General features: G+C 41.4%; 2 protein-coding genes across 3 annotated transcripts; one reads left to right on the forward strand and one right to left on the reverse strand.

Moving 5' to 3' along the window:
• The first annotated feature begins 50,357 nt into the window (after nt 1–50,357).
• Nucleotides 50,358–172,979, forward strand: dnah9 (dynein, axonemal, heavy chain 9). The gene is made up of 78 exons (XM_029528408.1): nt 50,358–50,720; nt 51,550–51,746; nt 51,815–51,973; nt 53,027–53,157; nt 53,304–53,515; nt 54,722–54,955; nt 55,028–55,195; nt 55,650–55,766; nt 55,861–56,011; nt 56,662–56,776; nt 56,943–57,011; nt 60,192–60,318; nt 61,484–61,630; nt 63,932–64,040; nt 67,420–67,661; nt 67,808–67,943; nt 68,970–69,166; nt 69,267–69,529; nt 69,628–69,789; nt 71,186–71,408; nt 71,656–71,822; nt 72,788–72,931; nt 73,096–73,255; nt 74,228–74,383; nt 75,058–75,190; nt 75,274–75,551; nt 75,900–76,030; nt 76,100–76,226; nt 76,637–76,789; nt 77,289–77,414; nt 78,234–78,473; nt 78,679–78,839; nt 85,816–85,972; nt 86,924–87,028; nt 92,057–92,214; nt 93,296–93,434; nt 95,334–95,621; nt 98,316–98,526; nt 98,604–98,731; nt 98,954–99,062; nt 99,439–99,586; nt 100,035–100,209; nt 100,990–101,163; nt 101,945–102,152; nt 103,192–103,357; nt 103,966–104,068; nt 106,724–106,963; nt 111,769–111,930; nt 112,851–113,047; nt 114,729–114,891; nt 115,112–115,235; nt 116,876–117,018; nt 118,438–118,599; nt 118,855–119,088; nt 124,588–124,668; nt 125,374–125,553; nt 126,154–126,384; nt 128,415–128,609; nt 129,675–129,794; nt 131,829–132,017; nt 132,637–132,872; nt 132,959–133,081; nt 134,329–134,533; nt 139,979–140,143; nt 141,729–141,869; nt 143,409–143,579; nt 143,759–143,881; nt 146,279–146,472; nt 148,069–148,217; nt 151,812–151,939; nt 155,711–155,938; nt 159,053–159,244; nt 159,379–159,570; nt 162,007–162,177; nt 167,609–167,791; nt 170,897–171,150; nt 171,247–171,382; nt 172,752–172,979. Exons 1-78 carry the CDS (start codon nt 50,358–50,360, stop codon nt 172,977–172,979), a joined length of 13,407 nt encoding a protein of 4,468 aa, XP_029384268.1.
• Nucleotides 172,980–180,944: 7,965 nt separating this feature from the next.
• Nucleotides 180,945–236,339, reverse strand: LOC115060352 (shisa family member 6). 2 transcript variants are annotated; one of them, XM_029528250.1, is made up of 10 exons: nt 236,241–236,339; nt 235,029–235,877; nt 233,459–233,619; nt 226,417–226,523; nt 191,008–191,059; nt 185,089–185,241; nt 182,776–182,879; nt 182,301–182,521; nt 181,963–182,081; nt 180,945–181,896 (listed from the first exon to the last, which is right to left on the reverse strand). In XM_029528250.1, exons 2-10 carry the CDS (start codon nt 235,556–235,558, stop codon nt 181,718–181,720), a joined length of 1,626 nt encoding a protein of 541 aa, XP_029384110.1. In that variant the 5' UTR covers nt 235,559–235,877; nt 236,241–236,339; the 3' UTR covers nt 180,945–181,717. The 2 variants fall into 2 exon arrangements, with proteins under 2 accessions (XP_029384110.1, XP_029384111.1); XM_029528251.1 differs by lacking the exons at nt 180,945–181,896; nt 181,963–182,081; nt 182,301–182,521; nt 182,776–182,879 and adding exons at nt 185,559–185,684; nt 189,948–189,968; nt 201,106–201,144 and having other exon boundaries at nt 182,990–185,241; nt 191,008–191,070; nt 226,422–226,523.
• Between the last annotated feature and the right edge of the window lie 52,019 nt (nt 236,340–288,358).

The raw sequence follows: 288,358 nt of genomic DNA on the forward strand, positions 1-288,358 counted from the left end.
CCCAAAATACAGGAGGAGGTCCCCATCCTGGAAAAAGTGGTCCAAGACCATGTTTCTACATGAAATGTGATTAATGCATGCGTAGAGAAAAATATGTGACCCCTGATCTCACTTCTATACGCACAAATGAAAACAAAACCAAACAAAAGCGTATAATAAGCTGTTAAATGAAAACAAAGCTATTTTCAAAACTTTCTGGTCTCGTTGCACCTGTTAACAAACCACTGGTAATGTTTTCTGAGGCCAACAGGAAAAGGTCTTGAAATAGCTTTCCCATGAGCCTCTGGTCTAAAATAAAATAAAAGGGGCTGGCAGACACCGCCCACCACACTGGTGTGACCCTGTCATGGGAACCACGCTGAACTGTCTGTGGAGATTTGAGCAGAATAAATGCAACAGCACATCCCTCCGTTTTTCTATTCACATTGCTAATGCAAATGTTCATTTATCATGCGTGAGCGATGCACACTGGGGCTATGTGTGGATTTGTGTGCGTGAGTGCACGCAGGTTCACCACGTGCTCGTGCTTTAAGGAGAAGTCTTGTTGATTTGTCTTAGGCGTTCTGAGTGAGAAGATAAAAGCCAATAAGACCCCGTAAACAAAAAAGGATATGCTGGCCGTATTGCCAGAGTAAACACACACACACGCAGCACGCCTCAACAAAAACATTTACATTAAACACCACGCAAAAGACCATTTATTAAAAGAAAACAATGATGCTTCACGACTTATAAAGCTGAAGCATTTCAGGCTACATCCAAAGAAAAGTGAGGCTCCCTCTGATATGAATCTGGTGTTTTGAGGCTGCTGAAGCAGAATCGTTTGAGCTCAGCCGCCACCTCTGTTCACCTTTGTCTGTTTCATTCTCAGACTGCACTCTATTTTAGGGACCTCTGACGAGTCCGTCTTGGCCACATCTCCCTTTTTCCACTGCAGAAAAAAAAAAAAAAAAAAAAAAAAAAACGTTATTCATAATCCTCCCAATAACTCAACACTGTTTGTCCAGTGTGATAAAGCAAAGGGAGCGCTCACAATCTAAATTTGCATTCTTTAGAAGTGAATGGTTTTATCAAATGGAGTAATACGGTTTGCTGCGTCTGCCTCCTCCCACTGCAGGGAGGCTGTTTACATGGGGGACAGCTCAGATATCCAGAGGAGACAACATTGCTGGCTTCTTCCCGCAAGAAGGGCCTCACTGGGTGGGCATGGCTTCGTCCACCAATGCATTCCTTGACATGCAATGAGAATAAAACTCTCGGAGGAATTGACAGACTCCGTGCCAAACAGTCCATTTTATGACGCCGTCTGTCACAGCGGCATTATCTGGACTTCGGAGGCCATCGCTGGAAAGGGAGATGGTGAAATATGAACGGAGATTATCCTCAGAATAGCAACAAAACAGAAACAGAACGTCATCGATGGACGGAATCCCCTCTAATCTCATCTGCACATTTTCAAGGAACTTCAGGGTGCAGTTCAAGACCAGGAGGTCAGGGGTCAGAGGTGGGGCATTAAAGTGATTTGAGAGGTCAGTAGATGGGGCCTCAGATCCTGTACTGCTCACAGCTATCTTGGCTTAAAGTCATCAAACACACAAGCTGGAGTGATTCCCAGAGTGTATTCCTAGATAAAACAAGTGAGAAAGCTTTGGCAGGCAGATAACACAGCGAGACCATGACTGGCCTGGTCTTTCAGTGTGATGCACACCTTGTTTTTTTGTTGTGCTTTGGGGTGTCACGATGGTTTATACCACTCAAGTGAGAGCGATTTTCACTAAAACATGGGTGGCCATGAATAACTGCACCTAAGGCCTTCACATGCAGCTCTGACTTTCAGCCTTCATCATCTTTAGAGAAGACGGTGGAGCAGCAGTACCCCAAAAGGTGGTTGTTGATAGCTACCCGTTAACACACAGATAACACCCATATTCTAATATTTAAACTCATAGCTTTTGTGCCAAGAAAGTATCAGACACAGTTAGTTAAAGAATCAATGATCAAAATGGAAGGTAACCTTACTCAGAGGACAGAGTGGTTGACTAGCCCGCAGGTCAGCTAGTCGCCGTTTTTTATCAGCTTTGTTTCTAGGCGATATCTGCTGGTGGATGGGCCACGAAAACGCAGGAATATGACACAGGAGAGCTGTGTTTGATTCCCATGTGAAAGTAGCAAGAAATGATATTTGTATTAGCCAGGACTATTCAACAAAGTTAACCACATTGTTATTACTGTAACTGTGACCACATAGCTAATCTAATGATCAGGAAGGGCTTATTTTAACCCAAATCAACAAATTCTCCTGAATTTCACCGAGGTGTGATTGTTATTATGGTAACCATGGTGACAAAGGTCTGACATGTCTGCTCCCTGCTATTTCAGGAGACTGTGTGGGTCATTAACCGCACTGAGAAGCAGCTTCCTGGCTGTAGCCAATGTTTGTCAGAGGGCTACACCAATAATCTAAACCAGTGATAATTTAATCTCCTGTTGCTGTAACATGTCATGCAAAATAGTTAAATCTCTTGACCAGAGCTGGTGAGATAAATACAATTGATAGGGAGGATAGCAGTTTAAATCTTTAAGTCAAGTCAGAAATGAAGGGAGTTCCGAATACGAAACAGGAAAGCTCAAGACTTAGCATCAATGTCGCTAGCTGATTTTAATGGGAGGTATCATGAAGCTGGTAAAAAAAAATGTAGCCGGGTTACATCATGCATTAATTAAAAATTATTGTTGAACTTAACATGCAATACAAGTGTAGAAGACAGGAAAAGGTAATAAATTTAAGACGATCTCACCAGAAAAATGAAAATACCATCTTACAGTCATTACAGTTTCTATAGGGCTTGATAGCCTTTGGTCACTGTGAATATTCTCACCCCTGGGATCACACCTCCTCACCTAACTACAAAATACCTCCCACATTTGCAACATTCAACCACCCATCATGTCCTTCAGAGCAGTTTTTCCTGACGAAGGCGAGTCCCTGATGCCTGACAAGACCTGATGAGGCCCTGATTGATCAGCTGATTACCAACCACTAACTCCCAGAGTCCACATAGAGGAGGCTGACCTGTCCAACAGACACTGAACCTGTAAACACACACAGGCATCTTACAACAGGAATCCAAGCTCAAGTTCCACATTCACAATGATAACGAGGGAGGTCATTAGGTCATTGGGGTGTTCCAGCTGTTCAATCTTTTAGGTTAAATAGAAATGCAAGTGATTTTCCCTGAATGAAGGCAGAAGGGAAAGTTTGAACACTAACACTTTAATTATGCAATCGTATGAAAGTACCTTTGTTTTGTTAACTTTTCTTGTTTCTGGCCCCTCGTGCCCGTAAACACTACAGCGACGTGCATTACAGTGGCATAGACTCTTCTTCATCTCAGGTTACTTTGCCTGGAGTCAGACTTTTTCCCCCTCTGACTCACTCTGCCACTGATATCCAGGATAAAAAAAAAACATTAACACTTTGATTGCATGCTAAGTGGAATCCAGAGGATCACCTGCCAGTACGACGTCTTATATCTCCTCTCACAGCTTTGCTCTGACTAAGCTGACCTTCTCTGTGACTTTTTCCTGCAGTCAGGGGAATTTATGGGCATCAAACCGAAACACTTTGTTCTACACTCAGCCTCCCATCTCTGCTTTCTCCCACAGCCTGGAGGCAGTACGAGGAACCAGGCTTTATCCCACCACCTGAACTTCATTACGGAGCTCCCTCATGACTAGGTACGCCTTGTATCTTGTCTTTTTGTTTTTGCATAATTCATGGGCCACAAAGTCAGGCTGCAGAAGCTGGGATTCACCTGGGAGTTTGACTGGCACTTCTTCTTTTTTCTTTTTTCTTTTTTTAATTTATTCTCATGAAAACTAAAAACATGATTCCACCTGATCATTTCTCTGGCCTATCATATCCACATTTCCCCCTGAACTCCAATCTTCCAGAGCTTTATTATAGAGCAGGTTTTCCATAAACCACAACTGTTTTATCCTCCTGTTTATATGCTGGTGTCTTATGCTCCTCCAGTCCAGTATCAAACAGAAGACATTGTTTTATCCTGAGCCATGAAGGCCAACACAAAAGCAAAAGCTGTGCACACTTTGATGAAAATAAGGCTAGCTAGCTCTCTTGAGTGTTATTGACCAGGACATGGAAGAAGAATTCTCCTAATGTATAAGAATAATCACAGTAAATCTGTAAGTCAAAGAGGCAGTTGAAGCTTTCATTTGCTATATGGGAAAATGTTAACCAGAGAAGAAATTGGTCAAGTCTCCTAAGTGCCCTAAAATCCACTAGGTACCGCTCACTCATTTGTCTGATTCCTTCAATTCCAATGCTGTGCACACGGACATCACTGACAGCAAGTCCTCCCTTCCATCATGAGTCAAGCAATTCATGCCAAGCAGAGGAATTAAAGAATGCAGAGATATCTTCAGATGTTAATCCCTTTTGAGACTGTGATCCTATGATGGTTCTTTTTTCTTTTTTTTTTTGAGAATTTGTTATTAAAAAGAATTCCATCTCCATGTAGCTGTATTATACTGCTCTGGGAACAGCATCCTGACCTCTGCTTGACCTCTGTGGTCACCTTCGACCCCGAGGAAGTTGTAAATGGAGTCATTTGTCAGTAAAAGGTATCAAGTGCTCTGAGGTCAGAGCCTCTAAAGGCAGGATAAGGTGAGATGGAGTGGTCATATATGTATGTGTGTGTCTTATACATGCTGCTTATCTGTAAGGCGTCTTTCCTGGAAAGTGGGGGCGAAAAAAAAATTTCATAAAATCCATGAACAGAAACCAGAGGGATGTTTGAGTGACACTAGTTTGATGTTGCAGGTCTCCTGACACACAAGACCATTTGGAAATAAGGCCCATGACAGTAAAAAGGCCCCAAGAGCCTCTCTGTGTGACAGGCTGCAGTAAATGTCACAACCATGAGCTCTGTCTCATACTGACACAAGGCACACCATGGAGCAGGTAACACACACAGTAGGCCTGTGGAGCAGCTACTGGGAGTCAGACTGCACACAGCAGATTGATATGTTGCACAGTATTTTGAGAGAGAACTTTTATGGGCTGGAAAAACGCACACAGTCACTTTTCATGAAGGGCTGTAATGTTTAAATCCCCACAGAACAACTATAAAATCTTCATTGTATGAATGTCATAACGGTTTTTGCTTTTTTTTTATTCTACATGAATGTTGATGGATTTCACATGAGACCAAATGGACAAATCAACTGCTCTGGTGCCAGCAGGGGTAACCCTAACCCATCTTTGGGTTGTAAAGTTATTTCCATTGAGTTATGGCCCCAAAGGAAGGTTTAGAATATGTGCATTATAAAAAAATTGCATTTAAACCTTCACACTGAAAGCTGACAAGTAGTTTTATCCGTAACAATGGGGCCAAACTGCGTATGATGACATTTGAACTGATCCAGTCTCATGTGTTTCCTTGAGCACCGACCGTCCTCTAAACGTCTTCAAACTACTGCAGGTGTCGAGCATTCCCTCACCTCATGGTGTCCGTCTCTGCCCCCAGCGGCAGGTAACCTCACATCTCAGGAGCAGAGTGAATTGCAGGATTAGAAAGTGATCCGGCATTATGTTCGTGTGACTTTACAAAGTCAGAGAAGGTTTATTTTGATTAACCAGGTTAACTTTGTGTGTTTTATTGTCTCGGTTAACCTATTTCTTGCTCCATGTAGTTTAAAAGCAAACCTAACAAAAAAAAAAAAACTTTTTTAAAAATGAAAAGAAAGGCTTATCTTCACCTGACCCTCGGCTCTGTCCTGTTGACACTGAAAAAGCAACACAGAGTTTGCCGAGATCGGCTTCTACGTGTCCAATGGCTTATAAAAACGTTGTTTCGTTGTTGTAATTTAAGAATGAGCTGATGTTTGTACAGCACTTGGCATTGTAAACAAGGGCTGCTTTCGTGTATTCATTTTACGACATGTAGGATATGAACGCTTACAGTATTAAACAGCTTTTTAAGCTATTCTTGTGGGAATCATCCCATCCTACGTATCCTCTGATCCCGGTGTGATGCAGGTGCAGGAATTACCCGGATCACGCGGGGCAAAACCGAACTGCAAATGCTGTTTCTTTGAAATGAATCAGCAGGCTCCACCTTTGATGCAGCATCAGCATCAGTCTGAATGCTGCCTCACAAATGTTGATTTGCATTTGAGGTAAATCCGTTGTGATCACATTTAATCTGCCGTTTAATCCATACTTACACGGATGGACTGAAAATGGCTTGTGTGCGTGTCACCTTTTCAAAGACACAGAGCTGTTGTGAGTCATGTGAGGGAATCTTACTTGCTCTGCACTAACGCCACTGAATTCCTGTTTGAAGCTGCAGCCCCCTGTCCTCCACCTGTTAAAAGACACACGCAGTAATGAAAAATGATAAACACGACAGCATTACACTCAGTTATTGTTAGTTACACTGGTCACCTAATCCAACCCAACACAGCCACCATAGAGTCTGCTTTGGTGATGACTATTATTTTTAGCAGTGTGGTGGGGGTGTTATTTTTATCTACATGTTTAGAATGGGGCGGGGTTTGCAGTATCGCCCAATGGCATCTCATGTTTCTAGTTCGAACCATGGCTGAGGGATTTCCTGTGTAGAGTATGTTCTTCTAGTACCTGCTTGAGATCCCTCATGGTTCCCCACTTTCCTCTCACAGTGTGAGACAGGTTACATCAAAAGGTGACTCTCTGGCTGGACGGATGGATATTTTAGCCCAGCGTAGCCACGTTGGACTTGGAGGCTTAAATCCTCACAGCCTTTACACTTGGTGTCGATCTTAGGCAGGATGATCAGGGAGAGAGCGCGACAGAAAGAAAGTCTCTGTCTGAAATAACTGCCCATCACTTTGGCTATAATATGATCGCTTTGATAACAGCTGTTTCAGTGACACGTGTCAAGAGCTCCTAGATTCATAAAATGCTGAAGCCTTTTCAATAATCTGTCCGTCTAATGTAAGTAAACACAGAGTACTGCAAGAGGCACCTCCCAGTAACATTCAGCAGGGTGGGGCTTGAAAAGAGCGTCAATATGTGTTGTTTCTCTCTTTGACAGAGCATCCAGGCGAAAGCACCAAAGCACCCTGTGAACCATGATGCTTGGACGCCATTTCCCTTTTTTCCCCTCTCTCCTATCTGGCAGGGTAACAAACTGCCAAGACGCATGTAATCAAGCCGCCAATAAATACACAAGAATAGCACGACAAGAATGTTCACACAGTTAATGTGGATCCCAAAGAGTGCCAACAGCTCTGTCAATCCCGATGGGATCTAGGAGAGGGTGCAACGGGGAAATGGGCCCATTCCAGTTCACTGGAGAAGACTTCTGCACCTCAGAGCTGATCCATGTGGCTCTGAAGCTGCTTGAGTGATAGTGGACATTTAAAGAGATGAAACAGAGGAGGGTACTGCAAGCCGCAGTCCTGCTTGTTTGCATAGGTGTGAAGTTTAGCTGCTTGAGGGCTTTGCACGTCATCTGATTTTGCTATCTTACACAAGCAAACGCAAAAACACACAAAGACTGACGACACATACACACACACGCTTGCAGCAAGCTTTATTCTTTTATGTTCTTTGGAAGAAGAACTAGAGGGTCAGAAGATATAAATCTTCCAATAAGCCAAGGAACTGAGATGAATTAAGACGTATTGTTTTTCATCAAGGGGATTCTGGTTTCATATCAAATCACCTCACTTAATGGCACAACAAAGACCTATATTTCATGATGCATAGGGCTTCATTAGATTGCTGCATCACTGAGGCAACAACTTAAGTCTGCACAGTTTAATAAACATAATTCTTTCCCATGTGATAAGAGTACTACAAAACCTTTCCAAGGAAATGACGCTGTTATGAAGTCATGTTGTTTTTCTCAACTATTCTAATGACAGCATCAATTGTTTTGTTAGAAAGAGCCAACGACAACAGCAAAACCCTCTAATTTCTTTATCTGTTAGGAATTATGAGCAGCGAGAGCGTCTTCTCTAACCTTCAGGATGAGGTGGAAATGGCTCCTCCCCAGGATGAGCAGGACAGATTTCTGTCTTTACACATCTTTTTTCGCCCAGAGTGATGGATTTCGGGTACAATCTGTTCCAGAACACAAACAACAAGGCCCTTACCCAGTGGAAGAATTTACAGCCTCGTCCATGTCCATTCATCCAGACCAGTGCCCATTCTTGACAGTTTTACTTTGGTCTTTTTCAGCCTTGTTATTTTGATCTATGTATGCATGCTGCTTAGGGCAGAGTTGAACTGAGGGGATACAGATCAGGAGAACCCAGGACCTCTTCTCCTGAGAGTATTACAGGCACCTCAAATAGAAAAACATCACACATCTCTCACTTTCATGGTCCAGTCTTATTCTGGGGGCTTCCTGCAGGGGAATTATGATGTCAATGTGTTGTGATGCTCATGTGTTTCACGAGTGCAGTAACTTAAGTACTGAGAGTGTGTCAGTGTGTGCACTGGTCTTCTGTTGAGATATCCTGACACTTTAATGAGGTCAGAGATCAGTAACCAAAACCAGGGGTCAGCAATTAGGTTCAAGCAAAGACCAAGGTCTTCAATACTTTGTTTATTGTTCTTGTTTTATACAGAGAATTGATTTAAGGTGGTATCTAGAGGCATGTGTCATGTTTCCCCTCAGTGAGGACTAAAGGCCTGCACACAGCAGAAATTAAACCTGCGAGATTACTTCACTCCAATGGAGCTCAAGGAGGCGAAATTAATGGGTGGAGATTATCCATGCACAGTTCGACTTCAACGCTGGCACGTGGAATGGAACACTAGCCAATAGCAAGCTATATTAGGAGAGTTACACAAATGTATGTTACACTAAATTACAAGGCTAGAGATTTGCCCCTTCACACAATAAACATGCTATGGTCAAAACCTAAAAAACTGTCCTCAACGTTGGAACTGCCAAATTGCTCTGAATTAATTTCCCAACCATGGCAAAATATCTTCTTTTCAGCCTTTTGAGCTTTGTCTAAAGGTAGATGCCCATTTCGGGGTTCTGTAATAATAATGTGAAAGTATCCAAGAGCCGTAGCTGGCTCAGAATCTCTCTTCAGATTGGCTAACCAATTGTTATTGGAGCTCCAGAGAGCAGCCTGAAAGAGGAAGTGGTTTTAAATTCACTGAAAGGGTTTTTAGTTGTTTGAGCCACAAGTCTAAAATCTTCTTATGGATATCAACACTTAGAAAAACAAAATGAAAGAGCGGTTAGGCAGCGATGGACAGGTGTGCAGGAAGCAGCAGGTTCAGGCCGAGGTCAGAAACCTCTGAGGGCACCTAGTGGACAGGTGTGATAATGATAAGGGAATGGCAAGGTCACAGTAAATGTTGGAGAGGGACACAATGCGGATGAATTATAATGAGGTTATCTGCTTTTCTTACTCCTCTCTAACACTACAAGTTAAATGAAAAGTAATTAATAAAGAGCTATTTCAACTTGAGACACATTATTTTCTCAGTTTCTCAGCATGGCCTCTGCGCAAATACACCTGTCACTCTCCAGTGACAGTTTGGGGAAAACTGTAATTTCCTCTTCATGGTTCACAGCCAGTGTCACAAAAGTGCTACTCAATTACCAGTCTTAGTGGCCGGGGGAGCGACCAACTGTAAAGGCGACCACAAAAGAACCAGATAGCATTCAGCAGGAAACATCGCCTCAGCCAATTACCCATGAGCTCATATGTTGCCAAAACAGCCATTAATCCGAGCAGTGAGCACACGGAGGGTTAGTGCAGCTTCCAAGTCCCCTGCCAAGGGTCAGAGGACTCCCAGGGTCAAAGACAAAGGAGGACGTGTGTGACACGGCCAACAGAAGAATCGATCGTTTATCAGGGGGGCTCTCTCGTTCAGACTTTACCCTATCTATCTACTGAAACTGCAGAAAGGTATTCGCCTTTTTGTAGACTTGCACTTTATATACTTTAAACACTTTCCAGAGCACTCCACAACTCTGCGTCCCTAAGCTGTTGTCATGTCAGGACCCCAATAATACAAACCAGTTGCGAAAGGGGAGAGTTACGTGCTGCGAACTCTCTAAAGGTATGTGTGAAGTGATGAATGATGGAGGCTCATGCATATAAAAATTAGCACAAGTGAAACCAGACTTCAGCGCATACAGGACTGGAATCCACTGGGAGCCACGTGTCCCATCACCGCAGAGCTCAGTCGGAGAACTGACTGAACAAAAATAGTGTCTACATATATGTATCAACCAGACAACTAAGCATACTGTTTGTGTGACAGAGGCCAGAGTGATGTACGGGTCCTTACATCAGAACATCGTTCTGACTGACAGAAAACTAACCACATTTTCATCGAATTATTCAAGACAACAGCATGATTAAATATCATCCTCATCCGTGTCTGTAATGTGGTAATGTTTGATGTCTCATTTTCAAATTTCAGTGGGAGATATCCATTGGCCACAGACCAAAATACCTCCATATGGAATCAGATAGAACTGCAACCAATCAGAATGTGGACTGGGCTTGTTGGTACATAAAAATTTAACTCAACCTCAGTAAGACGGTTTTACAGTAGACATGTTTTATCTCAAAAACCACAGTGTATAGTTCTTTTTTCTTTCAGGGAAAACAGAACTCTCCAGCTCAGAGAGAGCCAGCCGGTCCTCATGTCAAACCTGACCCATTTTGGATAAAGGGCTCTGATTGGCCTTACAATCCACCACACAGATGGAAACATGGCTGTTTGTGACGGAATCCCAGAGGATCTACAGTAAAGGTGCCTACTAGTATTATTAATTCAACTAAGAAAGTGGTGAAAGTTAGATGTGAAGAAGTTTGCTCACATAAATAATCTGAAAGCAAAGCTTTATAAAAAAATCTGAATATGTATGTTTACAAATGAAATAAAGAAAACTAAAAATTACAAATACATTTTGTAGATAGTTTTGCTTAGTCATCCTTTTGTAAATTCTTTCCTTGGAAGTTTTTGAACCTCGTCCCAGGCAAATCCCAATTGTGACAGAAACCTAAAACTGAAAACACTGAAATGAGTGAAAGCTGAACTAATCAAACAAAACTGATGTAATAACTAAAACTGAACTCAGACGTAGAACACAAAATGCAAACAAAAACTAACGAAATGGTTTAACTAATAACTAATAATCTATTCTCACTAAGAATAAGAATACATGTAATGCGCATTCTTACAATACACATCATATGTCCATGAGAGCATCTTCATGTTTTTATGTGTAGACTTTCTCATCAGGAAAACAATTATTTGAGCACCCAGAACACTTAACCTGCGTTGCTTTGTTGTTGCTGGGTTAACAAGGAAAGCAGCCTCCTGGAGTACTTTAGAGAAGCCAGCCGTTAACAGACTGTCCAACAGCATGGTAGCCCGAGATGCTTCCTACAATTCACTAGTTAGAACTAGCCTTCACAATGACACCATCCTGTCTACTGTACTTACACATGCAGAGGAGGCAGAGCAATGCATCATCCCACTGGAGTTTTGTTTTTTTTCTTCCATTTTATAGACATATTTATGGATATTTTTGTGAAATATGAGACACCAAAATAGCACGTGAGCTGCAGTGTGAGCTGCAGAACCAAAAGAAGCTAACAACAAGGCTAAAACTATCAAGGTGGAAAAATGCGTTTTCATTTTCACATTGCGGTTTAATTTGTCACCCAAGTTATTTTACTGAACTGAGAGGAGGTCATTTAAAGTGTTTTTTTTTTATTTTTATTTAAATGAAATTAAACACTGTCTGGAGCCGTACTATGTGTGATGAATATCGTCAGATCTTTGAATTAGCCTCTCAGAGAGACTGTGAAATATTCTGCAGGCACTTTGAACGGTCTTAGCAGGAAAATCGCAGGTGTAACTAATAAGACTAAGGACGGCAGTGATCCACTGACTTGTCCCAGGACGACGTGTCAGTGAAACAGTATGTGGAAAAAGGTGGAATGCAGCATTCATTAGTAATTGTTATAAACTGCACCTGGACTTTTCCTGTGAAGGCGCCTTAAAGCTTCTATGTGTAAAAGAAGACAGTGGAACGTAGGCTGGCCTGGGCCTCAGAGGGGAGACGCTCTGACCCAAAAGCCAAGGTGAGACAGAAAGCTAGATAAACAAACCCCCTCAGATTTATTTTTTTTTTATTCAACAAATTTTTTTACCCCACTCAGACTGAAATATCTTTGCAACTATTTTTTGCCTTCAATAGACTTTCGTAATTTGATGGTTCCCTGAATTTTCATCGAGAACAATAACCAAATCAATATTTTAATTCGCCTTAGATTTATGACCTAATTTCTCATTAGGCCCGCTGTTTCTTACTGCCAATCTGCAAGAGTTAACATTGTAACAGTACAGATTAAGCTGCTCAACATACTCTTATTGTGCTAACATTCATGTTTGAGGTTGTGAACTGCAGATAAGTATGGCTGGGGCATCTTAGGGGCCAATCTCATTTCTCATTCTTATCATGCACCTCTTGAAAGAGGTGGTGCTGCATATTTATCATCTCCTGCTCTGATGCGCTTTGATGTAAACACAACACCCTAGTGAACACACAAATTTTCTCTCAGCTGTCTGTCAGGGTACACACACTGTAAACACTTTTCACCTGACCAGCACAGTGCTGTTACACCAGAAACGCTTTGGGGTGGAAGACTGAGCTGCAAGCCAGAACATTAAAAACACCAACACACTGATTCAAATGTCTTAAATAGAATCTTGGAATTTTTGTTTTCATCTCATGGCAAAATTGCGTGACCTCTTGAACAGCTGTTTAAAAGGAGTCAATCGCATTTTTGAGCTGGTAACCTTTTGTTCCTAAAAACCAGCGTACAGCAGCTAGTTAAAAATGGCAACAGAAGTGAAAGCTGTCTAATTAAATCAGTCGTACATACAGAACTGTCCAACTCTTATCTATGGACATGTTGCTATGTGTGTGTAAGCTCATACTACAGCAACAAGGATGATAACAAAGATAGCATGCTTCCAACTTGTAGTGGAGCCTGGTCAAGTTGCCTGCAACATCATTCCCAGCTTCAACATCAGACTGAATGAACGCAACAACTAAACTGCCGTTGCTGGTGATTAAAACCTTAAACAGCATTAAAACATGACCGGACCCCCAGAGAGAGGCTGGGGTTTAAACCAGCCACCTGACTGAAGTGGTCACTGCCCCATGATTCATTTGGTGAAAGAATTTCACTGACGTATCTTCTCTGTTGAGATGAAAGCATACCAGTACACTGAGACTCACAGTCCATTCTGACTCAGAACCTGAAGACCCCCAACATGGCCACCAAAGGTGCATTGGCAGCGCAGTCCTCTTCTCCCCCACCAACTCAGCAATTACTTGACTATTTGGAGCTCCAAGTGACAGCCAGCCAAACCAGTGAAACTTAGACGCCCTGACCTGCAGCTACACACAGAGTGCAACACGAAGAATTCATTTAAAATGTCCAAATCATACCTTTCATTAAACAAAGTTCAATAGCTTGTTTACATGAGGCTGGGGTTTCCACCAAACAAACACCAGCACCGCACTGTTGGTTTGCCAGAGAGGCAGATAAATGTTTGTTTGCTATGAGTCATCGGAGGGGAATGCAGGCTGTTAAGGCAGGGATGCTGCAGATATTCTGTTTGTGTACGTGTGTGAGGCCGTGAATACACACACATGTAGCATGTGATTGGCTGTACATGTATGTGTGTATATCGTCACTTATGGCAGTATTTACACCAAACATGTGTAAGCACTTGAAGGCCACTGTGCGTAAACTGTGTGGAAACCAATTAAGCGTAGTAAATATGAAATGGTGAAATGTTTATGCAAATGTGATTAGCAGAGTAATGGGCTTTCACATCAACAAGTATTGATTGAGAACATCTGTTTGATGTGTGAGATCATTACATTCTTCAACAAAGGTTGCATTACAACACTCAACGTCTAATCAGGCACAGTGAGCGACGCCAAGTCAGAAACAAAATAACACAGGTCATTGAAAATAACAAATCTCCTCATAGAAGCTCAGAATCGGATGAGCAGATCAGTGTCCAGGCTTAGCAGCCCCTTAAAAGCCATTATGATGCATATGTGAAAGTCATAAACGTAATGAGTTGAACCGTGGCCACACGGTCAGGTACATTCCTGGGACAGTAAATCTTAAACATTCACAATTATAAGTACATTAAAATGGGGCTGTGGGACCATCCCATTGATCTACTCTTACGTGAAAAAAAAAAAAAAAAGCTGCGCCATTGTCGAGCTTTATACCAAATAAGCAGCATTGCTGTTAAATATGCTGCTGCTGGCAGAGATGACAGGGGGGGAAATAGCGTCAGTTTAAAAGAAAAGTACATCCTAACACATTCATCAAGGTAATGTGTGCTTATCTGCCGTCACTGTTTCTCATCCTGGTTGTATTATCAATAATTTTCTGGTACCAACTCATACCTTCTCCATAGTAGATGGGAGCTTCCACCCAGAGGCGGCACACACAGGGTCGACATCTAAATCCTGCGCTGCTCATAACGTTAGGTTTGCTGAATGTAATGCTACAAACAGCATATGCTGAGTCAGTAATCCTGCCGACAGGATAAAAAAAGACATTTTACCTGCTGACATTTTCAACTGCTTTGATAAAGCTCAGCGTTCTCGCTCGAGACTTTTTTTTTTTTTGCTCCACTTTCAAACATGAGTGAGTTTAATTTGTAGAACTCTGCGGGTGAATAAGAGAATAAGACACAAGTCAGTCTGGTGCGCTACCTGTTTGCAAATAGAGCAGTTCATTTGATTACAGGGCAATTTTAAAGGAAAAAAAAAGATCTTATCCTGGTTTTATTGTGTAATTGCATCATTTAAATATTCCAAGTAGAGCAATTCAGCCACAAGATCAAGTGCTGACTGATCCATCATCAGGTCCAGGTCATCCAGCTGCTCGGGCTCATTTCAGAGTCTTAGCATTATTCTTTATGGCCTGTTATGATCAGTAGCTGGAGCCTGATAACAACAACATAGAGAGATTTATACACAAACTCGTGAGGTTTTTAGACAAAGAGTGCCTGTTTCTTGTTAACCTGATTGATTAGAGAGTAAATGGAGCTGACTGTATTGATCCTCTCTGCAGGATCGCACAATCCTTTTCCTACACAAACCAGGATCCTGTCATCTACTACACACATATAAAGCAGAATCATTCCACATCTGAGCCTTTGAAGTCAAAGTAAACGAGGGAGTGAGCGAACACTCTGTCCAGGTATGAATGCGGAGGTCAGGAAAAGCAGAGAACTCAGCGAAAGGTTAAAAGACTAGAAGGCATCTCGGCAGATTATGTCTCATGAGCTCAATCCCTTTAAGCCGTGTCACAAACCCACCAAAGTATTAAACAGATTCTGCTGCAAGAATTCATGATGACATCTTAAAACCATTTTGTGCATAGCAGCAGAATAAACTCAATAAAGTTTGAAAAGGTGTTACTTAACCTGCCAGATCTGTCCGTAATGTTATCTCTGGGGCATTTTCATACTTTGCTCTAAAGTAGTTTTTTGTTTTGTTTTTTTTGGCGCATCATCTTCCATGGAAGGTCAGTGATCATATTAGGCTGCTGCTCTTATTACAATCATTTGGACAGAAAAGTGATTAATTGCATGCTTTCACATAGTGAAACAGAAACGGGAAAAACTGTTCAAAGAAATAAACGTTCGACATCAGTTCAGACATACCTGTATGGCCTCAGAAGCTGAGCTCAGGTCAGTGCTGCTTTGTGCAGATCATCTCTACTTTGATGTCATTACTCTCCCTCTCTGTACTGCTGCTGCTGCTGAATCCACAAACTTTGTTCTCGACAGCATTCTTTGTCTTTTCCTGCTGTTGATCAGGGGAGTCATTCTTTTCCCTCTCTGATGTTCTTACTTGACCGGGCAGGTGGCATCCTTTTGTCTATACGCTCCACGCGCCGACTCATACGTGAGACGTAAAGCAAGAATTCCCTGATAGCTTGCTGACTCAGGAGGAGATCTGAGGCCCTCATCTCGCTTAACAGCCTCAGTACAATCATGCTACTGTGTGCCTCCACCCTGCCAACATGCCTGAAGCACTCCCTGCTTTACATGGGACAATGCAATTCATTTCACTTTGAATTTACAATATGCATGAGAGCTAGAAGAAAGATGTGGCTATTAGCACATGCATATGTTCTTACAGCCTGAAATTTACATAAGAGATATGAGCAGAGCTGACAGCAGCTCTCACAATACCATGTAAAGTAACAAAAGCACAACTGCAGGATCAAAACAGATGTTTTACATCTGGGCTGACTTCTGCATAATCTAAACACATTACTTATTATTGCAATTACTCGTGTCTTACAATGTAATTAGACATCATAGGACACCCATAGGCTGCATTTCAGCAACACAAATTATGGATGTGTGCGCCAATTCAGTTTACTGGAACTCTAATTGCACACATGTGGTAGGATGTGTCCAAGAACTAATTCAAGAGAGGGCCGGGAACGTGGAGCCAGTCTGTGTGGCATTCAGGTGCATGGAGAGTCTGAGAGGTGAAGCAGGGGGCGTGAACCTGACAGGAGTCCTTCGTAGCACATTTTTGCCAACTACGCGTAGAATGTAATGCGTCTTCAACGATCAAATCACAATATTGTTGCAGCTCGTCAGAGGCACCCAGCTATGCACATAGCTCTGGCTTCATGAAGCTATTTAAGTTTGGGCCTTAAACAACATGGCTAATGCTAGCATTACAGAGTGAGAGCTTTGGTGACTCATTATCAGAACGCAATTAGAAGAGGCAGAACTGGTTGGTATGCTATCTTTAGGAGAAAGAAGTGATAAATACAGAAGTGGAGTAAAAGGGTTTATTTCCATCTCTGGAGACAAACAGACTCAATCATCATTTTAAAGACAGACTTTAAGCTAAGTACCAAGCCAAATCAATTTTAATTCAGAGGTAAAAGAGATAGTAATGATGTTCATGAAGCTAATAACCATGACACCACACAACCAAAACATCAATGGCCAAGACTATGAAACTGCTAAACCCAGACTCAGCCTCATGAAGAAGTTGTTCTTATGTGGCAAATGTGAATCAGAATAGACATTTTGACAGGCGCTTGAATATTCAAATGAAAGAAACTACAATATAAGCTGAATTCTGTTTTCACTTGTTTTAATCATGATAACTCACAACAGCAGATTATAAACGAATAAATTCTCTTTTTAAAGGAGCTACATAAAAAAGCTCTAGTCATGACGACACACGTGACGCTGACAGCACATTTGCGTGACCTGGACTCTATTGATGCTGACACTGCTGCAGAAAAACAGATTCAGAACCATCATATCGCAATTATGATTGCAGACATAGCACCACAACACGTACAACAATGGGACACATCAACAACAACAATAACTGCTGATGAAAATGAGATTAATGTTCCAGTGACAAAAACGCGACAGAAACTAATTAACATTATAAATCTTCAACTGATGGAGAACGAGGGGGCAAGATGAAGACTGTCATCCCACGCTGTAATCCAGAGAAGGAAAAAAAACATTCTAGAGTCTCTACCTCAGCGTTTGCACCATGGATAATGTCTATAAATAGACCACCATGCCGTGTAGTGCTTTATCTGTGAAGCAACACACTGCTGTGGGCTCAAGTTCCCTTCATGTACAGCACTTCAGTTATCAGTCACACAAAAGCTTTTGGTCGGTTTCCTTTTCCTCATTCCTTACTGCCCTGATGCGAAAGAGCAAGTTAGAATTCTTTTATTTTGGAAAAATCACACGGGTACTGTTTGTTTTTTAGCTCAGACACTCCAGTCTCTGAGACTGAGACACTTCCTCCAAAGAGCTTTTAAAACTCCAAAACGTAAACTGTGTCATTACTCTAAATTGCGTTTTGTCCCATGCCCATAATAGTAAGTAAACAAGTTCCAAATCCACCAAAATATATGAAAACGGTTGCACTGCCATCCAGCAATCATATTATTAATGGAAGAAACCAGATTGTTTGGATATCATATCCCCATGATAATTAAATCCAAATGTTTTGAAACTAAAGCTTATCCACTACATGACTGTTGGCTCTATCACAGATAAATTGATTCAGTGTACGTAAATAAACACACGGATAAGAGGTTTTGTACATGACTGAAAACAAACACCAACTATGTTTTTCTGTAAATCCAGTGAGGCGAGTTATCATATTGTTATGACATCAGAATATTCTCGTGAAGAGTGACTTAACCAGGACAGAAAAAGGCCGACAAAACGGGCCACATTTCAGCTCCACCTATAACATCATTTTCTACATGACACAACAAACAGCATGAGCTCTATCAAACATCTCGCAGCTTGTCAGTCTATATTCCTTTGTGCCCCACAGACACGTAAAGCCCTAAACCTCAACATTAGTCTCATAGTTTCACTCACCAACATGTGCTGCTTTGGGCAGCTGCTTTCCATAAACGTGTAATTGGATTCACTTGTTTTAATTTACTTCACTACTGTAGGCTCCATCCATAACTCACTACAGATACATGAGGAACATTTCACATCCAATTTCCTGCACAGCAATTACCCCAGAGCAGAGAAGGGAGTGTCCTCACACCCGCTGCCACCTGCGCCAACATCCAGCAACTGTAAGCCGTACAAAGCACACAGCCTGCCACCACGCCGCTTTGCATGATGCAGATCTGACAGCTACTTCCTTCCTGCTGCTGCCGCCGGCACTATCAATGGAAATAGCTGGCTGTTTCGTGGAATAGTGATAATGAAACTCATGAGGAAAGTGAAGGCACCATCATGTGGTGCATTAGCCTTTTTTCTCAGTCAGCTGGTTAGTAAAATCATAACATTCATTCATTTATTCATTCATCTTCAAACGCTTATCCGTTTCCGGGCCATGAGGGTGCTGGAGCCAATCCCAGCTCACCCTGAACAGGTCACCAGTCCATCTCAGGGCCAAAAATCATAATTTTAAATCTAAAATCCTTTTCAGCCAGGTTTCTGATCATTTAAAGGTGCCACTTAGCATCTCTGTTGGTCAGATTGCAACCATTGGATTGCAAAGAGACTTTTACTATCGTTTCTGGAAAAAAAAGAACCTATCCAGTTGGGTTAAAACTGGCGTCTGGCTGGTTAGCACACTTCTAGCTAGTGACTTCTTAGATTACATGAATGTATAGATGACTCACAGGGTAGGTGTACAATGAAAGAAGAGTTTTTTTCCCAGACCCATTGGTCCTTCATTCCTTTATTTTTTATTCCTTTGCAGGACAGGACTGGCATTTATATCTGTGTGGTCTAGAACCTGTCCACTCAGTTTACACTGGACTCTAATTCAATATCTTAGTCTTCAAAATTCTAAGGAAATCCAACATTTCCCATTTCCCATAACGCTGCGCTCCCTGTCTGGTAAATCCTTCACACGTGACCTTGTTGACATCATCAGGGTTATTTTGTGAAACAAAGCTCATGCAGAGTGACAGGTGACATTATCTGATGTCCAGTTATTACGTGAGCAAGACACAGATCACTGAACAATCAGACTTTGAATGGTGTGTGATGCTTCCTGGTGATGCTTTGTCTTTTTCTTTTTCTTTTCGTGTGTGTTTCCACACAGCTGGTGGCTCCAGGCAGTGTCCACGCTTTCCATTTTCTAACGATCTCCATCAAGACAAGTGCCGTAGCACAGACATAATCTAAAGTCAAATGTCCATTAAACACGAGCATTCGTGTCAGTGTCAGCAGCATAGGTGTTCACTTGGTGAAGAGGCAGCTGCTACATCCTGTAGTTAGCGTGCACGCAAACATGTAAAGAGTATAATGTCTAAATCTGCCAAATGTTAATGAAAATATAACCAAAGAACTGAAATGTGGTGCCGGAGTGAAGACTAAGGTTACACTGAGGATGATGAGACTCCACGATTCAAGATAAAGGGAAAACAGTTCAGCATTTATGGGATACTGGGGAGTCCCCTGGCTTCAATCATATTAATGTTTTACAAAAAACTGTTACAAAGTTATCACCCTGAAACTATTTCAACTGATGCGAGAGGCTCATCTCATGAGCAAGTTTACTATAAATAGTCATCTCTGTTGCCTTTGTTGACCTAAATGACCAGCGGTTTCTTTGGAAAACACATAACGCCACTGGAATGAGAGGCAAAAGATGCTGCCTTCAAGCGTTGTCAGCAACAGTGCAATTACTCTAGGGTGGATTTATGTTTTAAGTGTTGTATGACAATGTAGACCAACAAATACAAAAAGAGCTGGGGATGCTGGAATTGAGACAGGGACAGAGCTACTACAGCTCAAAGGGATTAGTTTCATAGTGATTACTTCAGTACTTGCCTCTGGAACCCAGTGAACCAGTTAGTACAGATACCTTATCACTTAGGCAAAGAGTCGATGTGAATGTGCCTTGTTTCATTATACTCACAACATTTTCATCTTATTCCACTGATGTTGTTTGTTGCATATTTCGAACAAAGTAAAGTAAAACTCAATATAGACGATTTTATGTCATCTCCTTTTTGAATTAGGACTTGAAAGCAGCACTATGCTTAATGTAATTGTTGGACATTGGATATCCATCTCCCTGGATCCTCCATTCGTCAGCTGCCCACCAGAGGTCCTCTGGCTTTTTCTCCATCTCACCCATCTCAGACACCTAATCCCATTTTCCCTCGTCATCCAATCCATGTTAAACCGTTCAACCACCATGTTGGTTTTCTCCGTTGCAGCAGCAAGTCCAGTACATGGAGCACATGGACTGAATGGAAACGGACAAATACTTTAAATTTGATGTGCAGCCAATCTAACGATACTTCTAATCAGATTATACAGATTTTATAGAAAAAATAAAAATCCTATTATGAAATGTCATCATTTTGCAGCAAAAGGGAGATTCTGAGGTGATGTACTGTACAGCCTGACAGTGCTCTCACTTTAATGCCAATGCTTCCACCCCCTTTCTTCTCGTGTTCCTGCTCCAAACATGGCCCACGGTGTCTCTGCGGATTAACAGCTATGAGGAGACAGTGTGCTTTGTGAGAAGAAGTGCAAGGAGAGCAACGAAACATACATTATATTGCTATCTCACATAAAACAATTATTTATGCAGCTTCTCACTCACGTACACGGCTGTTAGTCAAATGTTAAGGCCAACTCGAAACATTGGCCTTTACCTCATGGATAACACTACTGTAAAAAGTAAAATTGGTGGGTTGTTATGTTGTGAACTGGTGTGACAGAAGTGACCCCCCCTCCACCCCCCATCGTCATTATCACCCCCGTCCTTGCAAGCCTTATCTTGCAAGTAGACCTAATTTCAATTGTCATTTCTACTTATAATTATGTGATCAGCAGTTTCAAAATATTTATGCTTTACATCAGTGACACAAAAAACACTGGACAAGCTACATTTTTGGTTCATTTTGGCAGATAATGTCAACGTAACAACAATAAGGGCATTTTATCCCAAAACATATATCCTGAAACTTTTTTTTTTTTTTTTTTTTTTTTACAAATTTCAAACTAGTCTGGTGGTATTACTTTTCTTTGAGTCTAACTGCTTTTAAGTGGTGAAGCTCTTTTGTTGATTAAGTAGTAAAATTCTTATATGCGAGTCAGAACCCCCCCTGATTCTGCCTAGAACATGGGCAGGGTTTCTGCAAGTACATTTAGCCATGCACTGACGTGTTACCATGGTCTTTGTAATTGCTGACTTTGTACCACCTAACACCGTAACCTCAACAGCAACTGGTGTTTTACAGCAGCGAGGAAGAATTGATTTCCAGTAAATAGCTGGCAAAACACTTTTCTGTGGAAAGCCCCACATGCAAAAACATGTACCATATGCAAGGCTGTAATTTGAGGTACGGTGTTGGAGTTTCTCCACTATCAATCTTATAATTCATCTGGGGGTACGTCACACAGAAGAACATGACATGTTTGCCACAGGAGGAGTGAGAAGTGCAACAAGTAGGAAAGGGCATTAACTCCACAGAGACTTTACTTTACTTTGTTTTTACTTACTTTAAATTACTAAAATATTTATTTGTTTCAATATCCATAAAATTTTGTAGATGTTAAATATGAAAAAAAAAGCAATGTCACAAACTAATTCTCAAAAAAAAAAAAAAAGCCCACCAATATATCGTCCAAACTATATTATATATAGTGCAAAAAGCCAGCTGTTCTGTAAACTGAGGTGAAGGGAACATTATTAGGCAAATAAGAAATGTTTCTCTCTTCTTCTTCTTCTTCTTTTTAAACATATTTAAGGGTTCCTTTCCATAAAATACACCAACAGCATAGGATACTGTGCTCATGTTCCAGGGTCTGACCGCAGCTACTTCTTCTGACGCCAAGGCTGAAAAGAGATTTAAAATATAAAATAAAATTAGAAGAAATCGAAAAGCAATGTCTTGCAAAAAGAGCACTCAAAGGGCTTCGGCCTGCTCTGTCGTCTGTCTGTATGTCTCAAACAGGAATAGAAGGCCTGCAGACCCCAGAGGGTTCCGCCAGAGGAACTTCAGGGGGGGTTTCATGGTCATCTTTTATAAGCGTTGGTTCCAACATGTTTTTACAGTTTTACTTTTATTTTAATGCCTTTTACCTCATTTTATATTTTATATATAGTTCAACACTTTGATGTCTTTTATTTGTACAGTTTTATGATTTCCTCTGAAAACGTTTAGTCAACTCCGATTTTAGAGATGTGCACTATAAATAATATTCCCTATTAAATGAGTGCGGTGGTGATTCTATGGTCATCCTGTTGTTTATTAGCCACACTTTGCCTTGTGGTGATCACCAACCAAGTTTGGGAGATTACCCACCTTTTCATGTCCAACTACATCACTGGTTGGATGAAACACCGGCGTGAGTAAGAAATTGGAAGCATGTGTTTTTTGTTTTGTTTCTTTTTTTTTTTTTTTGTTGTTGCATGTTTCATTATGTCTGAGCCTGGCACAGAAACAGCCACATTCTCCTGTTACATGTTTGCATTACATTTCATTCACATGCTGCAAGCGAATGTTATGATGTGCCGTCAGAGGCGGGGAGGAATGTCATGGAGCCGCTCCATGATGGGAAAGCATCAAACAAACCAACGTTAACGCAATAAAAATCCTGATCAGACTTTCACCTGCAGAATGGCGATATCAAGCCATCTGTTTAAACTAGAAGCAGATTTCAGTGGATAGGAAGAAGTTCTCCCCTTTGATTGAATCAGGTCAATGAGCTGAATATCAAGTTTTTGATCAGAACATTTGGGCGGATGGTTTGCAATAACGTCACCACATACTTTTTGGTGACTCACAGGCTGGAGGTTTCGAGGGCTGAAAAAAAGGGGGTATGGAATGACCTTATGATGTTGTAATTCTACATAGAACATGTCACTTTTTCTAAAAATAACAGCAAGTTCAGACTGAAATAGCAGCTCTATTTCTGTTTGCTGTTTCTGTTGGACGCCTCTGGTGCACTCTCTACAGGGGTGTGCATGCTAGCAGGGGAGAGTGAGAGGAAGGGAGAGAATGTGTTGTTTTGTTTTTCATTCTTTCCCCCTTGAAATAGGAGGGGGAAATCTGGAGGGGGGAGTGGGGGGGGGGGAGCAGGGAGCAGCCGGAACCATTTCAATCATCCCTGCAAACTGCCCACAGTTGTCTAAACCATTAAACTCTCAGGTTGAAATGAGTCTCCTGGTCCAGCGGCAAAGACAGAGCACATTCTTCTGCTGGAAAGCTGGTCATTTGATTTAGGATCAGGGTCCTAGCTCACTGGGCTCTACAGTATGTCATCCCAGTCAACAATGTGCTCTAATGACTGGGAGTAAATTGATACCATTTGTCTCAGAAATCTCCCCTCGGCCTGGAACACAGGGTTTAAGCTTACAGCTAAGCCCTCGATTTGTTACATGATTGCGATGAAGGTCAAGAATTATATCATTTTTCTTTTCGCTCCATCCATTTGGAGACAGAGCGGTATGAATCATTGCAGCGTGAATATATTACTCGTTCTCCCTAAACTGACAAAGTGTAGCCTCTTCAGCGTGTTAATCCCCCCCCCCGTCCCCCAACACTCTCTCTGGTGTACTCTGTCTAGTGAAACCCCTGTTTAGGCTGACTTACCTTTAAAAGCCTCCCAGCTATAACAACTTCCTACAGCCTTTTTCTGTACCAAACACAGACGGAGGAATGTGTGTTTTATAAAAACAGACTAAATCTACCACGCAGGATATTACAAAATAGGCGGGCTGCGGCAGCGAGAAGCAGCAGAACGGCATGCTCTGTAGTGACAGAGCTGCTGAATTTAACACAGGCGCGACTAGCTGAAAGCTAATTTACGACGAAATCATGGGAAAATAAACATAACGCAAACACACAACACTGGTTTCTAAAAACAATCGTCAAGTGGAACAGCCAGCTGAAAATCTTCACTGTCAGTATATTTTATCTCGTCCTGCTCAAGATAATTAAAGCACAAATGAGCATAAATGCAGTGTAGTTTCTAGAGGCTAGGAAAAAATCCTTGTCTTGCTTTTTGCTCTTTGTGGGGGTTCTAGTGGAGTGTTTGTGTTTGTATGTGTGTGTGTTTGCATCAGTTGAATACCTGGGGTTGCGCTTTCACCCCTGTATGTTTATTTGTCATCAGGATTACAGAGAAAGTACTGAACCAGTGTGTGGTAAACTTGGGGGTTTGTGCGCTCCAGTTTGACTTTGTTGGTTGGTTTACTTGTCAGCAGGATTACATAAGAAATATTGAGCTTACTTCAACAGTTGAAGCAGCAGATCCAGGATTTTTTATCAGTTGCCCTGACTTTGAGAGAATGCTTCTCTGTCTCTCAGGGAACAATGTTTGAACATATTTAGGGTGTTGAGATCAATGGGTCTGTACAGGTGTGATTATTTGGCTTCAGTGGTTATTTCTGACTTAAACATCAAGCACACAGAGAGACATTGGCGCTCAGAAACCATGTTTCTCTTATAAATAGTCCAATTCTCTGTTCAGCTCTAGCTTGGTCACCACCTAAACCTAAAGAGTTACAAAGCGAGAGGTGCACTGCAAGCAACACTGAGCCCCGTTGGCGAAGCTCACCTGGTCACAGCAGACAAACTATGAAAGATTATGTCATTTTCTACAACCCTGATCACAGCGATCAAATGAGCTGTGACTGTGACTGTGATCACATTCATCCGGTACGTGAAACTAAGAGCTGGATCCATTTTGTTTGCCACTTGCTCTCTCTTATGATTTGTCTTTCTCCCTTCCCAACTATCCTAAAGTTATATTCACATCCACGAAAAGCAACAGCTCTGTGACGTTGACGTACGTTCATCTCTGCTCTGTCTAATGACACTAAGCAGCTCTTTAGTGACAGTCAGCTGATTAGAGTGTGAGTGGCTGCATGTCTCTGTTGACGGCATCAATTTAATATGCTTAGATGTGCAAAGTTGCAAAGAGTCAAGTTAAAAGTCAAATGAGGTTCATACTACAAATAATGGTGATAATACCAAAAATGTCACGGTGACATCAGCCCAACCCTGACATGACATTAACTCGACTTCCTCGTGCATATTAACATATAACCTTTACAGGTTTTTTGGAAATTTGACCTAAATTACTGACAAGTGCAGTTTCAGCCAAGTATTTCAGTGGCCTGAATGCCTGCGGATGTAGCTCAGTGGAAGAGCGCATGCTTTGCATGCAGAGGCCTCGGATTCAAACCCCAGCCACAAGCAGTACTTGTGTCAGTCCCAAGCCTAGATTAAGGAGGGTTGCAACAGGAAGGGAATCCAGCACAAAAACTGTAGCCAAATCAGCCAAAAGAGGAAAAACATAAGTACAAAAATCAACTATTTCAGTGGCATAAATGCCAGAAGTTGGCCAAACCAGTCAGGCCCTCTGGGCTTCACAACGCTGCCAAAAACAGATGCCACACTTGTTGGATTGGACAAACCGTTTCTTAGGTAATCCAGGCAGCATGTAGACATTTCCTCTTCCAAAGGAAACAACTTATGTGTAGCTGCATTCTGTCACCAATTGAGCTGGAGTATGGAGTAAATTCCAGGGACTCTGGTTATGTCAATATCTAACCACTTCAGTAGTCGATAGTGAAGAGTTTATTTTCAGCTGAGGCTTCATTTGTTTTCTTTCACGAGTCAAATAACAAGAGAATCTGCACAATCCTGCGCTGTTATCCAATGTATATGTATCTTCTGAAATCTCATTCTTCACACTCCTGATACATTTCCACATCGGTTCCACAACAGCCCTTTCTCCAATTCTTTCATTCTCTCTCTGAATGTGTTTCTGCAGACGTCTTCTCATTAACAAAGCGACCGGTTGAGAAAATAAAGCTTATTTTTTAGCAGTAACACCATCCTTAGTGTCAAATTGGTGAGGCAAAAGCAGCGCCTTCTGTGATTATTTAGTCTATATTATGAGAAATATTGACGTGAAACGCCATCACCTGGTTCAAATATGAGCTCCTGCCTCTGCCAGCGCTCCAATGAAAAAGAGCATGCCAGTTGAATGACGAACTCCCCATCGAGATGGTCCAATGACAGGGTTAGATTGACTTGAATGCCTTGGGGGGTTCATGTCTGGTCCTGTGTGTGCCAAGAACTAGGTAATGCCAGAGGTGGATGGATGTTGCATTGTGGCAGAATTGATGTTGTGCACTGGGTCAACACTGCAGTGTTGGATCGAGCAGCTCGGCATTGGGACTTTCTCCTAAAAGCGTGATCCCTGAGTGATCTCATCGCTAATGATAACTGACTCAACTCCAAACATGAGCAGGGTGAGAGATTAAAATGCTACAAGGCACCTACAGTGCAGCTACAGTAAACCAGGTCCATGATGTAATGTTTCTCAAAGGCAACAGGGCGAGGTCTAAACACATGAAAGTCCAGGGCCAATTGGAAACAGATTTGACCTGACAAGTGTGATTGTAGCCTGTTGTTTCAAGACAAGACCTGTGTGAGTGTGCGAGACGGAGAGCGAGAGAGAGATGCTGCTTGGGAGTTAGGTGGCGGGCCTCAAATTTCCTTTTACCATCCATGAAATCCACAAACACCACAGAGCCAGGGGAGTCTTAAGAGATGGAGATGAGCCTCGAGGTGCAGCTGATGAACGCGCGGGACCAGCCAAGCAACATAAAAAGAGAGATCCACGCAGCCATTGAAGTGAATTTAGAGCAGTTGTTTCTAATTAGGTCCGGCTCCTGGGATCAGCCCAGAAGATACGTTCCTCCTGAACGTCTCTGCTTTTATAAACAACCCTCCTCCGGAGCTTGAGCTGACTGGGGCCTCAGACCTCGCTCTCCATGCTTGCGTATGCCAAGAAGTCTACTAGGCCTCAATGCCTGATGTACTTTTAACTAATAATAATCATATCTGGGACATCTGTGGATAGCTTTTGGAAAAATCCTCCCAGTTAAGACCAAGTCACCTGAGTAGCACAGTGTCACACTGGACTTTGATCTAGTCTCAGTTTTGGTCATCTACCAAAGTTCTGTTGATTTTCATTCATTCATGAGAGTAACATTTATTATCATTACAACTATTATTGCTCTCCTGTTACAGCTCAAATTAACTTCAGCTGGAATGAGGTAGAAACTTAAAACAACAAATGATATGCATGTGCTTCCCTAGAAGCACGAACCTGATCGGTCAGATGATGGCGCCATAATTGAGGCTCAAAAACACAACTTTGGAGAGGCCACGCTCTCACAAGTCCAACTCGATGTGCTCTACAAGACTTTTTCTTGGCCCACGAAAGTCCGCTGTGATAGATCTTCCACCATTTAAAATTTTTGCTGTTAGCCGTTGACTTGAGTGTTACCAAAGTTTTTGCAGTTCATTTCTGGACCAAGCTTATTAAATTCTCCATAAAGCTTGCTGAAGTACTCAAGAGACGCACCAATAATTTTTGCTCGTGGTGGAGCTTAAGAGGATTATGGCCAGAAATCATCAACGGCTTGTCCAATCACCATAAATATGGGCATACAAGTGAATCCACTCAATGCTTTTATACCCAAACCAGAGGGGCTGCTACAACTACCACAATATCACTAATTTAATTTATTGATGTTGCTTATAACTTGATTGAGAAATTAACCTACAACTCTAATATTTACTCTTGTTTCTGTGGTGAAAAAAAGTTCATAATGTTTTTCTTTGGAGTTTCTGTTGAATACTGGATTATAGGTAAGTAGATCTAGTAATCTGATGGTTATATAGAGGACAGTCTTACTATTATATTTAGATATTCATCTCTTTTTTAAGTTCCAGCTATCTTAGCTGTTAAAAAGTTAGGCCACTCACTGCAGCAGGGCACAGCCATGCCAACACAGGGAGCTTGTGTGAAAACATCAACCAGTCCTGAGCAGAACAAAATCATTATCACCAGGGGCATGCCGAGGACATGGAGTTCCAGTCTATCTGCAGCAGGTTGTGAAACATCACCTGGGGCTAGCTGGTCAGCGCTGACTGAACTTTAGCATGCAAACACTTTCATTTAACACCTCATAAATATAACCAAACAAACCTAACAAACTTTGCACTAAACAAAGTAGTAACAAGGCGAGTGGGAAAACATCCAAAAGAAGCTTCAAAGTGGCGGTAAGATCCAAACCCATCCATCCAGTCAGGACTTTCACAATAAAATCAGAGCAGAAACAGATTGTGGACTGCAGTTGTACTCAAAAAGATTAAAGTCATAATTTTCTTGGCCAGATCACACACACCTGGAGAGGACAGACGATACTGAAACTGGAAACCAGAGATGCTGCATGTTAACTTGGTAACTGTGCAGGTTATTTGTTTTCCCACCTGTTGTCCCTCTTCCTCGCCTTTCTCTCATTCATCCCAGCTCTTTCACATCCACCTCAATCCTCTTCCCCCTCTTCATCAGGACTAATCAGCACCTCTCCCGTTGACAGGTTCACCCGTGCATTATCACCCCAAACGTCTTCTCAACTATTATCATCTTCTCCAGTAACCCAACAAAAACCTGCAGTTATGAATCTTAATACAGCGTGCCTTTGAAGCCAGTATCACAATGCATAGTTAAGTGAAACATCTTCATCCTTTCCCACCACACTTTGATCACTGAGTAGGAGTGAACTACAGAAACTGTTACAAGAACTCAGAAATTGGACAAGTCAAGAAGAGGACAGGCGAGTTTTGCAACCCTTTATGAATGACACTGCGCAACCTTTTTCTCTGCAATTTATGTGTTAGCTCTGTTATTCCAGATTACTTTGCTTTATAAAACTAAAGTTCTGAAGAGAAGAAGCCAAATGCAAAGCGTATCCTACTTCAGTTATAAATTAGCTTCAGTCTTCTTCTAAACGGGAAGATGAGAGAAGATATAGTGCATAACTCACGCTGACTGATCGGTGGAGGCTTGATGCAGCAGCAGGGTAATCCTGATCCAAGGGGGTGTCCTCACCCGGCCCTACTGCTGCTCCACATGCGCAGTCCCGACCGTGTATGTCTGTGTGTATTTGTATGTGTGTGTGTGTGTGTGTGTGTGTGTAGCAACTTGTTCTCTCCTCCCAGCAGTCTAAAGCACTCTTACAGGCTATTTATAATCTGGGTTTTTGTTTGCAGACTGGGTTGTTACCTCCAATCTCTTATCTTGAAGTCGTCTGATAGTAGTGAGGTCACTGGATAAGCGTGATTTCCACCAAATGAGCGTGCGGCAACTAGAATTGATGAGTTCCAGTGATTCATTGGCTTGGTAATCTTTCAGACTGGTTTAACCACCCTTTCATTACATCTGCCTGGATCTCAGACCATTTATTTTACCCCATTGTTGATATTTCAGGTTTCAATGATCGAGAAGGAGTCGGACTCTCCAGTCATACGTCTTTAGCCGCTGTTGTATGTTTGGTGGCCTTGTGATACATTTTAAGACCAGATACTACGTAGACATTCAAAGACTCAACTGTGTACTGTAGGTTAAAGTTGAGATTTTGAACCTTATTATGTATCACAGAAATACAGTGTTAGTAGATGCTGCTACTGTTTGACATTGACAGACAGAAGCGTAAATCTCAATAGAGCTATAAATAATACTTCTTCAGCCACTTGACAGTAAAATTCACCAACTGCTTCTGAATTTAAAAATATCAACATCTATAAATTTCACATCCATTATAGTTGATTGGGCTCATCTGTTCACTAACTTGACTCAGGTACCAAGAACCAGTTCCAGCTAAGATCGAGTACTGAAGTTTTGAAGGCACATGAATTTTGGTTCCACTTTTCAGCTCCTAACAACGACATACAGTGTTTCAGGATTAAATCCAATTGAAAATATTCCAGCCCACAAAAGTTGGAGGTATCTGCGAGGACCTGCTGTGCCAATATTGACGAACATGTCACGAATGAGAGGAGAGGGGAGAGGATCACGGTGGACCGCAGAAAGCAAGAGGATGAGGAAGTGGAAGAGGATGTACCTTCAATATGATGAAGCAACTTTATTTTGAAGGATTTTGTGTAAATGTAGTTTTAGTTTGCAATTTCTTGTCTTTCTCTATCCTTAAAGGAATGAGTAATGTCCCAAACTAAATGTCACCCATTTAAAAATGTTTATCAGAACGGCTTTAAGGGTTTTTTTTTTATTTCTGGTTGATATTTCAGCATTTGAATTAATCTTATTTTTGGAATTTTTATTTAATTGAGTTGATTAGCTCTCTAAAATATCCAGAGATACAAAGAGCAGCAAAAGGTCCATGCGATATTTCAGTTTTTCATTTGCACTAAATCGACTCAAATTCTATTGTCAATTTGTTGTGATGGGGAGTTGAATCTGGGAAAAAAAAAATTGATGATTTTAATTTAAAATGAATGGGTCTGAATGCAGAATGAATGTGGATTAAAAGTTTGATTGAATTTTTTATACTTTGTTTCAATTGAGCAATATTTGCTGTTTTGCAGAGATTTCATTTTTATGATATCAGAGAACTTTTGTCTGTATGATTATTGTTTTCGGTTGAAACTTTTTATTTCTGTTCCTTTTATTGCTCAGAATGAATGCAGCAGTATATTATGTCCATACTAGAAGCTGTACTTCCTGATGTTAAAATCTAAAGAAAAAAACACAGTGGGCAAAGAAGAAAGTGTTACTGAAAACAGGCATCTGAAAATCAACAGTTAGTAATAAAAAACAAAACAACTGGCTGCACACTAACTATATCATGCCTCAATTTTTTTTCTCCAATTGCCTCTAAATTTCATGGCTTTATCTGGAAAACTATTAGGAATGATTAGATCTGTTTCATGAAAGTCTGAATGCCCCAACCACTCTGCCAGGAGCAGAGCTCTGGTGCAGGACTACTGAGTCCTGGTGGAAAAATACTGAGTCTATAATGACCGGGCTCAGCCTATAAAATATGTGTATGTTTTTAAATGTGCCAAGGTTAATAAAACGCCGCAAATGTTATTGAGGACATGACCTCAGTATCCTCAGTGCTAAACTTCCTCCTTCTTCACTATCCTCAGCTAATTTTGTCATTTATAAGACTCGGCTGCTTTGATATCAAAATTTCCCTTTGGGATCAAAAGTGTCCATTACCTATTCCTCAATTTGTCTGTGTATATTCAATTGTTGTAAATAAAGATATCAACACCACCTTCTTGCCATGTCAAAACTTTCTCTCGAATAACTTGACTCTGTAGTTTGACAGACAGAGTGGATCATGGGAAAAGGGGCATTGCAGCGGGTTGGAAAGCATTAAGAGCTTACAGCGATGCCCCAGGGCAGGCTCACGTGATGCCTTGTAAGAGAGGGGCTAATATTTTACAGTGAGCTCTGTATTTACCAGAAGCTTGTATCATTCACCTCAGATCAAGACAAAAGTATCAAAACATTGGGAGGATGAGTGATGAACCTGCTTCTAAGTCAGTTGCAGCCGTGTGGAGCACAAAGAGAAACACACAAATGTCAAAGTCTGAGGGGTGGCGGGGGATGGCGAGGGGGTGGGGGGGCGGGGGTGAAACGTTGATTACATTACATTGACGTGAGGCATCTATAATGTGACACCAAAGAACCATTTGCCTATGAGCCACAGCCGTGACGTAATTCCATGATTGATAGCAATAAAATGTAAAAATCCTCTTTTGCAAAACATGAGAAGGCGAAGTCAGTCTGCTTGATTGATGCAATTGTTACAGAGTCTACTTAACAATCCTCTAAATTTAGATCTGATTTTGTATCCCTGTTCTGAGCCTGGAGTTCTGGCCTGCGACCCAGGCATTACCTCAGCCCACGGAGCTTTGAGTGAGTGCGGTGGGCTTGAAGACTGGGCAGAGAGAAGCTGCTGTCATCCAGTTGTAATAGCAACTAATGGTATGTTGAATCGAGCCCAGCATGGAGTGTAATGGCAAAAACTAGCACAACTGTTCACATCCAGATAATATACTATTTATGCTATTGTATTCTGCAGCCTAAAAACATGCTCATGTCTGTACCAGCCTTGTTCATATTCTGTAGGAAGGTGAGGATAAGTCAGAGGAGCCAAGTGGTCTGGGTTTCCTCAAAGCCTCTCTTTTGCCCACGTCTTTATTTTGTTAATTATTGTTCCTGGTGATGTGACTAAAGTACAGGACATCAGGTCTGCACTGGAAAGCTACGAGGGAGAGAGGAGAAAGAAAGGTTGAACTGTTGGATTTGAAACATCCTTTGGCCGACCAGGGTTGTGGTTAAAGTGCCATCGTGAGCCCTGAGCCTGCAGGCCAAAACTGTTACACAACTTTCTTCATCTAATTCATACATTTAATGCTTTAATTCAACAGTTATAGTTACAAAGTAGTTTATAAAACATGTAAAACATTTGAAATCTACAATAACATTCATTCATCTTTTACCACTTATCTCTTTCTGGGTCACGGGGGCTGCTGGAGCCGATCCCAGCTCACTCTGGGTGAGGGCGGGGTCATCCTGAACAGGTCACCAGTCCATCACAGGGCCAACACACAGAGACAGACAGAGACCAACAACCACTCACACTCAGACCTACGGACAGTTTAGAGTCACTAATTAACCCAAATATGATGTCTTTGGACGGTGAGAACATGCAAACTCTGCACAGAACCAAGCCCACGACTTTCTTGTTGCTGGGCAACAGCGCTAACCACTACGCCGCCGCGTTGCTCCTGGTTTAGATAATCTAGCTAAACTGTTAGCTCATTTACACGTTGTTTGCATTCCTACATCTCAGCAGTTCTTTATGTTGCAGTTTTATCCCAGCCAGTCAAAACGATGGCCAGAGCTATTTCAATGGGTTGTAATAAATCAGAATATTTCTGAAAGTCTCTGGCTTTGGACCCCTGACGTTCCTCCTCACATCCACTGAGCCACACTGCCTCCCACAAACTCGACCCAAACCCACTAACTAAACCCAGATGCCAGAGACTTTGCAGTGTATATTAATACTTTTAGCAGGGACTGAAAACGGCGCTCCAGCGGCAGGCAGAGAAAGGAGTAGGGGGGGGGGGGCATTCCTGAAAAATCCACACTCATCAACTATCAAAAAATATAGACACATCAAAGATTCGTAGGGAAAAAAAGATCTGTTGTTTTATGCTCTTCTGTTTGAGCCCAACTAAATCCAAAGGCTACACTGACTGTTGAGTTTCTCTTTCAGGACCCACCTGACTTCCACTGCATAGCAAGTAGCCCAACGCATGTTAATGCATGATATGTTCTCACAGCTCAATACAAAAATGCCTTTCATCCTCACTAGACTTTCACTGTATGCACAGGAGGATTATCCAATAACATGCACATGTTTCCAGGTTATAGCCGGTGTCATACACCAGGCCGTGAAATCAGATTTATGAGTGTGTAATCAGAGCATTGTCAACATCCATGATATTCAACACACAAGGTCTTGTTCTGCAAAGCAAACGAGTGTTGTTGTTTTTCACGTTTACGACATTTCACTCTTTAAATAGCTTGAAAGAATTCATAGTTAACATGTACAGTGAGCACGTGTTTGTGTTTCTGCACATTTGAGCACCTTCATTTGAGAATCGTGAGTTCCCGTGTGTGCGTGTTAGAGTGGGAGGGGGGGCTTTCAGGAAAGCAAGAACAAAATATTTTATCGTTTGAATAATTGCAAACCATTTGTTCATTCATTCATTCATTCATCTTCTACCGCTTATCTGTTTCCGGGTCATGGGGGGTGCAGAGCAAACATCCGCAAGTCCGTCACAGGGCCAACACACAGAGACACACAGAGACCAACAACCACTCACACTCATACTCAGACCTACGGACAATTTAGAGTCACCAGTTAACCCAAACATGATGTGTTTGGACGGTGGGAGGAAACCTACGCAGACACGGGGAGAACATGCCAACTCCAGACAGCAAGGCCCCAGGCTGGGAACCAGACCTGTTACCTTCTTATTGTGGGGAAACAAAGCTAACCACTACATCGCCGTGCTGCCCACCATTTGTTCATATGTTCCCAAAAACGACATGAATATTTTATAGCTTGCATAATGAGCATTCAAAATAGATTTCATCACGTTTATTGTCTGGAGTCATACAAGAAACAGAAGAGTCACAGCATGCTCCTTTACATCAGGCATGGCTTTCAAAATAAGCGCACTCTCATTTCCCATGAAACGGGGTGTTTGCTGTGATAGGGTGCAGGGAGAGGATTTCTGCTTGGTTATCTATCAACAACACAGGCAGTATTACTCACTTGAATGTCCCTGATAATGTGACATGGTCTTAGAAAATGATCAAATTACTAATAAATTAAATTTGTTGGGGATTCAAGAGACACAGTAAGTTGTTCAGTTTTCTAACATTCACTTGACCTTATGAAAGCAGATACAAGGCTCCATGGGAAATTGAAGGAGAAAGTGCCATGAACTCACTCACACACTATCAGACTTTTCGAGCCCATTTCCCAATGAAATATCTAAAATACGTAAAAGCACACAATTGATATTCACCAATTCCATAAATCCCAGGCCCCCAAAAAAACTCTTATCTTGATTTAAGATTGATTCTTGCCTTCAAAGCGTTGACATCAAACAGGGAGAATACAGGAATTCCTCCACTGAGCTTTCACCTGCATGTGTAAACAACATACAGCAGGGTCTTTAATACATCAAATTTAGTTTGATACATACTCTTTTTCAGCCAACATAAACACTACGCTGTTTCTTTTAAATTTAGAAGGACATCTTGGGACATCCAGCCAGGGTGTAGAGATTACAGAGAAAACTAATTTATGATTCCCATTTTGGTCTGACTTTAGTTTCAGGGTTGAGGAGAAACACTGCAAAGCCTCTGGTGTCAGGGCTTCAGGTGCTCGCAGTCACTGCTTTTTTTCACTGAACTGTCTTCAAACTCCTGAACAACAACCCAATACAATGACATAGTTTTAAACCTCTTTCAATCGAATTCATTATTAAGATGCATAAATGTATTACACTGTTACATACAGGTTTGATTAAATGCAAACGTGATGAATGTAAGCAGATCTACATTGATCTGCTGTGATGCCACTGTAACACACCTGCCCCCTTCTCTGGGACTGAACTGCACAGACACATCCATTAAAAAAAAAAAAAAAAACAGCAAAACCTCACAACACCAACAGGGAGCAGCTACCAGTTCACTGACTGAAGAGTTGACAACGCAGAGCAGAAGGGTCGGAGGGCCGCTCAGTCAAATATTCAAGGTGGTCAAAATGATCTGTTTCAGACCGTTTCTGATTGACAACTTTGTGGTAGCTGGAAGGATACTTTGAGTCACTTTAGTGACTTGTCGAATCTGCCAACGATGATTATGCACTTTGTTGCGTTGTAATATCTGGGAAAAAAATAATTTTTTTAAGCTTAGATTTAGATTCAAGTTTGGTGGTTTGGTGGTCTGAAAATTTGGATAACATTAGAAAAAAATAAAAATGATCATCTCAAGGAGTTAAATAACGTAGAACAAAAATCAAAGGTTCCAGGTCCAAACACCTTTCTGTGTGGAGTTCGCATGTTGTACCCGTACCTGCACCTACTACACCTTTAGTTTGTGACTCTGAAGTGCCGTTAAGCATGAATGGTTGTTTGTCTCTGTTTGATGGCCCTGTGATGGACTAGTGACCCGTCCAGGGTGTACCCCACCCTGCCACTGTCAGCCTGGATTATATCCAGTACCCCTCACAGGTAAGTGGTGCAGATAATGGTTGATGAATGATTTTGACCAAATAAAGATAAGACAAGATAAGAAGTTTATTCACTCCGATACAGCATGGTTTTTATCCAGCTCATTCCTCTCTGACAAGTCCACCCTCATTTTAAACCTTTTTAATGACAGTGACCATCTTAGCACTTTTGTATTGGACTGCATCACCTGTCCTGTACAGGTGTTCACCTTCAGGAGAAATGTTGGAAAAGGAACTTAAACATTATCTACTGTTTGTGTCACAGCCAGACTGATTGTACTGATTGTATAGATGTTGTCTGCGGTGTAATGAAATAAGACATCTGTCATCCACTGTCGGTGGATATTATCTCCTCCTGTGAATACACACACACATTCTGCACCTTTAGGACAAGCATGCGCCATCCAGTAGATTTTCAGTAAGTGGAGAAGGGTGAAGGAAATGATTCATCACTCCGAGTAAACTCTAAACAGCCTAATGACACGTGGCAATATAAAATGGAAAATTCAAATAAACACCAGTGGGCCTGTTTGGAGGCACTCCTGGTACAATAGCCCAAACATTGGGCATTTGAGTAATCATTACTAGTCATAACTCAGCACACTGGAGATGTTAAATAAACAGTATACTTCTGTAAGGCATATACAACAAGACCCAAATTTACTTTAGCCGTATCACAGGAATCTGAGAGCTAAAGGACACTCACCAGCCGTGCCAGAGACGGTATCTTTTAATGCCATGTCACATCTTTTCATCAACAATGCAGCCTCTCTGTTCACCTGTTGGAGCAGCTCTGTAGTCCTGAAAATCTCTCCGGCCTCTGTGCTGATTTGTGGCTGTTGCATGACATAACAAAAACCCAGTTTCAGCGTTCAGTCTGTACATACCCAGTCAGATCTGTAACGCGTGTGCTACAGAACATATTGTTTGACCATTTACCAGAACACTTGTTTTGCCAACTTTACCTCTGTGCTTTAGTTCAACTGCAGAAAAAAAAGGAGAAAACCATTTTCATTGCTACTCAACCGTGTGCTCGTTATAAAGCCAGGCATGATTTGTAAAACCACAAGCTGGGGAGCATCCTGGAACAATGTGGTTGTTGACTTCATAGGTGAAACCCTCGCTCTAATTGGCTTGTAATTTGGCTTGATGACATGGCTATTAGGAGGAGTTCTCTGAACCCGGCCAGGCCAACAGTCATGCAGCCCAGGTAAGGTGTCACCGCAGGGCTAAAACCCAGCGGGCCCTCAGTTAGGGCTGAAATTGAGGTTATTACATTTCTGGTATTCCCGAGTACAATTTAATGCAATTTAAAAGCGGAGGAAAAGGAATAATCACTTAATAAATAATGTTCTTAAAGCATTACAGAGCAGTTATACTTTGTGCTGTTGAACAGTAGTTTGCAACTAAAAAGGCCATAGTTTTTTGTTTTATTATGCAGCAAAACAAATGTCACATAATCCCCCACAAACATCAGCTCATCACCAGTACTTTTCACTTATTCAAAGCTTCCATTGGACCAAAAAAGAAAAATTTGGCTTCCCCTTCAGTCCCAGCCTCAGAGCTGAACATTTTCCAAATATGTCCAAAAAAGCTTTTTGCCTGGCTCATCTCTCTAATGGTAAAAATTTAGATAATTGTTCAAGGAGCAACTTTTTCTTCCAACATAATGAAATAAATTTCTTTATTTTGTAATTTATTGCAATTTGCATCCCATATTTTCTGTTATCTGAAGAAAGATCGGACTCCACATCCACATCATCAAATGCAGACTGATGTGAACCTCATTGTCAACAGTGATCCTCAGGTTGTAACCAGAGACGAACTCAAGGACCCAAAAGCAGAAGACCGACTCAAGATAGAAGTTAAAAAAAGGCAAAAAAATTTGAAATTTACCAGAAATATGAAAGGCAGGATTCCACAGACAGGGACAGAGGTCTGGAGCAGAGTCCAGTGCAGTGGCTGGGGTAGGCAGAAGCAAAAATGAGGTCTAGTCAAAAACAATCTGAATAAGAGGAATCACAGTAAAACCATGACAAAACAGTAGGAGGCTGGAACATCACTCACCATTGGTAGTCAGAACAATGAGTTGACAAGTGGAGCAGTGGACCATATAATGTAGAGCTGATGAGGTGATGTCAAATAGGCATGAAGCTGAATTCCTCCAGCAGCACAGATTGAAAGAGAGACAGACAGACACACAACGGAGGGGGAAAGAGAGGGGAGACACCAAAGAATGGGGCTGTGGCCGATGCCCTGACATTTTATTATGAATAAGCTTTTGCAGCTTGGACAGTTTTGAGGAACTGGAGAAACATTTCTGAAGAAGTTGAATCATCCTTAATTTTGTTGGCAAAGTGCATGACCGCAATCATAAAGCTGCACCAGTGTTAGTCTCAAATTTTTAGCAAAGAAGCAACAAATTGAGAGAAAATCCTAAACTCTTCTTTATCTGTTAATCCAGCACATGACTAGTAGAGTGTTTCTGGTCACCTGATAAAGGTAAGTCAGACATTCTCTTTGGTTTTACCAACCTCAACATCCACATGTGGAAATTTAGATGTTAAATGATCTGCTGTGTACGCTCTGTCTTTAGAATTGAGGGGTTTCTTCTCTTATTAACATGTATCTATAAATATGTGGGAAAATATGAGAATAAAACCAGACAGAAAAATTTTGTGCCAGACACATAAACAATAACTGTTGCTAGAAACCTCTGTAACCCAAGGAAAGGTTGTTTGGGTGTTTTTTATAGGCTCAAACAACCCACTTCAAATAATTATCTAAATTTTTTATGTACATTTTTAAATTTGTGTTTAAAAAACTTAAGCCAAAAGGGTTAGAATTTAAATAAGCAAAGGGTTTTTAAATTACAATGAAACCGAAGCTTATTCCCTGTCATGTACATTAATCGTGTCACTTTAATGTCAGTTGACAGGAGGAAAAATCCCATGTCACATTTTCCTTCATGCTTCCATGGCTTTCTGCCACAGTGAAGCTCAACTGGCTCTGTTTTGGTGACATCATCTTCTACCAGACTCTTCTTCTGTGGTGGTTGAACGGTTTATCGCAGTGTGTCCAGCTCCACGGCTGCTCTGTGGAAATGTCACAGCATCTGTATGTGTGAATGTGTGTTAGGGGGTTGCCTTTATTACGATGTCAGTAAGTGGCAGAGAAGCCCAGAGAAAGTAAGGAGAGAGAAGGCAATGAAGAGTTTTTGTTTTTTTTTTTAGACGTTAGAGTTATCTTTTGAATAAGTGAGACAATTTGGTAACATTAGGTAATGAGTTAACGTAAACCTGCGTGGATTAGTTGTCAATGAATGGCTGCTAAGCTTTTAGTCTCTCTAATGGTAAAAAAAAATTGGTAAAGGTTCAAGGATCAACTTTTTCTTCCTGCTTTCTTCCTTCTGCTTCCTTTCTTTTTTTTGTAGTTAATTGCGGTTTGCATCCCACATTAAAGCGTCTGATTCGGAGAATAAAACCCATGATGTGTTTATGGCGAATATCCAATGATGATGTCTATAGTTAATGTTGGAACAGATAACCTCAAACATTACTGTGCTGCTTATAATTAGGTCACATTTTAATCTATTTTAGCCAGTTGGTGTAAGAGTGCTAACTTGCTCAATGCTGCCAAGGTATGCTAACATCATCATCAACAGCAACATGGCACAGACGTGTAAGATGGATTTATTGTAGCGTCCTATACCTCAGTTACACTAATGCAGCCATATACATAGGCTCCATAAAAGTACAAAATAAAATAGCAGGTTGACTCCTCTGCCATCCACTGTGTGGACAAGATCTCTGCAGACCAGATCTCTCCTGATATGCAAACATCACGGCAGTCAGTGAGAAGGCCCAGCAGGGACTACACTTCCTACAGTAATGGTGCTCAGGAAAAGCCATCTAGATAATATGCTGCTGGAGACCTTCTGCAGACGCTGCATTGAGAGCTGCTGACATGCTGCGTCTCAGTGTGGTAAGCCTGTCACACTGAAGCAGACGGGAGGAGATTGCAATGGGTGGTCAAGGTAGCCCAGAAAATTGCAAGCTGCCCTCTCCCCACTTTGGATGACCTCTCAAGAGAAACAAGAAGAAAGAAACGAGAAACATTAGCAAGGGCAGTTCACACCTGAGCCCCCATCTGTGTGGAAGGCATGACAGGTGCATCAAGACCAGGACTTATAGACTCAACAACACTTTCATCCCCACAGCCAACACATTGTTGAATGCTAAAATGCATAACCCACCTCCCTATAGGAAAAAACACTTTTTTCTCTTAGTTTATTGGTTGCAAATGCATTTGATATGCATTTTTTAATTGTCTTTTGAGTGTGTCATATGTTGTTGGCTGAATGAGACATGTTAGGTGGTTTGGCAATGGCAGGTGAAGCTTTTAATATTGTACTTTGTGTAATGACAACAATTTCAATTAAATTTAAATAGCGTAATATCGTGTTTATCCTGAGACTGAACAAGACACCGAACAAGCTATAAAGTAAATACTGAGGCTACTTTTTGTGCTGGCTGTACTTCTGAGTACAAGCTGTTGCATTTGTTTTTCTGAAACCATAGCCTATGTTATACATGTATGACCAAAGCTCAGCGTCATGCACAATTATTTTAGGGGACAGATTTCCACGAAAAGCTAGGGTCTAGAATTATTTAAGCAAGCCAGGTTATTTAAGGAAGACGCTTTTAAGAGGTGGCTTGGCCTATCTATCCCAGCTACACCACACACTCAGAGTGGGGATCCTCTGCTTTCCTCATTGAATGATCAAGTGTCCTAAGAGTCACTTCACCTGAGCTCTGATCTTCTGTAGGAACTGGGACAGAGGAGAGTATACAACAATCACTAGTGAAAAGAAGCTAATACAAAGATGCAATGCACATCATGAAGTTGATCCTAAGGAGGGCTTGGAGACTATTTAATAAATTATGTTGGCTGAGCACTGATAGACCTATTTCTTGTTCACAGTGGAAATAACTTTACCGGGTTCCGATGAATACCATCTGCTTTACGGCAGCCGAGCAACTAATGAATGACAGGCCACATCAGAGTCGACCCCGGGTCGCTGTGGAAATGTGGTAATGGATCTTTTGTTTTAATGGGTGCAGCCAAAATGTTAAGCTAACAAATGTCTTTATGTTTGCGCTCCAAGGTGATTCCTGTAGTGTTATCATGGGGACATGCAACATGCGACTGGCTTCAAACTGCTCCAAGTTACAGCTGACATGAGATTTTGACATAAAGAATTTGAAAATCCCAGCTCCAAATATTGACAAAGCACTGCTGGATGAAAATGCACTACACTTTGCATTTTCTGTCATAATTTTTGGGAGGTTTTCGGAAAATTTCTCTGCTGGAGGTGTTATGTCCTCAGATCGCCATATTTCAGGAACGCCTTTATCAAATTTTGCACAAATCTTCAGCAGTGTGCTAAAGGACGATTGTCCTTAAACAGATATTCACACATTAATTCTGGCACAAATATCTAATAAGATGACTAATGATCAAGACTTCATCTTCAAAAGGTCAAAGGTCAACTTTATTGTACCATCATTATGCTCTTGAAAAACACATCTGATCATTATTCAAGGTTGGAACTGGATGTGAGCATGTTTCCCAAAACTTGCCAAACTGGTGCATGAAAGTATAATGAGGTGGTGATTCTGGTTATTATAACATCACAAATTAAAACTGCTTCAGTTGTAAACATGTATTAAATATATGCTCGTAGTTTCTACCATTTTCTCTAAATTGTGAAACTAGTTGTGGGAGGTCACCTTTAAAGTTTGATGCTGTTCACACCATCAGTCCAACATATGGCTAAGAATCCTTTTGAAAACAAGTTTCATACATACTAGAGCTTCTATTAGTCCTTGATAATATGTGTGCAAAAACCTTACATTTATGTCATTCTGCTGGTCCCCTGACAGCCATTACTAACCCAATATCCTGTTTCAGAGTGAGCAAACCTCCAGCGTGTTGCTTTTGGCCCCTCACCAAATCACAAAAATATGAAAATTACCCATCCACTCATGGCCGGCAGCTCTTTAAAAGCCATCAGTGTTCTTTCTGACAAATCTCCACGCGTCTCCGAGGCCAGACCTGAACGGCAGAATTCAGCGCTGCCCAACACCACCACCAACCACAGAGCCGCTCACTCCCCCTCTCTCCCTGTCCCCTCTCACTATCCCTCCCTGGAAGACTAAATTAACCAGGGTTTTTTTGAGTTATTTGTAAGGCCGCACAATTCAACGACCACGAGGAGGCCTGGCGATTATAGCTGTGCAGAAAGCCCAGATAAACAGAATCAGCTTCCTCTCGCCTTGTTATCAGTTTTCTCATACACTCACTGGCCTGCGCTTTACCCCAATGTGTCAGATCCCTCTGGAGTGTTGGGCTCAGAAATAGCTCGACATGTTGTCTCTGAGTGTTGCTGTCCTTCAGAGGTTAGTAGTATGTATTTCTTTCATTCGAGAAGTCTCCAAACGTGTAAACTCAGAGCTGCATAATAATATGTTGTCACTGGAGTTCAATCAGGCTTTCAGACAGGCAGCATTGCCTCACATTTGACAAAGACAAGAAAACATAGCAAGAGGTCAAGTGAAGCAGCCAAAGATATGAATAGTTCTCAGTCTTGTTTTACACCCTCACTCAGGCTGAGTCAAGTATGATTAATGCTGCTGCTCCTGATGCAAAGTGAACAAATGAATCAAGCTCCAGCCACAGTGAGAAGGAAAATCATCATTCAGAAGCACTCAGGATTACTGGCATTCCCCAGAGGCTGAGGTATTCATCGGATTCCTCAAACACATTCATGCATAACCAGCGTCAGGTGTCAGGTGCTGCCTTCGGCCCTGCCAGCGCCAGGTTAGGATGGTTCGGGCTTTCAGGCTGGGCAGTGTCAACGGTTTGAGCAGCAACTGGCATCGCACCAGGACCCGGGCTTTCTCTGAAACAGATGCTTGCCTTTATGAATTGTGGCATATCCTCAACTCTAGACTTTGCGTCACATTGCTTGGTTAGCCAGCTTTGCCAGGAATGACTTGGAACCAATGTATAAGAGCGATCCAGCTACACTACTCATGCAATTTGAAATGTATGTGTGTATGCGTCTACGCTGCACATTGACTCTGCTGAGGGCAACCGGATGCAAAATGAATCACATTTTCTACCTCCACTTGTGGTCTCCATGCGGTTTACAGTGTGTTCCAGTTCTCGACTGCTGGTCAGTGAAATGACTTCCTTTGAAATCAAATAGGCCCAGTTTGCGCCATGTGTTTAACTCTCATCACTGCTGGTTTTCCTTGGCATTTCATCGTCACATGTATGAGGTCATTGTCAGGCACACAGACATGAAACTTCTGTTTATTGTGTGTGTGCGTCTGTGCGTCTGCGTGTGTTTGAGGTTTTGGATGTATGTGTCAAACGGACCTGTCGGTGTGTTATACTGCAGCCCCCTCCTGTGGTAATACTACAGTAAGTGCCTTAAAGTGTGGCTCACACACATAATGCGAGTGTGTTAACATTTTTCCACCCCAAAGACAGATTGTGCTTTTGGTCCGTGGCTCTGAACTTTTCGAATGAATGCAGCTAAAATTTTAAACTGACACATGACTTTGTGTTGCTGGGCGACAAGATGACTGCTGTTTTAGCATCTTAAACAACACAAATCCAAAATGTTTCCCAGCATTAGTCATACAGTTTGGTGTAATGGTCATCCATTCATCAGCGTTAGTTCTATGCCGGATACGTTGGATTTCACATTATAACCAGTATGATAGCATGCACATATGCACACGCTCAAGAGACCACAACAAAATGGAGACACGCTGTGGTTAATATTAACAAAGAATATTTTTGCTAAACTCAATCAGACCAGATTAAATTTTCCAAGTGTAAGGTCTGGAAGTCAGTAACTCGGATGTGACTAAACATGAGGATTAAACAATGATAACATGAGAATGCCTGTGGAGAGGAGCAGATAGAGGTTGGTCTGATGACTACCCTGGAGCAATCGACTGCTGCCACAAAGACAGACCCCAAACCCCTCGAAGATGCCAGGAGTCATCACAGATGCTCACAAAGTAGTATAACAGCAACCTCTTCCCATGACAAACTGGTAGCTTTCAGTCCGTTAAAGATTGAGCTCTTGTTTTTTTAAACGTGAGAGTCCTCCCAACAGTCACACATCTGAATGATGTCTGAGTGGATGTGGGTTCGGACTCCTGGGATGTCAGACATTAGTTTGGTGAAGAGAGCTGATACAGTAGAGAATCCAGGGTTTTCGAAACGCCACATAGCATCCTGGCATCTTAAATATTACAATGCCATTTCATCAACCCTGGGTTTCAAAGACTTCATTTTCATTTCCAACCACAATGTAACATCCTTGCAATTCCCAGGGAATGCAACAAAAATGTCATTTAACTAAAGCTCTCAATTAAGTTATGTAAGCATTATCAACAAAATGTACTTTAAATATAAAAAGCTATTAGCTTTCCCATTCGGTCTGTGTTTAACTCTCATCGCTGCTGGTTTTACTTGGCATTATATCACCACATGTATGAGGTCATTGTCTGGCTGTGCAGTAAAATGGTCCCTGTCACTTTTGCATGCGATGGTTTTGGCTTAATATCAATGCTGCATGAATGTGTATGCTGCATTTCACTGTTGTAGATGTTTGATGTTGAGCTAAATTAAACTACTTTATATGATGCCTGTGAAGTTCAGTGAGACAGAATATTAAGTAGGCACATGCTCTTTGCAGCTCTTTCTTATTCAATCACAACCTGAAACAGCCAGTCACATGTAAGCATCTCTCTCTCAATATGGCAGCCCACCACCACTTGGACTGCTCTCCATGCTGATGGACTTTGTGCTGCCAAACAGTTTACAACTGATCCAAGAGGTTTTTTTCAATAGCTTATTTTACGTCAGGAATTTTTCTCAACCTACAAAGGAACAATGGTTCCTTCAGTTTATCACAAACATGCAAATGTAAATGTAATTCCACCACAGATGAGTAAGTGAACATGTAATACATAACTGACTCACCGTTTTGTTGATACTTGGCCATGTTCTGGTCTGTGAACATGGTTCAGGTTCAATTTAGAGAAACAAGGATGTGTGGACAGATCGTTTCTGACAAGTACCAACTGAATTTAGTCCAGCTCTGCTCTCTCACTCTGGTGCTGTTACACATCTGAAAGCAATAAAACAGGGAGAAGAGAGGGACTGGTGCATTGTAGATGGTGAAAGAAGAATTTTAACAAGTTAATAAATACCTTTTTATACTGTACCTGTTTACAAGGGTTTATGTGAAGCTGAAACTGGGTAAATCTACAGCGTTTGATGGAAAAAGTGAACTGATGCACCAGAGAAGAGGGGGGAGTGTCATTACCATAAAGTTAAAATACCTCCAGGGACATTTATTCAGTCTACACTGATTATTCTGATATTATAATCCATATTCATGCTTTGACTTTGAACTAACATGGACACAGATGTTAGGAAGGCATGCTACATGACCAGAGGACAGCTGTGTTATTGATAATCATGGTCTGATGTCTCCAAGGAACCTTCTGTCCTTGGTAAAGAACACAGCATTCCTACCCTAAAAATGGATAACCTATTTTCTTACCCAAAAACAATATATTAATGAGACTTTAATAACTACAAGTCTTCTTCGCTACAAAGTTTTACCAAATGGAAGTCTCACAGGAGCATTGCCTTATTCAAGATCTTTACTGACCCTTGTTGGAGACAGGAATACACTACAACACTTGCATCTCAGGAGATTGTTCTCACACAGGTCAAAACCAAATGTCAGAGAATAATCATCTGCAGGGGGAAAAGAATTATAGTACACTTCATTCTCCTGCATTCATTCTTTAGTGATTTTTCCTTAACAACAAGACTTTAAATGAACTTGTTTGTGTTATACAAAGAGGGCTCTGGGTTCACTTATGACACACCCAGCATATTATAAAAGTCTCTTTATGATATTCTCTATTAATGGGTCACAGATGCTGTTAGTGTTCGTTGTAGTGGAGGTATGAGTTTGTGTTTGTGCTTTTACCAGGTACAAGAGTTCACAGATTGCAAAATGCTGGCTAACTGGTGTCAGGCTGGACTAAACGAGCCCAGAGCCACTCGCTCCCATTCCCTCCCTTTCTCCTTTTTAAGGTTCCATGTTGAAAGCTGATCATGAGAAAAAGGCGTCCTGTATAAAACAGCATTAAACAGACAGGTGTGTGAGCCCCCTCCCTCATTTTATCTCAGTTTCTGTCATTTCTCTGATTTTATACAGAGCGCTTCAGACTGAATTAAAATCCTGTTGTGACAGCATTTTTTATCCTGTATAGCACCTGTACCATCCTAACCTAAGGAATAGTTTGGTGTCTGTCCTGTTATAGGTATCAGTTCAGAGAGGAACAGCCACTGCCTGAATGTTGGAAACCTTTATGGTGTGGATTCACACATGTCCTGAAAATCAAAGATTAAATCATCACAAAGATGCTGAAGCCTCTGTGTAAATGGTCCCTGTCACTGTGTACTCTTGTATTGTAAGAAACAGCTATTTGCTAAACATATTCAGACAATAGTGAGCTGTGGTCAGTTTAGAAAAACTTAAGACATTTCAGTTGTTGCATGAGGACAAATCTGCAGATAAAGCCGTGTTTATCTAATACCAAAGACCTGTAGTGTCCACTGACAATATGCAATAAAACTGAATGAGTCCAAAGGAGAGGGTGGGCTGTATAGACTCAGCCCAAGGCTAAGAAAAAGTGTTGGAGACCAGTCGCTTACTAAAGGATGAATCCACCTCAGACGGTGGTGCTACACTTAGTGCCACTAATGAGGATTTCTTTCTGCACTGGAACACTGATCACCTACATCTTTTAAATCTCTGACATGAAAGAAGAACTATAATATGAATAACAAAGGGATTTGTTGTCCTTAATAGTAAGCCTTTACTATTAATCATGAGCATCATGTTCACACATGATGAGTATTGAGCCATGTTCTGCTCTAACAGTCTAATTTTCTTCTTCCTAACTGATCTAAAGATTGTGACATTCCTGGTTAATGTATCCAGCATTCAGCCACCCAGCTCGCTGCAGCAGCAGCAGCAGCAGCAGCTCTGCTTTGATCGTGAGAAGGAGAGCCCGTCTGATGGTCCTCTGAATTCTGTTATCTTAATCTTCAAAGTCAGTCAGAGGAACCTCCTCAGTTGCTGCTGCTGGACAGTCTGAGTGACTCACACCCTCTGCTCTGCACAAACATGCACATTGATTCACACACCTCTTTGGAGATCTGTCACCACCTCCATGGGACAGAGGATGCTAAAGAAAACTTTTGATGTCATGTGTCTGATAATCCTGTTTCTCATCCAACTTCAGAATACAGAGCAGACCGCACACACTTTGTTTCTGCTGCAGCTGAATTGTGTATGTGGAGGTAAACATGTGGTTTGATGAGTTTTCACAAGGAAAAAGCGTCACGGACCGCTGCTTTCAAGGTGCATTAGGTTTTCTGGGAAACTTATTTTTCCCAATGTGATGATGGCTTAGAACCACCACTGTAACAGAGGCCTCTGAAGCCTCAGATCCGGCTGAAACCTGCTCCAGTGAACAGGATCACTGAGATAACTAAAACTAGAAACTCCTCAAACCTGGAGTATGACATTGAAAGACTTTTTTCTTCAAGGTGATCAAGATAACCAGTTCTTGCAGACCTCTGACGTGTCTGAAGGACAGTAGAGACACCTTGTGGTCACCTCTGGAAATCACATACTTCCACCAGCTCCTCCTGGATCATCTTCACACTGCAATACATCACAGCGAAACACCAAAATATCTTGTGGAATCATATCCACTCAACCCATGATGAAGATAATGATGATGTTTTTTGGGAGGAGAACCTCCTGTTACCACAGCATGTGACAAATTAATACAAATATTAGCCAGAATAATGATGATGCTTATCATAATTTAACCCGGCAGGGGGCAGCTGTAGCAGCCCCCCAGTAATATTCAAAGACATTTAAAATCATCCGCTTTAATCATAATTTGTTTCTGAAATGGGTTTTTTTTTTAAATCGTGCACACCACAGATGAAAACGTTAATCTTCATTAAATCAATTAATATGAGAATATTTTCTGAAGTTTTGAGCCTCTCTCCAATTAAAAATAAGTTTTGTTTTGTTTTTTTTTTTTACATCAGTTGTACATTAAAGCACCACTGTGCACAATAATGTGTTTCCCTGTGCTCACCTTAAATCTCAGTTGAACTGACGCTTTTTAGCACCCAAGAACACCACAGCATCACTGTGGGGGCTGCTCTGTGTTTTTACCAGATCTGCACGGCACTAATCTTCTGTTGCTTCAAAAACTGAAACTCTCTCCTTTGTGCCCTAGTTAAAGAAAAAAAAAAACACAGAAAAGGAAATGGAGTGGAAATGGGGGGATGAGCAAGACGGTTCCCCTGTTCCTGTTGTCATCTGATCATCAAACATCTGATGCCCACTTATTAATGTGCAGTCAAAGAAAGCCCAGCTGATCCCGAACAGGGCTGTGATCCCAAGATTCTCTTTAAAACTCGTCACTCTTGGTCCACTGCCTCCCAACCAGCTGAGTCCTCCGCATGAAGATGAAGATGACTGTCTTCATTCTGTTCTGTAACAAAGACAGTGGAGACGTGACAGCACATTAACATAGAATTCAGAGTTTGATGTTGACTCCTGCCCAGAAGTCTCTCTGATGTCCCTGGAACTGAGTTTCCCTCTTTAATTCACCCCCTGTCCTTCAGGCTCCCTTCCCACTGGGCTTTTAGAAGCTGCATTTCAGATATATACATATTTTAATTACTGTTCACCTGCTCTTGTTTTTTCTGAAGACACCCTCCCCACACCACTCTGCTTTGATGTTAGCTGCCATTTTGATAAATGCTTTAATAAAAAAGAACAAAAAAAAAAAACAAACACCTAAATTCCCTCAAATCTTGAGTGTTTTTTGCCGTTGGCATGATATCAGAATCTGCTGTGCTCTAACTTGTACTTTTCCCCCTGTTTCTCTTTATCAGAGTCCTTCAGGGGTCTAGTCTTCTTGATATTTTCCATTTACATTCGACAGCTGTGGCAAATCCTGCATTGACATAATACTGATTTACATGGCTATGCCAACAATATGAAACTGTATGTTGACTCTTTGTTAATTATAACCTTCCTTCATGAAATGAAGAACTGGAGGTGCATTAACTTCCTGCAATTGAATGAATCCTTATCCAAAACTATTCTGATTTGTGTTGCAAACTTGTGTTGTGTTGCTACTTTCTCTAGGTGATATATGTAAGTAATATCAGGTTGTTGTGTTCATCAGCATCTCTGTAAAGGTTGCTCATTTTTTTTTTATCTCCTTCAAACTGGACTACTGCAGCCTCTTTCAGCAGGTGAATCATCCAAGGGCCACAGCTGACACAAAACACAGTTGCCACGCTCTTAGCCATCTGAAGAAGTGACCACATCACCTCGAACCTGGCTGGCCTTCACCATCTTCAGACTTTATTGTTGTTGGGTTTTTTTTTTTTTAATAACCTTGCTATGAATCTGATTGCTGCCTGAGATGCAGTGTTTGCAGAGGTGACACTAACTCAGTGTCCTCTGTGTCTGTTGAAAACTCACCTTTATATAAAGGCTTTTTCTAAATCGATGCTTTTAATTTTTTTAATTTATAGTAGATTCTTGTTTCAAATGTTTTACATGTGTTATTAAATACTTTGTAACTATAACTATTTAATTAAATGTAAGAATTAGACGTATGATGGTTAACGTTGTGTAACAGTTTTGGCCTGCAGGCTCAGAGCTCAGGATGGCACTTAGGGACAAAGGGATGGTCCAGATCCAGATCCAGATCCAGGTCCTGGCCCTGGTCCTGGTCCTGGGTCAGCTCAAGGTCACTCGTGTCCCCTTAACAACGGGCTGATTAATGCAAACACTGCGTTGCTATGGAAGCCGAGACACAATCGGCTCCCTGCATTGTCCGGGACTGAACGGGGACAGCAGAGCGCCCTGCGGACATGGAGGACTCACCTGCCGAGGACAGACGGCTGGACTTCATCGGGGACTGCGTGCTGAGGACTCTGAAGCTCAAACAGGACAAATGGCAGAAGTGCGCGTCCAGCGAGGAGAACCGGCAGGTGCTGCAGGACTTCCTGGACGGAGCCGAGGCCGGGACTCTGCTTGTGTCAGTGACCGCGGCCGGACCGCTGCAGGCCGGGCTGCTGCAGACCGCCTCCGCCGCCTCCGCCTCCGCGACCAAGGCGGTCTACTTTATGAAGCGGAGCAGGGCAGCGCTCAGTGCCGAGGCGATGAGAGACCAGCTGGTGGTCGGGGACTTGTCCTGCGCTCCGCTGGGCCAGGTCTCTGCTCTGGTTGAGGAGGTGAGAGTTCTGATTCATGTAGATCTGCAGAGCTCAGTGTCCCATCAATGACTGGCAGCTCGTTGTGGTGACAGTGGTGGGTCTGTCTCATGCCTGGACACATTTGTTGGGCTAGTGTTTGTGTTGATTTTCACCTGACTGCAGCCGTTGTGGAGGATGGTAGAGTACACAGGAGACAAGAGTCAACCTCCCACCACACACACACTGTTCTCACTATTAGCCTGCAGTTTGCAGCAGGGTGGTGATTGTATGCTGGGGGAGGGCCAGCAACTCACAGGTAGACTTTTTAACACCTCCCATACAGATTATTGGTTCCCCTTTATAACTAATTATTCATACACCATGGATGCATCATTTATGTGCATTGTGGGTAATAAATGGGACACTGATTTAAATCTAAATAAGAATAAGCTTTATTGGCAAAGGATTTTTGTGCAAACAAGGAAATCTTTGTTTAAGCTTTTCTTTCAAGATGCAGGAGTAAACACATAAGTATAACATTAAATTTAACTTAAAATAGAATGGTCAACTAAAGATTGAAAACGAAAACATTCACAAATATGTATATCTAACTGAACTTGTTTGCAAGACTAAAATAAAAAGACTGAAAATGTAAATGAGAGCTTAAAGATTGGACATTATAATTTTGGCTCTTAGGCATCTTAGTCTCAAAAACTAAAATGCCACAAACTAATTTCCATGCAATGGCATGATGACATTACTATTACTGCATAAAAAACATTGAAGTTTCATTTAACAGTTGAAACGCTCATTCCAAAGCAAATGTTGGTCTATACTGAAAAACTCTTATTGCTTTAAACTTTCCCAGGTTGTGGCCCCTCTCCTGTCTAACAACAGGAACCACACTGAATGGCCCAATGTGCTGTCTCAAGACATCAGGCACCACATCCACTCGCTCAAGACCAATGTGTTTGTGGTCTCGGGCCAAGTCCAAGGCAAGACTCTGCTGCCACTCCCAGCAGGCTCTGAGAGAGTGGAAGAGGTCACCCCAAAGACAGGCCAAAGGTAAACAAACACAAGGTTCATTTGTGCATTTGTACATTTTAAAACAGTTAACTTATGAAACATTGCAGGGGGGAAATGGTGGACAAAAGCATCGTCCACTCCTTGGAGACAGCAGTGATTGAGTGGAGCCATCAGATCCGTGGCGTCTTGAAGAAAGACTCTTCCGAGGCCCTGCTGGAGGGAAAGAGTCCCACACCTCACACAGAGCTGCACTTCTGGAAGAACAGGTCAGCAGCTCTGCTATTACAGGCACTAAGTGTCCACAGGCAACTCCTGAGAAACACTTGTTCCATTGTTGTGACGGTGTGGAAATAACACATGTCCCCGCAGGAACTCAAAGTTGAATGGTTTTTTGCGTTTGATGCCGGTGCTACTAATTATTGGATTTTCAGGACACCTGTGCTTTCAAGGGAAAAAAAGTAATTTAAAGCTGAGTACTCTCTCCTTAAAAAACAAAAAGGAGCTAAATAATCTCTTATGCAGCTAATATCTTCTGCTATGTGTTTCTCCTTTGCATAAATGTTTCAAAAGCTTGTTTGCTTGCTATCTGTTGTCTGTTCACATAGCTGCACAGATTGGGGCGGAGAGGCCCTTGACAGTTCAATCTTAACCTGGCTGGATTGTGTAGAGCTTCAGTTCAGTTTTACTTTATCGTCACATCCAAATACAAACTTTAGCAGAGATGGAGGTGAAATACTGTGGCACACAAATCATTCATAGAATAAGATAAAAACTTTTGTAAAATAAATAAAAAAGCCATATAAAATAAAGATATTAATAAATAAAATTACAAGTATACCAAAGTATGGTGCAGAGACAGACAACACATTTTTAGCGGCAGCTCATATAAAATCAGATTAGTTTTAGAGAATAACTGAATATTAACTCTGTGTAAAAAAGCATGAGGAACTGTTGTGTAGCCAACTGTAGAAATGGTCACTGATTGATAAGGATGAAAACTGGAAAGATTTCACATCACAACACTACAGATTCACAACAGTTACACAATGAACCTCAAATTACAAAACAAAAAGTGCTTGTTCAAAATGTACAAAACCTGCTTCTTCTCACATTAAGGATTAAATAGCATTAATACGGATCGCTATTTCATGTAACTTATATGAAAATCATTAATTCCCACTGCCATCAGACTCCTTAACTACAGTATTAGAAAACAAGCTTCCAAACAGCAGAATTTCCCTGTGGGGGTTAGTAAAGGAATTCTAATGCCAATATGTCACAGTCATCTTTTGGTCCTCCATCTTTGTCTCTACTTGAAGATATGCAGATTTGAAGTGTATCCATTCCCAGTTAAAATCCTCTAAGGTGAATAAGATGGCGATGCTTTTGGATGCCGTGGAGAGCAGTTACTTCCCTGCTTTCACGAACATACAACAGGAAGTTCTGGCAGGTAATTAACTAAACCTCTTATGTGACAAAATAGAGGATAATGTTGCTGTCTGTAGCTGTGGCAAGCATCTGGTTGTTGACTATAGTAGCCTCAAGATGGTTTGTCATCATCAACCTTTTGAAACATGGCATTTCTTCTTTGATCAGCTTTGGAGGAGGCGAGAGACAATTACATCTACCTGCAGCCGCTGCAGCGGCTGTTTGAGGACATGGAGAACGTGGACTTTCCTGATGTCAGGGCTCAAATCAGCCCTTTGATGCACACAGTGTGCCTGGTGTGGGCAAACTCCAGATACTACAACACTCCAGCACGTCTCATTGTTCTCTTGCAGGAGACCTGCAACCTCCTCATACAGCAGGTGAGCAGCATCAGTTTCTCGTCTCTGTTGCTAAGTAGTTATTCTCCACGACTCATGTCAGAGGTTACCTGTCATTGTGAAGCCGATGAGCTGTCCTGTGATTTTTTTTTTCTTGCAATTTCGCTCAGTGAAGTTTAAGTATCTGTGGATGGATCATTTTTCTTTAGGGTTTTATTCTTCATATGATTAAAACCTGTCCTGCTCAGTCACTCTGTGATCAGTTTATTGAAATATAGTGTAAAAACACAAATGAACCAGCAGTGCTAGATTAACACTCCAGAAGCCCCCTGGCACAAAACTGAGCTGCGGGTTCCTCGATCTCTTTGGAATGTCTGTGTATCCTGTGGCGTACTCAGGTACTCAGCAGCCAAGAGGGGGCAGCTCCAACTTACTTTGCCCAAAGCCCCATGGAGAAACTGAGGGTCCTTGCTGAAAGTAATGTAATAGCATCCAGTTATCTTCAAAAACCTTGACTTTGTTGTAGTTACTTTAGATATATCACCTCTGATGTAAGTTACTTGGATAACATTGATAGGACCTAACACCTTTTCATTCTGCAATAAGTGGCAGATCATTTTTGCAATGATAGGTTGTTGATTTCATCATATTACTCCATCATATTGAGAAAAAACACAGCACTGAGCTGACTTGTTTCGAAATGTTTTGACAGTCAGTAGGTTCAATAATAATATTCACTGAAGAAACACGCAGAACAGCATTAAAAAATCATCAGACTGTCAGGCGCACATGGGAAAGGTAACAGACAAAAAAAAACTGGACTACTGATATCAAGTGAACAAGACTAAATACTGTGGGACAGGGAAGACAGTTCAACACAGGCGTAACACAACAGGATGGAGTCAGTTAAGCACACTGGAGGGAAAGATGTGCAGTGACCTGGAATAAGAAAAGTAGCACGTTTCAAAATAAAACAGGAAAAACATCTAACAGAAACATGCATCATGGAACAGGGAAGATGTGTTAAACCCTGTAAAAGGACACAGGGTACCCAAATAACACAGAATGCTGTGAAAGTGTTATAAAAATGAACTTGAAAATTGAATGGAAGTTACAACTATAGCATAGATGTAGTTAATCGTTGTCTACACAGTTAGTTGGATTGTTAGCAACGCATTTAGCTGACTATAGCAGCTATATATATTATAAATGCAACTAATGCCAACTACCTTTTGCTTGACGCACCAGGCCAAGCTGTATCTAGTTCCAGAGGAGGTATTGAGGGGAGAGGTGCCCGAGAGTCTCCTGAAGGTGCAGACAAGTTTTGAGATACTGCAGCTCTTCAGGAACACCTATGAGGACCGCAGGGTGAATCTGAACCAGTACCAGAGAAATGGGAGCCTGGTTAGGCCTTGGGACTTTTCTCCGCTTTTGGTTTTCTCTGAACTTGATCGCTTTATCAACAGAATCAAGACCATTAAGGTGAGTGCTAACCTTACTAACTAACTTAGTGATACAGAGGCTGAGCTTGACGTCCTCTCTGTCTCCCTGTAGGGCATACTACTAACAGCCATGGACTTATTGAAGCTTGAGAAATTGGAGATTGGAGGTGTCAGAGGCCGAGCCCTCGGCCAGCAGGTCCAGCTGCTCCATCGAGAGTTTGTGGACACTTACAAAGTCCTCACAGAGAAACCCTACAACTGCTTGGACCTCAACAACAGGGTATGGAGTTGTAGGCTCCCACAAAACACCAAGCTTTAAGTCACTAGTCTGCTGGGGAAAGAGATGCTCATTTAGTAGAGCAACTTTTAAGATTAGTTTACAAGGGTTTAATGAATTACTAGGCACGTGCGATGCACTTAGTGTGTTTTTTAACCCTGAATACTTTGATACAAGCTTCTTTTTTTTCTCTGGCTGGCAAAACAGCTTGGTCATTGGAGAGTTAGTGGAGAAAATTGCGTCTTTGCCAAAATAGTCTTTTTTCAGTGCTGCTTAGATGCCTAACCGAGATGATTTCCAGCTATAGCAAGAAAAGCAATTTATTTTGCTTGTAAGACCCAGACAGTGTTCCCCACTGAACAGCTTTGAGTCAGTGAGATGTGAAAGAGAATATTCCTTAGTTTGTACGGCTGTGTAGTGTTGTGGCTGTTGATGAGCTGAGCTTTCTGCACTTTAGGAGTTTGACGAGGACGTGAGGGAGTTCAGACTGAGGGTGGATGACATGGAGCGACGACTCGGAGCCATCTTCTGCCAGGCCTTTGACGATGCTTCTGAGCTGGACCACGCCTTCAAGGTCCAGGGGATTTCCTCTCTCTCTTTTTCTCACGAATACACCAACAAAATCAGAAGCAAATATTAGAGTAATCTCACTTATCTGATGCCTGCAGATTCTGGATATGTTCGGCAGCTTGCTGGAGCGCCCCCTAGTGGCTGCTGTTGCTCTGGTGAAGTATCCTGCCCTGGTCTCTCTGTTTGATGGGGAACTGGACTCCTGCAAACTTCTGTACAACAAACACATCCTAAAAGCAGAGCAGTCGGGTGAGATTTAGAAGAGACAATTCGCAATTTCATTTCAACTTCCTTCACGACGATACAATTGGGTAAAATTTCTGCAGATTTATGATGTATTGGTCAAATTTGGAGATGACTGGATAAAGTTGTAAAGGGTTTATCTCAATTCGTATCTAACAAAGCACACTTTGGTTTTGTTGGTGCAGGTTTTGAGATATCCCAAAGGTGGTGGCTCTTAACACTGATGGCTACTCTGAAAACAAACATGACACAACAACACAATATCCCCAAAAGCACAAACACACAACAGATACCTTTTGCACCATGTTCTAGATTTTTGATTATATTCATGTATCTGTCATAGTTGTCAGTTACAGTCATTAAGTGCAGAAAAATCTTTGATGCATTCAGTGTTTCTCAAGAGAAATGCCCAACTCTCCTCAAGGGCATTTGAAAAGGACTCACTGATTGTTGTAGGGATTCACTTTAATATGGTCCTCATTTGAGAAACATCTTGATTGAAACCAGAATCGGATTCAGTGAACATTGGGTCATCTCTGTATAGTTATTAATATTCTCCAGCACTAACATTATGTATTCTTAGCTCAGCCTTTATTTGACTGTTTGGTAAATATCTGTATACAAAGCAGTAATGGTACCTTGCTTTACCCCCTCAGGTTCAATTCCAGTGAATAAGAATATGCCATCAGTTGCTGGGGGGCTAAGATGGGCCCAGGAGTTACAGCAGCGGATCCAGACCCCGTTTTCTAAATTCAGACACCACTCCTCTCTGTGAGTCTGCTCCCCACTGACAAAGTGTATTCAGACGTGAACGTTGATGTGCTTGTACATTTTACCATTCACTTTTTTGTAACTGATTTTGTGAACTTTAAAAGTCTTGGAATATGAGCCACTGGATATGGACTTTGCAGGGATTCTCAAGTAATCTTTTCTGTAGGTGTCTGGAGTCTGCAGAAGGAGTCAGGGTCATGCAGAAGTACGAGGAGATGATGCAACTGTTGGACAGGTGTGTGTGGGTCTTATCTTTATTTCTCTATATGTCATCAGGCTTATATCAGTGTGTTACTGAATAAAAGAACACAGGAGGATTAAACAGAATAAACAAATTGAACTGTAAAGACAGAGAGAATTAACCAAGGGAATCAGACCTTAGCTCTGTATTTTTCCTGTCATATTACACCAACGCAGTTTTTATACACAACGCAGATTGTGTTTGTTGAGTGCGTAACATTTAAGAAGCAGCCCCTGAGAAGCAGCATGTAGACATGCAGCTCTGAACATGATTTATGTTCTCATTACTACAGCACTGCTCTGCAGATTATTTCACAAGACTCTTATAATCCCATATGCTCTGTCACCGCTTACTGATGCCAAGTGAGAAATGGCCTTTTAGACCACATCCAACATCAGAGGCTGAGAGATAAAGCATCCCACTGGGTAGGAAATGTGGTTCCGATGGAGTCGAACTAAATTGTGTAAGAGCCAAAGAGAGAAAGATGGAGCTCCTCTGTTTTTACACTGCTGAAGAAAAATCCTCACTGAAGGATGACAACTGTTACACATAATGAGTAAGATGAAAAAGAATAGGGAACATATTTTACATTGAACATCACAGTCACAGCTTAGTTTAGAAACCCAATAAATATCTGCTGGAATTTTCTCGTGGATCCACAAATGATCTCATGAGAACACCAGCATAAAATCATGGAACAATACTTTCATAACCTAAGTTACAAAATGGCAGGTAAATATACACAAAATCAAGTATTACAATTTGGCCCAATGCTGGTTGAACTCCAATGAAAATTTAGAAACAAAACACACAGCTTGAGTTATGAGACAGGTCTTCGGTAATAAATACTGATGAGGGGTGAAGGATCCCAGTGGTGGCTGAAGGAGTGATGAGCTATGTTGGAGCAGATTAAGGGTTTAGTGAGTTGCAGCAGGCGAGTGACGTGGTTGTTAACGGCAGCTTGGCAGGTGGTCCCAGTAGGAACCAGTAACCATGCTGGTACTTTACCTTATCTGAATGCAGGTAAGGATTTGTCCAAAAGAAGTGGTAAGAAACAAACAAGTATTTAGCACTAATGTTTTTTATATGGCTTGAGTGCTTCCCCATAGTAAGTATAGCAATCTGGCAATGAGTAAATGGAGAACTTGTGTTCTTATAATGGGTTTATTGCAAGGTGGAAATCAGCTGATTCAGGTAATCTCAGTGCTGAGCTATGCTCCTTGCTGAGAAGCACACCCTCACATACACGGACAGAATATAGAAAAACAGACACTGGAAACACTGGAAAACCATGGCATCACATCAAGTTTTTAAAAAGAGAAACTTTTATGAGAGGTGTTGGATAAAGGAAATTATAACTTGCCTCAGGGTTGTAATCCTTCACCGCTTGGCCTAGTTGTAGATGGCACAATCTCTTTTTTAAAACAGAATAATTTTAGATATTACCCATTTGTGGGAAATGTTCTAATAATGGTGTGATATATAATGGCTAAAAAGAGTTTTGACGTGAAGCCACCGAGGAATAAAAGTGATAAAGATTGAAATTTAAAAAGAAAAAAATCCCTGAATGTTTTAAGATGAGGCCATGACTGCAGATGCTCTGTCCCCTTTAACCCCCAACAGAACTGTTGAATTGTATGTGGTGGATGAGAAATCAGCAGCACAACCCTAATAGAAAAATGTTACCATAAACCCCAGCGTAAAGTAGCTAAGGGAGCGCTGGACGTTAACCCCCAGGGTTGGTTGACAGACAGTGAGATTATGTGACCATCTGACAGTCATGCTGTCTGTATGTGGGCCTAACTTGGAATAAGGAACCAGGCCTGTACTGACTCAGAAAAAAGACATATGTATAAAATGTATAATCAGAGGGAGGTGATTTTTTTTTTTTGGACCAAAATTATGTGTTCTAATCAAATTCAACTTTTAGACAGTTTCTGCAAACACATTGTGAGTTTGTGTGGGGGCCTTGAAGTATTTATTTTTGTTATTATCATTATTCAATATAAACTCACTGAATATAAATTCACTGTTTTCCTCCTTCAAAAGGATTTTCTCTTTTTATTTACGTCATAAATTTTATATCTTTGGTTTTGGATGTAATCATCTGGATTGTTGTCTACATGAATAATGTGCTAATTAAAAAGATAATGAACAATTAATTTATAGTAATTGTTATTTGGAGACCTAGAAAAAAAAAAACAAGATTAGGAACAAATACAATGCTTTTTGCAGCTCAGAGAAACCAAGGTTACTCGATAAATTAGTCTAAGTCCTTAAAATTATGGTTATGTAAAAGCGTGTGCGTGCATATGTGTATGTGTGTCTTTTGTACACATATTCTTTATGCTTCACTCACTTAATATCACTTCTTCACTTTATGTCTCCATCACACCCCCACCCCTACCTACCTCTCTCCCACCCAGAGTAATAGAATGATGAACAACACTAGTTCTTTGCCCTCAATTTACTCCAATCAGAAATTAGATCCCTTGTTATGCTGTAATAATCATCACCGCTGCATGAGAATGAATGTCACCATTATCATACATATTCTACTCAGGAACAGGGTGGGCTTCCTCACTCATTACCCCTACAGACAAAATGCTGTGTGATTTATGGCCATGACCGAGGCATTTGATTGCCTCTGTGTCTGCGGAGCCACTATCAGGAAATGAAGCTCACAGCAGAAATCCAATAAGGAGCACACAGTGCGGACTGAAGTTCTCATCATAATCTCTACTATTTACAGATTGATATAGCTGTACAGAGCCCTGACATATTGTCTGTTCCCAGTCTCCTGGAGATGAATCAGCGTTTATTCTCATATTACCCCCCCAACAGACACGCACACACAAGCACAAATGTATCTAACGCTCAGCCGCTGCTATTGCCGCCTCTGCCCTTATTATCTGTTTGATGTGGACAAGCGAATCACACCTTTTATTCTGTTTACAGCCTCAGAGGGTTGTAAGAATGGCTCAATCATATGCATTTTACCTTTTTGCTTTGTTACCGGTGTTAATTTTCATTCCATATGCCATTGTCATGCCTGTGTCTCTGGGTAATAGAAGCCCCAGGCATTTCAGTGGGAATATGAAACAATAGTTTTTCTCTGGTAATAACTTCTTTTTGATGATGACTGCAGATTGTTGTTTGTGTTGGTTGTTCCAGATACTCCACCGGCCTGTATGAGACGTGGACAGAGACTGTGGGCGAGAGCGCTCAGTTCAACCTCAGCCTGCCATTAATAAGCAGAGACCAGAACACTCTATTGATCTCAGTCAACTTTAACCCACAGGTTTTTACATTAGAAAACTGACCTGAGACCAGCTTCTCCATGTGTCTTTGCTTATAAAGCTCTGGACAGCTCCTGAGTGATACATTTGGTTTTATTGTCCAGGTGCTGCATAATACTAATGTGAAATATGATCATGGATACCAGCTTGAATAAGTGCCTGGTCTTAGCTTTATTTTAAACAGATTTACATCAGTTTAGGGAGACCTGTGTGGGAGGTGTGACCCTTACCATTCTGTGTCCAGAGGTCAGTGGTTGAAATGTAATTGGTAAATGAATACTCACAAAGTGAACAATAATCATTTTGAATATTTTTTGGAAAGCTCTTTGGAGTCAGTAACAGCCTTAAGTGTTTGATCATCAAATCCCAGCTCACATTGGGTGAGGGTGGGGTATACCCTGGATAGGTCACCAGTCCATCACAGGGCCAACACACAAAGAGACAGACAGAGACCAACCCCTAGACGTGCATGTTTTTGGACGTTGGGGGGAAACCCACGCAGGCACAGGGAGAACATGCAAACTCTGCACAGAAATGCCCCAGACCCAGGAATTGAATCCGCAACCTTCTTATTGTGGGAGAACAGCACTAACCACTGCCGTGCTGCCCGTTGTATATTATATATAAATTGTCAAATTATCTTTGAACCTTCTATAACAAGTGCTATATCTAACTGAATGTTTTCTATATGAATGTAGACCAAATCAAATTATAGCTGAGACCTGGCACAAGTATTATCCAGTATTTTATGTCACATAATGAAGCTCAGATCCTGAGGAGCTAAAGATGTGTCCAAGCACTTAGTGTCTGGACTTTATATCAAGCTGATCGCTTTCATTAAATACCCTCCAGTCAGTGTCACATCCAGCCGCAGCTGCATAAATCCTTAAATAAAGTTGTGTATTTTGTGCACATTCATCTTTTTAATTAGATGGCTTAATGTTTCAGTTTGTCTTTTAAAGGCAATAATGTTGGTTCACGCTGCCCTAAAGAGCTACGAACCAATCTCATTTATCTGAATATTTTCTACCACCAACACCTCAAGTACTGACTGTTCATTTTGCTTATATCTTTGATCCACTGTGAAATTGGATTCAAAAGTAACAGATATTCAATACTGGCAGACAATGTTGGCTGCATATATTAATGAAATTTCTTCTTCCTCAGCTGGCTTCTCTACTAAGGGAGGTGAGGTACCTGAAAGCCAGACAGATCGAGGCCATCCCTGAAGCTGCCATGCAGATCTACACCAGTAGGGAGCAGCTGTGGCAGTATTTGACCAGCCTGGAACTCATTGTGGACCGATACAACAAGGTTTGTGTAGATTAGGTTGTAAACGGTGTCTTTGAGTGTGAGTGTTTTGATTCAAGTTAGCATCAGTGTTATGTAGTAGAGATGGCAAAACCTAATCAGCTCAACTAAATGTGTATTTCAGTAGCAAATGTTGCGAATAAAATGTTTTTGGTTGCTTAGCAATACCTACAATGTTTTTACAGGCATTTTTGGACTCCTGATCCAAAACAGCATCATGTACTTATTATGTCCTTTCCTGTGATTGCATTATTCCTCTGCAATTACCCTAAAGTTAAAGTATGCTGATGGAGACTGCTTCCTTTTACATGTGCTCTATTGAGGATCACTTGAAACCGATGCTGAGCTAATGAAATGATAGAGAAGTACAGAAGTACAGCCATATTCTGCACGATCTGAGATTTTGTGTGTGTAACCCCATCCCCTGACAGTCAGTCAGTGGTGGGCCCTCAAGGCCAGCAAGGCCTTCTCTGCTGTCCTAAACACTATCAGAAGCACTGACCTACATTTACAACCTAAATTCTAATATTTCTTACATGAAATTGCATTAATGTATTCCCAACTGTCTGTTTTCTTCGTTTCGTAGCGTTTCTCTTGGCTGCACTGCTTCCAGTACGTGTTTGTGCAGGTTCGATTTTTTTGTCCAATGAGATTTCAGCCTCTATGTGTTGCCATGTGAATCTAATCTGCCCGTGGCCTTCGGAATCAGTCGTGTTGTGCGATGTAGTTCAAACTGTATTAGAATTGGGCTGTTTCTTTAACCAATCAGATTTCAAATACGCCTCCCGCCCTCTAATTGGTTAGGTATTACAGCCAATATCGATTAGCCAAACACGTCGGCACCGATCCGCACATTTCAGTTAGACACCCTCAGTTTTACACCCACAATGGCTGGGAGAAATTGACTCGGTCTCGGCCATAGTTAAAAATCCGTTTTCAAGGCGGACATTTCCAGAAAAGCTAGACATTGTGAGGAGAGGTCGGCCAACCCCGAAGCTAGCTAGCTTGTCTCAGTCCGGGAAAGGAGCAGTGCCTTGGAAGCGGCACCACCGGCTTCCAGCCTCCGAGGAGCACTTCAAATGATAAGTCCCCACTGAAGGCCCAGGTGTTGAATGTAGCCAGTAAAAAAAAATCAGATTACCAAGAAAGAAATGTTAAGAAAATATATGTAGAATTGATTTTAATTGGGGTCGGCGAAGGCCAGGTCCCGGTCCCCGTCCCCCGGTGTACTCCCATGTTAAAATGTCACGAGTTTACAGCAGTAATAAACTAGTATAGCCTTGCACAGAAACTGATGTATCCATACTTGGCACATTTATCCCTTCATGACAATAGCACAGTGGCCCGATTTTCATTAAACCCACCTGTTTTTTTTTTTTAAGAATGTAAGCGTTTCCCGTTAGGGGCGTGGCCTCTGTGAACGACAGGTTACGTCTGAAACTGCAGCGTCAGAACTACGTCTGCGGCGTTTGCGCCTTTTGTCGATTTGTTTTGTTGGTTATTCGAAGAGTGGAACATGAAGAAGTCTGTTTTACTTTTACTCAAAGGTGAGAAAATACTCATCATGTATATCTTAGTCCTGAGAGACAATTAGTCCCTGCTCCTAGATTAATTGTCTCTTGTTGCTATGTCGTGATTCAGATGTGTACTTTTTTTTTTTTTTTTTTGAATGTTAAAATGATGGCTTGGATCAGTTCCGGTTTACTATGATGAACTGCTCTTCAACTACACTCTTATATGAAGGGCAAAAGAAAACAAACACAAAAACAACAACAAAACAATAAAAAACTTAGCGTAGGCCTCTGCCTGGTGTTTTAATTTTATCATCAAATTACCCAAATGAATGTGCTTGTGTGTCACTCATTGAGTTAAGTGAAGAAATTAGCGATAAAAGATACTGCTACATAATTCTGTTTTGAGTTATAATGCAAGTGAGGTGTAGGGGAAAAATGACAATTTCAATAATGGTAGTTTAAAACAATATAACAGCAATCAGTGATGTAATTAACTCACACAAAGGACAACTCATCCACATGTGCCACAGCTGGCTCATTCAGATGATTACATTTTAAAAAATACAGCTTTTCATTGCTGTAATTAAGAGCTCAAGCACAATTCTGTCATTGCAACATGAACACCTCCTATCATGAGGACAGCACCCTGACTTGGATGTTCTGGGCTTTGGTGTGGCCTTTCATTGGCAGCTATGTTAAAACAATATTTCTGTACACACTTAATGGGGGAAGGAAATTACATCACATTTCTCTGTTTTCTTTTTTTATGTCTCCTCTTGCCTGGACTAAGGTGATCCAATCAGTGCTCGACGTGGAGCATCCTCTGATTCAGGGCCAGCTCAGGAACATCGACGCACAGCTCCAAAAAGCACAGCGGAGTCTGAACTGGAACAGCCAAGGTTTTGAATCTCACTGATAATCATGGATTCCTTTCTGGAGATATTATGCATATAAATGTTCTTATTTTTTCAACTGTTTAAGGATCTATTCGGCTACAATACAGAGAATATTTTTTTTGCACTTACCCATAGTTGTGTAGTCAGTGAAATAGTTAGTCCCATCTGCCCAAGTGTTGAAATATAATTCTGTGAAGTGTCTATATAGCCCATTATTATTTAACAGAGCTTCACATGTGGTGCTCAGACCTTTGAAAAATTAAATTTAAACAACTTGAAAGCAATGTCATTTTTCAGAAACAATTCACAGGCTGATGACTGACATTGTTGTGGACAGAGAGAATTACTGGAGACATCAGCCATGTTTTAACTTTTATTTCAGTGTTAGATCTCAGTTGCTCCTCTGCGACACCAGATGCGTTGTTTTCTGTGATCAGCCTGTGTTTATCTTTCATTCTCATTGCAATGAAATGCAGTAATGGTAACATTTATCCTGTCTCTTTACTGATAAGGAGACTGCTGCTTTGCCCTATTGGCACACTTGCCTTATTTTACTGTGACAAAGACCAACAACAAGCAAAAATGTCTGCAGTAGTAAAACTCTTTTTCTCCAAAGTCCAACAAATACCAGCTTTACGAACTTTTAGAGAAACATAGGGTGCCAAAACATACAAGTCACTGGTCATGTGCTATCTCTCCAGCCACTGTAGACTTCATGTGCTGCCCATTCTACTCAGAACTGCTGCTGTTGCAGTCTAATTTGTCCCAACAGATTTTGATTATTAACCCAGAACACAGACATTTTTTTTATAAAGCGCCTATTAGACTGTGAACAACATTGTTTGTATTTACATACAGAACTGTGAAATTAGTTTTTATTTTTTTATTTTTTTTGTTTGTTCACCTCTTAAATGCTAAGCTGACTGGCTTCAAGTCAATCACTTCTATGGCTGCTCATACCAAAATATTTCTGTTTTCTGCAGTGCATTCTCATTCTATTCTCAGTTTTTTTTATTTTTTTATTTCAAGAAAGAGCACCAAATGTTTGCTTGAAACAGCAAATGTCAAACATATTAACTCTGTATTATTACTATAGACTGGCATATATTCATTTGAATGTAATACGTTTGTAGTTATTATAGAAAAATTCCTCCGTCATTCTCACTCCCTGATCTTTGCCTCCATCATCATTGCCAATTCTGGAACAGAGCTGACTGCTGAGAGATGTAACCTCAACATATAACTTCTCCATAAGAGTAAATAGGAAGAAATAGGGAGAAGTACTCAATCATTGATAAGCTTTGACTGACACAGTTCTGGCAGGCGTGCTGTTAGTTCCTCTGACCTCAGGAGTCTCAGAGGAGTGGAGCAGAAATGAGATGAGTGTTTACTGTAAAAGCTGATGTTGGTGTCTGTACATGGGCTGCACACACCTATCTACTGTTTGGTGTACGTGTGCGTGTACGTGTACATGTGCGTGCGTTTTGGATACAGCTTATGGGGAATTTATTTGCTTCGGGTTTATTTGATGAAAATGGCAGGGTTACCATAGGTCCTAGATATCCTTGAAACTGTGCAAATGTAAGAATCCAGCACTGAATGTTTTTGAAATAGAAAGAAGCAGGTATGTGTCATTGAAAGTACTTAAATATTACTCTGTGCAGTCATAAAATTTAAAATTGCAAATATAATTTGAAGTCATTTCAGGCATGTGGCCTTTATTACACACAGTGAGAAAAAGAGGAGAAGGTCAGGGTTGGACTTGAATTTGGCCACTGTGGTTCGGGCTGAGCCTCTAGATAACATGATTTACCCATTTAACTCTATTAGAAATGAAGTAATGTGCTGCTGTGTGTGTGTGTCTTATAGACCACAATCTGCCATCACTGTTGAGACCCTGTTGAGAGGTTTTAAGAAGGTACAGAAACCCTACACTATTTTCCCTGTACTGGTTTTTGTTTACAAAACAATACCCCTCATTTGGATTTAACAAAACATCATGTATATTATTGTTACATCCATGTACTCACTGTAGTGGTACATAACTTGCTCCTGTTTGTTATCATTTCTGGTGCCCAGTCAGTTCAAGAGATATGGAATGATGTGTCTCATTGTTAGATGCACATATTGCTTATACCCTGATGCTGAGATGAGTCTTTGGGCAGACTTCATTGGCAGCCCATTATGCCATTGATCCTCATTAAGTAAAATTGCTGGCTGACCTGCGTGCCTCACATTCTGAAACTGAAGACACTAAAGGTTTTTGAAGTCTTTAAACTTAGGTTTGGTATATCCGGGTTAAGTAGCCGGGTATGTGGTATGAATTGTTTGATTGTATGCCATCACCACAGCAGCTGCCACATTCTGGTCGAACTACGTAAATAAGCCTAAAATTGGTGCATATTAACTCTCGTTGATAGCAGAAAGAAGAGGTAATGAAACATTTAATCAATAAAGGCTCATTTACTGAATGAAATTTAAACAAATCATCAAAGTCTTAATAAAAACACAATGTTACATGGTTAAAAGTGGTGGTGCTCATAAGCCAGGTAATGCAACACACAATTACAGAGGTTTGGTAAATTAATTACAAACTGTTGCCCTCACAACAGGCAATAACAATCATTATGCTGGCAGTCTCTGCCTGGAAAAGGACTGATAGTTGGGGCCAGAGAAACATGAGTATTTTATAACAAGAGATATCTTTTAAATATAGCACTATATTTACTCTTTGGAAGAAATTGCACAGGCGATGGCAGTTTGTCCTTCTCCGACCTGATTGGCTGAGAGCAGCAGACATGTTATGGCATCCTAAATTCTTGTTTCCTTCCAATAGCAACTCTACTGGAACAAATTTTCACTTCACTAATACATCTCAGGATGTTTGTGACACTTAGACGGGACTGAGGTGAAAATTGTAGGTGCATAATGATAGTTTCTGGGGCAGTGTGGCCATGGTGCCAAAATTGCCTCGCAGCCCAAAGCTGTTTCTGGAGGATTGATGCAGATGTGTCCAAAGCATAGGTACACTTTATTTGTTTTTGCTTCTTTTTTTGTGACATTTTTCTTTTAAACCACAGTTTTATGCATTGAAATCTTAAGTTTTCAGGCACTAAAGCTGAAGCCTATTCAGAGTTGGAAACTAAAAGCAGCTTAGTTTACTTCACCTCCTTTGTCAAACAGATTTAAATTTCTTTGCTATCTGTAATATTGACTAATTGGTCGCTGCAGGTGGTGTAATGTGGAAAAAAATTAAACATGTGAAACATTTCCTGGGGGATTCCAGTATTTCAGTCACTCACTTTCATTCTATGTGGATTTATTTATTTATTTGTAATTTTACACTGACCACACTTCTTCATTACCCCTCCTGCTCCTCCAGGTATTTGGCCGTATATCAAGGAGCTGCGAGACTCCGTCTGTGACCTGGAGAGCCGACTCCAGAGAACAAAAGACAATGTGGAGGAGATCCAGTGCTGCATGAGATCCTGGGCCAGACCTCTGTTTGACAGGAAGGAGGGCAAAAAAGATGCACTGCTCAGTCTGGAGGACAGGGCCGACAGGCTGGATAGATTTTATAGTCTGTTCCACGCCTCTGGAGAAAAGATCCACTTGCTACTGAAGGTTGTTAAAAGTTGTGTCCTCGTGCCAAATATGCCTTATGTTTCCCTCTCATTTTATCCACCTATGGGTCTATCATGAAGTTGGTGATTGTTTTTTTTTTTAACGTGGTAATCCAGTGCTACCGTAATTTTTTTCTCATGCCTCAGAACAACCTGGAGCTGTTCAGAGCCAAGCAGAACTGTGAAGAATGGAAGGCGTATGTGGAATACATTGACGACATGATTGTAGATGGGCTATTCAACAGCATTGAGTGTTCCCTCAAGTTCTTCGTCGACAACACAGGTAGCAGATCCATGAGCTTGTAGTAGTACTGTGGTGATACTTGTGGTGATAGCATTACTGTTGTTTCCCCACTTCCACAATTTTCCCTCTAACTATAAATATCCCACAATCACAATTGTTACCCACTGTAAACTAAAAACATAATGTCAACCAATGGGGTATCCGCCTGTGTTGATATTCAACATGGTTTATTTCTGGCCTTGCTTGCTGGCATGAGTTTTGCCAATTTAGGTGAATTGGGATATGGTTCAGGATTGTTGCCAGTTTGCTACTTTGTCCAATTCATTTTTGATGTTTCACTTTGGCTACATTCTCTTCTTTCCTGTCCCTGTTCTTGTTAAAGAGCCAAACACCTGGGGCAAGAAAGGAATAAAGCTTTAGCTCTTCCTCTCCTTCAATTTTTTTTTTTTTTTTTTGCATAACACGGGCATTCACAAGACAATTTCTTCTCCTAAAGGAAGGTGAATAATTACTTATTATATTTCTAATAATATGTAATAAAATACTTATTTCTGAAGAATTGATAAAATAACAGTTTTGAAATGAGCCTCACTTTTTATGTCCATCTTAGTTTTCACCCTTAAAGGTTTATTGCACCTACTTTTGACCAAACAGCCAGGTAAAGTTAGTATTTAACAAATTTAGTTAGCAAAGATACTTTTAAGAATTTGAATAATCTTTTGTACATAAATGTAACTTTGAATGAATGAATGACTAAATGTTGATATATTAACTATAATAACTTAATTAGGGGATAAGCAGAACGGGTTAGAATTAGTTTTCCTAATGTTGATCTTGATTCCTCTGGGGAATGAACTTTACTAAAGCTATAACAAGCTGAAAAGGGTAGACAAGGGGAGGGAGGGAGAGAGAGAGAGAGAGATGGAAAATGGTGGAAAGGTCACACACACACACACACACACACACACACACACACACACACACACACACACACACACACACACACACGGTTTAATTACAATAAACGTTTCAGTGGTTCAACAGTGTCCATGTTGTCTCCATCAGACCAGAGAACTGTTGTGGCCCCTCTGTTTGAGGCTCAACTGGACCTGAAGGTTCCTGACATGGTGTTCACTCCCTCCCAGGAGTTTGGTACTGGAGACAGCTTCTTTGAGCTGGTGGAAAGCCTTATTAATGATGTTTTCAGAATTTCGTCACTGGTGCCACGCCTTGCCCAGCACAGTCCCTTCCCCGACTACCAGGTAATGATGTCCTTATGTGGCATCAGCAATATATGGTATTGTTTACTTTCCGTTGTAATCAATACTATGCATGCCACATGTTGGTTACCTTTCCCATCAGGCTGACATGGAGGACATGGCTGACCTGGCTGACATGCGTCATCTCCTAATGGAACGTGTGCAAGCTGTTACGTCAACATGTTGCGAATTTCGCAACTCGTTAGAACGCTACAGCTACCTTTACATGGTAAATCGGAAGGATTGCATGCGTCAGTTTCTTCTTTACAGTCACATTTTTAGCAGCCAAGAGATGGAGGACTGTGCAGATGATGGTGTCCCGGAAAGTCCACCAACCTTGGAGAACTTTAGAGACCAGGTCGACAGGTGGGTATCAATGAGGTGGATGGTGAGCATATATTTGAGCATGGTTTAAAATCTGCCCATATTGACTTGTATGAAATCTTGCTTCTCACTTTCTGCAGGTATGAGAAGCTCTATGAAGAGGTGCAGGGTCTTGAGCCGGTGCATGTGTTCCATGGTTGGATGAGGGTAGATGGTCGTAGCATAAAGAGTGCCTTACTCAACATCATCAAAAAGTGGAGTTTCATGTTCAAACAGCATCTAATGGACCATGTGACCAACAGGTGGGGCACAATTAAAATGCATTGATTAAATCCATAAACCTTCCGATGGCCAATGTGACTTTTATTGTCCTGTGGTTACGTTGTCATCAAACATCCATAAGTAGCTACTTTTACTAGGTTATGCGGACAAACTGTGCACTCTGTCACTTTCAGATGTGCCTAGGACCAGGTAATACATCACACATAAACATTGGTGTGGATGCATGGTCATGTCAGTGGTGCTCTTGGGCTGCTTTGAGTTTCAAGTACTGGTTTAAATTATCTCTGTGAGTAGTTTGTGTAGGTAACAGGCTTTTAACTCAACAAGATGCTGCAAAGCTCATTCAAACTTTTGACTCAAGCAGATTTGGACTAATGTGTAGTAATCTTTTTACTTCAGCTATTTCACAACTATCCTGTCAGACTTTTAAATAAAACAATGAGATAGCAAATTACTCCTGTACAGGCTACGGTACACTGTTGATGGTTTTGCGCCTCATTGGAGTGCCGTCACTGGCACTCTTTATGCCCCCTCATGAGCCCAGATGTCTTCAACAGCAGGGCTTTTAACTGTACCAGCGCTGTTGCCTCACAAAGGGGGTTTAATTCCTGGGCGTTTCTGTATGGTGTTTGCATCTTCTCCCTGTGCCTGTGTGGGTTTCCTCCCACAGTTCGATAAATGCACATTTAGGTTAATTGGTCACTCTAAAATGCTCGAAAGTTTAAATGTGAGTGTAAATGGATGTTTGTCTCTGTATCCTTTATGTGTCAGTCTTGCAATAGACTGACTGAGTAATCCTGCCCTTGTCCAGAATGTTAGTTGGGATTGGCTTGAGCACCCACCATGACCCTGATAAGCAGTTGAAAATGAAGTAAAAATTAAAATACCCCAGAGTAAAACAGATGAAGCAGCTTTTACCCCCCCATATGCACCTAAACATCTTACCAAGAAGAACAGAGGAATGAGCTCAGTGAATATATTTAAACCAGAACTGAAACCACATCTGTTCCATTGAACTATAATAATTAATATGCTCCATTAACTCATTCTTTACTTTTGTATTTGGCCCTTTGAGCCAAATATACATGCTGTGTTATACAAATTAATATAATTAATAATTATGATATCATTATCATTTCATATCATCATTATCATATCATCACTTGTTTTTATTGTACTCATCATAAGAGTCCAAAATCTCCCAACCATTAGTCTATATATGTTAAATTTGACAAAACCTTATATCCTCTATAATGTGGTTGAGTAGGTTTTCTCTCCACCACATCCTGCATGACCTCAAATTGTGTAGTCTCACTCTGATGACATTTTGGAGGGTGATTGCTAATTTGACTAGAAACTAAAACTGATGAGTCCCCTTGGATCATAACCCTAATGATCATGTTTGTTTATCATCAGTCTGTCGGATCTGGAGAACTTTATCAGTACAGCTGAAGCTGGCTTGGGCCACAGGGTGGAGGAGGGTGACTACAGTGGCCTGGTGAGTGTCATGGGCCACTTGCTTGCTGTGAAGGAAAGACAAAATAGCACAGATGCAATGTTTGAGCCCCTGAAACAAACCATCGCTCTGCTGAAGGTGTATGAGCAGGAGCTGCCTGATGTGGTCTACAGGCAGCTAGAGGTGAGGACTGATGCTCAGTTGTTTTAAATTACATTTACCAGCATGTATACCTTCTTGTGTTTCTTCCAGCTGAGACATAGCAAAATCTCTTCCTGTTTTATCTTCTCCTCGCTGTTTCTGTTTTGCACTTTTCCTCCTGGCCATTCATCATCTGTCACCCCTGCCCTCCTTGTTTTTCTCTCCTCCTTCTCTTTAAACTCCCTCTCCCTGCATCATTCTGTTGGTCCGTTCATCTGTCTGTTTATAGGAGTTACCAGAAAAGTGGAACAATGTGAAAAAGCAGGTAGTGTTGGTCAAACAACAGGTGGCACCGCTGCAAAGCATTGAGGTGTCTGCCCTACGTCGTAAATGTGCATCATTTGATGTGGAGCAACACGCCTTCAGGGAGCTATTCCACAACAATGGACCCTTCAGGTAAAAAGACATTGTTTACTCCCCTGATAATCATAATTTTTGTACACTGTATAAAAACTTAATAAATGTAGCATAATCTTTATTTGGTGTGTGTGTGTGTGTGCGCTGTATACTGTCATTTGCTTTCCTGAAACGTGTATGTAGCTTTTCTAGACACACAATATCAACATCTTTTTCAGAGTTGCAAAATTTTCTTTTCCAAATCTTCCTCTGCAGTTTCACAACTTCTGCTCAATCTATGATATAATCATTGGCTGTCTTGTCAGGGAGGTAAACAATATTTGGGGTAAAATTTCAGTTTGGTTGAACCTGAGGTAAAATGTAAAACCTTATAAAATTGATATGGCAGGAAAACTAAAGAAATTTTGTAGATGTGTTCATTAAAAATGTTTCCTCATCAAGCAGCTACATTCAAGAATAAATCTGTAATTTATAACCATGCTCATACCAAACGTATTTGTATTTTAACAAGGAAATTGTTAATTGTTAAAAATCTTGTGCAAATAATCTCAATGCTCAGTAGAGAGACGATAATATGTGAAATGTTAGACAGTGTTGGCAGCACAATGTAAGTTCAGCTTGTGTCTTTGAAGCAATAAATTTCCCTTCTCTCACCTCCTCACTCAATAATGGAGAAAGGCTATCTTGAAGCTCTCACATCAGACAAGGCTAATTGAATCTTAACATAATGATAATTAATTCATAGGTAGAGATGCTTCGTCATAATGTCTAATTGTCAGATTAGTTATGTGTGTAATTGGTCTCTTAATAACCTGGTGATTATTTTCCCATTAATGTCATGGAAGCCATTGTTAATTGTCACAGTTAGGTCTGGTGTCACTGCAGGCACATCAGGCTTGGCAAAACTGCAGCCTTTCAATGCCTAAACACAGCCTGAATTGTACTTGGCTTGTGTATCCATGTGTTTTTGTGTGCATTCTGTGTGCACTCATGCATTTGTCCAGGTTTGACAGCAAGAACCCCTACCAGATGTTGGACATGTTCCACCGGCAGATTCGGGAGAGGGAGGCGTTGATGGGCTCGCTTGTGGAGTCTGCAAGCCTATTTGAGGTCACAATCTATGAGTACAAACAACTCAGACAATGCAGGTAAATCCCAAAACTGGAAGGAGAAAGCACCACAGGCCTGTGGCAAGTTTGAAACTAATGAGCTGCTGGAGCAAAGATGCTGTTTTACACTCCTAATCAGTTTTCAAGTTCTGCCATCTTCACACTAGTTTTATTAACTTTATATGCGCGCCTTCATCTCCAAGGCGTGAAGTGGGCCTGCTGAAGGAGCTGTGGGACATGGTAACCATGGTGGAATCTAGCATTGCTGCCTGGAAGAAGACTCCTTGGAGGGAGATCCATGTAGAAGACATGGAGCTTGAGTGCAAACGCTTCTCTAAAGACATACGTGGCCTGGATAAAGAGGTGAGAGTGATGGACATATATTTAAAGTAGCTTAGAAAGAAAAAGAATGTGTGAGGCTGAAAAGGTTAGCAGGAAAAAATTGTCTTGGAAGCACTGACATTAATAAGTAACTTCCAACTGCAATTGACCATTCACTGAACTGTCATTTTCCACCCAAAGCCTTAGCAAATGTAACTAGGAGTGGCAGGTCTGCCATGCTTTGGATTCCTCCACATGTTGAACCCGTGTTCAGTGGACTGTTAGAGGGTGAGGTAAAAATGTTCTGCACTTACTCAGTACATTGGTGTGTTTTTCCAAAACTATGAGAACAGGTGGATTAAAAGGTGTGTTGAGAAGCCAGTCCTAGATACTGTCAGAGTCTTGGCTAAGCTTAGCAGCTCTGGCCAGCTCTTTATTTTACTCTGAGAAGTTAAAATTGGGCCAATGTCACACCAACACAATTACAAGCACTCATAAAATAATTATCTACATATGGTTCTATTATCATACCTATAACCCAAAGATGAACCTCCTCCGCACATTCCCATGCCATCTCCTAGGATAATCAATTTGATGATATTCAACTTCGGCCTCTGCCTCTTTTAGCATGGTGTGATGTAATTAGCCAGCAGCTTCTAACCAAAAAATGGAAACACCAAATATTGAGGTTATACCTGCAAAAAATTTGCTGAGCTAATGAGAGAGTCTACATTTGTCTAAAATCAGGTACACACTTTATTTGAAAAACTTGATGCTGTCCCTCAACCTTCTGCTCCCTTTGCTGTACTAAAAATATATCTTGTCAGTTGTTGCCACAGCAAACAAGGGGTCAAAGCAGCATGTTTGCCTTTACTGTCAGTTACAGCTGGGAGTGTGCACTCATGAGCAATATAGGTAGAAATGTGTGTGTGTGTGAAAGTCAACAGTAGTAGGAGAATAAATCAAATTCTGCCAAAAGCCCAGTATTTTAATCCTGGCCTTTGTCTCCTATAGGTAAGAGCATGGGATACCTACACAGGTTTGGACAGCCAAGTCAAGAACCTCCTCACCTCCCTGCGGGCTGTGGCTGAGCTCCAAAACCCAGCCATACGAGCCCGTCACTGGCACCAACTCATGGCTGCTACTGGAGTCCCTTTCACCATGGATCAGGTTTTCTAGTTTATTCTTAAAGATGAACAATAAGATTATTCTGGGGTTATACTTCTGTTTATCATTGGTTGAAATAAGCAGTCAATACATTTTTATTGTTAGTCACCTGCAATGAATATTCATCTATGGTTACAAGGATATACAACAACAAGCTGGATTTGTTCTGATGCCATATTTTTATTATTTACAGATTTTTAAGGAGCATTGACTAAGATGAATAATTAATCATTGTAATGTCAGAAGAGGTGATTTATTTTTGCTTAATTTTAGATGGATGATTCAAGGCTGTGAACAGCTCTTTTTGTAATTTGTAAGGCTAACTTTAGTTCTGGGCAGCTTCGCTCCAGAGCTTTGCATCAGGTACTAGCGGCCTGTGAAGAATTTACATAGTGCTAAAGCCCTGATGTTGGTGGTTAAACTATAGCCAACTGCAGTGTTGCATTGCTGAAATTAGTGCTATGTCCTGCTTGTGATACAAGTGTCAAAAGATGCAAACACACTGAATTTTTCCTGCCTCTAAGTGACACAGGTTAGATCTGACCTGTAGCTTCAATATATGCCAGTCAAACTGAAGCCAGTAATCGCAGTCAGTGCTCACCTGTTACTAACGGTTACTAATATTATCATTTTATATAACGTGTGGGTAAAGCATTGATGGAGCTTTCTGTGTTCAGGAGACCACTTTGGCCAATCTGCTGCAGCTCAACCTACACTGCTTTGAAGAGGAGGTTAGAGGGATCGTGGACAAGGCAGTTAAAGAGATAGGGATGGAAAAAGTCCTCTCTGAGATCAACTCCACTTGGACTGGTACAGGAAGGGGTTTTTTCTGGAATTACAGCTTTTTATCAGCGTGTTGACCAATTCAGGTGAATTAACTGATCACCCTCCAGGTATGCAGTTCCAGTACGAGCCCCACCACCGCACACAGGTGCTACTGCTTCGCACAAATGAGGAGCTGATTGAGACGCTGGAAGACAACCAGGTCCAGTTGCAGAACCTCATGTCATCCAAGTACATTGCACACTTCCTGGATGACGTGTCATTGTGGCAGAGCAAGTTGTCTGTAGCTGACTTGGTCATCTCAGCCTGGTTCGAGGTGCAGCGGACATGGACCCACCTGGAGAGCATCTTCATAGGCTCTGAGGACATCCGCTCACAAATGCCTGAGGTTACAGAAATACCCCTGCACACTGTACAAGATATACACACATATCCACAAACACTTAATTACAGCTGTGAATTAAAGGTAGCAGGCTCATATGCATTCAGACCATAACCCCCCATATGAATACCACCTGTGTTCATATTTGCATTACTGTTATTGGCTCTTAATTAAGAATACATTAATTTGCCCATATTCCCAGTTTAGTAACTGAGATTACACAACTTCTTAATTGCTCCCATGATGTTGAGGCAGCTCTTTAAATTGGATCTTTGCTCTTAAACCTGTCATTATGCCTCCTTTCCTTTGGGAACCTAAATCTGTGGTTGGGCTCCACCACGAAATCCTCTGCAGGACACCAGGCGCTTCGAAGGGATTGATGCTGATTTCAAACAGTTGGCAGACGGCATGCATGAAACACCCAATGTAGTTGAGGCCACAAATAAGCCAGGGCTGTTTGCTAAACTGGAGGACATCCAGAACAGGTATGAGGCCTCTCTAGTCATACTCCTCATATTTGTTCTCAAACACTGACTCTGTGGTTATCTCTGCAGGCTGTCTCTGTGTGAAAAAGCTCTGGCAGAATACCTCGACACCAAACGTCTGGCCTTCCCCAGATTTTACTTCATCTCTTCAGCTGATCTTCTGGACATTCTGTCGAATGGGACAAACCCACATCAGGTGGCAATGCTCATATTTGCCCCAGGGATAGTGATGAATTGTATGCTTCAGTCTGTTCGGTCTCTTCATGTAGCACTTTCTTTTAGTTGCAGTAATGAACGCTTCTGCTGTTGTAGTTCCCTCAGTGTCCACACAGAGGCAATGTCGCTCATAGTTTGGCATCCTGTTTCAACATCCATAACCGGGAGTTTGTTTTATGCAATTCCAGATCCAAGAAATAAATCACTGTTTAACACAGCTTGCCAGTACATATCTGTAAGAAGTAGTTAGCTGGCACACTGGCAACTCAGATCTTATATTTCTTGACCCCCAGTGAAAAAATTGGATTTATTTGTGCAAAGATGAAGAACCAGTCAGACTATGAGCTGTGCGTAAATTGAAACTGACCTGAGTGTGTGTGTGCTGCCTAGGTCCAGAAGCATCTGTCTAAGCTGTTTGACAACATGGCAAAGATGCGATTTGAAGCAGCTGGAGAGGGGAATCCTTCCAAGACCGGACTGGGCATGTATAGCAAAGAGGAGGAATATGTCCCCTTCAATCAGCCCTGTGACTGCACGGGGCAGGTAACATCGAACCGTAATCATTTTATGTCTTTGAAATGGTGGGGCCATAACATCTTCAGACATTTATAATCTCTGTCTTCATTAGATTGTGACTGTGGCTCTATGGATGTCCATAGATGGATGTAATAGTTGAGAAAATTCACTTTTCCCATTCACCTGTCTTCTGTAAAGGAAAGACACTGAGGAATAATATATAATAAATACAGATATCACAACACACAATAAAGGTTACAAATGAAATTGAGTCTGTCGTTGCCCTTGGGGTTTTGCATATCAAAGCCCATAAATCAATTAATTTTCCATTACATCCCATAGTATTTGCCTGACTCCACATCCACTCTAATGCTTATTAATGACCTCATTAGGGTCCATTGATAAGAGAGCCTGGTGGTGCTCACTTGATAGACAGAGCAATATTTTGCTTCATTTGTATTCATAGTCCAATTTTTTTGGTTCTTGTTTTTGTCTATCTGTGTGTGTGTCTGTGTGTGCACATAAGGTGGAGGTGTGGTTAAACCGGGTGCTGGACACCATGCGCTCCACGGTTCGCCATGAGATGACTGAGGCAGTTTTTGCTTATGAGGATAAAGCCAGAGAACAGTGGCTGTTTGAATATCCTGCTCAGGTAAACAGGCTCAGTGGGATGTCGGCAGAAATTTTGCAAAAATCCTGATAATTTCTCTGAGATACTTCAGTCCAGTGCACACACTCACTAATGTTTTGCACACAGCACACAGAAACATCCGTGTCTGACATCAATGATTAATACAAGAAGTGGAAAATAAGGTTTTGTTTTTCCTCAAGAAATCCACTCCCTCACTTCATATATAACCTTATGTTGCACTAAAAACTAAGACGTTTTACTTTTGTTCCACTGGAGATTCCAGTATGAGAAACTGGCCAGCTGCTGCCTCGGGTGATGTCCAGTAAAGTAGTAATCTGTACACTACTTGGCAAAAGTTACTGTGACTATAGCAGTCAACATGTAGGCATTGTCACCATTTTTAACAAACAGCTACTAGAATCCAGGATATGAAAATACAGCTGAAGCTATCGTCATTCTAGTTGTTGGGAATTGTATGGGAAAATATTGTGATGGCTCAAAATTTTAGTAGAATTTATGTTTTGTTTTTTTTGTTTTATATTTCATTCTAAAGTAATGATTGTGATTTTCTTGCAAAATACAATACAAACAAACACAGCTGATGTTTTTATCAACAAGTAGAGTTCAGCTCTTTCAGTGTTCAGCTGACCTTTCATACTGATCAGCAAATACAGCCTCATCTATGCCTCTCATCCAGACCACCCACTTTCAGAAATAAAGAAGCCAAAGTAAAGCCAAATTCCTCACATATGAAGTAAATATGCTTAATTTGTCTCTGTTGGCTCAGTCCGTATGTTTGGTTCACATTAAGTGCCTTATCCTTTCATTGTTTGGTTTCAGGTGGCATTGACCTGCACGCAGATCTGGTGGACGTCTGATGTTAGCATGGCATTTGCCCGTCTGGAAGAGGGCTATGACAATGCCATGAAGGAGTACTACAAGAAACAGGTGTCCCAGCTGAACACCCTTATCTCCTTGTTGATTGGCCAACTTACACCTGGCGATCGGCAGAAGATCATGACCATCTGTACTATTGATGTTCACGCCAGAGATGTGGTGGCTAAAATGATTGCTCAGAAGGTGAGGAGGGAGGCATCTATAAATTGTCATGCTGGCAAGGGGACTGTTATTAATTTCTTTTGAGGCTATTCCAAGTGAGTAATGCACTCAAGATATTCAAGGAAAGTATAGTATTTCCATAATTAGAAAATGAAGAGGCATAGATTATTCTGGGCTTTGTATTAACCTTTGGCACTTTCTGGTCAACTCTTGTTTTTTTTTAAAGGTGGAGAATTCTCAGGCATTTGTATGGCTCTCCCAGCTCAGACATCGTTGGGGGGAAAAGGAGAAGCATTGTTTTGCCAACATCTGTGACGCTGAGTTTGTCTACTCCTATGAATACCTGGGGAACACACCACGGCTGGTCATCACTCCTTTGACTGACAGGTATGGTGGTGTTTTTTCTTCATGCCTCTGTGTGGACAGAAGCAAGAAAATAACAAGATTACTCGTCAACTGAACTTTCAATTTAACTAAAGATTCTATTCTCCCACTTTAAAATTATCACAGTGGTATGTTGACCAAAATCCTCTGTACTTATTGAAGCATCAGGTCTTTGATTTCAGACAGAAAAATTTATAAAATCAGCTTCCAATCTAGCAACCCTTAAGAATAATAAATAAAAACAGAGTAAGTTCTCCAGATGACTTGTTTTAAAGTATGAACCCTATTACTGTATAGGGCTTTTGCTATCGAATATTTTAGTAATCGAATATTCTACTGAAAATTCCATCGATTAATCAAGTAATCAGATGAAACATATTTTTGTCTAGTTAAAGAGCAATTATAAATATACATGAGAAAATGAGGCATTTCACTTAATAATGAACAATTAATTTCCTTTTTTAGACAATCAACATTTATCTTCATCATTGCTTTTGTCATCATAGCATCTTTCTTCCATAGAGACAGAGCACATTTAAGCCCCGCCCACATGGGAAGAGAAAACAATCAAGAGCTCTCCATTGACTTTGTATTGAGTGATAATGTCTGTTGTTAATCTCCCTGTGCCAACAAACACAAACAAATGCCCAAAAGCTGCTGTATGGAAGGGTGATCTACTAACAGGGTAAAGAATCCTGATCTAAGTTTTTAGAAGCTGCCGAACAGAAAAAACGAGCCTATTTAAGCCAAGAGGCTCCATCAGTTACACATCAGACTTGAAGACTGGGCAGTCAGAGTCGTGCTCCGTCTCCAAACACGTCTGCCCCCTCTTTCTTCCTTTGCATGCGTAACATCAGCACATTGTGCTCTGTAAAAATGTAATGATTCCTGAAGGCAGAGATAATTCCTTGATCGTTTTTTGTAATTGAGGTACTTGAATTATTTGAGGAATCGTTTCAGCCCTGTAACTGTATAACTGAGGTTTCAGATGTGCTTTTTCTGACATTACCTAATAGCTGGTAAATATAGCAATGATTAATATAATTATTATTTAAAAACAATAATACTTAGGAGCCAAGGCTCATGGATTTGTCCTGGAATCTAATCTTAGAGTCAGTACAATAACACTGATAAAATCTCTGCTATTGGTGACCAGTGTGATTATGGTGAGACAAAGTACCTGAATTAAGTAAGAAACAAAGAAAGTGGTTGAACAATAGTAAGTATTTCAAATAAGGAAGTGAAAAGCTTTAACTACATGCAAGTAATTTACTATACATGAAATCATGCATAACACTACAACAATAACAAACAGCGAATTAAACATACACCATCAACATATTTGGAATGCAGAGCTTGAGACACTAGTAGAATGTTAAGGTGAGGCATGTATGTCGACACATCGTGGTGGAGCTGTTCTGTACTTGAAGGATACAATACTTCACTCCACTGTGTACATTTCCATGTAGGGTGGAGAAATAGTTATGCAGATTAAACACCAGTAGTAGCAGGACAGCAGTTCTCTGCTGCTATGTATTATCAAACATAAGACATTAGCAGTCACTGGTTAAACTTGTCCCTGAGGCTTCTGCTATGTACACCTTGCCACATTAAAAAAGGAGGACTGATCTGCAAATGTGACTTTGCTAATTTTGAAAGCAACTGACACAACATTTGGTGAGTGTATCTTACTCAACTTACTCAATCAACATGCAAATGTTTGATTTCATTAGAGCAGATAAATACTGGCTAATCCATTCTAGGTGCTTTTGTGTGTTTGGTTTTAAAAATCCATGCTCTTAAAACGTTGAATATCACTTTGGCTGCAGTCTCATGCACAGGCTTGACTGGATTGCCTTTCTTACAGTTACAGTAGCTAAGTTATGACTGGGAAAACTGCCACTTCCAGAAGGGGCAAAAGGCATCTCATTCACTCGGACAGGTTAAATTATAAAAAAATAATAATAATATCTGTTCGTTAATCATTTAAGCGTTCCAACCTGCTGATTTTATGAAGTCAATTTAAAATCCATTATAAAAATATTTTCAGAGGTCCATTTGTGGTGATGATTTTTTTTTTCCCCTTTTAAAAACTGAGGAGAAGACACAAACATGTCATCTGATAATAACCATCTTACTCACTGTGGGAATCTGGATTTGAATCATTATGCACACCCACCACAAGTAGAACCTCTCAGAGCAGCTCAGCCTGGGCACTTTGCCAACAGCTTGTTCATTCACATGCACATGTTTCTGCAACGTTTCTGAAGTTTCAACTACACGGAGATGAATACCTGCCTCCCTTAGCCCTTTGGCAAACTACAGCATTTGAATGTGTGGTTTCCCAGACTGACCAGTATTCCCTTTGAAGCCTGAACAAAGCAAAAACAATGGGCTTTGATGGCTGGCTCAGCAGCCGTATAGCAAGACTTCACCATATGGTGCATGGCCTCTCTCCGACTCACACAGTCCTCCGCTGAATCTGTTTCAACAACGGACCAAGGGGCTGGGTGTCGAATCCTTTAATCCACAACATGAGAAAGAAGATAAAAGCTTGTTTGCTTCATGATATCGTTACACTACTTTTGTCGGCAGGAAAAGAATCTAAGTCGTCGCTGTCAAGTGAAAACCTGACATCGCCAAACATCACTGAAACTGAAAACCCCATTTTTAGCCTGACACTAACAATGCTCAATTGTTTCTCAAGGCATTAGCAACAGTCAGTTAACAGTATAAAAACATCTCCTCATTAAGATTCAAGATTTAAGAATCAAGATTCATGACAACTTGGCAAGACAAGTTCATTTTAATAGCTCTTTTCAACAATATATAAATGTAAAACACATAGCGAATTGGAAGGCACTCAGATGCATAGAAACAAAAATAAGTAGAAAAACAAGTAAACTGAGAGCTGGGGCAGACTTTCTTGGAGTTTGTTCAAACTGGTTGTTTTTTCTCCATGGTTAGTTTGATGATCTAGTGTTGTCTAGCTCTTTAGTTGTCTATAAGAGGTCTGTTTCCTTTCTCAAAGTGTAGTAGTAGTTTAAAATCAATAGTTTGACACACTTAGATCTGAGAGCTGGACTAATATGTCAGTGCAGATTCCGAAATAACTGAGGCTGCCTGATCGACCTTTGGTTGAGATGTGAGACACAGCCTAGTCAAGTTCTTCAACTCTTGGTACGGTTTGAAGTTGTGCAGATGGAAATGAAGTCAGAGTCCATCATCAAGAAATCTGGCTTGATTTGATGTGAATAGCAAGGAACATGTGATGCTCCATGAAGTTCATTCCATTATGCTGTATGGAGTTCATAAGGATATGGGAGGAGCAGACATTGCAGGAACATGGGGCAGCCATGATTCACTACCTGCAGGATGAGGACAGAGAGAGGGGAGAAGAGCTGGGACAGACAGAGACTTTGGGGAAACATGGTTAGTAAATGAGAGAAACATGGTTATTGGTGTGATGGCGCTTATTGCTTATTTACTACAGGTTGGTGTATTTAGTGAGTTCACCCTCTACAGCAGCGTAATTAGGCCAAAGGAATTGCTTGACCTAATTGGTAACAGCAGGAATGTTATCGGTACAGTATTAGCATTCACTCAATTGTTACAGCAGGTTGTCCAAAACTGTGCCATTATGCAAAATGTCAGGAATATTTTACCTAGCTAACACACACACCAGAGAATTAGAGGAGAACGGTGCAGACCAACAAACTGATGTGTATGGGCCTTTCTTTAAAAAAAACTGTGATAAAATAAGTTACCTTGTTGCAGCCGCTTAATTCAGTTTCACTCTTGTCTGGATTCAGTCATTACGTGCAGGACGTCCTCATCCAGCCAACTCAACCACTGAAATTTTTGGCTACAATTCAAGAGTCATAAAGTCTGTTGGCACTAGTTTCTGGATGATACACTGGATACAGATGGGATAATTTGTCTTCTCTGAGCTTCTGTCTCTTGTTATGCTTTCCAATCTTTCCCCGTCCATATATCATCTAATAACGAGCAGTTCATTAAAATCATTCCTGCATTGATATTCAAGGAAAGCACAAGTGTTTACTTCCCTGATCAATGAAGTTTGGATCGTCTCAATCTTTTCACATCTATGATGTAACCCTGTTCTTTATTGACACTAGATGGGCAGGCTGTTTGCTAATTCTGACAGCTTATGTAGGACAGAAATCGAGAGACAAATCAGACAAAATGATACTAAAAGCAAAGGAACAGATTAAATTATCATATAATGAGATTATGTATGATGCCATTTTAGAAATTGTCAGTGCTGGTTGGAGGAAGGTGTAATCTAAAGGTTTGCCATTTGTAATGTGTGCAGTCCTTGTAATACTGGTGTTCAAAGTAAAGCTTTTTCTACTTTGCATTTATTAAATGTCAGTTCTGGTAAATTTAAAGGCATAGTTGGATGGAGGGTCAAGTATAGATCCTTAAGTATCCCGTGTTCATTGTTCTCATTGATCCCAGGAATGTATTGGGTAGAGCAATAACTAATTGCATCTTTTTAAGCGGGTAAAGAGCATGTTTTTCAGCATTTACCATAAAACAACTGACAGTTTTAAAGCTCTACCTACTCTCTACCTGAGACTGTTCTTGCTGCGGAGTAAGGTTTCAGTGATTTGCTAGAGAATAGTTATCTGTGATACAGTGAGGCAAAAAAGTATTTAGTCAGCCACTGATTGTCCAAGTTCTCCTAGTCTGTAATTTTCATCATAGGCACAGTTCAACTATGAGAGAAAACAAATCCAGGAAATCACATTGTAGGATTTTTAAAGAATTTATTTGTAAATTATGGAGGAAAATAAGTATTTGGTCACCCATAAAAAAAGCAAGATTTCTGGCTCTCACAGACCTGTAACTCGTTACTGTATTAATGGAACCTGTTTGAACTTGTTATCTGTATAAAAGACACCTGTCCACAGCCTCAAACAGTCAGATTCCAAACTCAACCATGGCCAAGACCAAAGAACTATCGAAGGACACCAGGTAGAAAATTGTAGACCTGAACCAGGCTGGGAAGAGTGAATCTACAATAGGCAAGCAGGTTGGTGTGAATAAATCAGCTGTGGGAGCAATTGTAAGAAAATGGAAGACATACAAGACCATTGATAATGTCCCTCGATCTGGGGCCCCATGCTAGAGCTCATCCTGTGGGGTCAAAATTATCATGAAAATGGTGAGCAAAAATCCCAGAAATACACGGAGGGACCTGATGAATGACCTGCATAGAGCTGGGACCAAAGTAACAAAGGCCACCATCAGTAACACCCTACACTGAGAGGCACTCAAATCCTGCAGTGCCAGGCATGTCCAGGCCCGTCTGAGGTTTGCCAGAGACCATATGGATGATCCAGAAGAGGATTGGGAGAATATCGTGGTCAGATGAAACCAAAATAAATCTTTTTGGTAAAAACCCAACTATTTGTGTTTGGAGGAAGAGGAATGCTGAGTTGAATCCCAAGAACACCATACCTACTGTGAAGCATTGGGGTGGAAACATCATGCTTTGGGGCTGTTTTTCTGCAAAGGGGGACAGGACGACTGATCCATGTTAAGGGAAGAATGAACAGGGCCATGTATCATGAGATTTTAAGCCAAAACCTCCTTCCATCAGGGAGAGCATATAAGATGGGACGTGGCTGAGTCCTCCAGCCTGACAATGATCACAAAGGTCCTGAGGTGGCCTAGCCAGTCTCCAGACCTCAACCCCATAGAAAATCTGTGGAGGGATTTGAAAGTCCGTATTACCCAGCGACAGCCCCAAAATATCACTGCTCTAGAGGAGATCTGTATGGAGGAATGAGCCGAAATACCAGCTACATCGTGTGCAAACGTGGTGAAGACTTGCAGGAAACGTTTGGCCTCAGTCATTGCCAACAAAGGTTATGTTACAAAGTATTGAGTGGAACATTTGTTATTGGCCAAATATTGACCAAAATAATTTTCCACCATAATTTACAAAATACATTCTTTAAAAATCCTACAATGTGATTTCTTGGATTTTTTTTTTTTAAGTGTACCTATGATGAAAATTACAGACCTCATCTTCTATAAGTAGGAGAACTTGCACAATCAGTGGCTGACTAAATACTTTTTTGCCCCACTGTATAAAGGTCATGTTGAGCACTTGATGGTGCAGCAGTTGAAATCTGCCCATATCTGGTGTTGAAATCTTGAACGTGGTTGAATTGACGGAGTCACTAATTGAAACTTTTGCAATTCATTTATACCCATTCTAAAAAATCATTTTGCCACCCAGCTCGACCTGTATGTTCTGGCTACTGGATTATTTTAGTTGAGTGTATAGGCAAGACGCAAGAGTTTAGAGCTAACCAAGACTAACCTAATGAAAAACACAGTAATTAGACGATTACAGAGCGGCTGATAGGATTACTGCTGAATTATGCGTAATTCATTGTGAACAGACACAGAAAAGTAAAAAATACAAATCATTGTTGTGCTAAGTTACAAGTTAATTTATTTTGGACAATAACAGTCTTGTTGCCTTGGCAATGCATAGAGTGTCCGTAGGTGTATTTTTGAACTTTAAACAGAGCCAAACTTGCTCTCTCCTGCTTCTTCCAATCTTTATGATAAACTACGTTAACTAAACCAATCTTTTCTGAGCTCCAGTGTAAGTGAGACATGAGAGCAGAATCCCATTTCTTATCTAACTTGCTGACTGAAAGACAACCAATATGCTAATTGCTGAAAATATTTCGTTGTTACTTTGGATATTGAATTTAATTGGAAAAACATAATTAAATCAAGTTAAAGCTTTTTTATCATTCCAGTTTACATTTCATGTTCCAATTTTCACTTTGAATTAATCAAATGAAGTAAACTTGTCTTGATATTTATAAATGGAAGAACAGTCGGCTCTATCAGCCGTGAACAAACTATCTTTTTGCTATGTGTCATGCTGCACCGTCATCCCTGATCTGTGTGTGTGTATCAACCTTAGATGCTACATCACCCTGACCCAGTCCCTTCACCTGACCATGAGTGGAGCTCCAGCAGGTCCTGCGGGGACAGGAAAGACAGAGACCACAAAAGACTTGGGCAGAGCCCTTGGCATTATGGTCTATGTATTCAACTGCTCTGAGCAAATGGACTACAAGGTAAGCTGGCATGCATGTGCGCATGTATCTGCATTTGTACATAGCAGGTGTAGGTTTACAGCAGCCCATATAAAACACGCTTCTTTTCATCTTTGCATGTGTCAGCGATATAGTATGCATTTACCATTAAAGTTGACAACCCTTCTCTTTTCATCTTTTTCCTTTTCATCCTGGCTTTCCCTTGTAAAGCGAGCTGATTAGTAAACTCTTGATTCTTATTTCTCCACTAAACCCTGTCAAAATGGCCTCACTGTACCTAGGCTCCACCTTACTTCATTATGCGCTGTTGTATACTTGTGAGCATACAGTTTCTGCATATAGAGTGGTTGAGGGAGACATGAACATAATGTTGTGATGTGGTTTGCCTCTGCTTCCCCCGGACAGGGCCATCATTACAGTGGAGAGGCATACAGCACCTCCGGCTATACACACACCACAGCAAGGTGTCAGAGAGAAGTGTTAATATACTCCAGGAGGAACACAGCCAGTACAATCTGTCTTCAGAGCCTCTCTCTGTTACTCATATTCAGTTATACACTCACATGCTTACATGAGTTGGATCAATCTCCCAGTCAGCTCTCATTTGCATCAGAGAAGGTTTCTGTGGTCCTGTAATTGGAGAGAAAAGTCAGCTGTCTGCTTGATCTTGGTCTAGCTGCTCTCCAGAGGGTTGTTTTCATGCTCTCAAGTTGATCCTAGGAAAGCTCAAATGTGGGTGGTAGATATTTTGCCATGAGTGCCTTATTTTATTGTTGTTGTTTATGTATCATCCCGTTATTATTCGCCTACTCTCAGCCTGCTGTGGTACTGCAATGAACACTTATCCATATATCTCCAGGCTAATTGATGATGTCTCTGTCTGCCTCACCACGCACCTTTCCTGTCTGTCGGACAAGGTCTCAATATGTGTCCCACACTGAATATCAGAATATCTTTTTCCCTGTTTGCCAGTCTTGCGGGAACATCTACAAGGGCCTAGCTCAGACGGGGGCATGGGGCTGCTTTGACGAGTTTAACAGGATCTCCGTGGAGGTGCTTTCTGTGGTGGCTGTGCAGGTAAGAACATGTCCAGCTCCTTTGCCTCAGGTGCTCCCCAAAGCCCGTTCCAGTCCAGATTTCATTGTGAGGCCAGTGTGCATCTGCACCCTTGGCAGGTGGAGCTAAAATGTGAAAGTTTTCATCTCATTTACTAGATGGTCCTTCTGGATCCAACTGTGGTGAAAATAAGCCTTGAAAAGACCAGTGCACAAGTAAATAGCCTCTTCATCACAGAATGAAAGCGTAAATTGCTGTGGTTATCAGCTTAACTCACCAAGGCTGCCACCTTTTGCACCCTGGAGCATCCTCATAATTGGGGCCTGCTCTGATCTGTTTAAGAGTCGATGATTTAGAAGTGCCGCCTTTGCTTGTCTTTGCTTTTGGTCGCAATGCTCAAATAGTTCAGTACTTTCAAGTTCAGTCTCTAATTGGACAAACCTTGAGCTGTCACTGGACCTGCTACAATTATTTGGGAGAATTAGTGTTTGTGGAGTGAGAACAAATTTGGTTTGCAAATGATTTGTTCTTGTAATTTAAAACCATTTGTGTTCAAATTAATCATGTTATTGAGATTCTCTTTCAATTGAGTAGAACTGTACAATCGTAGCCTTGAATCAAAGCCTTGTCTCAGTATGTAATGTGGCCCAACTCTCCCACTCAGATGTCAGAAAACATGATGATCGCAAGCTGCAAAAATTAATTTTCATCTGCACAATTAAACAAAAAATAGAAGCCTTTGATGAGAGTTTCCATCTGGAGCGAAACAGTTGAACTGAGTACTAATGTGAATTATGCAACCTAACACAGGCTTTCTGTTGGCTTTCTGTTGATTTTCTGTATAAATGTTTTTATATCACAGACAAAACTCCTCACAGCCTTTGTAGAAATGTCAGAAACAGATAAGAAACTAAAAACAAATCAGCCTGCTTACCTCAATGCAACTACAGCCGAAATTTATAACAATAATATTTAATTTGTTTTGTACTTTTCTTTTCTAGAGGCATATAACTTAATACAATTCAAAAATTTCAAACAAATGCCAGTGAAAAGAATGAAGTTAAAAAGCCAATTTGTGCACAAGTTAATGTCTCATTTCGGAATTAAAACTGATCATATCACTTCTTGTAATCAAAGGTGTTCCTTTAAGACAATTATTTCTCAGTTCTACAGTTTCCTTCAATGCCTGTAGTATACAATAAACCAATGAACCAAGCCAGATGAGTCTGTACATTGATGCATTATTATAATCACTGAGCAGTGTTTCTGAGACAAGTAGATTTTGTTTGTGGTGAGTTGATTATTTTGTGGCTGAGAAGCGAGTCCAGTCCAGGGGCCTTATCGATAAATGCTACGTGCAAAAGCCCTGTGCGTAATGCTGACCCACTGCTGGTACTGCTGGAGGACCATGCCAATGGCAGGATCAGGAGGGAGAAGGTCTTCAGGGACCATAATGACTTATTGGCCCATAATGATGACTGTCTGCTTCAGCATTAGAGAGGGCAACGCGCCATCCTGGTGCAGACCCAGCCCCCCCCGTTTTTAAATGCGCTAAAGAAACTGTTTTCAATGAGGTCCATGCTCGTGCAGGGTCAGTGGTAGAGCCACCGGTACTTGAGGAGGCTGGTGGCGCGCTTTGGATTTGTCGGAGGGCAGGCTTCTTTACCATCCTGCCGAAGTGTGCTGCATTATAAGGGTGTGTGGTGTGTTACACAATGTGACACAGAGGAATGGTATTCCCCTCACCCTCCAGCATTATGACCTGGAGGCAGAGCCCCCTTCAAGACAAGTGGGATATGAACAGGGTGCAAGATTCCGTCCGGATGCCATGTGGTGTTTGTAAAGACAACTAAAGGTTCATTTTTGTACATGGCCTTTTCATATTTCTGCAATTTAAACCATTACATTTCTCATTTGTCTCAGCTCCTCCATCAGGTTGTTGATTGCTTTTATTGTCTCCCTTTGTAGCTGCAGGACTGTATCGGTGAGCACCCGACCGCCCACAGCTGTTCACAGCTGCAGCAACCTGTTGCCACTCACTTTGCTTCCTTTGGTTTGTGATTCCAGGGCTGTGACCTCCAAACAGGATGGTTTTTCAGGCCTCTGCCAATTTTCTTTTTTTTTTTTTTACCTTTTCTTCCTGCATCCGCCAACGTTTCCAACAAGACGTAACACTTGTATCTGAGTCTTATTTTATATGCAGGCTGCATTCATGAGGTGCTTTGCATTGACCCTTTATGGTTGAAAACAGGGCGTGACATGAAGCCAACACAGCTGCGCACACTTGACGTAGTCAAGTCTGTGATTTATAAAGGAAAGTTTGCCGTACGTGTGTGTACGTAGGATTTTATAAATCTGAATATTTTCTTGTGTACACAAACATTGGCTTTTGGGCTTACACACACTTTTAGTAACTATTCTGTGCACAGTTTTATAAATGAGCCCCCTGGTCAGTAAGTGGAATCCTGACCAGTGAGTGACCAGTCACTTTCCACTGCACTTTCACTATGCAATGCATCAACCTGATGCAAATTTTCAAAGCCCGTAGCTGATCTTAACTGTAAAAATATTGTTTTATGGGTTTTGGTGTTGTCTTATCAGACTTACTTTGATTAAATAAAGGAAAAATAAATAAAGTGAAATACCTGTGATAAATCCAATGTAGGTTTTGCTCTCAACTCCAGACAATAAACAGAAAATACTGGTGAGCATAATGAAGGACTTAAAAGCTATATATTTTTCTCAGGGGTGGGTTGAGAGGACACCTTAGCTGAGGTGAGAGTGAATGGGAATTTTCTCCTTCCATGTGGGCAAAAAAATCTAATAATGTAAAGCATTTGCTTGTATCTTCACCTTCCTGCTCCTGCTCTGTCTCCATGTCCTGCACAGCGACAGATAAAGTTAATAAAAGACCATCTTCTCCACACACGGGATCGTGCACACTCTGGCCGACCCACAGGAACAGGCCCTTTTTGATTATGGGCCTCTTTTAAGAAATCAGCCTTATTCTGCATTTCAGCTGATGCTTGCTTTTCTGCTATGTTGCATTCAGCGATTCTGGATCAAACAGATCCTGTCTCCCTCTGGTATATTCAAATCCTGCGCGCTGTTACCCCAGACACTATCATCATGCATGTGCAACGCTGTTATAGCAAAATACGTACATCTAAAAAGAGCACTGATGGTGATGGTGAGGATAATGGAGATAAAATTCCTCAGAGGATCATTATTAGCTCCCAGACTTGCCTCCTTTTCTCTTTAGCAGCAGCAAAAGTCAAGCAGTAGCTCTTTGTAAGCTGTGGAGATCTACAGTACTTAGAGAATTTTAAAGTGCCAGAAGAATGAATAGGTGTTTCTTGGCATAATGAATAATAAATCATGGTGGCTTATACATGGAGAAGTAGAACTGCAGAACAGAAGAGCATCAACCTCCCACTGTGACAGGTGGCAGCCCTCTCCAGTCTGCTTCAGTGGATCCAGCGCCAAGTCATCGCTCACCACAGCGCACACACCTAATCCATCCTATTAAAGTGGAAGCAGCTAGCATCATGTGGCGACAAGCTCGGCTGCCAGGCAGGTCTACTAACACAGGTGGCAAGAGTGTTTCTATGTTAAGTAAAGCAGAGGCAATAGAAAGCTAGCAGATGCAACAACATGGAGATAAATTGTTTTCGCTCTTCCTCAGTTAGAATATCTGCAGTCCAGACCTGCGATGACTGTGATGCCGCCATGGCTGAACATCATTTTCTGTTCTTCAACTTCTGTGAAATGTTTGAACAGTTTTCAACTTAATGTCACGTGCTTGAAGGAAAGCAGTGGTGGGCTGCTGTCATTGTTTGTTTTTCTCATGAAAATTTTCTTCTGTTTTTATTTTATTTAATTTTTTTTTTTTTTTAGTGCTGCAGCTGCGCTTTGTTTTGCATTTACCCTCTCTCTCGCTCTGTTGTGGTAGCATGACTGAGTTATCTGTAGTTGGGTATTCATCCATGAGGAGATGTTCTTCCTCTTTCCAGCTGTTGACTTTCTGTGTTGGTTTTGCCACACGCATGTTAAATTCATAAAGCTTCTTACAGACTGGGAGTAAGAGTTACAAGCCAACACACACAAACATGCACACATTGTTAATTTCTGATATCTCATTCAATCATAATGTAGACAAGCAGAGCGTTGGCAGTTCATCCATTCAGTAAACCCTGGCTGATAGTGTACTCGTATTAATTGTGTCCCTGGAAAAAAAGGCGCATTCTGCAGAACAGATCAACAGGCTGTTACAAATTGATGTTAATCATATGCTAATGACTGACAGCAAACTTTCTCAGGCTATGACCCGCATGATGATTTCTGTCAGTGGAACAGATAGAGCTGGGAGGATATACTGAGTAGTATGAATCCTTGGGTTTTTATAGACCAGTGGTTCCTAACAGGGGCAGCACGGCGGTGTAGTGGTTAGTGCTGACGCCCCACAGTAAGGAGGTTGTGGGTTTGGTTCCCGGCCTAGGGCCCGTGCAGAGTTTGCATGTTCTCCCTGTGCCTGTGTGGGTTTCCTTCAGGTACACCGGTTTCTTTCCACTGTCCAAAGACATCATGTTTGGGTTAGATATTTTTCTCAGGGGTGGGTTGAGAGGACACCTTAGCTGAGGTGAGAGTGAATGGGAATTTTAACTGACTCTAAATTGTCTATAGGTTGTTGGTCTCTGTATGTTGACCCTGTATTGGCGACCTATCCAGCGTGTACCCCAAAACAGTGGCTGGGATTGGCTCCAGCACCCCCCGTGACCTGGAAACAGAAAAGTGGTAGATGATGGATGGATGGTTCCTAACATTTTCCAACTTGTGGCCAAGCTCAAAATCTTGAACCCTGTTTTGCATGAAGCAAGGTTGTGTGAAATGAAAGCACAGAGAGTCTATCTAAAAAACAAACAAACAATATCCCAAACTTGAAATGACCCGGCCTTTTATAGTTGATTCCACAGACTGATGTTATTTTGGTACAATGTACAATAATAGTGCATCAACACCCACTGGTGACAGTTGTGTTATGTGCTGCAGGTCAAAAGTATCCAGGATGCCATTCGAGATAAGAAGAAGAGGTTTAACTTCATGGGAGAAGAGGTGAATCTTTGCCCAACTGTCGGCATCTTCATCACCATGAATCCTGGATACGCTGGCAGGACTGAGCTTCCTGAGAACCTCAAGGCTCTGTTCAGGTGAGTAAAGCCACCAAGTTAATGTCTAAACATGCTGCACAGCTCAGATTGTGCATTCTACTGCTGTCTTTAACTCTGATTTTTCAGGGAAATATGTGTCTCGCATTAAAGGAAACATTGCAACTTCCCCTTATATATACCGAATATAACTTTACAGTCATTAAACTTCTTCTGTGATAGACTACAGAATTATCTTTAAATCTCTCCTCTTGCCAATTACGAGCCAGTACAGGCTTTGGTCTTGCAACACTGGGCAGGACCTGCCTCAGGATAGGGCCGGATGGGTGGGTTGATATTTAAACTTTTTCTGTAGTTGGGCAATATGGTTAACTCTCCATTATTTTCAGTATGAAATATAGCAAAAATGCTTCTTTTCATTAAATAATTTAACACTTTTGCAGTACAGTGTTAATCACACACAGCAGGTCAGGTAGACACGTGCAAGAGAAAGTTTTTAATTCTTTGTGATACAAATGTGATACAGGATGCAGGTGTATAAAAAGTGGTGAGTGTTTTGGGTGAGAAAACCAGATAGATTAAAAAATTTGTGGAACAAAACATTCTGAAGGAGCTGCATGTTGGCTTGTTTAACATATTGATGTTTGAGCAGCATGGGGCCATAGTGGTTAGCGCTGATGCCCCACAATAAGAAGGTTGTGGGTTTGGTTCTTGGGCCTGGGACCTGTCCAGGGTCTTCCCTGGCCTCACCCAGAGTGTGCTGGCATTGGCTCCAGCAACTCACAACCCACTCACCTAAGGACACTTTAGAAGTGGCTCAATTGTTTTTTTTTACCGCTCAAATTTTTCCATCCGTTCTCAAAGCAGTCATATTCTCTCTACTCCAATAATCCTATGCTGTTTCATGATGTCACCCAAAGATGTCTTTTGTTGTTCCTTTGAATGACAACCCTTGAGGCAGACGTTACTCTGTAACATCAGTTAGTCTGTGTGCTTAATGCGCATGCTAGTTTGATGTTGTTGTACAGACAAGACAACATTTAATTTACTGAGGGTGATGGTGATGATGATGTAGATGGACTCAAGTGGAGCTCGTTTGAATGCAATCTCTGGTTCTTCGCAGACCCTGTGCCATGGTGGTGCCAGACTTCGAGTTAATCTGTGAAATCATGCTGGTGGCTGAGGGCTTCATCAACGCCCGAGTCCTTGCCAGAAAGTTTATCACACTCTACACACTGTGTAAGGAGCTGCTGTCTAAACAGGTACAGTCTACAACATTTCCTAATCTGATACAATTACAAAAGAGCCAGATCTGTTTCCGCTTCAAAGTCCAGCAACTGATACAATGCAGTTGTTCTATTTGAAACTTTTCATAAGGGAGTGACTCAGGAGTACATATGAATACTAAACTGCAGGACGTAATTCCATCTAAATTTGCCTTGATTCCTCTTTCAGTCCTGTGCCGTACATGTCATGCCATTATTTTAATTATTTAAAGAAGCAATGAAATAATTCATAGTGATGGCTTATAGTAACAGTGGAGCTCAGTTTTATTAGCCCTCAGCTCCAGATGATTTCCCATGACCACAGGTCCATTTCAGTGTTGTAGCTCTGGTTCCCTTTTATAGCTGTTTTATGAAGCTCCAGTTTTTCCGACATTTTTAAATATCACTTTTACGGCACTTTTTAAGCTATTTCCTAGAGTTTCATTACACAGCATTAGCATCTTGGTAACAATGAAATCAACTAAAAGACTGAAAAGACTGCTTTTCCTAGCTGTATACCCAAGTTGAAACTGCACATCAGTGGAATGTGCAGATTTCAGATTCTACTTTTCTTAAGATACAGCAGCTGGTTCATAATTGTGGATTTACAGTAATGTTACATAAATTCTGCTCCATGTATACATGCAAAGTGACTGTGCCTTTTTTCAGGCACTGGTGTTGGCTCACTGTAGGGAGCTGAAATAAGGCTTTAGTTACATTGGAATACAAGCAGGAGGATGGGGTAGATGGTTTTGTTAGTGCCTGTCAGCAGATTCACCCTCCCGTACCTTATATGACAGCTTCATTATTTCTTCAGACCAACCAGAACTATTTAGCTAATCTCCTGTCTTTGTTGAAACTGGGTTTGAAACAAAAGGACCTCTAAGGGCCACAGGGGACCACAGTAATAAAGGGTGAGTTTCAACTGATACATGGTCGATGGTTTCCAACCATGATACATGGTTATATACATACATCAGTGATACTGATTCCTGAACAGATCCACAGTTAATTAAATTAGCCTCATTTCCTGCTTTAAGTTAAGAAAAATGATATGTTGCTTCAGGAGTATTAAAGCAGCTGATGTTATAGAAGTTAAATAAAAGAACACAATAAGTTCTATTCATTTTGGGTTTTAATTGACTTCAAGACTTGCAAAGTGACTTGTGGATTGTTCTTAAAAATGTCGAGAGCTGATAAAGTCTCTGACTCAACAACCATGAGCTCTGTGAGTGGAGCTGGGATCTGGAAATGAAGCTAAGTGATGCCTACAACACAGAGGAAGACATAAAAATATATTAAAGTGCTTCCAGCCTGAAATTTTCATAACCTAAATGTCAAAATCAAATGGCAGTTAAAGGGGGATTATGACAGTCCAGACCAGATCTGGGAGACCAAGAGAAGCTCAGATAAAACTGCAGGTCCGCTGAGCAGAAAGGGAAAGCAAGGTTTTTTTTAGAAAGATCCAAAGCAAATTCTGCTATGAACCACTTTAAGAAACTCAAGCTGATGGTTTTGGTTTTGAAACAACCCACACAACCCTACGAATGCTAAAATCTGTGAAAAAATCTTACATGTTTAAGAATTGAAGGGATCTGTTGGAGAGGCATAATGGAACATTTATAAATGAAGAGTAGAACAACTCAGCAGTCACAGTTTTTATTCTCCCACTAAAAGATTCTGTAAAGACTGGGCATCTTCCAGGGATGAGATTCCTCAGATTCCAGATTTCCAAAGTTTTTTTTTTTTTCTACATTGTTCTCCTTTGCCTTATTATTATTATTATTATTATTATTATTATTACTACTACTCCTACTCCTCCCCAGAGTCTTGCCTGTGTGCGTGAAGAAGCCTATCTATTCTCTGCTGATTAAATTCTCTTTGGCCTTAATGAAGGACCACTACGACTGGGGGCTCCGAGCCATCAAGTCAGTGCTGGTGGTGGCCGGCTCCCTGAAGAGAGGGGACCCCAGCCGAGCAGAGGACCAGGTGCTGATGCGGGCACTGAGGGACTTCAACATTCCCAAGGTTGTGAGTGACGACATGCAGGTGTTCATGGGACTGATCGGAGATCTGTTCCCTGCGCTGGATGTCCCCAGGAAGAGAGACTTGGACTTTGAGAAGCACGTAAAGGAGTCAATCCTGGGCTTGAAGCTACAGGCCGAGGACAGTTTTGTACTCAAGGTAAAGTAAAGATGATTGCTTGAACCTGCCAGCAAAATTCATGCTTGTCTGCTGCAATTTCTCAAATTCTACTTTTATTATGACTCAAAAGACTTGCAAATGTTGTAAACGAGTCAGAGATGAAGGCGTAGGGGGTTTGGGGATTCATCCTTAACAAGTTTGACAGATTTTACAATAAAGGCACTCATTTAGATTTTTCTACATTCTTAATTATTCCCCAAAGCTATTTACACCACATCATAATGTTCCACTAGGAAATGCACATTAGTGTCAAAGTCTGTAGCATCTGGATGATTTGGACTTTGGGCAAATGTATTACATCCAGATAAACACATACACACAAACATGCACACAGATGCACACACATACACACAAATAAAAGGAATTATATGTCAGAGACACATGAACATAGGACCAGGGGAAATAAGTGCAATCTGCCTCAGGTCAAATAGACACAGGAACCACATAACACCCCATCAATGGAGGCTAGCGTTGCACCACGCCACTTAACCCTGACATTGTGAGAGACAGCCATGGAAATAAACAAAGAGGAGGAGGAACAAAGCAAGGGAGGGAGAGAAAATGGTGGAACTGTCAATAACAACCATCCACCCCCAGAGCCTGAACTTTAACAGTCTTTGTTTGTGTGGCCAACGTTTTGATTTCAGACTGGTGGGGGTGGCAAGGTGAAAGAGACTGCATACCTTTAGGCATTAGCCTGTGCTAGTATTAGCCCTCCCTACATCAAAGCAGTAATAAACCTGGGCCTTTGAGAGTGCGAAGCTGCCTGCATTCCAGATGAATGGATAGGGAACAGGAGCTGCGAGGAGCCGGTCAATGGCATTGATTTAGCTCCACTAGCTGTATGTTTGAGTACAAGTGGGGAAGAAATCTCTCTTTCTCTTTCTTTGTCTGTGTCACTCTTTGTAACTCACTATGTGGTGGTACTTCAGACTTGTATCAAATGAAGATTTTACACTGGGAAATTTAAAAGGAATTTTGTTGTTTAAGAAACCATAGGGAAAGCAAAGCAAAACTATTTAAATACCATTTGAACATTCAAGGAACTGAGGAAATCTTTAATTAAATTGACTCAAGATTAGAGAAAAGGTTTTGGATTTTTATGTGAAATATCCATGAGTTTTTCCTAATTTGGTTTCTTAGCTTTTTCTTAGTTGTTTGATTTGAATAAGTCTATAATTATTTTCCTCTGTTGGATGATATCTTTTTCAAAGTTTATACTGAGATATTTGTGTGTTTGTGTGTATTAATGAGTAATGAGAGGGCAGCTGGCTAAAAGGTGCATTTTACACAAAAAGAACATTCCATCCATACCCTGAGATACTTGAACTTGCTGATCCTAATCCCTGCCACTTCACACTCAGCTGCGAACTGATGAGTGAGCACTGTAGATCTAATGCCAATTGTGCCAAAAGGAACACGTCATCCGTAAAAAAACATTGATGCAACCATCGAGCTACCGAACTGCAACCCCTCCTCACCTGGCTGCACCTCAAAATCCTGTTCATGAATATCACCAACAGATATGGATAAGGCAGAGTCCTGGTGGAGGCCAACACCCACCGGAAACGACTTACTGCCAAGTATCTGCACACAGCTTTCGCTTTGGGCATAGAGGGATTGGATGGCCCTCAAAAGTTACTACCTCACCCCAATCTCCCACAGAACATTCCTTGGAACCCAGTCATATGCCTTCTCCAGCTCCAAAAAGCACAGTGGACTAGAAGATTATATTCCCAGGCCCCCTTGAGGATCCCAGCGAGAGTAAAGAGCTGGTCCGTTGCTCATGAGTTTGACAATTGGACGGACCCTCATTTCCAGTACCTTGGAGTAGGCTTTTCTGGGGTAGCTAAGTAGTGTAATGCCCCTGTAATTGCCTCTCATCACCTGAGTCAGGTTATGACGTCACTGCAAAGGACCTATCTGAACATGAAGGCTGTCACTAACAATGAACTCTTTGGAATCATCAACCCAGCAACAAGAGAGTGGAAAGAGAGTGATGTGTGTGCCAGTAGTAGATTGGCACACACCCTCTAGTTTGTGGTCGGGAACACAGGCACGGGAAAAAGTCATGAGGTCACTGCAAAGGACCTATCAGAACCTATCAGGGTTCAGAGCAGGGAGGCTGCTCCGCCCAATCACGCGCCTCCAGGTTTCTCCATCATTGCTGACGTGCGTGTTGAATTCTCCCAGCAGTACCAGTAATAGAAAAAGAACATTTTCTAATTCCACATCAACTGCTGATGATCTGTGCTGCCTCCAGAGCCAATGTCAGCTATAGTATTCAACAAAACTAATGAAATGAATTTAATGAAAAAATGAAAAAAAAAAAAAAAAAGACTGGATTTAATTCTACATGCGTTGACATTTAAGTTGGTGTTGTCAGTGTTGGTCAAATCTGCATATAAAGAGTGATATTGGCAGATGGTCGCTTGAATTAACCAAATGCAAATAATGAGGGAACAGTTATGTGTACCTCCAGGAGACCCAATTGTCCGTTATTGTAGACTGTGAACAGTGCACCAAGATGTCTTTCTGCAACTCATTATATTCACTATAAACCAGGCCATTAAGGATAAGATACAGTCTGACCATTACAGCGGAGTAGCTACTTCATGAGTATCTGATTACCATCAGGTCCCAGTGATTAACTGCAGTATTTCCCTCTTTCAGGTGGTGCAACTGGAGGAGCTGCTGGCTGTGCGTCACTCCGTGTTTGTAGTTGGGAGCACCGGCACCGGAAAGAGTCAGGTGATGAGGTCACTGCAAAGGACCTATCAGAACATGAAGCGCCGACCTGTGTGGGCAGACTTGAACCCAAAGGCTGTCACTAACAACGAACTCTTTGGAATCATCAACCCTGCAACAAGAGAGTGGAAAGATGGTGAAGTCCTGCAAAGACCGTCTTTACCTGTACACCACCTGATCTGACTAACCAACATAATGCTTCTTTTCCCACAGGCCTTTTTTCCAGTATAATGCGCGAGCTGGCCAACATCAATCATAGTGGGCCGAAGTGGATTGTTCTGGATGGGGACATTGATCCAATGTGGATTGAGTCCCTCAACACAGTCATGGATGACAACAAGGTGAGAGCAAACTGTGTTTTTTTTTGTTTGTGTATGTGTTTGAGTTGAGTCTTATGTTGTCTATTTTCATAGAATATGAAAATAAATCACATTATGCTAATGACAGTGAAATGAGATGAAAATGGCAGGTGAAAGAATCCAAGCTTTGACTGTGTAAAACATACAAAGAGAACTGTTCTCTTCTCAGATTTACCGTGTGCAAATATGTTCATATTCTATCAGGTGCTCACTCTGGCCAGTAATGAAAGGATCCCTATGAACGCCACCATGAGGCTGGTGTTTGAGGTCAGCCACCTCCATACAGCAACCCCCGCAACTGTATCCAGAGCAGGTAGCCTCTCCTCTCAAGTTATGTCAAAGGTGTTAGTAGTTAAAATTTTTAAAAGGTTCATCTGAAAAGATGATTGTAGCAACACATTAAAATTACCTTTTAGCAGTAGTTGCTCAGCAGAAAATTATTTGAAAACAAATGACAAAATAGCCACAATCTAAATATTGGACTGTTGAGCTCCCAAACCAGGAAAACTATTATCTGACACTTAATCACAATGCAATTCATTACTTTTTAAAAATTCTGTGTTGTATGATCTTTTATTTATAGAATTCTGCTATGTGTACTGTATATGATGACACAATTCAGGCTGTGAGATTCAAGAACACATTTTGCCGGTGTGTCTAAGCTTTGTCACATGTGTTCTTTCCTCCAGGCATCCTGTACATAAATCCAGCAGACCTTGGCTGGAACCCACCAGTATCCAGCTGGATTGACAGGAGGGGCGTCCAATCAGAGAGGGCCAACTTGACCATACTGTTTGAGAAGTACCTCCCCTCTTGTCTGGACGCTGTCAGATCCAGGTGAAGCAGCTCCTCTGTAGCTGTGTCACAGTGAGATGATGCAGGGTGTTGGGGTGTGACATAAGAGGGGTGGGACTGTTTAAAAAAGTGGGTGGGTTGGACCAGAGTAAACAGGGGCTGACTCAGAGGAATTGGATGCTGTTCTATTGTACAGGACCACTTGCCTCCTCCAACACCTCCATCAGCACTGCTGTTGGAACAGGAAGCAGAGGAAGGAGACAGAGGAGGAATATTTTGTCCTTAGTATGAAGCTGTGCTTATAATAGTTTGTCAGCTGTCATCTTGGAAGTAAACACAGTCGCTGAATTTTTTTTCCTGTTAAATCTGTTAAAACAAAAACAAAGAAAACAAACACAATATAATTGTGTGTTTTAAAAAATGTGAACTTTCCACTTTTTCTTTCACTGATGAATTGATCTAGTAAAGCAATGTGTCTGTCTCTGCTCAGGTTTAAGAAAATTATCCCCATCCCTGAGCAGAGTATGGTCCAGATGCTGTGCTACTTGCTGGAGTGCCTCCTGACTCCAGAAAACACTCCACCAGACAGCGCCAAAGAACTCTATGAGCTGTATTTCGTCTTTGCTGCCATCTGGGCCTTTGGGGGAGCCATGTTCCAAGACCAGGTATTCTGTAGTCCTTAAGCCATGTGAAGCACTTAGTAAGTGGTTCCACAAAAAGAGAAAAGAATTTGACAAAACTAAAAAAGCTGAAAGATTTTTAATTCTTTGCAACGCCTTTCAGAAATAATGTGTTCCATTCCTTGGCTTTATTTAAGCTTCAGTGGCTCTTATGCAACTCACCAGTGTGTCACATTTGATTGTTATTCCCAGTTGAAGAAAGACAGGTTTTTGAAAAGAGAGAGATCTCCATCTGAAAATGAAGTGGACTCCATTCCCGCTCACACAGACTGAGCGAACTGAGCAAAGCCTTGGGAAGCAGTTGCTAAGCAATCCAGTTAGTTGCGTACAATAAGCAGGTCCATCTAACTTATAGGATAAAACTGCTCTCTCTTCAGTACAAATGTTCTCCACTTTATTTTGCCACCATAAATACATTTTAAATACTAAGTGGTTTTATTGACTGTAGATTTGGTAGTGAATGGCAGAGACAGGTACCAAGGGGTGGAGATGCAGGCATGAAGGCACGAAGCTGACAGCCAGCAGGTGATGAGGCTACTTCAACTCTGTGAATCCGACAGATGGATAGATGAGCCTGCCATCTCTCATTTTCTACCCTTCAGCTGCTGTGGCTGCATTTCTATGTCACTGCCATTTATTTTTTCCTCTGAATGCACAACATTGTCAAACGCGCAAATCCATAGTTACTTTATGGAGGAGAGGAAGCATTGGGGGACGTCATTAGAGTATTCACCCTCTGCGTCTTTGTGTGCGCTATGTGAGTAGGTGGTGGACTACAGAGTGGAGTTCAGCAAGTGGTGGGTGGCTCACTTCAAAACCATCAAGTTCCCATCCCAGGGCACTGTGTTTGATTACTACATCGACCCAGAGAGCAAGAAATTTGAACCCTGGTCGAAAATGGTGCCCATGTTTGAGATGGATGCACATATACCACTTCAGGTATGACCTTTTTCCTTGGACAAGGTTTTATTCTCCAGACTGAACACAGTAACAGTTGGTAGACAGACGAAAAAATAAAAAAATCAACAAGGGTTAACAGTTTCAAGTTTCACAGGTTAATATTTCAGTAAAAACAACTTGCTTCTGTGTCATGGTGAAGCTGTGTTAAATTTACTGTTTGGTATCTGCACAGTCCACACACAACACACAAGACCACAACTAGCTGGAGCTCACAACTGAGTTAAGACAGGCAACCGATGTTAGGGATGACATTGACTCCCACTGCTGATGCTAAGAAGAAAAACACTTTTATGTCCATAATAATTCAAATGTGATGTTTATCTTGTGGGGTCAAAAAAAAAAAACAAAGAAGAAATTGGACTCAGACTTTATATAGCCTGACAGGTTGATTTAGCATACGTTGGCTATGTTAATATTATTGACTGTCTGTCATGTCTGTTTGGGAATAATAATGGACTTGAGTAGACAAATGCCAAATCTTAAAAATATAAACAAAGTAGCATATTCTGCCAGATAGTGTTACAAATTTTTTTCAGTAAACTAACACACATCCACATTGCTTTTAAACAATATATAATTATGTAATAATTCATAATTTGCTGCTTTTAGATGTAACTGTAAAATGTGTTTTTACGCATCATCATCAAACAGTTGACAAAACATTTACAACAGAAATAATTGACTATTAATAATCATTATTATTTTTAGTATGTGTTGCTATTAATTTGGGCCATGCAAATATGGTTTTCTGTGTGTCCAGGCATGTCTTGTCCACACGATGGAAACCATTCGAGTTCGTTACTTCATGGACCGCCTCCTGGAGAATCGTCGACCTGTCATGTTGGTTGGCAATGCTGGGACTGGAAAGTCTGTGCTTGTTGGGGACAAACTGGGATCATTGGATACAGAGAAATACATGATTAAAAATGTCCCCTTGAACTATTATACCACGTCTGCTATGCTCCAAGGTAGAAACCATGCAGCTGCAGTGGAAAAGATGTTATCTTCTAATTGGTTGACCATCTCTGTCCCTGCCTTTTGCCCTTTTCCTTACCTGTCACCCAAATGCTCTCATACTCCATCCCAATTCTTAATCATTACACCATTCCTACCAAGGCTAGTTTGCCCTGTTGTTCTCCAGCTAGATGTTGTTGTGCCTGATCATCTTTTTGCTTTCATTAAATCTCCACCCTTCATCTGCCTGCCCTTGTCCTGCTCCGTGTCTCACACATTTATCATTTTCATTTCTCAAAGGAGCTATTTTTCTCAATGTCAGTCACTAAAATATGGCATTTAAATTTTATATCCCTCAATGGAGTGCACTATAGTTATCTAGCAACATGTCTCTGTTAGTAGTTACTTAAAAATCATCTAATGTGATGACTGTCTAACAGAATTTTTAATGTAGAGGACAGGGGTGTGACAGGGGTGAATTTTTTTTTTTTTTTTTTTTTGGTGTTTTCTTGGCTGTATTGATGTCGTTCTCAAACACTACAGTAGATAAATGGTACAGCAGGTTTGTCCCTTGGATCCCCAGGTTGTGTCTGGAAAGGCAATGATGCCAAATCAAATATGCAAATAGTGGTCTACTGAAAGCCAACAACAATAACTTTATAATGAACTTACTTGGCAGTGTCTCATGCCTCAGGGTGCATTACTGCCTTTTTCTCCCCCAGTGAAGCCCTCACATATGGTGCACGTCTGTGAATTGCTCACTGTTCAAATGAAATATTTCCAAAATGCAAACAAAAAAAAAACAAAACAAAGAACGCTTAAAGGTTAAACCAAATCTGTGAAAAACTTTTCTCTTGTTCATTCACACGTCATATATCTCATGACTCTTTTGTGACTCTTTTGGGGGTCCGAAGCATGAGGTAGGAACCAATGTCCTCTATAGCGTGGCATAGCATAGCCAGTTAAGACAGAAACTAAGCTGCTTCTAATTATGTTTATGAATATACTTCTTTCTTTCCTTAATCTCTGCTTTTTCACTCATCTTCTATGAAGCGGTGCTGGAAAAACCCCTAGAGAAGAAGGCAGGGCGTAACTACGGACCTCCTGGCAGCAGAAGACTAATCTACTTCATAGATGACATGAATATGCCTGAGGTGGATGCATATGGTACAGTGCAGCCTCACACACTAATACGACAGCACATGGACTACAACCACTGGTACGTTTCTCATACTAGCAAGCAGCTATGCAATATAGACTCTGTGATCAAACAGTTGCTGTTTGAAAGAAGAACAGCATGTCCTCAATGTAATTGCTTGAATCATGAACTTCTGCCTCTATTAACTTAGATCATGCAGATAGTTAGGTGAAATACCCTTCTAATTCATAAGAACGGCCTTCTTACTGAAAGCACCCTGCTTTTATATCCAGGCAGATCCCTACCCAGTGTCAATATGCTCCAACTTTTCTCAGAGTGAAAAGTCAAATGTGAAAGAGGGGCAGTGTGATTCTCCTTAGAGGAATTTGTTGCTTGTCTTTCTGACACACTGAGGCCATTCCGAACATGGTTCCACTGCGTTAGACACAGGCTGACTGGCTTCGACATGGTCAGCCCATTTAAGATATATTGGGAGGATTTCAGGTATGAAATTGGGAGGGAGGAGGGAGGAGAAGCCACGCCAGCTTAAGTAGGAGCTGAGGCATTCATATCAGCAGAGGGTGGTTTGTGTGTGTGTGTGTGCGTGTGTGTGTGTGCCGTTTGTCTGTTAGTGTTTGTGCATGCAAGGCTGTTAGATAATGATTATTTTCATGTCTATTTACTTTCAGGTATGATCGTAATAAACTGCTTTTGAAGGAAATACACAACGTTCAGTATGTGTCCTGCATGAACCCCACAGCTGGCAGCTTCACCATCAATCCACGACTGCAGGTACATGAATGCACACACGCACACACGCACTTTCACAGCCCATCATATTCCTTTCGTTATTCAACATACTGTGGAGGCTATATGTGCAAAATCACCTCTGACACATTTTACAAGAGGAAGTCTTTATATTTGCCTCCTGTTAATAAATCTGAGAGATCTTAATATGCTTTTCTGTTCACATTTGTTAATTCATTTGTAATTTTTCTCATCAAAATTTCCATTCACCATATAATTTCTTTTCTTCGGTTATTTCATTTTTGGGGGCATTGAAGTAGAGATTAGGTGATTAGATTTTGACTAAACTTTAAGGAAAGTGAATTTCACTATGCTTCATCACAATTTACCATTTAGGAAATTACAGTGGATTTCCTGAAGGTTGTTATTTGCTTATTAATTTGCTTGTTTGTGCAATATCTCAGACTGAAGCCGGTTTTGGTCTGATGAATAAAAAGTTTGGAGGACAAAGAAATCAGCCCTCTCTTCAACTCCAGTGCAGGTCATGAGAGACCTGGGTGTCATGTTTGGTGACAATTTCTTCTTCTCTATTTATGTTGCATGATGATGATTGTGGTCGGTCATCGCAACACCTGTACATAAGCTCACCTGAGTTCGCAACGTTCTTGTCCATGTCTTGTCTTGTTCTAATGGTGGAACAAGCTTCTTATCAGCTCTTACTGTAACTTTACGTTGACTTCTTTACCTGATTAGCTTCACTTTTTAAATACATAGTCCTGATTCCAATGTGTACTACAGCTCTGTATCTTTATTGATGCCACTCACTGTGATTCTCTAACACGAGTCGATATACATATATAGTGAGTTATTTATAGTGTTAGTTATAGTTATCCTTACTGAATCCTGGTCATAGTCAGGTTTTGTTTGTGTCATTTAAACATTATCTCAGTTATAGAAAAAAAATCTAATCAAATAAGATGTATTTGTATCGTGCCAAATCATATCAAAGTTACATCAAGGCACTTTACATATTGACCAGGTCTAGACCAAACTCTTTATAAAATTATTTGAAGAGTCCCAACAGGTTGCCCGATGAACAAACATGAACAAAGAATCAAGACCACTATCCAGAGTCTGGATCCATTGATCGCTACAGCTTATGCTGCTCAACTCCTTCTCATATCTTAAGGAAACCATGTGCTTATTGTCAGAGCCCCCCATATGAGTGCTGTTGCAAAAACCTGTTTTTTTTGGGGGGTTTTTTTCTGATAAAAGTCTGGTCATGTTTAGGGAATCGAATCGTTTCAATGGGCAAGGATATAATTAATTAATATTTCTCTTATTAAACAAAAAGTTAAAAGTTAAATTAAAGAGCCAAAATGTTCTCTGTTTGACACCTTGAGGGAGTGAAAATAAGGGAGCATTCATCCACTGAATAATTGTCACACAGATCATTGACATGTTTTCATAGAAAAAGAAAGACTGTACTTGTTAACAAGTTACATTCCACTTGTGCTACAGAGAAACAGTGAGTGTTGGGAGGACAAACTCTGGTGTGCAGTTTTAAGGTCACACTGTTTGCATGCACAACCTTACTGCTGGCTTAGCTGCTGGGAGAGGGTGGTCATTATTAGCTTGAGCATAAAAGGTCACACAGGTCACAAGTCAGAGCTGTTTATACACACAAGCGCTGCTGTTGTTTATGTGTCTCTCTGACTGACATCAGAATGAAATGTCACATGTTGGATCTTCACTTACTGTTCATGTGAGAAGTCATTGAGGAAGATATTATTGGCTGGTATCAACATAGTGGTGTGTATGTAAAAGAATGAAAAATATTCAAGCTATTCTCTGCCAGAGACCACCAACTGCATGGGCTGTCTGTTCAGTCAAACATTCAATCTCCATGTGTGAGAGGATGTTATAGGCATCAGAGTGGACTGAATAAAAATATTAAATGTGGATGTCTAGACGTCTGTTCCTGCCCTAACTTGTTGAAAATGTCTGCATGGTTACAAATCACATAGCCTATGTCCACACTAATTCTACTATTAAAACAGAAATTATCTCTGTCCAGATTATCATTTTAGCACGGTTTCAGAAGTAGTGTCCATCCACACTATCATCTGAAAACATGTTTCAAGTGACCTCGCATGTACACTGTGTGTGCTGGTGAAAACAGGAAATATATTGTCTCCTTGTCAGTGAATTACAGCAGTTACAGCAACATAGTGACAGTTCTAGCATTAAAATACAAACCAAACGATAGCTGCTATAAAGAAAAATACAGTAACAAGTAGTCCAGGCTGATGAGACCTAATCAGGATCTTTGTTTCACAGCTGGTCTCCGAAAATCCCATTTGACTTTGAAAATAATTTCAACATTTTATTGGAAGAAAAAACATAAACTATATAAAAACAATAATTTTGTCTTAAATAAATTACACAAAAGTGTTTATCTTACAAAACATAGAATCTGATATAACATTACAACAAGAATACACATTGAATTGGTTACTGTTTCAGAAAACTTTGCGAACCTCTTTTCTTAAAACACCCTTGTTATAACTGAGTTTTAGACAGATCTTTGATTGACAGAGTGACAGTCTCATTCCACTCACTGCTGTAAACAGAGTGACCTTTTCTTTTTGTCTAAAAGATAACCAGCAGCGCATTTATTGTCATCTTGTTCACCCACAGCGGCACTTCTCTGTTTTTGCCATGTCGTTCCCTGGACATGAGGCCCTGAGCTCCATCTACAACTCCATCCTGTCTCAGCACCTGAAAGGCGAGGGCTTCACCGTGGCCCTGCAGAAGAGCTGCCCCACCCTAGTTCAGTTGGCTCTGACCCTGCACCAGCGCATATCCTCCACCTTCCTCCCCAATGCAGTCAAATTCCACTACATTTTCAACCTGAGAGACCTATCCAACATCTTCCAGGTGACACACAGAGAGCAAAAATACTTGTACATAAGTCTAAAGGTTAAAGCTCTTTTTATTTTAAACAAGGGTATTTTTCTCTCTGTTTCTGCAGCTCTGCTTCCCATGTGGAAAAAGCTGTGCTTCTGTCACTAATCTCTCATCTAAATGATTATTGATTTAAGAGCGGAGTCTGAAAGCTCGAAATAAGTCTAAAATAAGTGTAACAGAAAATAGAATGGATTTGCACTTCCATGGGTGTTAGTGATGATCCATGGGTGTTAGTGATGATTTAATGTATTTAAATGAATATAATATCAGAGCAAGAGGGCTGTCAAGGGAGAAGCTTTTGGGGCAATATTTCTGTCAGAATCCTCCACGGTTTCATGGAGGGCAGGCTCTTTCATTTAACACTGTATAATTAATGCTTTAAGCCATTCAGCTATAGGAACTTCATTATTTATCATTCTACTCAGGGGTGAAGTCTGGGTTCTTAGTATAGTTCTTAGTATACTGTTACTATACTGTAGAGGATGCTAACAAAAAGTGTGCTAAAGCTCTTTTATAGACAATATTGTGTATATATTGAAATGGCTAATGACAAGAGTATGTGTCCTAACTGTAACTGTCGAACCTTTTGCAGTGCCTGACTCTAGTGCTGCATAATTAATCCAAATATAACTGAAATGTCTGGCACTGCTATTATTGGAAAAAGATAAAATGTGTCACAACATTGTTGGGCATCATTAGCAACACAAGTGTTTTTGTGCCCTGGAGACCCCACTAACTGCAAATCATGTTTCCCTGATCTAAAGGAACACGTTCTTTAAGAAGCAGACGCAACAAAAACCATAGCATCATCAAAAAATCTTTCTTTTCATTCATCATTATCCGGTTCCGAGTCGCGGGGGGTTGCTGGAGCCAATTCTAAATCACATCAGGCGAGGGCAAGGTGCAACCTCGACAGGTTCCATATAGAGACAGACAAAGAGGAACGACCACTCAGACTGTCACCCATAAGTACGAGCAATTAACCCAAACATGATTTCTTTGAATGGTGAGAGGAAACCGGAGTATACGGAGGAAGCCCACACAGGCACGGGGAGAACATGCAGACTCCACACAGAACAACCCCAAGCACAAGCATGAAACCCACAGCCTTTTTACTGAGGCAACAGCACTCACCACTACGCTGCCGTGCTGCAATATGATTTTTTTTTTTTCCCCCTCACCAAGAGAGTTCTTTAATGACACAAAACTTTATGCCTTAGAAAAATCGTATGTTTTAAACATTCCATAAAGATAAAGAGTAACTTTTTTAAGGAGCAAGGGTTTTAAAAAGGTAAGCAATGTGTGGCAGCTTTTTGAGGCTGCGCTGCAGCTCAGGCTGATATATGATTATAAACCATATGGACTAAAGTAAAACCGATAATGACGCTAAACAAAGGAAACACATTCCACACTCATTCTTCTTCCATGTTAAAAAACTGTGCCTATATTACAAACAAAGCAGCTCAATTTGGTCAGATTTTTAGGAGTTCCTAATGTTAGTGGTGGTTAATGTACCCTGGCACTTAAATCATAGATGAAAAGCAGGAAATTCAGGTGTGGTTATTTAACTCCTTCTGTAGATGTAGTTGTACTCTCCTCCAACCATAAAGTTTGATTTGGGTTCCTTTCGAAGTGATTCCCCAAGGGGTGCATGAACCAGATTTCATGGCTATTCACCCAGTAATTGAGAAAGAAGACCATTTAACAAGTACTTTATTTTGTTTTAAACATGCTGAGGCATTCCTGTATGACTCCTGGATTTCAGCCATTATAATGAGCTGTTTTGTTCCAGGTTTAAGCCTGAGCACTGAGATTAAACATAATTACTATCCCTGAACACAGCCCTGATGATCCCAAGACTTTTAGAGCATTGATCACACATAACATGCCTTCAAGTAACAGAGAGTTTAGCCTCATCAAAACACTTTGATGCCAGCATTTGAGTGGGCCGTCCTGCACAATGTGACTGGACATCCAATAACCGCAAAGAGGAAACAGTGTCAAAGCTTTCTTGCCACTCCTCTCTCCACTCAGGGAGAAATTGTAGAAAAGCCAAGAATGGGCTCCTGGAGCTTCTTTGAAGTTTCTTTGCTTAACTTATTCAGCTTCTGGCTCTAACCTTAGGCAGTAGAAAGTGAGCAGTCTTACTGCTCTCATTTCTGCCTCAGCTGTAATTCCCCCACCAAACATCTGTGCTTTTAGACCTCCAGAAGTGGGAACATTTTCGTGTGACAGTACAAACACTTCCTTTTATTATAAGTACAAGGCCTAAATAATTGTCATTCTGTGTTTTACTGGCTTGACGTCTTAGATGTTTACCTCAACTGAAATAATTAGGGAACTTTTTATGATTCATTTTGCTTTTTAAAACTTTGGGTTTTGGAGATGCAGCCAAAGGTAACTGTTTCATTATGATCAAGTCTAAAGATACTGAGAGATGAGCAAAGAGAGACTGTGAATTTTGTGAAAGTGTTTTTAAATGTGAACAAAGAAACAGGATCAGACAAAGCTCCAGGTTGCATCTTATCTGAGTATCATTAATTTTAATTGTTGACAAAAGTCTCAAGTTGGGTTTGTTTTGTTCAGTAGAAAGTAGGGGCTTTTTTCTTCTTAGTTTTCCATTTTGTTTCTGATCACTCACTGACTGTCATACTGTCCGATTTCTCCGAGTGTCAGGGCAATTATTATACCCTGTAGAGGTTGAATCAGGTATACCATAAATGAAGTACAGTAGCCAAATCACACTAACAGGGCTAGACACACATTTTGGCATCAGACCGAGAGCATTGTCAAAGATCTCTGTTTACCAGTGTTCGTTCTCTGCCATGTCCAGCAGGCATATCTGTAGGCTTGTCTTCCCCGCGTCAGCCTAAATGAGCTCCTCAAAGCCCAGGAGGCGGGTAAGGAGATGAGAGTGAGACAGAGTGAAAGGAGGACAGAGAGTACATAAGAGACTTTGAGACCAAACAGCACTGACTGTACAATATGTCTGTATGATGTTCCGCAGTTAGTCAGCCGGGTGCATTTTTTTGGAAGGGGGGCATCATTGTTTGGGTCTCAGAGCAGCTGTCTGGCTATGAGGAAAGTGTACCCACAGCAGGCTGTCTGACAGACAGACAGATACATGCCGACACCCAGAATTCTCTAATCCCTCTCCTCTGAGTTGAACAAAGCCTTGAAAGATCTTGGACAGAGTGGTGCAGATAGGCTGCCAAAGTCAGCTGGAACGAGGGAAAGCAAAGTTCTCCCCCATTCAGATTGTTAGTGCTTTGCTGTTTGTTCGATTGGTACGATGAACAACTACACTGTGAGTATGACGGTTACATAGTGCTGCAATAGTTTCTTTTTTCTTTTGGTTTGCTTGTTTGTTTGTTTGTCTCAGGTACACTGACTCAAAAAAATGCAGTGTTATAGTTTCAATGGAATTGTGCTGAATAAGATGGACTATTAAGAGTCAAGACATTAGATCACATAAACATGTGGGAACAACTTGATATCGCATAGATCTAGAGAAACAGCAATAAGTTTGAATTTTCAGTTCACCAAGCAACAGAAATAACCATACACCCAGAGCACACCTCCCATCTGCACTATTACACAGTGGATTTAACAGCCAATTGTCACATTCACAGGGCTCAGATATGAAGGCAGATCAGATTCAGCTGGCTTTACCCCCAGAGATTTTTCTGTTGATTAGAATAAGTTCTGGGGCTGGGAACACACAGCATCTGCTTGCCTAAACCTCCTGGGTGACAGTGCACGGAGGGGAACAAACAGTGCCTCTGTGCCAATTCGTCCCTTTACTCATCCTTTACGCCACCTGTACTGTGAGGCACCCAGATTTGGTCCCCTGTTCTACTTGGCTGTGGCCCTCTGAGAAAGCCAAGACATCACACAAGCCTCATCCAGAGGAGCATTAATCATCATTTAACAGAAGATGATGAAGAATATGAATTTAAACACTAGAAAACACAAATAATTTTTTAACCATGCCTCTATGGATGGCAGTGGTCAGTCTGTTGATCAGCTGTTTAATTTGACACCAACACAAAGTTGATAGTTTTGTTTTTGATTAAAGAACTTAAGAATTATGATTAATCAGCTTTCTGTTGATGTGACATTTGAAGCAGAGTAACATTTTACTTAATCCACTCGATGAATATGGCTGATGTGAATATTGTAGGAATTCATTGTCCTTATGGAAATAAAGTTGAAATTAAATAAAATAGACCCCCCAACAAATTTGGAATATTTTGCTAATTTTGGTTTGCCCAAAGGATGCACCTTGTTGACTTAATCTCCCAACTGGATGAATGTGTTGCTGACACTGAAATAGAGTGCCTTGTAATAATTTTCCATGTAATGAAGATCTATCAATCATTGCTTCACATGATCATTAATAGCTGTTACAGAGCAGAATCTTTAAAATGTAATGGACTATTGCATTATGCATTATCATTGGAACAAGATTTTTTCCAACACAAGGAAGTGACTTTAGACATGGTTGTTTGAAAATGGATAAGAACAGGAACATGGAGACATGTCATTCATCTTCATAAGTCCTTTCTTCCATCCAGCGTCTGCCCACAGAACTTATGCAGGCATAGTTAGGTGACAGTCACATGAAAGAAGAGGACCACAGTTATTGCATGACTTTCCCTAGCAGATCTAGTAACAGCTTGTCCACTCATATCCATTGATCAGCCCACAGTGACTTCTGTTTATTTTCTTTCTTGTTGTAGTTTCAAATCATTTCTCTCCTCTATTCTGCCTAGGGCATTCTCTTCTGTACCAGTGAGTGCCTAAAAGTCCCTGCAGACCTGCTAAAAATCTACCTGCACGAGTGCAACCGGGTCTACAGAGACAAGCTGGTGGAGGGCAAGGACTTCCAGGCCTTTGATAAGTTGCAGGTGGACACAGTGAGAAAGTTCTATGAGGTGAGAGTTTCTACAAAGTTCAGCAGAGAATACAAGAGTGTGAGGATGGGTGGGGAAATCATTAGGCTGCCTGCTCAGTATCTGTATCTGGACATCAGTGGCCAACACAGCGAGGAGAAGGAATGAAAAGGGAATGTTTTGGACTTTGGGTGGTTGGGGGGGAGGCAGGAGAGGGTTGGAAAGAATATTCATCAGTGTGATGTGGAGGTCTTGCAGGGTGTCAGGGTGAACCCAGCAAATTGGAAAACATTTTAATGGCTTTCTGCCTACTGTTCCCCTCTCTGGCTCTACTACATGCACACTAGCCGTGCCACAATGAAGGACCTGACAAGTGCATGTGTACACACACCCAAAGAACAAAGTGGGGAAGGAGGGAAAATAATCTAACCCACTCAACAATATGTTATTCACAGCTAGTATCTTCTGTAAACTTGTGACAATTTGCCCCCATGCCACTAAGCAATATGCAGCATGTTTTCCAGCTATTTTTACATGCAAACAAGAATGTCTTCGGAGGCTGTTGCTCTGTAAGGTAGTGCTTTCAAGTGATACTATGAAAAATGAAGACTGCATCGGCACATAATATTTATGTGACTTTGGACAAAACCTCATTCATCACACCTACTTCAGATTTACACCAGCAAAGGTTTGCAGAGGGAAGAGACATCCCAAAGAGAAAGACAAAATCTCTCCAGTGGAATATTTGTGAGCTCAATAGTTGCCAGGGTGAAAATGAACTAGGTCACCCTCTGCGCAGCTGTGATATTCAGCTGTGTCCCTGTCGAGACTGTTTAAGCTTAACACTAATGTTTTGCTGACAGGGGTAGTGTGTGGGTCTCTACGTTTACCACTACAGTGTTCCTGTGTGTGTTTCTGTGTGTGTGTGTGTGTGTGTGTGTGCGTACGCATGTGTCTCTGAGGACATGGAGGAGACTCTGGAGAAGACTAAGGAGATGAATCTATATTGCCACTTCGCCCGTGGGCTGGGGGAGCCCAGGTACATGGCTGCGGAGTCCTGGAGCAGCCTCAACAAAATCCTGCTGGAAGTGCTGGACAGCTACAATGAGGTCAATGCCACCCTCAACCTGGTGCTGTTTGAGGATGCCATGGCTCACATGTGAGTGGAAGTTTTGGAACCCAGGGGACTGTGTGGAGAGAATATGGCATTTTTGTCAAGGAGCTCAACCGGCTTTACAGGTGTTTTAGGATCAGAGGTTCAGTTTTCAAGAGACAGAAGACAGGAAATTCTGTTAAACAACACAACACCAAAACAAAGGTGCACAGGAGGCTTCGTCTGAAAATGTGTTCATGCTCTCCTGGTTGTTGGAGGTTCAACAGGCCAGTATCCTAAAAATGTAGAATCCTGTCAGTCTACATTTTTCTCTAAGCTATCAACAGACAATGGTGTAAATTAAAATGGAAGTGGCGTCTGCAGCATCACCCACAGGTCTTGCTATCTTTGCGTTTCCTGACTCCGCCTAGCTCCCAGCACATCTAAAAATTAGGTGTGTGCCTGGTGAGTGAATGAATGAATAACCAGCTAATTTATTTGCTGCTTAATTAGTCAGTTAGCAGGCTATGCTAACAAGACAGGCATAGTGAGTATCATTATAAATAACATAACACACTCACCCCTATTAAAACCAGCATGGACTTCATCACATTCTGTTTGTCCATCAAATCTATTTCGATTAAATATCCTCCAAAAGACTCCAACACCACAAAAATAGATGTTTCGTCCACTGACTGAAATGCCTGAGGAGATGAGATGATGCTGACTGAGCCAAACCCAAATCAACAATGAATTGATCCTAATAACTGTGTATCTGTAAAGGAAATTTGATATAGGATTAGGGGTTATTCTTCCGATCCATGGAATGCCCCCATTTTCCGAAAATGTTGAAAAACCAGTAAGCCTCACCGTTGTATCATATGTTCTTCTGTCACTATGAATATACACACTATTTGTTTTGATTCACACACCTTCCTCTGACGTGCTCCAACTGTACTTAAAATCACTGACTTCTACCTGTTAGTGTAAGGTTGAATCAGCAGGAACTGATGGTCTGATAGTTGTTTGGTAAGACATAGCTTTTGATAACAACCCTAGCCTCATTCCTCAAGTGATGTGAACTAAAGAAGCTTGAGTAAGATCAAAGATAACTTGCAGGGGTGAACTAGAAGCTTCTTCAGTAAAGGAAAGCAATGGGTGTTCAGGTAAAATCCTTGAATCCATGCTTGATTTTCTGAAGATAAAGTTCAATACAATGGATAATGTCTTATTGTATTATGATCCAACTTCTTTTTGAAAAGGTCAGTCCTTTTATCTGTTTTTCAAAGTGTAATCATGGACACCAGTCAAACAGCAGCATGTAGATTGTCATCATTTTCTGGCTAAGACATCTAAATAAATGCCATTGTTTATTCCTTTTAGCAGCAGCATCAAATAGAGCAACAAAATAGCTAATAATAATCATAATTTATCTGCTTAAAGTGAAAAGATGAGGAAGATTCACCTGGTTTTATGGAAGGTGTAAAGATTCTCCTGAGCACAGTACGACTGAGTCTAATGTTTAATCCATTTCATTGTTCTTAATGAAGCACAGTGATTAGGCTGGTGGTGTGAAGCTGCGTGAAAGCAGAGACACAGTAACTACCCATGTTTGTTTGTCTTATGACTCAGATTGTCTTCATCCATCTCACCTCCCTTTGTCTTTTAACTTTTATCTCACCCTTTCCACTCATTCCTCCCGCACAAATCTCCCCCCCTCCCTGGCTCTCTGCACCCCCACATGAAGCTGCCGCGTAAACCGAATCCTTGAGTCTCCACGGGGTAATGCACTGCTGGTCGGAGTGGGCGGCAGCGGCAAGCAGAGTCTGACTCGACTGGCTGCCTTCATCTCCAACCTGGAGGTTTTCCAGATTACCTTGAGAAAAGGCTACAGCATCGCAGATCTCAAGGTTTCACAGCAAAAACTTCAACCTGAACAAGTCATTTTGTCTCTTTTAAAAGTTCATTACATGCAATCAGGTGACATCTGAATTTAAACAGAATTCTGCAGTTGTTTCACAGTCATTCAATCCACACACTTAGGCGTGTATCAGTGCAAAATAAATAAGGTCTCTAGAAGCCTAATCTCACCTGTCACTGTCCTACTTCATGTCTCCCTCTGTCACCCAGAGTGACCTGGCCTCCCTCCTCATCAAAGCTGGCGTGAAGAATGTTGGCACTGTGTTCCTAATGACTGATGCCCAAGTAGCAGATGAGAAGTTCCTCGTTCTGGTCAATGATCTGTTGGCGACAGGTAACAGCAGGTTCTGCCAATTACAGCCTGCCATGTTCTGTGAAAGAGAAATGCTTTTGCTTCACCTCATCCCAAAAAACAATCACTGTGGTGCCATTTCTGGAGCATCAGTCAACTGACTGAACAAACTGAGATTCAAAAGCTGTCTATACTCTGTCAGCAGTGCAGGTATTAGGAAGTTTGCAAAACTGTTGCATATGGAAAGATGGTAGATGTCAGCAGATGCTCATGCTCATTTTATTGAAATGTTTTGCTGCTTATCTGATTCACTTCATTCAGTAATTTAGTTAAGTTAGAGATGGGTATTCCCGACACAAATTCTTTTTACTTATTGTTCCAAAGGTTGTTGTTTTTGTGTTAGCACATCATGGCTTAACGTGGCAATGTTATTCATGACAGAAAACCCAAAGAGAAGACTTCTTGGGGGGACACCTGACCCATCTAAACAGCCTTTGTAGTTTTTCTACTTCTACTATAGACACATCTATACTGCAGAAAAAATATGTAACAGAGCTTGAAAAAAACATAGATAACAGTACTTTTCCAAAGAAAGTGACAGAGGGCATTCAAAGGAACCACAAACATTACAAGCTTGATTTTTGAAGATGTGAACATTACAAGATGTGACCAACTACAAATCGTCAATCTTCAGGTATGGATATCCATGGCAGAAGAACCTTGGCAGCAAAACCTCTGTCTTTTTTAGGCACCAGGTTCATTGACTTTTATTTTATCTGTCCAACTCAGTTAGGTTTTAATAAAGCAGCACTGAATCCAGTGTTGCATTTGTAATCACATGGACAAATGATGAGTGGTTCTCATTCAGCTGCAGCCAGAGGTCATTTTGAACGCAGTGCTTCAGGTTGCAGCCTCCCTTTCATTTTTTGGCAGCAGGTCCTCTTATGATGGCGGCATTTATTAAATGCTTTTCAAACCTACAAGGTCATTCGCGAACATTACTACATTTTGAGATTTATTTCTGTAAAGTAGGAGGTTTAGCTCAGATTGTGCTGCATGATGGGGATTGTATTCAGATACCAGAAAAAATCCATCAAATTTAGATTTTCTGATAAATGATCAGTGTCAATATAAAAAAGAACTGTGGAGGAAACTGAAAGGACCACAAATTACCAGAACAGCTGCCCCATGCCATGGTGAAGAGAGACTGAATGAATTGAAGTTAACGCTATAAATAAAAACCCTGTCGTGACCAGGTAAACTCAGTCAGGCAATGGAAAGTGCTAATGGTGAAAACGAGAGCCAATCAGTGCTGAGAATATAAAAAAAAATGGAAAAAAGTAGGAAACGGAACTTGACTCTCATTCAAATCAACTTATTTGCCAGGCTGGACGCAGAAAATGTAAAAGGATGCTTCATGTCACTATCAGCCTGGTTCCTCATCTGTGGATTACTACCCAGGCTTCCAGATGTTGTGCTCATTGGATGATAATGACCAAATTAAAATTATTAAACTTGTTGTTGTAATTTATTTGAGGGATTTATCATCACTTAGATCATTGTATCTTAAATTGCCATGATACTCATTAACTCTTCTGAGCAACTGCAAAGTAACAGGCAGGGGAGTTCCTAGGCAGCTTTGTTCATTTCAGCGGTTAATCCAATTCATGTAATCTGTCTAGGAGAGATTCCTGACCTATTCGCAGACGATGAGGTGGAGAACATCATTGGGAGCTTGAGGCCTGAGGTCCGCAGCTCAGGATTGCTGGATACGAGGGAAAACTGCTGGAAGTTTTTTATTGACCGTGGCCGCAGACAGCTCAAGGTGAGCCAGTCTGAGAAGTACCGGATACAGAGCAGGGTGGTTTTTGTTTCTGAGAGTTTCCCCACTGATCGTGCAGAAAAGTTTTTCTGAGGGGCTCTCCTCAGGGAAGGGATTTGTCATTAATCTCATAAAACTGTGCCTGTATTGGATCCCATCCTCTCTTAATACATCAGGAGCATGCTGCTTCACACACTAATTTAGCATTCCAAGATAAAACAACCCTCAGACTTGGATATCCATCTAGCTCTTTGATGAATCCTCTCCCCTGACAATTTGCTGTCCTGACATTTCTAGACGAACTTGAGCGCGTTGGGAAGCGTCGGGCATCATTATAAATCACCAGCAGGAGCTGTCGTTAACCTGCAGATAATTTCACCGATGCGTTGTCGCTTTGTTCCCCCTGGGGAGAGCAGGAGATCCAGGGGGTTGTGTTTCCTGTCATTACAGTGTACATCCAAACCAACCGTCACCACCCACAAACTCTCTCGCTGGGCTGGATTGTGATTTAATGGGGAGGCAGTCCCTTAGGCACGGACTGGTAAAGAGAAAGTTTTATCCTGTTTAGTTCTGTCCAGACAGAGAGGAATGCAGTTGACTCGGCATCACTTAAAAAAAAACGGCGTCAACATTATTACCTTAATCACCATCACAGAATAATTATGTTCATTCAGGGGTTCCAAATTTGGGGGTCAGGACCCCAAGTTGGACACAAAATTGTGAATAAAAATTTGTGTAGCATTATTGCATTTAATTTTTAACTTTTCTATTTTTCTTGCAGAAAAATCTGTTCTCATTTACAAGACATTTCAATAATACCCTGAGAAAATATCTTAGCATTTAGTGCAAATGTTCATATGGACTCAGGTGTGAACTGATTAGCTTTTGGTCACTGATCTCTGATAGGTTCTGTGAAGATTGCACATGTAGAACCCTATGGTATCTTTAAACAAGTGTTCCTCTGAATGAAAGCAGATGTCAGTATATTAAAAAAAAAAAAAAAATAGTGGAAGAGGAAAATATAAGATCAGTCAGCAGCTCTTTCGTCCTCCTCAGTTGATCATGATCAGTAGTTTCTTTAGCTGTGCCCTCTGCATGCTTGTTTCCACAGTCTAATGGTGCTGAGCATCTGGCGGAGCTTCACAACAAGCCAGCTGTTAGTCTCCAGCAGCGAGAATGAGTCTGATGTAGCTCAGAGCTCAACACACTCTTCACTCACATGTTTACCACAGACTTGATTTGCCTAATGGTGTAGTAGCTAAGAATTAATTCACAGTTTTCCACTCTCCCTCTTGACCATGAAGAAGTACTAATCAAAGCAGGAATCCCCCCACTGTAATTAGAATGTGACTCACAGGGGAAAGAAAATGGCTGATCACACTCAACACTTTGCTCTGTTTGACCTTGGTGTGTGTGTTACAGGTGGTACTGTGTTTCTCTCCGGTGGGCAGTAAGCTGAGGGTGCGTAGCAGGAAGTTCCCTGCTGTGGTGAATTGTACAGCAATCGACTGGTTCCATGAGTGGCCGCAGGAGGCATTGGAGTCGGTCAGCTACAGGTTCCTACAGGAGGTGGAGAATATTGATGTGAGAGCAACTCATACTTTATTGTACACACAAGGATGGGTGGATGCACCTACAATGATAATTTTCACACTCTGAAAATGCAATTCAAATGTCAGGAAATATGATGCAGGGAATATGATATTAAATTTAAGGGCAAGACCGGAAGTCCCCAAAATTGAATTCACAGTGGAGCCCCAAGAAATATTGCTTCCCAGCTAAATCTGCAGACTCATCTGTTTTTAATGCAAGGTAACCAGTTGCGTGACTTTCTCACAGCCTAAAGTGAAGGAGTCAGTGAGTAAATTCATGGCCTATGTGCACATGAGCGTCAATCAGATGTCCAAGGAGTACCTTGCCAATGAGCGGCGCTACAACTACACCACACCCAAGTCCTTCCTGGAGCAAATCAAGCTGTACCGCAGTCTCCTGGGCCAGAAGAGCAAAGACCTCACCACCAAGATGGAGCGGCTAGAGAACGGACTGCAGAAGCTCAACAGCACCTCAGCTCAGGTATGTTTCTCTGGCAGATGTCACAACTCCACGAGATGTTTATAAAAGATGCATTTAGTAGCTTTTCCGGAACTTTGTTTCATATCTTATCTTCATCAGCTGATGGAAAGTTGAACTGCAGTTTCATGACAAACAATCTGCAAATCAGGTGATGTAATCAAAAGCTCAGATATCAATATCAGGAATAAGCACTGGTATATTCTGCCTCAATAAGTCAAGGGGATAATTGTGGTAAAATGACGTCAAGGGTAAGAACTGCTGATTAAGATTATGAGAAACCTGAAAACAATCATCCATTGATCCAAAACAGTCAATTCAAGGTCAACAGCACCTTTTCGCTTGTGAGCTGCTGTTTCGAAGCTTCAAGTTTGTAATCTTGCTACTGCTGCTATCGTGTTTTTTTTTTTTTTGTTTTTTTTTTTAAACCATATTTAAAGGAAAAGGGGAGCTGAGGAGTTCAGGTTGCGTTGTGTGGTACAACAATCACTTACATGGTAGCCTCCCCACAGTGAATCTTCATTTAAAAAATGAAGGTCATGTCTTGGGCAAGACTTGAAACTAGAGCATGACACCATGAACTTGCTCAGTTGAGAAGAAGGGCTGTTTTCACATAGACATAAATACAGTCTGACTTCTGTGTACAACCTGTGGAGTCGCCCCCTGCATGGTCATTGAATGGAATATATTTGAATGTTCTTCAACATTGATTTTAGTTCACATAATCCATGAAATATTTTATTTATTATTTATTCATTTTTTGGAATTCTGCATTGATAGAAAAAGCTCAACAAGAATCAGTGAAAGAGAATATTTTCAGTCAGACTGATATTTTTGTCTCTCTGCTTCCACCCAAACAGGCTGCTTATTAATGTATTGATTTAGTATTCAAACCTTCAGATATCTACAACAGAAGTGTGGACAGTGGCTGATGGGTCCTTGAGTACTGTTGCCTGTTAAAATTTGTTAAGTCATGAGTACTCTTCACCTGATGGCCCAGGTACAAACTCGTTCTGGAATGCAGATTTTAAATCATAAAGCATATGAGGAATTTCTAAATCTGTTGAAACATTATGGCCTTTCCTCAATAAGAATACAAATTATCCATGCTGTAGAAAGCTACAGCTCAGCTTCAGGAGAACAAAGACTTATCCTATCAGACTAATCTCAACGTCTTTATGCTAGTTGTCTTTTTGGGACAAGTTGTTTAAAAAAAAAACACTGACTGCCTCCAGTTAAAATAATGACATTTTGAGAGGGTGAAATAGTTTTGTGTGGATCTTGTAGTTTAACTGCAATTAGCACTGAGATGGAAATTTGCACTGTTTACCAGCAGTGAGCTGTTCTGACAATGCTGACCTTTAAGGGAATAGAGAGCAAATTTTGGAGGAAGATGCCATAGCTTATTAACTGTATAGCGTCTTTTCCTTCTGTTAAAGCTTCTCTGTCAGGAAAAATCTGTTCAACAACAGGTCATTTGCTTTGCAGACAAATGTACATCCTTTGACGTTGACATTGGCAAGCCTGTTTGCTCAAAGAGCTTGTTTCACTCTCTCCAATAACTTTTTGTTTGAAAAGTGGACAAAATGGAGGAGAGAGTTGATCTGACAGACTACTGTTAGCTTGGTTAGTGGTTAGTTTGCCAGCATTTGTTCTGCAAGTACTTGCTTAGAGTGCCACCTACCACTACTGCTGCTACTATTGATAGTTGTAGTAGTAGTAAAAGGAGAGGTTGCTGTAGTGCTTGGCTCTTACATTTGCTTGTATGACCTGGTGCTAAGTTGCACATAAAAAAACAAAAAAAAACAAAAAAAAAACCCAAGCCATAAAAGACAAACACCTATTTCCCTTTTGTCATTTCTTAAATTTTGTTGTGTGAGATGTTTATTTCCAACATTTCATGTTTAATGTCTATACCTGTGTCCATTTGCTCAGATGTTTACTGTCTCCCCACCTTTGCAAAAGAGAACACTATGAATAATGCAACACAGGGTCTGTATGTGAAGCAACCCTAATTATAAATGGTCTCCAGCACCATGAGTGAATGTACTCACTCTCACATACCCAGCACATCCACTGAACATCTACCACTTTGCATAAACATGCCCACGCGCAGCCACCCGCACAGAAGTTCACATGCATAAAAAGCCCCTACACAGGTGACGTCAGCGACCTCCAAAGCTACAGTCCTGTGCATATGTTTCTTTTCCTTTCCTTTCTTGTAAACACACATATAGGAGCTGTATGGTAATTGAGAAGCCCTCTAATTAGAGAGCATACATTTTACAACAGCAAGCCACCATTAATGCACCCCATTATTTTTAGTGCAGCCACACTGACGGTGACAATGCTATAAGTACTGTTATTTAGCGCTCTGTGTAAGAGGGTCTGTGGCTCACCAGGGGCTGCTGTGGTCATAATAAACAAGGACTAGAGGGGTTAAAGCAAAGGATCTCTGTATCTTTGTTTGTGTGTCTCTGTGGGAGATGCTGCATGAGTGAATGAGTCATCTGCTCCCCGCAGGACACATTAGCGATTTTTCCTCTTCACTTTTGTGAAGGTTATGTTCTATGTTCTATGTTCTGGTTTGCTACAGTCTTGAGCAGTGATGTGTTTGTGAGGACATATACTTGTCTTTGTATTGTTATGAGTACACACTTTGTTTTGAAACCATCATTATGATGACATTTTGGTTGGCCCTCACAAATTCATAGGCCTTTTTAATGGTTAAGGGTTTGGTAATGCATTATATCAGCAAATGTCCTCAGCAAACCTAAGACAACAGTCCTGTTATGAAGGGATTTTCCTTTTGCACATCACCAACAAACTTCTTTTCAACACTAATTGAGGTAGACACACACAAATTTGAACTGGTATTAGCCCTCTTAGCAACCTCTTATTACTTAGTAGAACTATTAATACTAATAGAATTTCAAATTTTGGTAGTAGTGGGAGGATTACTAAAAGTAAGAGTTTTAACAAAAGTAGTAGTAGTAACAATTGTTGTGGTAGTAGTGGTATAAATGGTTAATGGTACTCATACCTAAAGCAGCTACACAAGTAGTAAAAATAGTAGAAATAGTGGTGTGCCTATTTGTTGTTTTACAGCTAGTAGTGAGTCCTTACAGCCACAGAACAGTCAAACACTCAACTTAAGCACTAGAAAAAAAAAAAAAAAAAAAGGTTTTGCTTTAGCATCGTCACAAAAACATGAGCCTCCACCTTCACCAATGCACGCAGCCAGATGTCTCTTTGTTACATGAATGAAGCTATACTTAGTCCCTGCAGCGTAGAGAGCCAAACACTGAATCCCAAACTCTGATGAATTGAGCCGTGTTCCAAGCCCCTCTCTCTCTCACACTTCGATAAATGGGAGTTCATTTCTGCTTTGGTATCAGATATGGTGCCTTAAGAAACAGTTGTTCTCATTTACATTGACAGCAGCAGAGAGAGTGAGTGGGCTCTTTCACAAAGACCGGCAGGAGCTTCGTTTTCCATCTGCATCAGGTAAACACAGAAGCTGCCCAGATGTATTGAACATCACCCGTGACTCCCACCAATTAGTTTGCCCCCCCCACCCTCCCCATCCTTCCTGTCTTTCCCAGTGTCTATTCATCTTGTTGATGGCTCACTTGGTGCTCGTCTAATGTTCGACCGCATCCTTTGTGTGGAAGCGTCACCACTGGAAGGACTGTCTTCCCCCCGGCCTGATTTCTTGTTTGTTAATTAGCCCAAAGACAAGCATGAAAAACAGTCTGCTTTTATTTCCCCAGTGCAACATTTTGATGGAGTCTGACGGTAATGCAGAGCCCTATTTGTCTGGGAGTTATGAGGAGTTTGTGACAGCTTTAATTTCTCTTTATGACTGTCCTTGGTCTGTGGATTTGTGTGTGTTTGTGTGCTGATAGCAGCTCTTGAACTTAAAGGTTTTTTTCCCCCAGAGATGTATATTATTCTTTTTTTTTTTTGTACTTTAACGTCCTTGAATGGAAAATAGTTTTTGTTTTTTGTTTTTTTCTGATAATGAATGAAAGGTCACAAACGTTCTTCACGACAATCTTGCAGAGCACAATTTCAATTCTTTCAACCCTTATTTGTTCAACTCTCCTGGACTGCAGAATCCTCTTTTCTGATCTGATTAGATTTAAGGAGATGTTTTGATTTCAATTAAATAGTCATCAAACTCGATCAGTGATTGTATTCCCAATAAGATGCAACAAAAATACACACAACATAAACAAATGATCAGGCCTTCAAGACTGCCCAAGAGATCCAATTAGATGATAGCAATAGAATCATTAGTGCCCATGGTTAACACATTGATTGCTATTCACATTGTTTAATGACACAAAAACTCAGCCGCCCATTCCTGTGCCCCATACTACTCTCTCATTCAAATGCTTGTGTTCTTTTTTGTGAGAACTAGAGAAGCTTTGTCTTTTGTGTGTAAATTTGACATTCATAACATCGTGTTAATGCCTGTGCCTGCAAGCGGTTAGCCTAGCTCTGCATTAAATGTAAGAGGCATACAGCTATGTTTGCTATATCAGAAGTTCAAAAATACAGATACAAATACCGAAGATGATTAATACATCACCTTTGTTTAATCTTTCCACAAACATCAAATTCAGTAATAAAAAAATAAATAGAAACTAAAGTTTAACAATTAAAAATTAAACAATTAAAGAGCAAATCATGAATTTGGGGTACATTTTTAACAATGTCAAGGCATCATGAAATCTGAAGACGATCAAAGAATTTCAGGGTGCTATCTGGGGCCCTGTGTCAGAAAGCTGGGGTCTCTATCAGAGGTCATGGTTTTCCAGAAGGACAATTACCCAGAACATACTTCAAAAAGCCCTGAGAAAAGGTTAAAGACAAAGTGCTGGACAATCCTCAAATGGCCAACAATGAGTGCATACCTGAATCCCATACAGCACCTTTGTGGAGGTTTCAAAACAGCAGTTGAAAGAAATTGCCATTCCAATCTGAAAGACCTTGAACAGTTTGAAAAGGGAAGGTGTCAAAAATCCCTGTCGATAAATGTGAGAAATTGATTCATGGTTACAGAAGATGATGCATGTAAGTAATCCACGCTAAAGGATATTCTATCAAACATTGAGTTGAGGGTGCCAGTAATTATGTCCAGTCAATTTTTGGCCTTTTGAATTTTGTGTGGAATAGGATCAAATTTTTCTTTTTTTTTTTTCCCTTTGTTTTTTTCCCCCTCTGCTTTGTTTTAAACGTGAATATCAAAGCCCTAGTAACTGCAAAGCTTTTCTGGGAGAAGAGGTACATTATCTGGGTAATATGTACCTCTCTTTGGTAAGGTGCCAATATTTTTGGACGAGAGCGTATGTGGATAAATTCCATCAGCCTGCTTTGAACTGGAAAATCCCCTTTCTGTTCTTGTGAATATGATTCACAGTTATGCATCCAGCATTGCAGACTTTGTTGTAGTATCAGTTGCTCACATCTGGGCTCCATGTCTTATTCTCTTAGGTGGATGACCTCAAGGCCAAGCTGGCTGCTCAGGAAGTTGAGCTGAAACAGAAAAATGAAGATGCCGACAAGCTGATTCAGGCAAGAAAGCGCTCCTTAAGGCTACTCAAAATATCATTATTGAATTGTTGGTGTTTTCTCACTTAAAGTTCCTTTCAATCTGTTTCCTTAGATCAGATTTTTCTATGCTTGCCTCTTGAGATTTCTGCTCTGACCCCAATAACAATGGAGGTGAAGGGAACTTGTGTGGCTCAAAGAAATGAAATAAGACCTTAACAATTTTGAGCCTGTCCTTCCACATTGCTCTGGATTAACCCATAGATACGGTCCTGGTGTTGGGAGTAGAAACTGCTCAGTGCAGAGTTCATACGTAGAATGATGGTCTGTTGACCTCCTCTTATCTTTTATTGCATATATCTCAAAGGCCGCAGGGGGAAAACAAGATGTTCATCATCAGTTGTCAACACATAAAACTTTGGTTCTTGTCTAAGTCTCTCACATCCTCACAATATTTTTCCTTTGTCAACACATCAACTTCAGGAAAAAAAAGTCCCACCCGTTAACAGATGCCACAGTTAGCAGATGGCATCATTGACTTCACCCATTACTGGTCATAATGCTATGGCTGATAAGTGTAGTTAGACAAGTCAATTTGTCTCTGAACTTTGGAGACCTTGCTTTTTTCTCCTTTTTTTTTCTCCTCTCAGTGCATCCATATTGTGAAAGCTAAGCAACTGTCTCAACTTCCCCCATTAACCCAACAATAAATCATGTGGCTGTCTGCAGGTTGTTGGAGTAGAAACTGACAAGGTGTCCAAGGAGAAAGTGGTGGCTGATGAGGAGGAGCAAAAGGTTGCGGCCATCGCTGTAGTGGTCAGCGGCAAGCAGCGAGACTGTGAGGAGGACTTGGCTAAGGCTGAACCTGCACTCCTGGCTGCTCAGGATGCCCTTAACACTCTTAATAAGGTCACTTGCTCTCTTATTCCAGTCTGTGTCTTATTGATTTTCTCAATTATACTTTTCCCCCTTAGTTTTCTTGTTTTTTTTTTTGTTTTTTTTTTGTTTGTTTGGTTTTTTTTTTTTTTTTTTTTTTAAGTCAGTTTTTTTTCCTCTATCTGATTTCATTTTCCCAACTTCAGTGCAATGCATTCGGTCCACACAGACCTTGAACTTTATAAGGGAATAGTGAATCACAGGACTTAGCCCTGTCTTTGCAGAAATAATGTCTTCTATGTTCTGCAGGCGTGTTACTGCATCTTTACATCCCGCGTAGGTTTATGAGTAGCCTCAGGGATTTTCAAAAACACCCTCTGTTTAAAAGGTGCTCTCTACTCAAACAAGCAGAACAGACAGTTCAATCACTGCTTTGAGCTCTCTTAAGATGCCCTAATTAGTATTCTCTGTTGTCTTCTCAAAGTCAGCACAGGTTCTTCTTCCTTTATTCTAATCCTTCACTTTCTCTCTTTTTCTCCCAGCAGGCCACAGGGTTGTGCACTTGTTCAAACTCAATTAAATGAAAGCTCTTTCATTTTTCTCCTACTGCTCCCTCTATCTTTTCTACATCAGAACAACTTGACAGAGTTAAAGTCGTTCGGCTCGCCGGTGGCAGCAGTGACCAACGTCACAGCAGCAGTCATGGTCTTAATGGCGCCTGGTGGGAAAGTCCCAAAAGACCGGAGCTGGAAAGCTGCAAAGGTGATGATGGCCAAAGTGGATGCATTCCTGGACTCTCTAATAAACTTCAACAAGGAGAACATCCCAGAGGCTTGTCTGAAAGCCATTCAGCCTTACTTGCAGGTAAGTTACTCACCACAAGTCAGCGCTGAATCCATGCAGTATTTGACACTAAAGTTCAGTGAATAAGTCCTGAAGTCAGAAGATATGGGATTACATTGACAGTGCTACATTGTGGCTGCCAAGTGTTCAAATGCCAGCCAGAGCAAATCTACCAATTTATTAAACTTCACAGATTTAACAAGCACCGTGATTATCAAGTAGAGTGGAGCAGATAAATTCACCATGTAGCTTCACCCCTTAGACTCCACTTCCAGACAGTGTTCATGTTACCTGAATCAACTGAAGAAAACAAAAAATTTGTAGCTCTTCACATCTCAGTGATTTTCAAGATTTTCAAGTTCAAAAATTGTAAGGTGGGTTAACCAAACTGTGTTAGATACAGCTCAGGGACTTACTCCCCCCCCCGCCCAATAAATAAATACATAAATAAATTGATAACTATAACTTTTAACTTTAAACATTATCTGACAAAAAATGTAATTAACATCACTGTTAATTTGTGATGTGAGTGTTTGTTTGCCTAACTGCCCACAAGTCTATATTCATGGGAACTTAAAAAGCTGCTACCATGTTGTTCTGGTTTTGTGTATTTACAGCCCAATATTAGTCAGTAAACATGAAAATTATTTCTAATTACCTGAACTTTTTAAAACTCCTTGTTGAGAGGAGGGAATCAAGTTAGGAAGTTTGCTGACTAACCTTTTATACCTAGACTGAATTTAGCCAATCATTTCTACCTCATTTATGTGTTGTAACAGACCATGCGACTAAATCTGACATTTGACAGAAAAAGGAAGCTGTAGATGCATAAACCAGACACTTTCACCAGCTTTAGCTTTTTGTAGCTCTTTCTGGCTGTCTTTGAGTCTGTGGCAGAGAGCAGGTTACTGAAACGAAAGAAACACAGATTCTGTTTTCGAATAGAATTTATGAAAGTATGTAGTTTACAGACAGTATAGAAACATTTTCGGTCTCTAATCTGACTAACTGTAAATCATTCCAATCACATCAAAACCCGACGAGTCTCTCTTCCGACATCAACCACAAGTTACTGTCCTGCCTCAAACCCAAAGCACAACAGCTTGGCTTCTTACTGGTTTTGTCACATGGCATCACATTAATCAAAACCCCACTTTCCTTCACTGCCTCCCTATCTGTTTTACTATTTATTAGAAGATTTTGCAGATCACTGCTGAGAACCCCTGCTGGAGCCAGGTGCTGACTTACTTGACAGAATAAATTACCTCAATTTTAACTAGTGCACAGCTTCAGATTCTAAAATGGGATTTCCAGGGTTAAAATATGCCATAAAACTGGACCACATGTTGACCACATGTCTGCCATCAGGACCCTCTACACCGGGATGACCTTTGCCTTTTTTTAAATCACTGCTTACTAAACTAAATAGAGACTTACCAAACATATATTTGTATTTCATGTGATTGTGTGTGCATTGTATACATCTGCACTGAGAAACTTGTGCCACAAAAAAATGGACCAAACTCAGTGATTACCTTCCTAGCATTGCCTTTAATTATATTGAAATATATTGTATATCCTACGGTTGCTTGGCCTTAATATTTACCTTCCAGTTTTTATGTTGACTTTTAAGCTTCTTATCTGTTGTTGCTTTAGTTTTTTTTTTTTTTTTTGTTTGTTTTTTTTCCTCCTCATTGTTGTTCTAGAATTGGAAATAGATTTACAATTTGAATAAAACTTTGTTGTCCACCATCCTGGAAAATTGTCTTTGGCTGAGATATATATAGATATATATATATCTATATATATCTATATATATGGACATAAATAAAATCCTGCAAGTATTTAAAATGTTAAGGACTAAGAACTAGAATTCCATACAATGAGTGCAGTACAGCAGTAGCACTTGGAAATGCTTCTTTTAACGGTGCCCTATCAATAAATTAATTTTTTATATTGTTGTGATAATGGATAAGAAACTAAATAATTTGTGAGATGTTTATTTTTTTCTTTTTTGCTTGTTTGGGTTTGTCTCTTTCTTCTGTCTCCAGGATCAAGAGTTTCTCCCCGATCTGGTGGCCTCCAAGTCTTATGCTGCGGCCGGTCTGTGCTCCTGGGTTCTGAACATTGTCAAATTTTATGAGGTTTACTGTGAGGTGGAGCCCAAGCGTCAGGCTCTGAGCAAGGCTAACGCAGAGCTGGCAGCAGCACAGGAAAAGCTTGCTGTCATCAAGAGCAAGATCAGTGTAAGCCACTGCTGTGTTCGACTGAAGTTGCAAAAATGAAAAGTTTATTTGCCAAGTATCTATTTTCAAAGAAATATCGTTTCAATATCTAAAATCAGAAAACATGAAATTATATTAAATTTTATTAAAGTTGAGACTTCTTGTTTTTGCTTCAGAGGGTCCAGAGTAAAACACACTGAAGAGTTTCTTCGCGCTTTATTTGGTGTGATGAGTTTTTTACAAAACAGTGTGGGCTGAAAAATGACTTGTGAAAGCCAGTTATTTCAGTAGATTCAGTATGAATCAACAATTTTATCAAACTTTGAAGATATGCAGCACAGAAAGAAGAAAAACATTAAATAAAAACAGCATCCCAAGGCTATAAGCTGAAGCAAAAATTCAGGATATGAATTATTTTATCAAGGCTTGACTGACAGTTGACACATGAGCTCTGCCAGTGGTGATATACCACCAGCCTTTCATCAATACAAAGCTGGTGTAAATGCTATTAAAGGCTTTTACTGTTCATTAATCTAAAACCAAATCCATCAACCTAAAAAGTGTATTGGCAAAAGCAGCTGTAAATAATTGTTTCTCAGTGGCATTTGACATTCAGCACATGAGAGCAGGAGAGAGCCCCAGCAGAGCACAGTGCTAGGGACTCCACTGCAGCGTCTGCAACTTACATCAAACCCTGCAGAGGGAAGACTGATGACTGCTAATAAGATCCAGCATGACTTCTCATTGTCATTTTTTAGCCTTCAGTCTGATCAGTTGAGTGGAGATAGGGTTCAGAGCCAAGAGGGGATTAGCAATCCTCAAACTAATCTACTGAACCTCTGCACCTCTCCACTGATTAATCCTGTTTGTCCTTGTGCTAATTGCTTCTATATGCCAAATAAATCCATAACAGAGGGATTTTTCCCAACATTTCACACACTCCCTGGTTTGTTTTATAGACTCAAGTAATCTTTGTTTAGTTTTTTTTTTTTTTTTTTTTCGGTTTTGATTTTTCAACACCGTGCTATATTCTCATGAGTGACACTTTTTTCCCCTCCGTTTTTCTGTATCTGTGTGTCCAATCAGCACCTTAATGAGAACCTCGCCAAGCTGACAGCCAAGTTTGAGAAAGCCATTGCGGACAAGCTCAAGTGCCAACAGGAAGCAGAATCAACAGCCCACATCATTTCTCTGGCCAACCGAATGGTAAGGAGGGCAACAGTAGGGTCATACAGGGCAGCAGTTCCATAATGACACACAAACACACTTCCCATCTGTTCCTACCCTTGTCAGCTTTTTTCTCTCTAAGATACAGACTCATAAACTTTTTTTTAATCTATCAGGAACTTAAACAAATTTGGACACATTATTTGAGTGTGAACAGACATAACATATATGACCATCTGAACAGAAGAAGTTAAAGTATTCATTGCTAGTAGACAGGAAATCTGGGAGTCAGGGATCTGAAAAAGGGCAGAGGGAGCTGACCCATAGGGACGTCCAGGAAAATGTGTAGGGTAGAGGAAGCAGTCAAGATGGAGGCAGAGCAGCAAGCTTAATTATGTGAACATGATTAAGGATAGAACATAACAGTAGCAAGAAGTAGAATGGAGGGGCTGGAACGCAACTTCACTGACTGCAGTAGAGATTACAAGCTGGAGGTTCAGAATTGGAGATGCTCGGTCATAGAGATTCAACTGGTGGCACTCTGCTCTTATCTGATATGAACAGGCACACAAACACACAGGAAAAGGGAGAGGGCAGACATCCTCTCAGGTACTGTAGGGGTAAAGGATGAGAATGTGGCAGAATTGAAGGCGTGTCTTAGGAGAGACTGAAGATAAACTCAATTCAATAAAACTATAGCAGACTCCAGATTTGGATAGCTTTATTTATCCTAAGAAAGTAATTCTGTTTTACAATCTACCTAGTGCACTTTTCAAGTAGACACTGCGAGAAAACAAATCCTGTAAATAGATGTACCCCAGGCTGGAGGCTTAGTTGAGTTGTATAGTTGTGGTATAGTGTGATCTAGCATATTTCTACAATACGAAACCCTGAATGAAAATAAAGCCAGCAAAGGGCTCTGCCTCACAGTAATACAGCAGGATCCATATTTAAAAAGAGGAAAGCTCAGCACCCTGAGACGACAAGTTTTATGAAACATTGTCAAATCAGGCTTGGATAACCTAGTTCCATGCCAAATCAAGGGCATGCAGTCATTGAAGTCCCCCCTTATCAGCCTTGTGAGCCCTAATAATGCTTTTATTATTTATCATAACATTAATTTACAATGTGTATATAGTTTCATATATTTTTATGAATACACCATTACTTTGGAAATGTTACTTTCTTTGGATGTTGAGTAAAAGATAAATCACTCAAAAGAACTCAAACAAGGTAAAGGATTTTTACAGAAAATTGACGACGAGGCACTTCCAATGGTGGAAGGAAACACCACCTGGTCACAGGAGTTGATATAAACAGTCAGAAACTGACATGACCAGTAAAACCGTTCTGGACTGATGCAGTGGCCCACAAAGCAATTAAAGCCATTTAAATCTGGAGACTTTCCAATCATGATATATATGTTTATAACTAAGCTGCCCCAAATTCCCTGATGCTTAGGTCCAGTGGGGGTCAACTTAAACCTTGTTTTTAAAAAATAGATTTAGACCCTCCTCAACACAAGTTCACAGACATAAACTCACACATCTATGTAAACCTCAGTATACTCTGCCAGACTAAGTCTCCTGCTGACAGCAGCAAAACAAACATGTGTGCTGACACTGTTTGTTAAAATTATTCAAAGGAAGCTTCTGACCAGTGCAGCAGAAGAATGAAAATTTGATCTCATCTGCACGTCAATTACAAACATCAGTGCCAATGCTGCATTTCCACAACCTCTGAAAAGTCACAGTGTATTCAAGTGTGGGACTTTCCAACTTTAGGAGAGATAAGATATTAAGGTGAACTTCATTGATCCCTTAAGTAAAATTGGATCATTGCCGCAGTGAAGAGTAGCGGCAATGGCACACGAGCATGGAGGTAATAAAGTATATGAAAACCTATTAAAAAAGAACTTGAAGGTACCAAAGCATTGTTCCTCTGCAGATTTCCTGATGTGCAACATGATCATCGATGACAGCCATGTGAAGTAATTCAGATTTGATTTTACAGGATGCCCAGCAGGAGGGGGGGATAGTTCGGCAAAGTAAAAGATCATGTTCTGCGTTTCAGGTGGGAGGTCTAGCATCGGAAAAGGTTCGCTGGGCAGAGGCTGTAGAAAACTACAGGAAGCAAGGGACAACTCTGTGTGGCGATGTCCTCCTCATCACAGCCTTTATCACCTACTTAGGGTATTTTACCAAACACTACAGGACCCATCTCATGGACAACACCTGGAGGCCTTATCTTTGTCAGCTGAAGGTGGGAGGCATTGCCTGACTCGAAAATTAAATACAGCACATATTCGCCTATAGCGTGACCCATGTTTTTTCAGCCCGATCAACATCCAGCACAGTTTGCATAGGGATGTTTCATAAGAACAGGATACTGGTTTCCAAAATTAAATTCTCACTGGGCAAATAAGCCAGTACAGCTTTCTAGTTTTCTACTTCTCATATGCTCTGAGCAGGCAACTCTGGCCTGAATGCTAGCTTGTGCCACTCCTTCCTGAATGTTACTCCCTCTCTCTCTGACTCTTTATTTCTTGTCTCTTTAAACTGCGTCAAATAATAATAATAAAAACAAACAAACCTTACAAAGGTCAGTGAAAATTACCGCCCCAGGAATCACATTCAGCTCTGAAGCAAATTTGGTATAGTGGCTTAACCATGAGTCAATATCAGCGTTGATCACATGACTCATACATGTCCAAGGGCCTACTCAGTTGTGGCATGGTGCCATTGATGGTTGAAATCACACAGTGAACTTAAGCATGATTAATTACTGTAGCAGTACTATACTAGCTGCTTGCTATTGTTTCACTTTCAAGAATCAAACATTGCTGCACACCATTTCAAACTTTACTATTATCCCCTGTAAGGTTCCCATTCCAGTGACTCCTAACCTTGACCCTTTGACCATGCTGATGGATGATGCTGACATTGCAGCATGGCAAAACGAGGGACTCCCTGCCGACAGGATGTCAACTGAAAATGCAACCATTATCACTTCCTGTCAGCGCTGGCCCCTCATGGTGGATCCCCAGCTGCAGGGAATCAAGTGGATAAAAAATAAATATGGCGGGGACCTGCGAATCATCCGCTTTAGACAGAGAGGGTAAGATCCTTTACTATTAAATGTGCACGTGGTCACGTTTTTGACAAAACTGTGGATTGAAGCATTCCTGCTATTTTGCCTTAAAGGTACTTGGATGCCATAGAAAGGGCACTAGCAGCAGGTGATGTGGTTCTGATAGAAAACTTGGAGGAAACAGTGGATCCTGTTCTTGGGCCTCTGCTAGGCCGAGAGACCATCAAGAAGGGCAGGTACTGTAAGCTAGCTGTAATTTTTAAGCTTTAGAAAAATATTTGGACCATTTGCTCTCATTCAGAATCTGTTTGATCTGTTGTTTGCCTGTAGTAATGTACATATTTAATCATTAATCCACTGCTAGTTTTTTTTTTTTTTTTTTTTTACTTAACAGTAATTCTGAAAGTCAGCACTTTATGTTGTTTGTTCAGCACTTATAAGACAGGTCAGAGGTGCCAGCATTGCCAGCTGATGGCATTTCCAGTGGAGATAAATTCTGACTCTTGTCTCAACCATGAGCTCCTGTTAAGTTGAGCTGGGATCTGAAAATAAAGCTAAGTGATGCCTACGTAGCAGAAGAGGCTATAAAAACATGTCAAAGTGCTTCCGCTGCCTGAAATTCCAAAAAGTCATGGCAGTTGTGGAAGGCAAGACAAAAAGTAAGACGTAAAGAACTTTCAGGTGAAAGTGCAGCTCTGCTCTGCTGGGCAGAAAGGTAAAGCAAAGCCCCCAAAAGACTAAAAATCAGTTTCATGAAGGATTAACTGACATAGGAGTGGTGCAGTGGACAGAGTAGCTTCCACAACAGGGTCATCAGAAGGAAATGTCACCTTGAACTTTATCATAGATGTGACAGAAGTTTCTTCAGGAGGGCGACCTACGAACCTTAGGGTTGGGGCTGCTTGGGTATGTTAGGTGGGAGTGACACTATAACATTTTGTCTGTCTTTTTTCCTGGCCAATAGTCATCAGTAAGGTCAGGTTGACTGTATTTATATGAACACAAGTGACCTACAACTTTCCAAAGTGAGATGAACAGCTGGGTGCCTATAGGGGCCACAGCAGTGTGAGCACAATGAGAGCAAAGGTTTTCCTCCAGAATGGTTCCACCTATAGCTAAGTCCATTAGAAGGTTGTACAAACTCGTATCAGTTTAGTGTTGGGCTCTTTATTGATGCCTTTTAAAACATCTGCAAGTCTGTGAGCAGCTTTTCAAATACTTGTGTTTTAAGGTGGAAACAATGGGTCTTAGCCTGAGAGCTGGAGACAGTTGTGGTCCTGTCAAACAGTGTTTCAGTGTAACCCTGGTCCAACACTCAAAATCTTAGTGACATGACACAACCTGCTATTTCTATGATTTCCACTTATTGTTAATCATAGGTTTGCTGTTGATGTCAAATCCCCTAAACTGATGTCAGAATTGTTATCTTCCAGTTAGTAAGTCTCTGTGAACAACAACTCTGCGTTCCTAACTTCCCACACAGGTACATAAAGATTGGCGATAAGGAGTGTGAGTACAACCCCAGCTTCCGCCTCATCCTGCACACTAAGCTTGCCAGCCCTCATTACCAGCCTGAACTTCAAGCGCAGTGCACCTTGATAAATTTTACTGTGACCAGAGACGGTCTGGAAGACCAGCTTCTTGCTGCTGTAGTCAGCATGGAGAGACCTGACCTGGAACAACTGAAGGTGAGAAAGTCGGAATAATAGTGGAGCCAAAAAACACCGATAGAGCCGTTCACTACAGAGAGGAACCTCTGACAGAACTGTTCGTCGTAAATTGCAGGAATGTAAAAGTGAACCTGAGCATCGATGAAAGCAATGTCCGTCTGACTCTTCGGGTGCTACCGGAGAACAAACAAGCGCTTCATTCCAGTTATCTGTCTTTAATGCCACATGCTAGCAGGGAAACACTGTCTCTCTTCTAACATCACAAGAGGCTGTAGGTCCAGGCGCTGTGTTTCCAAAACAATTAGCTAGGGCTTGTTGTTAACAGCAAAGTAAATAAATGCCTAATAATTATGGGGCTTTGGGTACCTCACTTAGGGAGACTGGGATCCCGAATGTGCGCCTGTGTGTGTGTGTGTGTCACTGTCTACAAGTAGCAATGAGTAATCAGACACAGGATTTCCAAATGTACCCTGAATGCTATTGTTAGATTAAATGTGAACATATATTCCAATCAACCTTTAGTCAGTGACAAGGGCTCTTCTCTGCTTCACTTCAGCCTGTCTTTACATTTTTGCAGACTCCAACTCCTTGATCTTGTGGGAGCTGCTTCAATTGACTTGGTTCTGGAAAGATAGCGACACAAACATTTACCTGCAGCTAATTTCAAAATACAAAGATATCTGCATGCTGCCCCAAGAGAAATAACAATATTGAAACATTTTATTGTAAAGGCAGAAGACAGTCTTACTTCAGTACTTCAGTAGCATGTGCATCTCTGCTCTGTGGAAAAATTTATGAATTGAAATGTGCAAAATTTCACCCCACTGATTTAGAGAGATGCTGCCTCTCCAAGGAATTGCTCCGACAGCATCTGATCTCAGATGTTCAAGTTGTGCTGGATGCTGGTAGACGGATGAGCACAATTGTTCTAAGTGATATTTCTTGATTCTGTTTTTTGATATCAAACATTTTGTGACAAGGATGTGTCATGCCATAGGTATTCAGCTAGGCTGAATTGTGTCAACAGTTGTAGGTATGACATCTGTCATGTGTTCTTTCTGTCCAGTTCCAAATGAAGTCATATCTCTTAAAATTTGTAATTAAGGTTAATATTTAATATTGACATATTATCACTTTATGAAGATAGTGTGGCTAACATATTTTCCAGTTCACATATTCAGCAGCTATGAAGTGGTATGACTCACTGGATGTAGGCTGCAGTTCTAATCTGCCGTTGGGCACCTGTTCCAGGCACCATTGTCCTCCCTGACCCCCTTCCCTACTGAGATCCAGGCTACAGCCTACACACTGAAAATGACAAGTGCTGGTGAAGATCTGATGCTTTTTTGGGGAAAAAAACATTTTAATGACTGCCGTCACCTTCACACATTACATTTTTACACCCGCACAACTGTAAGATTCTACATAAGGTAACATCAGCTGCATCTCAGCCACTGGAGAGATCAGATCAGATCAAATCGGATCAAATTTTCCCTCTCATTTAGCTCTGTGGTTGGCCTCCACCAAACTGCAAATGCTCCACTATGCCCAATAGCATACTAAACACTAGAAAACTGCATTTGTTTAATTGTCATTGGATTTGTTATCACAAGGGACACTTGAATGTTTTGTCATCTGATGGATTTGGAATATTTTAATAGTTAATCTGTTTAATTAATGCTCCTTTGCTTAATGCAGCATTCTTCAACTTTAGCTTTACTTTGTTATTGGCAATTACTAAAATGGTTGGAAAATATGTCTTCCATATTTTTGCCATATTTAGCTCCTTTTTTCACCATGAGATGGGCTTTACATGTTTGAAGTTAAGTCAGACACCAAACCACTTGAACTCACAGTTGTCACAGACACACATCCAATGCTGACAGCGTTCTTGGTCGTAACTGCTTGCTGCCAAAATGAAAACAAGACTTCATACACTGGGTGTGCTCTTGGCCCTACAGTTTTCACAGACCATGGATGAATATTTCTTTATGGTTATTATGAGAAACGCTACTTACCACTAATGTTGCTGAAGGCTGTTGCTTTCAACATGAAAACATTTGGCAATTGTGAAAAAGCATTGATGTTAATAGATGAGAATTAGTCTGAAATTTTATTTATTTTACTTCCTTCCTCTTCAGCGAGGGCCTTTTTCTTTTTTCTTTATAGACAATATAACAGTCCAAACATTTGGACTTCACACGCTGGTGAATTCATCATTTAATAATAGGATCAAAAGCAAAGTAATTTATAGTTGAATGTGACAGCTTGCAGCATCCATGAAGAATCATCCATACAGGCAATAAACCGTTAATCCTTAATCAAAAATTGTCTAATTAACTTTGATGTACTAAGAATTTCCACTGTGTCACAGTCACCCTCGGTACTGCTTCTGCAACTCTCTTTCATTTATCATCCACTTCCAGGAATTGTGTAATTGTGTCTTGATACCATCCTCGAGGGAGTTTGATCTGGTTTTTTATCACTTTGTCAGACTCGTTTATGCAGCCGCATCCACCTCTCCACAATCAAAGGAGAGCTTGACATGAGACACTTCAGGATGGCGTTTCCTTCTTTAATTTAAATTGTTGTCATTGTTGTGTGGACCTTCGACCCCTGACTGTAAGGATAAGGAAGCTGCTGGTCCTCTCTGCTGATCAGCCTCGCTTTCACTTGCTGCAGCCTCAAGCTGTCACCGCTGGACAGAACTAATGGCTGGTTCGGTACACAGTGTACAGTACAGCAAGTTCTTGGCAGCAGCTCGGCCAACTTTTAGAGGCATAATGAGCAGCAGATACGTTCCGGGAACTAGAGTATGGTCTGCACACGGCGTGAATGTAAATGTTTGCAATTAAGCTAAAACTTCACCTGATTAAAGCTCTGCCGCGTAATGATTCCTCTCGCTCATCTCATCGACAGTCTGCTCTTTTCATGTCAGCTGTTTGAAATGGATGGGCTAGTGGCACTACTGTACCAATGGCAATTAGACAACACATTGGCACACTTCCACTGTTCCTTAAATGCATCTCTTGTTAGTCAAAAGGGCATGGAAAATTCAAAATCCCTCCCAATCGAGAGCATGTCTGGCTAACGACGGTGGCTCTGAGATCAGAACGGAAGATAATGTGGGAACTGTGTTCAGAGTCAGGAAGATTTACTCCAACGCTACACTATTTGCATTTTTGTTTACTGGAGGCGTCCTAGTTTTAGTTGGCCCTCTGCAGGCACCGTTTTATTCAGACCTGAAGACTTTCATCCATGGACAAATCAGCATTTTTAATAAACGTAGGGAGGGCAGGAGGGAAAAAAACACCAAAATGTCTGAGTTATTTTAAGCCTAATGTCCCCTCAGCAAAATCCAACAGAGGAGAAGTGAAATGTGATTTAATGAAGGTTGTTTAATTAGCAATTCACTGAGATCGGAGGTTTGAAGAAAAAACAAGATCTTGAACTCACTTATCATTTTAATTAACACTGAAAGTTGAGGGTGTGTGGGTGGGGTGGGGCACCTTCATATCAAAACACAGCCCATTGAATGCAGAGCTGAATAGCTTTTTGTTTTCAGTAAACAACCTGGGCTGATAACAATCGTCCAGCTGATAGCGGAGTGCACACGGACTGCACCTGTTTATATTCTCTGAGTGACTCTGTGCCATTATTCTTTTAATGAGGTGAGCGTTGCCACTGAGCCATGAGACGACGACCATGTGGAGGAGCTCTCATTTAAGTGAGCAGAAGACGTGCTAAAGAGCTTAAAATGTCAAGTTGCCTTTTTGGAGAGTGCACTGGGGGGATCAGGCTTCACCTTTTACCACAATAACTACCTCATCCCCTCCTCCCTCTGCTTGTGTGTGTTTGCATGATCCCACCTAACCCTTAGGCTTTAATGAGAGCTAAAATGCTCCACTTCCCAAAGTACCTTAACAGGGTTGCTCCATGGCACACAGTAATCATTTGGCCAAAAAAAAATAGATTTAATATCTTATTTTAATTCCAATTAGGGCATTCTGCTGACTGGTTAATTTAGTAGTTTTTGGGTCCACCCCCCCCCCTCCAAGCAAGAGTAATTAAGAGTACAATGTGCCAGAGGAAAGCTAATCGCTAAAAACTGACTCATTACTGGATCCAGTTGGGAATGTTTTAGTGTGGTTAGCGCTTTCCCTCCAGAGCACCGAGTCCTTGCAAATGGAAGGTCAGAGTTGAGTCACGTAGGCAGAGCTTGGCAGTTAAATGTCCAAAGCAGTCATACATGTTTTCTTTGAGCTTGAGGGGCACACACATTTCCTCTTCCTCTTTTGTTTGTTTGTTTGTTTGTTTTTTTGTGATTGAAGAGAGTTTATAAAGTACGGAGAGGGTAATAAATTCAGAGCTTGTATGATTTAACAAGGCAGAGGCTCAATTAGTTTTAACAATGGTGTAAAATACTTCTCATCACTGCGATAGGAAATACTGTCATAAAGAGAGTAATTAAGCAGTGTCATCTCTTAAACTATCTACTCCCCCAGCGTGATCTGAGTATATCTTTTATCATATGGACATTATGCCAAAGAGGAGGGAGAACAGCCTCGGCCCCTCAGCAACCTGCCCCCAACTTCCCAGCTCCCCCCGGTGATTACAGGGGGGCAGAAAAAGCACTAACAGAAACTTATTAGTGCTGTCTGTCAAGGATCACGCCACTCAAAAACCTTTGGCAATTATCAGTGAGCAACAACATTAGAGTAGGCAAATCTCGCCACAGCCCACCCTTCCCTAATTACAACAATTCAAAAGGTCGCAAAGGCTTCTATTAAGGGAAAGCTAAATAAAGGAAAGTCATTATTGAGCAGAAACAAGGAGCTGTAATGAAGGACAAAGGAGGATGAAGCAATAAAGAGAAGCGGCCCTGCCTCGTTGACTTTGTTCTCCCCACGCCTCTCACACAGCAGCTTTGAAAAAGTGAGTTTATCTGACGCTTCTGTTATTCAGGGGTTTTTTGTTTTGTTTTGCTTTTTCTCTGTAAGAACAAAGATGGAAAGAAACAGTTTGAGTTTAAGCTTTATTAGACAACAGGGTGCAATAATCCATATGGTGAAGTGTAAGGAAACCCCTAAAACTTAGTCTGACGTCCCTGTAGGTTCATCATGAAATCCGTAGTGTCTTCAGTAAATGATTCCCAATGTGTGAGAGAGTGTGTTGGTGTCTGTGTGTTCATCACACTGAGGCCGAGGTCGCTCAGCGGAGGTTTGATGTTGGCAACCAGACAGCAGCTGGCTAATCCAGCCCAGAGCGCCGCCTTTATGGCTCTGGATAACCGATGCAGAGCATATTGATTAGCTCTGCCTTTTAGGCGCCCTTGAGTATTCATGTCCTCATATTGACCCACACCTTGAACATCTCCCACCGCTTCAGACTGTGATGAAAAGACCAGATTAACCAAAAAAGTCAAGTGAATCAGACATTTCTGTGTGTTTCTGTGTTTCTCAGTCGAACCTGACAAAGGAGCAAAATGGCTTCAAAATCACCCTGAAGACGCTGGAGGACAACCTGCTGTCCCGTCTGTCCTCAGCTTCTGGAAACTTCCTTGGTGACACAGAACTGGTGGAAAACCTGGAGACCACCAAATGCACTGCTGCTGAAATCGAACAGAAGGTTTTATTTCATGATCACTTCTTTGCCCCAGTGTTTGAGAGTCATGTCATTGTATCTTTATCACATAAAGGGGGTTGGTGCATTAATTATACTGAGTAGAGGGGAATTTAAGAACTCTGGGAACAACTTTGTGTTTAAGAGGCTTAAAACATTATGCTGTTAATATTGTACAGTTTTATTGCTTGTACATCAAAGTTCTGTTTTTGAATACAAATTTGTTCTCTTATTAACCACTTTCACTGTAATTGCAACATAAATATGGATATGGTATGCAGGCTTGTTAAAGACCACTGCAGCACTGAGTCTTCTACCCAGAAATCACTTGTATTTTAGGTGTGTTAACATGAGCTCAGGACACTTTCATGTTTTATCCTCCAACATAAAACCCCTTAGTAAATACTCCAGGCCTTATTTTTGAAGCTTCTGTCGGAGACTTCATTGAACATGAAGCTGATCTACTCTCCAGTCCACCTTGACAGCTTTGGTGTGTTTATACAAACAGAAACTTTGTCAGAGGAAAGAGTTTTGGACAAGAGATCAGACCTGAATCAAAGTTTAATTTTGCCGCTAGTCATGTAACTATCCTGTAGCTGGTTTATAGCAAACAGTAGCTTTTTATTTAAGCTGGTTGTATTTAGGTTTCAAACATGCGGTGGTGAATTTCATTTAGGAAGATGATGCTGACCTAAACCTGTCAGGATCAGAAGTATGAAATCCCATTGGTTGTTTGTGGAGAGAACCAGGATGATGATGACTTCTGGTTATGAAAATACATCATTCCTGCAGAATTGTATATATTGGAAAAGGTTTTCAGGTTATGTTATAAAAATTTGTAGAGGAATGTAGACAATACATGAAAACTGTTAGGTGAGCAAAGTTAAGATCAGAAGCACAGTGTAATTAATATGAAATAAAAGAGGAAATAAATAACAGGAGGCCTTGTGACAATATTGATACACAATTTGGCATAAACTATAGCGTCCCAAAAATTTTATGCACAATGTATATAATAGGATGCTAAAGAGGATTTCATAATGTAAACTGCCAGCTTTTTCTTCCTTAGTTGAGGCATTATTCACAGAGTCGCTATAACGTCTTCCCTCCTCTGGTCCTTAGTTCCACCGGCTTGCATCGTGTCATCTGAGCGTTTTCTCTATAAGTAGAGAGTCACTGATCTTTCTTTATTCTCCGCAGCTCCTCTAAGAAACTTCTGTATGATGATGATGATGATGTGAGCCTTCTGTCAGAGAGGAGATGAGCTCTGCCTTTGCAGATGTTCCTTCTTAAGCCTAATTTCACAGACACTTGCTGGTAAAAACAAAAGAGCCTGATAATTGTTGTGTTCCATGCAGTGTGAGAACATTTTGGCTGGCCCCATGAAATTGGAAACACTAGCTATATTGGAAAAGGTTTTCAGGTTATGTTATAAAAATTTGTAGAGGAATGTAGTACTAAAGGCAGTTTTATTGGATGCCACATACTTTCATCATTAGCTGACTGACAAGCACTGAGTATTGTTCATATACGTGCGTGTTGCATCCGTGTCTGTGTGATTTCCTTTGTGTTTGCACCATCTTTACTGTAGGTGAAAGAAGCCAAGGTGACAGAGGCCAAAATCAATGAGGCTCGGGAGCACTACCGACCGGCAGCAGCACGGGCTTCCTTATTGTACTTCATAATGAACGACCTCAATAAAATCCACCCCATGTACCAGTTCTCTCTCAAGGTAGTCCGTCTATTTGACCCACCATGTTTCCTCTCCGCCTGTCAGGCCTCCAGTGAGACCCCTCTTTACACTCGCTTCGTTGTTTCTCCCCTCCTACTTCCATTTGCCCACCATGTTTTATGCTCTTTGCCCTGTTTTTATTGTGTTTGTGGCTCCCTAATGTGGTTATGTAGAGCGTAATGTCTTTCATATTGTCAGCCAGCGAGCACTGAGTGGAGGCAGCCTGAGATATGGTTTGCAATCACTCCCCGACTCTGCGGGTAGCTGCCCTGGCCCAAGTTATTTCCCAGCATAATCAAATGAAAACACATTCACAGTTTATATGCCCTTTGCCTTGTGAATGAAATAAGATGCATGTGTTCTTCACATCAAGTAAGGTGAGAGTGTGACCAAGAAAATGACAAAGACGACATAATGACAAATATTCTCTTTCCTTTGAGACATTTCCATTTACACGCTAGGATCACAGTCAGACTGGTGCCCACACATCTGATGAGTCTAGTGATTGTGGTTATCATTTCCAAGAGAAAGTGATTTGTAATCACAAGTTGAGCATGGTCATAAGATCAAACTTTTATAAAAATAAATTTCAAGGGTGATCGAGCTAAACTTTCTCTGTTTAATAGCCTGTTTAAAGAAGACACTTGAATTGCTCACACTACACATCAGCAAGCAGTCAGAGTTTCAAGGAAAGACTCAAAACAGATTCCTAAAAAAAAAAAAGCAGAACCAACATCTTATTAAACTCTGACTTTGTCTCACTGTCCACTGATTCCTCCACTGCAGAAATAAAATTGCACTAATGACTTTTTTATATTGTGAATTACTGAATTGTAATGTCAGAGACAAATAGTTTGAACCTGAAGCAGCTTTTTGGCATCTGTCAGCTTATTTTAGTGTTTGGGTTGAATCTCACTGTTGTTGTCCACCTGATAAGTTCAGAGGATACCCAACAGCAAAGTTAGACAAAGTCAGTATCACAGCTTAGAGCAACTCTGGCTTCATGTTTACAAACATATCTGCAATGTAAAAACAGTATGTCACAGCTAGTGCAAATACCAGAACACAGGGGAGAAGAAACAGATGCTGAGGCAGAGCTGATGCAGCTTATTGATTCATTCCAAAAATGAACAAAGGCTTTCGGAGTAATGTAGCAGGCTATGGTCAAAAGTCGGCGGAGATAAAATGTTTAGGTAGGAATGTAAAGTCCAGGACATAAAACGATGATCTGAGACATGCTTCGCAATACACTGAGGACTATTGAGAAGAAAGAAAAACCTGGTGGAAAGTGCTATGGAAAGTATAGACAGAGTAGGAAATAATGTTCCCTTAATAATTACAAAGTCCATTGTGTGATATTAAAGTCTCTAACCAAATAACGTGCATCATACTAATTCTTTCTCAGGTAAGTAACACTGACTAAATGCTTATCAACTGAAGGTCAATAACAGCGCACACAGTGATTAATATTGTTGAGAAGAATGTGACCCTATGTTGAACAGTCTGCTGAATTCTGTACCTGCTCCTGTGTGTCCCCAGGCATTCAGTGTGGTCTTCCAGAAAGCAGTTGTGAGGGCCAATCCAGATGAGGTTCTGAAGCAGCGCTTATCCAACCTAATTGACAGCATCACTTCCTCCATCTTCCAGTACACCACCAGAGGCCTGTTTGAATGTGACAAGCTCACATACATTGCTCAGCTCACGTTCCAGGTAGGGGGGGTGGGTGTACATTTCATCTTCTGCATGGTTTGTTTTGAGAACAAGCTCACCATCGAATCAGCTGCTCCTGAGACTAGCAGCCCTGTCTGGGTCTAATCAGGTGGAAAGAAAGTGTGGTGTGTGCTCGAAATAAAACATTTCAAAGTCCTTCCTGTTTGTTGGGTCCCCAGATCCTGCTCATGAATAAAGAAATAAACCCTGCAGAGCTGGACTTCCTTCTGAGATACCCCGTCCAACCAGGTGTAACATCACCAGTGGATTTCCTATCCAACCACTCCTGGGGAGGGATCAAGGTACAGACAGAGTCAAAAACTGTCATGTTCTTGCTGCTGCCGAAATGTAATAACAATTGAGGGAGGCCTGACATCTTACTGTGACATGTGAACAGCTAGTGTTGGAGTGAAACATGGTGGTGTATTAACTATAGTGTTAAATCTAGTTTTGATAAATGATGAATTGCCTTTTAGTGTCAGAAGCCACTATTCTGAAAATAGCCAATCGAATTTCATGATAGACATAATCAGCAGTTCCAGTCCCTGTTGACAGTATGCTGCCCACACTAGCACATCCACCAATCACTAACCGCACAATAAATTGACTAAAGGATAAATACGTTCTGATCCCATTAGCTATAAAAGTTGGGCAGGTCAAAATAGAAAACGATGGAGACAATTTAGAACAATTTTCAGTATGTCAGGTGAACTTAGCGATTGGGTTTGTATGTAGATTCTAGTGTTTTCGAGCAACAAAAAAAATGTATATCTTTGCAAAGTAAAACTGTAAAATTTCCTGGCAATTCTTGATTTTTTTTTTTTTTTTTTTTTTTAGGTATTTCTGGCCGAATTAGTATCAGCATCAAAAGCCATAGACTGAATATAAAAATAGACACAGACACCTCGGCTGAAAATTTTACCCAAAGCTTAAGAGCTTTTAACATGAATTCTATCTAATGACCATCAGGGGTTTGGAAAAAGAAGTCTGTGAAAATGGCTCTATTTCTTATTTGATTTATTAGTTCACTGATTGTTTTCCTAATTAGTGTATGGTCTCAATCTCAAGTGTCAAACCTAGGAGGAATGACCTAACTGGATGCTTCATAATCACAATTCACATACTAATGGGTGACGTCATGGGGTTGCCAGTCTATTAGAGCTGATTGCTTTCTTCAATCTTAACTCTGTGAGTCTAGATGTCCTCAGGTCAGCAATGTAAAGCTGGTTTGAAACGAGTTTAATTGAAGAGCTTGTGTGACTATAAATGCAAAGTAACCAGTGCAAGAATTCTGTTGAAAATCCTACATCCCAGTCTCATTTCCTGCGAATGAAGAAATGCTAAAAAGATGCCTGAAGAGTGTTAAATTGTGGATAAGCTCCATTTTTAGAATCTCACCCTAATGCTTAAATGTCAAAAAAAAAAAGTCTCTGTTAAAAAATTTAATTGACTTCTCTTCCTCTCGTCCACTCTGTAATGTGAGAGAGGCCAGACTGAAATCCACTGTTTCCCTCCAGTTATTTCAGCACTTAGCTGCACTGTACAGCATGTGAAGTTTCTTCTCATGATGCAATCTGTGCTGCTGACACTCCCAGCATCTACTTTGCATCAAACTGAGAACACCCTAAAGGCATAGGCAGGATAATTGAAGTCTATTTTCTTTGTTTCACCCAAACCTCCAGTCTGACAGAATGTGGTTCTCGAGGGGCCCTGACTCTGCTTTGTGACCCCGGTTCATTCAACAGCAGCAGAATGAATTCTGCATACTCGAGGTCCCTCTTAAAGGACCTCTGGGGTGCAGCCCCATGGACATCAAGCAGCAGACGTTCCCTCGCTTGTCAGATCAGTTTAGCAGCAAACTAAGCCCTGGCGGCAGCATGTTTTTTTAGCCTCTCGTGCTCATGAATTTTTCAGTCTGTACTGCCTAGAATATTAGCTTAACCTAAACTCCTGTGAGAGTTTGTCCTTTCTCCAGCTGCACTCAACCTACTGTGAATGTTTAAGGCAGTGCTCATCAAATCCTGTCACTCGATTTTCTTATCGCAGTTAGAAACATAATCAGTTGGAAACTTTAAAGGAGGATGCGATCTTATTGCTTGGCCTTCTTGATGATATTAGTAGAGCAAGAATCCCATGGGACCTTGCATTTTTTCCCCTCACTGGGCTGAGAGGTTGCCAACTGCCTAAGGTAATTAAACAGAATTGAAGTCAGAGACTGTGCAGCTTCACATCACCTTGTGCTAACTGGCGAGCACCTGTTAAAGAGCAGTACTCCATGTGTTGCCATGGTTTATACAGTAAGTCAAACAGCTTGCACTCTGCGTGTGTGCATATGCACTTCTCAGGGGCTGTACCTGCTCGATGCTGTACTGTGTAGCACTGCTGTATTCTGCAGATGAGATAAGGCATCTGTCAGCAGGGGCATCACAATAAAACCCCCACTGGTTCAGCAGCATATTCACTCCTCCTCACCCCCGCCCTGGTATGAAAGGGATCATATTTACTCAGCATTTCTGTTTGAATAAATAAGATTTATGTAGGCATCAGAAGAGATAAGCAGTCCTGTGTGGGGTTTTTTTTTTTCTTTGTTTTCCTTCCAACTTTTGCAAACAAAGTTGTTTTTTTTGCTGTATATTGAGCAACACTGATCACACGGTGGTGTTTCCTACATTAATCACTTTCCCTTCGTCCACCACTAGTCGCTCTGCTCCATGGAACAGTTCAGAAACCTGGACCGAGATATTGAAGGTTCAGCTAAACGCTGGAAGAAGTTTGTGGAGTCAGAGAATCCAGAAAAGGAGAAATTTCCCCAGGAGTGGAAGAGCAAAAGCTCTCTTCAGAAGCTGTGCATGATGAGGGCACTGAGGCCTGATCGAATGACGTACGCTGTCAGGTGAGAGATGGAATCAAAGCCTGACCTTTGCTCTGTAATCTGTGAAGGCTCTAAGGTTAAGGGTGATAGCTTAACCTTTGGCTTATACTACGAGTTGACAGGTCACCTGTGCTCGCGGCTGAAAAAGCAGCAATTACACAGCTGTGTAGGTGCAACTGGCTCAATACATCCGAGAAAGAGTCAAGACAAGTCAGGTGCCAATTCAAGGTTTTATTGTAAAAAAAAAAAAAAAAAAATATTTACAAAAGGCCTGTGATGTGAAAACTATCAACATCATTGGCATCAGCAGTGAATAAAATCTATGGGCAACTTGGACAGAGAAAATGGGGACAAACCACACCAAATTACCTTAACTTTTGCAAGATGTGGGCAAGTAAACTACTGCTGTCAGAAAGAGAAGGGTTGAAATCAACAACCCACCCATCAATTTTCATTTGGTATTTGCATGAACTCTTTACTTCATAGGGTAAAATGACAGCATACCAGTATTAAGTGACGTTTAAAAAGCAAAATTGGAAGCTGCCCTAATCAATATTTTAATTTTCTAATAATTATGAATACACATTCATGCCACTTAATCTCCCATAATACAATAATGTCAATAATGCCTGCTTTAGGCAGGACAAGTCCCCTTCAGAGCAACTTGATATGCAGGACACTTTGTGAAGGTTTAATCAAAAGTCCATGGCCCTCTTGAAATTTCAAAATATGTTGGCGACCAACAAGACGCCAAGGAGGCAAAATAATGGCTGCTCTGGGTGTTTTAGTTCTAATGAAAATGATTCAGCATTAAGGACCTGCGTGCAGTGCGGTCACAACCCACCTGTGGGTCACATATTGGGAACCAAAGACAGTCCAAAAAAGTGTAGCCATTGCTGAATAGCCTCAGACCTTCATTCCATCTCATGATCATTAAGGAGTCAGATTGTAGTCTATTTGAAAATGCTTGATCTCTCGCTGGATTTATTAGCTCTGTAATCAAATACAACATGTTATTTTTTTTTTTTTTTATTAATTTGAGGGAAATAGACCTTTAAGCAGGGAATGCTTTATGGCCTTTAGGGTGTGGCTGCTGTCCGATTGACACACTGTAACAAACCAACTTGTCTTTCTCCTTCAAAGATGGATTCTTCTGGTTTCCAAAAACCAAATTATGGGAGACGAGATTACTAACTTGAGGCTTCAAAGCAGCAACTCACAAACCAATAGATAGCATTTGGTTGTGTTGACACTTGGTTGGAAGAAGTGTGTAAAAACCAACAAAAAGCTTGGTCTTTATGTTATTCAATAATAAGTCATAGATAATTAGACTATTGGTGTGAGACTGATAGGTCATGCTGTCAAAATCACCAAAGCTTTTGAAATTAACTATAGTAACAATTTAATATGAAAATCAGGTAAGTGACTGCTATATTTTTAATTATGTGATCTACATTCATAGGATGGGGAAGGGCTCTCTCTTGACTGGGCACTTAACAAACCCAGAGGTTGAGGTGAAGGAGATTTCTTTAGGCAGCTGTCCATCCACTGAGTTATTGATCCTGTCAGTCAAAAATGATAAAAAGGGAAACTGAGTTGCATATTCTCCTCCCACAGGGACTTTGTGGAGGAGAAACTGGGAAGCAAGTACGTGATTGGCAGATCACTGGACTTCTCTGTCTCCTTTGAAGAATCTAGTCCAGCTACACCCATGTTCTTCATCCTCTCTCCTGGAGTTGACCCTTTGAAGGATGTGGAGAAACATGGTAATTTTTTCACTTGGTTTTTTTTTTTTATCTCTAATAAGCTGTAGAATTCACCCCAAGAGTGTGTTCTGGACTTTAATCAGACTGCACATATTGCAAATTTACCTGACACCATGGAGACATGAAGGGACATTGTGCAGAGATGTTGCTACCCTGATCTGGAGCTCCTGGTGGTAAAGTGCAGACTTTTCTTTTTTCCAAGTGAATTCTCTACCATAATAATCTCGGCAGTATACATCCCCCTACAAGCTAAGGCGCTAAGATAGCTTTTGAGATGCTGCAGGACAACACTAGTAAAGAGCTCACGGCGCACCCGGACAGTAGCCAATGCTTATGTGGACTTAAGTCATGTAGACTTCAAACTGGTTATGCCAAAGCTCCACAGGAATGTGACATTTGCCACTCGGGAGGAGAATATACTTGAACAAGTTTACACCCGTATCCCAGGAGCTTACAATGCAACTCTGTCTACACACATTGGTCAGGTCTTATCTTGACCCCAGAGTGCAGACTGCGCATCTGGAGAGCAAAATCCACCATCAAAACAGTGCGGGTATGGACTGAGGAGACCATTGCCACGCCACAACATAAAAGACAATAAAAGTGATTACCAACCAGGAACCATGGTTCATTGCAAATGCGAGAGCCCTACTGTGGGCATAAGCAGGCTTACACTTTAGCACAGGGAAATCTTTGCAGAGGCATGTGACGCGGGAAAACAAAGAGCACGTTCAAAAACACTTCAATAGTAACAACTGACCTGAACAAGCACTGATTTGCATACTAATCAAACTCAAACTCAAACTCAATCAAACTAATCGCTCCACATAGGATGCCATCACAACTGCCCTGCATTTTGCTCTGACACGACTGGAGTCACCAGACACCTATGTGAGGATATCATTTGTAGAATTTAGCTCTGCATTTGACACAGTCATCCCCCACAAGCTGGTTTTTAACTTGCAAAACCTGACCCTCAGTTCCTTCTTGCAGGCATGGGTCGTGGACTTCCTCATGTCACCTACTACATCATGTGGTGAAACCAGTTCAGGGCATTATTAGGTTGGAGCTCCCTGGACTTGACACTATTTACACAAACAAACTCTAAAAGAAAGGAACAGTAACCTCAAAGACATCACACACCCCAGCCACTCCTTGTTTGAACTGTTACCGTCTGGCAGAAGGTTGAGGACACTCAAAACCAAAACCAGCAGACTGAGAAACAGCTTCTACCCCAGAGCTGTAGCCTCCCTCGCGCCACTTCAATCATAATAGACAGTTAGAAAGACACTTGTTCCTGCTATTATTTACCATTTATTTTCTATCTACACTACACAGTCACTTTATTCAGTAATGCCACTTCTACAGTTCTGACACTTTTACAACTTTTAAAGCTGTCTTGTTTATTGTTTACTGATAGAATTATTGTTTTTAGATGTTACACGTTTTTAGTTGTCTTTTGCTTTTATATTGAGAGAGGCCAACTACACTTTTGTATAATAACAATCAGGATTCATTCATTTGTTCAATTGAAATAAGGTGTAGGTTTACCTGCATCAAGGATTCCCACTTAGATTTTTACTGCATAGAAAAATCAGTCAGAACCAAAACATCTGCTGTGTGCCTTTGCTGTGATATCAGCTATCCCTGCCAATGCACAACACGCTTGGGCTAGACGGAAGGAAGATTACACTAAAGGTCACAAATATATGAGATGGCACCACTGCCGTATCAGGGCAGTGGAAGGTAAATGTCATTGGTGTGAGAGTTATTTTACATTCCTGTATGAATAATTTGGACAGCAGCAGGATGTGCTGTTGAGTTTTGACCAAACATATGCCAACACCCTGACCTGGAACAGGGCACAGTAACAGCTTGACACTTTTGAATCTGCTGCCAAATGATTTAGTTTGCGGGTATTTGAAGTCAGTTGGAAGAGATATTCACAATGCAACTGACTACTGACCTGATTTGAACCAAACTTGGGTGTGGTTAGTGTTCTGCAACATGGACCAGGGTTGCATTTTGGTGTAAATCTATTTAAAGGGACAGCATAGGGTTGTATCTGAATTCTAAAGTAAAATCTACTTCCTAAGCTTTTGTCAGCTTGAAAGTCCAGCTTGAACAAATTGATCTACACTACTTGTTTCTTTCAATATGATATTCACATGTAACTGTTGATAAGGTGAAAACACAGGTCTCTTATATACCCTTACACTTTACAAAGACTTTGGAAGCAAGCAGCAGCAGCAGCAGCAGGTAGCTAAATTAGCCGCAGATCTGTGCTAGAGCCGCCTTTGACCTTGTACACCTAATGTGATGAGAGATAGCTGATTTCTACTTGAACTGGCTGTTAGGGGTGTGATTATTGATTATCAACACCCTCACTCTGAACGTAGTTAGTCACATCAAAGCTGCAGGGAGAGAGTGTCGACGATGAGGAACAGCAGCCTGAACCACAGTGGTGCCTCTCTATTAAAGCTGTGATTATTGGCTTTTTCATTGGTATTAGGCTCCAGTTAGATTCTCATTAGATGGATGATGTGGTTTTCTATGCTCTGCATGGGACTAATGTCCCCAAGACAGACCTTCGCTCTCCCTATTCTCAGGTTGGAGTGTTAATGAAACAGACAAGTAATTGTGCTGTTTGAATAAATTCTCAGTGGTAGGACTTAAGGAAGGCACTTTTGGGGAATTATTTCTTTGTCAGAATTAAATTAAAAGAGCATTATGACTGTTATCACAATGCTTAAATTTTTTGACAGAATTATATAAATGGTGCAGTTGCTGTTTTCTCAGTATGATTCTGATTCAGGTCCAAACTCAGCCTGTAAAGCTCTTGTTTATTTGGTCAGTCACCTGCCTTCATTAAATGACCTCAAAATCATTTCACAAATGAATGGTTTTTATGATCTTTCGCTGAAGGTCTAAACAGAAAATGTTTTATATGATGTCACACTAGTACCACTAGCTTCAGCCAGAGACGCAGATGATTGAGTACATTTACAGACTTGGATTATGGATATCGTGACCACTTTTAGCTGTCAAATTTTTTGTCCAATATAGGACAGACTTCTTTTAGCAGCCACATATTTAGTTAATCTTACTACAGGCTTACTAGCACTTTTAAATGTCAAATTTTGGCCTAAATAAGAGAATAAGTGTAGCTCCATAGAATGTGTCAAACAATTCAAACAACAACTGCATGTTTCATGAAGAAATATGCAAGCTATGCCCTGAAGCTGTGTAACGCTGCTTTCTGAACCAAAGGGACTTGGTTGTATTGATTGTTGTATTAAAAAGGTATTGTTATTTATTTATTGTTATTTAATGTTGACATTGCTGTTTACTTCCATAAAAATCATTCCTTTATTCACCAAGAAGCAGTGAAGCTAGAATGATACCCATATTTTATAAAGACTTCCAAATAGTCCTTTTCATCCTGGTTAGCTTTTTATTATTGCTTATAATTGTACAAAGTCATGCTTAACATGCCTCAAACATGTTTTAAAACATGTTTTTGTGGCACTTTAGCTTGAAGTCTATGAGTCAAACAATTTTTGTTTGACATTATACTCATCTGTTCTCCTCCAGGGAAGAAAGTGGGATACACATTTGACAACAAGAATTTCCATAACATCTCTCTGGGTCAAGGTCAGGAGATTATAGCTGAACAAGCCCTCGATTTGGCAGCAAAGAACGGTCACTGGGTCATATTACAGGTATGGTACACCCATACAACGCTGTACATGCTGTTCAGAAAGACAAAAATATCTCCATTTAGTGTCAGATATAATGCACTAGTAATATCACGGTTTCACTGTTCACACACAACCCATTCAATACCTTATTTGTTTTCATAGAAAGCTCCAAGTGGATCCAATTATGGTTCAATTCTATTTTATTATATTGAACCAAAATACAAAATGTATAAATAGACTGGGTCTGACTAGAATGCCCATGTGCAAAATTCTGAAAAGTTATTTAAAAAAACACTAATCTATAATAGGTTTGTAAAATGAATACCAGGTTTATTTATGTCATGGCTTTTCTATTCAGGAGAGGTTTCAGGTTGGGAATGAGTTGAATTGTGTTATTGCATACTCAGTGGGATGCTTGCTTTCCTCCCAGGTTCATCTGCATTGAAAAGTGATTTTAATTTTTTTGCTGAAATTTCCTAAGTGAAAGGACTACATTGCATTATACAGTACAATATCTACAACTGTGGTGTCTGTTCTCTTCTTATCTGGAAGGCAAAGATGGTGTTTGCATTTTAAGTGGAAACCTTAGTGGAATTTTAATGGGGAATATCGACAGATATGTACCGCAGACCAGCCACTGCAGGAGACCCTTTTCTTTTAATTCGCACAGCTGGGAGAAATTCCCCCCCCAAAAAAAAGAAAAGAAAAAAGGAAAAGACTTGGATGCCATCACACTAGCACAGAAAAGCAGTTCTTTAATTACCTTTGCATAAGAATCCTGATCGATAGGTTTAAAGGATCTTGTCCCCCTGGCAACACACCTCCCACTTGCTTTATCATCAGTTGTCCATTTGTCTTCCCGCTGTGGGGGATGGGGAGTGGGGGTGGTGTAGTATCATATTCTCATACTTCTCCTGTTTTACCTACAGTATCTTCTCTTGATATAACACTTCATCTTCTCTCGTATATACCTCTTCCTAGCAGCATAGTTTTCTTATCATTTTCTGCACTGCATCTACTCTCTTATCAATCCTCATGTTCTTCCACCTTTCCCCCAAACCTGCTATCTCTCCCCACTCCTCCTCACCTCATCTTGGGCAGCCTCCTACCCCCTCCCTTCTCTCATCAAACAGCCCCATCTTAACTTCTCCAACAGTTAGACTGCCTCCATTGGTGATGGGCTAGACCAATGGTCCTTTTGGCTGATGGGTAATTATACAACAGAACAGCAGCTCCTGCTCAGATTGACCTGGAAGATAGACAGAGATGCAGAAACTCTGAAAGCAGCCAACTGTGATGGAAGGTGGGATTGCAGAGGCAATCAATCGAACAGATTGGAGCTTAATATCCCACCTCAGCTGGGCAGTGGGAATCAAGTGGCCTAAACTCACCAGACACTTTGCGTATTTACTGCTGAGGACACCCCATATATAGGCAGTGGCAGAAAGAGTAAAGAAAGCAGCAGAGATAGTTTGATGAAAATACTCTGTCTTAAAGTCCTCTCTAAACTTTACTGTGTAAAGGCAGAGCCAGACAGCTTTGCTAGTCTTTTGAAGATTAAATAATTGATGTGCTCCTCCTTTTTGAAATCTTACCCAGAGAGTTGGACAAGATTCATTTTAACTATTGATGAAGAGATTTTAACCTACAAGGACGATAAGGAATAAACTGAGTAGCAGCTACATGGAGAATATCAATACTATTATTTATTATTTTACTATTATTTTATTACCTTTTTCCTATTTGGACAGAAAGTCAGCTCTGTGGCTTGCATGGTTGATATGGCTACAGTTCTTAGGCCCTTCCTATCCCAACCCTCCCCATTTATCCGGGCTTTGGATTGGCACAAGCCTACCACTATCTTGGCTTTTGGCTGGGATTTCACCCTGGGGCCTCTGCATGCAAAGCATGTGCTCTACCACTGAGCTATGTCCCCGGGCTCTAATATCAATACTGTTATTAAATTGTTAAATGAATGGAAAGGTAGGAGTCACACAGAAACGTTTCCCAAACATTATCCACAGTTGTTTGTACTGTGGATGATTGATATGATGAAGAGTTCCATTAAGTAATCATCTTATTAATATCAGAGGTTATGGTCAGACAGGCTGTTTTGTTGGAGGGAGTCATCAAAGAATCAATGCAGCAGGGGAGGCACTTCTGTGAAAAAACATACCTCTGTGATTCGAACAACTCTGCAACTGCATGAACATGACTAATTGTGATTGGTCAGCTGCAGTTGCTTTTCCTTTGTACTGACAGTTCAACCTTGTGATTTTTATCAGGATATGGTCTTTCTATCAGGAGCAGGAGCACCAACTGCGTCCTACATATTTATCCTGAAAATTTTTACATTTACATTACATTCAGCATGTGATGTCAGTCAGCTCCTCAGTCCTGTTGTCTATGTTCCTGCATCAGTCTGGAGTTTGACTGCTTATCTACTGCAGGGCCACCTCCTTGGAGCTGGAGCCCAGCTGTGCAGCTGCCGTCAGCGCCACTCCTTGATGAATATGTTTTTGTGTGTGTGTGTGTGTGTGTGTTGCCATTGTGCTTTCCCTGAGGATGTGTTTGACAGCAATGCATCAAAGACCTTGTCAGTGGTTTCTTCTAATGGGTTTTAGACTCAACTTTTATATTATGTAAATAGGTGACTCTTTGACGTAGTATCAGCACTGTCATCACAGGGACTGGAAGGCCATTATCAAGAAGACATTGAGAATACAAAAAATGTTGCACCTGAAAGTTAATTAAAAAGCCATAAAGTAGTAGCTGCTGGTCTGTCTCTCTCCCTCCCTCCTCTCCTCCTGCAGCCAGAGGATGAATGGTTTCATTACAGTGACAAGTTCTGAGGCAGTCTCTCACTTCTGTTTGCTCCCTTTATTGCCTAAGTATTCACATGCCAAGAGGAAGGGTTGTACTGTGGCTTGATGAAAAAGCACTCGAATTCAGACTTTTAATTTGTAAACAATTCATTACTCTCTAAGGCATCAAGAGAAAAGCTAACTTATCCCATATGCAGCTTCCAGGTCCTCCCAGTCTCTTCCCAAATCACGTAAAACTTTTCTTTCCCCTTCTTATTTTTTCCTTTTGCAGTGCCTCTCCCAAAAATTGACAGCCCTCTTCATGCTGTGTCCTGTTGTACGAAAAGAAGGCTAACTTCAGCCATCATAAGGAAGATTAAATACAGAGAGCACAGGGAAATGAGAAAGTAAAGAGGCTTATGAATTAATGACTGGAGTTATTAGTGCTGTAATTAGATTTAGGGAATGGGCAGTGCTGCATGGTGAGATGTGGGTTGGGGGTTGGCTGACTCTTATCATTCACAGGATATCCTGTAAGTGTCAGGACAGTTGAGATGGAAAATTGAGCTCATCCATGCTTGTGTGATAGTACAAGTCTGCTCTGCTGTTTGCGCAGCACTGAGAGATGAATGTGCAGAAAAGTCAGGCTGAAGTTTTCGCCAGAAAATGGTTGCTTAACATCAGCAACCTGAAAATGGGTTTCAAGTGATGTGTACCATTTAATTTGGTGCCACATCAAAGTCACAGTGAAGAGAGGAGAATATGCAACATTTTAATTGCTCCTTTTTGCTTGTTGTCATTACAAAAATAAATTATACTGTCAATTCTAGTATCATGCACTTCATTAAGCTATTATGTGTGATCCATTAAAGCCTAGACTTTCACAGATATCCAAAAGGAAACATTATCTGGGTGTACATTAGCTTAGCGTTTTCCCACCCAGCAAGATGGAGCTCTTTGATTGTTTGTCGGTAACCTTTCCTTGCAGAACATTCACCTAGTGGCTCGCTGGCTGGGCACTTTAGAGAAACTACTTGAGCAACATGCGTATGGAAGCCATGAGAATTTCAGAGTGTTTGTCAGTGCAGAGCCCTCATCCACTCCAGAGGGCCACATCATCCCACAGGGCATCCTGGAGAGTTCTATCAAGATCACCAATGAACCACCCACAGGGATGCATGCCAACCTGCACAAGGCCCTTGACAACTTCACTCAGGTAAGACTCCGAGGTGTGAGTTGGAGCTACTGGCAGCTGCAGAGTGGTCACTGTCAATTGGCAAACGACCTTGAGGGAGCCAGCTCCAAGGTTCAAATCTGAGATCCCTGCTCTTTGGCCTTAACCCCACCTCCCCACCTTTTATCACTGATAAACTGATGACACTCTTTGTGTTATCAGCCATTTTCTATGAACAAGTCAAATAGATGAAAAAGCATCACCTTCGACAAATTTCTATAAGATTCAACTTCAAGTCATTCCAACCAATCATTCAGCCATGTTCAAAGACTAATTACCCTTCCTGACCGTATTGCATCTGTCTTGGTCATGTTACATACAAATTTGGTTTTACCTAACTCCGCAGCTCCCCCCAGCTCTCCGTCCAAGTCTTTGTTATTTCTCACACCTTAACTACTGTAATTCTCATTTAGTAGGCCTTTCTTTGTACACACTGAAACCTTCACAGATGTTCTAGTGCTGTATCATCTGGTCTTCCTCCACAAAAATCAGCTCAAAAAGGATCATGTCATTCTGCTGCTCATTGACCTACACTGGCTACACATGGTCACTTGAATTAAGTTCAAGTCACTAATGCTGCTTTCAGAGTGTCTTGGGGTCTACATTCACCTGGTGACAGACAGACAAAGTTGTGTGTCATCTGCGTAACCGTGTAATTGATGTCAAAGCCTAGATGGAGCATATACAGGTTGAACAGAAGGGAACCAAGAACTGACCCCTGGAGGTTAGAAGTCATAACCACTCATTCAGATTCATAGCTGCCAATCGTAACAAAATAACTGCAGCCTTCTAAATAAGATCTGAACCAATTAAGGGCCACTGCAGAAAGTCCAACCCAATTTTCCAACCTGTGCAGCGGAATCTGTGCTCTACAGTGTCAAATGCAGCACTGAGATCTAGTGAAACCAGGACTGATACGTTTCCTGAAGTATTCAGCCTTGGATCATTTAACATTTTGACCAGTGCTGTGTCAGTGCTGTGATGAGATGAGAAGCCTGATTGAAATGTATTAAGATTATTTATTTTGTTCAGAAGTTGTTGAGCTGATTAAATAAAACTTTCTCAATAATCTTGGATATAAAAGAGGATTGAGACAGGTCTATAGTTGTTCATTATAGAGGCATCTAGAGCCCTCTTTTCGTAAGAGTAACTTAATGGTGGCTGTCTTGAGTGACTTCAGAAAAATGCCTGAACCCAGTGAGCTGTTTACTATTTGTAAGAGATCAATTTCTACTGAGCTGAAAACAGTTTTTAAAAAGTGAGATGGAATTACATCCAGAGTGCATGTTGATTTCAAATGCTGAACTGTGTCTTTTAGGATTCTTAAATCAATCAGATTAAATTGTGATCAAAGATCACGGTTGAGTTATTCCCAGGTTTTATACACCCGCTTTCAGTAGTTTCAGTACTTAGGAACTGTACTGCATTGAGGCTTTACTGATGTCCCTTATTGTAGGTTGCTATAGATAAAAGCATCTGCCAAATTAGTAAATTTTAATTGATCACCAATACCAGGTCTCTCAGAAGTTGAATCATAAACTATGGCCATTTAGTTTTGTGAGGATATTTTTAAGAAATCATTTTAATAATTGAACTTAACTATTAAACCCACTCACGGAGGATGATATCACTGCTTAAGGTTTTCCTGCAGTAAGTTCTTGTTCTAGGGGGATGATTATGAGACAAGCTAATATTTTCTTAACCCTAAGCCTTTGACACTACTCCTCTGCTAAAAGCTCATGTCTACTTTGAGTTACTGTTGAAAGCAACACAAGACAATTTTTACTCCAGATTACGCATCAAGTTGCCACAAAATGCATCAGCAAGCAGATGGCTGCAGGCACTTTTCACTCATTTTGGAATGATCTGTGGCCTGAGGAAAGAGATGTCAAAGCAACTTGTGATATGGCTAAAAGTTGCGTGGCCATATTCTGCAGGGAGATGGAAGTGTTGCATATGGATGGAACTCGTAGCAAAATCAATTCAAATTCTTTTTCTTTTGCTTGTTATCAAAAAGTGGTCAGACAATATCATGCTGCTGGACTGCTCCAGGGTCTCCCTATGGACCAGTGTTCTGCAGTGGATCCTACCTTTCAGGTCCCCGTATCTATCTAGGCTTCACCCTAGATAGATAATATTCCAGTCGTGTTCTTAGTGAGAGCTAATCAATGTAAGGCTAACGCTCTCTAATAGCCCATCCACATGGATAAAGCCAACGTTAAAGCAGAGAAATTACAGTTTCTTTCCTCGTGACCTTTTCACCAGGCAATGTGTACAGCATGTTACTCAGACTCTAGTCTCAAACCTCTCTCAGTGTATGTGCATGTGTGTTTTTCTCTCTACATGTCGTTTCTCTCCAGCCCACATATCACAAAGAGAGAGGCTATGCATCTCTTTCAGCTGGTTTGGGCAGAGGAGTACCATGCAGAATATTAGCTAAACCTTCAAAGGTGTGTGTGTGTGTGAGAGTGAGATTGAGGTGGGTTATGTGTATGTGTGCGCATTGTAGGAGTCAGCTCCCATGGGTCCTGCAGCCAGGAGAATGGAAGGCCTTCACTGTTCAAAACATCCTGGAATAAAGACTATTTAGCCTTCCCACTTCTACATTACAATGCCATTTACATCTGGTTTCTTACTTTCCTGTTGGGAATACTGAACGCTGGAGACGGCTGGAAGCTGAAAGAGCCTGACAAGTTGTGACATTGTCCGTATGTTAGCTTGCCACATTGCTGAGAACCTAGCAAAATATTTGTTGTTTTAAGAACCAAAAACCTTTCTCAGGCTTTTGCCTGGAGTTGAAGTAACAGAAACTCAGGGGAAGGTGGTCAAACAAAAATCTAGTGGAGTAACAAAACCCATGTCAGGTGGGAGGTTTGGTCCAGGAGCGCTGCTGTTGGAGGCTCGGAGCAATGATCGTTATGACATCTGACCTGACGCTTGGTTTTAAAGCCCAGTACAGGCTTTGAGCATTTCTTGGTTAACTCAGCATTTTGATACTTTCACAGTATTAATAAAAAACTCAAAGAAAACATAGACATCTACCTTTTGACTGTATGGACCTTGTGAATATATCTGTCCATGCGTTTTTGTTTTCAGGATACGGTGGAAATGTGTGCTCGGGAAAATGAGTTTAAGAGCATTTTGTTTGCTCTCTGCTACTTCCATGCTGTAGTAGCAGAGAGGAGGAAGTTTGGTCCTCAAGGTTGGAACAGATCATATCCCTTTAACACTGGCGACCTCACCATTTCCATCAACGTCCTCCACAACTATCTGGAGGCCAATCCAAAGGTATAAATGCCCCTTTTTTTCTTTAATTCCATTGCAAAAGACTGCAGACCGCATTGTAATTGCAAATTTAAATAGCTAATCGCCACAGACCAATGCACAGCATAAGAAAGATCCCTATTTTCTTAAAACCCCAGGTGCCATATGATGACCTGCGCTACTTGTTTGGTGAGATCATGTACGGGGGTCACATCACAGACGACTGGGACCGCCGCCTTTGTCGGACATACTTGGAGGAGTACATCAAGCCAGAGATGATGGAGGGAGAGCTGTACCTGGCACCTGGCTTCCCTTTGCCTGGAAACATGGACTATAACAGCTACCATGAGGTGAGGTGAACCCCCCATATCTTATACTTTGTAAAACATTAAATAAATTAATTTCAAATATTGATTGATTTCAGGAGATACATACCATGTCTCCTGAACACCAGGAGTCCCTAAGGAACTTCTGTGTGGCCTGCAGCAAATTAATAGTGCTTTAATATTCTTGTAGTTGAATTCCTATAATTATAAGGTTGTTCTTTCACCAGGGTGGAGTGTAGAGCTCTACAATAGAGAGCTAAATCAATAGCTATAAAACTCCTCCAATATAGCTGTGAATGGTTCTCAAAGATGGACCTGTTCTGTGGATGGAGTTTGTCAGTGAGTCTTACTGCCAAACTTGACTGTTAGACATTAGAGATAATGAGGTAGTCCAACAGTGAAAGTTGAGAGGCATAGAAGTCAAACTTGGCAGAATAGGGTGAGTCATGGAGCTGCACACATATGTGTGCTCAGTAAAATGGTGTAAGACCTGATGCTGTGATAGCCACCATTTACTGTGATTCTTAGACTTGCTTGTGTGCATTGTGACCTCAATCAACTTACTCTTGGAGACTCTAGGAACCAAAAGTAAACCTCCATCTAGGGAGCAGAGTGGCCTACTAGGACAGTAAGGAACTATGAGCTCTCTGAGATATGATGGAGCTTGGCCATTAAGAGCTTTATATGTTAACAGAAGGATTTTAAATTCTACTCTATATTTTACCGGTAGCCAATGAAGAGCAGCTAACTCAGGAGAGATATGATCTCTTTTCCTAATTCCTGTTAATGGTCGTGCAGGAGCGTTCTGAATCAACTGAAGGCCTTTCAGAGATTTGTCAGATTCAATGCCATCGTACACTGTCAAACAGCCCAGAGGCCTCATTTATGAATGTGGCATATGCACAAAACAGGGCAGGGTATGCCACTTTCCACGCAATGGTTGTGATCTATAAAAAACAAACTTGACGAGAGAATGTGCGCACTCCTAAGCAACCTAACGAGCACAATGATCCTACATATAAATCTAAAGCAGCCAAAGCGGCTTCACAGGTAGAAAAGTCGGAATGATTGCATAAATTCATCATGATTTTGACCCATGGCTTTTGGGTGTGCATACCGTTTTAGAAACAATACTATGCACGGTTTTATAAATGAGGCCCCAGATCTCTCACAAACTACTCAGAATTACTACCAGGAGCTGTCACACATTGTGACAGCTCCTGGCATTATCAGGTGGCTGGCTGACCTCAACGTGTCTCACCTTGCTTGTTGTATATTGTCATTTATCACTTAACACGAGTGTTGATTGACAGGGTGAAATAAGAAATGAGGCAGCTTCATGTGTAAAGGCTTCAACGTTATTTGTTGCCCTAATAAATAATAATAAATGAGCAAGGCCAAGCTTATAGTGGCAGCTCTTTCCTACTAGTGTTCCTTCAGAAACTGCCGACATTTATATGAATAGAAGTATTTCAGTTTTCCCATGAGACCCCTCGGGGGTCAAGTCAAGTCAGTATTAGACTTGTATTTACATTTCCCAATGTCTTGTGTCCACTTCTGCTCAACGGGGCCCAACCTGACGGACAGTGTCTTCAGTGGGAAGAGTTGCAGCAATTTTACCTTTGGCTGTGGCCATACAACTATACTGGGAGTTGAGTGGTAAAGAATTGGCTGGAGCACAGGGGTTGGAAATGCCGGTGGGTCCCAGAGGTCTTTTAGGCCTTCCCCTCGATCACAACCATTTGGAGCAAACTCAGCATATTTTCGAGAAGGGTTGGGTGGATGGGAGGAAGAAACTGGTGACTCAGCAGATTTACTCCTCTTTCAACAATATACAGGTGGATGCAATTAGCAGAAGTTTGCCGTCAAGTGCAGAGAAGATCAAACAAGCTGACTACAAAGTGTTCTTGTATTAAAGGGCAACATATTTTCCATCAAAACTTTCATCACAACATTATGATTAGAAGAGCTCTTTTTTATTTAGTTTAAGGGCCTCACAAAAAGCAGTCTATTTGAATTGAGTTTCCACTTTCATCTGCACTAACTTAAAAGCATTGATATTCATTATGGAACAGCAGATGGAAAATGCCACATTTTCTTCCCCTTGTTAGGGTTATTAGCAGTGTGTCAATTGATCCTGAGTGTTTGAATCTCACCCAGAAATATCCTGTCATTAATATGGCTCCATTCTTGTCCTTTGTCAGCAGTACTTCACAAAAAAAGGACTTTTGAGTCACAAAAGTAATCAGAGTTGCCAATCTTCATGCTGCTCATTTAACTTAATCTGGATGAGAATCAGGGTTTGAGTGAAAATATTCTTAATTTCAGGTGAGAAAGGTTTTACTTAGAAGAGAAAAAGAAAGAAGACAGCCATGTTCCTTTAATTACAACTTTGTGAAGTTCCAAAAAGAAATCCTGAATTTAGGTTAATGCTCAATCAATGGTTTCCCTTTGCTCCAGTACATTGACAACGCCCTACCTGCTGAGTCACCCTACTTGTACGGCCTTCATCCCAATGCTGAGATCGGCTTCCTCACACAGACATCTGAGAAGCTTTTCCGGACAGTGCTGGAGATGCAGCCCAGGGATGGAGGGACATGTGAGGGAAGTGGGACAACACGGGAGGACAAGGTAAGTATATTACTACGTCTTCAAGATCCCTCAATAAATCTATTCATGTCCAATTGTAAAATTCAGGCCAGAAGATATGGACATCCGATATGGGCATAAACCTACTCCCACAGTAGCTTCCTCTTTTCTGGGAAGTTCTTCCTCCAGACCCTGGAACTCACTGGAAGGATTTGATTGCTGATGTTTGGGGATAATATGGGGCTCATAGACTGTGTTCCACTTAATCACGAAGATGGTGGCTCTGGTTAAGGTCCCAAACAGAGAAACCAATGTCTTTCTGAATCTATTTTAAAGTCAAATGTTGAAATGGGAAAGAGTAACATTTTCATTCATTCATCTTTAACCACTTTTTCATTTCCGGGGTGCAGGGGATGAGGGAGTCCATCCCAGCTCACACTGGGTGAGGGCGGGGTCACCCTGGACAGGTCGCCAGTCAGTCACAGGGCCAACACACAGAGACAGACAGAGACCAACAACCACTCACACTCGCACTCAGACCTACAGACAATTTAGACTCACCACTTAACCTTAACATGATTTCTTTGGACGGTGGGAGGAAGCCTACGCAGGCACAGGGAGATCATGCAAACTCCACACAGGAAGGCCTCAGGCCCAGGAATCAAACCCATGACCTTCTTGCTTTGACTGCTGCTGACCAATATATTGCAGTGCTGCCCCTAAAATTTTCTTTGATTCAAATAAAATAAGATGAAGAACAACACAGGGCTGCTTCAAAGCTAACCATAGTTGTGCTTCAATCTGAACTCCATATGTAACTTATTCAAAACCTCACTGGAACTACATATTTTATGGTCTGTTTGTGCTCCATCACTATTCATTGTATTCATTTGATTTGCTTAACCCTGATTTCCGTCATGACTTTTAAGTGCTCACTTTCTTATGCATTAGCGTTGTGGGGCAGGCAGTATGACAGCTGAACAGACTTTAACCATTCATAATTTTATGTTTAGCTTCAAACGTCCGATAGACACATTTAGATTCTATGTGATATTAACACAGTTTAATATTTAAGTTCCATCAATATTGTTTCATCAAAAGGAATGAATTTCTGAATTTTATGCCTCATTCAGTCAGTAGTGGAAAGAAGCATATTAAATTCACTTAAGTGCTACTGTGCAATTTATGTTGTGATTTTATAATACAAACATGTTGTGGAATACAATGCATTGTTAAATGCTGATGATCTGTAAATGATCATCACTAGGACTAAATTTCTCAATTGACTTTTAGCTTCTCAGACCAAAATAAATGCCACAAATGAATCAGCCACAACCTTTGACCTCTCAGCGTGGTATTATGAAGCCAAGACATGAACCAACAAGAAACTGAAGTGAATAGTTATCCTGTGATCACACAAGCCAACAAAAACACTACTACTCTGCAGACACTTACCTGGCTAGCCATAGCGACATTTGCCAGACAAATTGATAACATGGGTTGTGTAGCTGCGCCTAATGACACAAGACATGTTCTGTCAGCTTCTTTGCCAAGCTGGAGCATGGTAGAGTTCTCCATCTCTGTAAAGACAGTACTATATTGGCTTCATGGTTGGATTGTGAAAGAAATTCAACCTTGGGCTGAACCACTGGGCCCAGACACAGAAATTACCCTGAAAGTTCTGGTAAAAACTTTAAGACGCTGGTAAAGATGCTTAGATGGTCAAACTCTTCTATCAAAGAGATCCATCATTTGTTTCTTCAAGGCCTAGATAGGGAAAAACTTTACAATTCTAATAATCTCAAAATGAACCCTCTGGAGGAGCCTGGGCTAAACTAGTTAACTGTATATACTGTATATAAAGTGGACAAATCTAATGCCAAGTGTACAATCAAGTAAAATTAACACTTGGATTACGTATGAGTCAATGGGGAATATTTTTACATATGTGAAGTAAATGTTAGGAATTACATATAAATAGAAATTTTGAGAAAAAAGGTTTCAAAAAAAATTTTTGTTTGTTTCTAGTATTGCTGCTTAAGTAAATATAATGACTCTGATGTAATGTCCCTTGAAGAATAAGTCAAGCATGTAGGGGAAACATGCAGCTGAAATATAAAACAAACCTTCCACAAAGACAGCTGTCTCACTATACTCTGGGAACCAGCATTAAATCTTAAATGCAAGATGACAACAGGTGACATTTTCTATAGTCGCTGCACTCATTTGAAAATAAATTGCAGACCAACTGTTTGGGACCGCTGACAGCACCAAGGGTGTTTGTTGTTTTTCTTTTTCTCCAGGAATGGCATTTTCTGGTGCCTTTTCTGGTTCAGTACTGTTCTGATATGAAGCTTATTTAAGTGTGAAAGCTCAAACAAATATTCTGTCAACGAGAGTGCAGCCTTGTGCACTCACTCCACAGACCAAGTGTCACTTCTTTAATATCATGAATGAGGATCCTGGTTATCTGGGTGTTAGCTTTGTTAAGAATCATTTGTGCTCAGTGTGGCTTGAAAGCAGCAGCAAATAGTGAGTCATGTTACACAGGTTTTTATCTTTTATGTGTCTCTAAAGTCTGTTTCCAATCCAGGAGTCCACCGGCAAAGGTTTCTTTGATTAAGACCTCAGTGTGCAGTCAGCATGCTTTGATATATTCCTCGCCAAATCTCTTACCAATATTTATAAATCCAGAATCACAACAAACTTGCTTGTCCTTTCATTATCTCAACAAACCCCGCTCAGGTGATGGTGGCCTTAAGAGTCTCTTTAGAAAGCATCAGTGAATGAATTTTCCTTCTTCAGTGTCATGTTTGAAGTGTTAATTGATGACATATTTGTGTTGTTTACCAAAAACCATCTCAGTGTAACTTTACATCTATCCTATTTCAAATCAAATCAAATTCAAATCTGATTTATTTATATTCACCAAATCATAGCAAAGTTACATCAAGGCACTTTACATATGGAGCAGGTCTAGACCAAATTCTTTATAAAATTGTTTAAAGAGATCCAACAGATCCCCAGATGAGCAAGCACTTGGCCCCAGTGGGAAGGAAAAACTTCCTTTTAGAGGCAGAAACCGCGGTCAGAACCAGACTCGACCGGGGAACTACTGGGCTAAACTAGTTAACTAGCTTTCTCTTGTGGGCTCTAGAAACAACAGGTCAGTGAGCCAATCAAAAGGGAGGTTTAGATAATCTCTTCTAGCTGCCTGCTTTCTGAGTGATTGTTACATTTGTTTTCTCTGAGACTTTGTCTGTAATGTAATCTAGGTTAGATGGTTGGTCCAGGATGGCTGGGCTTGGGGTGTGGCTCAGGACAGTGGCTGGTTTGTTGTGCGACCACAAAGTTCAGGAGGTCCACCAACAAAGTTTCTTCTTATTTTTGCTTATTACTCTCTACAAATCTGTTAGTAATGCGGTTTTATAACATTCTTCTATAAAGATTATGATTATTAGCATTAGTTTTAGTCTTTAAATGAAGTCCAATGTGTCATGTTCTATAAATTTTAATTGTCATGGGAATGATGACACTGGATGACACTGAGCCTGAAAGCTAATCTCACAAGACACAGCAAGATTGACAATTAAACCAGATTAAAGTGAATGAGTCAGGTTTATTTGGAGGATATAAAGGTTTTATAAAGGAGGTGTAAGTGAGTTTGGCAATATGTTCCTCCTGTTCAAGCTTGTCTGTAGGCTCAGGCTTAATCATTGGTTAATCAGTCTACCAGACTGAAACAACAGTTCCTCTGCACTCCTGCAGCGTGAATATCAGTCAATTTGCTGAAATACATTTCAAGAAACAAACACCCAGAAATCTGCATTACAGTCAAGACCAGGGGAGCAGACAGAGACAGACAGAGAGAATGCAACTGAAAGACTGCTGTAGTCTATAGTCTCTTCATTTTGAACACTAATGGTAGAGAAAATGTGGTATTATTTATGCAGGACTTCAGCAGTTGATAATTACAACCTAATTTTATTTAGTGAAACCTGGCTTTGGCTTTAATTTCAGCAGTTTGGTTCATTTGTCCTATATCACTGGTTCAGTTATGTAGCTGTTAAGAGTGCAATTTTTTTCATGAATGATCACGTTGTAAACCAAAAAACCTCTTGATGCTTCCATTTCAGGTAAATGAAATGAGTAAATTAGACCAGTAAATTAGGATCTTTTTTCTGTTCTTCCAGAGTCAAGTGTAATACCTTATTCAGAATTGAGCTGCTGGGCTTCTAACTAATACAAGGAGAAGAAAGTAGATGTCTTAGAATTTAGTTCCACTCCTCTGCCTCCCAGTATCTTTAAAATAGATTTGACATCCTGTTACTTCTATTGCCAGACTTTTAAGTACTATTTCATGCGCAAGAAAAGAGGCAGTGCAAATTTTTTTAAAACTGTTTCAAAACTATTAAACACCCTCCTCAGAGCTACAAGAGAAAGAGGCCCTGTGAACATTTCAAATGTCTGCTTCCCTCATGTATTACAACTCTGGCTTCTGTGATTGTTTTGTTTTTGTTGTTGTTGTTGTTGTTTGTTTGTTTGTTTGTTTGTTTGTTTTGTTTATTGTCAATTTTCTTTCTGTTCACTCTGTTTACTGTTCACACTGTGTACTATAAAAATGTTTTACTGTGCAGCATCTCCCACAGTCCTTGATTAACAAGGTTTGTTAATCAAGGACTTCAAACCAGATTTGAAGTCATTTTATTTGCTCTTAGTATGAGGCATGGTCAGGTAGGAGATATTAGCATGGTAACTGAGCTTATTCAACTAAATTTGAGCTTATTTAAACCTTAGTCTACTGAAGTTAGCTTTGTTTACCCAACTAGAATCAAACATCATATTGTGTGTTTGTGTCCCTGTTCCATGATATATAATGATTTGTGACCTTGCTGTGTCAGAAGCTCAGCTACTCCTGTCCTAACAGATGACAGACATACATACTGCGGGTATCAATGGGGCCCACTTTGTATTCAGCAAGCTCAGCAACTGCCAAAGCTAGATCAGATATTCGAACTGAAAAATCCATAGATATGATGACCTCATATCCTTTGTTCGGCATCTAATCCACTGATTGATCACTAATGCTGGCTGCCTTGGGAAAATGTTAACACAGACATTAGCTTTCATCACTTCACCACAAAAATATGATGTGAGCATTGATTTTCTGGAGGGATTAGACTGGTATTGGAAAAAAAAAAGAGCTGTCGTTGCAGAATATATCTTAATGAATATTCATGGACTGACAGTTTCAAACTGTAACGGTTTTCTCAGGGCGTCGGCGTCAGAGCATTGTCTTTATCTGACACAGATAACCTTGATGTTTCATCGGTCTTGCTGTTATTCAAGTGTTTTCTCCCTCTCTGTGTTTTGTTATTATTATTATTATTACTATTATTATTATTGTAACAGGAAGATGGATCAAAAGTGTTTCTGATGTCAACTCATTCTTCACTCCCCCCTGTATCATCAGGTGCGTTCCTTGGTGGAGGACATCCTGGAGAAGTTGCCGGAGGAGTTTAACATGACAGAGCTGCTCACAAGAGCAGAGGAGAAGACTCCTTATCAGGTGGTGCTGCTGCAGGAATGCGAGCGCATGAACTTCCTAACCCAGGAGATCAGACACTCACTCTATGAGCTCAACCTGGGACTGAAGGTGAGGAGTGGGGTGGAAATGAGTCGTTTTAGTTATAGCTAAATTTATATTATTATTGTTGTTGTGAAGCACTTCTCATGTAATAAGTGTCGCTGTTTGTTGTAGTGTTTGCCAAAAAAAGTTACATGTGCCCAGTGTTTCACGTGAACAAATCATCATATAAACATACAAACGTGTTAAAGACAGAGAAATTAAATGGAAAATGAGACACACGGAATTAACTGGGGCACCTTTTTGGTGAGTGGTTGTTTTGCATATCACACAAGGTGCTCCAAAACAGGACAAACAAGTTTGGTTCCTGAAGTTCAGACAGATATCAGACTCTTGGCGACTCAGTTTGATGTCTTGCAGTGTCCTGGCTTTATGTTTCCCCTCTTTCCCTCCTTTTCAACTTCTTTGACTTTGGCTTTCTTGTCTGGCTTCATCCAGCGGACTTCTGTGTTATATCCAGGCCACATTTTGTAACTTCACGGTTGATAAAATGCTGTCCAGATTAGTTAGATCCCAAAGGAATTCAGTGAATATTTCATCTCATGCTTCCCTGTGATGTCCGTCCTCTCTTCATTTGTTCGAAGATTTCTCATTGAGAACCCCCAGCCACAGGGATGGTGCTCAGCTGTAAACCATGCATGTTTAAAACCCTCAGTACTCATACCTGTGATATACTCACCATCGGTTTGGTTACTGCATTAGTATTCCCGCATACATACAATTACAGAACCTCTTTTCTTTGATGTTCATCAGAAGCCCAGTCCTAAGAGTGCTCAGAGGCAGAAAGGAGTGAGACATCTACGCTCTGTGTCAAGCCTGACTGAGTCCGGTCAAGGAGAGAAAAAAAGAGAGAGAAAGTGTGTGTCAGGGGTTATTAAGAGCCAATCTCCCAACACTATAAACGTCAATAAATCGGTCCAATGACTTAAAAGTCATGTAGACAATTGTAGCAGCAAATGGAATCATATTTTGTCTTTGTAGTGGAAGAGTGACCCAGATGTTAGCCTTATGAGATGGTGTAGCCTTACTGTGCCACATTCTGTAGCTGAAGTGAAACAGAATGTTCATGGTAAAAGGACACATGGCTAAATCTGGACTAAACCGAGATGGACCCACATCAACCTCATAAAGAATTTTCGTGACTGTTACGTATGGGTATCTAAACATCAGCTCCTGTATCCGTGGATGAAGGACGCCCACTCTGTCTCATTACTCCCTAGAGCCATTGTCTCACTTTTATCTTCCAACATGTTTCCTTATCTGGCATGGGCTGCCTGCCTGCCTGCCATCATGGTTATGTACGTGTCAGCAGTCCCTGGTGGTTTAGCACTCAACACCTGATGTGGATAGGAGTCACTTCCAGTATTTAACTGCAGATACTAACATAATGTGACATTAAATTCCATTTTCTTTACTGAAATGAAAATTCCCAAACCAACAAAGAACAAGGCACCATTTGTCGCACTCATTAAAAGACATCAGATGATCAGAAAGAGGATGAATCCAAACTATAAGAGACTTTGTAATACAGGCTATTCATCAAAATTCTGCAAATACTAGGGATGACGTTTACTTCAATTGAAATTAAATTTAACTAAAACCATCTCTCTCCTCTTTCTCCTTGATGTTTGTTCGTTGTCCATCCATCCAGAAAATGTCATATCTCAATTTAACCTTGGCCAAAAAAATAATAGTAGCTATGACAGTCCTTGACTCTGGAGGCCTCAGGGTAATAACACAATCAAAGCCCCACCCACCATGATATGCAGGCAATAGGGAGAACCAAGCTTAAGCACACATCATTGGGGTCTATTGGTGGAGTTCTTTCTACAAGACTGAAGTGTCTTTATATAACGTTTTGAGGGTTTTCTGAAGAATTTAAATTTAAATTCCAACATGTCTGTCAGCATCACAGGGGTTGCTGGAACCTATCCCAGCTGGTCCATCACAGGTCCTCTGAACAAGAAGAGAAAAGAAAAAAACAAAAACTAAACGGAATCAAAGCCATCTGAAGTCATTTTCTTTTCTCTTGAAACTGTGTTTGGCTTAAAAAACAAATCCATTTTTCAGCATTCTCGGTTCAACTCTCATGACATTCAATCCAACTGATTTAGAATAAAAGTTAAAGGTTAAAAACTTCTGATGGTTTTCATTCCTTCTTTCTATCTGCATCAACAGCCCAGAAAGTTTTTAGTGATCGTGTTTTATCAAGGAAAGCTTTATCTCTAACTAGCTGCCCTCCTCTTCTCACCCTGAGCCTTGGCTAGCTGCAGATAGAAGCCAGGGCCTGAATTTGCTGTCATTGTTTTTGTTGTTTTCATCCAGTTAACTTCTGCACAGGGTCGCCGCCCCTCACTCTGGTCATGAATCTGCACCAGGACCTTAAAAACTTTTTGAAGCCAAAAGCCAGAGAAAGAATCAACATGATACATTTCCTCTAACAGACTTCCTAATGTAAACTACAAAGCATTCCATCAGTAGCATGGCTTAAAAAGGTTAAGTTTTCCATCTGGTTTTAATAAGTTAAGAGGATATAAAGTTGTAATACTATTAATGTAGCTGTAATGCCATTAAGAGTGGCCTTCGGGGGCCACATTTTCCTTTTTCTCCTGACAGTGCAGTCCAAACATTAGATTTGTTTTCATAAAAAGAGAATCATGTTATGTTGGTGGCAGTTGTGGCTGCAGAGAGAAGAGAGTGGAGTTGCACATTAACCACAGGAGCCAGTGTCTGTATGTCCAAGCCTCCACACTGATGTTTCTCCTGGTGGTTGGCCTGTGGGAGCAGAAAGGCAGGCAGAAACCAAAGAAGCTCTGGTCATTAATTAGGTGTATTGCAACACATCTATTTAAACTCCTCTGTCAGGGTTTGCTCACAGTTATGACACAAGTCAGGGGCAGCACGTCTCCAAAATGAACATTAAACTTGTGATTTGTCCATTACATTAGTCGGTGTCTGGCCTTAAAGGAGCAACACTGATCTCCAGAGATCTTTTTATTTGCATTGCCAGCCAACAAAGGTTTTAAAATGGTTGAAATTTAGGTGGTCTGATGTTTTAAATTCATGGTGATGGTTTAAAAACCTCTCTTGTCTGGGACCTGACCACCAATGCAGGGAGAGTTGACTGTGACCACTGACATGGAGAACCTTCAGAATGCTATTTTTCTGGACATGGTGCCGGAGAACTGGAACAAGCGGGCATATCCATCCATGTCAGGCCTGGCCCTGTGGTTCACTGACCTTTTGGCTCGGATCAAGGAGCTGGAGGCCTGGTCAGCTGACTTCATCTTACCCTCTGCGGTGTGGCTGGCTGGCTTCTTCAACCCCCAATCCTTCCTCACAGCCATCATGCAGGCAATGGCTCGAAGGTAGGTTCGTTTTTCATGAGGCCATCACACAATATAGGTAAGGATGGAACCCACATTATGTCACACGACATATCTGTGTGTGTTTGTGTATGACAGGAACGAGTGGCCTCTGGACAGCATGGGTCTACAGTGTGATGTCACCAAGAAGAATCGTGAGGACTTCAGCTCACCGCCACGTGAAGGGGCGTATGTGCACGGGCTGTATATGGAGGGAGCGCGCTGGGACACTCAGGTATTCAGTTATTCACTGATTTATTAGAAAATATTGTTGACCCTTTGATTCACAAGAACCTCATCCAGAAATCGCTTTTAACACACCACTTCTGGATGTGGACGATAGATTGAGAACTTGCATTTAACTGAGTCAAGTAAAGTAACTTCCATAGTTCTGCCCCAAAAGACTTCACTTTCCCTTTGTGGTTTCATTTTCTCCTTTGCATCCTGCCTGTGCTCAGCTTTCAGAGCATGGTGCATTACTCAGCTTCCCAGGACTCTATCTACATGCATACAGCTACTGTATATACACCCAGCTTTCAAGGAACATCCCAGTAGACTTCTTAATTAGAGAATATGCAGACTTTGCACTTGAACACTTAGTACACTCTTTAGAGGAGCACTGCCTTTTTCATTAAAGTTAGAGATGTAGGCAAATAAACGGGCCTGGTGGCTTCTCCTTGCAACCCTCCTACTTGTTTCCTCTCCTGACTCACCACGTCCTTTTCTTCTACCCCGCACCTTTCTCCTAGCCCAAAGGCCAGCTCTGTGCTACTGGCTGGAAGAAGCTGTGTATGTGAAGAAGAGTAAGCAGCTGGAGGCAGAAACAAAAGTCAAAGACTTACATTAAAACGCTCATTTATATTAACAAGCGATATAATACACCATAAAGGCTGTGTGTGCTGCTGAAGGGCATGATGGAAATACACTGGGGAAGATGGTATGTTTATGTGTTGGACACCACTTATTGGTAATGAATACTACAGCCTGCTGATACATTTGTATTTTCTCAATGCTCAGTGAGATAAAACAATAAAACTAGATGGCTAATACAGTAGTGACAGTCTCATTAAACTAATTTGGAATGAATCTGCCTGAGCCCCCATGCTGTCCTTTAAGAGACACTTCATTTGTGTTTGCTAGCATTTAGAAGTTATTGGTATTAAACACGTCTTTAAAGTTTTATTGCAGATGCAATTAGTGCTTTGTCCTCTGAGCTTTTCCAAAGTCGTGAGGATTTACATTCATTCCTGAAAGTCACTGTGCATGCATGGAGAAACCTCTGTTTGTCAGGCGCTAAGTGTAGGAGGATTAATTAATGAGACAGACCGCTCTGTTTCAGTGTGTTTAGAGAGTGTGTATTCTGAGGCAGGGCAGCTTGACTTCGCCTCAAACTCTGCCGACTTTCACGACTTTTGAAGGGCACCACAGTCCTGTGCGTCATTACTGCCAAACGTAAATGTTTTGGGTTTTTGTTTTTTTTTTTTCATTCCGTGAAGCCTCAATGGCAAATACGGCATCTGGATGATGTTTTTATTGGGCCTCAGTAGTTGACTGACTCACCCCCCGACATGCTCTCTCCCTCCTGTACTGTCTTCCTCTTTCAGACTGGCATGATTGTAGATGCCCGGCTGAAAGAACTCACTCCACCCATGCCAGTCATCTTCATCAGGGCCACCCCAGTGGACAAACAGGAGAGTAAAAACATTTATCAGTGTCCTGTCTACAAGACCCGTGAAAGGGGACAGACTTACGTGTGGACCTTCAACCTGAAGACCAAGGAGAATTCCTCTAAGTGGACCTTAGCTGGAGTAGCCTTGCTGCTGCAGATATAGTTATTATTATGGATATGGTGACGGTGCGTACAGGGTAAAGTGTTTGAATCCCATTATGACCAATTAACTGATGTGACAGTGAGAACTTAATGAAAGGATTAAAAAAAGCCTTGTGTGGTCTGACCCATAGCTTTTGATTGTTAGTTTATGTTAAAGTGAAGCTAGTAAAGTGACGTGTAACTTGCATTTGTCAGTGTTTAGTGACAAGTGAATTTATCAAAAAGTAAAAATGAGGTGTTAAAAACGTGTATAAGCCATTTCTTTTGCACAGCTTTAGGTACGTTGGAGACGTTTCAAGGCAAAAGCAGGTCACATACTAAACGGAAAGCTGAGGCCTCCTCTGATAGCCTGACCTTTCTAGCTGCCTTATGTACCACATTCATTTGTTTTTTCTACTTTGCTTCAAATCAGTCTAAACCATTTTTAAATGAAGTTTAACATGTGCCATCATTTTGTTATTGTGAGGGCTCATTTTAAAGTCACACCAGGTGATGTCCTGGCAAAGTTACATGTATATTATTGTATTGCAATACACTGTCTCTGATCTCCACAAATAGACACCAGATGAACGCTGCCTGTTTCTGGTGTCTTGTCCAGTGGCAGGAAACCTCTCTCCACCCACAGAGAGTGACACATCATATCTGCACCGGAACAGACTGGGTATAACTCACTTTCAGCCTCCAACATTGTCTAGTTGTCCTCTCAGGAATTCATAATGTAAAATCATCTCATTTGCCGGTTTCTCAGCTTTCAGTAGATGTAAATAGAACCATCCATGGCTGCTCTGTAGACAGTTCGAACTGCTGTTACAAAGTCTTTAAATTTGAATTATCTGCATGCATTTGTGGAAAAAAATCATATAATATCATGTATCTGAGTCACTTTATGAGGAGGTGTTATAAATCTGTAGCCGTTTGGGGAATATCAGAGAATAAATTTAACTATCGAGTGATTTCACACTTTTTAGCTGACTCAAAATCTGTAAAACTACCTACACTATGTTCACATTTTCTAATATCAACAGTATATATTTTTATACATGTGGATAATTATCACTTTCTTCCAAAAATCTTCCAGAATAAAGAAGTTTTATCTTGTCATTCCAGACTGGATGTGGTTTATTTTTTTTACCTACTCCACAGTATATCCCATTTTAGTGTCACTTCGCAGTCACTCCCCTATCTCCTATTTCCAGTCTCCCAGTCCTACTTCTTCTTTCTGAAGTTTTACACCAGCTCTGTCCCCTTTTTCTCTCCTCCTCCTCCTCCTGGTTCCATTTGACTCCTTTCTTCTTATTTCCTCCCCATTCGAGATTAAATAAACTCTCCAAAGCAGAATGTGCAAAGTGTGAGTCTCACACATCTTTAACAGCATGTACGGTAACAGCAGACACACATAAACAAATACACACACATTACAGTAAAACCCAGCTCTAAAAATTTCTCCCTCTTCTTGTTCTCTTGCTGTCTCAGCCCAGTGTCCCTGGCGTCTCCTTTTTCTGGTTATTGGTGAGCTTTAACAATGCGCTCAGAGACAGAGGCATGAGGAGGAGGAGGAGCAGCAGCACAGTGATGGGGAGCGAGCCAATTTATATAGAACTGCCAAATTACACCTTCAGGTGGCATTATGAAAACACTTTCTATGTGGACAGTCATACACAAGTGGCCATGCAACTATAGCATGGCTCTGCACAGGAAAATATTACAGCCATTAGTGCAGCAGTGGTGCTACGGAAATACGGGTGATGTAATACTAACATAACGGACTCTTAGCTAGTTTCAGCGCCATTAATTCATAAACAATGCGTCAGATGTCTGATGCAGCCTCATTTCCAGGCTAACACTGTCGATTGTTTTGGCCATAATGAGACAGATCACCAGATGGAGCCGGTTAGTGCTAACTTCCGCATTAAAATGAGAACATTGTGGGCCTTTTTACAACTATTTACATTTTATCACAATGTTATAAATTCTGTCCTAGGTCTGTTGCAATATTTACTTCCTTAATTGTTTTGATTCCTTTTCCTGTGAAGTCTGGTTTATGCATGACAGGGTTACAGCTCAAATATTGGTTAGCAGATATCATCTTCTGCCGCTTATCTGTTTCCAGGTCGCAGGGGATGCTGGAGCCAATCCCAGCTCACATTGGACAAGGGCTCCGGTATATTTTTATTTTTTGCCATAATGACAATGATGAGTGCTCTTATTTTCTTTGTTGTTTAAAACCACTAGAGACTCTCAGGTCTACAGCTGGTCAACCTGAAGACAGCAAATGAGTAAGTGGTGTTAACATTGACAACAGACCAACAATGAAAATCATGTTCTTGTATTGTGGTTTTCCAAATGCTATAAAAGAGAGACACCTCAGACTGTTAAGCATTGGCAGGTTTGTCATTTCTCATGCTCATGGATTGATGCAGACTCAGAATATAAGCTTCACTTTGGACCAAGCAGTCCTCCAACCGCCCCCTGGAGATAGGCTGCTGCTCTGCTGCGACATGAACTGCCAGATGCTCAACAGCCCGCCAGAGAAAGTAATGATGCGGCTCTGCAGACCCCTGGTCTCAAAGGGCTGAAAGCAGCATTGGAGATTCAGATTTCATATTTGAAGGTAATATGAGTGTTCTCTGCATACTACTGAGGGGAGGATGCTGGAGTTGGGCGGGGGTTGGAGTGAAAGTGGGTTCATGCTTGGAATGGAAAAGAAGAACCTTTAATCATCTTGTTTGGTACGTCAGGCGGTTGCTAGGTTACAGGTCAGTCCAGTGAAGCTCTGAATGTGAATGCTATAGAGATGCCATGATGTGTGCAGCATGTTAGCGTGGTTTAATTTCAGTTAGATGTCACAAAGTGATTGCCGGGCTCAATTGCGCTGATAACTGCTGACACTTCCCACCTTTGTTTTCTGACTCCAGGCACTGTTCTTCACATGTTTAAATAATCTGCTGACAGGAAGAACGGCTAATTGTCAGGTGACAGTTGTATCTCCTCAGTTAACACTTTGAGTGCTAAGCGGTCACTCCTGTAGCACATTTCCCAGAAACCCCCTTGTCAGCCGAGCTGTGCATCTTCCATCCTAACATTCATATCACACCCTCCAGTGAGAAAGTTACTGCAGTAACAAGCGAAAGCTCTGCCACTACACCTCGCTCGCAGTCGTTTCCACAGCAGGCGTGTAACGTGATGATAAATCACACAATGTTGTGTCAGCCTGTAATTCTATCTAACCCATTCTGCTCACTGCTTTGACCCATAAGGCTCTGCTGCAGCAGAATAGCTGGATTAAGCCGCTCACAGTCCTGGTACAACACCAGGGCCTCGGCAGGGAGCAGCATCTGGCTCTCTGCTTCCCGCCACAGCCAGCTCACTCAGCTGCTGTTCAGACCAACTGCAAGAGGAGCAGTTTTTGGCGAGGGTTGGAGACTGGGGTAATTAGCTTTGACAGAGCTGATGAGTTGCTAATTAAATGTTTATCTGAATTTGGCATCTGTCGTAAAACAAATGTCTGTTAGCTGCCTACAATCTGTGGATTATCACGAATAACTGGGATTGGGTCCTGCATGTGGGGAGATAAGCTGGGGAAGGACGTCAGTCTGGGGCATGCTGCAGAGGAGTCAGGCAGGGACTAGTCCCTGAGTGTGTTGGGAGCTCACTGTTACTGATAATGGCAACTATTTTCTCCACATCCAAGCCAGCACCTGTGTAATAACACGCCCAAGTTTTTGGCAGAAGCTTAGCAGCACTTATCATTTCGTCTGATTTTGAGTTTTTAAAATGTAATAATGTTCTATGAAATGTAATTAGATTTTAGATATTTCTGAAAGATTGGCTGACGTGCAGCAAAAGGTTGGACTCAAACTCATATTACTGTGGTCCATTTATCTAATGCGTGGTAACCTGTACTAGTAGTCACTGGGATGCTGCCCATGTACCCTTTTTAGTCTTTCTCCACCGAACAATTCAATATAAAAACACTCTGGAGGATCTGTGGATGCCTCCAACAGCCTCCATGGCTCCAGAGAAAACTCATGAAAAAGCTGTCTTGTTTTTTTTTTTTTGTTTGTTTTGTTTTTTGTTTTTTTGGCGGGGGGGGTGAGCACATGCTGAAAGTCTTTTTTTTATTTCTCCTTGTCTATGTGACCTTTGCCCTCTGGTGTCTATGGCACAGTGGTAAACTCCAGTTTTTAGGTGGAATAAATGATCTTTGACAGACAGTAGTCTGCCACTGCTTTGTCCAAACCAGACCTCCTGACCTCTGGCTGTTTGGACCTTGAGACACTGAACTAAAAAAAGATGTTATAATATTTATCTATATATAGAAAACAGCAACAGAAAACCCGCAAGAGTTGGATATTTTGTTACGTAAGCAACATTTTCAATTATTACAGAAATGACCTTTACTCATAATTTGTTTTTTAGTGGATAAATGAATTTATTATTAATGTATGTTGTTGCTTTACTCCTTAAACTACAACAGTTTTCTCAGGCTGGGCCCAGCATTCAATTTTCTTCTGCAGTCCAGTAATGGAGCTGGTGGAGGATGAAGTCTTTCCTGCAACTCTGGATTTCCACAGTGAGGTCAGACACAAAATCACTGACTGACACTGTCACTGTCACACTGTATGAGTGATGGTCACCTGACTGTCTAGCTGATTGAGTTGTATGTTCTGATACGGGATCAGATAGCCTGGTGTTGCTAACGTATTATATTCTTTCTTGATTTACAAACCTTTCCGGTCCAACTTGAGGTGCTCTCCTATTTGTGATCTTCTCTCCTTTTCTATGTATGCCTACAATGAAGACAGAGGACTGAAAACATACCTGAAAGAAGGTGAGTGTGTGTCTTCTATTGCCGCATGATTTTCTGAGTAAATACAGACCAAGCTGAAATCCCAGGCCAGTCTCTGTGTTTGATTCATGTTTTTTGAGAATCTCAGACAACCTCTGCGTTCTAAAATCAGAATGTGATCATAAGTGATCCAGACATCTACCAGGTTTTCAGCTGGGTTTGTTATGCAATTGTTATGAGAACAGCACACTGAGCACTTGCTGATGCGTGATGGGTGTGTTGAAGTGTTGAAGCAGGCAGAGGTAGTTAAATTAGAGAAAGTTGAAGTTTTTGAAATTGGAGCTTAAGAAATGATGCACACCAGCAAAACCCAACGGTCAGCTGTGTCATGTGTCTGTGTAACACTGATGATTCGCTGGCAGAAGTCAGGCTGCTGTCATCTTCTTCTGACCTTTTGCAAGATATAAAAATGAACAGCACAAATCTTTTCCCTTTAGTGCAACAAAACTCCTCATTTGAAAAGATTGTATGGATATACTCTGGTGCGGAACGAGCTGCATCTCTTCTCTAAATGTCACTGGGAAATGCTCTCTTTGTGTTTCAAGTCCAGAACTAAAACAAGCAACAAATGGAGAAGTACACAGAGAGCAAGGTGAATTTTAACCAGCACTTTGCACCCTCTGCCCTGCACCATGCTTGTATTAAAGGTGGAGGACACGGTAATGAAACACACTTCTGTCTTATAAGATGTGGAAAGCTGCTGATTATTTAATGGAACGCTTTGTTCTCAGTCAGCTTCCTTCAGCTGCCATTTTGCCTCTCGTGCTCCAGCTGCTCTCCCATACGTTGATTCTTTTTGATTGCAGCATCATATTTTCATTTAAATGGTGATGGCTTAGAGGATCAGTGCAAATTGGAAACCCAAACTTATTTCCCCTCATCCTTTCTTATTTTTTTTTTTTTTTCCTGTGCATGTTTGTGCGAGAAATGCAATCGCGGGGTCTGTTGTTTGCTGTTAGAATTGTCGTTCACACCCATGGACTTCCATGAATTTAAAGCAGCTCTGAAATTGCACTGACCAGCATTAGAAACAACCATATTAATTCACATGTCAAACTGAAGCACAGCCCAGCTAATGGTGGCGCAAAACATGGCGGATAAGCTGTCAAGTTAAAGACGTGGGTCTGATTGGGACACGCTGTCAGATAGTGTCGAAGCTGCAGAGCTCAGCATATCCTTTAGTCCTTATGGCTCAAACCTTAAACATACCCATATAATTCCCATAATGCAGCCCATAAATTTGCCTGTCCCCTTTGTTTTGAATCTCCATGTTGAAATTTTTTATTTTTTATTTATTAATTTTTTTTTTTTTTGAGCCTTATGTTTTAAATATGTCAAAAACTATAGCTGCAGTGTGTGTGTATGTGTGTGAGGGATGAAAACCATGTATCTACATTTGTGATGTTTTACAACTTCTACGATGGCTAGAAAATTCAAATTCCCCTCTGCACACTGTCACTTTTAGGTATCTGAATGACCAATGAAAAGGTTTTTAATCACGCCATCTAATTTACAGGTATAACCATTTGATGTCAGAGCTGTCAATCAAACGATGCATTTCAGTTTCCGTAAGTGTCTCATCTCATGGAGGCTCATTCAAAGTGTCTCTGGAAGTGATGTCATCAGATGATTGTACCACTGTGGAGGTCAAGTATCCCCAGAGGTTAGAGGTTTTTTTTTTTTTTTTTGTCAACTGTTTTCAAGTTTATTTTAGTTGACATTTATACACAATTATGATTTCTACGCATCAGATGAGGTAACATCACTCAGTGTCTGTACTGATAGTCTAACTCTCCACACTAGTTATATACTGTACAGTAGTATTCCATCAGAAATGTATTTTCACCTTCAAGCTCCACTAATGCCAGACTAAATATAATGTTTCCGTCATGAACATGTCTGGAATATCTTAGCATGCAGTGACAAACCTACTTGCCAGAGGATTTGTTGGTTTAGTTTTGGGTTTTTATTTTTTTCGTAATAACTTGCTACAGTGTCATATTATCCTGCCTTTTTATATTCATTATTAAATTATTACTATTATTTCATTAACACATTTGCAATTGACATGACATTATTTAGTGTAGGTCTTGCCTGATCCATATCAGCTATCAAACAACTTGAATTTCTGTGAACCTTGTGGCGAAAAAAAATGTGATTAAGCTAACTTTTTCTGCATTTAGTTAATTAGTCCTCCAGTTGTAACAATAGTGATGCCTAATTACTTTCCTTTACTCAATAACTTTATGAAAGGTCTGAGATGTTGGGAGTGGAGAAGACTGTAGGCAAGGCAGTGTAGCAACATCCAATTTATGTGGAAGTTCAGGAAAATAGCTGCTTAAATGTAACGCAATGTGGCCACTGGATGGACAAACACACATCTCCACCATCTCATGATAACTGTAAGATATGTGTGTGGGTAATCTTTTAGTTTCCTCTCGTAACGACACTTCTTCATTCTTATAATCACCATATTGCCTCAGTCAAGCTGTTTTTTGTTTGTTTTTTTTTTTTTTGCCTAATTCTGTTTATGGATATTTCTAACTGTGTATCAGTTTTGTTTTGTTTTTTTTAATAGGCCATAAGAAACACACGAGACAACACATCCCAAGCAACAGCGCCGACTACTTAGAAAAATATGGATGGTTTATTTGACCCTACTTTGACAAGAATTATAATCCATTTCCACTATGTTCAACTCCTCTCATGTCAATGGAACACAGTCTACATCCAAATATGAACAGTGATATATCTGTTATCAACAACACATTCGTTCAGTTTTTCGTTCATACAAACAGTTGCAAAGACACACACAGTATAATATTATTTATCCTGTCAAATACTTGGTTAAGTGGGTTTCTATTCTGAACTCACGAAACAGTGGTGATTTATAGTTTTGTTTTTTTTTTTCTTTTTTATTTATTTATTTATTTTTTTAAAGAATCCATCGAAAACAGACAGTCTAATACAAAGTCCATCCAGTACAGACTTGTCCATGATACTGCTTCTAAAATAGCTTATTTACAATCGTCTACTGGAAGCAAAAAAAAAAAAACCCAAACAAAACCCATCATTGCTTTAAGAAAAAAGAAAAAAAAAAAAAAAAAGCTAGCCGTCACTATTCAAAGTCAAAAACAAAATCAAAAGCAGAACTGAATATTTTTCATTGATTGTGCTTTGTAACCCACAAAACCACTTCATTTTTAGAAATGGAACATCCGTCAGAGGCACCAAATAGTGCTGATAACATCCATTTCAGTTTTTCTCATTGAGATTGGAGATATGAGTAGGACGGGGTATATAAATGGTTGGCGTTTATTCATTTATTTATATATTTATAAAGTTATTACAGGCTCATCCTGGTTCATCACTTGTGGTGGTGTTGTGGTGCACAACAGTAGTCACGGAGGAATCGGTCTTTGTGTTTAACCATGCAAAGCCCTTTAAGATTTGCCAGAAAAGGTCACAGAATAGATTTGTTGGGCAAAGGGGCCGATAGAGGCTTCAACAGACACAGTTGGTGTTTTCTCACGGAAACATAAACAGAATGTGGCCGAAGGCGGTGGATGAACTGGATTATCAAGACAGTGGAATTATTCGTAGGCAAGTTAGCTGGATAAAACCACTCGTCCCCTTTAACAGCCCCCTCTCTGGCTTCAGGTGTCGCTGGGTGTGTGTATGCAGTGTACAGTGTGGATTGTTTTCCCGGTCTCTCTCAGTAAGCTATGTGGATGTTCTTGGTCCTAGAATCTCTGACTTTGTAGGAACTTCTGTCAAAGAAAGCGAAATCAACACCACCCTGCTCTAAAAGAATGCCAGCATACCCTTAAACCCCCCCCTCCCTGTCCCTGGGACACTACACAACTCCTTCTCTTGCACTTCAGCCGCTGTTACACCGTCACCTCAGTCTTGCTGCCTGTGCGGTAGTGCTGAGGCTGCTGTTGCTGCTGGTGGTGCTGTGGGATATAGTGGAGCTGTTCTACAGTGTGGGTCCGTCTGGAGGCAAACGCCTGCCTCTTAGATGTTGTCTGGTTCATGGCTAAAGTGTTGGAGTGCCCGCTTCCCCCTGCTACCTGTCCCCCGCCACCACTGCTGCTGCTGCCGCCACCGCCGCCGCCGCCCCCACCACCGCCACCGCCATTATTAGAGGCACTGGGATGGGAGTGCATTTTGGTCATCTTGTAACGATCCATTAGAGGTGTGGTTGGTATGAACACATCTGTGTGTGAAATGGCGCGTGACATGGATTTGTCGCTGCCATAAAACCCACCAGAGATGCTGCTGACCATCCCACGCTTCAAAGACATCATCAGCTTGTCTGGTGAGAGCAGAGGATCCTGGGACAGCAGGCGATCTTGGGAATACAAGCGCTCTTGTGAATACAGGCGGTCTTGAGAGTAGTGGCGGTCTTTGGAGTAGAGGTGATCCTGTGACAGGAGGCGGTCCTTAGAGTACAGGCGGTCCTTGGAGTACAAGCGATCTTGGGAGGTGTGGCGGTCCTGTGGAAGAAGGCGCTCCTGGGATCGAAGTCTCTCTGCGGACAGTAACTGTTCATCAGAGAGGATCCTGCCTCCGTATGGGGACATACCGTTAGAGGACATGCTGTAATCCTGCGGTGGGGCTTTCTGGGGAGACAGGACTCGGTCCTGGGACATGGCCCTTTGAACGCGACGTGGCCTCTGTCTTTGCTGAGACTGCTGCTGTGAAGACTGCGACTGGGGCGCGGCTTGGGACTGCGGGGGCTGCTGCTGCTGCTCTCGGTGCTGTGGAGAAAAAGACCAATCAGATGAGTTTATGCAGAGGCTTAGGGTGAATGCTCCACCACCCACCACCACCAGTTAAAAAGTGGAGAATCGTATACTGCTCTCCTCATTTGTCTAGAAGAAGCATAAAAAGCAAACACACAACCTTCATGAGAAGCCTGAATGATAAAAATTCAAGTGCCCACCTGGTCTTGACTCATTTTCAGAACGTGTAAGGGAAGAGTGCCTCTTGCTGCAAGGTCGGGCAGGTGGCGCTTCCGAGTGTAGTAGTCTTCAACATCCTTATCTGCTGCAGAACAGATGAGAATATGGAAAAAAAAAAAAAAAACCCAAATAAACAAAAACAAAAAAAAAAAAAAAGGAGGTGAAGAGGAGATTCAAGAGCGGAGGAGAAAAGTCAGATAAAGAGGGATTGCACACAATGCAGAGGTCCAAGCAGACCCATCTGTGTTTCACCTTTCCAAGCTCATGGAGGGCAATAGATAATAGAAAGAAGCAGAAGATCACAGTCAGACTGTATTACATGCTAGGCACACAGCATCCACACATCCAGGCTCCATCTGGGATTCTACAGGCGGCGTCGGCTGTGGGGAAGGGGTGGGGGGCGGGGGGCAAACTTTTTCAAAGGTCATGTGAAAGTCTACAAAACAAACCTGGTCATATCATAGAGATACAGAGGAAAACGCGCAGGCACCCCACACTGCACAGACATGCTGGAAAGCTAAATGTGGTTATTGCACAATCGCATCACATTGTGTTCCATCCTGGAGTGGATGTTTTACCTTTATTTATGTGTACAAACAAAGAAAACATGCATCAGGACACAAGAAGACATTTCCAAAGACAGAGGAGTGTAGGAGTGAATGAAGCATCATTTTCATGCCACACAACACAAACCCATGCATAAGGACCTTTCCACACACACGCACGCACACAGTGACGCACATTTAAAAAACCCCTCTCAGACTTCCTGTCAAAAAGACGAAATGCAGCACAAAACATTCAAAAATGGAAAAATTCAATTACAAGTCCATTGTTAACAGGAAGGTAATTCTTTATTGGTGGGTTTAAATGATGGAGAGCAGGACTCTCCACCTTATTAAGAACTGGGAGATGACTCTGAGCCTGAGCCCATCTTTTTCAATAATGGCTACAGCAGCGTTCACGCCACCTGTCAAGATTACGCTCAGCCAAAATCCCCTTCAGCAGTGAGCCACGGGTGCTTGCCGCAAATCGATTCATTATGAGAGATAATAAAAACAAGATGTTCCTTTCTCAAGCATAATAGTCTTCTTGATCTGGGCAGGGCCACTGCAAACTCATCAACCATATAACAGGGAGTGAATGAATAACTCATGATGTATACTGTCCTGCACGGCAACGAGCTAAACGCTTTTCTTCGGTTTGATACCAATTTGCATTAATAAGCGGCAGCATTCTTCTCTTTTATTGTCCCAACAAAGAGAACACTGCTCTATCTTCCTCCCAGCGCAATCCAACATGATCTATCAGCGTGCAGACACTAGTTGAGCAACAAAAAGAAACTGCAGAGCCTGGTGGCAATTTGCTGCAACAAACAATTTGCTTTGGAAGCAGAAAGAAAGTTGGGAAGACTGAAGGATGGTGCCCGAGGATAGTTTTTTCATCTAGACAGAGTCTCTTCTACGGCTACTATGTTAACAATAGAATCCATTTTGCTTTTGTCTTACCCGCTATCAACGTTTATTATGTTCATTTTCACATGCATGCATCAATTAAAAGGATGGTGGGGGAGTTGCATGTGAGGACCAGTAGATAGCACTGCAAGCTGAAAACCTGTTTTGCCATTTATTTGGAAACGGTGCCTGGCAGCTCCAAGAGGCAGCCGGTGCGGAGCGAACCCTGACGGGATGAGTGGTAGATCGTCATCCTTCATTTTGACTGCGAGCCAGCAGTGAAGTGGGGCAGTCATGATGAAATTACACAAGCCTTAAGGAATATTTGCGTTCCACTTAGAGAATATCACAAGATGAGACCTCATTACGCAGCAGAAATCCAGCGTAGCACCACTAAAATCAATACCCAGCCGGGCCAGGCACAAGAAGCCACTTAATGTACTTATACGCTCCGAGAGAAATAGTGGCTGCAGCCTTTAACTGGAGACAAGGGAAGCGTGGAATATCAATGACTCATAGTTTGTTGAGATGACTAGGCTGACTTCGTGAAGGATCGGAGCTTGGGATGGCTGCTTTCAGATTCTGATTCCAGGCCACTCTCCTTCCAGTGAAATGTTTACTCATTCAGGAGCTGCAAAAATCTCCAGAAAAATACTGCCCATACTTTTTTTCTCTGATGTCCTCAGTGCAGCAGGCAAATCAAATTCACAGCTGAAACACTTGGGTGCCGCTCAGTGCGTCGCAGTCAGGAGTCGGGAAAGCACACTTAATGCAGTGTTTTGATCATGCAGGGCGTCAGGATGGGGGCCTACTATTGCATTAGTGCAGTGAGCTTGGACCTACTGAGTTTCTTCAGAGACGAGAAGTGGCTGAGGTCGGCCTTGACAGCCGCCTCGTAGGAGGGTGGCAGGTGTGACAGGCTCTGGAAGGAGCGTGAGAAAGACAGGTCGTAGGGCTCCGTCTGCGACGTCAGGATGCCGCTTATCCGATTGTTTTCTGGAGACACATACATACATATACATACACAGGAGAGGGAAGAGGAAAACAAATGGGCAGGCTGACTAAGCCCCAACCCCCAACCCCAACCCACCAAACACACACACACACACAAAAAAAAAGAAAATTCAAAGACGAGACCCAAGGCATTATGGGAAGCCACCTGCTGAGGTAGAAAATCAAAGACTGAGCTGGAGTTTTAGCTGTACAAATATTTCCTGGAGGCAGAGGTGCGCTGCACCAGTCAGTGGACCATTTCTTGGTGCAGAGGAAGACCATGTGGATGCATTCAGGAGAGTGTGTATCGTGCAACTTACTCCAGCTCAAGTGTGAATCTTTTAGTCTTGATCCCAGCGCTGGAGCCACTGAGGACACAAAAGACGTGCCCTCTGTAGTGTAGCTGGGAATTTGGGGGTTGGAATGGCCTGAGTGGAAATGTACTTCTGTAGAAATGCACACAAACATGAGATTTCATTGCTAGTCTTGATGTTGTTTTAATGGTTCAGTAGCATTGTATCATACTATTCTCAATGACCCTTGGGTTATTTTTCAGCAGTTTCTTGAATTTGATCATTACTGATAATTTCTTATTCAGAAGAAATAAAAATACATATTTAATTCTGTTCAGTCTCAGAATTCACGCTGTGTGAGGCCACAGCCTGCCCTGCAGTGGGAGGCATCCTAAAAACAGACAACAGTGTTGTTTTTGTTGTGTTTTCTCAGGCCGGCTTGCTGATTGAATGATGACAGAAAACCAGGCAGGAACAGGTGCAGCGTTACTGTACACCCACCTCTTCTCTCCTTGTTCATATAATTATTGTTAAGCGTGTAGATCCAATCATCAGCAAATTGTGTCTAGCGGAATCAAATTAAAACAAAATGATTCATCAAACTTGACATATTGACACTTAAGGCATTGATTGGTTCACACCGACAACTCCCGCATTAAGGCAGAAGACATTCCACCTTAACGGTTGCCGGTAGCTGCTAATAATGTCTGATCAGCACAGTGAATGAGGTAATTTTTTTTTTTTTTGTGTTTGTTTGTTTTTACACCTTGTTTTTTGTAGTTAAAGAGGAAAAGGCAGAAAACATCCCATCATCCCGGCTCTGACACAGAAACAGCTTGGAATGTTAAATAGAGTTAGCTTAGCCACGTTTTTGTAGGATGGCATTTTAGCTAGTCGATGTTTCCAGAGTGGCTTAATTTATTCACAGCACAAACTACTTATGTTTAAGGATGACCCCAATTGTGACTGTAATATGAGTTATGATCATAGGGGGACTGTTAATAGGCCTGGCCATCTTTGTGGTACTACAACACAATTTACCTCTACCAAAGATCACAACTCCTGCAGTCTGCATATTTCCTTTGGCCATATTGTAATTTTGATAATTGCGTTAATTCACCTATTCTGACTAATGCTGCTCTTACAGCCCACTAAATCCGTTCCTACTGAAATATTATTGAGCTGGATTTTTGTCTCATACTGTCAAATTCTCAATGTTGAGTCAGTCACTATTTATCATGTGATCATTTATAATTGACTTTTGCTAGTTAACCTTGGAATGTGCCACAATTTGTGTTCTCTTGTAAACAAGCAGAACTACATCTTTGGAGTAATGATCTATCTGGAAACACATCTCAGGAGGGTGATGAGAGACGGCCCACACTGTAACATGAGCAGGACTTGGTACCACTTCACAATAGACTACCAACATCAGTTTATGAAAATATATCCATTATTATTAAATAATGAATTACAACAGCCAAATTAGTAACTATAATGTGTTTGCAATTTTTTTTTATGAGTGTATAAAACCATAACATAAATTCAACAGTGTAGTCATATTCAGATTCACTTGAATGAATTAGTCTGAAGGCTTTTTTTTTTTATGCAAATACCTGACAGGAGATTTGCTTTTTCTGGAACTGTATCCAGAATAAAACTCCTTATCACGATCGAACGCCTGAGTCAAGTGACTAATTTTTAGTGTTTTACACCAGAAACTAAATTAAAATGGGCCTCAGTACACTAGAGTCATATCCCAGGAACAGCGTCATGTAGGGAGGGAAAAATATACTGGAAATATAAGTGAAAAGGAATAAAGCAAATTAAATAGTGGTTAATGTTCAAAATGTGTTTTGAGCTGTGCTTACAGATTCTGGGCTGGCTATGACTTTAAACAATATCACAGTAATTTTTTTGCACACCTCAGCTTGAGCTCATCTGCCTTTAGGAAAGAGTTGCATATCTAAAAGCCCAACTTGGTGGTGGCAGTGATGGTGGGAGGGCATTCGGTGGGGGACAGAGTTGACAGGTAACGTGGCGGTTTGACGAGGTGAAACAGCGGTCCACAGAAAGGAAAACAGGAAAAAAAAAATAGAGACAACACACCAAACAACAGATGTGTGTGGAGAGTGACCCCATTCATGACAGTGCTGTGATGTGATTGGGGACGTTGGGTCTCTCAGTACCAAGCAAATCTGGACTGGCTGTCGTTGATGCAGTGTGATATGATGCCAAGAGAACACATGGGGCGGTGACTGGACCAAAGCCCTCTTTTATTCTCACTCTAGTCTTCGTCTTTATCTCTCTCTCTCTCTCGCTCTCTCTCTCTCTCTCTCTCTCTCACACGCACACAAACAGCTGCAGGCAGTCCCATTCACCGCCGTCTTCCTCGCTCTGTCAATCTTATCTGTCCAACCATGCTGCCACCCACTTTCCCTTGCTTCTTAATTCTTTTTTCTCTGCTCAGTATTCCCCTTTCTCTCATTTTATTTCTTGCTCCTGCTCTACCTCACTTTCCCCTGTGAGCTGTGAGTCTGTCACGCAGTGCAGAGCAGCGGGCATGGGTGCGGCTTCAGACCACTCTCCAATTGACAGTTAAAAATAGGGCTTTAGGAACTGCTGCAGGATGAGGAGAAAAAAGGGAAAGAGGGGAGACGGAGATAAGAGAGTCTAAGAAAAAGGTGGTGGTGGTTGGGGTGGAGAAGGGAACAGTAGAGTGAAAAGAGAAAAGCTGGAGAGAGCAGGTCAGAGGGGTTGTGGCAGGGCATGGGGCCACAGCAGGAGGCCCTGTGCGCTGCAGGAAGGGTGTTCACAGGAAGAGAATGATCTGTGAGTGGACTGTCTGCCACAGTGCATCAATAAGGGAGAATCGACTCGGACTGTGGCATGCTGTTAGCTACCTCAATAGCAAACACATTTTATTGCTTCATCACAACGGACAGTACAACCACACAGACCTGGCTCAAAATAGTCTTTGCAAGTCACAGAGTGAATTTTTAAAGGTTAAAGATGGTGGTAATCTATATTTTCTTACTGTTATCAAATCCCACGGAAAGACCAAAACCAACATGTATTGCTGCTGAAACGGAAAGTTAATATTGACCAGATAAAACCTCCAACAGTCATCAGCCATTGTGGATTCCCATGATAAGATGCCAACTTTACAGCAGAAATTAATTTGTGTGCAGCAACATGTACCATAGTCTCTGTTCCATTCCCCAATCCAAACCCATCTCTTTGCTAATTTTTAGATTAGCTGGGCATTAAATGGTGGAACAACTCGCACAGTTTCAGAATCCTTCGGAATGGTCTTTTTTTATAGTCTTTGCAGCGAGCCACATTTTGAGTCACATTAGCAGTGACTAACTCCTGGAGAATAATAGTCTCTTTCTGTAAGATGAGCTTTTTCTTGGATGTAGTGAGTAAGGCATGGAGCAAGGTGACATCTCCACTGGTTTGATTAGTTGACTGTTTTTCCAGCTAATGAAACCATTTTCAGATTTGTTTACTTCAGTTCAACTTGCTACTTGCTAAAACTGGACTGCTCAACTGTTGTTGAAAAACACTGACCCATTTTTGTTTTTGCCCTTCTGTCATACGTTTTCTCTGCTGCTGCTGGTTCCTGTCAGCAGCAGGTGGTGGTGACTGCCACCTCGGCCATCTTTGGAGTCACAAAACAAGAGGTTGTAACACATCGTCTGTGCAGCTTCGTCCTCAGGACAGACTGAAGGCTACAGTGAGCTGCTATCAGAAAATGAACACATTGACCATGGCAGTATAAGACAAGCTGTTATAGTTGATGTTGGTATTTTTCCCCACCTCTGAAGACAGATGTTGGAGAGTCAAGATTGAAATGTCTCTAGACTGACAGCAACTAGCTCTTCTGAGAGAGTTGATGACGATGTTGCTCACATGCCATCATATGCTTCAGGTTGTTCTAAGGAGCTGAGCTGTCCGGGGAAGGCCCTCTGCCCTTCTTTCTTCCTCATTTCCTGTCTAGCTGTATAAAATTAAAGCTCAAAATGGGTAATGATCATTACAAATAACTGAACTACGCTTGTAAATTTTCGACCTGTCAAGATTTATGTCACAGGATTTACATGAATGTTGGCTTTGGTCTTTTTGTAGATTTTTTTTTTTTTTTTGCCATAAGAAAAAAAAAAAAAAAAAAAAATCCTCACACATGAAAGGATTTTCTAGGACTCTCATCTCACATTAAAAAACACATATTGTATTGTTGTTCAAACAGTTTTAAACAAAGAGCAAATGCTACTTAAAGCCGGCCTGAAAACAGGTGGAGGAAAGGAAGACATGGATGTGGAGGTTAGTGTGTGGTACATGTGTACACAGACGTGTGCCAATGAATGAGCTATTTACACTAAAGTAAATTAATGTATGTTATGTATGACTTACCACGCCTCAATGATCGGTGAGCTACCAAACCCAAGTGAGAAACACATGTTCAGTTGATGGTGAAACAGAAACAACCTACACAGACCTGTAGCATCATTGGCATAACCCCCACCCTCCCCTCCAAAAATATTTCAAATCAAATTATCTTCTCCTTCCAGAGGCCAGAGCAGTGGGTTTTACCTACAAAAAACAACATGTGCTGAAATGTGAAGCCTTGCAGAGGGAGGAGAGCTGTGATCAAAGTCTGTTAGATGTGTTGTATAAATGGATTTTTCATGTTTTCAAGCGATCTCCAAGGCATTTCTCCACTGTTCCCACTCGCTCTCCAATTGTGGTGTAACTGTGTATGACTTTGTGTTTGTATGTGTGTAGAGGAGGGTGTGTGTGAGAAATGGACCACACGGTCAGCTCTGTCACTTTTTATATTTGGGATTCAAACAAACAGAATATGGATCAAATGTACGGATCACAGTGATTTAATAAGATCAGGAGTCACTGACTATTTGGCTTATGGCCTTTCTTTCCTTTCATCTGCATCTCTCTAGCCTCCACTTTGCAGCCTTGCATAACCGTTCCCCTTCATATCTGTTGGCCTGTAAGCCCGGATCGGCCTCTGCTCCCTCTTTACAACTATTTTAACAAATAGCCCAATGACATCAGTAATAAAAAGCGTTTCACGTGCCGGGAGTCTGAGGTGCGGTGATAGTAATAACTTCTGCTCTGTGGATAACAGAAGGGAACTATGCAGTTTTCACACACTCCGCCGAACTGCATTCCTCTTAAAAAGCTGAAGGACGGTGGCTATGTCCTGATACCACTCACAAAAAATGCTCATGATTATAGGAGATGACACTTATACGTTCCAATCTTTAACTGAAAAAGCCTCATTTTCTTTCATGGAATGGATTTGCGGCGAGGCGAATTGAATAGGGGACCATGTCGAAAGGTTTTTTGTAAACGCATGTCAAGCACTATATGTAAATTACTACCTGGTTCCAGGCTCTTTCTCAAACACTGACCTGAGCCTCACATACACCCCTCTCCCACTGCATTGTCTTACCATTCTTAGGTGTGCGTGTGGGGCTACCTAGAGCCACATGGTTATAGTTGTGCTGATGGGTACCTGTAATGACAAAAGCAATGAAACATCTGTTCAGGGTCCATGAGGAATGCTCCGTATCAGCTCAAATACAGACTGTTAGTAAAGTGATGGTGGCAATTAAAGAGATAATTCACTGAAATGTTGTTAAAATCTTTCTTTCGTTGGTGTTTTGAGATATATTTATAAAATTCACAGTGAAACAGAGAAAGCTGGGCTTTTTAAATTGACTTTTACCGTACAAACAAGTTGGAATGCCATGCCACCATTTTTATGTTGCTGGTAATCTCATTTGGTACGTGAAATATCCCTTTAATTTCTTCAATTTAAATGGAAAATGGACATAAAAAGAGATGAAGTGGTGGGGTGAGTCAGTAGAGTCCCCTGTATCCTCCAAAAGCATCAGGCACAACAGAGGAAGTACAGTCAAAAGATTACACTTAACAAATATGCATAAAACACAGCTTGCATACAGTATTTATCACATGAATCTTTGCATTCGCCATTTAAATAATAACAGAAATAATAACACAAATATGTAGAATACAAACAAGCATGCGCAACTGAAGTTGACTGGACGTACCGATTAGAGGATTCATCAAAGGCTGAGACTAGCCATTTAGTGACTAGCTGATGAAGGCTATTAAACCAAGGATAAAGCTGGTTCAATAAGACTATGATGTGCTCTTCAAAGATACGGATAAAGCAAATTAATTCAACTCATGAAGTTAAAGTGTTTTCTGCATGTTGTTGTGTTCAGTCTGTTCACGTGTACACTTCCAACCTTCACAGACATTGGTCATTGGATTGGTCAACAGCAGTTGTCCATGTTGTTATGTGGGAAAGCTGAAGAGTTTCATCCAATCATCTCCCTCTCCCGCTGTTCAGGAGTGTGTGAGGATGACAAGAGTGTGATGCAGTGTTACAGTGCTTGACTGGGCGCCACCCCACGGAGGTGCTTTAGTTGAAAGATGGGACCATTACTGGGCCATTGTACGGAGAAACTAGATGAATGACAGCTGTTGTCAGCAGTGTGTGGAAACGTGTGTGTTTGTGCGCGTGCAAGCGTGAGGTTTGTATGTTTGTATATGAGCGAGTAGGCGGTGCGAGATGGAGACCCCATTGTAGAGTGTTTCTGTTGCGACACGTGCATTTGCTGTCTGCTGCTGTGCCTGTTTAAAAATGCATTAGACCCAACTGCTGAAACATCCATTTACATCTGTCACAGTCATAGAGGGGGAAAGGGAGCCCCGACGTGCTCACATCACAGGTTTCAATATTTGCTTGAGCTATGGAGATAGATGGGATGTGTTCAATGTGTTTCTTCACCGACTTCCTCTTTTTTCATATTATTGCTTCACAGCGAATCTCACAGAGGAGATGATTCGAAAGGGAAAATTCACATCCACATCTAAGACTGTGTCTCCTGAATATATTAAAGCAATAGCTTTGTAATATACATTTGTGTGTGTTTAGTTAGTGTCTGTGGAGTAACAAGAGTAATTGAACCTATTGTCAGGAAGTAAAAGCATTTACATGCTGCTCTTATACTCTTAGCCTGCCTATTTAATCTAATTTGACACATTTGCATATTAAAATGAAAAATTTCATTACAGGAGGGCTGAAAGACCAGAGACATGATTTGATTGGTAACAACCTGCTTGTTTACCATGGGACTAACACATACTATAATAATTCATCTTAATTTATATAGCACTTTATAAAGTCTAGGTTAAGGTGCTTATCAAAGAAAGAAATGTATGATAGGTAGATCAATAGGTGAAGGTGAATGTATTACGGGTTACAATGAGCATCCACAATAATAAGGTCATTTTGTTTTAACATGCATGTTATTAATCTAAATCCAGAGAATGAAAAACAAGGTGTTTAAAGTTTAAGAAATATGTCAGTATAAATGCTAATGATTTTTACTCCGGTAGGTTCTAATTCCTACAGCACAGAAAAGCTCCCTCTAAATCCTGTGTCCTCCATGGTGTTTACTGCAGGTTTCCGCTAATAAAACACAGTTAATCTCAACTGAGTTGAGAGCTCTCAGTTCTCTAAACATAGACTACAACAATCCAGTGGGTACAGCTGCAAAAGAAAAAGAAAGCCGCTGTGCTGATCACATTTCCTCAAAAACATATTTGCTGATGCACATTAGTTCCATGTAAATGCAGCTTCTTGGAGACAACTGTTGTATTCAGGGTCAAACAAGCACTGCTGTATGTTAAATGTGAATATGGTCTAATTGGATGTGATTCAATACAACCATCCACTGTACCCTGAGAAGTATGAACTGCGGACTCATGGTCATCCATCCCTCCACAGCCAAGAAAGAAGCCCACCACTCTGATATGTGACAGCAACTGAATCAACAATCAAGTTTGATTTTCCATGTCATGTTGCAAGAAAACAAATGGGAAACCAACCAGCAGCTCATCTGCAGCTATAGAGAGAAAAGCTTCACAGAAACTGTAATTAGAGAGGTAGCCACAGTGAGGAGTCTATTTAATCACTGGTATCAAACTCTGGGGAAAAAAGAAATCCCTACATGGATGTCCACTATGCAATGTTGGTCATTTCTGACAATCTCTGGTCTCAATCAGATGATTTCTATGCAAAATCCTGGTGTGTAGTTCCAGGGAGGAGGGCCTAGTCATCGTCCCACTGAGAAGGAGAAGGCTTAAGCTCATTAAGAGCCTTTACAGTCATGTTCAGTGATCCCTTCATAAGCTGGGGACCAGTTAACCATGTTCCTGGAAGAGTCCCACCAACACCCAGCGCCTCGTGGAGCAGCGAGCCTGATTATCAGCTCGGAACACCCCAATGTTCCATCACCCCTCCGTGCACCTTTTTGCTGACATCACCAAACCTCCACACACTGCGTTTCCATGGAGCAGCCTCGGAAAACTGCTTGGCAGTGATGAAGGGAGCTTAGAGTGGAGAACGAGGCTCCCATGGATCCCCTGCTGTCCATTAGTCATCACCTTAATCTCCATAAACTGGCACATTAAAGTAGATGCAAAGCCAGCGGTGCTGTCTAATCATATAGCAAGTTGATTATTTGTGATTGACATGCTCTCCAGATTGTTGGGTTAAACAGGGTCCCTATCTAAATTGCTAAATGGATGTTTTTCTGTAAGTGTGTTGATGATGCAGCTGTGGGTTTGTCAGATGGTGCCAGTCAAATTTAGCGGCTGAATCAACCACACATCTATGATCAGTGGGCTGCAGAGGCCAGTGTTAGACACTTTCTTCTGGCACCCTCACCTCCGCAGGAAGATTACTCACGTTAAGTTCCCCTGATCTGAGGAGAATACCTCTTTGCCGAGTTTGCATAATAGCCTCCAGATGGCACACAAATGAGTCAGTAATCTGACATTTGGTGTGGCATTTTGTTTCACTTCATAGATCCAAACATCACATCTACATATAGCACAGGGGAGCTGAGAGGATTCACACCGAGCCCACCACAAAACACCTTGACCCCTTCATGAAGGTTAAATAAGCCTTTGTAGGATTGATTGTGGTGGTCATGCTCTCTGCAGTATCATTGAAAACCATCAGACCACTGATTTGAGAATTTGCATTCTCTCCAACAACTGAACAGCCATGTCATAATATCCAGCCAGTTTTACCTCAGAAGGATTCGTGGTGCGCATGCAAATGTGTGTGTTGGGCCCCAATCTCTTGTATAGCCATGCATCTATGAATAGATAATTTATGCTCAGGGAAGAGATGAGTTGAATTGAGTACTGCCAACAACCATCTGTGAGAGCGAATGAAAAGGCAGGAAAACTGCTTCCAAACAAATAAGGTCATCAGATTGTTTGCCTGAGCAACTGCACACCCTTGAGAGGTGAGCAATCCTAATATCAGACTCAGTCGCCACATCAAAGCCAACACTTTGGGCCACATACATGCAACATGTACAGACAGTTAACAGAAACACACAATATGAGGACTGCAGATCTCAAAAAGTCCTGAATCAGCATGTGAGTTATTTTGTCCCTATCTTTAAATATCAGCCATAGGAGAGTCTCCTGGTTTGAAACAGATTAGGGTGAGAGGTAGCGTCAGGCTTCCTTAAATTTATAAGTTCTCTGTTGTCATGGTTACAATATTAAGCATGCAGCCAGGATTTTGGATAGATTAAAGCGTCAACAATAGATACTGTTGGCTTCAAACTTAGAACAAACAGTGGCCTTTGTTTTAAAGTCCAGTCTTTTTCCTCACCATTCCCTCCTTCTGATGTGGATTTAGTCCAACCTCCAAATGTGTTTTGTTTGTCCTCCTTTCATGGACGCTGTCACTCTGTCACCTAAACTGTCTCTGCTCCCACCGTAAATACTGAAGCTGCTTTATTCCTAAATATGGGATGTAGTAAGCTGCTCAGATTGTTCTTTAAAAGGACTCTCAGATTCCTCCACAGCAACTCAGTATATTTAGGATCCAGTGATTTGCGTTTATGTGCCAAGTAGAGTGCCCTTTCTGTTGTGAAGTATGAATTAAGAACATTAAGGTTGGGGATGGTGGATCAATGTGAGGAGTAGGTGAGAATCAAACTGTAATGCAGGAAACTTCATGAAAGCTTCCTGAGCCTTAACCTAAACCAACACTGCGAAGAAGGAATTCCTCAAATGATATGGATGTAACAGGGGCAGAATTGTCTAATGTCACTGCATGTTAGGGACATTACAGAAATGCTGATGAGTGTTACATATCAGATGGAACTCCCTAACACCATCATCAAAAGACTACAGGAGGGAATCTCTTAAGGAAGCGCATGTTTCTCCCTCCAGAGACTTGAGTACTCTATGCCAAGTAGCACAAAAACTGTTTTGGATGCTCGCAGTGGCCCAGTGCCCTACTGCAGTCCAAAGAACGCTTGACACTAGACGAATAAAAATTTGACACAATCTTAAAGCCAGATTTTGTCTAGCTGTTCCAAAGTGCCACATAAGTGGGCCAAAATGTTTGCTGTCACAGAGAGAGTATTCTTAGTGTTGGTTTTACTTGTCAGGAAGTCCGACAGAGTTTGAACCCAGCCTTCTTTCATATCATCACATCCCCAATCAACTCTTGCAGGAAACTAGATTGTCAACTAAAAAACAATTTTTTACCCCCCTACTCTCAACCTCAGACTCCTAAAGATACTTTTTCATTCCCTCAATTCTTTGGCATGAGGTATAATGTGAGCTTCATACTCAGAGTTCGATTTAAAAAAATGAAACCCTGCAGCAGAATGTATTTCATGCACCAGATGTGAATAAGAATCTAAAGGCAAGAAATCCATCCACTGTTGTTGAAAATATGAAGATATGTTAGAAAAAGATGGAGTCCACACAGAAAGACTACAAAACAGACGGACAAGCACTAGTGAATGGAAGCCCCAATGGCTTAGTGTCTCTGAACACAGAGAATAGTACGCAATAAACTGAGTCTGAGATAAGAGTAGGAAAAGTATGGGGGTGGGGGGCAACCTGGCCTTATGAGCACAAGACACCCCTCCTCCCCAGATCTATCAGAGAGGCACTCTTAGCCCTGTGCTCAACATCCCCCTCAAAAACTAACAGCCCTGCCATCCCATTAGCCCTGCCAAGTGGAACTACTGGAGTTATGAAAGGCCAAGAGGTGGAGGTGGCAGTGGTGGTGAAGGGTATACAGAATGCACGGCGTGTGTGCCAGTTTGTGCAAATTGTGTGTGACAGGTATGAATGTGGATGTCTCTGTCCCACTGGCTCTGTTGACAGCCCAGTGCCACCAACACATCCGTACCTTCCTTGCGCAGCAAAAGGAAGCAGAGGGAAGGCAAGCCACCGCGGGCTTGACATTTAACAACTGACAAAAAATGTTCACATTTAATCGCTAAATGTTAACTCCCATAATAGCCCCACTTCACTCGGTTAGTGGGGTACAAAGCTTCAGGCCCCTGGGTGGGGGCTGACGTTATGTCCTCATTGATTTCACTCGTACACCACAAGGCTTAACTCTGACCCAATTGCAGCAAATGTGATAATGCTTATAAGTTACAATTATAGCACTGCTCTGCTAATTTTAGCTCTGACTGCTTGTTCATAACTGAGTAGCTGCTGTGAGACAGAGTTTGGACTTGAGCTCAAAACATGGATTAACCCCAACGGAAGACTTAACCCGCATCTCGAAGTGAAAGTATCATTTGAATAATAAACATCTGTATCTGTTGCTGTCATCGTTTGATATGATTCAACCTATATTTGGAAAAGCTTAGTGTAACTGCAAGAGAAGAACTGAGCGGTTAGAATTATCAGCAGTAGCCACCATGATTGCCACCTACAGATACCACGGCACTTCACAGCACACTGTCCAACCTGCTGAGGTAATACAGTTAATCGCAGTCATGACACTAACACAGAACATCTAAGAACCGTTCGCTTCAACACTCAAACAGTGCCAGAGGTCAGTACCAAATATGTCAACCATATACAGTGAAATACTAGAGTACACACTAACAAACAGACATCATGAGCAACTGAAATAACCCAAAGGGATTTTTGTATGTTTATAAAGTCAACATATTCAATCATTCATTCATCTTCTACCATAAGGGGGGGCGGCTGGGGCCAATCCCAGCTCACATTGGGGGAGGTTGCAAGTCCATCACAGGGCCGACCTACAGAGTCACAGACAGACAAACAACCACTCACCAGTCACCAATTATAGAACCATTATACCATCGTGCTGCCCAACTCAACATATTCTCTCCAAAAGAATCACACTTTGTAACAACTATTATCAAAATTCTGATGGTATCTGCTTTTTCGGAAAATGCAATTTCTGTCTGAGTCCTGTGGTCAGATCTGTGACTAGCAGACGAATGGAGTAGTGTCTCAGTCGACACCAAAAATGTACAAACGGTGAGCACAGTTGCTTGTTGTGCGGCGTAATGTGTGGTTTTATCAAAGGTATTCACAAACAGCCTCCTGTTTATTCATACAGCATGAGTCAACCTTCACTCCAAATGAGATTTTAAGGGGATATTATTTACAGAATTTCCTCCAAAAAAAATCTTCAAAAAAAAATGTGACTTCATGTGATATTCCCTTCCATTAACTACTGTATTGTGAACAAGAGGAGTCGAGGTAAAGTCATGATGAGCAGCTGTTGCACTCATACAGGTCACACAATTCATGATTTGCTTGCAAAGCCTGATTACACTGGTTTATTAACACATCAGTGTTTCCATCTACATCAAGGGAACAAACTCAAATTTCCTGTTTGTACCCAGAAAATGGCACATAACTATTAAAGTGAAACTAATGTGTTTCTTGTGGCCTGGTGATGTAAGTCCAGTCTTCATTATCTTAATTTTTATTAGCACTGATATTGCACCAATCCACTATGTTCACCAGCTGGCATCTTAGACTTTGTTTGCCTTAAGTCGCAGAGCTGCTGCAAAATCTCTGGAGGATTAGGGAAAAGTAGCACCAGTAGTTAGTCACATTCTGCAATGTAGTGTGATGATTTAAAACATCCTTATACATCTGTTAAAACATCTGCAACTGTTTGTCAGTTAACCTACATTTTATGTCTACTGATAAGTGAAAACTAATTAACACAGGTTTTGAGTTGGCTGATATTAATAGCTGCACTGATGGCATTATATAGTCATTGATTCTATTAATGATACTCAGTAAAGCTGCAGAATGTGAAATTCCTGTGTTCTTCCAAGAGCACTAAAAATCCCTGTTCAGCCTCTTTCTGTCCATGTTGTAAGTGAGAGTTGCTCTTTATCTCATAACTCACAATCACCCCCCTGACACCAGAAGCCAAGCAGTCACTTGACATGTTGCTGCCTCGCCAGCTTCACAAAATGTACCATCATAGTCTCAGCAGGTGCAGGGGAAGGGCACAAGGTTGAGATGGACTTCATAACCAGTTCATTTTGAAACGTGATAGACAGTGAACCCACCATGGACTGCTGTGACCCCATGTGTTAAAAGGTAATAAGAGATCCATTTTATCGAAGTAGTTGCTCATGATGTTCCTGCAAAGCATGTCTGACTTCACTGTTCCCTTCCTACACAGCCGAGGTGACTCACGGGGTTTAAAGGCAATAATCTTCCCTGAAAATCAAACAATGTCACAGTTTGGCATTTTCATCCAGTGTCACATTGCAGGAATAATACCCTGAACAAAAAGCCATTTCTCTCAACAGCTGATTGACATACCAACCGGCTCCATTTTCAGGCTGGTGAAAAGCAGGCTTCCATTTGTGAGGAGGTGGAGAGCGAGGAAGAGGAAGAGGAAGAAGAGGAGGGTCCGTATATCGTAAGCAAGGATAAGCACAGATTTATCTGATGTCTTCTTAAAATAAAAGAAGTAACATCATCAAAACTGCCTTTATCCGTGCCTTTATAGACCAGCCCTCCTCTCCACTGAGACGGACAGAGTCGAAGACCACACACACCAGAGAAGTTAGGACATTCATCTCAGTGGACAACACAGAGCAGAAGCTTTAGTGAAACAGTTGAAAACATACATTTCAAAGGTGAGGGAGGAAAACACAAGAGAGAAATGGGACCATTTGAGGTTTTTAAGGCACAACACAATGAAAGAAAACATAATGTGGGCCAGCCACAACAAACATCAAGAGGTACAGAACGTTCTTGTTTACAGGCACTATGCCCTAGTTTGGTTTTGTTGTTTGTTTGTTTTGTTTTGTTTTTTTTTTAATTAGGCCCAAAATCCACTCATAGGATTGTTGTTTTTATCTGGAAGCAACTCTGCAACTGAAATCTGCCCTTTACAATGTTCCCTTGTAGGCAAGCCCACATCAACACACCATCATTCTAAACAGAACCAGGGGTGTAACGGTACCTGCACCCACCTGCCCACTCACTTACTGTAGAGTCATTTGCAAGTGCTGACCTGTTCATCTGACTGAAGGACGACTGTCCTCTGGAGAAATTATTTTGTATTGATCTTTTGCAGAGCCTGTTATATCTGTCATAGCACTCATTAATTTGCATTTCAGCTACAAAGATCTACAAGTTACAGTTAATAGTGGTTGAAATTCAAGACTGCAAGGACAACAGTCTGTTGTATCCATTATAAAAACACTAGGGCTGAGAGTTGTTCTAATGATATTTAGTTTCACATGGTTGTTTAACTTTAATGATGCAGGTAAGGATGGGGGATGTAGCTTGATGGTCATATGGCATATCTATTAACTGTATAACTACAGTCCACAATCCATATCCTTTTCCCATTCTGATTTTATTCTTGAAAGTCATGACTGGAAGTTGTGATTCTCATCTTTCTGTTGCAGATTTTTTTTTTTCCTTCATCACTGCTACACATTATTGTCAATTTAACAACCATTATAAAAGCAATTCAACAAGCAATCACCAGTCATTTGGTTGGACAGCTATGGTCATGACCGTCAGTGCACCACCTTGGAATGACTGAGACCAACTGACACTGATTAGATTTTATACTATACTATAGATACTTATACTCGATTTTAAGGCAGTATCTAATAAGAAAAATTTTATACCCAGTGCTGAACTTAAGTCTGTGAAAACTGGCACATTAACATTATTTTAACATTTCTTTTCATGTGCAGATAAAACATGCTAATTAGTCAGTTTGTTTATCAGCCAGGCTAGCTGTTTTGTCATGCTTCTAGTGTTTAATGCAGATGTGACACCAGGGTATATATGTTTTCATCCAAGTCTCACAAGGAAACACTATTAACACTTTTCTCTTTAAATTAAAAAGTAAATGTTTGTACCGTTACGCCCCTAAAACTAGACCACAACAAACAGACTGCATACATGTACTCATAGACAGACAGGAAGGCTAAATGTCAAGGAGGAATATGCATAGGTTAGATATATAGATAGATCAACACAAAGGCACTGCACTACACTTAACCAGGTATAAGCTGCCTCCAAACACTGACTCTTATTTCAGATCAGGACTGCTAGCCTGTGTCTGGTTAGAGACAAATCCAGAAATAAAGAAGTGGTTTGAGGCAGCTTTGACCCTTGAACAAAGAAGAGCCATCCCTACCATGGTGACTCTGGGAGCGGACCGGCCAATGTTTTTCTCCTAGAAAACAGAACCAGGTATTTATTTATTAAACTGTGCTCCTTGCATTGTAATAGAAAAATAAATACAGTCACACTGAATAAACAGCAGTTACCTTTTTTTGTTGGAAAGCAACAAAACTGTTACATTGAGAACGCCACTCTTGGTTATTTAAAAAAAAATAAATAAATAAATTTTTGCAACAATGGACATTTGTTTCACTTCGACATTAGAGAGTAAATCAGAACAATGGCATTGTTTAAGGAATAACATCTCATGAGTCAAATGCTCCCACATGTTACAGATACAAGGACATACATGGTGCAGGAGGCTGCTGGAAATGAGAATCATTTTACTTCTCGGATATTGATTGTGTTGCATTTTATCTCTCCATCAACTACTGGCTGATGCTGACACCTGACATCATGACGCACAGCATTAAGTAACCACTCTCTGGTCCCCTACACACACACACACACACACGCATACCAAAAGTTTGGACACACCTTCTCATTCAAATGAATACGAAGGTGTATATATATATATATATATATATATATAAATAAAAAATGCCACTAAGTGTGGGTGAAGACATGAGGAGGGAATTTCAAGATGAAGACAGAATTGGGTAAAGCTGCAGTGGGGAAGAGGATAATGAGGAGAAGGGAGGAGGTGTATGAAGTCACTGTTGTTCCCCTCACCCCAACACCATGGGACCTTGGCCATGCGGCACTTTGATCCATCACTATCGATTTACCATCTGCTTCTCACTGCTGCTGCCTCCCACACAGCAACACAGCTACAGGAATGCATTCCCGGGTTCTGGGTCTGAATGATATACTCCAGTTTTGACCTTAAATGCACTGACCGAATGAACCTTCATAGTTTGGAGAACGTTAATGATGAAAGGTAGGAGTCATATTGCTGCTGTAGATACACTGATGAGTGTTGATGCAGATGTTTTCACATAGGAGATTTCCATGAAATCCCCTGTGAGAGAAATACAAAGGCAGTACGTCTGAGTACAGATAACATCAGTACCAATAGAGAGTGAACACATTATCCTTTCCATTCTCTTCAGGAAATGTCTTAATCAGTAACACTGAACCAACCTGTGATCTTGAGTCATTGTACCTTAAAGTACATAAAAATGTACAATGTTTGAAAAACCACATTCATTCATCAGTTATAGCCTTACTAGGACTGACAGTCTGCAGTTAGCAACCTTCAGATAGATGGTTGATGTGTAGTCACTCAGCCTCACCGCTGTGTGCGACTGGTATACAAGCATTTACTATTTTCCTTTGTCTATCCAGGCTGAATTAGTTGAATTTACATTGGCATACTATAAAGTCATCACAGTAATTACTGTTACAGTAATTAAACAATTACAACGTACACATAAATTCATTCTTACTATGATTACAACGCTTCCTCCCAAAGTTATTAAATTTTTTAAATTAATAATATGATGAGAGTCAGAAAACTATCATCCAAATTTTGTACTAGTACAAACGACCTGGGAATATAAATGTTGTTCTGCATACAATACCATGCTGTGTATATGTAAGTATTGTCTTCCAATTTATCTCTAAAGGGCTTTTTTTGGGGGGGGGGGGGGGGGGGAGTGCTCTATAGATTGCCTAAGAATGAAGCATTTAAATAAAAATAATGAGGTTACATCTTAACTAATATTACTGTAGTGTGTAATTTAGGTTGTTAGAGCAAACCTCCACCTGAAATATTTTCTCCATGCACCGAGTTGAGTTCGCAGATCTTACTTTAAATTTCAACAAAAATCACTGAATGATTTTCATCCTAGCAGCCACCTCTTTCCATACACTGGTACTAATCATACTCCCTTATATTTGTTGTGGTGGTTATGACTTGGTGAGGCCTCTGAAGAGCAGAAGAGACGATTGACATCAACCCCTCAGTGTGCTGCTTAAACTGGATTTTCCTGCTCAATGACCTTGATTGTTTTTCTCATCAATAACCGATCAATGGCTTGATAAATCCATGTAACACAAAGCTACCATATTGATGGCCATGGAGAGCTTCCTTCAGTGGACAAATTCCGTTATCTCCTGCATTCTGTGTTTCTGTATGGAATATCTGTATGCCAGGTCAGGGGGTTATCATGAGGTAGTATTCGGTAGTGTGGGACATTATGTACCTGCTGAGCCCAATCGTGCGGTTCAGGAAAACACAGCTGCTATAAGCCTCTTGTGTTTCATTTGGTTTGGTTAAGTTAATGCAGGTATTTCATCCGATATGCCCCTGCTGCAAACAACCAAACTGATCCACCTGAGTTTGTTTACACATCACTTTACCAAGTGTTCCTGTGCACATTATTCAAAAGTAGAATGTGACAGGGAACCTTGATCCCGTGCATTAGTTGCAGTTCTCCTGACTCAACATTTTGCAGTGTATTTATGATGCATGCAGTGTTTTAGTCAACAAAAACCTGTGTGGTGGGAGAGCGCTACAGGAAGAGTCAGCCATTCGCCTCAATAGTGCACAGGCAAACAATCGTTTCATGTCACAGCACTGCCATGTAAAGCCCTTGCTTATTTTGACACACACATTTCGTGCAGTGCACAGAAGAGATAAATCAAAATGTCTGAAGCTGACATTGAGTGAAGGAATGGAAAAAGAACAAAAAAATAAAGAAAAAGAAACATAGAAGCAGATCTACACATGACATAAGTGTGTTTGACACCTCAGCAGTAAATGGCACTGGTTATGTTCTTTAATTGGAATAGGGCTGTGATTTTACACTCAACTACTACACCTACATGTAGGCAGCAGGCGAGATCAGCTTTCTGGTGCGGGAGCAATAAAGAGAAAGACAATTGCAAGAGAAAAGCTGCAGAGGTTCTGAAGAGACCTCCCTCCCAGGGCAAATCTACTTGCCAGCATGCCCACCATTAGCACTTAGCAATATTTGTTCAGATATTCAGCCTAAAGCTAACTCATTCTGCTAGACGCTGCAACCTCAGCCACCAATATTAGCAGGGCTGCCTCCTGAAATAAGTGATGTGGACCCAGACATCAGCTGCAAACGTGTCATGTGTTCGCAATTAACACAACTAAAAGAACTTTTTTAATGAGTCAAGAGTCACATTCAGCCAGAAGTTGCTCTTTGCACCTTTAGAGGAAAGGTTTCAGTCAGGCTGATCCTCAGCCTATGGGTAGAATATATGTGACTAAAGCCCACATGAAGGTTTTGTAAAACCTCATCTAAATATCAACTGTGAGTTTCATAGCTAGTAATGGGCATTTCACTGATGTTGAGGTTCCATAATGAGAATACTGACCCCAGAGCCCATTTGATGAATGCTGCAATAAAGCTAGATGGGTTTTTTTGTTTGTTTGTTTTTTCTAATGGCTATGAGACTTAACATACTCTAGTGTTTTATATTAACACACAATATAACCGATATAATATCTCATAAAGGACCTTTACTAATGGTGCCAATGTGTTCATCTTATGAGTGTGGGATCTGAGACTGCATTCAGAGCAGAACTAGGTGAAAACCAAGTACACAGCCACAGTACAGGCCAAAAGTTTGGAGACACTTTCTCATTCAAATGAATAGGAAAGTGTGTCCAAACTTTTGGCCTGTACTGCACATGGTGCGTTGGTCAGTGTATGATATTGGGGATGTAGTAGCTGGTGTTAACATCTGTTTTTGATTGAAAGAGATGAAAAAGATATCTGATATCATTTCTTCATATTATCACCCAACCTTACATCTGGTTCCCTTGCCACCAGTTTACCATCTTAACACTTTACCTCGACTGTGGACTGTGAGAGGAAGCTGAAGTTTCCACACAGGCACAGAGAGAACCTGTAAACTTCACACAGAAAGGCCCCAGGCCCACAACCCTCTTGCTGTGAGGTGACAGTGCTCATGCATATCATTTCACAATTCAGACAATTTAAAGTGCTATTAGCCAGTCACATGTAAATGTATTGGCACCACTCTGGAGGAGTGAGGTAACACACATATTGTAAAAGACTGACTCAGGCTGTTAAAACCACATCCTCTGCTCAACTGTATTAAAGAGACCATTTCTCTCATTGTAGTCACGATTACCACAGCATGTACACAAGAGTGCTGAAACAGGAAAGCATGCAAACCTGTCCTTTAAATATTGTCGGGTCTGTCTTTATAATATAGTAGAGTCTAAAGTCTTGATTTCCAAAATGAACATTTCTTTTTCATCCGCCATCCTGGTTGCTGATTTCTTTCAATCAACACCTCACTGAGCGAAAGACGTGCTCAGTTTCGTACATCACTAATCACGGTGCATTAGCATATTAAAAAAATAAAATAAAAAAAAAATCAATTGGCACGAAGGAGTGAATCTCTCTGTACCTGTGGCAAAACACTGGGTGCAATATTATGTCGCGTACTGAATGTGTGATTTGTTTCACACACCCCCGCCCCTCACCCAACGCACAAACACGCACACATGCACGCACACGCACACCACTGCTCCCCTGCTGGGTGTGTTGGATTGCTATCAGTCCCTGAGAAAGCTGCTTACATAACCACGCTGCCAGTACCAGCCCACGTCAGCCTCCATATTAGATGATAGCATCTTAAATGGCTTTTTGAGAATGTTGCATCTCACTTTAAGTTTGTAAAGACAAGGCTAATTGTATTTGTGTGTGTGTGTGTGTGTGTGTGTGTGAGGGGGTTGACTTGAGTTTTTGTTGTAAGTGAAGCAAAATAGACGGTGTGTAATGAAAATGAATAAGAAGGGTTGATGTTACTGGGATTGTTTCAGAGCAGGAGATAGTCCTGCTTCATTTGTTTAGCAGCTCGTGCAGTTGTTTAAAAGATATTCTCACAGGGCTTGTGAATAATGATGTTAAATATTTATGCTTAACTGGTTCAGGGGTTGAGATTGTAAAGCATGAAAGCCTATTGTGACGTGATTAATAAAAGCAGAGTACAAAGTTGCAAGAGTTTACTGGGCCTCCTCTTGCAGGGGAGTGGGGGGAAGCTTTCTTCATTAACTCTCCATCTCATACAGCAATCCCCCAAGCTCAGATAGAGCAGGGCGAGTGAGCAAGGGAAAGATTAAGGAGAGGGAGAGTGAGCGCAAAGATTCGATAAAGAAGGGGAGACTCTTATTTCAGCACTTCACACACTGCTGGATGATCAAAGTAGAAAATGCTGTTTTAATTCCAAGAATCATATCTCATCTCCTGTCCACAAGCTCATTATAGAGAATTATGCTGCAGGACAGAGGGGAAGAGAAAAAGAGGAGAAGGAGGCAGAAAATGCTCCAAAAATCCAACTAGTCTGCTGCGCTCAACTCAACATCCTTTATTTCTTTTTGCAAAGCCCTGATCTAGCTAACCTTTCTTGACCTGTTATGGATGTTGTAAATGGGGAATAGCGACCTTTGCCTCAGCCCTGCGGTACTGGCTGTGTTTCAGTCTCAGCAGGGGGCCCAACCTTGAAGAAAATATCATTTGACACACATTGTTTGCCGATTAGTTACCGCAGAGATAATCTGTATTAGTCATTACATCACTTTCCATGGAAGCTCAGGTCCCAACCTTCAGGCCACATCCTCTGTGTTCAACACATGTTGCAACAGACAACAAGATCCTGTTGGCTTTGGAAGTATATCAACAGAAAGCATTAGCTCAGCTGCTGTGGCTTCACATGCCCTCCAAAAAAAAAAAAAAAAAAACCCGGTTTATTCCCAAATGAAGGCTTAGCTGTGGCTATTTAATCAGCTAATCAGGCACATGTACAGAAATCAATTTCAGTCTTATAGAAAGGGCTAGCTACATCCTTGGCCCCATCCAACCTTATAAGCATACTAACAAATACAGGTCTGTCTGGACTCAACATCACAAACCTTCAAAGTGCAGGAATGAAGACAAAGTTAATAGTTAAACATTACTTTTAGTAAAAAAAAGACATCTTTTGTCAATTTCTTTGAAAACTCTTAAAAATGCTCTTTAACACCAAATGCAATCAATGCTGGAAAAAAGAAAACAATCATGAGGTCTGGGCTGGATTTATTTTGCTGAGTGACGAGGCTGAAACTGTTCAAACCAAAAATTGGCTGCTTTATATAGTTAAGGGATTTGGATATGGGCAAACCTGAAAAACCTGCTGTGCATGCACATGTGAACATGAGTTTTCAGCAGCTGTCTTGTGGATGGTGACTGTACATTTATCCGTAATCCATTACACCAGCCGCTACTGGAAGGCTGATGTCAATATCTTCAGATGAACTAATAGCAGTGAATCAGAATATAATGGATTAGTTTCAGCTGTGTCCGACACCTCCAGCTGACTGAGGCCACAGATTCAGCATTGGATTTCGGCTGGACATCAAAAAATAAAATAAAAAAATAAAAAATCTAAATGAAACTAACTGCCAAAATTAGATGAATGGCCTTAGGATGACACCTGATGTCAGGCTGCACAGCAACAATGAGCACCGAGCTGCGACTGTCCTGAAAACGGCCCTCCCCTCTCTGGCAGCGCTCGTAATTCTCCCAGCAACAGACACCTGCACACAGTGCATATCAACTATACATTACTCCTCCAGCTCTTCATTCAACGGCACAATCAGCCTCGGCAGGGGCTCTAGTCTCCAGTCATTACAGCCAGTTAATTCTAAACTCATTAACAATGGAGCCATAACAATAGTGTGCACAGAGGCAGAAGGTGTGGGTGGACTGTCTTCATGCAGGAGGGGGAAAAAAAGAAATGCAGGGTTTTTCATAATCAACTGTCACTCATTTGGAAAGATAAAGGCTTCTTTAAGTCAGCACAGGGGACAGAAGCCCACAGTTGCAGTTTAATTACCATTTTGCTGGAGTTTTACAAAAGAAACATAAGTATGCAGTGTCATGACTATGGAGGATTGGCTTCATGAATATGTTTAAATTGAATGAATGTGTTTCTTCAAAAGATGGAAGAGAGCGAGAGCAAAATTAAAGCTCTGACACACACTGAAAGTTGTGGGGGGGGGGTTGTCTCTCTGGGTTCCTGGTTCAACAAAGAATAAAAAATTTGGATGAATATTAACCATGTTTCACCTGCCAGGAGAAAATCCCAGTGACTTCTTCCCACCGATTTACACTTTGTTTAGCATTTGGTAATTTTTCAATTACCGTAAGGAAAAGACTATTTCTTTTTAACCATAAAAAATTCACACTTCAGAGCACATCATCTCCCTGGATATACTGCTCAGCAGAAGAGCAGCCACACAGCCTGAAGCAGAGAATCCGACAACACTTGACAAGGTGTGCACAGTTTGCTTCAGGCATGAGGTGTGAGTGAGACAAATCTGAATATTGATTGAGGCCATTTAATCCACCTCGGCGCCTATTGATATGCCAATCATCCTGCTACATCTAGTAAAGCGTATCAGTCCTGCGAGCAGAACAGCAGCCCAAGGACACATCTCTTTTCTGTCGTGTTTTAATTGCTGTTGGCACCACACGCCGTGACTCATGGTAATGAGTTAATGAAGTCATTGAGATTTAGTGAGCAGCCACAGGCTACAAACTCCCTGCTGAGGATAGTGTACCATTGAATATAGCTTTATTAACATTTCAGAAAAGTGCCACCAGTCATGTCGGCTGCACTGATCACAGCAATTGTGATGAATTTTGTAGCCTGCCAGATCAGACTGGAGGGAACTAGGTGGGGAAGAGGTTTATGGCGCCATATGTAGGCTTTTTAATATTTCATCATGATTGGATCTCACAGGGAAGTAAATCCTTCTTTCATTTTCACTTCGCACACAGCACACTATACCCATAAAAAACTCCTTTCTCCCCTCACAAGTCTTCCATGCCTTTTTTGTTTTGCAGTACTGAATCAAAGTAAATTCATTGTTTTGTCTTTTTAGCTGTGCCAGCAGCGAGTCGTTACAAGTGCTGATTTTCTTTCCAGCATCTAGTCTAAAGGTGGACTTTTGAGGTTTTGAGTGAAATCAGCCTCCGTGTTTCCCTCAGGGTAAAATGTGGATCCTCTCACTTTTCCTCTAGCTTAATTAGCAATATTTTAGTTTACTGCAAAGGTAATGACTTACCAATCAATTTGTTGATTGTTGAAGGCTACTTTATGTTTAATGCTAATTAGCTGATGTTAAGGCACTAAACCAAGATGGTGACCATGATAACTGAATGGAATTTATCATTAGGAGTGTGTCTGCATGCTGATATTAGCATGTTGATTTTAGCACCTTGATGTTGGCAGTGTTGTGACTGTGGTTTATAGAAAAGATTTCTTATAGAAATTACACAAAAAAGAAAAAACTATTAGTTGATGTTACATCACCTGTGTGTAATCAATAGACTAGACTTAACTATGACTATGCAGTCATGATTGCAGCCCAGCTAAATAAATCAATAAAAAAAAATCTGTGGAATTTATTGTTATTATTATTTTTTGGTGGAGTGGTTAAGCCTAATCCTAATTTTAAAGACAAAAAAAAAAAAAAAAACTTGATACGCCAGAACACAGAGGAAGAGCAATGTTTTTTCTTGCAGTTTGGGCAGAAACCTGGAATTAACTATTTTAGGTTATGAAATTGATTCATCACCTCAAACTGCTGGTTTTCTAAGGTTGTTGTGGATGTTGGGTGTTCTGATAGTGCAAATGATATATCTTTACTATCTAGTCCCAATTGTTGTTGCACTGCTCAGGAGCTACCTTGCCTGCTATCTGATACATAAACTGGGTAAGCTGAGAAAAGTTGTGGACATGTGGTTTGTGTGGGCCAAGCGTCGCCCACACAAACCACAAAAATTACCAGCCTGAGTAATTATGTCCCAGCTTCCTTTGTATAACATATTGTTTTAATCATTATGCATTTCACATTCAAGTCAAGCTTGCTATAATTTCTCAGGAGCAGGAAAAAACTTAGTTGAAAAACTGACTCATTCCAAAACAACAAGTGAAGTAGAAACAGTTTGTGAAAATGTATTCATTCTTTAACCAATTACCCAACATCAAATATGAAGAACCGTGCCTGTTGAGCTACGTGACAAACAGAGAGGTCCAGTCTCAGTCAGTGGCAGAGGAGGTATCTGACAGAAGCTTCCTCCCATCTAATTAAACAGTAACCCTCACTGAGGAAGAAGCACAAGCCAAGAAGAAAATCTATAGAATTCATTTGCAGAGATACAGCAGCAATTTATTCTGAAGTAAGAAATGTTGTATTCATTAGATGTAGAGAAACATAAATCATCTTGTAAATTTGTTCTGGAGGTGAAAGACTCCTTTTGACATTGTTGGTTATTCTCCTTTGCTACCGTGGCACATTAGCGCTAGCTGGAAGAAAGTCTGTCCGTCCTTGTTTTCCTCTTTCGGCTTTGATTTACTCCTGAACTTGCAAATCCAGAGCTGCTTGTGCAAATATTTCGAAAACCTGTTGAGGCTGCATGATGGAGAGGAGGACAGGAAGAGACGAGTCTGCAGATTGCAGGACAACAGGACCCAGGACTCCTGTGGTTTGAGATGGAAATGGGAAATAATCTGCAGCATAAACCAATTCAAATATCGCAGATTTGTAAAGAGGAAGGTCTCCTGCTCCTCTTTGTCGCACAGCCCGTAAGGGAGATGGCTTTGGGGAGAATGCCTGTGTGGCTTTTGTTTGGGCCAAACTTATCAAACTCCCTAACAAACAGTTAACGGGTGGTGTGCAAGCAAGCCTCCACCATTACTCTGTTGATATCATGTGGGGAAACAAATTGAAAGATGCCTGAAGTGGAAAATGACTGAGTGTATTGTAACTCTGTGTAAACCAGTGAAGTATTGTAATTATGCACCAGAGCCAAGCATGAAATGTTTACCCGGGGAAACAGTCTTAGAAACACACAGCACGAACATGTCAATAGATGAAATACAATGGGTGTGTGTTTAATTATCACATTCTGCAGCTCCAAAGCCAACATGCTCCCTCTGCCTTTGACAAAGCATCATATTTCATGTTGGCATGCATTTCAGTCAAATGAGAGTGAGTCCGGTTGATAGATCGAGGGTCTGTGGAGATGATGCATTTCCCCTGTGATTGCGTTCATAGCCATTACTCACAGCATTGGGTGATTAGTTGGTAGGCAGCTGACACCTCTGCCTGCGTCTGTGTGACGCAGCCGTCTCAAAGCAGGGTCCAGTTACCTCTGCCACAACGCTGATCTTTGATTGCCGGGCTCAATCAATGGGACAAATTAATGGATTAAGTGCGTCCCTATCAATCAGTTTGCCAAGGGGAGGAAGTCATGACAGTCAGCAGCCATGCTATTTATGAAAGAAGCTGTATGACTATTAGAAATGCCACTCAGATTATGTCTCCTGGAAGTCATTGTGCCACCTGTCAGAGGTATTCTGGGAAGAGTGTGTCTGCGCTGTCCTTGTACAATCTCTGCTATAAAGGCAATATATATGATTGACATAAGTATTCAGACACTTCAAACTTGCTTCTATTTGCTCCATTTCTGGGAGAAGATTCTTCACACTGACTGGACTGCACCTGTGTTATAATGAACCCAGAATACAAGGTCTAAGTAAAGTCTTGCAGCAGACAATGTTCACGACAGCAACAAACCAATCCATACGAATGACAGAAAGAAATTGATTATATTAAAAAAATGTTTAATATACTGTATTAATAAATAGTTAAATAGAGGAATAATAATTCCTCAAACATTTTTGATCAATTGTTTTAGAATTCCTCTGTTAATGTCTACATTTATTTTCTTATTCTCTTCCAGCTTTATTAATGGCAGCACAATGGCTCAGCCACAATATAGTGAAAACAGTTGACTCCTTAACAAATGGCACCAAGACTAATTTAATATAAAATGCTTAGTGAACAGCAGAAAGCAAAACCGAATGTAATAATTTTAAAAAAGGAACAACTTCATTTCAATTATTAATTATAGTAACCCACTCTGCAGCTTTAATGTCCTTATATAGGGACAAATGCATCTGCTCAGGTTATACTGCCTTGTCCAAATTCAAAACTAATTGGAGGACATTAGTGAAGCTCTGTTAAATTATTAGGAAGGACTAACTAAAAAGAACCCAGGCATAGACCCAGTTTTTAAAAAAATATATCCTTTACACTGACAACCATTCGTGTGTGGCCAGTCAAACTGAAAACATTCATGGATGGAAAAATGACAATTCCCCAATTACTGTTCTAAAAATAGACCCCAAGATGGCTGCTGGGGGTAAGTGCGTTGGATGAGATTGTTTGCCAGCTCACACAGAGAGCCCTCAGAAACAGGCTGTGCCCTTGGCTGCTCCAGTGGTTCCAGCAAAATAAGCAATTTAGACATTAAGTCTTTCACATTACCCTAATTGTGCATTAATCATTATCAAACTTTGTTCTGTGTCATAACAATACACACTTTGTATTCGTAGATCATCTTTTCAGGCCTTTAATTAAAAGCGAACATTGGAAACTCATAACAGCCGTGGCGCCACCAGACTCTGCAGAATCCGCTGCAGCTAAAAGGCTAATGAGCTAGCTAAAAGGCTTGAAGTCAATGAGCTGCCAGCACTGGAGATATCATCCTCTGGAAACACTTTACATTTTTTACTATATTTCCCAGGGGGCTTTGTGGCAGCTGCGTGGCTGATCCCTCCTGGTTTAATTTAATATCTTCCTGCTTCTCCAGATTGCTGTATCTGCCAGATAAACCACTGTGGTCCAGAGACAGAGAGATGTGTGGAGGAAGGAATGAAAAGCCAGACGGAGTTTGGGCCAAAATCTGGCCCAACTGTGGTCCAGACAAACTGCATGTTTTCAAATCCTAGCGCTGCTCAGATGGGTTTGAGTGTTCAAAAGTAATTCTTGAGATAATTCAATTTAACAACCAGTCGGCAAAAATTAACACACTATTTTAAACATTAAGTCCTCTCAGAACAGCTGATGCCTGCAAATGAAAAGACCAACTACTAATTACTGGAAATTACGAATGAATATTAGAGGTGATTAATAATTTAAGTCACTTTTTGCCTGTATCATTTCATAACCTTACCGCCTGGCACACAAGGGAAAGAATTAGTGTTCCAACGGGATGGGACCAGCTACCATGTGACCGTCCTCACCCAGGGAATGAAGACAGGCATGAATTTTATAACCTCTCCCCCAGATGGACTGACAAAGAGTTCTAGGCTGTTTAGACTGAACCTGATGCAGTATTGATGGCGCTGGTCTTCTGGCACAGACAGTGCTGTGAGTAGACGGATCAATGCCACATCAAGGGAACAGAGGCAGTTTAGTGAAGGGTGCACAAATGAAGCCCATTCACATTGTGTGCTTTACAAAGGACAGAAACTGTACCGGGCGGGTTACAACATAGAGCCTCAGTGGACTGTGTGTTGTCAGCAGAACAAAGACAGCCTCCACGACCATGATTGAGAACGCCTCTTTACATCCAAAACAAGTCACAACATCTCACATCAGCGTCATATTGCTGTCTTCATGCACTGCTTGCCTAAAATTGACTGACTATTATAATTAAAAGATTTAGCAAGCTAACAGGGGCTCAGGCAGCAGGGTATTGTAGCAGAATGCAGAAACAGTTTTTACACTAACACCTTGAGTTCTTTGCTGTCAGCTTTTGCGCTTCAATGCCCACAGCTGCAGGAGTCAACTCTCTCCACAGGACTGTGTTGTGCTTTTCCACCACCAGCCACCTCACAGGGAACAGTGCCTGGGTCTAAGATGTGCTCATTTATTTCTACCTAAATGGAGTTTAAATGCAATTTTAAACACACATTCAGACTCCAGAATAAGACGGAAGTGTCCTTAAGTGATTGGAGCCCTCTGGTGTGTCTGCACACAGTAACAGGATTTCGATTTATTCTGGAATTTGATTGGTTTGGTGCTTCGAATGGATAAAACTGAAGCCTATTTTCAGCAAAACATATTTTTAAAGTTGAGAAAGAAAATGTGATACAAAATATAAAGTGGCTTAACAGATATTGCTGCATAGTACATCCATGCATCATTATCTCTACAGCTCATCCTCATACCAATTTAGGAGCTGAGACCAAGCCCAGCTGACATCGGGTGGGGACAGTGTACACCCAGGATAAGCATGCCACATGACTGAGATAAGTGTCCTCACTAGCCATCATGTTTTGGCTCAAACAGTTAAAACCTCTTTAACCACTCGCATAAATCTATTCTTTCTTGTAACTATCCAATGGAGAATTGACAACCTGGCAGCCAAGTAAACTATGATTGTATAGTGTGTTCAAATTATATACTGTATGCAAGGTCAGCATGTTGTTAAGAAGTCAACAAGCCAAGAAAACAAGTATAACACTGTTTGTTTTTAGAAAAGTAGCTTTCCATTTCTGAGCAGCTTTAAAATAAAAATGTGTATGTTGCAGTTGTGTAGTAGTTTACGGTTTAGTGCTCCAGCCACACACTGACCATTACATTGTATTCCCAGTCTGAAGCTTCTGAAACATCCTTGTCTTGCCTTTACAACTGTGCAGCATTCTTGGGGGATTTGCAGTTGTATGCAAAATAAAAGACCAGCCGCTACACAATATCTCAAAAGGAAGAGAGAGCGAGGGACTGAATATCTTGTTCATCATGTTTTCTGTCGGCATATGGTTTAATTCTGCCATATGTGCCAGAGGGGAACACTCCCTTGCGCTAAGTCTTCCTCTTCCTTGTGCCCCTCCTCAGGGATCTCTGTCCCCCTCCACTACCGTGGCTGTCATCCCAGGCATGCTAGCTGAGAGGCTTCTGTCTGCTGCGTCCTCTCCTGGCTTCTGTCACCAACCGCTGTCTGAGCGTCTCAGCTGAGTCCCTATCTTCTTATAGCTCCTGCTAGCTCCGCAGCTTGCTGTGCCAAATGTGAGGTAATTAAGACAGAGAAAACTCCTTCACTCAGTTGGGAAGAGGACTGAAAAGCTCATATCTTTCAGTAGTGGCAGCATGCAGCTAATGTTGCCTGATTTGAAAGCGCTTCAAGGATGTGCCAATTATTATGTGCATTTACAATAGGCAGCAGCATGTGATTGTTTAGGAAACAATTTTCATCTTGATGGTTTCTATACCAGCGGCATTAGATACGTAGCTTTTCTTAACCACCGGGAAGAAGATGGTCATGATATTTTAACATCTAATGACATTCAAGATTCCTCTCTAACAGCAGATACATTAAGAACGTCTGAAAAACTTTCAATGAAACTGAAAAAAAAAAAAAAAGGCATTTCCATTGAACACTAACAAATCATTAAACAAATGCCGTGGGTCACTCAAGGCTTTCTATAAGTGGATTTAGTTTTGCATGAACTAGCTGAAGGTACTTTATTTTAGAGAATACAAAAGTGTTCTCTTAGTCTGTCTTTATGTTTATGTATTTGTCTTTAATTTTTAATCCATCTGTCTGCAAGAACTGGAACCCAGTGGTCACCTGGGACACCTGCCAATGAATTCCATTCATTTTCACCAAATGTGGATGGAAGTGGTTTATGAGATATGTTGCAATTTTCCAAATTAAAACGACAAACTAAAACATGCTAATCTCTCTATCAGCATTGGCTCAGTGAACGCCATCTCAAACTGTGTTGAACACAGGCATCAGGCTTGATGCATAAACCACCAAGGACGGGTTAAATTGATGGAGTTGTGCAGGCATAAAAAAATAGGTCTTAAATTTGAACATTATATATTGTAAAGCTACAGTGAAGAGATGGAAACAGCTGATTGACAATGTTTATGATACCATATAACATATTTTAAACAATTCTAAATCTACTTCAAGCAGGATTATTAAAATGGATTTTAATGGGTTAAGTTAGTTGTAGTACATGGCCTATAACATTAAAAACTGCTGGTAGGACACTTTGATGTAATCTCATCTTTCATATTGTAATGTCACTACACAGTGACACAGCCTCTTGGTTACCTCACCTGTTCTGGTTGATTCATAATGAAGTGGAGTGAGTGAATCCCCCTCCTGTGTGTTCACACTCGTATCATATTCCCTCCAAGCTTCACATGGTGGGGGGTTAACAGGCTGGCTCAATATATGTGAAATCACCTCCCTCCATCTGACACACTTCCTTCCCGACTCCCTAATAGCCCCAGGGGGAGCTTCATTATTTATCGCTATTGAAGAGGCCTTTCAATTATAATACCTGAAGACCCCCCGCTCCTCGAACTTCCCCTTGTCTATTACCCCCAGCCTAAGCTTGTAGATTGAATATCTGTATCCTCTATCTGTGACAATTCCACTATGTGAAAAGTTCACATAACCTGCACCAGAAACAATGTGAAGGTAATTTGCCAAACTGCTCAGGATAGTTCTGCGATTGCGGCAGGGAAATGGAGACAGTGACAGTTAAGAGATGTAGACCGTGCTGCTTCATCAGGCCGTCACAGCTGCTCTCAGCGTGACCACTCTTTCACATGTAATGCATTTCTTTTAAATTGCAGTCTAATGCCAAACTTGACAAGGTGTTGATCCTTCGTCTCTCCAATTGGGAAACAGCATCTGTTTAACAGAACGTCAGAGATTCAGAGCGATTCAGCTTGTTGTTAAATATACTGGAGAGAGGACGATAAAGATGGTTGGTCGATTCAGTTCAGCGAACTGCATCATCGCTCCACTAATTCACTATTTCATGATGGTTTGTCACCTGTGACTACTAGAATAGTCTAGCTGCTCTGTAAACAATTGTCCAATGTAAACTGATTATCACAACAGTAGGAGTCATTTATCAACCCAGAGCAGGCCTGCTAGGGAGAGTTCTGGGCTTTTGTACATTTAAATGCATGCATGGGTATTTGTCTCGCTCAGGCTTCATCCAAACTGCTACATTTTAGTTTCTTAATGTGTCCACTTGATTTGCAGAAATGCTGCTGGACCCATTTCATATTGAAACATTTGAATAGGCAGAAACTTGGACCTGTAGAAACAATGGCACAGACCTCCACAGTTGCCCCTGGGTCTTATCAGCATCCACTACCAGTGGTGACATTTTTTCAGTCGTTGTTGTGTCTTGGGTGGCCAAATTCTAGTTTAGCCTAACAATTACGTTCACTGATCCTCTTTAGCAGTATTTTGCCATTTATTAACTGTAGAATAGGAAATCTATCCACTGGTTACCCCCTACGTGGGTTGGGAGCTAAAACCTCTGAAAATGTTGACACACAAAACTGTGCGAAAACAGTTAAGGATATGGCAGCACCAAATGAAACATTTAGAATGTGAATGTATTCAATGAAGAAGATACTGAAATAAAAACCATCCTCTCAGCCCAGCAGACTTACTTACTCTTAACATTAGGCCAGAATTGATGAGAAAAACATAAAGAAATGACAGAGAAAATTAACACCAAACTAGAAATATGCGTGCCCCGTTGCCTTTTCAATTTTTCATACGCTCAAAAAAGATTTGGAGATGGATCCCAACCCAGAGCTGATAAATTTTAATTTGATCCCTCCCATGCATCAGTATTTGCACAATGCAACTGGCAGTCGCAGCTCATGTGCACAGAATGGCAAGTCTGCATTCAAATTTTGCACTAAATAGCCCCCATTTCCTCATACATGACAAAAGGCAATTATTCCATTTGTTTTCCCGCACAATGGCCTCTGGATAATAGTAATGTGGGGTGGGGGAAAAAAGCAACCAAGTTATCTTCCTCTCCCAGTCTCTGTCTCTTCATTATGAATAATAAATTACAGATGAGAGCAAGAGTTTGCCTTGCAGGGAGGTGGATGTAAAGCTGCTTGAGGTCAACACAACAGATCCTCAATCAGTCTTCACCAGGACCTTTCTGAAAATCACAGCGGATTATCCTAAAACACCCTCACCACAACTATACTATGACAGCTGTTTTATCACTCAAAATGACATGTGAAGGACGCCCCAGTCAATACAAAATGTCAGGCTTCTCAATTTGATAAACAGCTTGGGTCGGTTGTTTCTGCCTCCCTTGCTAAATATTTGGTAACCCCGCGAGTGCATGTCTCTGCTGCTGTGCACTTAACACACTTCATTCCTCCTGTTCCAGGCTCCGCTGCCTTAATGCTCACCCTGCTGAAATCCCAGTTGGTGGGGAGAGACAATGGCTAATTACCAGGTTAGAGGCATTCAGAGGAAACGAAATACCAAACAAAGTGCCACTGTGTCATTTAATAAATCTAATCAGATCTGAGAGACATTCTAACCAGGGAGGCTTGAAAGAAAAATGCTGTTTGATTCTTGGGCTCAACACTGTCCTTTTCGTGATGAATTAACAGCTCTCAATTCTGTGCCTGTGTCTTTAATAAGGGAGGGTGTTCACTGCTCACGTTTGGTCATAAAAGAAAAATTCTATTAAAACTAAACATTGGATTCAATTCCCATTGTGCATGCTGTGAAGCAGAAGAGGATGGGAGGAGGAGAAGAAAAACAAGCAGAGGAATTTTGAATTTCAAGAACCAAAACACAATTTAACTCCTTGTGCCAACCTCTTTTTTCACTTGCTGACAGGTTTGTGGAGGAAGCGAGGCAGTCTACAGGGAGGGATATTAGGGGCAAAGGTCATGAGTTCATTTATTTCAGAGGAGGCCATGGCATTTTAAGTCTTATCTTGGATGGACTTGCAGAAGTAGAGGGAAAAGAGATGGGGATTTAAAGCTGTTAATGTAGAGAAAGAGCTGAAGGAGAAAAGCACTTGATTTCCAGACTACACTTTAGAGGACGATAAATACACCCTTGTTAAACTTATTTATTTTGACTGCAAAGAAAAGTCTGATGAAACAACTGGAGGAGGGTTTAATCTATTATAGTTTCATTAAACATATAGAAAACTTCAGAGCTTGCTGAATAAACCTGAGCTGTAGAAGCAGTCTACAGATGTGATGTTTCAGCAGAGGGTGGATTCCAGATTCATCAGCCACAGTGGCCCCACTTCACTTTATTTGCGTGTAGGACCCCATTGATCAAAGATGATGAATAACAAATCTAAAGGAGGAAAATTAGCATGAAAAAGACCTCACATTCCAACTGATGCATAAAATATCTGCACTTACTTTAATGAGCGGCGACAAATGTTGCCATGCCACATGTTGGGCAGCACATTGATTGATGCCACACATTAAGCGTTCGCTACCGGGACTGAGCAAACATCACAGCAGCCTTGTCTACCCGTTGTCCCCAACTACCTGCCAAACTTTGGCTCTCAGAATCTCTTTTCTTTTTTAAGCTCACTCTCTCTTCCACTACTCAGATATTCTGTCTGCTCTACATTTATTGCATATTTCTTTTTCCTGTTCCTATCCAAGATAAAAGCCTTCTTTCGCTTCCCTGCAGCATACCTCACTGCCAGACAAATAGCTCCACTTGTTTCAAAGTGGCCACAACAGAAGGACAATGATAAAAGAGCTGTCTTCCAACTGTCATTTCCTCTGTCTGCCCCCGCATCTCACATCGCTGTAATTGACTGCAGTGTATGTGGAAGTGCTATTGTTCCTTAGAATACCCGAGAGTCTTGTCAGGAATTGTAAGGTGGCTTGTCATTCACTGACCTCGACATATTTGCACTCTGGTGGTATTTTGGAAAATGCTACAAGGTGTTTGTCACATGTGTTAATTTCTCAATAACAAGAAGCAGTCATTAATTCAGTCCTTGGCTAAAGGACGCTGAGGATCGCTCAGAGTTGTGTAAATGAGGGAGAAGAAAACTGCAGTTAAGTCTGTTACTGTGGCTGAAAGACTCAGCCTTTCACCCTTTACCAGCCAATTTCTTTGCTTGCTCCTCTCTGATGCCGGCACAGCTCAAAGTGAATGATAAAATAGTCGCACTATGTTACTTCACTGACTAACATCCAGTTAACCTATCATTGAGCTGCCGTCCTCCTGCATACGCAGCAGAAGACGCTCCAGAGACCAGGTCTGGACAGAAATGTCAGATCCCCATTCTGTCTTCAATGAAACAGGACTCATTCTTGATCTCCTCTCTCTGCTAATGAGTGCCACCGCCCAAGCCCTGCTCTCCCCAGGACCTTATTAACACTTTTTAAATGGCTATTCTGCATAGTGCTTAGCCAGCAGGTCAGCCATGCCACCTCCCCTGAACCTCCATCTGTATGAGTAGGTATGCTGTGCCCAATAGCAGTATGCTGTCAATCAAATGGAGCCGCTGAGCTGCTTTCACTCAACCCAGCTGAATTCTTAGCTCCTAAAACTGATTTGGGGCCACAGATTGGTCCCAGACGTGGGACCAGCTTTCAGAGTGTTTTTAAACAGGAAGTTCTGTCAGTGGTAGAAAAACTAAATCTTTAGTAGGAGAGCATGCAATGATGTAGAGACGATTTTCTTCTAGCAGACTTCTGAAAGACAGTTTTTAGGTGTGTAAAACATGCTTAATTTAAGATTGTTGCAATTTTTTTTATAGAAAAAGGAAAATAATTTAAATTTTACATCTGTTATCCATCCATAGACTCATGATACTTGGATGCTTATTTCTGCAAAGAACAACCTTGCAGTGTTGCCATCCTTGTGCTTTTTTTTTTTTTTTTGCCTTTTTCAACAAGCACCTGACTTTTCTGGCCCCTCATAGCAGATCTGTTGATCAATGCTCAAGCACAAGCAAGTGTGCTTTGTGCAACAACCTCAAGTGTTTGATATGTTATTTCTCTGCTCACTATTTTAGTTTTTGTAAATAACATGAGACATCGAGCTGAGGGTGAGACACTGCATCAGAAACATGAAATAGAGAAATATTCATTTGTTTTTGTGTTTATTGTTCATAATGCATTCTGAAAGGTTGAATCTATATCAATTTGATATACTGACCTATGTATGCAGTGGCTAAATTTAAAGTTAAGAGCAAGCAGCAAGAAGGATATAGCTGTAGTTTAAATTGCCAGTACAAGTTTAGCACCATCCCATCAGTCATTCAAGCCTGGGTGCTGTTGTCCAGCATAAAGAGGAAGTCTCAGCAATGTCACCTTTTCTCGCTACATTGCTAGGTCACATTGTCTCACATACACAACCTGACAAATTGTCTGCAAGTTGAAGTGAGTGACGATTCCATATGAATTTGCCATCAGAGGTTGCCGTCTCTGTCTAGATGATGATGATGATGTGTCGCAGCCTTGACGCAGCCTCTGTAGGAATCAGTTCCTGTCTGGGGTTGTTTTCTTTACCTTAAACAACACCAAAGGTTTTCCACAGGCGGATGTTTTCATCTTCTGCCTCATCATCCTAGAGTGTTGATTGCATTGGCTGGAAATGATGATACTGCCTGTGGGCTTGTTGTTCCACGGTATCTGATTCATTGGGAGGAACAGGAGATGACTGTTTCACAATCAGAGGGAAGAAGCGAAATGCAGAGAGGGTTTTTTGGTACCCTGTCATTTTGCTCTTCATAAAAGATAAACTGAGAGGTCAAATTAGTGGCAACAGCTGTTAATGCGTAGCAGCAGAACCAAATGATTGGTGCACGCTTTGTTAGATGCTTTTTCCTTTCTTTTTATAGTCCCAACAGTCTTTGTCCTGCTTTGTCATACACTACAACTTGCTATATAAAAGGAGCTCGCCAATTAGTGGCGCTTGCATTCGTTAACATGCTGAAACTGCACTGTAAATAAAACTTCTGCGATAGCGCCCACCACTCTCCTTTCCTCCCCCCATTAATTCTGCCGCAGCATCTCCATATCCACCATTCCAGACACATTATATTCATAAAAACAATAATTGTCCCTCATGAAATCCAATTTGACTTCCTGCACAGGACAGAATTAAAAGTTGGAGCTTAGAAAGGTAATGAAGTATGGCACACGCTAAGTCAAGGATGGAGGCTTTGTCTGAAATAATCACTTCTCCGGATGCTGTGGCTTGGCTTTGTTTCATATCAACAAGACTGACATATGGAAAATAATTAAAATGGATGCATTCAACCAATAACAACTGGCTTGTTGCATTTTTAATATGCTATCAACTTTGCATGCTGGCTGTCAATCCGCTCTCCTGTCTGGAGCAGCAAAGTCCAATTAATCAAGGTGCAGGAGTTGTAATCCAGCCACATCAGTGGATCCATCCTCATTCCCTCAACCAGCACTCTCCTTCCCAACACAGAGAAATATGTGTAGCAACTTGACAGTGATTTACAGTGCAGAGTTTTACTCTGTCAGTGAGTGAATGGGAAAGTACACTGCAGTTTCTCTTTGACAAGAGCAATTAATATAAAGCTGCGATTGGGCCTCGGTCGGTGCAAGCTACAGGATGATGTGGTGTAGTGTTGCATCTCCACCACCAGAAAACATGGCAAAGCCAAGTCGCTGCAGCTCCCTCTTATCTATCTTCTGAGATTATGTTTCTAGTGAACTTTTATACAATTACTGGCCACTCTGAAGCTTCAAACTGAGTTCTGCAGTTTTTACACCCAAGGCAGTGTAACAGTGCAGTCCCATCTGACAGCAGCAAATACACACACAACAGATCAGTGAGCATCCTCATTAGTTTGGCTCAGTTTGACAGAAGCCTCAACCTCACAGCCTCCTAATTTCGGACAAGAGGACAATTGAACACACAGGAGTGAAGGAGTGTGTTAGGCGGAGCATTGGTCTGGACAGATGGCTGGGGGGACAGGAGCAAGGTAAGCAGCTGTGCATGCTAAATAAAGTTTAGCATTACTAAAAGATTGTCACTCAGGGAAAACAGGAGGCTACAGTTAAAAATATGCTATAGGAATTCTGATAAAACAAAAAAGAACTAGTTAATCATCAACACTGAGGAACACTCTCCATCAAAATCCCAAAACAAAGCCATCTCTAGAGCTGCACTTCACCACCGTTGAGAAAAACTTGAGACTTTGAGCAAAGGGAGCTCATGCAGGGAACAGATGGCCACCCACCCTCACACTACACCTGACTCCATGCAGGAGCAGAAGGAGTAAGAGGGAGTCATGATGAAAAAGGAAAAATGCTGTTGGTTTGACTGTCGGACCAAAAAAAAAAAAAAAAAAAAAAAAAAGTCACGCAGTGCTTCTGCGTCTGAGGAGGCACGATCGGTCAGTAAGCTGGTGTGCAGTCAACTCCATGACGTATGTGAATTGAGAGGATGTCTCTTAGTTCATTCACTATTTAAATGTAAAATTAGTCAACAAGAAAAACCTGCAGTCAGATATTGTCACACTGCCTTACTATATACTTACACAGCATCTACATATGTCCTATGCAATGTAACGTCAACATGTCGGGGGTTTAAATGCCGAACTTCAATATCTATCAAATTTCCAAAAAGGAAGCAAATGATTTTGGTTTGTCAGTTTGTTTTCCAGTAAACTCCTCATCACCACTTGCCTGAAAGTGTCAGACTGAAATCCATTACAACACTATTACACTCTAATGCAGTGTGCATTATGAGGAGGTAACACAGAAGGCCGATAGTGGCAAAAATGTACTTCCAGAGGGCTGAAAGATAGGAGGATCCATTCTTCTTTTTTCTGTACAGGTGTTGGGGGCAATTCAAAGTTCAATTTAAACAGTCAACCTAATATGGACATTTGTACATTGTAGGAGGAAGTCAGAATACATGCAGGGATCCCAAGCAGATATAAGCAGAGCAAGCGACCTTGAGGTTCGAGCCCAGAAACATCTTGCCACTGATGGCAAAAGGAAGCAGTGAAAATATTTGAAATATGCCATGACCCAAAAAGACGAAAGATAATTTAGAGACTGTGACCGAGAACCTCACACAACCCTACATCAAATACTCCCCTGTAAGACACATTACAAATCTAACTCGTTTAAAAAAAAATAAATTAATAAAAAAAAAAAAAAAAAGGTGGAGGGCACCTGAACCATGTGAGCACAAATGGTCCTCCATGAAGAGTGTCCACATGCTGTTGGCGACACACTTTATTTCCTGCAGCTGCTTCACAATAACAGATGAGTTTTGTCCCTAGTGCCCGTGTTTAGTTTTTTATGTGCCCACACAACATACACATACACACAGCCTTGTCATGTTGTATGACCTTGGGACACAACTCAGAGTTAGCTATAAGATGTTAACCGAGTTCAAAGTTGGCTACCAGAGTTTGGATTTTCAGCCTCCATCTCCAATGCTTGTGGCTGATCTTGTCTGGAGTTTAAACAGGGTTGTTTTGTACTCACACAGATGTGAAGTACCCAGGTGCTGTAACGCTCTGCAACAGCCAGTGACCTCACCTGTCCTCCCCAAGGGCTGCATCGCAACACACACACAAACAGCTTGCCACATAATTAACAACCAAACACACTTTCTGTCCGTATAATTAAGCCCGGTAAAAGACGCCATGTTTGTCTAAGGCAGAGGACTAAATCAGGAACTAAACCTCGTTATGTCAGTGTGGCAAATTAAAAAACAAACCATAAAATAAAAAAGAACTCAGAGGCAGCGAAGAAGACAACATCTGTTTTTAGATTCATGTGGAAACTGAATTTTCCCGACTGACTGACCAGTGAATATTTGCAGGGTTTTTCCCCAACATTGTTACTCTACGCCAGAACAAACTAAGCTGTGCAAACCTCTTCCAAAAAAAATAAATAAATAAATGAATAAATAAAAATAAAAAAATAACTATGCTCACCCTGGTTTAAATCCAACATGACTGTTTACTTGCTCTTAACCTTAATGTACCTCCATCTCATTAGCACGAGGCATCTGCCTACAGGCTCACCGCTCTGGTAAGTAAAATCAATGTTGTGGATTTTTGGATATACTTAAGAGATGGATCAGCGTGATTTATAGACAATTTGTGAATCATTACACTGGGAAGATAAATGAAACACTCATTTCACTGTGGACAGGAGTGATTTATAGCCTTAAAATCAGTCAAGCAGGGAAGTAACAATACGAAGCTGAAACTACTCTGGTTGTGGATATGAAGAGTGCTTGTGAGTGACAGAGAGTGGGGATGTAATTGTTCTCTAGTGCAGTGCTAAAGATAAAACCAAGCAGCAACAATATCTAAACCAAAACTTTACAGGAGTAATTCATTGATTTTAGGATTCAGACCACAGTAACACCTGCCTCTGGGCACAAGGCAGCTGAACGGAGACAATGGAGAAGGAGAAGAGTAATGTTAAACAACTAAACCTCTTGCACATTTCTTTTTCTTTTAGCAAGAAATATTTGCATCAGCAGATATTTCCAATCTGTCATATTTCATTTGAATCAAAGGCTGCAAGAAAACACAGATTTGACTGCACAGATGTCGAATTCCAAAACATGCCCCATGCCGTTGTTGTGACAAACTTATAGCTGTAGATGCAACTGCGACATTTGCCAGTGAAAAAAAATTATTTAAAAGAGTCAAGATTCATAAAAACCTAATCATTTGTTTCCTCATTCCTCATCTCTGGTACAAAATATCAGCAGTGTGTGTTTTTTTTTTTTAAACCATTGTGAAATAAGACCTCCTCTAGGGATGAAAGCAGGCGAAGCAAAGAGCAAAGAGAAAACCAGCTAATTTCATGTTAACAAATAAAATGGTTCCTCATTAGATATAGGAATGAAAAGAAGCTTCCAGGCTCCCGCAGGTTCCCACACTTGGAAACAAAGCCGCAGTGCTGTCTTTAAACTGAAGCTAAGCATCACAGAAATCTGAACAGTATTTATTAAAAGCAAGGACAGGTCATCAGCTGCTGTAACTGGGATAATGAACAGGAAATCAGCAGCTTTTCTTCGCGAAGAAGCAGAACATAAACACGGATATAGAAACAGCAGTGGAAACAAAGTACATTTTTATTTCTAAGTGTCAACCAGCAAGAGGCATTACAGGCACAAACACATGTTCAGTTAAAAATCGGAAAGCAGGATCAGTTGAAGGAGGCAGCCATGCAACCTCCACAAGGTAACACACACAAAGTCACTCACAGATACAGATATACACACACACACACACACAAACACACCGGGTCTGATTTGTCGAGCCAAAATAGATGGGAATAAATCACGAGAGCCCAGGCAACATGGCTGCATACTAATCAGCGCATTACCCAGGGGAAAACTCTGGCCTCCGACTAATGGCTGTGTTTATGCGTTCATGTGTGCGTGCTGCAGATATGTTCAGAGTCACCCACCCGCAGAGTTTGGTTTGAACTGTATGGAAGGAAATTGAATCAGTAAAGTTTTCACCTCTGCCTGGGTCTCCTTGATCAGGTGAAACATGACACGAGCCTGTTTTTAATTCAGCAGATAAACAGCTGAGTGTTGTTTGAGAAGAAGAATTCATTCAATCTACCTTGTGACAAAGGAGGAGAAGAAAGGGGAAATAAAGAAACTTTACCTTTCTGATGGCCTCGGCCCAAAGTCACAAAGCCAGAGGAGATGAAGTTGTGAAGGTCAGCACCTCCACTGCTCCGCACACTCTCCTTCCCATAGTGGAGACCTGGTCACACACACAACACACATACATGTACGTGCACAAACAAACAAACAAACAAACAAACACACACACATAAAATCAGTCACATGAAAGCAGAAATACACGAATACACACTGTGTTAGTTTATTGCCTTACGATTAGCCAGGAAGATGGGCTCGAACAGGGAAGCAGTTCCTGTTCCCAATTGTTTCTCAAACAAACTGCGACTTTGACATTAAGGAAAAACTCGGACCACCTAACTCACAGACATCCCAAAAAACTCACAGGGTTCCCAACTTTAACACTTCCAGTCTCCATCTCCCCCTTTCACGTTGCCCAAGCAGTTCTGACGCCAAGTTGTGCCGCATTTAGCTAGCGTTCAGTGAGACGCGGTGGCTCTCTGCTAGACTCCGCCACAACGCCAGCCAATCACAGACTGGGAGGGGAGGACGCAGCATGATTGGCTATTTCGCATCTAATCGTAGTAGTCAGGCCATTAAATACTTCCATTGCTCGCAGCTGCTTTTATTTATTTATTTATTTATTTATTTATTTATTATATTAAAAAAAAATTAAAAAATACACTGCCGTATATTTGGAAAAATATACGGCAGTGTGATGGTATAGTGGTTAGCACTGTTGCCCCACGTTAAGAAGGCCGCAGGTTCGATTCTAGGGTGATTGGTGACTCTAAATTGTCCGTAGCCGGAGTGGTTATTGGCCCTGTGATGGATGGACCCTGGGGACCTGTCCAGGGTGTATGAATGAGTCCAAATTTGTGCTGGTGATTTAGTTCATGGTATAAAAATTTCACTCTACCCAAAAGTTGGCAAGGCTGTCTAAATCATCAGAGCTACAGGTGAGTGGTGTTGTGGTGAGTCTGTATAGAATGTTCTTTGCATACCATGTCTGTATTGTTGGATTGGTTGTTACCAAAACAGGAAGCCCAAGACTAGACAAGCACATGGAATTGAACCAGCTATCTATCCATACCTATGAAATATGTTGATTATGAACAGACTGCTGTTGATGATAACTGATGATTGTTCCCTAGATCCCAGCGGAGGCTAGCTTTTAGCTAACTGTGAGACAGCTGTTAGCTTCATCCACATTTCTTCATCACACTCCTCTTTAACACATTTACTTGCAGGCCAATGGTGGACTGCACTTGCTGTAGAGACGGTGTCCCTGATTATGTCGTAGTGATGTAATCTCATCTGGGGATGTGGGGGATTTTGTTTCACTGTTGTTTGTTTGTTTGTTTGTTTGGTTAATCTCTTTTTTTTTATCTATCCAAATTTAAGTTTCATTAAGGAAGATGCATGTTTCTCATTATGATTAATGTGGTTGAAACAAAATCTACTAAAACAACGTTTCTTCTTATATTATTATTATATTTGAATCATATGCATGACTGAAAAACTGGAAACATTGCACAATGCGCCCACCATGTGTGTTAATGTTGGGGCAAAAATCAGTTCAGCCCACTGAGGCAAACATTGAGCTTGACCAACATTCATTTGCTATATAAAATGTTAGGAGTCAGAAGACAGTTAACAGATACTGCTCTGGCAATGAAGTATTTCCACTAGTGGTGACTAACAACGGTTCGACAGCGCTGCGACACATACACCTTGCCTGAGATCTGTCTGTACAGTTCAGGACAGTGTCCCCTGCCCCTGCTCTCAGTGGCAGGTTTCGGCACCTCATCTTATCCCCTATGCACACACTGTTGGTGTGTTTAGGTTGTTGAACATTTTGTGGTGTGCCGTTGCCTGACCTCTGTTGTGACGTGCTTGTCTGTGGTGTCATATTTTAAGACCACAGTACGTGTGACAATCCTGTCAGGAGATATCAAAAGTGACACAATTATGAAAACCAGATTTTTTACCAACAACTGTTTAAATAAAGCATTGCATTGTTTCATATTATATTGTCATTATTTTTGTGAGAATTCTGTAAACTCTTATTATATTATTAATATTTACTCGTCATTGTCAGAGCCTCAGTCAGAACAGTCTGAAGACAATTTTTAACCATACCAACAATCGGTGAGGTTGTTTCTTTTTTGTGTGTGTGTGGTTTTTGTCTGCAACTGATGGATTATGGAAGTGTCTTCATCCATTTGTGGCTAATTATTGGAGTGGAAATGAAACTAGACAACGTGTTCCCAATTTCTCAATAAGTGATATTTATAATACCAAATCATGTAAATGCAGCCTTTATAACTTTGAGCAAAATAATATCTGCATATTTCTGGCTTTGTGCTATCACACCATGAATGAATCATGAATATAATGTTTAATTCAACCTAGCCCTGGAAGACCTTCAGTTAAACCACAGATACACAATCATAATGTGTTCATCAGTAAACTTGCCTTCACCTTTTGGGGACACAAGCCAAGTTTATCTGGATGCCTGTTACAGATTAGAAAAGAGTATTTGGGCTTTTCCATCACACGTGTCAAACTGGCATCTTCCATGTAGTGTCACTTTCCTTACAGACAGACAGAAAATAGGGGAAAAGGTTTAAAGGTGTGATTGTTCCCAAACAAAAAGAAAACGTAATATGTTTTCCACACCAACAACAACAATGCACTTTGAACTCAATTACACCTCTCCCGTCGCTGCTCTCATGGCTGCACACAAAGAATCTTCTGGGTTATTTCACATCCCGTCATACCAAGAGCCCCGCGAGTGACACACACGCAAGCTGTTGTTGTCGTCCTTTGTCACCTTTGTCATTGGTAGGCCGCCCCACGACCCACTGCGACAACCCTTGAATCTGAAAGACCCTGCAAAAGCACCCCCGCCCCCCGCACTCACCGCCCTCCCCATCTCTTTCCTCCCACTCACATTCCCAGCTCATTAAGGTGAGGTGGTGTGAAGAGTCTGCAGGGAGAAGGCTACACATTATGAATTTATCGTCCTTGATATAAAGAATTTGTGACTTTCACCTCAACAATGTACGACAGAAAATGAGCATTTGCTGGCCCGTTGCTGTGTGCTGAAAATTCATATGGTAGTACTTTTTTTAATCAGGCTTCTTCATTGGACACCTACACCTTGGAATTAGCTGTGAGAGTGGAAAATGTGAATAATAAGATAATTATTTCTTGAACCCAACTGGATATGCTGCTGTGTGGCTGGCATTGAGGAGGTTATCTGACACCAAGGTCGATTAAGCTTTAACACAGCCAGGCTAAGGTAATTTACGTGGTCTACTGATTTTATAGTGTTATCAGATGCAGATCTGCTGAAGTCAACATGAAGCTGTGTACATCACCATGATAAAGTCATTCTGCTGAAGTTTAGCTTCATGTATCTTCTTATCTTCTTCTTCCTCATATACTGTCTAAGTCCTAGAAGAGAAAAAGCGTAAATACATGTCTTCTCTCTTTTAACCCTGGCCGCTCATTAAACTGATGGTACACCGACATAATCGACACTGGTCCACAATGAACTAGTCGTATGACAGGAACGATACCCTACCTCCACACCTGATACCTCCTCACACACCAAATCCATGTACACTCAGGGGAGGGCCAAAGGTCTGGCTGCATAATAAGGGGCAATAATGAGATCTAGGGCAGAAGACAATTAGCCGGGGTCTCTCAGATGCTGAGCTTTAACACAGGTGCACTCAGGAGGAAGTCTCTATTAAACATGTTGATGCAGTCCGCATAGGAATGTTGTTTTTAACATGTGGGGGCATGATTATCTAGCCAATGGGTAGCCAGGGAGGTCACTGTGGAGATGTTCTTGCTGCACTTGTTAAGGATTAATTGGAGGGGCAGAAGCAGGGAGGAAGGTGGAGGGATGTTTTATGAAGTCACAGGAGGGCTCTGTGAATATTTGGTGAATAATTAGAGTAATTAAATCAATGTTTTGTTCCTGAGGTCTGACCTGTTGTTTCAGTAACTCTCAGTGAGAGTATGCTACACACGTTTAAAAATATCCGAAGGTCACGTCAGAGCTGCTAAATACCTGGAAATGTTATTCTATCATCACAACCTCTAATTGTCCACAGCAGCTGACCTTTAAGCTCGGGAGGCTGCTTATCTGTGACTGACTCACAGCCCACTGCTGGAAATCCCTCGAGAGCAGTGTAGGATCTCAAACAGTCACTATATAGATACTGGCCGAAGGGGTTGCAGCTTCCACATGAGCGCGCTGCATGGCGCCATCGTTCTTACTCTGATTCTTCTGCTGCAGTAAACGCAGCCTCCATAATTCATCATCCAATTTGCCTCTAGTTTTGTGGGAGTAATTGTTTTTCCTTTGGTTTCTGTTGAATAAACTGAGGCGGAGGAAACACAGCTGCCCTCTGCATCACTTGAAAACTATATTTCATTATTCTGTGCATTACGGAAATGTCAGCGAGGAAATCAAGCAACACTTTAAAAAAAAACAAATGAAGGAAAAGGGGCAAATCTCTGCAGTAAATAAATCATCCTTGTCTGACGACAGCTGAGGGCTAAAGTGTTGCACTTGGAGAAGCAATTATTGGTTACTTTAACCAAGAGCAAACTCCTGTTCAAGTACCCACCTCTCCTACTCATGGTCTGCTCCATGATGTGGGGTCCTCTGTGCCCACATCCTAATCCAACCTAAAAGAGGATCTGAGCTCAACAACAATGCAGAGTGGATGTGAATGAAAATAGCAGTGCGGTTATATGTGTGTGTGTGTATATATTGCAAAAAAAGCAGGGCACTGAGGGTATCATGACTGCACACAGCCTGTTACGTGCGAAAAAAGAAACCAACCTGTTTAGAATTTAACCTAAACAAAGCTGTGAACAGAAGGAGAAGGTCAGGGAGGAAGTGATTACTGCCGAAAGCTACGGAGTACAGAATCAAAGGAGAACTGGATGTTATTCCCACTCTTGACATGAGTTGATAGTGTCCTTTAGCCACTTGCTTTATGAGGTCTCATGATTTAAAAGTGTTTCAAAAAAAACCTCTGGTAGTCAAGAGCCGTCATCAGCAGCAAGCAGCCTCTCCATAAGAGCCCTGCCTCCCAGCTCTGTGCCAAATGCCCATTTAGGCGCACATGAATATGCATCTTCTGTGAGAGCAAGTGGGCTCCCTCTCCACAGCATCATAGAGCTCCCAATTTATATGGACACATTAACCACGCTTTCACCCAGGCTGTCACTGCCTTTCATGTCCGACCCCATCAGGACTGCCGTGGTGTCTGATAGAGGGAGCGGGCTAGTCTGAGCTGAGCAGGCACAACTTGTGTTCACCCCCTCTTGCAGTGATTGTGTGCAAACAGGGGAAATAGTCGCGGTCAAGCAGAGCGGCAGAAAGACAGGTAAAGTGATGCCTGACCTTTACTGAGTATAAAGGCATGCAAGGTCAAACTGAAGGCAGTATGCTCCTGCCATGGACTGATGCGGTGAATAAACTACATACCAGAATTTGATATATGTATAAATACAACTAAATAAAAATGTCATTTCTTTTTGTCAGTTCGAGATAGCAGCGCTGTGTTTTGCACCACCGTCTCTCAGCCAGAAGCGTCTCGAACCTCTGGCGTGTTGCCAAGTTTGCATGTTTTTCCTGTGCCTTCTGTTCACAAATTAGGTTAACCTGACCTATCCAGGGTGCGCTACACCCGCACAGCCAGTAAAAGTCAGCCTTTAAGAGCTGGGGAGGAAGAAGTGGGATAAATGTTTGATGGATAGAGACGAAGATGCAAGTCTCAAATCATCTGTATGATGTGATCAGGTGCTGTGATGCTTGGACGCCACAGCTTGTTACGGCAGATCTGTCATAACCAGTGTGACAGTGTAATTTTTAGAGCTCTTGTTCGCATCCTTCATGGTCCAACAGTATTTACTCATACAGGAACTGGTGGACCCAGTCATAACCATTTATCGATAATGTGGTGGGTTTGATACAATGACTGGCGCCACAGCAGTCTCTTTAATAACCAAGACGGCCATCACTGATGTGAACAGGTATATTGAAATGCCATAACATTAAATGAACTGGACGTGATTTTTTCTCTAAAGGTACTTTTGGCTGTTTATAGTTTCAGTATTGCGTGGTCTCTTCATTCTTTGGTATGCAGATGTGGGTAGAAGGTGAAAATTATCTGAGAGGTTAGACTCAGTGCCTGGCTAGTTAATGATGCCCAGAAAGCAAAATGATACCCTTCTGGCAGCTAAAACGTCAGGGTAAGGTAGGGGTTGGCTTTTTAAATAAGTCTACAGGATGAACAACTTCAGTTTTCCACACTAATAAACTTCCTTGTCTTAATATCCTGCTCACTGAGACGACGAGTCTTTCACTTTTTCTTTCCATCTCAGCGACTACTTTGTTTTTAATATCTCATTATTTTCCATCTGTGTTCCTCTCCCCCAAGTGACTTTGCATTCCTCAATCTGATAACACCTGCTTTCCCTGAGAACCCGCTGGTGCTGACTGACGTCCTCCAGACTCCTCATTGTTCCTGCGCAGGTTTTTTCCAAATTCACCCACCCTCTCTGTCCTCTGAATTGCGGGGTTAAACTGCACTCTGTGTGCTGCATCTGATTCGTCGGCTGACTGACTGAGAGGTCATCACTTCCAGCCTGTCAGAGGCTGCAGGGCTGTGCTACCTTGCCAGCCTGTAATTATCTCCACTAGCAGGCCCCTCTTTTTCTCTGCGGCTCTCCTCCCCCATGCTCTCTCGCTCAAATCGGATGATTACTGGATGTTAACATCAGAGATTACGCTGCTGAAAGAGTGAGCACAGTGGGGGCTCTGTGGAGGGGATGCAGAACTTTACAAAGAAATAATGAAAGAATGTCACAAAATGCTTCATGCAGACACACTACAGTGAGTTCAGACTAACGGTTAAACTGCTGAAACCTGCCTCTGAGCTACATTCGACCCATGGTCTTGGCACAAGCTACATGCTTGTGAAGCTTTGGAGTGTCAATGCTCGGAGGAGTTAGAAGAGCTCTTACCATGGTTGGATTTGGAGGTGTGAACAGGGGTGTAGTGGTTCTTGGATGAGGTTCTGACTGGTGTGTTGTCTTTGGGTGAGCCGTTCATTGCTGCAAAATTCTCACAGTCATATTGTGATATAGGGATGGGCCCCTGCTGCCTCAGGATGTCTGCAAGGGCCCTGGAAACACAAAAGAGGAACAACAGTTAATACAGGACCAGAGAGCTGCTTTTTCTCTCTGAACAGCTGAACTGGAAGAAAAACAAAGATATGGTGCGTCTGTCTCCTGCACGCCAAGTGGCTGCTAATTGTTTAGACAGTGTTGTGCTATTATGGGTAATTCAGGACTGCTCTGTTTCTTCCTCTTTTCTTACGGATGGGAACATAACGAATGTTGTGTGAGCTCCTCACATCTAATTGGGTTGAATTTGAATGTTTTTCAGGCCGCACCAGGTGCATGTGGAGGGATGGAGCCCTCAAGGGGGGAGAGCGGAGGAGAGGGAGAAGCAATCATGATGAAAGAAAGTTCAAAAGGTGTTTGTTTGCTTTTCTGTTGCAGAGCATTAGAAAATGGAAATTAAATTACGTCTGCATAGTAGCAGCCCCTCAAAGCGTTTGTATGACAAATTTATAACTGGCATAACCTTTGCTTTTAAATTAATATTTTAGCGTTACCCCTCCTCTTTCTGTTCCTTATCGAATGTGCAGCCATGCGTGCCTGTCACATGACCTTGATACGGTCGCAACTTTAACTCTATCCATTATTCACAGTCTTAAGATTACTCAAGTGTTGAATAATGCATCCATTAAAAAAAAAACCTATCCAATGTTAAGGAAATAATGTGTGTCAGCGTTTTTTCAGTGAACTGGGAGCAGCCTGCGACATGTGGGCCGCTCATGTATGGCCGTGTTTCATACTGTGTCCCCAGGAGGACATAGGAGCCAGCTGAGGAAGTGAGATGGTATTCCATCTCCTGTCAAAGCCCCACCTGAACACACCAGACAGCCACGGGGGCAGGTGGAGTGGAAATTGTGATGAACCATGATGTTTGACAACCTTTCTGTCTGAAATTGGTTCCATCATGTCAAATGGAGGAAAAAACAATGGATTTTTTTTTTTTTTTTTTTTTAATATGAACAACACGCATCCAGTATAAAGGCTGGGCACAAGTCCCACTCACTCCCACACACAACAGATGTACACACACTGGCTCCGCAAACACCAGCCTGCCACAGTCACTGTAATACTGCTCACTTTTAACTCCACCATCATTATTTCATTCGTTGGAGTTAGATATCTACAGAAATATAACAGAATCTGAACTGAGCTCCTTTTACATCATGATCTATTCATTAAATCAGAGACAGTCAGCTGTCTCTGATATACTGAGGGGGAAAAAAACAGTCAGCTGTCTCTGATATACTGAGGGGGAAAAAAACACGCTGACTCCAACTGCAGACAGAATTATGAAGCTATATGGTGGAGTGGACTGTAGGCCTCTTCTGTCCTGACCTTTGACCTTGTGGTCCTATACATTAGACAGCGCAATTATAAGAACTAAAGAATAAAAACCTCTTTATTCACTCACCTGTGTATGTTCATCTCTTGTGGTGGCTCAGTGGCTTTGTCATAGGCGACTTTGACGGAGACCCCCAGCACAATGATGAAGGCTATGATCCCACAGGTGATATAGACCGCCGTGTTGGTCTGATCCATGCTCAGATCGTACGTTTCCCCGGTCGGGGTGGGGGACGGGGCGGCCGTCTGCACCCAATTCGGCGTGTGGTAGTTCTTGCAGGCTTTTTGATCCAGCCGGTCTTTCTTGTACTCGCAGCAGAAGCGCAAGTAGCACGTCCCGCAGCAGTACCGGTGGTCCGTGTTGTTGCACTCGAACAGCTTGTCGTACTGCCCGCTCACGTCGTAGTAGCCCAGGCAGGTGTCGTGCGTGCTGGCGGGCGCCGGCTTCGGGGTCTTCGGCGGCGGGACGGCGGTGGGGACCGCAGTGGCTTTGGGAGGCTTCCTGGGCGCCTGCTTGGGTTTCTTGGCGCCGGCCGAGGCGCTTAGCACGCTCAACGGGTCCAGGTACATGAGCAGCAACAGAAGGTGCCTTATCCCCATGGTCACTTGGAGAACTCTACGAGCTTATGTTCGGGCAAAGACGCTTCAACTCTGGCTTCACGCTCAGTCGGGTGTAAGTTTCGCCATGGAGTCTTCCGCTGCTCGCTCGGTCTCCGGGGCGGCCGTCATGCTGAATCCAGCTCTGTGCAGACTGCTGTCAAGGGCATCTCTCTGCTCTTATTACACAACACACCAACTAAAGTCCATGGCGACCCGGCGGGCAGCGGCGGCCGGAGAGCAGCATGTCCCGCTGCGGCGGCGCTGTCCGCGGTGCTGAATCCCGGAGCCGCCGGTCAGCGCTGCGCTAATCAAACTTCAGCTGCAGAAACAAATTAGGCATTACCCTCACGTCACTGGCGGCCCTGGTGATCACGCGTCTGCACGTCCAAATAACATGACACGTTTTACTGATCAACACTAAGTCGCTGTTGCAGTTTGCACAAGATATTTAACTTGGCAACACAAGCACGCACGCACGCACACGCACATCACAATTATCGTATGGATGGACACGTTCTCCCCATGTTAAGCATTACACCCTCCGACAGCTGCACTTTGCTGATGGAAGAGACACGACTGCTTCCGCCAGTGTCTTCAGATAGAACTGAAACCGACTTTTACGCGTTTGAATTTTTATTTTCTCGCGATCTATTGAAAGAGTGGGAGTGTGAGAGCCGCCTACCTGTGTCAGGATACCCGCCGGGGAGTTGTTCTGTCTGGGTCTCCGAAAGTGAGCAGAATATCAGAGCTCCGAGCCTTTCTCCTTCTCCCCCCCTCTCTCTCTGCCTCTCTCTCGCCTCTCCGTACTTCTTCTCTCCTCCTGCTCTGCTCTCTCCCTCCCTCTGTCCCTTACATCACTTCAGTGCTGGCGTCAGAACTCAGCCAAGTATCGGTAAATCCCCCCTCCTTCCTTCACCTTCCTGCTCCTCCAAGAAAGCAAGCCTGGTTATTGGCATTAACACACTTAAATTAACTGGCTGGACAAACCTGCCTGTTTATTTGTATTCACAATTCCTCGGCCTTTTGTGCAGCTGGCTGTTATCATTTTGCAGCTACACGCCCGTATACAAGCATCATTTTCAGGATGAAACAGTAATTGGCTGTGCTCTCACAGTTAACACGCTCATTATTTTAGATAAAGTCGTTCGTTTTGGTCTGAAGCCAAGCCATGGCACCTGGGGGATTGTAGCGAACGGATAGGGCTAAATAACCAGTGAAGTGCATTTCAATGCTGCTGCACTGAAATGAACCAAAGCGGCAGAGCATGCTCCCAAAGACAGCTCTGCTCTTCTTCTCCTTTAGTCATCTGTACCAATGGTCACCAGTGGAAGCTATATCTATGTAAGTAGAAGTTTCCAAATAAAGACCTTCACTAATTAGAACACCTTAAACGAGTCCAATGTGCAGCAGGCACAGAGCAGGGTTATAACGAAATCTCGCTCTCAGTGGCACTGGGCTGGAGTGCTGAGCTGTATTGTACACCACATTTGCACTCATCACAAACTACCAAAGGTGTCTTGACATCAACAGATACAGAGAGGTGTGGAAGCTGCAGGAGGAGAGCAGGGTTTTAAATAACAGTTAACCGCCTTGGTTGGGAACACACGCAACGTGATGTGAATACAGCACTTTGTTTCTGGGGAGCGTTTCTGGCAAGAGGCAGAAGACAGGAGGCTGAATGCTGTGGGCAAAAGGAGCACCAATAAAGACCAGAGGAGAGAGGTGGTGTAAAAGTGCAAAATGCTGAAGAACTGACCAAAACTTAAAGCCCCGAGAAGAATCAACAGATAAAGAACAAAATCAAGAAACAGCTTTTTGCTCATGATTTGCAATATTTTTTGACAGCAAACAAATTCTTGGTTCATATAGAGTCAGGGTGATTTGTGTCTTAAGAGTGAAATAAAAACATAATTGGTCGCTGAAATCAGGATCAATTTTGTATTATCTTCAGTGTTAACCTTCAAGTCTGCGCCTTCAGGTCTCAGGTCTGCGCCTTACATGACATTTTCAGTATGTCCTCCAGAGGTGATGCAAAGTTGAGTTTTATTTCCAACATGAAGGAAAACTGTTTTACCTGCCTGCAGCTTAAAAATCAAACTGATATTTGGCATCTTCTGTCAGCATAAAGCCTGGATCTGACTAACCACCCACTGCTACTACTACTACTACCACCACTAGCGGAGTGAACATTGGACTATACTTCTGTCTTTTGGCCAGAAACACAATGATGTGTAAATACATCCCCATAACTACTTAATAATAATATGCTATGTTGCCCTTGAATTATTCAAGAAACCCAGCTAATGCATCTTTAAGTTGTCACCTCTTTATTGAGGACTCAGTTAAAGCTGCTTAAAGGTTTTGAGTTCATGATTACAGAGAACAATGTATTTTATGACTGCTATGAAAATTCTGGGAAAGATTGCTGTTGCTCACTTCCAACATTTACATACTGCATCCACAATTTATGACTCGATCAGCCCAGACTTTCAAATTATTGGGTATCCTCTGTGTGTGAGGTCACACTAAAAATCCTTGCATTGAAGCCACTATGCAGTGTTAGAAGTGGATTGGCTGCCCTCAGCAGGTCAGGAGGTGAGAACACACTAATTACAGCTGCTCTCTTCACCTCTGCATGATGACCTGCTTTGCGTCGTTTTGCGAATACCAGCAGATTCCACCAGAGTGTTCAAAATCAGCTGATTCACAATTAAAACAAGCTCTAAACCAGAAAGGGCACTATGAAACCTCTGCTTTTTACTGATCACAATGGACCATTGTGGTACAGCCTTGGCTGTGATGCTCGTATACACGAGGAACCTGGTAATTTTTCTGTTATCGTTACAGCCAAGAAATCTAATCGAAAACACACACAAATCAGCAGTAGCAAATAATAGTCCAGTAAATGCTTAATTTTCTTTGAGATGCGTTAAAAAGCAGTGTCCTGGTTTTTCAGGAAATGATTGCTGTTTTGAGACATGGGTGTTAATAATTGTGATTCATTTGAAAATTACAATAATTAGTCAAGTGAAGTCTGAATAATAGTTTTTCTCTTCATTTGATTTAATGCTGAAAAGGATTTTTGCCTTATCCTTTCTAAGCTGTAGGTGAAAACAAAAGCAACTGATTATTACAGGACCTTTATAGTTCCTTGGATCTACCTCACTATTAGCACCGGCTGTCAAACTGTGGCAGGAACAGCCAACAGTGCCATATGAGATAATACCACCAAGGATGGAGGTCACACAGCTGACCACCGCCATGCTACCCTATGACATTGTTTGTACAACAGACCAATCATCACCAGCCAGAAGTGGCTCCTCCAGAAGCTAAAAGGCAGAAGACTTTTCCTGACTGTAGCACTTTCACTGCTGTCATCTTCCCGTCGCTAACGCTCCCTTGCTTCCCCTCCGGAGGAAATACTGAAGGCAGGTGGAATGCCAGCTCTCATTAGAAAAAGGATTTCAAAAGCTCCCTGACAGGAACAGTAGGGGGGGAATGCTTTGCATAAGCATCTTTTTTCACTATCACCAGTGGTGGGACTGGCAGCAGGTTAGGGGACCAAAAGATCCTAATTTAAAGTCTAAGCCTCTCCTATAAACTTCCAATCTCATATCCTGAATGGCTTATACACCTTTAAATCATCAGACACAGACTGACTCAGGAGACAGATTTTGTCCTTCAACAAGCTCAACTGAAAGACTTTTAGGTCAAAAGCAGTTTGTTTTTTCATTTACTACACACCAAATGAATCCATTCAGTATAGGTTTTGCACAATGAGTGACACGCAGAGGAGGAAAAGAGAGTGTGATGATATTTGTATCTGAATCTCAAGCCGACAGCGCAGCTGATTGGAAGGTTGAAAAGCAGTTGCTTAGTAACCACGTTTTACAATGCCATCCATACTTGTGATGAAAAATTTAAACTCTTCACTACTGAACTATTCTCTGGAACTTCAGCATGAGCTATAGATGCGCTCTGAGACATATGGATCAGGGCAGGAAGCCGAGAAACAAATAAAAGCACATACACAGGAGCAAAAACATACCAAAACCTCACAGCAATAGAAACCGTATGCCTTCCCCACGATTCATGATATATGCGGCTGTATTTTCAAATACAGCATGTGCCTACAGCAGGCCTATAGGCAGCCTAAATGCAGAAAGAAGGTGATGTTTCAGCCTGACTCATCTACATCTGTGTGCTGCAGTTTGAGACCAACTGGGATGATGTTCCATTAATGTTTCACATCCATTTCTGTTCCTGCAGTAAACATGATTGAGGATGCATCCTGCATGAGGCTGCACTCAGTGTCATTACATCACCGCTTTTTTATCTTCTGGGTGTATCATTACGGGTGGTATTATTCTCTGATTCAGTATGGTATTTGGTTGTATAATTTTCAGTACTGTGTATTATGTTCCATTATTTTATAGGCAACACTTTATTTTCACCCCCTTCCTAATTTATCATTTATGAGAATGACTTTAAATGGTTTATGAGAAAGCAGTCACATTGTAGTGTAGCTGTAAGAAAATAAAAGTGCATTTTTAGGAAAACAGTTCAGCCTTCGAAAGGAAAAATCATACATATAGTCTCTCACAGATAAAGCTACCTGGCCTGCATCCCATTTTGTATCCCAGCCTACATCCCAGTCTGAATACTGCTCAACATCTCAATCTTCTCCCCCCAGCAAGTATATAATGCAAATTGTGAATCAAGTTCCAGTCATCTAACTGCATCTGCAAGCCTCGAGTCTCAATCCAAGTCAACCAGCGTCCATGCAGCATCCTGTTTGACTGCCCTCTGGGATGGTAATTCACGGCACACTAACTACTGGCTTGCAGCCCAGACAGCGATTCTGGGGAGTTGACATCCTCTTTGGTCCTGATTGAGAACTCACCTCTTCATGAATCCATTCTTGAGTTGACCAGTCTCACCTCACCTAATCCAGCCTCAGTGGTATCTGTTCCTGAGTTAATCTTCCCAGCCAATGCCTCACAATGTCTGCATCACTGTTATTTTCCATTCACCAGGCCTGTTCTTCAGGTCATCCCTGAAGGGCTGATCAGCCCGCTCGGTTATCTACCCGCCTGCTCTCCAGAAGGACTCCACTTTTGTCGTGGGCCTCCTGCTTGATCTGCCGCCTTTTAAAGATCCCACCTCTGGAGTCAGCCTCCAGCTTAACTTCTGGTGAGACCCAGTCTTTGGTACAGACCTCTGGAGAAGTCCTGGCTTTGTTCCTGCCTTACACAAGGCCCATAGATGGTTTCCACCTCTCAGTCTTTTGGATGGCCTCCTTAGCAGCCGCCCCAGGAAACCAACTTCCATTGCTGCTGATGCAGCTGATCATTAGTGTAGCCCCCGCTGGCTGTTGATGGACGACTGAAAGCTTTCATGATATTTGTTGAGTCCGTTTCTCTGTGGGATATGAGCTTCTGAGTCCATAGTGACCAGTTGAAACTGTAACAACTGGTGAACAAGAAAGAAGAGCTTGACTCAGAACATGAGGTTTCATCAGTCAGAGCCTTTACTGGGAATAAGGCAGCATGTCAAAAGATGAGTAAAGGAGTAATTAAACCAGGAGAACTTAACACACTATCAACTTGTAACCTCATCACGGGGGAACAAAGACAAACTGACACAGAAAAGAGGGGGAACAAAGAGTGAACACAGAAGGAGAAGGGAGACAGTAAGACTCAGGGGCAACGCAGCAGGACAGGCAGCTAGTCACAGCAGAGGGAAACACGCAAAGGCAAGAAGCAAGATCTGAAACCTGAGTTGGCATTGGTCACACCAAAAAAGCAAGTACTGAAAACAATTCAAATCAATTCATTCAAAATGTATGAATAAAAGAAAAATCTGGAAGTCAACAGTGGATCAAAGGACAGAAATATACACTATACTGCCAAAACTATTCGCTCACCTGCCTTGACTTGAACATGAACTTAAGTGACATTACTTCCTAAATCCAAAGGGTTTAATATGACCTCGGTCCACCCTTTGCAGCTTTAACAGCTTCAACTCTTCTGGGAAGGCTGTCCACGAGGTTTAGGAGTGTGTTTATGGGAGTTTTTAACCATTCTTCCAGAAGCGCATTTGTGAGATCACACACTGATGTCGGATGAGAAGGCCTGGCTCTCAGCCGCCGCTCTAATTCATCCCAAAGGTGTTCTGTCGGGTTGAGGTCAGGACTCTGTGCAGGCCAGTCAAGTTTATCCACACCAGACTCTCTCATCCATGCCTTTATGGACCTTGCTTTGTGTACTGGTGCAGTCATGTTAGAAAAGGAAGGGGCCATCCTCAAACTGTTCCCACAAAGTTGGGAGCATGGAATTGTCCAAAATGTCTTACATACCATACAGTACCATATGGTATGATATGGTGGCAGTCCATGCCTCCATGCCATGGGTCTGTCAACACGTGACACAGGCTACCTCCCTTATAACCTGCTGCAAAACCTTCCATTCACTCACATTGTAGTCTGTTCTACAATCATAATGGTGTGCTTATGTACTCTGTATGAACCCACTCCCGCCTTCAATTATTGCCCCTAGTCTCTTCATTTTATTCTATCTTTCAGCCACTTCAGGCACATTCGTTTATCATTGAGGAAGGAAGTAAGAAATAAGTCATAGCAAAATCTGTTGAGAAGCCAGTGTCCTTTTTTGTGCAGTCATAACAGCGAGTTACGAACTTCACAGTGACCAGCTGAGCAGAATAAAGGCTTTTTAACTGATTTTTCTGCATGCCTTGGATGGCTCCCTTTTCCTTTTGCTTCTGTAATTTCAGGCTTCCAATTATGACTAGCCATGCAGAATAAAGAGCTTCAGACACGTATTCAGAATGCCTTGGATTTCTCTTTTTTCCACATGAGCACCAAAAGAACTTTTTACACCCAGAAAAAAAGCTCCGAACTCAACCATCGTTACAGGCTGAGAAACAACTTAAGCTCCTTATTTGTTCATGAGATGACCCAGCGTCATCGATGTGCCCAGCTCTCTGCCCAAGAATGATGCACATTACCTGCCAGTGGGAGAAACAGAAGGGAAGACAGGAGAACACCTGTTTTCGCAGCAGACAAGACTTTGCTGTTACAGCACTGACAATGCAGTGCAGCACATCCTCGCATGAACGGGCCGCCATTGTTCTTGTGTCCTCTTGGTTTCTCTCCAGGGGCCAATCCTTTATACATGCCATGTTCTTCTGCCATTACCATGACCCACTTTCTTTTGAAGCCTGTGTTTCCCAAATTGAAGAAAGGGCCGGGTTGGTATAAGAGCTTTTAAGAGAAACTGTCCCCTTGAGTTTAACTATGCGTAATGCTGAGTCCTGCTGCTGAAAGTGCTTTGTCAAGAATTTCTGATAATGCTCCATTTTTTGCCCACAGGGCTACAAGTGCAATGTCGGGCCATGCAGAGAATTAAAACCCAGACGGCTTCTCTAATATGGAGAAACAGAGCACCTCCTTTAAAAAACCAAATGAAGAAGTGTCATGTTTTGTTTCTTTAGCTGCATAAACTACCAATAAAATCCTGGATGGTGTGCTAATTTTAAACGAAACCAGTTTCAGTTTCAGTTTTCAAGTGCTAAAACATTTTTAACACCATCCTGTATTTCTTTGAGCTTTTAGCCGTTTACTGGCTGCCTCCTCTGGACAAATGGAGTCGGGTGTGGAGTAATGGCATTTCCCAGCACGATGTCATCACTCCCCTGTCTTGTTAATCTAAAATCCTGTCCCAGGTCCTGTCCCTGGCACCAGCTCTGGCATGCTATAATGTCTTGCTAATTTACAGCTGGACTTAAGACTGAATGAGCCTGTTTGATGTTCAGTGTTGGCTTTTGATCAGGGCCATATATCCTCAGAGCTCAGCGGCTGAGCTTATAAATGATTATTAGTGTAGTGCGGCTTTATGGAATAAAATGAATGGTGGCTGATGGTATAAGATGTGTGCATGCAACATGATGTCATCATAACTGTCCTCACTTACTTATTATCATTATCTGCTGGACGTCCTATCAGGGAATGTGGAGGTCTTTCACATTGACAGTGTAAAGAATATCGAACATAGTCCTTTGTGCCTTTGATTTTCATCAGTGAGCCGGTTTCAGCTTTAAGTTAGCCACTAGTTGTTGAATGGAATATGGCACTTGGCAACTAAAACAAACATATACTGTGTGTCCCAGAGAAGGTGGTGGAGACCAAAGTTGAATTTCTCCATCTTAATCAATTTTAAAACAATTTTTGGCCCACCTGAATAGGCCTTCATCTTTTTTTCTTTTTGATTATTTTTATTTTATTATCCACAATAGAAATGAAACGTTGAAAAGTTGCCCCCACCCTGTTTTAGAAGCTGCTAATAAGGGGGTCAGAGCGATTTGCTTTCACCTGTCCAGTTCACCCTGAACCAGGTCTACGGGGTTTGGATCTGAAAGTGCTCTTCATTAAGTCATTGTTCCATCTGGTTCTGTTCTTCTGGTTTTGTGCCTCATTACATTGCTGTTGTGGTGACAGTTGTGTGCAAACAAAGATTTCTTCAGTCATCAAGCTGGAGCGTTAACTTTCAAGACTTCCTTTGCTTTTATTGCTGCAGGAAAGATTGATGGAGAGTTTTTTACTATTTATTACAGTTTAATTCTTACTTCTGTACCATTTCAGCTTATTCACTAACCATGAGCTGTTAAAATTTCAATATAGGCAGCAATGGCAGCTTTGCCTTTTTCAGCCCATAGTACAGTAAATCAGTTTACAGCTCACTGTGCCACCAGCAAGTGGCCAACAAATTCAGTTAAATTAGTGTAAAGTCCTGATGATCCCTGATGATCCCAGTTTTTTCTTATGAGAGAGTGGATGGTCATAGTTTCAGTGTGTTTCTTAGTTCAGTAAATACATAAAAATTATGGTTGATGGAATGAAAATGTGACGGAAGTATTAGTGTCGATAAAATACCTTTTGTTTTTGCTAATTTCAATAATGTTTGAGATTCCTTGGAAACAGGAACATTTTGGTTTGTTCCTAAAGCAATGCAACAATATTAAAGGTTCTGTAGACAAGATCTGAAACAACAATGTAGCTGTGAACAGTGTGAGGTCAAGGCATCCTGAACGGAGAATGAAGCAACTCCTCCTGAAATGCTTAGGATTCGTTTTTTTGTTTTTTTTTTTCGTGTCCATAGGAATCTTATTTCAGTTGAAATTCTTTTTGGTTGCTCTGACAGCCGCACCAGGCTTCACAGCACCTTGGTGGAAACACAATGGGAGACCTTGGGTGTTGCAGACCAAGCATTTTTTGGTATGAAATACTGACGGTCATGGGCGACATCTCATGGCATTCAGAACTGATAAAGACACTTTCAGCAGAAAAATGATTTTTATTGTAAAATGATTATTTCATCAATTGTGATGACAAAGCTGGATTGAATATAGTCTTTTTCAACAACAACTGTTGCCCACTGGGATCACAGAGTCAAGATAGGTTTGTACATTAAAATGTTCTCTCTCTCTTCCTCAGCTCTCTAAATGGCAATGACCTTAGCTTGCAGGTTATGTAAGGCAATTCAAAGCCCATCTAAAACCACAAACAAGGTCATCACATCAGAGATGACATCTATTGATTCAGCTCCCGCTGAGCTGTGGGAGACGTAAATGCTCCTTTGCACTGCTGAGGCGACACTTAAACTGAGGTTAAACATCAATGTGCAATTATTTCGACATTGTGTGGTCTCCCATGCCTCTTTATAGTCAGGCAAAGTACAGTCCTCAGCTCCTTTCACTGGTCGGCTCATGTGTTAGTTAGTTGCATAGCCACAGTGAACACGGTGGGAAGTCACCTGGCAGAACACTGCTTTACCCAAAAATGTAGAGAGCCCCCGCAAATCATCTCGATGCCCCCCAGAGGACAACTTCTCCAGATGCCTCTGTTTTCCTCTTCACTGATGCGTTACGCTATGTGTAGGCGTGTAGGTGTTTGTGTGTGAGTGAGTGTGCAAATCCAGGCTGAAGTAAGAATGTGCAAAAGTGGGTCACAGCTGCAAATATAGGACCATTTTCTCAAAGCCGGGGTTTTCCTTGAGCAAAGAGAAGAAATCAGATGGGTGCAGCAGGATTGTCATTCTCTGGGCCTCATTCAGTCATATTTTTGACCACATGTTCTCGTCCATGGAAGACCGAGGCAATACCAGAGCAAACATTTTCCAAACAGGCTGTCATACTGATGCGCATCCTTCCCTCTATTTTTCTCAAGCCTCTCAACCATCCCTCCATTTCTCTTTGATATCTGCTCCGTCTCTAGAACCTGTTTCCCGTTTTGGCCTTATCTTTGTTTCTGAAGAAAATCCATTTTAGACTCTTGCATTTTCAATTTCTGCACAGATTGTGGGGCTGTGAAGGTTTTCTGAATATTTTGGCTCTGTGTTTTTCTTCAAAGACACTTCTGCTAATAAAAACTGCAAGGTTTATTTGTGAAACCAGCATCATCTGTTGACGCTTGAAGATTGCACGGGATACCAGATGCAGCTAACAAGCCCCTCTGATAGCACTTCTACCTCAATTTTTCTTGTTTGATTTATTTCTCACTTTATGAAACAACCTTCATCTCTGTTAACATCTCCCTCTTGCCTGACTATAGGTTTACATAATTAAACAGCCTCAGTGAGATGTACACTCAGAGGGTCAGTGAGAGGAGCATCTACAAAATTGAGACAGCACCTCACACATTATTTATCCAGCCTGACGCAGTCACATGAGTGACAGTCTACATTATCAATGCAGTTTTCCAGCTCATTACTCAGAGTTCCACCCAACCCGTGTCCCTCCAGAGACATGTTTTCATGTGCTTGGTGTGTCACGCCAGCTGCAGAAACACCCAGTATCAGTGTGGACATTGATAATTGAACAAAGAGAAAACAAACAGTATCTGATGCTGAAAGCAAAAAGCCTTTATGTGTTATGGTTTGTAGGAAACTTATTAACGCTCCAGGCTCTGGATTTCTGCAGCATCCATATGTTCAGATCCGTAGTCACATGATGTCTAATGCCTCATCTACTGTATTTCCCAACTGTTTTTGTCTCACTGCTAAGGGGGATGAAAGCTGCCTGAGGGCTGCCAGGTAAACAAAGATATTCCCTCTCTCACTTAATCTGTACATGATCCAAATTCGCTTTTCAGCTTCTGGTTGAGAATCTCGCTACTGTTTTTATGATCGAAGATGTTTAAATACAGTTGATTTATGTGCGTGCATTGTGTGACATTTTGCAGGTGCATAAATTACAACCATGTGGCACTAGACCTGTAAATGATAATGCAAAATGAGTCATGAATTAGTGAGGCACTAATCCAATCATTTCATTATAATCTATTTGTATAATGCAGTTAAGCCAGTTAATATTTGATATTTATGTCAATTTTTAATTAATAGTTGTGTGTGAATTAGCTTTAGCTCCTATTCGCTGAAAGTAGTTGGCAGCATTCATGTGTCAGATGAACCCTCTGGAAGGCTTTGTTGAAGACTGCTCAGAAGAGAGCAGATTCTTTAAAACCAACCAAGCATCTGATTGGGTGAACCTTCCATCGACCAACTAACACATCAACCGTCTCATCCATAGCTCAAACATCCACTGGAGGGATACTACAATGCTAACGTCAGTTTGTAGGTTAGGCAGCTATTTCACTATAGCACTCTGAACCATATCTTTGATGCTATATCTAAATTCAAATGAGGATTTCTCCCACACACAGGTTGATGACCTTGTGATTAGCACTATGGTCACACTGTGTTCAAATCTTGACGATGCCGCCCCTCTCAAAAAGAAAATATTCTAACTGAGGAGGCTGGCTCCCTGGTATAATTCCCAAGTTTGTGCCTTAAAGCAGACATCAAGGAAATTAGAAAGATGTTGGCGTACCAGTAACTTGGAAGAGTCTCACAGAGCCTGGAAAGATAGCCTAAGAACACATAAAAAAGCTCTCTGCAGTGCTAGAAGTTCGTATTACTCAGCGCTAATAGAAGAAAACAAGAACAACCCCAGGTTTCTCTTCAGCACTGTAGCCAGGCTCAGTTGAACCAGCGATCCCCTTAGCTCTAAGCAGTGATGATTTTATGGGCTTCAGATAAAATTCTAACAATCAGAGAGAGAATTCATCAGCTCTTACCTACATTAGACAATAATCTTCTATTGAATACAGCGACTCCTGAATCAGCTGCAACGCCTCTTTCACATCTGGAGTCATTCTCACCTCTGAATATCTCAGAGCTAGCTTCTATAGACTCATCATCCAGATTGTTAACCTGTCTATTAGACCCAGCCTCTTAAAAGAGATTTTTTTACTTAACTGAGCCATTCAATCTAGATCTGATTAATTTGACCTTATCTTTGGGTTATATACCTCAGTCTCTTAAGACCGCAGTCGTCAAACCCCATCTTAAAAAGCCAAATCCTGATCCAGATGTTTTGGCAAACTATAGACCCATATTGAACCTTCCATTTCTTTCTAAAATCATTGAGAAAGCCATAGCAAACCAATTAGACAACCACATGGATGGGAACGGTTTGTTTGAAGAGTTTCAGTCAGGATTTAGAGCCCATCATAGCGCAGAAACAGCGCTGGTTAAAGTCTCCAATGATACTCTAATGGCCTCAGACAATGGATCAGCCTCCACACTTCTTCTCTTAGATCTTAGTGCTGCATTCAGCACCAAAAGATCATATATTACTACAGAGACTGGAACAGGAAATTGGGATTGGGAACTGCACTAAGGTGGTTCGAATCCTTTTTATCAGATAGACATTGTTTGGTTCATGTTAGCAACAGCTCCTCCTCATGCACTGTAGGCAGTTATGGAGTCCCACAGGGTTATATCTGCTTCCTTTAGGCAACATTATCAGGAAACTCAGCATCAATTTCCTGTTATGCAGACGACACTTATCTATATTTATCAATGAAGCCAAATGAAGTCGGTCAGATAGTCAAATTGCAGACATTGCAGACATGCCTACACCAGTTTGAATATCTCCGGTCTAACTCATATTCTCACCCTACGCTGCCCCCCACCGTGCCTCTCTTGCTCTCGCTCTTCTGCTCTCTCTCTCTCTCTCCCACTTTCAGCCCATCCAGTCGAGGCAGATGGCCGCCCCCCCCGAGCCTGGATCTGCCCGAGGTTTCTGCTTCTTAAAGGAAGTTTTTCCTTGCCACTGCCGCCAATTGCTTCCTCAATGGGGGATCTGTTGGGTCTCTTTAAATCATATTATAAAGAGTTTGGTCTAGAGCTGCTCTGTATGTAAAGTGCCTTGACATAACTTTGTTAGGATTTGGCGCTATAAAAACAAATCTGATTTGATTTGATTTGATTTGAACTGAGCTGCAGATGTCAGCATTAGTCAGTTTAGCTGTAAATTCCTTTTTTTCCAGCGACACAGATAACTAAACGTTATCTGACCTTTGTAAGAAGAATCTAGCTTATTTTGTTTTGATTGTGATAGTGAATACGTGATCGTATTGTTGTAAAGGATGTTGTTGGTCCTGGTCATAAATAACTGTCTGTAACGATGGTGAGTCATTATTCTGTGGTTAGCTGAAGAGACAGAGCTCCAGGAGGAGACTGATCATTTCTGCCAACCAACATGCTGCATTCAATGTGTCCATGATGTTGGAATTGAAATTGTTTCCCATCCTTGTGAAAACACCCATGGGGTGTGGATTAAGCATTACATTTGTGCATCATGTAATGCAGAATATTCATTCATTCATCTTCTGCTTTTCCATTTCCATATTATGGTGGTGCTGGAGCCAATCCCAGCTCACTCTTTGTGATGGTGGGGTACACCCTGGACAGGACAGCAGTCCATCACAGGGCCAACACACAGTGACAGACAGAGACCAACAACCGCTCACACTCGCATTCAATCTAAAGTCGCCAATCAACCTAAACAGAGTACCTGGAAGAAACCCACGCAGGCAGGGACAGTACAAACAGACTCCACACAGAAAGGCCTGGGAATTGTGTTGTGAGGCGACAGCGCTAACCACCACGCCGCCGTGCTACCTAATTTAGAATAGTAAATCCGAAAGTTCTGATTGACAATCATTTGTCAAAATGGCCACACATGCCACCACTGAAAGTGTCACCTTAACAAAATCTAATCTTAACACATACACAAACGTTCCTGTTCATTTAAAATGAGCTGTGAAAATAAAACAGCATACAGCAGCAAATCCTGTCACGTATTCAGTCACTGATGGTCTCCATGTAAGTGTGTTGTCTGGTAGAGGCTGTACAGACAGTGTCAGGTCACTCCTAACAGGACTCCTGTCCAACTGAGCTGCTGCTTGTTGTATGTTCATCTTTCCAGGTCCAGCCCAGTTGTGGGTGTGTTTACTGTCTAGTGAGACATCTTAATGTCAAAAATAAGCAGTCACGATGAGGTCTTGTGGGAAAACTGGCTGTCAATCAAACATAGCACATAATCAGACATCTCCATGGACATTTTTTTTTTCATTTAGAAAGAAAAATGACATAATCTGATTCTTTAAATCAATATTCATTCATTCATCTTCTACCGCTTATCCATTTCCGGGTCACTGGGGAGTGCTGGAGCCAATCGCAGCTCACACTGGGTGAGGGCAGGGTCACCCTGAACAGGTGTAAATCAATATATTTATGTCTATTTTAGATTTATCGCGAGCACCATTCAGCATTCAAGGATCCCGATAAAGACAGTGATAGAGCCTTCAGGGAAAATCAGGAAAACCGGGACAGACAGAGACAGAGAGATCAAAAGGTTGTACCCATGAGTGATGTTGGGAAATGACCCCTTCTGCCTGGATGGCCATGCTCACATCAGACCAAGCCACAGCTGTGCTTAGCTAGCTTTTTGTTATGGGAGTGTGTGTGTTTGCATGCATCCATAACTGCTTTTTGTGTGTGTGTGTTTGTGTGTATGGGTAATGCATAAAATCGTCTGTGTGAGTCCCTTTCTTTAGCGGGCATATGTGTTTTGTAGAGAAGTGTCAGGAACAAACAATAGTTTCCCTACTGAGGCCTCCGAGAATGAAAATCTCAGTCTGACCTTCCAAATGAATGCACGTAAAGATGGGTGTGCTGGCTGATGCCATCTTTGACGATGGGAGGGGGGGGGGGGGGGGGGGTTTTCAACAATGGAACAACAGCATCAGGATGCACAGTAACAGTTCACTTCATTCATGTTGAAAATACAATTCCACTTTTCATGAGCTCTGTCTTTACCTAACAAAGCTCTGGAAACCTTTCAGCAGCTTTACCTAAGGCTGCAATAAGGAACTGACAACTTTAAGATGCATGTTTGGTTTATTGAAGACTGTGAGGGCAAAACAATAAGTAGTTAAGGTGATGCATTTACACATCCATGCGAGTTGTGTTTCTGGCTAAGAGACAGAGGTTTAAACTAACGCTTTGTTTACGTCTCCAACTGTGGTGTCATTTGATGAAGCAGAAGTGAGTGATTTTAGAATATAGAGATAATAATAATTTGAATGCCGCTCAGTGACAGCTCACACTTCCACACAACCTCGAAGTAATAACAATGATAACAACAACAACAGCATTATTGTTATTATTATTAATGTTTTGGCAGTGGGTAGCTGCAGTCAGATTCAGAGTACACTGGCAAAAAATGTCAGATTTATAAGGTGTAGGCAGGTAAAAGAGTTTTCATTCGTGCTGAAAGTAAAGCTCAGCTTTTCATGAGCCCTGTGTTTACCTGATGTAACTGGAGGGGATCATCAGAAATTGAAGCTGACTTGTGGCTTGCTTGATTCCCACAGTAACCTAGGACTGGAGACTTGCACACGAGGATGAATGTTTGCTACGGCGAATGAAGCCAAGCATTTGATTTGACTGCTTGAGTGCGCTTACTGTCAGCTGGGCCTGTTTCACAGCAGACATGTTGAGCGGTCACTGTAGTAACAGTTCAGATGTCACTCAAGATGTAAACTATGATATTGCAGCTTATCTTTCAGTGACGCAGCAGGAACAAAAACAGGAGCCTGAAACCAGTTCATCTGCTTTTCTCAATGTCATCAGATGCATTTACATGTTATTAATATGTTTTATGTCATTGGAAGTGAATGCTGATGTGAGTAAAATATTTGTATAAAAGTAGCTGAACAGCAGCTGGTTTAAAAAAAAAGAAATCATAATAATGCAGTGTGACGGTATCCATGTATTAATCATTACATCAGGTGGAGAGTGTGGATAATACCAAGTGATGAAATATTAACAGATGCTCATACACATGTAAGGATGGACATGAAAGTGTTATCAGACGTTAGAATAAAGCTGAGAGTATTTGGAGCCTGGCAGGTCCCTGGAGCCTGAGCGACAGTGCTTTGTGATTCAAGCTTGGAACGTTGCACCCGAGGGTCCTTGCGGTTGTTTGACAGGAAGGCTCCGACAATGGGTCAGTTTTTTGGATCACTGCTGCTTAACACAAGAAAGGTCTTTTTCTCTGCAGCTTCTTTAAAACTGAAGGACGCAGAAATGACACGTTCATCCCAAATACAGCCCAGCTCATCAAAACAGGCCTGAGTTGACCCCATGGTGGGATTGAGCACACTTTTCTCACCACAATAAAAAATGTGCATATGGCCATCTCAGCATTCTTCCAGGACTTGCTCAGGGATAAATGTCATTGGTATGTATGGGCTGCCCCGACGCCCCCCCCCCCCCCCCCCCCCCCCACACACACACACTCCGTAAGCCTCCAGGCATCATCTTCAGCACTTTCCAATATGGGATCAGCAGAAAGAAAAGAACATCTCTGTGTGGGTTTTTTTTAATCATTGTATTTCTGCATGAGAGATGAAGATAATGATAAAGACATATTCCATTCTCAGTCCATCAGCGGTTTTATCTCACCTCATCATTATTTCATTCAGCATTGGTTCAGATTAATGTTGTTTGTCAAGATAATCAGACGGTTTGGTTGGGATGTATTCATGTGATGGATAAGGCTGGTAGCTTTTACAGAGCCGAGGACACCTTCAGCAAAGTTTTTGGCCTCAGATAAACTATGCCTTCCTTCCAAAATTATCCTGCTAAAAGCTCTGACGCGGGTCTTGAAGAAGGATGTTTTTTTGTTTTTTTTTGTGCAATTGCCTCAGTGCAGCACGGAAAATTGCCCTGGGTCTCTTGGCTACACATATATGTGGGATGAATAAAGTAAAGGGGAACACAAATTCTTTGCAGACAGGGATGTGTTTCGCTCTCTCTGAGTTTCTCCCTCATTTTTACAGGATGAAAGATCTGAATAGGTTGATGTCATTAAATCTAAGTGTAACGCTGGAGGGTGTGGGTTCAGGGAAGCAGCAATAGTCATCCAAACATAAAGATGCGTGTGAGATTTGATGCTGTCATATAGACATTCCTCTCATATGTTAAACAGATTTACTTGCATTGAATTGACAATGACATTAACTTTAAAATGAGCGTGACTATGTTTTAGAATTGTGGAAAAAACATCTTATAATAATATAATACATAACACCAGACTGTGTATCTGCACGCATGAATGCATGTTTTTTTTATTTAGAATATAGAAAGCACAATTAATGTAGGCAAAGAAAAGCTGAATTGATCAGAGTAGCTGAGCGTTGTGTTCAACCAGGGACGGAAACTCAGCTCCACAGCCGGCTGCCTTACACATTTGGTCAATTTTGACACACAGCAAAGGAGACTCTGCACTTTGACTAGCCATTTTATTTTCTACATCACACTCTGTGGTACTTTACTGTGGTTTATATCTCACACTGTGGTGATGCTAGCTTAGTGCCTTGTTTTGTTGTGAGGGTTTTAAGTTCTTTTTTTCTTTTTTTTTATATTGAACAAATTATACATACATACATATATGGAGGTCAGCTATATGGGCATGTATAAAACGCACAACACACACACACATGCAGATGAACAGATGTTTGGCTGTTTTAATTTCCCATCTACCCTCGTCCTGTTGCTGGTGTTGTCAATAAGTCTGCAGAGGTTTTGCCCTTATCGTCAAGCCACAGGAGGCGTGCTGTATATGTTTAAATTAAGATAAGATAAGATAGCCTTTATTGTCATTATACAGTGTCTGTACAACAACATTTTGGGGAAATGTTGTGCACACTGTGTACATTTTGTGCATTGTTGTGTTGCCGGCTTCACCTCATATGCTGGAGCATTACACAGGGTTTGCTCAGAGGGCCACTCCAACATGAATGATCTCGCACTTGAGATGGGATGCAATCTGTCTTCTCCCAGGGCTCTTTGTCTAATACTGCTAATTAGAGGAAGAGAGAAAAGGGTCAATCCTCTGTGTTCTCTGTACGCTCACTTTCCCTCTCCATCTCCCTCTCTCTCCCCTTCTCATTCTCTTTGTCTCATTCTCTCTACCAATTACTGGATTAGAAGGGACATTACCAGGAGTCACTTAGAAACCTAGGTGTACATGCGCTGTCACTACCAATATAAAACTAATGGAGACTGTAACAAAGTCCTGAAGAGTCCTATAGTTTGTGACCAAAGTTTCCCATTAGCTGATTGCTGCAGTTAATGTAGAACAGCAGACAAATAAAGGCATTTATTCTTCATTTAGATTTACTCCTTCAAAAAAAGGGGCCCTCACAATAAACACAGGAGAGATCCCATTGTCTTAACTGGTCTGTTTGGGCATTCATTCATTCATCTTCTACCACTTATCTGTTTCCGGGTTGCAGGGGATGCTGGAGCCAATGCCAGCTCACATTGGGTGAGGGCGGGGCACTCCCTGGAGAGGTCAGCGGTCCAGCACAGGGCCAACATACACAGACAGACAAAGACAAACAACCACTCAGACCTACGGTCCAAATGCGATGTCTTTGGGTGGTGGGAGGAAACCCAGGCAGGCACGGAGAGAACATGCACAGAAAGGCCCCAGGCCGGGAACTGAACCTGTGACCTTCTTATTGTGGGGCGACGCGACTATGCCACCGTGCTGCCCTGGTCTGTTTGTCTGTCTGTTCTCACTGACTCTGACTTTTACAGTGAATTCTTGGACATGCAATGAAACCTGAAAGGCCAAATAAACTATCCAGATGGTCTATAAGACATTGCATACATAGCAAGATGAAATCTGGCTCTGCTTCCATATTGGGGTTTTTTTTTTTTTTTTTCTTGTTGTTGTTTTTTTCTTTCAGTTTGCTCTCTACACTTATTTTTTCAGACATGTAAAAGAATGGGCATCTCAATCAAAAGGGTGTTTTCCAGCCAACGAAACGCTGCCAAAGCTTACCATCTGTTCCTACTTTGGGGGTGGAGGTAGTAAAGGAGTGCATTAAATCAGTTCCAGCAACCGGGTGATGTCAGGAGAAGCTGCTCCTGCGCAATTGATCAGTCACATGGCCTTGAAACCTCAACATGGACCTTGCCCAGCAGAAAACTGGGGATGCTTGATTTGCTTAAGATTAGTATCCCCTCCGCAGGGACGCAGCACACCGTTGTGTATGAAACAGCGAGGTAACACCCTGCTAACAGATGGTTGGAAAGAAGTCAGTGAATATATGAGGTATGATAGATGCAGAGGTGTGAAACTTCTTCAGCATCATTCCCTCCTGTGTGATCACTCAGGAAGTGAGAGGGAGATTCGGCTCAACTAATTATGTAGGCATCTGGCGTTTCGATAAAAGATTTAATCCTGAACCTTGTACAGTAACAGGTGCCAAAATGACAGCGGCGTTTCCCTCAGCGAAGATTTGAACCGCTGAGAAACAAGATTGGACAGAACTTAGCTTAGAGAAGTTGACTCTCCCTGGTGGTTGCAACTGTAGTTATGCAAATTGGACACTCATGGGTAAAGGCATGATGACTCACACATGAGACGATTTTCACAAAGATGGCTCTCCGCTCGGCACTTCAGTAGAGAGATGTGTTGATTTTCTGGCTCAGGGCTTTTTATGTTGTTTTCCTTCTGATTTTACAACACAACAAACCTTAGAATTTCCCACAGATCTTAGAAAATGCTCCCTAACTTTTGACTGAATAAGTTTTGAGATTAAATCACAGCAAATCAAGCCTCTTTTGAAGAGGAAAGGCCCACCCTCCCCATCCCTCCTCTCCTGCTTGTTAGCCAGCCAGCGACTTGACAGTGTTTAATTGATTAAACTATGAATGCCTTCGAAGGCTTAGCTCCACCAATAGATGCAGTGCACACACACCGTACGGATGGCAGGCAACAGCAGAGAGCCCAAAATCTCTAAAATGACTCACGAGTGCAAGAGAATATGTGGCTGATTATATAATTGTGTGCATGCCTCCTCCAGTAAGTCTCATTGACTCCAGCTTTCATAGGGCACTCCTATCGTCAAAAGCACATTTACGTTCCCACAATGTGTGTGTATGATTTGTGTGCTTCACTAACAGCCTCCTTTGCATGAAACTTTTCTGTTTGTCTGCTTTAATTTGACCTGCCAATACTGTTGTGTTTATTTGTGCCAGCAGAGGCTTGGGAGTTGGGGTAGTTTATTGCCCTTAGAGGCCCAGTTTTGCTCTCGTCCTTCTCGACAGCTCATCAGCCGCCAAGCGGCTTCAGCATAAATTGACCTAAATTATGCATGGCTTTCTTGGGCCAGCGCAAAGGGTCCCTGCGATCATGGAGCCCCTCCTCACGACATCAGCTTCAAATGAGTGCCTTTTTTAATTCCCAATGGAAGGTTTCACGCTGTTTTATTTTACAGTATTAAATATACTTTGATGTGGCAGGAGTTGAAATATAAATCCTCTCCATCCAACCAGGACATTTCTTTCAGACAGCATCAGGTTTTTCTTCCAGGATTGCTTCACAATCTGTTTACAACTCATACCTCAATATAACACATTGTAACGTGCCATCAGTCTTTTAGCCAAGTAGCTGAAGAGTGGCCACGCTGTCCACGCTGGCCAGTCTTAGTGTTCTATGCATGGGTACATGCACATTATCGGCTTTCAGCATGATGCACGAGAATGATTTCAAGGCTTACAACGCCAGACGCAGCTTTCAATACCAAGGATGCAGCGGATTCAGCATTTATGGTGCCGTGTAGCTTATGAAGGAGAGAGTCAGCCACCTGCAGTCCTTCAAAAAGGACACTTCACATGAGTGAGCACACAGGTTTTGTTTAAAAAAGCCACCTGCATCATAGCAACAGCCTTGACAGCACGTATGGACCAATCAGTGTTGAAATCAGATGAATGGTCTTACATTACATAGTCTTTTTATCCAATTATGGTGTAAACCAGAACAGCGTGTTGCATGATGCTGAAAGCTATTTTATTTTTTCAGATTACTGTTGGGATTTGACGACGAGGAAAATGGGACATCTTACACTGTGTGTTAGTGTCGTGGATGGGCTGGAGCCATGTTGCTACTTTAATGTATTTACCTATGACCAATTATCTGAAAAGCAATGAGGTTCAAACTAGCTTCAGTTCTCCTTTGTGTTCTGCACTAAGTGCTGGCGTGTTAATATTCTAAAGCAAAGAAAAACGCTGCACCTGCTAAAGGTGTGCATGGTGGCACTGTCGACATGAGTAGCGTGTTTCCCAAAGAACCATTGTCTGCACTGACCCCACAGAGAAGCAGGGCAAAAGACTACAGACTCCCTGCATGTCCTCATTGGTGTTTTCATTTATTCATAATAATTACACTCCTGCTCATGTTGAAATCGGATTAACGTGAGGTCGCCGAGCTTCATTAACCAATAAGCTCATCCGAATATAAAACCTCTTCCACTCTAATGGGTGCAAAATAGCTAAAGTACCTGCCCACATGTAGACTGGACCAGGTCTAACCAGGCAGCTAAGTGGAAACATCTGTTTAGTTTAAGTATGAGAATGTAAAGCTGTGGCTGCTAAAGCTCCTGGCTGACTTCTCAGGTCTGAATCTGGTATGACAGATTCAGACCCGTAGTTTGATACTACTCATGTTTCAGTGACTGGTTTACTTTTACTCAGGGATATGTCTCCATTGACTTGGAAATATTTTTGCACCCATCTCCTGACTTCTGCTCTTCAATCATGTTTTCAGGGAGTTGCTTGGAGATTTTCTTTGTTTTTACATTGCAGAGGTTTTCCCCCACAATACACATTCATCAGAACGCAGACCTTTTGCATACACATGCATTTATAATGCAATCTGTTGAAACCCCTTGGCTGAATTTCATTTAAACAATTATGTCTCCCAGCAAATATGACATGAATATATCCAAGAGGAGTTGGGTTTTGTATCAGATGTGTGTCTGTGCCACAAATCTCTCCAAGGCCCATCTTGGACCAAACCTTCACACACATACAGTAGGTGGCCAAGCCAACTGGAACGATCAGGATTTGATGAAGTATACATGCAAAACAAATACTTCTCTCTCGTGACTAGCTGACTGCAGGGGTGCGTGTTGGAAATATGCCACCAAAGAGAATCTTCAGAGGTATTACCAAACAATGCTTAATAAAGAATGTGGCTAATTAGTTTCATCCACAGCTATTGCCAATTGTTATTTATATAATTTCCAAAAGCTTGATTAACAGATGCAAATGCTCTGTAATCCATATGTATGCCTGCCAGCCGGTTGGTGAGCTCCTGCTGCCAGTTTGACTGCTTGGTTTATGATTCCCATCAGAACAGTGGAACTAATTTGTCAGAAGAAATCGCAGAGGAGTCGACCTTCTGTCAAAGTCTTTGTATGATTTTTCATACCAACCAGGTTGCTGGCATATATTCTGCCACCAATTAAACTGCCCATTCGATAATGAATTACCAGTGTTTATGCTGATTCGACAGGACACATTCATCCAGTGTGTGTTTACACTTCATTTGTTTTCATTCTTCCCTCTTTCTCCTCAGTTTGAGCATTCAAAGTTTATGATGCATGGCTGGGAGATTTTCTATTAGTCCATTTGCTTGTAGATTTATCCACCTCAGTTTGGAGTGGAGGCAGTTTGGGAAAGCGTTTGTTGAGAGAAGCTTTTCTTTGTTATTACAAGGTGCAAGGAGAGTGAATTTAGTGCAGGTCACAGTGAGAAAAATTCATGGAGTGAATTCACAACTGCAATTTGCTCTTGCTGCACTGAACCAGAGCAGAAAAGGATGACTTTGGCGCAGTTTTGTTGCTTCAGGTTTACTCTAACCAAAGTAAACCAGCCAGACCTGTGAAACACAATCTGTTAGCTGTTTTCAGTGAAAGTGTGTTTACTATAACATCAGATACTCAGCAAATGTAAACTGCTACATCTCTTCCTAACATGTCGGTGTATTTTGAAGAGATTTGTTTTTCTGTTTACAAGCTTACCTAGACCTTTGAACCCAACACAAGGTTTCTCAGGTTCGGTTGGTTTTGGTTGGTCAACATCTTATCAGGAACACATGTTCTTTCATGCCACTATTTAATCATCCTGCAGATCCAGGTCAGGAGCTTCAGTTCATGTTCAAAAGAAGAATAATGTGATTCTGTGATTTTGACTAATTGTTGCTGCTTTGAGTTTGCACATTTTCTGAACCTGTCCCACTAATCAGTATCTTATTTGTTGCTAAAACAAATCACATCAAACCATAAATGTGTAACTTTCTCTGGCACCTTCTACAGATGCTGTCCTGTTGTTGGGGGAAAGCCTGAAGCTGTACTGTGTGAGGATGAAGGAGCTGTAGCGCTGCAGTTTGTCTTGAGCTGATTTTTTTTAATGTTGGGGATATTCAGTAAGTCTTCCCTTATGTTTTTAGTGAGGCGCCTGGAGACCAAAACAAATCAAGTAAAGAAATCAAAATTGCTCACAAAGGCTCACTTAGGTGTGAGCTTTAAACTATTTGTCTCCATAAAGTTTGACCAGATCAATTGTGGTAAAGATTGATGGGCTCACAATAAATAGGTTAAAGTTACTGAAGGTTTACCAAGCGTGAAGCTTGTGGAGTGCTCCTGAACGTGTTGCATGAGCCCTGCTCACTGAACAGGAAGGCGGTGAACTGAACATGAGCATAAGTGTAGTTCACTCTGAAAAGGGATAAAGACACCCACACACCAGAATATGGCAAATACAACAAGGAGCTGTTTGCCACAAAAAACATCAAGAGCAGAAGAGCTGGATTTTAAGTCGGCACAAAGGATTTTTGGTGTCTGACATGTGTCCAAAGTCCAGCACATAGAGTCTGTATATAGTGGATGTACACCCTGCAAAGTGAAACCAGTGCTCAGAGGCTTAAGCACGCTCTTTAATGAACATCAGGGGGTGAGCCCACTGATTGCATAATGAAGTCAGCAGGAAATGTTTGTATGAGTTTATCTTCTCAGTTTCTACTTTCCTCAATACAATGTGATATTCATTTTTTGTATGATGGCCCCATTTAAGGGAAAATGGACCATAGCACTGGGGTTATATTAGCTACTGTGATGGACCGATTGTACTTGTCTGATGATCAGGATAGAATACAGATCAGGTCAGAGCCACCCTTCATTCCTCCTCAGCTCCACCTTCTCCTCCAAAAATTGTTCACAAAAACAAGATGGCTGACAGCCAAAGTATGTGCTTGAGGCTTTAAAACAGCAGTTCGCAAACTAATGAGTAATGTAACTGAGTTGACAAGCAAAAGCATCCTGTGCTGGTGGACAGTTTGGTGACTTGGCTGAAAGGAAAATTTGAACTGCATTAGGTTTCACAGAATGCCTTTCTCTGTCATCATCAGAGTTTTAAAGAGGATTAAATCTGCACAAACTCCAGTTTCCTCAAACCATCAACAGACATGCATGTTTAGGTTGGTGGCTCTAAATTGTTCGTAGGTCTGAGTATGAGTGGTTGTTGGTCTCTGCCTGTCTCTGTGTGTTGGCCCTGTGATGCACTGGTGACCTGTCCTGGATGACCCCGCCCTCACCCAGAGTGAGCTGGCATTGGCTCAAGCACCCCCGTGACCCAGAAATGGATAAGCAGTAGAAGATGAATCAATGAATGAAAATCTGCACAATTTTTTTATGTCTTAATTAGTTTCTTTTGCTGCTCTTTGAAACATTGTAGACAACTGAACTGACATTATTTCCAATTAGCTCATGTAACGTCCTTCAGGGGCACTTTGGCTCAGTTGAAAAGTGGCCACAACCTTCCTTCATTTTTTTCCAACACCTTAGTGTAAGTGTCTGGTGGCGTACTTAAAATGCCATGTTCTCAACAAGCCCAGCATGCTGAAGCAAAAGGATGTAAACACTCCAGGTCTGAAGAAACATTGCTGTAAACGCCATAAATTTCAAAGTGATGAAATGCACAAGTAACTGCTCTCCTGCGCTGATGAAAAGGGTCCGCAGATAAATACAGTTCCAATTCAATGATACATTGAAGACAGAGAGAGCAGGTCTGATTCAGTGGAGCAGATTAGAGTTGAGCTGGTAGAAAGTGGAGTTAGATTCCACTCAGAGGAAGGTAGCCCTGGAGATTTTAGGGGCGAGAATTTGCTGCACGCATCGTTTGCTTCTTTAATTTAAGGATCCTAACAGGAGGAGCGGTGCTGTATGGCTGAGCAGTTCCATCCCTCATTATAAAATGGCTGCTTGTTTCAGTCCATAGGCTCAGTCCTATTACTTCCCCTGTTGCAGACACAGGTTATTATAAAGCTCTGCAACTCATTCACAACAGGGGTGTTGTTCTGGAGTGGCTTCTAGTTTCAGGATGTGAAAAGTTCCACAAAGAGTGTGACATAGGGTCTTTGCGTGTGTGTGCAGATGTGGGCTGCCTGATGGTGGTGAGGGGGGGGTATATAAGGCTTGAGTGAGGTACCACTCTGCCACATAAACTGTCGTCCTACAAATAACTCATTTCATCATCCTAAGGCATTTCATGCTCTCAGTCCATCCACTTCTGCTCATCATTTATCAAGAATATCCTTCCTGCTCCCGCCTCCTGACTTCCAAATGTAGTGAAACTGCTATTTTTTATCGCATATCGCCCCCTCCCACATGCATGATTGCCCTTGATTCTCAATCACTTTACTCTGGGATGCTATCCAAAGCTCGGCTGCAGCCAAAGGGAGATAATGCAACCAGATAATGTATCCAGACGGTCTATTACTCTGATGGCCAGGCTAATGGTGGCTGTGAGATTTCGGAGCAATTCCAGACTCTTGTAACTCTCCATTTTTACCATTGGCTCACGACGAATACAACAAACGGTGTGCAAGTGTCCAAACACAAGGGGACAACCTGCGTCTCTTTCATCAGCTTCAGAACGCAGTAATGAAACTATTAACCCTACGGCCCTGCGTCTGTCAGGTATCAGCATCACTTGTCGCCCATCCACACTGTTCCGACCTCTCTGTTGGGATGTCTTAATTTTTGTTACCTCCCTTCCCTCTTCTTGCCGTCACTCTTGCTCTTCATCATCTCTCTGCGAGTCAATGTCAGACTCGGGTCACCTGTTGCTTGTTCCCAAATATATTATCATAGCTCCAGTGTTTCAAAAGACCATCAGAGGGTTTTTGGTTGGTCAGGTCTGAGGACTGGTTGTCTGGTCCGATTAAAGGCAGAAGTCCTGAATTGAAATGAAACATGTTTTTGGTGCTGACATGTAGGACCTTTTTCACATCTGCCGGAAGGAAGTTTATGCCAATAAATAAATAAATAAATGAAGGTGCTCTATTTAAGTTGTAACCTGTTTCCATCTTGCAGGTATTATCATTTTATACCAGCAACTTGAGTCACCTCAGTCTCAAAAGAGACTTTTCACTCTCATTTCCTCTAATAGGTGGAGACTAGAGTGAGGCTGGTCTCGTTAAAATCTGGCTGCTGTTCTCAGGTCAGAGCAGATTCCTGTCACTTGTCTTCAGTCTGCTGCTTTTAACCTTCCTGTTCTTGTCATTAGGAATTAAGGGCAGGGCAACATATGGTGGCTGGTGTGAGGAGGGAATAGGAGAATGTATGAACAAGTGCATTGGACTTGTAGGAGAGTATCTGCCCTGACTACAGTGATGCATACAGATGGATACATGGCACACCAGCTTACGGATGAGACTGTAGAAGTGGCTTCCACTGTTAGCTTTGATGCACTGACAACAATTATTTAGAGCTGCAAAGAGCACATTTGCTTCACTTTACCATAACCTGATAGACAGATGGTTACAAAAATGTAACCATACGCGTGTATGTCTTTACATATATATCTATTTATTTGTTCTTTGCATTTTTCTGCCTTAGCCATTGAATGTAGCAATAAATCAAACACAACTAATGTTACTAAGTTAAGGTTCAGCAACAGCTGCAAGACTGGAGGCCTGTGGACTGACAGATCATCACATAACACAGAATCCTTTCCTCATAAAACAGCTGTTTGTTTGTTGTCATGACCAAACTGAGAGGAGAAGTATGAATAGCAGAAATGAAAACAAAAAGACCTTCTTTGTCTTTGCTTTTGTCTTTCCTTTTAAGGGTTTGTTGGATGATTTGTGATTCTTTGCATTTTTTATGAACAGGAGCGCTTGTTTTTATTTACTCCTTCCATTCTTACTTTGTGATTCACATTATTCTTCCCTCTTTGTGTTGCTCCACCACACAGTACACTCAGAGGCAGGGGGGGGTTTTGGGACTACTCATCAAATCTTCAAATGATTGTGCATGCACTAACTTTTTCTGAGAGAAACACTTATTTGAATTTGATGGACAAAAGTCAACATCACAAACCACACAAAACAGGTTTGTGTCTACAACTCAAATATTGTGTAACACTGACTCAGAAGAGAGAAAGATGTATCCTCTAACTGGTTGGCAGAGAGGTACAAACTCAAGGCTGTACTTCTAGCTCGCTTTACCTTTTCTTTGATGGCTGCCTTTGTCTGCCTTTGCTTCCTGTTGTTATTAACTTTGTGTGACTTAACTTTCCTCTGACACTTTGTCATTAGTCCTTCTGCTACATGTGACTGTCCCAGTGTACAGCTGGTAATTATTTTTCACTAAGAGCTTGTGAACTGAACTCCTTATGGTTCTAAATTGGGACCTTTTGACATCATGGAAACAGAAGTTATCCCCACTACTTAAGAGTCAAACAAAGATGACTTGATCACATTGCTGGTGTCAGCACTCTGCTCACATGAGTGTTTTGAGTGTTCACAGAGTCCTAACTAATTGATATGTGTTGGACAGAGGGATATGCTGATGTGCCAAAGTCATTAGCTGAAATGTGAGGAATAATCATTTTGCTTCAGGGCCATAGGCCAAAGCAGAAGAGAGGGGGAGAGGCCTAGTTCTAATTCCCCAGCCAAGTGAGGCACAAAGTGAAGTAAAGCCCACCTGGACCAGATCCAAGAGCTGCTCTTGCAAGTCAAGCTACCCTTAGTTTATCAGACAGGCATCAATATCCACCAGGCTGATTTCAATAGGTACACAGATCATTAAGTGAGGTCTCAGGAGTGAGTTCAAATAAATCTACACTCAGTCTGATAAATGCTTGAAAAACACACTGCTCTCTGCCCATCTGTTAAGGAGAGTTTTCCCTAAATTACATTTGGATCAGTATGAAAATACATTATGTTCTCATCATATGTTCATCATTTTATGTCACTCTGCGAATGCACAGATGTAAATCCGTATTTCTCTTTGTGATACGGATTTTTTTTTTTCCAACTTTCTAAACTTTATTCTCTGCATAGTTTGCTGATATTTACAGAGTGGTTCGTTTTCGAAAGTGAGTGTAAAAGTATGTACAGTAAGGTTACTTTAGATTAATATAATCAGCTCTTACAGTAGATGTCTGTGTGATTCAATAGGGCTTAATTCACATGGCGTTATTACATTACATTACATTACAGTAATTTTCTGACCTTTTTCCATTTGCACGATTTGTCTCATATGAAAACGACTTTAAGCCCTGTGAAAAATTGCCTTTATGCCTCATCTTTTTATGCTGCCTAAGCCAGAGAAAAGTGGGTCACAGGAAAAATATGAATGAAACACAGAGCGAGAGATGACTTTGTTGCCAAGGAGTCCCAGTGACGCGATGGCGCTGAGAGAAAAGCCAGCGAGCAGAAGGGAAAAGAGGTTTTGCATGGAGGTGAGGGAGCATTCAAAAGTGTGATCCAAGCCTCATAAGTGTAGACCGTGAGGGGCCAAGGCCTCATGTAGATGGCAGGGTGACACTTCTGGCTCCGGTGTCTCCTGTCTGTGTGAAGGGCTGGGATGAAAGCTGCAGTGTAGGAAGCACTCCAGGCTGTTTACTCTGCCTGAGCCCCACTCTGACCCACTCTGCCAAATCATTTACTGTTTAGCTTCTGTGACATATTTTTAAAAAATCATTTTTGGCCTCAATTATGGCTGAATTAACCAACCAGGGAGGCAGAAGGCAAAATGAGCTCCGGGCACTTACTGACCCATCCTTATTCAGCTTTCAGTGCATTGCGTAGGCATCAAACCCTCTTAAGTGCCCTCATACACAGAGCCCAGAGCACACTATACATGGCAGCTTCATTACCTTTTGGCTGGATGCTCATATAACTACCAGCAATCCTGTCTGGCTCTGGGTTTGTTGTGTGGTTATATGTTGTGCATCATGTAGACCATATGATATGAAGTTATATTTATGAAGCCCCTCATAAAGGAGAGGCTGGGATTAGTTGTAATGTCTCTCTCTCAGGCCAATGTGTCACATTTCTCTTTAAATGTTAAGATGTTCAAAGAGTGAAATATTTCCATTCACCATAAAGTGGAAACATCATGAAATAGAACATATAATAATAACAAAGTATTTTATAACACTTAAAATTGCAAAAACATTTCCATGTAATTGTACGTATCATTTCAATGTATCTCCACATGGCATGTTTTAGGGTTGTGTCGTAGTCTGAGTAGACAGAAACTGAGACCAGTTAAATCTTGTTGACTCAAAACTGCCTGTAAGTGTGAGTGGTTGTTTGTCTCTGTCTGTCTCTGTATCTTGGCCCTGTGATGGACTGATAACCTGTCCAGGGTGTACCCCGCCCTCACTCAGTGTGAGCTGGGATTGGCTCCAGCACCCCCCACGACCCGGAAACGGATACTACAGTCCAAAGATATGTATGTCCAGGTGAACTGGTGCCTCGAAATTGGCTGTAGGCGTGAGTGTGAATGGCTCTTCGTCTCTGTATGTCTCTAAATGTTGGATCTGCACCAGCCTGGCAATCTGTACCAGCCCTCAAGGCGCCAGCTGGGATTGGCTCTAGCAACCCTAGGCAACAGTCTTTATTGTTCCTCATTTGAATTATTTTCTGCAACCAGCCAACTGCAGAGCAGGCAATCTGCTTCCTGTTTACACAAGCATAAGCATATCACTGCAACCACATCGATAATCATGGTGATATGGGGATATGTGCCCAGAGTCCTCCACAAGAGGAAAACTGGGTAAGGGGCCTCTGACTGCCCCTCATATTGACACGTTTTCCAATTTTGCAATGACGTCTGTAAAGCGTTTAAACCTCTGCTGCGGCTGTGATTCTGTTCTTCTTGGTGCATCAAACTAGTGCGGCTGTCACCAAGAGCTAATCCAGTTGTTAAAATATCACTTTTCAGTTTTTATTAACACAAAACAATGCCATAATAATAAAAATCGAAGGTCAAGTGTCACATGCCAGCTCGGGGCCACAGTTACTCATAACAACAATCACATTCTCACGCTTCGTTTGAGTAGAGGGAGCAGAGGATCACAGTAACCAGTGTGCGTCCACTGCTCAACTGCAGCATTTCACCACTAATCCTCTTCCTACTTTAATTAAATATATAGTTATGGTTGTAAAGTCCAAATACAGCTCTCACACACACATGGAGGCAGTACAGCAGATATGGGCTGAGGGGGCGGGGCAGTGGCCGCTGTAGTCCTCTTTGAGTGGCCTTGCTATCACTTAGCAGAGATTGTCTGCAGTGGCTTGATAACTGGATGAATCCCTTTAATCTATTTTCATGTACCCCTGATCCTCTCACTGGTTTTTCCAGTTTGCTGCCAACCACACACACACACACACACACACACACACACAAGTCCTGTTTCGTTCACCGGTAAGTGACAAGGCCGGGTGTAATTCTAGCTGGAGCCGTGAAAGTGCAGTGATAAATTCTCTTTACAACACATTGTCCTTGATCCGGTATTTTAAGGACTGGAGCGTCACTTTAATTTGAATGCAGTGTTTGTAGCTGTGACTTTGTCCCAACACGTCTGATCTGTTTTACCCAAAGTGAGATGTGAAAATATTTCATGGTTACAGAAAAAAAAATGACATTCCTCTCCGATTTGTTGGCGAACAAATGTATGTGAGTATTTAAATTTTGGAGAGAGAGCCAGTCTGTATGCTAACATGGGCTAGCACCTAGCTCTCCAACTAGTCTGATGTCACTGCATCAGGAAATACACTTGCAGCCTGCAAAAAGATGTGACGGTGTAATGTGTGAGGGTGGCCAGGAATCAATCAGCGTCAGTCTAGTCCTGACATAGTTCATCTTTTGTACTGTTGATTCAAGCATTTCCTGTTCATCCAAGCCGCAACAGTGTTCCAACTGTAACTATCTCTGGGCTCATATAGAAATATTACTTTTGGTTTAATTAATATGTTTTTTTATTATTACATTAAATACAAATGTATTATGGTGATCCTCTTCTCGCTTGTTAGATTTGCCCCTATTTGTTTGGTTTCATCACATTCCATCCTCAATATATGTAAACAAAATTTCAGGGAAATGGATCAGGGAGATACTGAGATGCTTAGAGCGGCCAATGCCTCCAGTTCACATCGCGTGAAGATGAGTGGCATGTTGGAACTGTTGTGAAACACACAGCTCAAGCTGCTTACTCTGGCTCCATTCTGAGGCAACACATGGACAACGCGAGATTAGACCTGGTGCTTTCCCAAGTCTTAAAAAACATTTCCCACACATCCTCCTGTCCCAGCTGAGGAATGACTTTGCTGCAACCGTGAGACAGTGATAAATAGAAGTGTTCAGGTGACTCATAGGGAAGCCTCTAACAGCTTAGAGCAGGGTGGAAGTGCAGCGCAGCCACTTTGAAGGGCCCTTTTTGTTGAGTTTGTAATGTGTCTCAAGGGCCTTTGTGGTCATTTCTGACTCACTCGAACCCGGAGCAAAGCTTCCAGATAAGTGCCTCAGTTAAAGCACTGGTCTCCATGAAATACACTTTTGTTCTTAGACAGTGACGAATAGTTCAGAGAAGAGGACAGGGGAAAGCTTGGCCTGTGTTGGCCCTTCCCGTGTGAATGAGTGGAAAACAGCAACCACAGTGCGCACTTTCAGGCCACATTGAAGCTGATGAAGTTGGTCTTCTTTGGTTTTAACCACAGGAGAAACTTGATTGGCTTTCTGAATTCGGCCTGTGCAGATCACTGCACGTTCCAGAAGAAGCAGAGCCTGACAATGTGAACTGAGGTGTTAGCTCAGAGTTCTGTTAACCTGTGATCATGCACGGGTTGAAATTTTGTGACAGAGAAGACAAAACAACTCTAATTCCAATCCTTGGTATTTTACCAGACCATGATGGACTCCTCTGGGCTCGTTGCCCACAAAACACTCAGCCTGGTTCAAACTGTTCTCACTCGGCTGAAGTGGAACCAAACTGCGAAAGATGAGCAAAACGCTCCAAATATGTTCGGAGTTAACTCACATCTGACCATTTAGGTAAGGCAAGGTAAAATATGTCGAGCCATTACATCACAATTTACGTGCACTTATGTACATAAATCACATGCACAAACCTATAAAACACAAGCTCACAGTCACATGCATGAGATAGTGATGAATAAATTCACTTGTGATAAAAGACAATAGCTCTCCTATGAAAATCAGACAGAAACAAATTTAAACCAAAGTGCTTTCAATAATAACCCAAATATAGCTGTACTTATTTTTGTATGTGTAAGATGAAATTAGTGAATTCCGGTATCCCTTAAAGCTGCTGGTTAACATTCTTCTTATTTTGGTCGTACTATGTCACTTTTCTTTTCTTTTCCAACTGCCAGCCATGAAAAATTGAGCTGTAAACGAGTCATAAAATATTACACAGATCTTTTACTGGGTGATGGTGCTGACTGTGGTCATTACAGTTTATAATGATCACATGGATGTGTTTCATGGAGATCTATGTGATAGTTGTTGAAGCATTTCACTCAATCAGCACTGCCATCCATTTGCTTAAAGCCGATGGAGCAGGAAAATAAAACCTGGATTCTTTCCGTAATGGTTCCACTTTCATAAATCAACCTGCCTGGTAAATACACACATCTTCAAACCACAAATCACTTTTTGTTGTAAATCTGAAGTCTTGAGCTCCAGAGCTGCCAAAGATCATTGTTCATTGAGGACAATCCAAGGATTTAGCTGGCAATTAGCCACAGCCAAAATTGCACTAACTGACTCTACTTGTATTGTTCTGTGATCAGCTATGAATTTGCTGAAATGGTGAGGGGAAACTAAACAGTCCAAGTACAACTGTGAGGAGCAAGTAAAAGAGCAAATTACACCAGTTTAGAATTTCTGTGCAGGAACAGCCGGGGTTTTACAATGTCTGAGGCAGAGCTGGAGTAAAACAACTCCTTTGATAGATAGATGAATATGTTGGTCGTCCATATTGAGATAGTTGGTCAGTTAGCAGTTAGCAGTTAGCAGGGTAGCTGTGAATTTACAGTGCATTTTATGTTGACTAAAAGCTGTTTGTCAGTCAATAACAGCCACAGATTGTCAAGAATGATATTCCCCCGTCCCCAGTGTTTCACCGACAGTCCAAACCATGAGTCAGTAATGCTGGAAGATACATGATTCTACATTGTCTCTGTCACTGTCATTGCAGGTGAGCTGGCTGCAGGGCTCTGCTTTTATTTCTTGAGAATTCACCGCAGACCACTGCTTTGTGGTTTGAAGGCAAATGGCCCAACACGTATTTAAAAAATGCAGGCGGGCACTTTCAGTAAAAAAATTCAAAAGTGAGGTTGTAACTGTTCAAGTGACATATATATTAATCTAAATCACAAGGTAACCATACCAACATGTAAACATGCGTTTGGGGAAATTTTATCCTGGTCAGTCAGAGTTAGAATCAGCATCACTTGCATCGTCTGCTTCTTTAAAAAGACAGTGATCTCATCTGTTTTTCATCCTGCAGGTCTTATCTACCTTTATTCATCCTCATTCATAACATCAATAATGATTCTCAGCCATATTAGATATGCAGCTAATAATACTGGCGCTTATGTGTTTGTCAGGTCTTTGGGTCACTATGACTATATATATTAGAAGCATGAGAATACAGACTGACCAGAAAATGTTTCATTCATCAGCAATCTCTTTTTGCAGGAACTGTCTCTATAACTCTGGATATTGCAGTTTGATTAACTTTTCATCAAAGACCTAGTTTCGATTTCAAAATCTGGAAACATAAAACCAAAATTCTCTGCATGGGGAAAAGTAAGCACATATGTTTTTGGATAATCTGACTGTTTCAAGCCTTTTATGTAAAGAAAGCTGGTAGATGAAATAGCTGCGACAAAGAAGCTCAGTGAAGTGATCAGACAAGCAGGCAGATTGTCAGTTTGGATAAAGTCATGAAGTGTGTATGGTGCATTACTTACAACCCCCCCCGGGCAAGTACTGGCTCACTGAATGACCTGTCCCATATTTCACCACTTACCAGGTGGCCTCACCAAGATAGGAAAACAGCCCTGCACAGTGCTGACACTGTGTAGGCTGCAAACCATTTGATTTTTGTGCAACGCATTTGATCATTCAGTGTTGGTTTGTGTGGATCTGATAAGCCGCCAACACACTCTGGTGAAGTGGTGTTCCAATATCTATTTACTGACAGTATTGCCACCCTCTATGCTGCGCTGTCAGGGAAGCAGGGTCTGACCGGCTACCATAGTAACTAACACCAACTCGCATCCTTTTCAAGCCTGACCTCCCACCTATTTCCCCCACTGTGTGTGTCTGTGTACCATTGGGGGCGGGGCTGGCTGTGAGGGGAGGGCATGTCTGCCTACTTTTAATGCGTGCATGTGGCTTATGTGCGCCACAGCGGGGGGTGGGGGGGGTACTGAGGGGGTTTCATTGTACAAAACGCACTAATGGATCCCAGTAAAACCCCCTTTCAGAACAGACTGTCAAACAATAAAGTCTGAGGATGGAAAAGCACTTGGTGGCCTTTTTGTAGCACAAAAATGGGCTGCAAACTTTAGATTCTCAAACGTCACGCTGACACATACACAGTATAAATATATAAAGGGCACTCAAAATGCAGAAAACTGATGAATTATTAATCTAACCTACGGTGGACAGGAGGAAGATAGCTTCAGAGAACCAAGCTAATAAACAATATTTGGAACAGTTGTGTCTTGCTCAAAAATGCGCTCCTGAGCAGACAGTGTGGGGTGACGTGCGGTGTATGTCCCACAGTATTGTGTGCATACTCCTCATGACAAACTGTTGCTACCTGTGACTGTAACTTATGCAAGAATGTGAGGAACACCTACACGCTCTGGCTCAGAGATAACCTCTCATTGCAGAGAGGTTGTCTCTTGACGTTTTTGCATGTTATGCAGGTTAACATATGGTGAAATGGAGTGATGAAAGGACCAAAATGACAGATTTTCTGCTTTGATTTCTGTTTAAAGAAGCTCCTAAGGTGGTGGGTGTGTGCGCTTTCTTTGATTTGGTCATGCATTTCACTCTCGTTCCGTTGCACAGGCTGGGGCCTTGGTGGGGAAAAAAGCGCTCATCTTCATTTGCATGAGGACTCATCGCATATTTATTTATTTTTATATTGGGATCAGTGACGGCTGTTGAATAATTTAGTCAGCTTTTCTACCTCGCCTCCAGGGTCACACTGAAGGTCGACTTCCCCAAAAACTCCCCATTATCTCCAGCTGACTGCATTAGCGCTGGCACACTGAGCTCCACACTAAGAGCCTCCTGACCTTGCTGATGAAGGAGTTCTGGGTAGGAGGAGGTGACATCATCAGACGAAGACAGACTCCAGGCTTTTATTCATGGCAGCGCTATGTGGTGAGGCTGTTTTTTTTTTTTTTTTGTCTGATCCTGGTTCTTAATGTTTATGAGACGGGCAGAGACTTAGTCAACTGTCTCTCTTTGATGGAGAAAGTTGATTACTTCCTATGAAATCACACTAACTGGTGGTGTTGTTTTTGGATTAAGGTTGCAATTATTAAAAAGAAGAAATTAAAATATAAAATATCATTTATGGAGTCCTCCATTTCCACCTGGCTTCATTCGCCTGCAGTGAAGCTTGGGATAGGCTGGCCTGCAGATGATCCACGTGTTGGCTTCTTCATTGCTTGGGAAATGAATGAAGCAACCACATTTGAAAGGTGTGACCCAGGTGAAGGTCAATAAGCTCATTAAAACATAACAAACAAAACAATAGAATTGTACAGAATTGCCATAAGCAATGTTTGTTTCAGGGCATTGCATATGTTTAAAAGCCGGACAGATTATGTGATTTTGATTATGTGATTTATGTGATATTTCTGCTCCCTTTCGCCTGATCCACACAAGTAGACAGGTCCCTCCATGGCCCCGCCAAGTCTGCTTTAGATGGATTCATTCCACCTACTGTGTAGTTCTGATGACAATGAGTGACACAACTGTGTATAGAGTACTATCGTGCCCTCATGATCCTGGGGTCTCGCTGGGAGATAGGAAAAGGGACATGTGTCCTAAATACTAAAATCCCATTTTACTTCAAGACACCAGATAAAAATACCAATGTGCTATACAACCAATAAAAACTGCAAATACACCAAAGATCCAGTCCTGAATAAGGGATTTCAGCGTTATATGGTCCTTAGCATTTTCTTGGCTGCACCCAGTCCTTTGTATAACACAACAGAAATAATAATAATTCACTCACTTTCGGCAGCAGTTAGTTATTACTTTGTACATAGCCAAATATTAGGTTTCCAAAACAAGATATTTTCATGTGTGACATCATCCAAATTAAAAAGTGTGAAGCCAAAATCTGATCGGGGCCGGGGAGAAAATCCTGAAAGCACAAAGCCAACATAACTTGTGAGGCTTCAGCTCTGGGCCATTTTCATCAAAAAGACTGTGAGTTAACTTGACCTTTGACATTTCAGCACATCTGTGGCTTCATAATATCCTGGAATTCAAACCCAAACGTGTCATGTCCTGGGGGGACAGACAGTTATGTGGCCCATGCAGTGCACCGCTGAACTTGACAGAGCATTTCCAGCTCTTAGCTGACAATGTCATGGGAGACACCCACACAGACGCTTGACACTCAGACACAGTTTTCTCAAACGCATCCAAAAATAGTTTTGTCCTCTGTAGAAAAAGGGACCCTTTCACACTGACAGTAGCGACAGCATCATTGTCGTTTATTGCTACTAACAAAAGGGAGAACTAAAAGTTTTTCCCCTGAAAAATCCTTGAAGCTGTTTCTCCCTATGACACATGGGAACAAAGAATCAACTTTCAATGCCGAACACAAAATCAACAGCTGTGTCTCAGATACACTCTCCAAAGAGAATGAAGGAGCCCTGCAGCAGGTAGTTCTTAAACTGAAAACCAAACAGAAATCCATCTGTACAATTTCATCAATCTCATGCCTAGAGTCACTTACACAGGTGGAGCATGTCGGCATGTCTGGAAAACAGTTGGTTTTGTACATTCAGCTGGAAATTTCTTTTCTAAATTAACCAAAAGGAATAATGCAGTCCACTCATTTAACTGTGAATAAAAGAATGTGAATAAGCAGATTGGCTTGAAGTGCTCTGAAGCACTGTGGCAGTTTTCCATGTCATAGATTTAATCATAGTAATATTAAGAGAAAGCAGTTGTATTTAATCACAGTGATGCACTGTGACTAAGAATCAAACTGTCTGTTAGTTTTTACTCCGAGCCGGAAACTCAAAATGAGCAATCAGGGCAATGACCAATACACAGAAACACATTACTGCTGGTAAACTGACCTGAAGCCGAGGTTCATCAGCTCATCAGTATGCTGGGGAGAAGTCACATCCAACAAGATAATAAACAACGTCAGCCCTGCTGGATCTTCCTGCTGGTTCACCTGTACAAACACATGCTTGGCCAATATCCATTCTTCAAATCCAGCAGGACTTTGCCATTACTATCCTTTTCTTATTAATCAGATCTATTTTTGAAACTACATCTGACACTGTAAGTATTTATACAGCACAAATCAGGGTTGCAAAGTCCTTCACAGACAATGAGAATGAACAAGCAATAGTATAAATAAAATATGGGGAGATGTCAATGGCGTTTAATAGTTGAAGAGGAGAGGGACATAGGGATGAGGGGGATCCAAAGTTGAATTAATTAGGAGGGAAACTGTCCACATTGGTGAAGGAGTCAGATGGAGTAATTAAAGCTCTGAACGTGAAGAGCTGGACTCTTGAAACAGTGATTAATTGCTTCAAAAATAACTCTTGGGTTACTTTCATTCATTGTAATGAGGTCATTAAAGTGGGTGTGTGGTGGCTCTTTAATCTTTAAATTTATTATAGTGGACCTGAAGCTTAATGTTTTCCACCTTTGTTGCCTATATTTGCTTTTATGTACCGTGGGCATCACCTTTCAGGGACAGAGCTGTGTAAAAAAAGGACACATTTCCAAAAGTTGACTGCAGTCCCTCATCCAGGCTTCTGTCTAATTAGTGTGAGAGAGAAAGGAATCATTAAAAAGAGTTACTGGACAAGGTTCACACATTTATCAGCCTTGACACATGCTCCTTAGGAACTGAGGTGAGGCATGGGCAAGCCAAGTACCTCTACAGACCACTAGAGTCTGGCCCTAACAGTGAGCCGACCCCTGTGGGCTCACATCTTTGGTTTCTACTGCCAATTTCCTCCCTGGACAACTGAACAGGGGTGAACCCTAACCCTGACCAGTTAACATTTTATTAGAGATTAAAGTTAAGCAGAATTTAGGGCTGCTTTGTGCCAGTTAGTCTCTCGCAGTCCTCTAGATGTCTGCTTGGCATCACCTCAACTACTTTAGCTCATGTTTGTGGTTTTGGAGTCTCTGGGGGGAGTTTCCAATTTACCCTTCCTTGCTGGTTAACTGACTAACAGAAACATAATCCTGAACTGCTGTTTATATAAAGTATATATGTATAGCTTAGCGAAATGTTCTTTTTTGTTGCGTAAGCCGGTATCTGCTGCCTGGGCTCACTTGGGGGTCCTTCTGGGTGTGTAGGCTTGCCACAGTTTGAAAACAGACGGGAGTTAAGCAGTTAGTAAATGCCAATATGACAACAGGGAAGCAACATACAGCTCATCAGAAGCCAAGTCCATTTTTAAATACCGTTCATAGGTTTGGCAGCAGGGACCTGGTCAGAAAAACTTCTGGATGCAGTTTTTGGATGGAGTCTGGGTGCTCTAATATTTGCTATGATGGAGTGAAAATTAGTAGTAAATTGGAGAATACATATTGGTGTCAAGGAGAAAAAAAAAAAGAAATAAAAACAGCAAGCAGTCACCGAGTGAACACAAAACTGAAATACTACATAGTAGGCTTTGTCAACTGAGTCATTTACATTAATTTAATTTATATGAATTTATGATTGGTGCAGCTTTACAGAGGGGAAATTTAACGTGAAATGAGAGTTTAAGATTCGACATAATGATCAGAGCAAAGTATGAATCCAGTGCTGTAACATCAGCATGTTGCTGCTGCTGAACAGTATTTTCTACATAAACAGAGACTGATATGACTCACTCCTTGTTTGCACATGATGTTGACACCTGACACTCGACTCCTCATCGCAGCGACAGCAGCTTCCTTGTGGTGGCGGTAAACGGCCCACTGCTGTGTGTCACCCTGCTGCTGAAACAAGCCCTCTCTGGTCTCTGATGACTGTGTGAAGCCCCCCCATCCCCACACCCCATCCAGTCCCCATCTCCCCCCTACAGACCACAACAACTTTGATTTCTGTGGGAGTGGGGATGGTGGGGGAGTGAGACTGAGCGTGGAGGCAATGCATCAAAACGCCTTTGCAGTGCTGCTGATAACACTGCGGTGCCTCAGGAATAATAGACTTGATTGAATTAGCCATCCATTTTTCTCCACGCTCATTCATCTCGCAGTGGCTTGATCCCACTGGCAGCCAAATGCTTGTGATTGAAGAGTCAGGGGAATGGGGTGGCAGACAGAAAAAGAGGAGAAAGTCAAGGGGTGAGAGGACGAGTTTGAAGGATGAAGGCGACGTGAAAAAGTGGACAGTGGATGGTGGATGGTGGAATGCGAAGACGGGGCGTTTGGTTTGAATGTGGTTTGATCTGGACTGGAGGAGGGACTTGGACATCGTAGTGGAAGTCCAAGTATCTCTTTTTGTCTCTTGTCCTTCACATCTTGTCTTTGAGCCATAAAACAGTGAGGGGAATGAGGTCTTTTGAGCTCTCAACAATTTGGGAGATGTAACAAGAAATAGCCCTTCAAATGGTTGATTAGGGTGTGTAACACATTCATTTGATGAATATTTAGAAGAAAAACACTGTGACACATCTGAAGAGTTTTTCATCCACACCAATCTGCAACCTGGCACACAAAAGAAACATGCTACAAGGTATCTCTGCATTCAACTCGCCTCGCACTCTTTTAGAATATGAGATGGTGGCCCCTCAGAGAGGAGACGGGGGAAGAGATGTCACTGTGGATCATGCAATATCTTACGGGCCCAGACTCTGAACACCACAGCTGCTTATTAATATTCCTGTCTCACCACGTGCTTTCATGGGGGCTGAGATGGGATTGCAGCGATAACTGGAGTACATGGCGATGGATGCAATCCCCTGAATTACCTGGAACCTGACCGGCAAGCTAAGCTGCCCATAAGGCAGCCTGGAAGTAAATCAATGTCTGTAATTGGTTTGTGTCCCCCTCCTCTCCTGACTGTTCTCGCTCTCCCCCGCTAACTTCTTATGAACATAGTTGACACAGTACCAATTTGTTTCCTTTATTGCTGGTTATGAAAGGATTGAAAATAATAATAAGTGTGCTCTGAGAACAGGCAAGAAAGAATGATTTAAGAACCTTGAGAGTTAACAGCTCTTTCTAGTCATAACATCTGAAAATTATGGATGTGTCATTTTCCTCATGCATCTTTTCTTTGCTATCCGAAGGTGCAATCAGGGAAAGTTATGCCTCTCCTCATAACTTAACTCGCACGCATAAAATCAGACAAATAACGTTTTGAATAACTTGTATCAAAAGCTCTGTTCAGGTCCTTTCAGGGCTGCATGGTACCATAATGTGAATGTTCTCATGCACTCAAAATAGAAGTGTGAGTATGGCAGTAGCTGCATTTAGATACGGCAAGGGTTATTCTAACAAACAGGTAACCGCATTTGCATGAACCAGGTACTGCCTGGCCCTGACATGAAACCAATATCATATTGTTCGGCAACAAAAGCAAAACATTTGAACATTCAGCACCCCCTCTTCCTCTTGCTGCTCTGCAGCATTATTGTGAATAAATTCGTCATCGCCATACAAGCGTTTTACCACTGTGTTTCAACAAGTAGTGTTCATACTGGATGCTTCTGCAGCACAAGTGCCATTGCTGTGAAGTGTTGCGTAGGAAAGCAGAGAGTGATGCTGCGAAGGTTTGGAAGGTGCATGAGATCATGGGCAGACTAAACCAGAGTTCAGGATGGGGGTCTAATCTAAAACTAATCTCTAATCTGACTCTGCATGCCGGCTAATCTTGTTTATTTGTATATCTAGAACCAGACTGGTTCCAAAATCAGCCACTATGTTCAACTGGGTGAAAACATTATTATAATTATAATTATTATTACTCCCGCTCTCCCTCTCGCTCTGAATGCAGGTAAACAAAAATAGAAGAATCACATTCTGAACAGAAATTTAATTATTTATTGTGCTTATTGTCCTTGATTACTATTATCAATACGAAATCTTGAAAGACGGGGCTGTCCCAAGAACTTCATATGCAATTAAACATTTCAATTATTTTGTCTGATTGCATTGTCAACAATTGTAAGTACTCATGACCACACCTCTTTGTCTCAGTGACGGTGATGCGATTTATTCTTAGTTGTGGTTTTGTGTGAATCTGAGGAACAGTTGGTGATTACAAAATACAGCTATACTAATGTCATGAACTAGCGTAACTTCAGTTTCTTGTGTTATTTGTTTTCATTGTGTTGCAAACCACAGGAAAAGATGCTTTGTACATTGGAAAGGTATGATGTTACTTGAAGCTCATATTTACATTTTCAAAAACTGATTTGAAATAAAACACGAAAATAATATTAATTTATTAATATTAATAATATTTGTCTCTTGCATTTTTTGTTTACTCCATTCATATGTTCCTGTTTACAAAAATAGAAAAAGGTATAGTCATTATGCAAAACCTTTGATATTACAAATGACTTCAATTTCAATCAAATTTGTATTTAGTATATTGAACCTCAAAACAGGCCCTGCGATAGACTGGCAACCTGCCCAGGGTGTATTCCGCCCTCACCCAGTGTGAGCTGAGATTGGCTCTAGCCAGCCCCACGACTTTGAAATGCGATGGAAGATGAATTAATGGATGAACTTGAAACAACAATTCTCACCCTTCAAGCTTTTAAATTTAATTCACTGAAGTTTTTAGAACACTGCTTACTTAATTTTTTTTTTAGGCCAAATGGTTTCTACAAATTTTGGTTAAGTAATTTCAACCTATCTGGGCTTACAGTGTGATGGCAAACGGCCATCATCCTATTTTTGCTCTTTGTTGAATTGATCACTCCTCGTGGTGCTGGCCAAAATGAGCTTCAGGCCATTAGAACATGTCCCTCTTTTCTGATGTGCTGTAGACCATCCTTAAACAATCCAACCATTTATGGTTGATCTTCTTAACCTGTGACCAGCAGCTAAACTCAGCTTCTGCTTCACCTAAATTTATTTCCCACAGTCACAATCTTTCCCTGAGCTCAAAAGTACCACAAAGACCAGATCATGTGAGGATTGGAGAAATGCTTGGAGAATATAAGTAATTAACATTTGATTAACCAAGCGACCATTAACATTGACAGACATGAAACCTCTTTCTTGTCAGCATTTCTTCAATTCTTCAGGGTAAGTTAGATAGAAACCTAGTTATAATTATTATTGGAATGATAATCCCATCTGACTTGAATGTGAGTAATCATCAGTAGCTTCAGTCAGCACATTAATACTAATCATCATCATCATTATAGATATCTTTAGGTATACAGCACAGTTCATGAATAAATGTACCTCATGAAATAAAAATAAAAAGCAAATAATCTTAAAATTTATGATGAAGCAATAAGAAAAAGCATAAAATTCAATCATTATAAGAAATAAAACAGCTGGATGAGGCAAAAATAAGATCCTGAGGAGAGAACAGTGTAAAGTAAAATAAATGAAAACAGTTGGACAAGACACAAAAATCAGGTGAAAGAAAAGACACAGGAAAAAGAGATGTTGGAAAGATGTGTCTTGAGATTTTGTTTGATGTGTCAACAGATTTAGAGCCTCGAAGACCTTCAGGGTATAAATAAGAAAGGTTGCGTCTCCCAGAAAGAAGATTGAGCCTTAAGATCAACAGGACCTGGCAGCTACATACGTCTGAACCATTTCAGACTGAGATGAGTTCTTTTTGTCTGGCTGTCATCAGATAGTGATGCTCCAATGTTTTGTTTTAACTGCTTTTAGACAAAGACAATGAGAACAGCAGCCACCTCAAACATGTACACAAGTATTGTCGATATAATGACAGAAATTGATGTTGCAATCTCTAATAACATGACAAAGTTGTAAGAAAATGCCTTGAAAAAAATGATGGGGCAAAATGTTCGTTCTGTCATGTTGGGGGAGTAGAATTGTCCTGCTGAACATTCAAACTGCTTCATAACTGTGCCAGAGAGTTCAGCCTGTAAAGCAGAATACTGTGATCTACAGCACTGAGATTTAAAAAGAGTTATTAGTGCTCATGAGGTCATTCAAAACCTTGATTACAGCCGTTTTTGTGCTGTACTGGGCCCCGAGACCAGAGCAGATTGGTCCGTAGTCAGAAATGACAGAACAATCTAAATAATCTTTATAAGCTGGGGTTTAATTAAAGTGTTTTGAAAGGCTTCAGGGAAGGTGCCTGTGAACAGTGAGTGATTAATTATTGTTAAAACTTCCTCTGCAAAGCAGTTAAAAACCCATTTTTGAAGAGTTTAGGGAACAGGATCAAAAGCCTTGGTGAAGGATTTTAACTCAACAAGTCAACTGATCTAAAGATATGCATGATGTATTTGAATTTTGTACCTTTGTTGTACATTGTCCAAGGTTTTTTGAATATTTGTTCTGATGGCTGCAGGCTTATCTCTAAATAGGCAGAAAATTAATGACATTTAGCGTCAGGCAGGTGATCTGCGTTGGTCAATATTCTGTTCTCTCTATGGGGGTTTTTGATTTTGTGGCATTGAATGGAGATGAAGGGGGAGTTGGCAAAGCCATAAGCCCATTGTTCATGTCCAGTCAAGCTCTTTTCTACCATTTCAAAAATAAAATCCTTTACAGGATGACGAATTTACAGGATAAAACTTCAAAAGCAAAACAAGCTAAAACAGGGTCTGAGTCTGGGCTTCATCAGAGGGTTGAAATATCTTTCGCCTTCAAATATTATTAATTGCTATGTCTGGATATGTTTGATGATCCCTTCCTGGCATTATAGGAACTATTATATTAAAGGTCAACATAGTATAAAGTTAGACTTTCATGTGGTTTTTGATTATCAATTAGGTTCAGGTTATATATCAATCATGTTAGATAATTAAAGTGCTCAGAGCCTTCGTTCAGAAACTGAAAATCAACCATCCAGACTTTGTGATTTCGCACGTATACGTATATGTCCTGGTCTGAGAGGACAACCAGAGACATTACAGATTATCTTTATGAGCAGGGGCTGGACAGGTTTTAAAAGATCTTTTCATTAATACTTATAAAACAATACAATCAGTGACAGATGGAAGTATCTTATTGGAATAGTGTATTTTACATAGATTAACTAAGATTGAAGCTAGCACAAGCTAGAAAACTCATTATGACATCTAAACGTTGCATATGAACAAAAAAATCAACTTTAATAAATCACTTAGTAATAAGAGACCATCATCATTGCATCAGCTGACAAAGCTGTCCAGGAGATTTAAAATCAATTCTGCTCTGCCTTGAAACAGCATTTTGTATGGATTTATTGTTAATTTGCTTATAATGCAAACATAGTATTCAAGTTGCACATAAGTCTCTGTGACTCATTTCTGGTTTTAATTTATATTCACTAATGTTCAGATTTTTTTTTTGTACAATATTACTTATTTTGTGGTTTAGCCGCAACCTGCCATCAGCCCCGGGTCGATAAAGTGTTTGTAAGGTGGGCAATGTAGTAAGAGATGTTTGATAGCGGCAGTTTTGCCTCCAGCCAGTGAGAATGTGCAGAGACATTAGCCTGCTGAGATGCTGCAGCACCAGGAAGTAGCCAATTAGTAAATCTTGTGACAGATGATATGAAAGATACCTGAACAAAAAAAAAAGAAAAAATTCTCTCATGAGACATCAACACAAATGTAAGGAACACACCTCATATACCTTGCATGCTCATGAAATATTCATCTATTTGTCACTACTCATGTCCTGAAACTAACAGTCACCAGGTAAAGATGGATGTGGATGTTTATCCACTGATGCTGAAAAAAGAAAATTCAGACGTGAGGGGAAGTGGAAGCACCATGATGAGTATGTGAAACAGCTCTGCAGCCTGAATTGCACCAGGAGTCGCCATTTTTATGATTTGCCGGGTCAGGATCTATAAACGTCAGTGAGTCAACGACTTGTCCTAATTGTTGGTTGCTTCCTTGACAGACTGAAGACAGGTTTTTCCAATCACCCACCCCTGAACTCAGCCATTCAGAGAAAGAAACTGACCTTGGATCGGGGTCTACAGGTTTGCTTCCCTGGCCTTGACAGTTCTGTTCGCAGATAAACAGCCTGGTTCATTTTCCGCTGTCTGAGCTCATAGTCGTGCTGAGATGAAACAAAGGCCATTGATGTGCTCATTCACATCCACACCTTTAATTCTTCTGCATCAGACCTACCGCTTCTTCCCACACTACCTGCAGTCTCCGCTCTCCCTCCCTTTTTCCTTGCACCATCCCTCTGTTTTCCCGCCCTCTCTCCACACCTCCTGCACCTCCTCTGGAGATTTATCACTCACACACCTCTTTGCCTGCAGTAAGCTCCCAGGGCCCTGTCACCAAGCAGAGTACAAGGGGGGTTGGTGGGTGGGTTGTGTCAATGATCCTTTAGAGAGAGCTCGTTTCTGAATGAGGTGACACCCACCTTGGTGCAGATGACGTGAGGTCAGACATAGCAGAATGAGTTGCTGCACCCATATTGGCCTGCCTATAACGCAAGGCAGGGGTGAAATGTGGGGTCAAATCACTGTCTTCATAATAACCCGCCTCACTGTGGGCGTGTGTGTATGTGTAGTGGTAGATGTATGTGAGTGTATTCCTATCTGTGGCATGCTGTCAGAATATCATACAGCTCGGGTCCTATTCTTGCTGTGTCACAGCCATTACAGAGTCGGAGATCTGCTTTCAACTGCTTTCGACCATCTGACACAGATTAAGTCTGATTTTAAAAAGAGATCTTGTCATTTTATTTTGTATTATTGTCTTATTTGAGAACATCCTTAAAGCAGTTTCTGTAATGATCAGTTATTTAAGGTTGAGATATAGTAAGTGTCTGCATGTGCAGTCTTAGATGATGTTTATTTGCTCATAAAAGCTGAATTTAAAAATAAATTTAAATTAAAAAACATAAATATGAAAAAAAAGTAGGTTCTTCAGTTCTTTAAAATTGACTCAACAACTTGCTGTCGTCATATCTGACTGAGGAGATGAACAATGTGACGCAGGGGAGTATGATAGCGTACTGACCATGTTAGTCCACAATAAGAAACCCGATCAGAGGTTTTAAAAAGACCTCTGTGTTAGAAAAGAAAGTACACAGTAAAAATATTACTCTAGCTATGCTCCATTTTCTGGTTCATCATCATTACTGTCCAAATAACAACCTGGATAAATTGAATGCTGCACTGTAACACTGCTTCTCTGTTCCCTCCGGTGTGTGCAGTATTATTATGTGATCACAATAAGACTAAGGTTTTGATAAGCCAGAATTGTCCTTCAGGTAAAGGCAGGACAGAGACAAATCTACCTTTTTGTCACAAGCTGCTCGGTGCCAATTTCCAGGCCCAGGACAACACTCAGAGGTGGACAGGATGACAGATAACGGAGGTTCTCTATCGACGGGTTTATTCTCCAATCTCGTAAATGTGAACAGCCTAACTTTGTGTGTGTGTGTGTGTGTGTGTGGACGCGTGTGTGGACGTGACAGCAGTGTCAAGGACACTCAGGCTATGAGACAAGGCCCCTGGCTCACATGGGACAGAGGTCTGGTGTAATCAGGGCTCCCCAGGCTCCATGTCAACCTGCCTGTCATACACACAAACACACACATCAGAAGCGCATTGAATCTGGCCGCTCAAGTCTTTTCATTTGCATTCATCAATACACGAAGAGCAACCAGAGTTAATCAAAGACACAATATTTTCTTCTTTAATGGCGCTCATCTGTCAAATCATTAAACTCACCCGAGCTTCTTTGACACGAAAATATGCACATGCGTGTGTATTTTTCAAACGGCCATGTTGCTGCTGAGAGGACAAACACAGTAACACGTCAGTGATTGCTGGGACAGAATACTGCAATCCGGTTTTCCCATTATGCCGGGAAAATCATTGTTGCCAGACAGTGGCACATTGAAGGTTCGCTCAAACTTGACAGGACGAGCTCTCCCTGCATTCCTTTATTGCATCCACTGTGCCGTCCAGTGCGTCTCCGTGAGTCAAATCCTCAGGAGGCAGATGAACAAAAAAAAAAAAAAATGGAGAAATTGTGCAACCTCATCCCAAAACACTCTAATTAAAAAATCAATACATGAAAAAACTGTGCTGTTTAAACACCGGATGTAACCAGCATTTCAAATAAGAGCATTTATCAGTAAATGGGCTGTGAGTGCCACAGGCCTGCTATTGCATAGGAGAAACTTTTTTTTCCTATTAGTATTAATGCGCATGCCAGTATAAGCTTTCTACTAGAAATAGACAGCGCCATCTAGTGCTGTTTGCGACTGCTGACTGCAGACCGGTGAGCAGAGAGGGAGCTGGGAACGCCTTCAGATTTCTCAATCCATGCTACACGGTCATCTGCAGCACCTTGTCTTGACAGAAACCGAGCAGGCACATTGATAGCACACAATATGTGGGATCAATAGCTCTCTGGGACCGTAGCCAGAGAATGTGTCACATTCCTCGTTTAAACTGAGGAGCTCTGCAGGATCTTTCACATTGCAGCCAACCAAACGGCTCCTCCTATATTCCCATCTTCTCCTTTTCCTCAAAGGGAACGCATAAACATGCTTATGATTTTTCTCTTTTTGTCATTTTGTGCATTCAGTGTAAGTCACAAGAGTCCAAACAAAGGCGACTGACAGGAGGCTGGAGAAATTCTTTCAACATAGAGATTGTGGCAGCATTTTTTGTTGCTTGTGAGGATAATGGCATGGTCTGTGTCGCATAGAGGGGGCACCGAATGTGGAGTTGAGGCTGGAGAAACATGTCTGTAGTTTATTACTGCCTGCGGGCACAGCAGAATCTGAGGGACCCAAGACAGATCTCCTCATTCTGGACAAAAAACGGGGACAACAGCACAAATAGCCCACCTGATATGAGAAGGGAGGATAACATCTATCCAGTCCCCGAACACACAAGCCACCATCTAATATAGCTGTTGTTGTGCTATACAGAACTAGGAGCTGCAGAGAAGAGTAAACATGGGCAGGGAGGTGGTGGTTACACATCACACTTTTGAATCCAAAAGGGTATCTTATATTTTGATACACTGAACGGTTATTTTCAAAGACACCGCCAATGAAAATCAAACATTTAGCATAGCCTAATTCAGACACATTAAATAATCAGTCAACACCATTTCTGAGTGTTTTCACCTTGAACTGCAGTGAGCCAATGACAATCTGGGATTCATTCAGCCACAAACCTGACGAACCGATCCTCGGGGGCGGGGCTAAGTAAACCTAAAACCTTTTCAATATAGAGATAAACAGTTAGCATTAGCACAACCACAAACGTGTTGTCAGCCACTGTTGGTTAAAACATTATATGTTTCAAACAGTAAGGATATAACCAAATTTCTGGCATAGAGTACAGAAACATGTGTGGGCTGGAGGTCCCAAGGTCAGAATGAGCCACACCTCCAAAGATTGAGAATGGCCAAGCTACTGAAACACAACTAAAATTGTGGGTCTTCCTTATGCAGACTGACAAACTGGAGATGGAGTGATAGATGTAACAATCCACAGCAATGCCAACATCAGGGAGAAGGAAGCTTGAGATATGCCAAGGGCTGAAAAACAGCGAGAAAATATGTGGAAAATGACAACAGCGGTAACAGGAAGAATCAGGTAGTGCAACCCCCACACTCAGAGAGAAGAACCTCAAAGCATTCTCTCCTCCTCCAGTGGAGGACCAGAGCTTCAAGGAGGAAAAACACAGAGGCTGGGAGCGTCCCTAAGGATTATCAAGGTCCATTTAGTTTTTTGAGCTTTGATCCAGCTTTGATGGTCTTCCTTCAGAGTCTACCATCAATTGTCATCCCTGAATGTATGTGACAATAGAACCGGTATCCAAGTTGAAAGATGGTCTTCAGTGTGTGACATTCACTTGATTTTGAGCCTGTTATACAGTACAGGACAAAAGTTTGGACACACTTTCCTATTCATTTGAATGAGAAGGTGTGTCCAAAACCTTTGGCCTGTACTGTATATATATATATATATATATATATATATATATATATACATATATATATAAGTCATCAGCTTACTCATGTTAATTTGATTAGTTGAATGAATGTGTACCATTGATGCTTATTATTTTCCCGCCACACTAAATGATGATCAGCACAGATGGAACACATGAGCGTGTGATAAAAATCTTGTCCCATGGGTGACAAGACATCCCTTTGAGTTGGTGCTGACAGGTGGATGCTGGGAATTTTGCCATATGAAGACCAGCAAAAGTAGTTCCCAGGTGGGGGAGTGGTAAGCAAGGTACACACACAGACAGCGTGAGCAAAGCATTGATGGCTTAAGAGATGGTGCCATTTTAAGGCATCGCCTGCCTGAGCCAGCTTTCGGGATTTTCCTTTTTTACAGAGAATCAGATAAAGGTTTTGTTTTTTGGGTTTTTTTTTTTTGAAAAACAACCTGTGGAGAAAAACACGTTCAGCTGTGTAGGGCACGACGATAACTTTTTGCAAATGGTCAGCGTCTCACTGATTATTAGTTCACATTAATTAGATTTTCATTAATGAATTTGTACCATCAAATTAATTACTCCTATGGGCAGTTTGTGCCTTTGGATTTCGCTTGTTTGTATGCAGGCTGCTTCCTCAGGGTTCAGCAACCTTTTAGATTGAAACTCAAGCAGTGATGCTTTGTAACTGAGACTCCATTCTGTGTTGGAGTGGAGAGAAGAATGACAGAGAACAATTCCTAAAAGGTAAGGACAATTTATTTATATAACGCTTTTCACGGACATGAGTCACACAGTTATCCACAGAGCTGAAAGACTGTCTGAAAGCACACAACACACAACATAGTAGAGTATCCAGTAAGATACACAGCTAAAGTCTCAAAAGCTCAATCAACACAAGCCTTTAAGATAGACATGTGGCATAAATAGGCAATTTATGGGTCTTGGGGACCCAACAAGATGCCCCCACATTTAAAAGCAGTTGGTCTCAGTTTGTTGATGTTGTGTTAAAAGGCATGGTTAGCTGGAGATGGAGGCTGGGGAAAGAAACCCTAGACTTTGCTTGATGAGTAGGAAGGGGGAAAAAAAAAACACCTTATTTTAATTTTGTGTGAACTGACTTTAAGTTTCTCGCAATGGTCGCAGAAGTGGTCTGCACTGAAAAATGATTCATTTCATCAAATTAATGAGACATGGCCTCATTGTCCTGGAATTTATCTCCAGAGGGAGACATACTGAGGTTATCTCCAATTCACTCATTTGAAAAATGTAATGACTCCTTACATCTGGGACGTTGACATGATTTATAGTGCCTATGCCCCCTCAACAATATGCTTCTGGCATCAGAATAGAAATCACACTTGATCCAGGTCTGTCCAGAGCTCTCTTTTCCCAACCACTTTTCATCCTTGTTCCCCCTAGTAGTAATCCAATTACGCACACTGGCTGCTGCTGCCGACATAGCTGATCATGTTTTAATCATATTAGGCCTTTCAGATCGTTCAATTGTTTGTTTCAAATTGCTCCAGAATCACGAGGAGGGAGGAATGACACCCTGGCTAATACGCAATGAATAGAAAATCAACAGGGAGCTTCCAACGGCCTCCTCCAGCCAACTGCTGCTGTATCCCTGCTCAACCGCAGACTGTTTGCCTGCAGGTTATGCATGAGCTGTCCAGTAATTGACACACTATTATTGATGCTGGGGTCAATCTTTAAACACTCAGATTTAAAGCCCTGGTGTACACTTCATGGTGCAGGGGAAGAAGAAGACGCATTTGCAATCTGGGGTTCTGCTGAAGATTCGCTCGGAGTGAAGTCAGTATTTCCAGACCTCCCCGGGGCGTTGAAAAGAAGAAATGGTGAGAAATGTTGACAAATAGATAATCAGTTATAAACTAGATGAAGCAATCCTCACGTGCCTCCCTGCCAGATGAGATAAAAATCTGCAAAGTGTAACTGCCGTGAAAGATAAGGAGGGAAATCTTTCCTCCTCCCCATCCTCTTTCTCACATGAACTGGCCAGCGGCATCCATTTATTTCTCCCTTCCTCTCTCTGCCTCCATCTGTCTCTTCTTCTTTCACACTGCAAAGGATCAGAATTCCAGGATTATGTCAAACAAAGCAAAATGTTCAAGGTAAAATTGCATTTTAAAATTAATGAGCCCCGGTTGGACGAATTAGCATCCTCAATTAATAATTGTCAAAGGGCAAAGTGTCCGTTGCCCTGCTGAATGATGCTTGAGAAAGACGCTTGACCTTTGATGCATCAGAGACTGAAATTGGGATTTTTTCGTTATCCAGTAAGATTAAAGAAACATAATGGCAAGTTTAAAGGCCCAGTCGCACCAGCTTTTAAAACAATGACACTTTCAATCATTTGAGCTGGGATGTTGGTTAAAATAAAAGTACTTCAACATTAGACAATCCCTGTTGTCATGGTTACAACAATGACCTATTGCTGAATAAATTGCTATTTCAACATGGGAATTGAACATCTCTCGCCTTTGTCATATCTCATCCAAAACCAAAAGGAGCATAAACTGACAGTTCCTTTATTTATTTGTTTTCCATTGAAATTTCTTTTTTATTGGTTTACCAACTGATTCGCTAACATTTCCCTCCCTTTGTTTGTATTCCAAGGACTAAAAATAATTTCATGATCATTAACTCGTCCTTTCCCCAGATGGTCATGTTTATTGGTGAAATATACTTTTGGTGCATTTAATGCTAATTATTTGTTTAGAAATGTATTTATTTTTTATTTTGGCAGGGTCAGTCTTCCATACATAGCGTGCAAACTAAAACGAGAGCCTTAATGAATGTCACAAATCTGTCTAGACTCTGCCAGCCTGAGTCTGAGTAAAGG

The sequence above is a fragment of the Echeneis naucrates genome, chromosome 19 (assembly GCF_900963305.1).
Source record: "Echeneis naucrates chromosome 19, fEcheNa1.1, whole genome shotgun sequence".
NCBI lineage: Eukaryota > Metazoa > Chordata > Actinopteri > Carangiformes > Echeneidae > Echeneis > Echeneis naucrates.

Bases quoted from the DNA above. Each gene is read 5' to 3' on its own strand.
- dnah9 (XM_029528408.1), top strand. From the start codon at position 50,358: ATGGAGGACTCACCTGCCGAGGACAGACGGCTGGACTTCATCGGGGAC. The intron at 56,012-56,661 runs GTGAGATTTAGA...TTACCCCCTCAG, and splicing joins CCTAAAAGCAGAGCAGTCGG to GTTCAATTCCAGTGAATAAG. The intron at 77,415-78,233 runs GTAAACAGGCTC...GTTTGGTTTCAG, and splicing joins TGTTTGAATATCCTGCTCAG to GTGGCATTGACCTGCACGCA.
- LOC115060352 (XM_029528250.1), bottom strand. From the start codon at position 235,558: ATGGGGATAAGGCACCTTCTGTTGCTGCTCATGTACCTGGACCCGTTG. The intron at 191,060-226,416 runs GTTTCTTTATTT...GGTACCCATCAG, and splicing joins GAGGCCATCAGAAAGGTAAA to CACAACTATAACCATGTGGC. The intron at 182,082-182,300 runs GTACTCCAAGGA...GTTTTATGGCAG, and splicing joins CACACCTCCCAAGATCGCTT to CGACAAATCCATGTCACGCG.